Source organism: Manacus candei, unplaced genomic scaffold, assembly GCF_025592945.1.
Source record: "Manacus candei isolate 608988 ecotype Guabito, Panama unplaced genomic scaffold, ASM2559294v1 h1tg000048l, whole genome shotgun sequence".
Taxonomy (NCBI): domain Eukaryota; kingdom Metazoa; phylum Chordata; class Aves; order Passeriformes; family Pipridae; genus Manacus; species Manacus candei.
This window is the reverse complement of record NW_026138096.1, coordinates 9,685,507-9,940,686: the sequence shown is the minus strand read 5'-3', so window position 1 is coordinate 9,940,686 and position 255,180 is coordinate 9,685,507. Positions and strand designations below refer to the sequence as shown.

Genomic DNA, 255,180 nt, shown 5'->3' with positions numbered 1-255,180 from the left:
CTGCCAAGGCAGTGTCACCTGGAGCAGGTGACGCAGGAATACATCCAGCTGTGTTTGGGATGTCTCCAGAGAGGGAAATTCCATTACCTCCTTGGGCAGTCTGTTCCAGTACTCTGCCACCCTCAGCATAAAGAAGTTCTTCCTCATATTGAGGTGAAACTTCTTATGTTTTGATTTATGGCCACTGCTCTTTATCCTGTTGCTGGGCACCTCCAGAAACAGTCTGGCACCATCTTCTTGGCAACCATCTTTGAGATATTCTGCGTGACAGTGGATGTGTTATTTGTGGCTGCTCAGTAGAAGCAGTGCAGGGGCAGTTCAGGATTTTAAATGCCTTCAAGGTGTGTGCACTCCTCACTGGATCTGAGCCTCCAGCCTGAGGTTTGCTGGAGAGAATGACTGCTCCTTTCCCCCATAACCTCTCCTACCTTCAAACACAGTCCCACAGAACTGCACCCCGGGGTAGGGCATGGGGTCCCAACATTGCAATGACACTGTGTGCCTGCATCACCCCGCCCAGCACCCGCAGAGTTTGGATACGTGTCTCCATGCATGGCATGCTTGAAGCACTCAGAGTCATTGTTTGATCGTTTGGTTCCACAAACAATCTCGCTCCCTCCGCAGGAGGAATTATCCTGTTTTCCATCAGTTGATTTTGGATCTTCCCACTGCAAAGCGATCCAAGCAGTGAAGAGCTTCTTAATCCCATTAGTGCAGAGCTGTTCTGAATAAACTGACTCACAAGGTAGCAGCTGAAAGGCTCCACATAAAAAGGAGAGGTTTAGTTTGTCCTCCTGAGGTTGATGCACAGCCTCTGTTTTGCTGCTGAATTCCCATGTGCCACAGAGGGACCCTCCTTTGTGCTCCTGCTCCAGAGGCAGAGAAGGCAGCACCGCTTGGCTCTGCGACGTGCAATCATCTTGGCCACTGATGTGTTGGATCTCCGGGGGGAGCTGCTGGAAGTGATGTGGGAAGCTCAAACCTGAAGTCATCCTTCCCTGCTTGCCAGAATGAATCATTAAATCATTTGCTTTTACAGGCTGTGTCCAACTACAAGCACCCGTAGAAAGGGAGAATTCAGTCTCGGTCTGCCTCTGTGCAGCCACACAGGGCCAAATCCCAGCCTGTTGCCAGTGGCTTAACACTAATGATATTCACTCTTCTCAAAACTAAGGTAAAAGTGGGGTTTGTTTGTTTATTTGTTTGTTTTTTCCTCAAATCTGGTCTCACCCAAAATGTCTTTAAGGTATTTATAAAGCGCTGTTGGGAGGAGTTGAGAAAACCTCTTGATGCATCTGAGCATCTATCCAGAGATGACTCCTATTTGCCCATCTTAGCAACATAGGGTTAGAAGGGCAGAAAGAACAAGAAGGAAGTAAGTGCATGCAATGGGAACTCCCCTTTTAATGTAGGAGATCTTTCCTCCCTGATACCCAATGGTCTGCCAGGAAATGTCCTGTGTTCACTGATGATGAAGTTGGGCTGCCACAGCTGGCTATGGGTGAGCTAAAACTGTCAGAGCTGGTTGTGGTTTCTGTTGGATGATTCTTCTGGCAGTGGGAAGGAGGAATTTGTTGAGAAGATGATTTTGTTCAGATTGAACAACTTTACTAAGCATAAGTTCCTTCAGAAAATCCAAAGTTGATGGCAAGCAGAGCCTTTGGTTGATTCTCTCATCTCATTTCCTTTTTTTGGGTGGAAACAAAGCAATGGGTTTTTTTCTCTCAATTACTGAGATAGCCTTTTTTAACGGGCAGGCTGCAGAGGTGGGAAGGTACCACAGCAACAAAACATACAAATAGCCCAGCAGGCCATGGACACCAAAAGACAGAAAAATAGCTTGAGGTGTTAGAATAAACACAACTGGCACATGACTTATTGATTACACCCGTCATATGATCAGCCCTTAGCTAGTTATAAATATTATATTAGAAGTATTAGTGAAACCAGATGGGTTGCAACCAGTCCAGAATGTGGTGAGCCTGCAGCCTGAAATAAAGAGGGAAGAAGCACAATGCTTTGGCATTAAAAATTATTGCTGTGCTAGAACCAAGAACTGATGATGAAAAAGAGGAAAAGTCACAAAGCCAGCTGTGCTGTGCACATGATGCCTGGGAAATCATTTTTCTGTGTCCCAAAGCACCAAAATCTATTTCCTAAGAGCCTGTGGTTCATGTTGGGCGTTTCATCCTGATGCTAACTAGCTCTGTTAATTAGTCAGATTGCACTTATTTTGGGTCAGCAATGAAAGAAAAGAGAGAATGTGGAAACCATCACCCATTGCATGTTTCTTCCAAAAGGCCTGGACATGTCAGGACTTTTCCTCTGGGCATTCAAGGTTTCACAGGACTGATGCTTAGGTTGTTGTGGAGGAGTTGAGGAAATAGGTAAATGCATCTTCCTCCATCAGTGCCTCTTTCCCTGACCCCTTCAGATGCTATCCCCAATGTCTGAGAAGGTTTTAGCCCCCAAATACATGACTCCTGCTGCAGCTCTGGCCTCTGGCTGCTTCATTTGTACTCAAACACACCCCATCCACTTCACATCTTGTGTGAGTCCTCCCTGTGTTAGCTCCTCTCACAGAAATTTGTGCTGGTCTCATCTCTGCTTGGAGGACCCCAAACACTCACCTACAGCGTCAGGAGACCTTTGGAGCCCCATCAGCTCAAGGGACCGAACCAGGAGCACCAGGAGCACCATGAACAGTGACCAGAGGCGGCAGGACTCGGTGGGGCTGGGCTGGCCGCACACATCGAACCCTGCCGTGGAGCGAGCATTAGGTGCATTAGCGTTTGCATCGGTCCCGGCCGCAGAAGGGCCGCGGGGTTGTCAGCGGGGAGGCTGATTTATCTCCGCGCTCGGGGACGGAGCGGTCATTGATCCGGCATCAGAGCGCTGTCGCCGGCTGTTAATAGCCGGGCGGGCCAGGGTCGCGCAGGTGCACACCCGGACCCGTGTGACAGCCCGCAGCCCGCGCAGCTGACAAAATATGCCCGGCATCTGGCACTGTCCTCGTGTCTGGGCCTCCAGGCTGGCATGCCAGCCCTGCGCAGCCGGTGCCTCCCAACGCGGCCGGAGCTGAATCCTTAACACAAACACACGGACGCGGCTGGAGGGGAGCTGTGCCAGGGACGGATTTGGCCTTGTCGCGCAAAGCAGCTCTCGGTCGTGCCTCCAGCCCGGTTTGTGAGGTCCTCAGGAACCTTGCCTGTGCCTGCATCTCGCCTGCTTCCAGCTTCCTTCCCCCAGCCAAATGTGAGTCACCCACCTGGTCCTCGACAGATGTCATGCTCTCCACTTGGTCCCCAGGCAGGTCCCTCTGCCTGCTCTTGTTCCTCTCCAGTCCTAGTGAAAGGCTCATGGAGATCCTTGGGCTTGCAAGCTTTTTGAGGACTGTTTGCATCCATCCTACTCGAGCCATAATGTGGAAATTAGCTGGCAACTTCTCCTCAGCACCCATTGCGTGGTTGAGCTCCTGGGTTGGATGACTTTGGGCTATGCCCTTGCTTTGGTGGGTTGTTTAGATCTGTACACACTTGCAGCAATACATGGATACAAATGACTAATAATAGGAAAGCATGTGCTGGGTCTGTGTCCACTCCTTTCTATCCCAAAAAGGAATGGGCTCTCTCCAAGAGCCCTAACCTTGTCTTGAAGGCCAGGACAACATGCTTTGCTGATGAGGTGGCCTGAATTTCATCACCCTCATATCACTTTTGGTTCTTGGCAGACGTGAGAGTCTGCTGCCTATAATACAACCTACCTCTTTAAAAGGGCTGTTCATCTGAAAGGGCTTTAAAAAGAAGACAAGATCATTATTTCCATTTTCCAAATGGGGGAAACTGAGGTATGTGAAACTAAAATGATTTCCCCAAGTTACACAGCAGCACCGAGGCACGAGCAGGGAAGGGCTCAGTCCTGCCCATCTCCCTTGGCCACCCTGCCTTGATCTGCAGCCCTAGAGCACAGGGCTGGGTGGGAGAGCTCACTGTGACATTTACCCTTGGAGGTGATTGAGTGTGTCCTCACTTTCTTTCCTCTCTGCCCATCAGTGCTCCCTTGGACCACACTAAAAGTGTTCTTGAGAAAAAGGAGGCACTTGCAGGCAGGTGATTAGGTGCCATGATTGAATGGACAGCTACAGCACCTGGAACAGTTGTATGGCCTGGGCACTCTGGTGTGATACTTTTTACAGGGATTAATCATGCAGAGAAGAAGTTGCTAAAATTATATTTTTTTTTTCCCCCAAGACATTGTCAGGAGCTTGGGTATTTTGTTAAATAATGGTTAAAGATACTTTACAATAAAAATAATAAATAATAAATAATAATTTTCACTGTTTTGCTGTGCATACACTTTGCATGAGAGAGTCTCTTCCTTAAGACTAAAAAAAAAGGACAGCAAGGAAAAGAAAAGGTTGCAATATCCATTTTACAGTAGCAGGATCTGGGGCAGAGCAGATCACACAAGAAACTGACCTGGGAATGCAGTCCATTTTTACTAAAACCCTTTTCTAGTGATCTAATGACAAGCTCTTGTTTCAAGTATGAATCTTAATAACATGAAAAGGGATGCAGAAAAGGAGAGCAAAGGAGGCCTTGAACACTGAGGACATTTTGGTCCATTCTCTCCCGTAGCTGGATCAAGATCCAAAACCAGGATGAAAATGTAAAAAGAAAGGTGTTGATGGAGAGACAAGAGCAATCAAGCTAAAATCATCTTTGCTGGACCAATGGCTCTGGAAGCCAGAAGTGGGGGAAAAAACCTGCATTTCTGGTGGGATTGTGTCTTGAACTGAAGCTACAGTTCAAAACCTGATGGTCTTTGGATTTGTGTGGGCTGGTGGCTGTCTCACTGGGCACCGTGGCACAACAGGGTAGCTGTAAGGGCAACTGCCAGGTCAGGAGACATCAGAAGAGCATATGTAGAGACTCTGCTTAGGAGACACCTCAGGGATCCCTACCTGCTGACCATAGCTGTGATTTGCCTCAAAACACCTATGCTTTTTCTCCATTTTTTTCATGGATTGAAAAGGTTTGCCTTTGTGGAAGATCACCTCTCCTCTGTCTGCAGCAGCAATCCCCTTGGGTGCCCTGTGGAGTGGTGACATTGTGGTGGAAGATGGGTGGGTGCTGGTGTTTAACTGTGAAAATGCTTTGGAGTGGTACTGAACCCTGTGGGTTTGGAGTCTCAGGTACAGCTTTGTCTTTGGGTTTGCTTTCACAATAGCTCCCCTCCCTCTCACACATTGTGTTTCACCCATATGGACGGAGAAGGCAACAAAGAAGGCAATTTTATCGCTTCTTTTTACCTCTGGAGAACTGCCACAGTTGACATCAGCCCATCATGTGCTGGTGACTGTGCTGCATTCTGCTGCATGTTAGCAAAAAGGGCAAATCCCTAATCCTGGTGAGTGGGCCACCAGCTCGTTTAGAGCCTTTCCTGCTGAGACACCCCCCCTCTGTGGGTTATTTGGGCTCTGTGTGCAGCCTGGCACTCAGCACAAATGATAGAGCAATGAAGAACTAGAGATGTGCAGACAAAAATTCCTGTGGGGTCTTTTCCTCCTCCTGTGCTGTGGGGAGTTAATGGACACCGCTTATTAGGGGAAATTTTTCTTTTTGTCTTTTACCTAATTTTTCCACTCCTGTGAGCATATTAACCTTGAATAAAATCCTATTGCCTCCCCAAAATATAAACAAAAGTCTCTTCTTTAGGATTTAATACTTGTTACTGGAGGAAAAAATATTCTGGTTTGCTGGAGGGTATTTTTGGAGGCATTGGCACTGCTGTCCCACCCTTCTGCCCCATCCCTTCCCTGGAGCTGCCCACTGCTCTGGAAGAACCAGCACACTCTGCTGCATCTTCTGTCTTGTGTGTGGAGGCAGCAGCGGGCAGGATTCAGCCTCATCCATCCCAATGCAACAGCTCCTGCCAGATGTCGCCGCTGTGCAGCCGAGCAGACCACAGGGGTATTCCTGCAGGAACGTGCCTTTCAGAAATACCATTCTCCAGCTCCCCAGCCTCAAAACTGCTGGGGCTCTGTTTGCCTAGGGAAAAAAAAAAAAAAAAAAAAAGAAAAAAAAAGAGAAAAAAGCAACATGCACACACAAGGAAAAAAAAATCTGAAGGCATCCAGTTGCTCCTGGGCAAATTGCCAGTGATTGAGTGACCTGCTGCTTCCCCAATATTGCATTCCGCTGGCATGTCTTTAGCCCTGGCTGACGCCAGCCATCTAACTCACCCCCAAAGCAAACATTTCCAGTTGGCACCGCTGCCTTGTTTTTCTGAAGAACCGATTCATGCCTCCCTTAAAAAGTTTTACTATATCCATTTTTTTTTCTATTTTTTTTTCCTTTTTTTTTTTTTTTCTCCCTAGTGCGTGGAGCCACGGGGGAACTGCTGCCGCTTCAGGGATTTCTCCTTAAAATATAGGGGAGGAAAAAAAAAAGAGAGAGAGAGAGAAGGCGGATTTTTTACCACCTCCCTTTTTAGCAAGCATGATAAATCCATTCAGAGCGCTCCTTGTGCGAGAGTGTGGAAACCTTCTGCAAAAAGACTTATTCTGTTCTCATTCACAGATAATTGCTCCCCGAGGGGCCGGGGAGAGAGCAAGAAGGAGAGACTGATAATCCAGGAGGACATGGATACAAATATCAGGCTGCGGCGCTGAGTGCCTGCTTAATTTATTGGGAACGAGCTGTTACTCAGCACTTTGCAGGATTAGGCCCGCTGTAATTCTGTTATTTAAGGAGAGACAGGGCCGAACAACAACCCACCCGGGGCCGTTGTGGAGACGGGCGGCGTTGGAGAGAGGAGCACATGCTGGTTTATTTTGTACGCTATGGAAAGAATGAGCTTTTAGGACACAAAGTCCTCGCGGCCGGCGAGGGGGAGGTGGGAGGGGAGTGAGGGGACAGCCTGGCTCCGCGCTGGCCGCCCTGACGTACAGACCCAGGTTAGGGTTGCTGCCTGGCCAGCTGGGATGGTGTGTGGCAGCAGGGGGGCTCCCCCGAAAAGGGCACAGAGCCGCCTCCAGACGGCACTGGCAGCATCCTCCCGCAGGCAGGTGACAGCACCCAGCAGCACCCAGGTGGCTGATGGTCTGGACCACCATCAGTTCCTGCTGGCTCCCACTTAGACCACAGAGTGGGTGTTTTATTGATTATATCTAATTGGTAGTGAACCAGCCCCACATCTGATGGGCTGTTCTTACCTAAGGATTTCATGCAAAAGTGAGAATTTAGCTCCCTTCCATCTTCTAGTCTTCCTTGGATTCTTCCTGCACCCCCAAAATGGGGGTACTTTACCCAGCAGGATGCCAAGAAGCTTGAGCAGGTTAAAGGAAGATGCCTTCTCTTTCTTGTCTTGGAGGACCCCTTCTTTCATTCTGAAATCCCTGCAGTATTTGACACATTTGTCTGAATTTTCTCTGGCCATTAGAAAAAAAAGCAACCCTTCTGGGAAGCCAAAGGCCTGGAAAGAAATATTTAGGCTTTCTAGTCCAAGTGGAAGTTGCAGTGACATTAAAATGTAGTGGGTTTTCCTGCACAAGGGTTTTTTTTCTTTGTGGAAAATAAATATATCGATCTGTCTAATAAATCATCTATCATTTGAACAGAAAGAGCCTGAACATGACATGCTGTTTTTTCATGGGGTGGTCCAAAGAGGGCTCTTTCTGTAGTAATTTGGGCTATTTACTTCTCCCAGGTTCTTGGGAATGTTTCTTAGCTAATTTTCTCTGTATTTGAGTACTCCTTCAGCCGGGGAAAGAAAATCAACCACCTCATAGAAAACTCGATTCCTCCTTGGACACATCTTCCACTGTCAATCCAGCAGCTCCCACTATGCCCATTTTACAAGTGGGGAAACTGAGGCAGCATGGATGAAATAACTTGCCTAAGGAAAATTTTGTTGAATAAGGGAGTCACAGAGCACTGTCAATCTTTGTTTAACACAGCTGCTGCAGTAAGAGAACTGAGAGCCACTTCAGGGCTTCTCTACGTATCGAATAATTTTAGGAGAGAAGAGGCTTCTTTGTGGCAGGAGGATTTGAGAACTTTGGTGATGCTGGAATAAATGCTCACTTATAATTCTCTTGAATTTGTTGTTGGGTAAGATTAATGGTGATTTTCAGTCTGGAGGCTGAGGATTGCAACCCTCCATCAAGGGTACTTTTACCAGTGAAGTTTTCCCTTCGAAGATCAATAATTGATCCCGTCCTCCTCTACTTCTTGATTCTTGAGTGATTTTTGACCAAAACGACCCTGTGCTCCTTTCGTAGTAGCAGCTAGAAGAAAAGCTGACAGCTATGAGGTAGTAAAGACAAACGATGGAAGGGAGAGATTTAGGAAAGCGGGTCTCAGGCTGTGCTTGTGAGGAGTGATGACAGCAAACCCGTTTCTCCAGCAGAGTGAAATGTGAAGGGGAATACTTTGCTCTTTCAGACTGCTAATGTAAATAAAAGGCACACAGAGGAACGCTGGTAGGTTAACAATCAATTAAAAGCAAATTTCCCTCCTTGTGTGATGTTAGAGGGCTGTGGGTGATATGAGACAGGGATGAGACACCATGGCGAGTTTCTTGGGTAGTGCAGAAACTTTAGACACGTTACTTGACTGAGAGAACCAGCCCAGCAGTGAGGTTTCCCCTTTGGTTCACAGTTTCACCTTCTGGGAATTCTTCAGGTATACCTTTAAATTCATATAAACAATTGATTTGATTTCAACTAGAAGAAAAATGATGAGTACATTTCTACTGATGTTTCAAAAAGTCTTAGGCTACAGATCTAATGTGGTCTGACTGTACCTCTTGAATGTCTTAATGGTGCTGAAAACACAAGTTCTGTTCCCTGGAAATGTCTTTCTTTAGCTGTTATCTGATTGGTTGTTTTAGCGATGATGTTGTAATTCCATGATGTCATATCTAAATTCTTCAAACCTTTTCCATCTGGCTTCAATGCCATTGTGAATCAGGGGCAGAATGGGAACATGTATCACCAACAACACCAAGGTTAAATAAGCCCTAGGAAGTGATTGCTTTCAGTCCATGGTATCAGAGGCACTTAAATGCAGGGCTCAAAATACCCATCTGGATTTCCACGTTTTACAAGCCATGATTTTTATTCTGCACTAGCTCTTCATTGGAACTCCTAGTGGGATGAAGCCTGGCATGGTCAGTGGCTGCACCCCTGTCCATGTGTGCCTCTGGCTGTTGTATGAACACGTGGTAGCTACACCACGTCTAGGAAGAACCAGCCACAGGAGATGTGCCCATCACCTGCTTGGCCCCATCACACCTGATCTGACCTGCCCACATACTTGGGAGTCGTGGTTTGGATGGCTCCCTGGGCAGAGCCTGCAGCTGGGTGGGATGGGGGAGCTGCAGCTGGAGGAGGCTCCAGCCCATCCTGCGTGGGCAGGATTGGACCAAGCCCGTGTGGTGTCAGGGCCTGGGGAAGCTGCTGGGGAAGCTGCTGTCCTGCTGATTGCAGCTGCCCTGCAGGCAGGAGGAGGAGGAGGAGGAGGAGGAGGAGGAGGAGGAGGAGGAGGAGGAAGGAGGGGTGATTGCTGCCAACTGTGCCCCTGGGGCTGACCCCAAGGCCACCCTGTATCCCACTGGCAGCTCCAGCTGTCAGCAGCAGTTGCTGTCTGTGGCTTGTTGGCTGCCTGTGTGTCTCTGGCACTCTGGATAGGCACAGCTGGGGAGCATCTCCCGTGGTGCCAATGGCATGAAAGTATTGTTGGTTTGGCACCTGTCTGCAAAATACTTATGGCTGCCCTGTAAGCACCTGAGTCTTGTACAGCCTACAGTGTGCAGCCTCACAGATGAGCTGGGGAGGGAGGGTGGAAATGCCCTGTATCATCCCTGTTATTCTGCCAGAATCTGTGTGCCTTGCTTCCCTGAGACACCCCACATCTTTGGGGGACCTGGCAGGAGAAGAAGAAGAAGTGACACTTGAGTTCCTCTGCAAGAGACTGTCCTCATGTGGGGGAGCTGCTGGTGACAAAATGACCCATTGATGTTAATACCAGGGTCATCTCTGAGGTGGAGTGCAGCCCATTTCCTTTCCCTTTTGGACATGACAGGACACATACCCAGCCTAACCCTGCTGGGACCAGCTGACATGAGAAAACCTCTTGCTGGGTGCAGGCTGCTCTAGTCTCCCTCAAACACTCCTCTCCCAGCATGTGCTCCAGTCAAAAAATTACTACAGTTGTTAGCAGACACAGAACTGTACCATGCTCTACTCCATTTCCTAATTGTCTTTTTCATCTAGTGGTTTCCTAGGGTGGTTTCTTTACTTTGGATGGGTCAAAGCCAAACTTCCAAACACCCCCAAGGTCAGCTCTGAACTGTGGTTTGAACCTTGTAGCTCAGCCCCATGCCTGGCTCTGATCATAGATTCTTTTAGTGCCCAGCACTTCCATGCCTTCCTAGGGAGCACATAAATAGCATCATAACAGTCCTAAAGCTTAGGAACCAGAGTGCAAATAAAAGTACACTTAAAAAAATTTATATATCCCCTGGTTTGGAAGGCAGTCTCATGACCTGGGAGCCTGACTCATGGGTCTGACAGCTTGCCTCTGGCAACAACAAACAACTTCTCATCACCCGACAAGGAAGAGCGATGGGCAATGTCAGCAGCCCATCTGAAACACTGCTGAGAATATAGATGCTTGATTGTAGAAAAATAAATTGTACATGGAGGGAATTTATGGGGATGCAGCCCCGGAGCTGGCTAAGAGCATTCTCTAGCACCATCTAGTGCTCTGAAAGCCCAGGTTCTTAAAGAATGCCGAGGTTTAATCATCGTATGGATCAATACCATAGGCAATTTGAGCGCCGTGGTGCAGAACCGTGAAGTGATGCATATCTTGGAATATATTACATGAAAGGGTGAGCATTAAATTAAGTATCGGCCGTGAACCAAGGTAATAAAATGTGACATATATATTGCAGACAGTGCAGATTTGTAATTTATGCTGGCTGGGCTTTGAAAGCAAGAATCCATATTATTAAAGTATGTGTTCAATCATTTCAGAATATCAGAATGGATTCATAAATTTAGACTTCACGGGCTGAGCCTGAATATCCCTGAAGCATGTAAAATGTCTCCTCCTTTTCCCCAGAGCAGTGCTGCTTTTTTCCCTGTATATCTCTGTCCCTCTCCAAACATGTCCTATCTTAGAATCATGGAACCATGGAATGGTTAGCATTGGAAGGGGCCTTAAAGATCATCTAGTTTCAACCCCCCTGCCGTGGACTGGGACACCTCCCACTAGACCAGGTTGCTCAGAGCCCCATCCAACCTGGCCTTGAACACTTTCAGGGATGGGGCATCCACTTTTGCTAGGCAGCCTGTTCCTTCATTTACATCATTCCTATTTTTGCAAGACTACCTTCATTGCTAATGGGATTAATTTCCAGAGGAGGATACCACAGTTGAAAGAAACAAAAGAGGGAATAGCAACAATCAACCATCAACATCTCCAGCAGCTGAAGGTAGAGCTGCACTGACTCTGGCTGCTAAGTTGGGGGACTGGGGACAAGTAGCTCTATAGAGGATACCAGCTGTTTAGTTAAAAGCCCAAAACTCAAGCCAAGTTTGTCAGACACATTCTCAGTAGTCAATGAAACACATGGTAAATCTGGAGCCAAGTTTTGAGTATCAGGAAGGGAAAACAATGGCACTGTGCTTTTACTTAAATATGGTATTTTCCTTATCTATTTGGTTGACGAGGTCACATGGAGGTGTTGCTGAGTTGTGAACCCAACTTGTGATGTTTTCTCTTTGGTTTTATGCCTGACTACCTATTGCATGATGTAGCTTAGCTCAGTGTTTTCAGGACTTGTCAAACTCTGACAGAGGAGGTATTTTTTACAAACATATCTAATTTCTCTGGTACAGTATTTACCCAATACCTTCTTTTGGAATGTGGTAAAACTGTTAATAAGGAGATGATGGCAATGGTTCTCATAACAAATCTTGTCAGATGTCAGGTTTTCTTCCCTCAGAGTCCTTGTAGTAACAAAATTACTAATAGGCAATGACAGGTGGATCTTGTCTGCATATTTCCTATGTTCAGCTGGTCTTTATCTCTTCTCCATCACCCCAAATAAGCCAAAGCAAGAGACTTAGAGGGCACATGCTTTACCCATTAAAACATTATAGCCCTAATCAGTAAGCTAGTTCAGCTCAGCTGCATTCACTTCTCAGACTTCTGTTTATACATTCATTTTTTCAGGGTCAACGGCAGTGATGCTTTGGCTGGAAAGCTGTGAGGGAAAGTTATTAAGGCTTCATGAAATTTCAACACCAAAGAAAACCAACTGCTACCACAGACACAGCAGCCTGCTGCATGATTTGTGCCGGTGCCAGGGGTTACGGGAGGACAAGGAGCCTGTACTGGGAGACATAGCCCCAAACAGCTGGCACCCAAGTGAGGATGGGACACTGCACCTCTGGATGGTGTCTCCATCACCAGCACTGCTGATAGTCTCTCTTGAAGTAAAACCCTCCTGAGCCAAACTGACACAAGGAAAAGGGGTGAAAAAGACAGCAAGAGGTGTATGGTCATGCAGGCTGCTCTCTGATCCTCCCAAAGTGGGCTAGCAGTATTTTGCAAAATGTAGAAAAGAGTAGAGGGGTCTCTTTATTAAGGTTAGGTGCCAAAATTTGGTTAGATTCACACAGTCATGAAGAAGAAATGGTAATAGGCTCAGCACATAGAATCCTAGAATGGCTTGGGTTGGAAGGTATCTTTTAAACTAGATGGGACAAAATGCATGAAATTGTACTGATGGGGAGCAGTCAGAGACAAGGAACATGTGGTCAAGCAACATCCTACCACTACTACTATATGTAGTAGAGTGGGTCTGACTGTCTGCACTAAGGGTGGGACACAGCCAGACTCCAGCTCTGGCCTCACCAGTGCTGAATAAATGGGATAACCCCTCTTGACCTGCTGACTATACTTGCAGCCAAGGATATCACTGACCTTGGCCTCAAGAGCACATTTCTGGCTCATGTTCAACTTGGTGTTCACCAGCAGCCCCAGGTCCTTTTCTGTCAAGCTGCTTTCCAACTGGATATTCTCCAGCAGGTACTGGTGCCTGTGGTTGTTCCTCCCTGGGTGCAGGATTTGGCACGTCTCCTAGTTGAATTCCATGAGGTTCCTCTTGTCCCATTTCTCCAGCCCACTGAGGTCCCTCTGGATGGATACACAACCCCCTGGCACACCAGCCACTCCTTCCAGTTTGGTGTTGCTGGCAAACTTGCTAAGGGTATACTCTGCCCCATCACCCCAACTGTTAATGAAGATGTTAAACAGAGCTGGACTCAGTACTGACCCCTGAGGATCAATCACTTGTTACTGGCCTCCAACTTGACTTCATGCCAATGATCACCAACCCTGGTCCCAGGTGCTCAGCCAGTTTTCAACCCACCTCACCACCTGCTTATCCAGCCTGTATATCATCAGCTTGTCTGTGAGGATCCTATGTGAGACAGTGTCAAAGGTCTCACTGAAGTCCAGGTAGACAATATCCACTGCTAGTCTAGGCAGAAAATATCCACTGATAATGCTCTTTGAGTGAGAATTTCTCTTTTAGAGATATCTTTTAAAAAGACCTGATTCAGAGCTGATCCACGGTAGCTGTGGTTTATGAGAACTCCAGTGGTATGGGAATATAGGCAGGTGCAGAAAAATAAGTGTCACCAGAAGACCCCAGCAGAAAACAAAATGAGAAACAATTACAATCTGAATTTGCACTCTATCAGGGCAATTATATTATTGTAATAGTGCACATTGACTCGTAATGGAGCTCATGCTTGTGGAAAAAGGTGCCCAGCAAATGCATCTCAGCTTGTGAAGTCAGACCTTCCTATAATGTAATAATTCTCACTGAAGATCTGAGACTCAGAATTTCTCTTCTTCTGCCTGGTTCTTCAGGTGGAGAAGTGCAATCACCTTGGGAGACCAGTCCTCTGCAGACTGTGATTGCTTATTTAATTTAAAGAATGATCCCTCAAATATTTAAAAATGTTAATTAAAAATAAAAAGAGAAAGAAACAAACCTTCGAATCAAAATAATTGGATTTTCACTTACTGGGAAAAAAAATCCTTGTAAACAGTTTATTTCTGGCTCCATTTTAGCAATATGCGTCACCAAAAGATATTTGAAAAACTTGCCAAAAAATGGAAATCAAATCTGTTTAAAAACATTTTTATTCTTGTCTTGTTCTGCTCTAATTCAATGTCCCCTTTTCTGCTATAATATTTTCTTTTGCAACGTTTTAAACTCTACATTTCTAAAATACATTTAGAGGTGCAGGATTGAGTGGAGCAGGTAGAACAATTTACAGTAACAGTCTTGACCTTGGCTAAAAACACTTGAGTCTGAATCTAAACAAGAATGTCTCCATGTTTGGGTTTTCTTGAAATAGCAGGTGGCTGTTCAGATAAGAAATACTGGTTCTGCCCATTATACAGACAGGAACCAGGTGTGAGGTGCAGATCTGCACTGGAGCTTCCTGAAAATCTGGGAATCTACAGCCAAAATGTTTCTTGGATCTGACCATTGCTGCACTTCCAGTTATAATTATTGTATAATAGTGTGTCAAATTGCCTGCAACTGAAAACACAGTCTAGAAACGTACATAAACATGGCAATGAGAACTGTGCTAATGAACAATTAATAAGCTAATGAGCAATGCCATATTTTGGATATTCTTTGCCTTCAAAGATGAATGCTGCCATGTGTTATTACAGACTCACAGAATCATAGAGTCATTGAAGTTGGAGGCAGTTTGTGAAATCTAGTCCAACCTTGAGACCTAGCCCAACCCTGCTCAAGCAGGGTTATTTAGAGAGGCGTGTTCATAACTTCAGTCTGGTTTTGAATTATGTCCAGATCATCACCAGGCAACCTGGTCCAGTGTTAGACGTTTCTCACAATAAACATTTTAATGTGTTTAGTCCCTCTTGTCCAGTCAGTGAAGAGTCTGACTCCCTCACCTTCCTCTCCAGGCTGAGCAGTCCCAGCTCTCTCAGTGACTCCTGATATGAGAAATGCTCCAATTCAGTAATCATCCTTGTGGGACTTGCTCCAGTACATCTGTGTCACTCTTGCACTGGGGAGCCCAGAACTGGGCACAGGGTGTGGCCTCACCAGTGCTTAGTAGAGAGGAAGCGTCACCTCCTCTTGACCTGTGGGCTGTACTTTGCCTAATGCAGACCAGAATGCTGCTGACCTTCTTTCTTTCAGGGCACATTGCTGGCTCATGGTCAGCTTGTTGTCCACCAGAACCTCGAGGTCCTTCTCAGCAAAGCTGTTTTACAGCCAGTCACCCCCAGTGTGTGCTGGTGCATGGGGTCATTCCTCTCTAAGTGCAGGATGTGCCATTTCCCCTTGTTAGACTTCAAGAGATTCCTCTCTGCCCAATTCTCCAGCTTGTTGAGGTCCCTCTGAATGTCAACATGACCATCTGGTGTACCAGCCACTCCTCCCAGTTTTGTTTCACTTGTGAACTTGCTGAAGGTGCACTCTGTCCCATTATCCGGGTCATTAATGAATATGTTAGACAGTGTTGGCCTCAGGAATTCAGTCCTGGGGCACACCCCTAGAGACTTTCCTCCAACTTGACTCTGTGTCACTGGTCACAACCCTCTGGGTCTAGTGATTCAACCAGTTTTTAATCCATTTTGCTGTCCACTTATCCAACACATTAGTTCATCATCTTATCTTTGATATTATGGGAGACAGGGACAAAGGCTTTACTAGTCAATGTAAACAACATCCACTGCTCTCCCCTCACCCCCCAAAGCTGGTCACCTCTTTATAGAAGGAAATCAGGTTGGTCGAGTATGATTTCCCCTTTGTAAATCATGGCTGGCTACTCCTGATCCCTCCTGGTCATTATATATACCATGTTTTGAGGTCAACATGGAGGGGAGAGGAGAAGGAATGGGAGCTCCAGTGGAAGACCTGTGGAAATGCAGAGGCTCATTTAAGGCTTTTAAACACTGTGGCAGTGGGAAAGATGTAATACAAGCCATGTGGTGGCCAGATGGGCCACTGAAGAAACTCAACACAGTCCTACTACTACAGGGAGCTAATGCAAGGACAACTTCATGCTTAAGGAAGGACTCACAGAGTAGGAAAGTGAGAGAGAGCAAACTATGGCTGAAAAGACTAGTGCCTGATGAATGGCTGCCAAATAAGCAAATCTGAGCTATGGACTCCTGTGGAAGCATTTGTCCTAGTGCATTCCTTGTCATGGCAAGGGCTTCACATACTGGTGGGTACTGGATTCCTCTGCTGTCAAATCCAGACATGTTCTAACACCCAACCAGTACCCTCACAGCTCAGTCTTACACTGACCTTGATTTATTTCATTGCTGTGTTTGCTTCAGTCCCATCACCCCCAATTAAATGTCAATTTGCATGCAAAGAACATCTTAATTATCAGTCTTTCAGCACTCATTGAACATATTTAATTAGGACAAACATTTAGAGGTGTGAAGTTCCCAGTATCCAGTGCTCCTTCTGTGTGTGGGGAAATCGACTCTGTCACCTGTCAGTAAGGAGAAAGACGTAAGGTCACGAGCAGCTGAAAAATGTACAGAGGGAATTCTTAGCTTGGCTTTCTCCAGTATTTTTGCAACTTATTTTTAAATAAATAATGAGATCACAGCTATGGTCCAAGAAGCTCATCTTTGTAAACAAATAATCTGTTTTCCACTTGGAATACACACTAGAGAAATCAGATGGTGTCTGATTAAGCTGGAGCATACATTATTTCTTAGACTAGACAAGCCATTAACAGGCTGAGTGGGACTGCAGGTATTTGTGCTGTTTAAGATGTAGTTGTCACCTGAGGTTATGCAAATGCCTCATCTGCACTAGTTAGATGGTGGTGTAACCTGAATGGTTGATCAGAGCCTAAGCGGAGTTTCCAAGAGGCCTGTGTTTATAAAATATATAACATAAAATCACTGAAGATTAAAAGTGAAGACATAGTGCATTAATTCTGACAAAAATCTTACTGCTACATTGTATAGTCCGTTTCCCACCCCATCTTCAGAGCTCTGCACCACTGAACAAGTCAGTCATAACCCGTCCTTCAACCTCTGCCTCCAGATGGCTTTCCATTGCCTCAGGGGTATTTAAAGAGTTCTTCTGAGAAAATGGAAAAGTAGTACATGCCTGACTCATAGGAAGGGCTTTCCAGAAATGGCCAACACCTCTGTTATGGAAAAATTCACATCCCTGGAGGAGATCATACAAAAACCTTCCACAGGACTTTATCCAGCTGAGATAAAGTAGCTCATGCAATGGGGTGAAAGTACTACAGATTTATAATACTTGTTTAAAATAACCTTTTCTTTAGGTTGTTATGTATTATTTCACACTTCATCTCACTTATGTACATCCTCCCTTTAGCAAATTTCTCATATTTGTGGGTCTGACTTTACACCTACTGAAAATCAGATATTTGAATTTGCATCTAGACAACTGGAGAAGCATTTCCTTGGGTTTCTAAGGTGAATATCTAGCTACCTAATTTCATACAGCACTTCACACAAAGATCTAACTCATCTTGAGATTTAGATGAATGAAGGAGTCTTTCTGGTTTTGACACACTTTGGAGCTGGTTCACACTTTAACTCAGGAGAAATTTGCCAGTTAACCCAGAATCCCCTAAAATGACTGAAATGTTCTCCCAGTGCATTTTTTTTTTTTTAAAATTATGGTTGTTCAGTATTGAGCTGCTGGTCAGATTTGAAAATCTAAACTATTGGGTACATCTGTAATATCTGAAGAGGGAAGGGATCCTGTGATACATGCTGGGCAAAGAATTGTTTTATTAACACCTATGGAAAGCAGCCCTCAAAAATCCAGTTCGCGACTGTTGAGTTTACTTTTCTGCTCCATTCTGTTGATGACAACATCACCTTTGTGGTGTTGTGTTGGGCACCTTGATCTCAAAAGCAGGGCCAAACTCCGCTCAGCTCAGGAGGGAAAGATTGGGATCTTTCTCAGGTTTGCAAGACCTGGAGATAAATGGGGAATGTAGTGCAGGACAACTTGTTTTGCCATGGTGTCCTGCAGGGTTATTGCCCCCTTAACTGCCTGCTATCCTGCCTGCTCTGCAGGGCAGGTCACTGTACCTCATATTGGCTCACAAGTAACTAATGAAATAACAGCATAATATTTTCCATACCTTATATTGTGTCCTTGCTACAGTGACTTACATGTTGCTTGTAAAATATTTGCTCTGCCTGTTTAAAGGGGAGGAGTGGGGGTGGAGAGAGGGTCCCTTTCACTGCCTGATTTATATGTCAAATATAAAACTAAAATGAAACATGTGGCTGATTGCCTACAAAGTTTTATGTCAGGTGCAGAAGTCAGTGGCCCTGCTCATAAATCACGTTGCTCATTTGTAACCACTGCAACAGATTTATGCGATTTATAACTGGGTTATTGAACTATGTCATCAGTGCAAGCATTTTCTTATTAATAAAAGTACCGCTAAATTGAGAGATGGTTTGTAAAGCAGTTGCCTGTAACTTTTTTGATGGGAGGAGGAAGATATCATATTGTTTGTGATCTATTAAAACAAAATGCTTGTGAAAGTCCTGGGCCCCTCCCTGAGCTCCAAGTGCTTTATTTCTTCTCTAGGGACCTGCAGAACAAGCTCCTTATTCATAAGTGTGAGATGAAGCTGTGAGGATGATGTTTCCTTTGGTGATTCATGTGATTTACTCAGTATGTTTGATTCATCCGTGAAGAAAAACAACCTCTGGCTGAGGGACAGATGCTTATGGGGATTTGACATTTGATTTTAGCTGGGTTATACAGGGTTATGAACAGGGATGGTTTTTCTCTATATAACAGCTTTCCCTGGAGCAGGAAACCAAACTAATGCCCTAAAATTTTGCCTCCAGTCTGTATTTGCAAAGGAAAGGGGGCATTTCTGTAAGGTTTCAGTTGGACTCTGTCTGCTGAAATTTCACTTCTAAATGTTCTCATTATGTTGGAGGTTGTTAAACTAATGGCACCTTCCAAAAGGGAAAGGATGGAATTGCACTGAGGGGTGAAGAGCCTCAGGTGCTGTTGTTTCAGGATGCCTTAGGGTGGAAGATGCCATATAACCATGTGATATTTGCTGCAACTGGGGGATCTTCCAGCCAAAGTGAAGCTCTCCATGGATGTTGGGAAATAGAGTTAATTGAGATGCCCAGGAGTGGCTCCAAAAGAGACCCAGTAGGTCCTCTGACCCCAAGCTCTCAGTCAGATAATACTGCCCATAAACTGGACCTTCCTAGTTCCTATTCATAACAGGTAACTTTAAAATCCTGGGTGTGAGCGCCCAGACTTCTGAGTTTGGTTTCAAATTTATGTTAGAATTTCACGATTGGGGGTCCCCTCTAATATTTTTTCATTAAATTTTAAAATTATGTCTCATATCGAGAAATTGTTCAATCTTCTAATTAAAAAATTACTTTCCTTTCTCAAATAACTTTGAAGTCTCTTATCATTAAAAATTACTACAAAGTCCTGGATGAACAGTGATTTGTAGCCCTATTTTATGGAAACTTTTAAGAAAATATCCCCTGAAGACTATATCTGAATTCTTTTTAATTATTGTTCTCTATAAGAAGGGAGAAAAGTCCACCTCTAGTCTCTGTCAGGTCACTAAAACCAAAACTCAAGTCAGATTTCATTGTAGCAGCAGCTAAACCTGTACATCAAAGGAGAAGGAAACAAAACTCTGGGATGAGTTCCTGTGTGAATGTTATAAAGAAATCTCAGCACACTAATAAAACTATACTTTTTCAATGTTTTTAGTGACCATACTTTTTCAATGTAAATTTTAAAATTGTTTTGATTAATTTAATACTTTTTCTTTGGAAATTATTTGCTTACCTCTTTATTTAACTGGAAATATACGCAGGGCTGTGGTGGTTTCTCCAGCTATATCAGTTCCAGCAAATGAAACGTGCCTAGGAACATTTCTAAGCCTTGAGGCCAACTGGTAGATGATGGCCTTCAGCTCCCCTAGCAAATGTTTTCACCACCTCGCCAGGCTGATTGCATCCAAAACACCAGCTGGAAACAGGTCCTGTACTCTTCCAAACCCACACCAAACCTGGGAATGGCTTGGAGATATTTCTAACTGGGTTGGGACAGATTCACACCAAGGGACGGTTCAACAATTTCCTCACATGGGCAAATGCCTCCCATGCGTGGGAGTGTTGCTGCTCCAGCCTGAATTGACCAGGAGAGGCACAGTCTTCCTGTGTGATGCTCTAGGGTGCCAGCAACCAGGGATACCCCTGCCAGGGCATCTATATTTGAACATGCAGCCAAATCTGTTTACAGCATATGTGTCAGTCCTGTTCCAATAGATTCAAACACTTCCCAATCTTAAATGAATCTGCCTTGACAGAAGGGAAGTGAGGATGCACAGATGTTGTCGTTTCACAGGGGAAAAGCCAAGGTTTAGAAACTTGATGGAAGCTACATGTGAGGTCTGTGGTTGTGCAATGATTTTTGGGGACAAATCACCCGTGTTTCTTCTTTAAATGACACATTCTTAATAGAATCCTTGAATGGTTTGGGTTGGAAAGGACCTTAAAGATTATCTAGTTCCAACCTTCCACTAGACCAGGTTTCTCAAAGCCCCACCCTGTCTTGATCAAAGCAGAAGAGGAGTGCAACCCAAAAATCTCCACAACTGAGCCTAGGTCTGGGTATTTGGTGCCCTGAAGGTTGAGGCCACATAACACTGTCAGTGATGGTGTTGGATCCAGCCCAGCAATGAGGATATGCTTGAATTCATCTAAAGCAAGGAGGATCCAAACACAGGCCTTAAAGTTAAGCAGGTGAAGAGATGTTTTGTTGCATCTGGGGTGGAGAGAGGAAAAGCAAAAACTGGTTGGGAAGATATAGAAAGAAATGCTGTCCTAATGCTCTTGTTACGTTTATTGCAATGAGAAAGGCCAGGTTGAAAGTTTGGCCAGGTAAAGGGAATGAGAACCCTGATATCTGTGCTGCTCTGAACATAGGTTGGGCAAGATATGGTAGAATCAAGAATCAGAAGACAGTGCCAATCATTCACTAATTGCACCTTCACTTGAACTGCAGATGCCTTCCCCAGCCGTGCACTATTTTCTTATGTGCTTCACTGCTTGTAAAACATCTTAAGAAACTTGATTTTTAATAAAGTAAGAAAAAAAAAAAAAAGAAAGAAAAGGCATTCCTACCAGATTTTTCCTCCTCCTCCATTTGGCAAACTTTGCTTTTCCACCCTGCTGTTTCCTATGGAGCCACAGCCAGCGTAATTTTCCAGCTTGTTGATTTCCTTGTGCCATAATTTTTAGAATTGCCATAAATATCAGCTCTCCTCTGGGGAGTAGAGGCAGTTCATCCTGCCCTCTCTGCTGGCTGCCTGTCCTGCTACAAGAGCATAGGGAACTTCTGGCCAGATGAGTATCCACATCCTGCAGTTGGTCTCTTTGCTTATTATAGATAAGGATGGTTTTAATAAAATGCTGGACACTGCTCTCTTCCATTTTTACAATTTCTGAGTGTCTATTGCTAATTATTGATAATTCTTTGTGGCCTTTTTGGAGGCTGGCAGCAATAACTTCTGCCCCAGCATCAATAAAAAGTCCTGAGAGTTGTGCTGGTGAGAAGGTGCACAGGTGTCTTCCAGGAGGGAAGAGGTTGCAGAAGTCTGCAGCACATGGATATCACAGAGTGCAATTACACAAGAGAGAAGCCACTGGAAGTCCTCTCTCATCCTGTCACAGACTGTTCAGGCCTTTGGTATTGATTGCTAAGTGTTCATCTGCTCTTCTGGGTGCTAGCAGAGAGAATCCTTAGAAGGAAGGACTTGAGCTTTCTGGGAGAAGTGTAATTTCACTTTGCCTTCCTGGTGAATCCATCTACCAGCTACTGATGTGACGTGTGAGCATCCTCGTTTTAAATGATTTGTCACAGGTGGAAGACCTGAGTGGTTTTAACTGATTTTTTTTTTTTTTATCTGACAAATTTTATATTCTTGTAACTATCTGTGAAAAAGGAGCATGTTACTTGTGGACACAGATTGGGACATAAAAAGAGTAATCCAAAGTAGAAGCTAAATGCTTGTAGCATCTTCAAGAGTGTTGGAATGTGGGTCTTCACTGCAGAAAGGGTTACCTGAAGTATGTGTACAGGCTGATAGGGCTGCAGTTCTCAGACAACAGTGTTACCCACTCTCCATACTCGAGGGGAATCAGAAATCCAGACTCCCTTCCGTGTCCTTTGCCTCCCTGCTCTACCTTCTGGCACACTGCCAGTTCTGAAGACAAAGCAATGTCTCTTTTCTAGAAATGTTTCTACCAAAGAATTCTGGAAAACTAGGCCAAATTAAAATTATTTAGGCACCATATTTGCCTTTCTTCTTCATTTTTTTCCTGCAGTAGAAACAAAACATAGAGATGGAACAGTGTTGCTCTGAGTCTGATGATGGACTGTGTGGGGAAGGACCGTGATCCCAAGACCAGGAGATCCGAAGAAGTTTTACATGGATGATTATTAACCTGGTGGATTTTAGCAACTCTTCGCTCAAATTTTGAATGGCCAAGGACCAACTTTTATTTTCTATCTCATGTGATCTCTCTGAACACCAATGTCAGGACAGCCTACTCCAAAATGCTCCTTCCAGTGGCCTCTACACTGCACCTGAATCTATGTGCCTGCTGTCCAGTGAAGGTCCACACTAAAGTCATGCCTAAAAAGCATGAAACTCTCACTTTATGTTGTTCCCATCCACAAGATGTGCCAGTAAAGAGCAGAAGTGGAGGCTCCATGGAGAGGATGGTGATGTTCAGGTGTGGAGTATCTCTCCATCAGGCAGGCTGGAAAAACTGGGGCAGAGGAGGGATGCTCTGGAGGTGGAAGACAGCAAAATGTATGGTGGAAGGGTGGAAACCTCCGTCCCCAAGGATATTTAAATAGTAACACAATGAAGTGACAATTTATGGCCCAGTTCAGCTTTGTCTTGCACCTTGTGTGGTCCTCTGCTGCCAGACCCTGTTGGAGCAGAACTCCCCACTCCCACTGTTAACAGCTTCCCAGTGTGAGAGCACAGATTTATTGTGGGGGAAATTGCCTTTGAACCAACCCACTGGCACCTGCTCTAGGCCCTCCAAGGTTTAGGAGCAGTGCTGCTCCAGAGAGATGGGTTGGGTATCACTTTCATTTTTATATATTTTATTAGAGCTGTTAAATAAACTAACCAAAACCCAAGAAAATATCACTGAAGGTATATTTTTTATTAATAAAATACTGAATTAACCCAACAATAGAATACTTGAACTACCAAATGGACTGGCTGGGGCAAGACAGATTCAGTGCTGGACTGGAGATGAATTATTAATTGTGTTGAAAGTGTAGTCAACTCTTTTGTAAGCGGTAAGAGGGATTCTAAGAATGTGGCTAATTATAAATGGTTGCTCTGGAATTTTACCACTGTCATTCAAATGCATCATAAAAAAATCTGATTAAATAGCTAAAATATCCCTTGTCTGAACGACAACATTTCCATGTCCTTATATTTCAGTTCTCATGTTCAGTTCAAACTTTCTCTGTTCTCTCTCCCATAAGAGGTATCATAATTCAGACACGAATGAAACATTATATGACAGGTGGCTCAGAACCTTTATTTACTGGGATTTCAATGACAGCTCAAAATTTGTGAACTCCTAATCACAGGATGTGTCTTACTGAATACCTTTGTTAATTTTGTTTGGAGTGTTGGGCCTGGAGGACTTTTCTATCTGACCTTCTCCCATGGCAGTTTTATGAGTGCCCATGGGGGGCACTGACATCCTAAAGCTAAATGTGATCAGAGGACGACTTGGGCAGAAAAAATTAGAAGCATGGAAAACAGGTTGCTGAAAGTGCTGAAACTTCAAATACTCATCCTCTGTTACTGTTTTCTCCACTCCTCTTGCTCTCACAGTGGTGTGTCTAGAACTGCTGACAAGCAGGTGGTGGATTGTGGCAATGGAAATTCTTTGATGGCCAAGAGCTCCTCACCTTCATGCCAGCATTGGGCATACTACAACACTACTAAGAGGTGTTTGGAGCAGCACTCTTCCCTCAGGTAACTTGGTTCAAGAGGCAGCCCTTCCTAGTGATATGTGGTCTTAAAATTCATGATTTCTGTTTTCCCTACCATGCAGTGTGCGTTGCTGAAGTTCTGGGACATTTCTGGTGCACTGGAGCCCTGCAGCTTAGTCCAATCAAGTCAGAATTAGGTCACTGTTTGTAGTCACTAAGTAGGAAAAGTCATGCACAGGCCAAGAATTTTTAAAGCATTCAGCAATTTGCATAGCAGAAATTACTGCTGGGTTTTCCTCCTAGTAAATAAACAAATAAACAATGAAACACAATATCTTGGGACATCAGGTCACTTCGGAGTAATTTTCCATGGCCTTATTTGAGTTACTAGCCCTAAGTTTTCTGAGAAGTTGTTACAACCTTCCCTAGGCAAGATGAATAGGAAAATCCCAGCCTATGTGGATCAGCTGCCCAAACACCCATCCATCAGCAAAATCAAAATAAATTCACAGAAGCAGGAAAGCTCAGCATCATCTTTATGTCCCCTGCCTTTGGGAGCTGACAAAAAGACTGATTCTTCGTGGTGACAGGGTGATTATAACAACCTCCCTGTTTCTCAGCAGCTTGTGGTCAGTGATGTACATCTCAGCAGTGCAGTGCTGCTCCAAGAACAATCAAGAACTAGGCTTACTCAAAATATGAACTTTAAAATGACCAAGCATAAGGAAAAATACATGCCCGAAGAAAAATGGACTTCTAAAATCAAGCACTCAGATTAGATGCCTAATCATCTGGAGCTTAATTAAGAGCTGTAGTTTATTAAGGCTCCCTGTACAACTTGTATGCTTCTGTGCAGGGAGAGGCTGTGCCAGGGGGAAGTTCAAAGGACTCACTGCCATGGGGCAGTCTGTACTCAGATCACAGAATGGCACTGCTGCTTCTCTTTCAGCCCCTTCCCTGCTCTCCACCCTGTCACTTGGCTGTGTCCAGATGTGTCTGGCTTTCCTAAATATCCACAAACTATTTCTTCCTTTGTGGTCTGCCCCTTATTTAATGTAAGTCACTGTGCTGCTGTTCTGTATTTTGCTTTAGTCATTGGACAAAATCTCTTTACAGGATGGGCTCATGACAGTGACAAAATCCAGGACATGCATTAGGAAATCCCCCTAACTGGTGAAGAAATCCCTGCAGTATGAAGAGCTCAGCTGGTATTCATGGGGCATCGTCCCTTGGGCTTATTCCTTCACACATTGGCTCTAGGCTGTGCTACCCACACAGCATGATGGCTCTGCCCCATCACAGGTGTTGCATGAGTTGTGTGTGGTGGTAGCACTTGGGAGCTGCTAGCATGTGTGTCTGGGTCAAAATCCAGCTGGCTGCATCTTTTTTTCCCTTTCTCCCTCACCCAGGCACTATATATAGGACCTGAGATGATCTGGTCATTTAGGTGGCACATCTGGGTCAGGTCGAAGCTCCTGGAATGGGGACGGTGACCTGAGGCTGGACAAAACAAACAGAAGCAGGACTATGGAGAAGCTGTCACATAGGATGGGATGTCTGGATTTGGCTTGTTTAGTTTAGAAAAACAAAACTCAAGGGCGGATGTGACGACTGTCTATAAATATAGTAGGGACAGAAGAGAGTTATTTCAGCCTAAGGACAATGTTGGCACAAGAACAAATGGGCATGAAGTGGCTGTGAATAAATCTAGGTTAGAAATTGGGAAGGTTGTGGTAAAATTGGGATAACGAGCTCCCTTCTAATCAGGAGGGAAGAAAACAGGTGTTGGTAGAAGTTGGGAGTGTGGTTGATTTATAGAAGGATTTTCATGCTGGTTTTTCTTAGGATTGCAAGTGTCAGCAACCCAGGAGGTCCTTCCAGTCCTGTGTCCCAGCGCTCACTGGTTGGGATACTGCTAGTGGTGCAGTTGCTAGGCTGAACTGAAGTGCAGGTATCAGATTTTCTAGGTCAAACCAGAATCTAATACCCAACTACCCCGACCTCTCCCCAGCACAGGGGTTGCCTATATCAAATTCAGTGTTTCTGTCATGGGCATGTCCCTACTTCAGGCAAAGATTCAAGATGAAGGGGAATTCAGCTGCGTTTGGGATCTCGTTCCTCAGGGCACACCCACAGATCAGGCTGTGCCTTAAGGGACAGCCCTGAGCAAGCAGCACATGGCTCAAAGTCCCATCCCACACCTCTGTGCTCGTCTTTGTAACAGCTGTTGCAAAGTCTCCTACAACATATAAAGACTAAGAGAGGATAACCAAGCACTTGTTGATATTCCCTCTGCTGGCATTCATGAGTTCAGATAGTGCTCCCAGGAATCCTGCAGAGAGGTGGGATCACAATAGCCAGTTTCAGGAACATAGTGACACACTCACACCCAGCCTGCTGCCCTGGTGGAGAGGTTAAGGTCTGATATTTCCTCCAGCTTGTTCTGCTGTGGCTCTGCACAGTGGCTGAAGGAGGGGTAAGCTGAGGAGAGACAAATGAGGTGGTTATTTTTTCTGGATGATTTATCAGGCACTGTGTTTTGCAGTGGAGGGCTGTTTCTGGCTGCTCTGACCATGACTCATGGGGATGGGCTGCAATCAGCACAGTGATGGTTTTGTCCCTGAAAAAGGGGAGGTCAGGAAACCACTCAGACTTTTTTTCACACTTCCAGCCCTGGAGATGAGACCGCAATGAAACATGGGAGATGTAGTACAGATTTTGGAAAGTATGGAGATGTTGGCCAGATTTGAGCTCTCTTACAGTTCAGGAGCATGCAGACCTGCTTAGCATCTCTTTGACGATGGCTTTTGCCTCTCAGTCTCATCCTGCAGCTGGGCCACTTACCAGTCTGCAACCCCAGTCCTTCCTGGGTTACAGGAGGAAGGTGTGGTGTGCACTGTCCCTGTGCCAAGAATTTAAAGCCCAACAGCACGTGGATGTGTTGGCAATTTCCCCTTACTGGGATTTCTCAGAGAAGCTGGAAGAAGCTGTTTGCACGGGAATGCCCCACAGCCTGGGCAATGGCCATTTCAGCAAGAACAATGTATCCCTCTGATGCAAAGATGACTCAATATCGATGTGATAACAGTCTGAAAAGGCTGCAGTTCAAGAACTTTCTCACCAAAACCCCTGGGGAATGGCTGCACTCAGGTCCTGAGCATGGACGAAGTTGTGGTTTTCCAGGCATTCTGGAGGACGATCAGGTTTTCATTGTTTTCTGCGTATCCTTACACAGAAAGTTGAGAGGAGAATGCTGGCCTCATATATTTCTGGAAGACAGAGAGATAAGAAGCAGTGCCTTGTGCTAATCGTGGCTGTTTCCCATCTGTTTCCTTTTCAGATAACAGCTTCATAGAGAAGACTGTGTAGTACCAAGGGAGATTCTGGAGTATGGCTTGGAGCAGACATATTGTAGACAGGTGAAAAAAATGCCCCACATGATGACAGGAAGGTCAGGAGTGCACTGTGCGATTGCTTTGAAATGTGCTGAGAGAAAAAAAAAAAGAATTAAGAAAAATATGTATCTCTGAATGCTCTGGGAGGATGTCAAGTTTTAGAAGTGTTAGACAGCACTTTGATGATATTTTTTCCATATGAATTGCATAAAATTTATGTATTAGGGTTGATAAAAATGCACTGAATCTAGGGGAAAAAAAGTTAGAAAAGCATATAAATAAGGTTTTTTGTGGATCTGACTGTGTAACACAGCCATTGTAGCCACATGGTTTGATCAAATAATTGAAACCATGATCAAACTATTTTGACTAAAACTCTTGATTTCATCGAAGAGTGTTCTCTGTATTTTTCAGGAAACTGGAAGAGCAGAAAATAGTCTGTCTAACAGCAAGACCTTCACTGCTGTGTCTTGTTTCTGAATTGTCTTAATTGCACATTTGCAATATTGCTTTTTTGATTCCCTGAACTAGCTCCAGGAAATGCAGCCCTGACAGCCGTTTCTTGGAATGGCTGTGGTTTTCCCATCTCATGTCCTCCCAGTTTCACCCAGAGACTTAGATCACCCTCTTTGCAGGTGATGGCTCCCCTTTTTGTGTCAGCCAAGTTGTGGAAGATGCTGAGGAGAGCCAGAGCACAACTGCTTCTGTTGCCAATTCTAATCTTAAGGCCAAGTATGATGGACAGATTGTATTTCTTCGGCTTGTGAATGCTGTTCCCATCTTTTCCTCATACTCTAAGGTTTCTTTTGGGATATTAAGAAGCTTTTCAAATCTCTTTCTACAATTACTCATCTCAGAAAAGAAGAAGCAGGGCAAGCAAAGGCAGTGCTCTGAAGGGATGCACATGCAAGCATAGAGGGAGAGGGCAGCTGGAAAGCTTACACGACCTCAGTGCTCGTTGACCTCAACATGGTGAAGTCCTTCTTGCCCACAAGAATTTATATGGGGAGGAGAGATCCTGCCAGAATAACCTGGGGCAAAGACGAACACCCAAGTGCAAAAGCCAGTGCCAAGCCAAGCAGTGTGGGGTAGCAGTTCAAGCACTTTCCAGCAGTGAGAGCAGTGGGACTCCGTCCACAGCAGCCCAGTAAGAACAAGCTCTCCTCAAAGTAAAGTAACATGTGATCCAAGGAGGCTTAACTACAGCCAATTGACCTGGGTGAAAGGCAGGTTGTGTGCACAAGGTATTTTAGCATAAACTAGCCAAGGCTGTTGTTGATATTACTTCCTAGGATCCTTCACAGCAAGGTGGTAGTTGAATAATTCAGCAAAAGCTCCAACTATTCTCACAAAACAGAAATCAACTGTCAGTGGGCATTAATGGGGTGAGAAAAGTAATTAGGTCTAATTTCAAACATCTAAGCCAATTAAATAACAGAGTGAGAAAAGTTGTGTAATTTAGCTCTGCTCATCAAAAACAAAGCTGTCAAATTGTCCACATTTACAAATCCCATGCTGACTTCTTGGATGGCTTAGGGAGAGCTTGTTTGGGAAATACGCAAATTGTGCACAAGGTGTCAAGACCGAGTGCGACTTATGATTTTCTGGTTCAGAAAACTTGGATCTTTAATGGTTTAAATGCTTCAAAGCACAGCTCTGCCCTCAGACATTCCCAAGAAACCGAGTTGAGCCTGGCCAAACCACGAGCTGTCACTGGGCCTGAGAAGAAGCCTTCAGTTCCTACACGGGAAATATGCTCCCCAAAAGGCAGGTGTGTGTGCCCAGCTTGCCAGGTGGCAGAGCCCACATAACCACTTGTCCTTGAGCCAGATTTTACAATAACAGTGTTTGAAGCTGCAGAGCCAGGTCCTGGTTGGGACTGTGTGTCTATTCCATGTGCAGCTGTGCCACTGAACTTGGTAGAGATGTGTGGGAGTCAAGCTCACGTAACCAAGGCTGGAAACTGGCTCCCAGACTCCAGCCCTCCCTGAGGTACCTGCTGGAGCTGGGCCAGCCCTGCTGCAGCCTCAGATACCGTGTTGGCACCACTGCTTCCTCATGCTGTGTCTGCATGAAAGCATCTTTGACAACTCGGAGGTCACTGTTGAAAGAGACGAGGTCCAAGGTGCAAAGCTGCAGTGGGAAGTGTGGAAAGCCCTGGAGGGTGAGAGCTGAGTGTAAGACAGATATATGGTGTCTATAGCCTTCGAAGAGATACAAAGACTCCACAGCCAGCAGCCCACAGGGTTGTCACCCTGAAGGACTGACAGGCTCGTTGGTTAATGGGGGATTTCAGTATAAGCCTGGACTGGGTCTCAGATCCACACCTTTCGATTTAGCACAGGACCCATGCTCGGGGCAGATCCACCTGCAAGTGGTGAAGCCTATGAAGATTTTACACTCAGTAATAACATCTGTTTTTCTTTGGCTGCATGAAGGATGCTCAGATTGGGGATTCAGAGCAGATAAGTGAAAACTTGAACCCTCTTCATTCTGTTGTAAGTTAGAGGATTGTTATGAAGTGGGAGAAAGGTGGAACTTGGATGCACTGTGACTCCAGTTGATTAGTCTTGGCATTAAGCCCTTCTTCCAGGAGTGCACATGTACAGCTGGTTTTATGAAAATAAATAATTTTTCCAATATCTTTGCTGTCGGCCCATGTGATGACTGACCCTCCTGAGGCTGCTGGTGGGCTCACCCAGAGGCAGTGGACTTGGGAGCCTGACATCTGCCTGATAGGCAATAAATGAAGGGCATCAAATGAATGTCATATTGACCCCTGAGGACTCTTTGAATGAAGGCAACTTATAGCCACTGTTTACCTGTTCTGCATTTGAATCAGTGACCCAGAGATGAAAGGTTTTCTGTCCTAGTGCCAATACTTTGACTTGCTCTGCTGTAACAATAAATATCCCCCAAATCCCTTGTAACTCCTAGCAATTACAGCCTTAAAATAAACTTATAGCATGGGCTAGTGATTACCCAATGTTTCTTATTGTTTCCCCTCTGGAGACGTGTATCCCTCAGGAAATGAGTTTCTAATTAAATAGGAGAAACAGGAAAGTAACAATAGTGTGGGAAAGCTAAATTAATAAAAGCTTCTAGGTGCACTCCGACCACCTCGAACAGAGCTGACAAATGACTAAATGTGACTGCACTGAGGGTTTTTAACTGTGTCTCTTCTTGGGAGATGGCTATCTTCAGCTGCAGCAGAAGAGATGTGAGTAGAAGAAGATCAGATAGAAATAAAGATGCTATTGGAGGCCCCAGTGAAAAGTTCCACAGAGCAGCACACAGGAATTCTTCAGCCTGCAAACCCCAGACTGTGTGAGGTTACTGTGCGGGGCCTGAGCTACTAATTCTTTGGACAGATCAATAAAATAGGTGTGCATTCTCTATCCCCTAACCCAGCTCATTTCAGAGACCAGTACTTCTTCTAAATACACATTTTTAGGGGGTCTGGATCCAGTTCAAGCCAGTACACTACCCATTCGTGGAAAGCTGAGGCTGAAACACTCTTTGGGCACTATATGGCTCAAAGAGACCAAGATCAGTGAGGCTGGAAAGAGCCCTTAGGACATAAACACGTGCAGTGATTCATCATGTCAGCTGGAATCCCCAGGGCTGGCTTTGTTTCTGTAAGTCCAGGAGGAAGTCCTCTCCGTCTCTTGCTTGTATTTGTTTGATTTCCCACAGTGCATACCATTTATAAACCTTGGGAATGCAAGTAGTCCCTTGGAAAGTATCTCAAATCACATCCATACAACAGTGGTGTCCAGAGCAGGAAAACTGGTACAAAGACTGGTACAAAGTCCCTCACTACTCTGGAAGTGAATGTCAGGATCTACCCCCACACTCAGGTGCTGTCCTCATGTCTGTTGCTACGGAAGACCAAAATCTTCAAGCTGCATCTTTCTGGGCGAGTCTCTCTTGATTTGAAATGCTTTGGTCTGATGGAAGATACATCAGCATATGAAGAAATTGGCCCTGAGGTGGGACCCAAAATATGGATGTCACATACCAAAACATCCATATGGCAGTCCACAGCCATGTTCTCAGAGTGGATGTGTAATGGGAGATTGTTTATGGGGAACACTTGTGATGTCTTGTGTAATTTACTCAATATTAAAGAATGGAGAAATTCCATGTGTGTGTGGACGTAGCTCAGAAGCAAAGGATAAACAAAAACAATTAAAAATAAAACTTTGAGGAAAGAATAGCGTTTAATTTTAGGTGGGAGTGTTGCTTTTCTCTGGGCAGCTCAGAGTTTATTTTGAGATGGAAATCATAGTAGTCCCTACATGACTGAGGATGTTTTTATTCTGAAGTCAGGCAAACTATTTTTGCTGAATTTCTGCTTAGACTGCAAATCGAACTATATTACAGAGATCCCAGAACTACTCATACCAAAGTCAAGAAAGACAAAATTAGCTTCGTTCTCTTGGAATCAAAGCCACAGGATCTCAGCCTGTCACAGCTGTGCTTAAGATAACTAAATACTCTGTTCTTAGGATTATGCTCACCATTTTGATCAAATCCACAGCTAAAACCTGTGGTTGTTGCACATTTAGTAAATCTCTGCTCATCTTAAGCTCCCAATCTATACATTTAGGTTATTTTTTTACTGCACAATTTGTCAGATGGGCCTTTATCCTTGAGAAACCCAATGAGGAGCATCATCACCTCTCCTGGTGGTGCCAAACCACACTGCTCAGGGATTCCCTGTGGGTATTAATTGAATCTGAAATAGTGGTGCCAGCAAAACATCATCATTTCAGCAACATATGTTGAAATGGCAACAATATAGGCTGTGTATGTACAGATAATATGTTCAATCTGTCTCTTGGGGAACCGGAGAGAATTTAAGCATCCGCTGATGCATCCTACCCCTAGGGTTAGGGTAGGATCAGAGAGCAAATCATCAGGTTGGCATATGGCAAGGATTTACCCCCCTGCAGCTGTAATTATGTTCATTCTGGATGGTAGGAATGTATAATAAGACAGGACACATTCATAATAGCTTAAGGAAGCCCATTTTACTTTGCTGTTGCTGCATGTAAGCAGTTTTCATTATGTTAGAGAGGGGGTTACCTTTTCAGGTCACACAAATTTGATTGCTTGTGATCTTTTGTTAGTTACTCCTAAATCATCCTGCCCCAGGGTAAGACTCTTCTCCAGCATATGAGAATAACTATTGCTTTTTTCTACTCCAGTTGTAAATAACTACCAGCAATAAACATCTACAGTGTCCCTTGAGATTCTATTTCACGTTGGTATATCCTAGCATAGAGATAGGTTTTTAGTATGAGTACAGAGACTGCATGGTGTTGGTCTTCAGGAAGGATAAATTATTTGGAGCGAGATTGGACATTAACACCAGCAGAGCACAAATGGGAAAAGCACTGGAAAGAAACACTGAAAATTGCCTGCTGCATTGATTTGTTATTTAGTGCCCTCCTGACTCGTGGTACCAACTTCATCTGTTTAATGTCTATCAGCAGTAACTCAAATTTAACTGTGGTTGGGTTTTCTCCCTCCATGTTTTCTGTTTATTAATTATTAACACAATGCACAGGGCACAAAGACGAAAAGATGTAACTGTGGAGAACAGTGGTATCTCTCCAACAGTCTCATCCTGGATTGTTATTCACATAGATAAGAACACCTTAAATGATAACACATCCCATGAAGATGCATTTGGGCATGTCCCTTTTAGTTTCCACCTCGCGCAGATAACTGTCTGCCATTCTTAGTCTCACTAATGCTGGAACTAAAGTTGCATTGGGACTGCAACTGACAGAGCTGGGCTTGGAGTATCCATCTTCCACATCCTGCCTCTATCCCACTGGCCTTTTAGCTGTGTGACTGCTGTGTGTGCAGTGCCACCTCCGACACAAGGTTTTGTTTGTTCAGAAGAGCCAGTGGCAAAACTTTCAAGAGATACTGCTAAGACCACAGTTTATGTTGCTGGCTTCTCTTACTCCTTCTTCCACTTCATATTGTGTGCTGTGTACACACCTGCCATTTGTTTCACACTTAGACTGTCAGCTTCTTGGGTAAGGACTGCGTGCACATTCTGCATTTGTAAAGCATATTAAAACAGCAAATAACAAGGTATCTGACCAGCACAACAAGATCAAAACCTAAATATGTCTTGAATTTTCATTTTGCTAAATTGTTTCTGGTCTGAGTGTTACATAATCCTAGGCTGTATAAGTTCTTAGAAGGATCAACCTTCTTGAGCTATTTTCTCCTCTTGTTAACAATTTCCATCTCATTTCCTATTTCCGGCTCTAACTCCTGCCGATAATGCTCCTCAGCTAATATTGAAACCAAGAGGGAAAAATATATGAATAGTAGACATCCGATCCAAGCTTTGTGTGAGAAATTCGGGGATGGAATGTTCTTGAGAACAAGAGGGTTTTTTAAATAGCAAAAGATTGCTTATTTAGGAAGAAAATCAGCACCGACACCTATATGTGATACTGCTGATGTTTGTTCCCACAGTGTTCTTAGGTCAAATATAACCATCCTCTTGAGAATGCTTTTTTTGGTTTTTTTTGTTTGTTTTAATCAAGAGGTTGTCCATGTAGACTGTGTCTGCATGGCAGTTTACTGCATGATTGCAGTTTGTATAGACACTGCCATGCCAGTTTAAGAGGGTGAGCTTGCAAATACCATATCAGTCACCAGCTGGGTTTGTGGTTACATGCAATGCTGTCTTCGTCAGCAATATTGGCTCACTGTGCCCTTGCCTCCTACCCGGCTTCTCCACCTCCTGCTGTGCATGAGTTATGTCAGCAGTACTTTCTGCAGTTACTCCAAGCCATATCCAGCCCCTTGACTCCCAGAAAAGGCATTTTTTTCTGCACACAGGACACAGCTCTTGGTGCACAGACAGTTGTGCAGATGTCCAGCTGCTGGTGGAGATGAGTAGCCAGGGCAGTATTTACATAATGATGAGCACCCATGCAAAAGGTGGGTATGGGAAGTCCTCCCTTAGCAAGGACCATGAGAGGGTCTTTCTGTGTAGCAATTTCATGACCCAACCTACACTGGAAATACATCAAAGAGGCCTTGGCTATGAAAGGCAGGAAGGGAGTGGTCTGAGGAACTGCAGCTACATCAGCAAGTTGAGCAGAGCCAAGGAATGTCCTCAGGCCTTGCAACTCAATTGTGCTGTTAAAGTGTCAGTCCCTGGCCTGTGAATGCAGATGGTCTGGGAGCTGGCAGGGGCTCAGGACAGAGAAGCTTGAATGTGTCCCTCCAGCTCTGGAGGACAGCAGTATGTACATGGGCTTGCCAGTGGGCTCCCACACCAGGGAGTCATTCTGGGCATGAGCTTTGGGATAGGCAGTTGCTGGTAGGAAAGGAAACCTCCATTTTGTGGATTCATTTTTCCTGGTATTAATATTCCCAGGATTCTCTGCAAGAAGGGAGAGGGCATATGTGGCTCAGAGTCTTATATGCAGCCCTGGAAGTGGAATTTGGACTTTAGAGAGCTGCCCAATCTCACCTTATTTGAAGATCTGTCTCTCCTTTGTGTTTAAGCTAATGCATGTTTGGGGCTTAGAGTTTCTTCCACTGGATATTCATTTATTTCAGGACTGGGCTGCACAGACTGGGGCAGTCCCAGTTATCCTGGTGTGTAATTCCCTGTCCAGGCCTGCCTCTTCTCCTGCTGGTGGCCCTGGCTGGCAAAGGCAGGTCCCCAGGACATGCTATGGCTCAAAGTCAGGTGCACATCTTACTCTTTCTGGGTCCTGGGCGCCTACTCTCTGCTACTGGCTTCAGGATCCCTGTTTTGATTCCTTTTAATGTGTGAATTTGGACCTTTTTGGAGAATTTGTCTCTCTCAGGACTTCTGCATATAACACATCTCACAACAACAAGGGAGCAATTTTTCTTTATCACAAAGCCATCTGGGATGGGGTTCTGAGGGCAGAGTGGAACAGCAGAGCTCTGGGGCACATCCATGCTGGCAGTGGAACTTTTCTGTGTGTCCATCACAGCCCTAGGCATCATTATCCCTTCCTTCATCACTCCGAAGATATCCAGTCCTTCCTGCAGACTTCCCACACCCCACTCCTTCATTTCCCACTCCTTCATCCATCCCTTGTGCCCTGCTCTGGCTGGTTGGTCCCCACCACTGCCGTTCTGCAGTAACCACTCTCAGTCTGCAAACCTTCAGGGGTTAATTTGTGTCAAGCAACAGGTCTTCGGCCTTCAGGATCCTCTCTGCTACCAACAAAATAATTCCCTTTGGCACCAAATGTTAACAGTATAACGGTGAGTCAGGAAGGCAGGATGTGTTTATTCTCCAAAGAAAGGGCCTACAAAGATTCACCATGGGGCCAGTAAGTCTCCTCCCATCCCGTAGCACTAAGCTGCCCTTTACCTTAGTCCCACGTGGTTCATGCCAGGTCCAGGCCAGGCTGGATGGGGCATTGAGTAACCTGGTGTAGTGAAAGGTGTCCCTGCCCATGGCAGAAGGCTTAGAATGGGATGATCTTTAAGGCCCCTTCCAACCCAAACCACTCAATTCTATGACTCTAATGATTACAGAGGTTTCCAGTTTCAGTCCTCAGGGTCTTTGGTACCTGTTGATGAAAGAGGCACTTAGAGAGCCACCAGGACTTGGCAAAAAGTGTTTCCATTATCATGGTTGTATTTTAGTCCAATTCCCACATTTTCACTGTGGAGGACACTGAGAGGAAGTGGATAGCATTTGCTGGGACCATGATTTCTGGAAGCAAGCTTTCATTTGGGTGTTACTGTTGGATGGTCCTCACAGACTGTCACAACCCTGTAAGAAGGTTTGACTCAGCTTCACCTGAGCCAGGTGTGACTTGTTTGCCCAGGTGGAGGTGGGGGGCTACAGGGCTCATCATGCTCAAACCCAGGTTATTTAGTGCCAAGGGAGGTTGGGTGGCATCTCTTGATTTGTAGGCTGAAAGCCTGAAAAATCTGGTCTGTACAAGGCAGGTAATGGAAAGCTTTGGGGTTGAGGTAAAGCTTGGCCTCATGGTGAGCCAGAGATGGTATTTTTGGGTAGTCTGAAGCATGTGTGACTGACAGAAGATGCTGCTGAGCTGCCTGAAGTGAAAATGGTGCCAGTTGCTGGACACTAGTAAGTCCTTTTGATTTTTGGAAGTTCAGACCCTGGTGGGTCCCATTCTGAAACTCAGCAGGGCATGTCAAAATCCTTCTTGTGTGTGATGACTCGTCTGCTGTTCTTCCCTTAGCTGCATAAACACACATGGGCTCCCTAGGACCCTGGGAAGCCTCCAAATCACTTCCCTTAACCAGGTTTTGGTTGGTTTGACCTGAATGCTGCCATGTGCCCCAAGCCCAGTGGACCTGCCAGTACCTGATGGGGCTGAGTCCTCAGCAAAACTCAGTATTGAGTATTCATTAGCCTGTGGTTGGGTTCTAGTAGCTGGAAAGGGCTCTTCCAAGAAGGAACCAATCAAGTTCTGTTATGGGATATTGAAGGGAGGGAAAGGCTGTGGAACTGGAAATGTGAGCTCCACTTGCTGGAAGCAGGTTGTGTCCTGCTTCCACATGGGGTTTGACACTGGCACAGACCTGTGGGTCCTCTCTCACTAAACAATGCAAGAGTCCCTTGTCCTTCTGAGCTCCAGGTAGCAGAGTGGGGGTGCAGTGGGCAGCAAAAAAAGGCAATGCAGTTGGTGAAGGGTCTGAAGCACAAGGAGAGGCTGAGGGAGCTGGGGGTGTTTAGCCTGGAGAAAAGGAGGCTCAGGGGAGACCTTATGGTACTCTACAACTACCTGAAGTTGTAGCCAGGTGGGGGTCAGTCTCTTCTCCCAGGTAACAAGTGACAGGAGAAGAGGAAATGGCCTTAAGTTGTGTTGGAAGAGGTTTAGATTGGATACTAGGAAACTATTCATCACTGTAATAGTGGTCAAGCGTTGGAACAGGCTGCCCAGGGAAGGGGTGGTGTCACTGTCCCTGAAAGTGTTCAAAAAACCAGGTAGACATGGCACTTGGAGACGTGGTTTAGTGGTGGACTTGGCAGTGTTAGGTTAATAGTTGGACTCAGTGATCTTAAAGGTCATTTCCAAGATTAATGCTTCTATGAAAGTCTTCCCTGGTGCCCACATCAGGGGGAAAAGCTGGCTGGAGAGTGAGGGATGAGGCTGGGAAGGCAGTGGAAGAAGAAGTTGCAGAGATGCCTGTGCAAAAGAGAAAGGAACTGGAGGTCCCCTGCTGCTCCAGGAAGGGCACAGGATTCTACATCTGGAGAGCGATTGTTTTCTTGAGAGTCTTGCCCAGAAGACAAGCATCTGGGGAGGCCCATGAACTTATTGCCTGAGCTGTGGGACAGGAGCTATGAGGCTCTCTGCTGGGGCTGTGGAGCTTGCAGAGGCTTGTGGACAGGCCTGTACTTTCTCAAAATCTTTTGGAGATGTGCAGAGGGTGGGAGAAGCACATGGGAAGAGCTGCCAGCTGGACCAGCTCCTCTGCTCACTGCCCAGCTTGCTGCTCACTCTGGGCCCTCAGCCCTGGCTGCCCAACAGCAGTTTCCTCCCCTCTGTGTAGAATGCCCTCTGGGAGAGGGCATCACCAGGATGCTTTGCACCACTAGAAGTCCAGAAGCAATGCTGCTTGCAGGTCCGAATACAAAAATTTTTCCAGTTCTCCTTGCATGGGCAAGAGCACACAGCTTCTGCCTTTCCAACATCTTTTCAGATGCCTCAGGCTGCGAATGATCCCATGAAGCATGAGAGGGATTGGGAAACAAAAATACTTACTTTCCTGGAGCCTGAACAACAACAAGGACACAGAAGATGAAAGGAGCCTCCTGAGACAGGATCTGCAAACCTTGCCTCTGCCCAAATTCAGGAAAGAAGCAAGACTCATGATGACTTACGTGGAGCGACCCCAACACAAAGGATGATGGCCACAAGATTTGCTGCTGACCCATCTGATGGAAAGATGAAGAGCAGCCAAAATGGGTGAGAAAAGCAGAGCCTGAGCCTAGGCTCTGAAATTTCATTTTGGATACCTGAGAAAGCAAGAGGCTTCTCAAACACCCTGACTCCAGTGTGTGCTGGCAGCACTCACTACAGAACTGCTTCCAGGCTGAGTACTCTTTTTTTTTTCCATCAGAAAATGCCAATTCATTACAATGGAAACACTCTGCAGGGCTGTATTGCCTCTGTGACGCTGTGAGAGAAGCCAGGAAGTTTTTTACCCAACTCCTTGGCTCCTCACAGCCCACCCTGGCAGGATGCTGCAGAGCTGGTGTCCTCCATCCTCCAGATTACCATTCACCCCATCCTGACACCTTGAGTCCCTCCAATGGCCAAGCTCCTGCTAACCTATGAAGGTGAAGCAGTGGTGTAGTTTTCTGTGAAAGTGAAGCAGTGGTGTAGTTTTCTATTCCCCAGTTTGATAACTTTCTGGCTCAGGAGTCACTGTGACTTTCTGTCTAATTGTGCAACTTTTGGGAAGTCAACCAGGGATTAATTTCATTCCTGTCTTCACAGGCTGGTTGGGGAGATGGGGGGTCAGGACTGCCTGCTTTCCTACTGGAAGCTGGTCTGTTTCCAGGCAAATGGTATGTAAATGGTATCTAGAGAGATGCTATTAAAATTACTTAATCTAAGGAAATATTTTGATGAAATTGTCTTTCGAGGGGGAGCACTAAGCTTTTGACTTGCAGCTTTCACAAAATAAATGTCTCTGTGCAAAAGTTACTTCTCTTGGGCCAGCAGTGGTGGGAAACCAGAGCATTTTGATTTCAGCAGGACATCACAGCAACAGCTTGAGGATCTAGTTTGGCTGCTTCATAGCTTTTTTGCCCTGAAAGCAACAGGATCCCAGGGCCAAAGACTCAGAGGTAAAATCTGATTTGCCCTGTGCAAAGATGGAGAGTAGGTGACTCTTTCCCAAAACTTGCCTACCTGCAGCATTTCCAAATGGAAGAAGTTTTCAGTTTAGAATACCCAAACCTTGGTTTTCCTACAGATCTGAACAGCCTGAGCAATTGAAAGCCTGTTTTGGCTGAAATCCAGAGCAATTCTGTTCACAATCACTTCTCTTAATAAACGCCATTAACATCTGGAGAGAAATCCCTGGGCTAAGCACAACATAGCTGCAGCACCATGCTTGAGCTGAGCTCAGCTTGATCCAAAGACAGAGCAGTGTGAGCTGAGCCAAGAGCAAGGAGGGGAGAAAACAGCAAATGGAAAAATTAATTACATGTTAAAAACCCCCAACACTCCAACTTCGATCATCTCAGGAGTTCAAGACTGGCAGGGAGTCTTTAATAAACTAATTAGTGGCCATGGCAAATTGTGGAGGAGTCTGTAAGTTGTTGTAGTTGAGTAGAAGTCAACAGTGTCTGATTTGCAGTAGCCAAGACTCTTGCTCATGAATTTTCACTGCACAATTTTATAAAAAGTGGAAGTTATTTACCTCGTCTCTGTTAAGATATTGCTAGTTTTGAACGAAACTTTCCTTCAGAGCTTTAATTAAGATAGAATTTTGTTTCAGATATATAAAATTAAAACACGTTTATATAAGTTATCTATATTATATATATAAAAATAAAGTTACTCAGAGCCTTCAATTAGCTATGAGAGTGCAAACACCTCACATGATTTAGGGATTTAATTTGCTGCATCTTGGAGGGGTGCAGCAGTAGGTCAAGCTCTCCAGGTTACGTGGCACAGCACAGCGATGCCCACCAGTGCAAATAACCTTCGCCTGGGTCTCCTTAAGCAGCATTTCACTCTGAATAATCCTGGTGATTTAGCTCCCACTAGAACATTAGTTTTAGTTCCACTTCGCTTTATTGCTGCCATGCTTAATTGATTCAACACCAGGATGGAACTGCATAATGAGGCTACTTAAGTGCAATGAAACCCTCACATTGTCAAAAATTAATGTTTTATCTGCAGATTCTGGAAAGATTGCTAATTAAACACTTTGAAACCGTTAGATATGTGCAGATTTAGAAATTTATTTAGTCCTCTGGTGCTGTAGGTTTTGTATTTCCTTTCTCATCCAGGGCTTCTCCAAATAATTCCTTTGTTAATATAAATATTGGGAAGCTTGATTTTTTTTTTCTTTAAATACCTAGTTATGAAATATCATTAATTGGAGATAGGTATCACTGAGAGATAATTGTTTGTAGCACGTAGGCTGATGTTAGCTGCCTGGTTGCCTCCTGACAATCCTTGAAGGCTTTTGCTTATTTTTTTTTTGGATATATTAAACCAAGCAGCTTGGGAGGAGGCTGCTGGATGCCCCACACCAAGGGCCTCTTTGCTGGCTGTGTGGCTGGGTTTGTAGTGGGACATGTGAACTAAACAGCTCAGTCTCAGTGTGTTTTTCACCCTCACTGAGCGCCTGCTGAGAAGGGGTGGAAAATTCAATTTCTTTGGAAAAATAAGCCTGAATAGTCCTGTTACATCTTTATCTTCTTTCTCTGCGTTTCTTTGCATCTCTACAGCCTCACTCCGAGGCAGCAGAGCAAATTTGGCTTTCTCCACCAGGTGGTACTGTTAAGCTGTCGTTGGGGGAAGATTTGCTCCCTCCATCCCAAACCCATCCAGTTAACCCTGTCGGCTGGGGCTTTCGAAAGCTTTCCCCTCTTGGTGTACTGTTAATTTCAAGGGCACCAGCTGAATGAGGGCATTCATGCTCTGTTCCCCTTCCCACTACAGATCAAATAGGATCTGTTTTTTTCCCCACATCCCTGATGAGAGGAGTGGTCTGGGATCTTCTGCTGAGCCCATACTCGCAGTGTATATTTGGGATTGTTGCTTTCATGAAGATGTTTTCTATGTGAGCTGTGTAACACCCCAGTAGACGTGGAAGATGCATTAGCTTTAATGTGCCCACGGACACAGCAGGGTTCTTGTTCCTAACCTGATGTGCAGCTTTCCCGTGTTTGGGCTCTGCCTGCAGTGATGGGAAGGGATGCTGAGGTCCCATTAGGGTTCCTGGGGTTCTCCCGTGCAGGGCTGATGTCTGTCCATATATTCTCAGTGAGCCTTTCCTCCCTCCTAGGATTGTTGTCCAGGAAGACTCTTGAAGGTGTTTCTATGAATTTAACCCCTGTAATGGCAGAGTGGCTGTAGCTGCCATATATCCTGAGCTCCCAGGCACAGCCACAGGGCATGTGCCAGCCTTGCATATCTCTGTGAAAAAAGCCAGAGGCACTTGAGAACCGTCTCTCTTGCACAACAATTCTGCCAGGTTGCATTGAGTTCAGATTTAGTGTTGGTATTGTTCACCAGGGAGGGAAGAGGACACAGGTACATGGAGAGGCAGCTGTCTCCCTGCTGTGGAGGTATTAAAATGCCACAGGAGCAATGCAGTCATTGATGTCCCTGGAGGCTCTAATAACCCCTTAAAATCTGAGGGCATTAACTTGTCTGGTAGATACTGCAGCTCTCACTTCTGCAGCTCTGACAAGGAAATTGTCAGCAGTGTGCTCCATCCATTGAGATTATTTATAGACTTGCCCATGTAAGCATGATAAAGGTTTTTTTATTTTTTTCTGTGCTTAGTCAGCCATGAATTTCTGTATGTCTGAGTGAACACAGTCCTTATCTACTGCTGACTGTCCACACATGCCCTTTGAGCACTTCTCTGGTCCATGGCTTTTCTTCTCAGCAAAAGCTCTTTGCATGTGCTGTGACAGGCTGATGCAGGGTTTGTGCTTTGAGGCTGGTGCTGTTTCTAGAGCTGAAGGTCATAGGCCACTGTGATGATGAAAAGACACTTAAACTGGAAGATCAGGTGCTTTCCAGGGCAAAACTAGCTGGCTGGCAGAATTGGGGTGGTTGGAGTATTGTCAGCAGCTGCTTTTGGAGAGTTGCAGCTCTGGGAAGACCTTGTTTTATGAGCCACCCACTATCACATGATGTTTATGCCACTGTGACATTCACTGACATTCACAGAAACCCCCTGCAATCAGAAGGGCAGCACAGGCAGCATGGGGGGCTTTGAAGAACAAACCCTGCTGTAAAGCAATTCTGCTGGGCATGGAAAAACCCCTACAAATTTGGCCAAGTGCTGGCTTAATGTGCTAGGTTACCCAAAGAATCCAGATACCGTAACATGAATTTATATGGTGCAGGGCTGAGAAGCTGAAGTGGTGTTTTTTCCCTTCACGTTATCAGCCAGGCAAATTAAAAAAAGCTGCTTGCAAAGCCTAGTGAACCTTGTCATAAAGCATCAAGGATGGTCTTACATCCTTAAAATGATGAATGAGGTAAAGAGAGTTAGTCCCTTTTGTCTCCCTTCCTTCCCCAAGCGAGCAGTGTAATATTTAGGCTGGTGAATCAACAGAGAGGGGAATGAAATACTTTATTGAGAATCCCAAAATTGGTAATCTTTTCCTGCTGTCTTGGGAAATTGTGCTAATTTGCAAACAAGGCATCTGTTGCTACTTATGTTTGAATACTCTGTTTTTGCCATTGGCAGTAGTGCTCTGTGGCTGTGTGACTTTGTGTGATGATGTTGGGCTGTGGAGGAAGGAGAGCAGGGTCTGCTGTATGGGGAGATGCCAGGGAAAAGGGGCCATTGATGGAGGAGCAGTGGCAATTTCTGGGAATGCTTTTCCAATGTACAGATGAAGGAAACTTTCTTTTCTTCCATCTCTAGCAGTTTGTCAGATCTTGATACATCCCAAGTTAATTTGGATTGTATTTTTTAAAAAAGTAGCATCATGCTGGATGCTGAGCTCCTTCTCTGGTTCTGCACAGTGTCCCCTCCTGAAGTGGAGCATGGAAACCTGCAGAAAGATAATTGCTGAAGGCTGAGAGTCCTCTTGGGGTAGAGAGTTTGCAGAAGGAGCTGCAATGTCATCTATAACTGCCCATTCCTGCTTCCTCTCAATTCAATTTCTTCCTAGCTTAATTTGCTGATGCCCTGTCCATAACCTTCCTTTTCCCTGGTGTCATTTCTCTGTCTTCTGTGCTCTGGCTGTATCTCCTCTGTATCTTTGTGGACCTGTGGAACGAGTTTCACAAGTTTCCGGCTGCATAATGTTGATGTGCCAAAGGGATTTGGTTCCCACGTATTGATATCTGTGTTGCAAGTGGTGGGGTCATGGGTTGTTTTTGTCTTTGGGACTCTTTTGTACCAGTTCTTTTGCTCTCCTCTTACATTTCTATTCCTTGTGAACATTGTTTTAATAACACCTACCCGCAGCACTTCTCAATGTAATCATGTTTTTGTATCTGGTTGTAGTTCTTTTTAGGGCTTGAAAAGCAGCACCAAAAATTCCTTTCAGCTGAAATGTTCATTTTCAAGCAAAGGGTTTATCATGCCTCTTTTACTGTGAATTTCCCCCAGATATGGCAGGTGATCCATATCATCCCTTTTGTCCTTTTTTTTTCTACTTCTTTTCTTAAAAATTGAAAAGAGAGCTCATATTTCTTCAGTGCACTTGCACAACACACAGGAAGGCGTTACCAGCATCTTGTCTGGCTTTGAGTGCTCAGAACATTGTGCAAAGCCCCAGTGGGCTCTGTGCAGTGCACACCTTTAACATCTGATTACTGGGGTTTGGTAACAAATGCACCCACACATCCCTATCAAATAGCACGTAAATAAGTGCCACTGATAGTCTCTAAAAAAATACTTAATTTAAAGCCTTGTCCTGCCTGTAGGAGATATGGAGCTTGGTATGTTATGGAATAAATTCTTTACTGTGAGGGTGGTGGGACACTGGAACAGGTTGCCCAGAGAAGCTGTGGATGCCCCACCCCTGGCAGTGTCCCAGGGCAGGCTGGATGGGGCTGTGAGCAACCTGGGATAGTGGAAGGTGTCTCTGCCCCTGGTGGGAAGGTTAGAACTATATGGTCTTTAAGGTCCCTTCCAAACCAGCCTATTCTATGATTCTATTTCAGCCTGCTGCTCTGAAGAAAGTGTATGGGAACCATTTTTACCTGGTTTGACAGGGAAATGCAACCACTGTTGCATCACTGCCAGTAGTTTGAGGTTGAGCTTGTTTGTGGCCATGCTGGCTTTGAAATGGTGATGTGTGGGGAGGGCGAAGGGATAAAGGGGTTGTGGGTAGGAAAGTTTCATGAGCATCTCTAGTTCTTGGCAGGCTCATGGGTGCATTGGCCAGCACAGGGGTGGTAACTGACTGTGCAGAAGTCATGAGGCTACTTTGAAGGAACCCAGCCTACAGCAAATGTAGACAGTTGGAGGAAGATTCTGCCAGTGCTCTTAAGTTCTGTAATTCCTTATAATGTTTAGGAACCGGTTATCCTCTGCTTGCAAATAGCCTGCAGAATTGGCCACTACCTTGACTGGAAAACATTAAGCATTTGGTATAGTAATGACAGAATTTCAGTGGAGAGAGGAAGTCTACCATGTGTCATTAGATAAAGTATGGCCAGACACTGCTTTCAGAAATTGCTTGTCCATCTCCCAGAAATCATGAGCTTTTCCACACCCCCCCCCCCCCCCCCCCCAGATCTCATGTTTAAGCCAAATAATTTGAACATTTGAACTTCACAGGCCACTTCCATCAATATGAATCTGTCTTTTAAAATGGGAGTTATCAGTCAACCAGCTCTATTATCTCAATGTATTGTGTATGCATATATAGAATCACAGAATCATTAAGTTTGGAAAAGACCTCTAAGATTATTGACTCCAACCATTAACCTAATACTGCCACATCTGGCATGAAACCATGTCCCTAAGCACCACATCTACATATCTTTTGAATACTTTTCAGGGGCAGTGATTTCACCACTTCCCTGGGCATAGTGTCCATCAGGACACTTTCCTATAGCTGGATGCTTGAAAGCTTGCTTTATTCTATCAAAAAGTGACTTTGTAATAACACTATCAGGCTGCTGGAGCCCTAGGGAGAGCACCAAGTTCAATCTTTGAATGCAGCCTGTGCCTTCGTGTTGCAGGGACCTGTCCCCATACTGCAATGCTTTAGACTATAATTCTATAGCAGACATCACGTTTTGTCCCCCAGCCTTTCTAGCAGCTGCACAATGTAACTGTAATTGTTGCCTTTCTCTTACTTTTTTCTTTCTCTGCTGCCTGTCTCCCTTGCAGGCTCCTGCTTCCTCTCTCCTACGTGGAGAGCACGCATCATGTGGTGCTGACCTTGTTTTGCTTTGGTGTCCTTTGGGGAGCTAAGGTCTGTTTCATGCAGCGGGGAAAATACCATTTCCCTGGTGTGGAGGGTGTCAGAAGAACTAGTCCTTTGAAGGGCTGTGAGCTATCAGACTGTGCAGCAGATCCGGGGCAATAGGAGCTTTTCCTCAGTGTCACAAACCCTCTGCTCAGCTCTTTGCTCTTGGGAAGTGCTTCAGGGCTCACAGAGTCTTTCCTAGAAAGTGGTTTAGAAGATCAGTTTTGCTGTTTTGAAAACTAAATAAGTGCTCTTGTGTGAGGCTGTCCCTGCCTTGTTTTGGGGGATTGATACCTTGCTTGTGTTTTAAGGAAGGAAGGCTAGGCAAAATTATAGCTTCAACCCACACAAACAAAATGTTTTTGGCTTGATGGCCAAACTGATGGATTAATGATTCTCAGCCTTGTGTACTGAAAAGAGATTTATTTTTCCCCCTGTAAGATAAACCCTGTGACTGAGAGATGTGTGTGTTTTCCAAGAGTCAAACTGACTGATTGCTCGTACTCTGCGTGCGAGATGTGGTCAGCTGGATGAGACCCACAGTTTTTCTCACAGTCACAGCTGATATCTGTTCTTGCATGTAGAGTTTCAAAATTTGGTTCTTACAAAAACTTGTGCAACACGCTGTTCTCAGTAAGTTACACAGAGCCAGTTTGTAACAGTAATAATTAAAAAAAATCTGCTAACTGGGGAGTTAAGTGTTATATTGCTCACTGGAGGTGAGTAAGTGGGCTGATGATCCCTCTCCTCTGGGTCAGAGACTGGGATCTCTGAATTGAGTCATTGCAGAAGATGGCAATATTTTATAAACAACACCTGGGGAGGAGGAGGGTACTGGTTGTAGAGTGCAATTCAGGTTTTCAAAAGCTTCTTGGTAATGGATAAGCTGAACTGTTTGAAGTTCAACGGTGAAGACCCACTGTGGTCCTTTCCAGCCTTACTGATTGATTCTCTGATTCTGTTCTTCACCAGATCTCTTATATGAAAGCTGGAGGGTAAAACTAGTAGAAGATCAGCTCTTTCTCTTTAGAAAGGGCTTTTTTGGGCAGAGGAAGCAAATGGTGGGGCTGTGCTGCCACAGAAGGTTGTAGAGACAGCATCTGTAGGTCCAAGGAAGAGTTGAACCAATTCATCAACAGTAGAAGGATTCAGTGCTCACTAATGTGCAAGGTGACAAGCACAGGTTGGAAACATGGAATATATTTCCTCTATTTGTACAGCTAAAGCTTGAATGTTTGTGGAGCAGGAATCTCAGATGAAGGCAAGGTTGTCCAAGCTGAATTAATTCACAGCCTTCAAGGGAAATGGGCATGGGAAACCTGTTGGAGCTGACTCACATCTCAGCTGCCACTCCACAAATGGGATCTTCATCCTGCATGCAGCCTGCTGTGCCATGGCCACATAGCTGGGACTTGCTGTGGGAGAGAATTGTGGCTGCCAGGATCTTGCCTGGCCTCTCGTGTCCTTGCTTGGGGTGGAAAAGGAGCTGTCAGAGTATGGTGTGGGGAAGTGGTATAATGTAACCAGCTACTGCTGGGGGCTTACTGTGCCCTTGCTACTCTGTGCTGTGGGGTACACACTATCTTTCCCTTTGCCTGTCAAACTCCAACATAGGCACCCTGGGAGAAACAACAGAGCCTATTTTTCATCTGGCTGGGGTTATTTCTGTGTGACAGCCCTCTGTTGTGCTCCCCCATGTGCTGCTGAGGCATGTGCAAGTGAGCTATGGGGTGAAGCCGGGGTAAATAGACCTGGGTCTGTTCTGGAATAGCTGCAGAAAATTCCTTTGGAGGTGTTATGTGTACACAGAGGCTATTGCAGGCTTCCTGAGGGCTGTTACACCTTCCCTGCTTGATGAATCCATGGGGTTTCACGCACTGGATTATTACAGGGTGCCCTTTTAGCCCCTTCTAACTCGACACCGTTTGCATTTGTTCTCCCTCTGGAGAACAGGAGGGAAAGAACAGTGAGATATTCAGGATCTTAAAACCCCTGCACTTAACAAATATGAAACGGGATCTCATGCCAACTGTGTGATTCGCACTCTCCTTGCGTTGTGTGCAACTTTGGGGCTCTCCCCTCGCTTTCTTTTCGGTGATTAATTCCACCTCCTGCTAAATAAATTTACAATTAAAATGGGCTTATTTGTAACAGCCACTGAATTTCCACTCTTTTTTTTTTTTTGAATATATAATTGAAAACACACCCAAACTCAAGTCGCCTGCAAGTATTAATTTTCATTTCCACAGAATGCTCTGTCTCCGGGGCAAGGAAGGAAATTCCAGAGAGTTAGCCAAGACAATCAGGGTTAATGTACTCTCTGAAGAGTGTGATGCAAGCAGGACCCTCACTTTCTCATCTAAAGGTCAGGCCTGCTGCTGGGACAGTGGTCTGGGTGCAGCAGGGAGAGGGCACGAGTCTGGCCCAATGTGCATTTTGCCCAGGATACGGTTTGGGAGACCGTGTGCAGCAACCATGGGAATGATGATATGGATTTTCAGCAAAGCTGTGGATTGCTCAGGGGGAACATGTGCTCCTTCACAGAGGAACAAAGGCCATTTTCAGTTGTGTGGGGGATGCCTGACTGCATAGCATGAGGGATGTTGTACATTCACAAGTGTAGGAAACAGAGGGTTGGATGCTTTTTGGCTGTGCCCCCTTGATAACCCAAAGAATAAGTGTACACTGTGGCCTTACCACCTTGCTAGTCTAAGAGATAGTGTGAATCACCCAATGAACACCCATTTACCGGTGACCAAGGGCATCTCAGTAGCCTGGATACTAGCAGGGATGATTTTATGGCTCTTCACTGTCTGGTGCACATGGGTGCACAAGTTCATCTTGCTTTGGTGCTAAACTGTCTGAAAAGCTCATCCATGGGTATTACAGACTCTTTCCTCTGCCAATGTGTTCTTGCTAGGTTTTGTGTACGTAGATTCCTTTCATCCCTCCATCCCCATCATGCCAATAAGATGTGATCTCCTCTCTACCTGGAGACTACACTATCAGAACTATGTTTTGAAGAGTACTAAGTCTTCTTTAAAATAAAGCTTCAATAATTATTTTTTTTTTGATGAAAAGAGCCCTCTCTTCCTTCCCACAACTAGTTTAGGTTTGGAAGCCTAAATAGAAACATGGTTTTGTGCATTGCTATAAAACCCTCAAAATGAGACTAACTTGCCGTTCTTCCTCCTCTTCAGTTAATCGAATTTGGTTGTGTGTTTTTTAAGTCTTACTCTGTTTCCTGGCTGGCTCCCCTCACCCCTTTGGAAATGGGCAGGAACACTGAGTTCTGCTTGTGTGATAAGTTTCATGGTCATTCACCCACGTTCCTTTCCTCCTCCAGGTCCCAATAACTGAACTGCAGAGGAGGCCAGACTTCTAAGGATAATTTCAGCTTCTCTGCAAGTATCCAAGCCAACAGCATGAGGGCTGCACTGGAGCAATGAGGGCCATCATTTCCTCCCTGCCCTTTACCTCCTGTTAGCAATAAGAAGTGGTTTTAATCAGTTTAATAAGTATTTTTCTCTGATGAAAAGCTGCAATAGTACTTTGGCTGAGATTAAAATCAAAACTGGACTTACCCCATATCCCTCCATGACAGGGGGTATCAGTATTTTGGAAATACCCTGCCTTAACAGGAACACAAAGTTGTTTCGGGAAGTTTTGTAACAGTTTGGGGAAGATATCCAGCCATGCTAATACCTACCTCTATATCCTCTCCTGCTTCCACATCCTGTGGACAAAGAGTGGCTTTGGTGAATGGGAACTTTTTCAGAGACATACTCCTATGAAAGCCCTCCAAAATATTTGTTTCTGATTTCAGTTTTTCTTTTGGACAGGACTGCAGGCCCAGGGCTTAGGAAAGCTGCTGCTCATGGGCACATTGCTTTGCTGCTCCCTTGATCTTAAATGACATCATAGAATCACAGAAGGTTTGTGGTATGAAATGGGGACAACACGTATGAGGCTGATCAGAAATACAAGGAACCAGCTTTTGTTTGAAAGGAAGAGTTAGAAAGGTAAGGTAAAACAGTTGGCTGTTGCTATTCAGCAGGGTCAGGTGCAAAATATGCTTTCCTGTATTCTTCCTGGAAGTGACAGTGCTGTTCATGCAACTGGTAAAGCTGGTTTTATGCAGTTTGCTGTGAGGCTGGTCTGGTGGCTCAATAATTAATAATCTAATTAAGAAACTCTTTATGTCTCTTGGAGAATGGGGAAAGAATGGAGCAGCCTGGCAGGTCAGGCATGTGTTTATTGCCATGGTCTTCAAAAACAGAAATTCATAATAGATCCAGACATTGGTCTTTTGACCCCAAGTGTTGTGTTATGTACAAAGATAAAATTAGACTCTGTTACTCCATAAAAATGAAAATGGAAGCCTTGACATCACTAATCTCTGAAAAAAATCTTGTTTCTCAATGCTTACTTTTCCTTGAAATGCTCCAGGCTGTCTGCATGTTGTCTGCATGAGACCTTATGAATATGTACACCTTTGGCCAAAACAGTGTATAAATCAAGAGGCTGTGCAATTATGACAATTAGTAGTCTTATTTCTTTTAATACTCCAAAACATGTAAACAGTAGTATGAAAATGGTTTGTGGTTTGTTTTTTTTTTCCCCGAGTCCACTGATCCCTTCCAGGCAGATTTTTTTATCTATAAATGAAAGGCTGAAGTCCTACTGGTGATAAAGGAAAGAACAAACCCACAAAGCCATTGAGAAACAGGGGCTAGGAGAGGGGATCTCTGGAGATAGCATCAGAGAATGGTTTGGGTTGGAAGGGACCTTAAAGATGATCTAGTTCCAACCCTCCAACTAGATCATCTAGTCAAAACTCCTGCCCAGATCTCAAAGCATCAACATTGAATTCTTCAGGATAGAACTGACTGCATGAACAGGTCTGTTACTGATAACAGTATAAAGTAGCTGAGCAGTGATGATACTGATTTTTTTCCAAATTCAGTGGTCCGAACATGAGATGGTTTAGGTTTGCTATGAGGACCATCAATGTGGAAGTGGCTGCAATTTTGGGCAGTTTGTGGACTGCCTTTAGCCTGTGTACAATGAGATAGTTGTGCTTTTTCTCTAACAGCATTGAGATCTAACCCTCTGTAACCTGAGCACCTTCTGATGTCCCTTGGGAGAAAATGCTGTGCCATCGAGAAAGTGATTATGAATTAAGAAAAAATGTATCAGTTGAGTCCCTACACAGCACAGAAAAACTCTGTTTGTGGTGTCAGAGCAGTGGCTCCAGGCAAGGTAATTATAGCAGGGTTATTATTTTTTTCCTACCTTTGCAGCAGCAGATTTGATTAGGAGTCTGGGGTATTGCTTTGACAATGGTGAATAGCAGAACTTTATTCCTTTTAGGCCTTTACACAGACCCAATCAATCTAACAAAATGCATATTTATATGGCATGCCAAAAAGTGATTATGTCTAATACTGAACTTTTTGTGTCCAAAAAAACCTCCAAAATTCCATGTTAGAAAAAGACCAGTTCAACTTTATAAAGTTGTCATTTATATAGAGCCAGACCAGGAAACTGTGCTATGGGTAGGGTCAAAATAAATAGGACAGAAAATAAAGGAGAAATGCAGTTAGTGCCCTTGTTCTGGTCCCCTTTGTATTGGTGAATCCAACCCAGTTTGAGGATGAGTCTTCTTTTGAAGCCTTTGTCCTCACGGCTGCAGCCAGGTCTTTGTGGACCAGTGTTAACAAATCTGACACAGACCTTTTAAAAGGCTCATTTGTGTTTGGTCAGTCTGTAGGTTTATTCTGTTCAGATTCCAACTGTGCAAATCTTGCCATGGAAAAAGCCCTCCCTGTGAGAAGTGACAATTCACTGCCGTGAGAGTCCTCGTCTTCTGAAATCCCCTTTAGCTAATTGGCAGAAACAATCCCCTTTCCCCCAAATGCTAAAAGACTGATGCAGACAACCCAAACCTTTTCCCTCAGACAGGACTGTAAACCTTGGAGTGGAGATTTAACAAACTGCTCTAAGAGCTTCATGACAGCTGAATTCTGCAAACACTATCATTCCTGTTCACGTGCTGGGGATACAGATCAAGAGCAGCGTGTGCTGGAACCATCTCATCTGGTGTGCTGGTCAAGGAGAAACATGTTTATGTGCAATACCTAAAATACAAAATATACCTTGGAAATGCTGTGTATTTCCACCATCACACTGTGGCTTTCCGAGTTGAAAGCCATAAAATGGGCAAAGTTTGCAAGGAGCAGCTGCATCTTTTTTTCTCCAAACTGGTGTGGTTGAGGCAACAAAAAAAGAACATTTGCAGTTTGTCCTGAACAGCTCACAAGGACTGAGGTTTGAGGAGAGGCTTGGGGAGCTGGTCTCAGAGCTGGATCCAGCAAGCCTTGACAGGGATGTGTGGCAATCAGCAAGGGACAGCTGTGTGTCTCTGTGCTCTGCCATCCCCCACAGCTGCAGCTGTTGAAGGAGGAGATGATCCGGGGTCAGCAGAGGGGACTGGATAGATTAAATACACTCCCCCTACCCAGCATAAGGGTCGGGAGGCTCCTACCCCTCCTCTTGATTGCTTGGTAAAAAATACTTGTGGCCATTTGTTATCCCCCTATTGTGCTGTTAACATGCAGCCCAGAAAGCCAAGTGCATCCTGGGCTGTGTCCAAAGAAGTGTGACCAGCAGGTCCAGGGAGGTGATTCTTCCCATTTTTCCCTTGTGAGATCCCACCTAGAGTACTGAGGTGCCCAACATAAGAAGGATGTGGACCCATTGGAGCGAGTCCAGAGGGGGGACATGAAGATGCTCAGAGGGCTGGAGCACCTCTGCTATGGAGACAGGCTGAGAATGCTGGGGTTGTTCAGCTTGGAGAAGAGAAGGATCCAGGGAGACTTCATTGAGATCTTTCAGTACTTAAATAGGTTTTATAAAAAAGGGGGAGGACGACTTTTTTACATGGGCAGATAGTGATAGACAAGGGGCAGTGGCTTTAAACTGAAAGAGGAGAGGTTTAGGTTAGACGCTAGGAAGAAATTCTTTACTCAGACAGTAGTGAGGCACTGGACCAGGTTACCCAGAGAAGCGGTGGATGCCCTATCCCTAGCAGTGTTCAAGGACAGATTGCATGGGGCTTGGAGCAACCTGGCCTAGTGGGAGGCTGGAACTAGATTCTCTTTAAGGTCCCTTCCAACCCAAACCATTCTATGACTATAATAATTGGGACTGTCTATAGTCCCAGCTCCCTTCACAAAAGGCATTGCTTGATTATAACTGTGATCCAGCTGGTGGTGACAGTATGGCCAGGATCTGTCCCTCCACATGAGAATGGGGTAATTTTGTCTCTTTAACCCCTTTGCACCACCCCTCCAGTGTTCTGGAAGATCTTGTCATTTGCAGACTCAGAAACTTTCAGTGCTGTTTCAACAGCCTCCTGTACCCAGGGGATATTTTGCTGGTGTAATCACTAGGCTTATGTTATTATTTTAAACTGGTGTGAATAAAGTGCCTGGGAAAGGTAAAAGACCAGTCACTTTAAGAGGGAATAAGGATAGAAGTAAGGGAAATCCTTCACCGTCTGCTTTCTGATCCTGCCCTACACTGACTGGAGAGAAATGTAAGGTTGTGAACTGGACTAAAATTAAACCATGTTGGTCTGTTCACTCCTTAGTCACAAGACTGAGTCTAATATTTAGCAAAGGTTTTTCAAGCTACTTTTTTTAGCAAGGGAAAATGGGGCCTTGACTAAAAGTAAATGTTCAGTTAAAGACACAATTATTTTCAGCTTTCCCAAAAAAACCAAATTGCTGAAAAGAAACTATATGGGCTTTGAGGCTCGGTGCCTTCTTTATGGAGCAAGGTGATTGGGAAAGACTTTTTCATTTGACACAGTTGGTAAAACTTATTTTGTTCTTAGCTTATGGTTCTGGTGATGAATCTTCCAAGTACTGGACTGAAACTGTCATTCTCTGTTCTTGAAACCCAAATCACAGGCTAGCCCCACATTCCTGTGGGTCTGGACTCTCCCTGAGTCTAGGTCAAAATGGAAAGCCTCATCACTCCCTGAGCAACCTTTCCTTCAGGAAAGCATTCATCAGGGAGAGCTTCCAACAGGGCTTTTCATACTGGTGGATTTTTCCTTTCCCTGTCCAGTCTGCTGACTTTTCTCTCCATGTGGTGCAGCCCATGGGCAGCTGAGTATTCCCTGCTCTTGTTACTGCATTTTTCCCTCTGTGCTGAACCAAACCATTCTCTCTGCCACTGGAGTTGGTTGCATTGGGAGCATGACTCTGGCCACAGCTTTCTGCTTCTCCAACTTAGGCTGAGACCTCTTCAATGACTTGATTTGGTACCTCATCATGCCACCTTTGCTATTTCCCCTGAATCCTGACTATGCTCCAGACAGTGAGGTACGTGTTGGCATGACTCTCTTTTCACAGGGGATTGTTGTCATCATCCTGCTAAAATCCCAGTTGGGCTGGCAAGGGATGGAGTATAAAACATGGGCCAAAACTACGTTTTTCTAGAAACCAGGCTGTAGAAATTGGTTCAGAAATTGTCTTCTCCTGACTGTTGCTGCTCCTGTCTCTCATCTCAGTGAAGCCTTCCTTCTCTTTTCATCTCATCCTCCCACTTGGTCCATCTTCCTGCTGCTTCAGGTGTTTTCTGTGTGCAGCTGAAGGGACCACCTTTAGCTTTGCAGGTCTGAAGCCAGGGAGACCAATGCTGATCAGCTGGAAATTACTCTGGTGTAGCCAAGCCCAGGATTTGGGCTCCGTGTGTCTCAAATTGATTTGGCTTCATTCACCTCTTGGCCACTTTCTGAGCACATTTGTCACAGTGGATGTTAGAAATAATTCCCCAAAAATGTCACCAGTGTAGGACCCTGTAAAACTGGTGTCATGATAACATTGTTCTCATGGTTTTATACCAGTCTTCAATGTAACCTGTGTTCCTTTGCCATTTTTCCCTGTGATACTGTAGTAATATTGGATTTGGTCCCTGCTACAGCATAGGACCAGTAGGTTTTCTGTGGGAGCTAAAAGTATACATGGTCTTCACCTTGTTTTCTCTTGGTAGTTCCTTTTACAATTTGACTGGCTCCAAGCAGTTTGCTGATGGTTTGCTGTAGAAGAATGTGAGGTTTTAGCAAATTAATTCCAAGTCTTGAATCCATAGGAACCCAGTCAGACACGGACTGTCTTTTTGAGGTCTGTGGAAAATATAAATATCCCTTTTCTAACTCTTAGTATGCTTCTGGGTTCTTTGGGGTATCAATGTGCCAGCATCACCCCAAAGAAAGGTGGGCAATTTTGAAATCAATAGATAAGCAGCCTTGAGAAGTGGATGAAATGGGTTTAATTTCTGTGTTAAGGCTTGGTTAAGGCTTTATGGTCCTCAAAACTGTACAGGATTTCTTGTTCCACTTTTGGGGCATTCTCATGGCAGTTCTACAGTTTTAATCACATCATCAGATTTTTATTGGAATACAGTTGGTTTCCAGTTTAGATTCAGTAGATAAATCTCTCCAGCAAGGGAAAGCCAGAGGTCTGACCAACCATGAGATTTCATCTGAACCACTCCCAGAACTCTAGGTGAAGTTTCTGATGGGCATATTTCCTTTTCATGGTGTAATCAAACAGCCATAGGTTACAAAAAATTACACCAAAATCTCCCTTTTCTCTAAAACAAAGGTGAGAAGATGGGCTGTATCAAATCTCTGGATCAACAATTCCTCCTTTCCTGGTCCCCTCTTTTCCTGTCATCCTTGCTCAGTCCTTCAGACCAGCAGATGAGTGGATGGTTCAGGACAAAGACTTCTCCTGAAGGGTTCATTAGAGCCTTCCTGGCCTCAGGCTTGTTTGCAAAATGAGCACATCCAAGTACCTGAGTACACAGGAGGCTGGATGGGGGGCTGGAGTCGGGAGTAAACTTCTAAATTAAGGGACATTTGGAAACAATTTCCTTAGCACGCTTCAATGTGGCAGATGGGAGGGGGTTCCCGTTCACTGTACTCCACCCTCCAAACACCTGCTGAGCTCTTCAGGGGTCTTGAGGACTGGGACTCGCTTTATCACAAAGTCAGACTGAAGGAGCTGCTGGGCTTGGGCCTCTGACAATGAAGGTAGTGTCACCGACGCTGGTAAACTTGCCAGATTCAGCAGAAAAGCTTATTAGAACCTTATCTTAAACAAAGCTGCAGTTTAGTGATCTGAAATCATTAATCAAGCTAATTGCAGCTCATATTTATTGGCCCATAGCTGCTGTGTAGCCATGAACAGCTGAACACACAACTTATCAGTTGAGTAATTGTCTCTGATAAATGAATTGCCTTCAAAAGAAAACAAGTGATGCCAGCAATCCATCATCAAAATGTCTGCGGGAAACCACTGGATGTGTTGAATTCATACAGGCACAATCCTACTCGGTGTTAAATAAAGAACGAGGGCACATTCCTACAAGGCCCTAAATCCTGCACTTACACCCTGAGGTCATGGGGCATATGATGAATTCCTTCACAGAAAGAACAAATATATATATATATATATATGTATATTTGTCTATCTGACAGTGCCCTTGTCTCCTGCTTGCTTTCTTTATTGCTTTTCTCACCACATCTTCAATCCTATAGCACCAAGGGGCTAAAGGTTTGGCCATGATGAGCAAACTCATAAGATGAGAGCCCTGTATTTAAAGAGGTGGTGGCACAGCTTTTTTCTCCCCTTCTTCACAGTGATTTCTTCTGGATGTCCAATTCTGCCTCAGAATTACCCTGGAAAGCAATGGTTATTTCGCAACTGTAAATTCTGCCTCTCACTATGATTGTACTATTACTTGAATAATAGAACATGATACTGCAGGCAAATGTTAGGGGAAGAGAGAAATAGGATTTGGAGAAATGGAAGAAAAAGGTGATGCGGTTGCCTCCTTAAACAAGGGAGTCCAAACCTAAGCAGACCTCCATCCCTGTCCCATAAAACTGCAGCAGGGCTCGTAGCAACGCCGTCAGTAGGAAAGAGAGCGGGGGCTGGGTGTTTTTTCTTCTCAGACGGCCGCATGAATCACGTGCGTGAGAAAAGAAATAACTGGAAAAAGAAGGCACACACATATACCTGCTTGCAAAGAAAAGCCTGTTTGTGCTGCGAGCACACTGGAGGAAATTGTCGAAGAACAGTTCATCCATGTAAAAATACGGCCGGCGTGAGGCTGCCAAGGCTGGTTAGAGCTGAGCGGATTGGCCGTCTAAACGCGGGTCAGACAAATTATTGGTGCCTGGGGGCAGCTTTCAGTTATGCACAGCATTTTTTCTCCCATAATTTATAAAACTTCTGGACAGCAGGATACAGGCAAATGGCTCATTGGGGTCCCAGTTGCTCCTTCCTCTTTCAAATTCCTTGGCCTCCTTGTGGAAATGCCCTTGCTATCGCTGTGTTTATCTTTAGGCTTGGAGCAGTTCCTCTTGCAGATCCTGTGCTGGGCTAGAGGAAGAGGAGTCCTTATTTGCAAGAGAATTCACCTTTGTATTCCCATTTTTGCCTTTGGTAAAAGGGAAAACAAAGGGTACCCTGTTCTGGTGGGGTTTATGCGTTTTGTTAGCAGGAATATGTCATAAATTTGTCAGATTGTTTTGAAGTGAAGTTTCAATGATCTTCTCTGACTCCCCAGATAACACAACAACAAGCCCATAAAATAGCTTCTTCAAATATGACCACGATGTGAGAACTTCAAAAGACAGCAAGCCCCTCAAAATATCCACACAGTCCATTTGAAACAAATGTGCCAAATTTCAAGATTAAGAATCAATATTTTTCTTGCTGTCTTAATTTTAAGGCAGCTCAAGTAAAAGGAAAAGCTGTTCTGCCACCCTTCTGCTTGCTTCATTTCTATTTTACAGAGAAAAATGGTTTACAGCCATGGGTTAAGAGTCAGGACTCCTGGGTTCTTTTCCCAACTTAGCTACTGACTCATATTATGTTTGGCAAGTCATTTAACATCTTTGCTTGGCTTTCTCTTCTGTAAGAGAGATGTAATAATACTTCAGTGGCTTAATTAACTTAACCTCATAAAGCACTTCGAGATCTTTGGACGAAATTGTTCTAAATGGTGTTAGAATGTTGAAATGGTAGAAACAGCAAGATAGAAAAGCACAGAATTCACCAGCTGGTGTGGCAAAAGAGTCTGCCACACAGTGAAGGTACTGAGGATGCTTGGGAGGAAGGAGCCTGAAATGTCCACCTGTGTTGACAAGGAATTCTTGCCTTGATGTGTGGTGACTGTCATGTTTTTGGAGGTGGGGGGAAGACATTTTTTGAATAGAGGGCAGCTTAGAATAGTAAGGCTGAGCCGCAAGCCCTTCAACTCAGTTTCAACAGCAAGAATTCATTCAGTAGTGCAAGAGTAGGGCAAATTTGTGCACTTTGGCTGTTAACTTTGCAAAGAAATCTGGGATAAACTGCTGTCCTTTTCCATTTTTGCAACCCTCCTGAAGTGGCCAGAGGACCTTATGCGTAACCAACAGCTCCCTGTTCACACAGAGAGCCCAGATGTTTTCAGTGCATCCTCCAAACAAAGGTGCTGGACTGAAACAAGGGTGCTGGGGCTCCTGTGCCATTCAGTGCTAGCCCATAAACCAACCCCATGCATTTCATTACTCAGCGGGACAGCAAAGCTAACAAATGGGCTGTATCACCTCAGCTTCTCTGCTGGATCTTTGGGTGATGGATTGCAGATGTAGGAGCTCTTCCCAAAACACGTCTCATATGAGGCACGAGGCACTCCAATGTTAACGTGAATTCAAAGAAGTGACCCATGCTGTGCTGCTCCCCAGTATCCATATTGCCTTGGACCATAAAGAAAAGAAGAGGCCGTGGGGTCTTCTAGCACTGATTGTGTGCTGATGAGAGGTCCCACCATCCCCAGGCAGGACCAGGCCCTACCAGATGGGCATAGGGGAAAGCCAAGTGCGTGCCTCCTGTGCCTTTGTTTTTTTCACAAGCAATCTGGCTTGAAGCGCAGAGGGAGTGAAACAACCAGGAGAGAATAGCAGAGAGAGGGCAGGAACTGTAGGAACTGTGAGGCATGTGGTTTCACAGGCTTGCTGGGTGCACAGCCACAGGGTGTTGAAATGTTTAAAGGGATTCAAGATAAATAAATCTCACCCGGGCCCCGTCTCAGCAATGCCTGTTAGCATAACTCAGTGTTGGAGCAGAAAGTAACCTGCTCTTTATAGAGAGTGTGACTCAAAACGGGTTAATCCATCACTCACTCTCCCCCCTTGCCCTCACCCTGCTCTGTCTGGGATAACTTCTAATCAGTGCCTGGGTCCAGACATCGTCTCAGCAGCTGGGCCACGACGCCACGGCGCAGCAGCCCCTCCACCTCCTGCCAAATGCAAACCCCATCCCTGCTTTAGTGACTCCAGGAGCCAGCCCAACCTCTGCACACCAGCCCCGTGCCCAGATGGGGCTGTGCTTGGCTGCTGCTCAGCCCTGGGACTGTCGGGCAACCTGCCCCCTCTTGCTTTTCCTGATGCTCACCAGCAACAAGGGATCTGCAGCCTGGCCCAGAGCCCCATGGCTGGTGGGCTCTCTCCATTTTAGCAGCTGGGCACACTTTGGTGCTGGCAGCAAGTGTAGGGGTGGGGGCTGACTTCCCACTCCAAGCTCCTTTTGGCAGTGTCAAGTGTCAGATAAGCACAGCCATGTATTCTATAATAGTTTCAAGGCAAAACTGCCTCTTTGGTAATTATTTCTCCAGAACTTGCCCATTTTTCTGTAAAATTGACATGACCCTTCCTGGCCCCCAAGGTGCTGTTGCCTCCTGCGAGATGCCCAGCCTGGGTTGGAGGAGGCTGGTATGTGTAGCAGGGAGGGATTTTTATGAACAAAGATATGCAAGAAAGCAGAGGAGCAGAGATGTAACAAGGAGCCAGTGATTTTATAAGAGTTTTCCATCTCCCCCTGCTTGACTCCCCCCTTTGGACAGCGGATGGGAAAGAAGGAACAGCTTTCTTACATGTGATTTGTTAAAGCAGCAAGAAGCACAAAAGACGGGCCACTTGGGCTCTCTAAATGAGAGGGTTGTTATGAGTAAAGTGATGGATGCAAAGCAAGGATTTCTGGAAGCAAAGAGGATATATTCTCTCCCTTCTCCAGCCTGCTCTCAGGGGCTCATTGAATGCATATCCTGAAAATATCACTAGGGCAGATCTGGTTCTCTCTAACATGGATATTGGTTGCATAGGTCACAGTAGAGTGAAAATGACATGGATCTAACATATTTTCCTCCTCTGACTGAGGAAAGACCATCTTGGCCCTCTTCTTGAATGTTCCCACTGAGTCTTTCCTTTGATCTAGGAAGGAATTCAGGAGAAACTTCTGATCTCCACTTCAGGTTGCCACCAAACAGTCCTCATCTATTTTCTAATGATCTGGTTCAGCTTTGAACCAGCCATATCCTCTGATCTCCCAGTTTGTGGTGGATTAGGTGTGTATCACTTGCCTCTTCATGGCAATGCTGTCTCTACCTTAGGAGAGGGAAACACTTCACCATTCACATACCCACTGCTCTGCTCCATCATCCCGATGTGCTGCAAGGCATTTTCCTGCATCGTGTGTAGGACTGGCCTGTCCTCCCTTGGAATTAAACCTCTGTGCTTTTGAATCATTAGTCACCTCTGGATCCTTCCCTCCCGTCACTCTGAATGCCACAACATGAGTCATTCCTCAGTTTTCTTGGCAGACAGACCCCTGAGGAACAACAATTCAGTTCACATTACTGCTGAGTGTGTCATATGATTAAAACTGTGTTGAGAGATTCTCCACAAGGCAAAAAAGGACAAATAGTCTTTCCCAGGGGATCCTCTGCTTCATTAGTGTCTTCCCTTCGTGGATGGTTTGATGGTGGAGCTGGACTTCTTCCAGCACCCATACCAGTTGGACATGGGCTTTAGTGGGAACACCTGAAGTGTCCTTTCTCCTCTGCCCTGCTGGGAAACAGTGTCCCAGCAGATCTTCTTCTCTCTCTGCAAAATACTTGGCAAATTCACAGACTTTTCCTGGTCTGAGCTCAGGGATGGACTTGGCTCCTGTGGGATTGCACTGGACTGTTATCACCTTCTGGACATCCACAGCCCTACGTTTACCATCTGGAGGTGTCAGCTTGCCCACTGGCAGTGCCACGTGGACAATAACCTTTGTCAAACAATCAGTTTCCTTCAGGTGTGTTGTGGTGCCCCTGCAGCATCGCTCAGTTGGAGCTCGTGCTGCTGTGAACTTGGAGTGGAGGAAGGTGGTGGGCCAGCTGGGGGCCTCACATCTGGCATAGCCCTCCCATGGGGTTGTGTGATAGTGTCACCCTAAAAGTGCTTCAGGGTCTGTGTGAACCACTAACCAGACATTTCTGTTTACAGCACATTCATTAGGAAAAACCCTGGAGTGGACCAGTGTGTTGCTAACCTGAAAAACAAAAGTCAGGTTGGCTGAAGGGCGGTGACTCATGGTGGTAACCGGATGGCTTTTCAGGTGTAGAAGTCACAGAGGACCTGGAGGTCTCATGACATGACATCTCTTACTTCCCTTTTTTTATTATTAGGTTATATTAACTAAAAGACAAAGATGTATCCTGTACACATAGGTTGGTGTATGAGCATCTAAAAATATGTATGTGTGTTCCCCCTTACATTTATATTTTATGCATAAAGGAAAGAAATCTGCACAACAGGCAAGCAAAGCAGATCTTAAGTGACAGTTCTCAGCAAGGCAGGAGCGGGGAGGGGATGTCCCAGCCCAGGGCTGATCTGTGTGCTGTAGGTGGGAAGAGGGGTTGGGGCAGATGCGTTTGTGTCTGATACTGGAGGGGTTTTCACTGTGCAGTGAAGACAAAGCCCCCTGGTCGACACCTATGGTGTTGGATCAGGCGACTAAGGAGGAATGAGTTCAAGGCATGGCACAGGACATCTCCCTTGCCATACGCTCAGTGACCTTATTGAGCCTAAAATGTAGTTTTCTGTGTTATGCCTGTTTACAGCACCTGAGGGCTTGACTTGATGTCCTAACATCAAGGAGTTATGTTTTTAAATTTTAATCAAACCTCAAGGAATGCGATTAAAAGAGGAAGGTAAATTTGCTGGGGAAAGTTACCCAAGGATTTTCTCACAGGGCCAGGGTTTTTAATGAAGCTCCTTAACCAATGCCACACAGTAAGAAGCATCCTTCTTGCCTCAGTGAAGTTGGTGAAATAAGTTCGACACAGAGTTTTTAACCAAAGGCCTCTAACCTTATGTGCTGGGAGGAGTCCTGTTGCTTTTAAAGGGAAGTTCACAGACAATGAGAACCACTTGGTGTCTGATGTCCAGCCAAGGTATCCCCCAACAGGATCATTGCCTATGTTTGTAAATTAAATGTGCAAGACATAGAAGGGTTAGTGCCCTGCTCTCCATCTGACCTCTCATGGGCATCATGTCAGTGCTAATTGCAAATAGCTTTTGTCCCACGAGCAGAGTTTACATTTTGTTTGGTCCTACAGTAATATTATTTTAAGAAATATCTCAGCTTTCTTGCACTTTCTCTTGTTGTTCACACAGATCAGATCCAGGTTGGCTTTAGGAAGCTGAATTTTTTTAAGATAAGGAGGTTTATTTTGGCTTAATCTCTGTCCCCACTTATCACTTGGTCTGAGCACAGCATGTTGTTTCTGAAGTGAGACGAACATTTCAGGAATGACATGACCATTGTGCCTTTGGTTGCCTTTTCTTTTCACACTTGGGTGTTTTTGTTTCTCCACCAAGGCAAAGTAACTATTTCTCACATAAATCAACAGATGTAATGCACCCAGGGGAGCTGAAAAAAGCCAGGGCTGTGTCCTCTAGCCCTGGATCAGCTGAAATTCTGTCTGGTGTCAGTGGGAATTGGATGACATGAAAGGATCAGGCATCTAGTGAGAAAAAAAAATGCCAGAAAAAATTAAGTCAATGAACCTCCAGGTCAGAGACATCTGAAGACTGACAGCAAACGAATATGGTACCTGTCTTTAGGAAGATCATGAAATCAGGTCTTGACATCTCCTGTGTTATTAGCTTGTTGTGTTTTAGGGTCCAGACTTCACAGTCTGTTGAAGGAGTTTGTGCAAGAACATTTGGCAGCAAATTATCCAATGGCCAGCAGACAACACGGGCACTTTAGAAATAGGTCATGCCAAAAAATATACAATTGCCTTCCTGATTTAGTAGATGCAGTGAATCTAGTGCAGTCATCATGTATCTGGGATTCAGCAGGGCATTTGATATCGCATTGTGCTAGAAACCGGATAAAAATACTCAGTGTTAAAAATACTCTTGCTCAGACTGTATATTATCCAGAGCAGAAGCTGTTGCAGTTGGTGAGCTCCCCAGGGCACAGCAAGGTGCCAAGGAGGTCAGTAGTGGAGGTGAGTTTTATTTCATGTCTTCAAGACCAGGCCAGTTCCCAGTCGTCTGGGGAGTCTCTCCTTCTCTTGGTCCCAGAGAGTATCAGGAGATTCAAGGGCTGTGGGCACCATCTGCGATGCTTCCAGCGAGAGCCAGCTGCCAGGTCCTCCAGACACGGGAATGTTGAGAGCAGGGGATGGTGAAGGGGAACTCACTAGGGATGTGAGGTGGTGGCACGAACTCCCCTGTGGTGAAAAGCTGGAGTGCTGCAGGTAATAAGCAGCAAAAGGGCAAGGGGAGAGATGGGTCTAAAACTCCTGTTGCAATTAGATCAGAGAATTGAGATGGGATGAAATGGGGTAGTCCTCTAGGAAGGGAGAGCGAGGCCATGGGCCACGGGATCCTGTAAAATGCACCGAGGGTGGGTGTGTTCATCAAGCACTGAGGACCTGGCAGAAAACCTTAATTTAACTTTCAGCTTGTAATGCCAAAAGTGGAGGAGGACAGAGCCAAACTGCAGTGGAGAGGAGAAAAACTGTGGCAGCAGTGAATGGACAGCAACCCGTAAGCAGATCCAGGGGAAAAAAATTAGTTCAAAGGAAGTTTGAAAGTTGTAGTAAATAACAAAATAAATACAAGTTCAGATTGCTGCTTGCAGAAGCCACAGCCCTGAAAGACCCCGTAATGAATATTTGAATCAGTCTTAGCCTGTAAAATCTAAATGTAGGCACAGAGAGGATCAAAAGAAAAATGCTGCAAGGTTTAAATGCTGATACTTAAGGGAGACTGATATTTGGTTTGCTTGCAGGAAGCAAAAGCTCTTCATATTTTATTACCAATGAGTTCAAGCAATGATGCAACTGTAGGGAGGGACTTTCTCATTTTTGGGAGATGACTAGATAACAGCAGTGGTCAGATGCTAGGAAAGCTCATGCCTTGCTGGGAGATGGTTATGTGCTTCAGTTCTCATTTCTACCCACCAAGCATCCCACTTCAGGTCCAAAATCCTTCTTCTGCTGTTGGTGATCCTGATGTGTGAGCTTAGCCTCAGAAAGCATTTTCCTGCTGTCCCTGAAAGGCACAGGGAGCTCACGCACGACCAGGCTGCAAGATGCTGCAAGACAAGCTCCCAACTGCTTGTGTGCCAAATCACTGAGGGCATAGACCTGAATTACTTCAAAATCTGGACATGTTCTCATATCTCCTCCTGATGACAGACTTGTGCAAGGAAACATTAGGAATTGTAGGCAGATTATAAGCGGGCAGACTAGGCTGAAGTCATGTAAATCTTGTAAAACTCTTTGTCTCTGCTTCTGCTTTAGTTAAGCTAAGAATGAAATGGTACCTTGGCACTGGCTGATACCAGTGTGTAACATCACCAGATTGCTTTCAGAACCATCCTGATCCACTTGAAATTTCAGAACACTATAAAAAGACATTTTGAGGCTAAACTCATTTTCAGAGCTCATTACAGCCAAATAATTAAATATTGCTACACTTGCAGCCACAGGTCTGTCAGGTCCCATGCTCTATGGTGTCTGAAATGTAGTGGCTATTTCCCTTTCTTGGAGGAGGAGATGATTTCATCCTTTCATGCTGTTTCCTGTAGCAACATCATTATATGCCAGCTTTTTGGTGGGGACTGCTGTGCACCTAATTCATGCAGCTCACACTAGTACTGCTGATGACAATCCCCGACATATATCTTCCCTGAAGCCGTGCTTGCTTAACCAGTATTTAGTGAAGTCGTTGTTTCTAATTTGTCTCTCTAATATGTGCCTAATTAGCTCCTTTTGAACTCATCATCCTGCACACCTACTTCTGCAAAATAATCCTGGTAGGTGGAGAAATGCTGCTGTTGAAATCAAGCAAGCTGTGTTGGTGCAAGTGAGGTCAGAGTTGGGCATGATGCGGCAGTGCTGGAAATTGCTTTACTTTCAGGAGCTATGTTTTAAAACTTACATTATAAACTGTGCTGCTGAAAATCAAGAGGATTTGTCAGTTAATTCTTTTGCATCAAGTCTAGGCTTGCACATTCAGACCAGTTAGTTCTCCACGGAGAGCTCTTTCCAAAATCACATATCCCTATGCAGTTTTGTGTCTTCATTTTTCTGCAGCAAAGGGTGGGTTGGGAACATCCAGTTCCCCATATTCATGATCCAGATGAGTAATTGGCAGTGTCTCTGAACATGTGTCCTCATGCATTTATGGATATTTATGATCTTCCTTGCTAGAGAGATGAACATGTTTTGTCTCTGAGGACCCCGCTGAGTCTACTTTCTTTTTCACTTTCCTGCAGGTTTGCTCGTCACCTACAGGTGGTTCATAGCTGCACAGCTGGCCAAATGGGTTATAAGGGTATCTCAATGTCTCGTTGAAAAGATATGCTGAAGTGTTATTTCTCCTGGAGGCAAGAACAGCAGGCTTGGCAGACCAGAGCTGTGTTTGGCAGCTCCTCTACCGTGATCCTCACAAACCCTGCCCTGGGCTTGGAGCTCCTTTCTGCAGGTAATGCTGTTACACCACAACAACCGAGTTGCCCCAGTATCTCCAGATCTCACTTCTTGAAGACATAATAAAAAAGCTTTTCTTACGTACTGGAGGGAAGCAGAGCTCCCGGAGAGGGAGTCCACAGCCTTTAACCAGAAGATGGCACAATGTAACTGCTGTATGAACCTGGACAAGCAGGAGCTCTCCCTAAATAAAAGGGTGGAGAGTTGCTGAGAGGAGAGCTAAACAGCCAGACAATTTCAAAGGGGCATATGGTGGCTCTCAGGTGATGGCTTCTGCATTACTGGTCACTCATCTCTCTTCTGGGGTCTTCTTGTGCTTCAGCAAATGTGTCCAAGCCAGCGCGAGCACTGCCCTCTTCCCTCTCCCCATGTGTTCGTGTGCCTATATGGGTGAGGATATTGCACATTCATCCACATGGCTGCATGATTTCCATGGGGTTACATCCCCTTACAGCTTGCCTGGAGTCTGGCAGCCGTGCTGGACAGCCAGCAGCCCACCTGCTTAAAGATCCTCTCGGCCCCCGGCGTATCTCAAACCCTTCAGCAGATGCATGAGAGACCCCAAGAGCTGATGTACCAGGGACCCTGGGCTGTCATCACCGGCTCAAGCCATGGTCCCCCTGCTGGTGTGGAGCACACCTGGGCTTGCTGGCAGCATCCAGAGGTCCCAGGTGCTCCGGGGCTGCATTCCTCTCCTTCCTCTGAGCTTTGGGGAATTTCTGCCCACATTCCCATGACTCCCATGGACTCTCAGCCTTGCTGTGGTCTCTACACCTTGTAACAGAACTGCCTGCCTTATTTTTGTACTGAAAGGGCAGGCAATGAGCTTCGGGAGTCAGGGAGTGGCTCGGGAAGGGCAACCTTGCTGAAAGGTGGTGAAGGAGAACCAGGTGTCTCCATGTTCAGAGATAACTCACTTACTCTTGAGGGGTCCCATGGCTGATGTCACCTCGCTCTTGGAAAGGCTGAAAGCCTGAAGCTCCTTTTACAAATGGGAAACTGAGGCTCACAACAAAACATGGGACTGGGCATGTAAATAGTAATGCAGCTGGGACCTGCAGTTCTCCCCTGTTCCTTGAGCAGCCTTGGCTGTGGCTGTAGGAAAGCGTGTGGCAAACACAGCTACCCCCTGTTGTGCCTCCGACCAAATTCTTGGGCACATTGTATTGCTTGAGCAGTTGGGACATGTAAAGCCCTCTGAGAGTCTTGAATGAACAGGCCTGTAGGAGTGCGAAGTGTTGTGGTGCTGAGGATGGATTATTTTAAAGGCAGGACCCAATTAATGAAGTTGATGATGATGGTATGACAGGCAGTAGCTTAACAACAGATCCTAGAGACAGAGCTATACCAGCATGAATGAGTGAGCAAAGGCCAGGTACACCTATAACATCCTTGTCCTTTTACCTCAGTACTGATATCAAGATCGTACACTGGGTATCACATAAAGAGATGTGTCTCAGAGGTTTCGTGTCTGTCTCCAAGGACAGAACTGATTCCCAAGGTTTCTTTGATTGCTACTGACATTTTTGATTTCACTTTTGCACCCTACTCAAACACAAACCCTTTGCCTGTCTGGGGAGATACAAGGAAACTGTGGTGGCACGGAAAGCTTAAAAAGAAAAATTAAAAAAATTACTTGCTTGCATTTTTTCTTGTGTTGGTAAAATTTGCTCTTTGGTGTGCTTGATAATATTTGCATTAAATTATCCTCCTCTAAACAGAAATTGTTGGGACTAATTTAGGTTTCAGGGCATAAATCCAACCTTAGAAGACTATAATAACATGACAGCTCTTTGCCATTGAATTACATGTTAAGTATCTTACAGTGGAACTGTAATTACATGCTCACTCCAAGCATTGACAAGTAAACAGGATTATAACAGTCTCTGGAACCAATGTTTGCATGAATACTTCAAGAGAAAAGAGATACTTGAGGATACATATGGGGTTTATTTTCTGGCTGAAAGCATATCATTGTTATTTATTATTCACACACTACTGCTGTACATGGCAGAACAGAGGCTGTGCAGTACTTACCAGCTAAGAGGGAGACATGGATAAAAAAAGAATAAACAAAAATAAGTGCTGGCATTTTCAGTGTTTCCTTTAGCTGTGAAGGGAAGGGAGGGATAATCAGACATTGACAGAAATTGAGGTAGCTCTGGAATGCACTGGGAACACAATGGAGACGTGCCTGCACAGAGCCATGCAGGCCTTCCAATGATCATCAATACCTGTCTTAGCAGATCTGGAAGACTGTGTGGAGCATCTTACCTGTTTTTTCCTTTTGCTCCCTAACACTCCTGGGTCTCAGAGGGTTTACTCACATGTGAGATCTTGCCAATAACTTTTGATATGGCCCTGGAAATCACATAATTCAGTTCACGTGGTATCAGAGGTAGGGAGCAAAGTGGTGACATACTAGCTCTGATGGAGCTCAGATGGATGTCTCTGCACCACCAGAAGGGTTTAGAAGCAGGGGAATAAACCTCCCCTCTGGTACTCACCCATAACTGAGGCTTGACAACATTTATTTCTCCCTTTCTCTTTTATCTCAATGCTGGGGTGAGGAAGTGGAATGATTAGCTAAGGGTGCTTCCTATAGCCCAGACAAACATGGTCTAGGCTATCTTCAGGACAAACTGGGACAAGGAGATAAATTCCTGGCAAAGCTGAGAAGTGCTTCCAAAGTTTCCCTAAATATGATACTAACTGAAGTGAGTTGACGAGAACATGTCAGGACAATGGGAGGAGAAGAGGAAGATGCTGGGAGTGCCATGGGCTCATGTAGGTATTTGGATCAGGCTCCAGAAACACAAGCAGCACGTGTCTCACGGTGTCTCTATGAGACTGTCTGTCTCTGACAGGCTGAACAACAGCTCCAGGCCCAAATCCTCCTGAGCTTTGGAAAAGACTTGGAGATGAAATCCGTGTCTGTGGCTCATCTCTGACCAGTATTTTGTTAACCTTGGCCCAAGTGCTCATGTTCGCTCTTTGTGCAAACTCCCCTTGTTAGGGGACGATGGTGTCAGCCGCTTGCCCTACACCTACCCCCACTTCTTCATTGAGACACTTTCACACGGTGTGTCCTGCACTCTGCGGTGGCATCTGGGGCTTCACGCAGGCATTCTCACTTCCAGCTCACAAGAGTGATGGGATGACTTGCTGTAAATCAGGAGCCTACATGCAATTGACATTTGAACTGGTAGTGAGAAGAAAAGGGCTGGCATCTGGCTTATTCATGCTCTGTGCTGCAGCTTGGGTATGTCCTTGGTGGCAAACCCTCCTCCAGTGAAAGCCCTTCAGCCACCTTGCTCTGGGACCGTGAGGCCCCTCTTGCAGTATGTGTGCTGCAGGCAAATCTGTTCTCACATCTTACATTGCTCTTATTTGAAATGGGATTTGTCCATAATGAAAAACTAATGTTTATTAGGTGACTGGGAGTCTGGGTTTCAGAGCTGCAGCTAAGTGGGACAGCTCAGCCAACCGACTTGAATTTGGCTGATGCATCTTGCATCTCCTGTCAGTGTAGGTGTTCCCAGATCAGTGGAGGGGAGGCTTCACTGACATTTACTTTATGAATGCTAGTAAAATGCTTAGAGAAGCATGAGTGACCAGATTAGTGTCTATCAATAGAGCAACCAAATAGCTTCTTACACAAGCCTAAGAACTGACTGGGCTATTGGCTATACTGGTGTCCTTATGCATCCACAGATAACCCCAGGTCTATGGAGAGAACACACATGAAAGGCTGAAGACATTCCAATATTATACATGTGGTATTTCAGCTGGCAGCTCCAAGCATCTTAACTTCCTTGTGTCTTTACCAGTTTTCCCAGAATAAGGAGTTGTTGATTTGGCTGCCTTTTCACACCTCGGATTGTTTTAAGAAAATCTTGGTTGGGAAAACAGAGCTAAACTTCTAAAGGATGTGGTTTATTCCTAGAAAAATTTGAGCTATGCCAGCATTCAAGTTTGTGTTTAACTCTGAAGCAATTTGGCATCTAGTTTTGTCAGGGCTATAATACTGTGTTGTCCAACCTGTCCAAGCCAAAGATTCACTGTTCAGATGCGTAGGACTCTAGTGACTCCACTTAGAAAACCAGTTGGAGACTCAGCTGCGCCCTGGATGGATTTCTACTGAATCACACCTGCAAACTGTTCTCCAGCACAGCCAGGATGTGCCTTCCTGCACAGTGCAATGGGGTCTTTCCTTCCAATTAAATCCAGAAGATCGATGTGAAGAGTGGTACCAAAGGGTCCTCAAAGTGATGGAAGCAACACAGCACCTCCTTCAAGAACTTGCACTCTCTTCCTTGCAGGATTGTACCCGTGTAAAATGTGAGTTACATTGTTATCTCCTAATCCTTATTCCCTTGTCAGTAGAGGAGAGGCAATACATCCATAAAGCTGAAGCAACGTATAACAGTGTTGTATATTGTCAAAACTCTTTGTTAAAGCTCTGTCACTGAAGTCACTGTAGAAATGAGGAAGAGAACTTCATTTTTGGCTCCCAGATTCAGTGTCCTATTTTCCCATGGGAAGAACTCTCACACCTCTAAAGTGCAGAGAATTTCCTCTGCAGCTGATGGGAAACAAATGTCCCTGAGTAATCCACAATGTCCTTTTTCTGATGCCACTGCATGAAAATGAGAATGTCAGCTCAGAAATGCGACTCCACATATGCTTTATCCTACTTGGATATTTGTTGCTCATATAAGCAGTATGACAAAATTTTAAAAAAGATTTTAAAATCTTTTTCCCCGCTCTCTGCAGGCCAGCCCAGGGATGGGGACAGACCAGGATACACCGTGGATTATACAGGAATGAACATAACCAGAATCAGCCCCTGGTTTACAAACAAATATTTTTTCTTGTTTTGGTCCCAGAAGGGTGAGCGCCCCGTTTCTCTTGCAGGTACAAATCCTGAGGTACAAATCCCCGGTGAGCAAGGGGAGGAAATGCAGTGAGCTTTGTATCATCAGCTTCTCAAATTTTTTGCTGGGGGTAAAACAGCCTTTGAAGGGAGACAAATCAATTGACTTTACAGCTGGGCTGATTGATGATGGCAGCTCACCATTCCCAAAGTTGGAATCTGCATGCTGAGGCTGCCAGGGAGTGTTGAATCCTCCCAGCCCTCTCCTGCCTTAGGACATCATGCTGCTGGCTCAGACAGAAGCTACTGGCTACTCATATAGGATCCCCTGTGCTAGGGGATTACTGCCTTCAAACATCAAACACGCTCCTGGCTTTGCTGGAGCAGCATAAAAGGAAGAGAGGAGGTGAAGTTGAGGACGCAACCCGCCAGTCCAGGTTGAACTGCAGGGCTGGCAGTGAGGAAAAAAATAATATTTCTGCTGCTAAACAAATTTGGTCTGGAATCAGTGAGGAACTAACTGGAGCCAACCCGGCTTTCTCTACACTCATCTTAGAAAACCTGTGCAGATAATTCAGAAATTTGATTTCTTCCCCAGCACTTGCCTGGCTGTTACAGAGATCTTGCTTCTTTATTATTATTATTATTATTATTATTATTATACATTTTTTGGGAGTACTGTTTTTAGTGTGGATTTGCAGAGACCCCCAGAGCATCCTCTGCTCCCCTCTGGGTTTTGTTGTTTCTTGTTCTGGCAGAGACAAACATCCATGTGCAGATTTTAGTGAGGGCATTATTTTCTCTTTGATTTAGCATGACCAGGAGTTATTCCATTATACCCAGACTTGTCTATTTACTCTTTAAAGCATGTTCCTTTTATTTACTCCTCCAGAGCTGCCTGTTTAATCCAATCTCTTTTCCACTGAATTACACTAGCACAATAACACAGGCCAAACAGGTTCAGCCTGGGTCACGGGTGGCAGAGTAAGGGGCTATATTCTTGCCAGATAATAACTTTAGTATTAAAAAAAATTAGTATTTACTGAGACTGGTGAGATTTATAGCTAAAAAGGGAGTTTCTAGTCCCAGTATTTGTAATGGTTTTGAAGCACCTATCCCTGTAAAAAAGGAACAAATGACCTGAAAATGAGAGTGGAGTCCAGCTCATTTTTGCAGGAAGCCTGAGGTTTGACAAAAGCTTTGGCAAACGAGCAATGCCTGGTCAGACAGATGTGGGGCCTTGTGGAGAAGGCAGGCTCCACATTCCCACCAAAGCTCCACACCCAAACCCTGGGATGACATTACTCTGTTTGAACTCACAGTCGTGTATAACATGGATAAATGCACCTGGGTGAGCAGACCCTGGAGTTCAGAGCCAGCACTGCTGTGGGGGCTGCACCTTTTGTATCCCAGCATCTCTCTTCCCTCTGGTTTTGGGTTACAAGCCGTGTGACAGCTGAGGATACCCTCTTGTGTATTTATGGTACCTTTCTGCTCTTTTACTATTGCATTACATCTGTCTTGCCATGCAAGATTTTTATGTTCTTCATTATTCTTTTTGAGTAGCAGATTTTTTTGTTCCTCATTATTAACGCTGTACCTTAATAGCTCTCTTAAGAAAACAGACACCTGCACTTTACAGAAACATGAGAAGATAAGTTCTCTGGCCCGTGGAGGTTAAGTTCTTATTTATTTCTATCATATATGATTTACTATCCAGCCATTTTTCTCGTGAGATACGGTGTCACCTTCTAGCTGCCCTGTATATATCTGCTGTTCACCAGGACACCAGCCAGCCTACTCTGCTCCTGTTATTTTGGAAACCTGGAGCTGTGAGTTTCATGAAGGCTGGGTTAAGTAAGCAACAGATTTATCTTTGTCGAAAGATAAAAGTGTTTGGCAGCAAATGTTGGCAGGTCCTTGCATATTTCCAGGGCTCCTTAGCATGCTCTCTGCTGTTCCCTTCACTGGGGATGGCTAAAGGGGCAGCTGCCCAACCCAAGGGGCTGTCTTGCAGTGCCCTAGCCTGAGCAGACCTGGTGTGGTTAATATTGAACAGTCCCCGTGCCTGGGGAGGGTGGGACAGGTGTTCCACCATGTAGTCTCTGGTGGGTCATATCATGGTGGATTTTGTATCCAGCTTCCTTGAGCTGTGGGCAAGCTGGCAGCGCTCCTCAGGTCCACCAAGATTTGTCCCTGTGATGTGAGTGTCCTTCCCCCCAGACTTGCCCTGCACCTGCAGGATAAGCCCATGGGTGCAGCACCAGGACAAGGAGAGTCTGACGAGCATTTGAGCAGCTGAAGGGCTGAGAAGTCCCCACAGAGCTCAGGGGATGCCTCTCCGAAGATGCCTCCCTCATTGCAGCCCTCATGCCCTGTGCCATGGTTTCCCCCATGGGCAGCTCATGCCCTGCGAGGAATAATGCCAAGGTTGAGCAGTTGTGGTGTTGCAGTTGCATGGGCTGAGAGCCATCCACAAGCCAGCACCCTGCCCTCAGCATTTGCTTCAGGAATAATGCATCTCTAAGAGGAATGTCCTACAGTGAAAGCATTGAGGAGATGGTGCATATTCCCTGAAAACCCTATTGCTGTACCAGAGCTGCCTGACCTGGCTGGATCTGCACTTCAGGGAATCAAGGAGACTTTCTCAGGCAAACCCAGGGCAAAATCAAGCTCCTGCCAGTCCAGGCAGGATGGAGTAAGATACTCACTGGGGAGAGGGCAACACAGCTCTCCCGCCCCATTTCTCAGCAAGCATCCCATTCCAGCCTCTCCTATTGTTTCTATTTGCATACAGATAGAGATTTCCTATGAGGATCGTTTCCGTATGGTTTTCACGCATGAGAGTAAACAAGACATAGCTGTCGACTATATAGTTACCATATTTTTGGTGGTGTTCCCATCCAGAAAATGCAGCTGCATTATATTCCTGATAAAGTGGAACTAAAGTTTGGCTTCGGCAAGAAATGTTAATAAATGAAAGACATTTCAAACAACGCTGATTGAGGCAAAGTGTCAGTCCCTCTTTCTCCCCCTCCCCTCCCCTCCAAGGGCTTTATCTTTATTTTTTCGCAGAGTTGCAAAAACTCTGACGCCTGACCTGGAAATCAGCAAATTTCTGCTCCTGGTTACACTTGTATGAATCTGAAATGGCGTTATTGGTTTCAGGGGGTTTGTCTGGGCCAGCACCCTGGTCACTGGGAGCAGGGGCTGTGCTGCTGCTTTATTACAGGTTCGTCCTTCAGATAATTTGGTTTCTCTTTGTTATCAAGGTCCAGCCAGAAAGGGGAAGGTTGTGCTCATACCACCTAAACTTAGTCAGTGCCCCTGACATGATGCATGTGGCTCTTGCCTAATCTCCTATTGCTGACAATTAAAACACAAACATACAGTCATATTTTTGGATGAAACTGTACAAACATTTCAAAACAGTTTATGCATGCAGATTTGTATGTTATCAGAGAGCACCACACATGCACATGGAATTTATGGAAAATGCTGAGAGATTTGAAAGGAAATAGTTGGGGAAGTTGTCTTATTTTTTTCAACATAAATCCCGAAACGGTTTCCTTTAACATTCCTCACGTCTGTCCAGCGGTTAATACTTGACATATCTGTTTTTCACTCTGTCTGTTGATCTTGGGCATTTATTTTTTTTTGTTATTTATCGCAACCCTCCTTTCATGTTTGCTACATCTATTTGCTAAACGCAGCATTGATGTGTACAGACAAACTTCCTTGCACAGGATGATGATGTGATGGAGCAGTGAGAGGAGATTTAGGTCTCCGAAATGGTGATCTCCTCCTGAGATGAGACATTTAGATTCAAAGGTCTTTAGATTCAGAGTCTTCAGCTCAGCCTACCTGTACTGAATAGTGGCTGCACGTATGAGTCTGTTGGCTTGATCAGGTTTTTTTTCTCACTTAGAATGATTCCAATGGCTCCAGTGGGATTATTCTTGTACTAGCCAGATGTAAAAGGAAAGCAAAATCAAATCCTTCATACATCAGTGTCAGACCGACTCCAAGAAACCAGTGTTGAGTGATATAAAGGATAAGGGGCCTGAGGAAGGATGTGTTTATGGAGAACATTTGGAAACTTTAACTACTTGTAGTTTGAGCAACCGCTGAGTTAGGGAACTGCCTGCAAATATTTAAGAGTGGAAAAAAGTAGGGAGTGATGCAAAGGGATATGAAAAAGAGGAATGAGATACAATTAAAGAATGCAAGAATATAGCTCTTTTAACCAAATGGCAACCTATTCTTCCATAATCTTTTTGTACCTTATTCCATATTCCTAATCTGAACAGCTGAGCACCTTCCAGGAGTGTAGAAATGGTGCCCTGAGTATCAGATTAGGTTTATTCCTGTGATAGCAGTCACAGTGGTGCAGTTATTAGGTGGAAAGAAAGCAGATTTTGTTGGGAGATGTAGCATCTTAGGTCTACTGAGAGAAGTCAGGCAAAAAGCAGGTGAGATCTGACCCCTGTGGGTCCAAAACCTTTTCTGTGTTCTTCTGTCTGGATTGCTTGATCTAAACCCCTTCCTTGTTCCTACCTTTCCTGCAAGGAAGGAGAGTTTTGTGTGGATTCTAGTGTTTTATTATACTACAACCTTCTTATACACACTTTTGGAGCAGAGAAGGCTGTTTGAAGCTGTCACCCAGGGAATACTGGTCTGTACTTCTTGTTGCTGATTTGGGATGCCCTGTTTCTCCTGTGTAAGCAAACTTCCCTTTTGAGAGGAGCGTTCAGCTTAGCCTGGAGTGAGGAGTTTTCTTCTGCTGTCATCCATCTTGGAAACACGAACTAAGCTGCTGAGTAGTGTGTCCTAGTCACGGAGACCTTGAAATTCATTTGGCAGCCCCTGGGAAGGCAGCGTGAGGGACTCGCGCTGCCAACAGGACGCATCCTCCTGGGCTGGGATGGGCTGGGCTTGGCTGGCTGGCATTCCCTGAGCACTGCCTGGGCCCTGATCAGGGCTGTCACGTTTCCCCAGTGCCAGGGAGCGCTGACACAGCGTGCCTAACCTGGCCAAGACAGATAGGGTCTCCCGGCCAACTGGGGATGGTGGAAATGATTTCCTGCAGATGCCATCATGTGCAAATTTAGCAACAGTGAGAAATCCAAGCACATTCTCCAGGCACAGTGTGCTGGGCAGCATGTGTGACCAGTCCTTGGTGAAAGGGCTGGGAACTCTCTCCTGGTGGTACTTCAGACCAAGACAGAGACCACAAGGTACCAGAGGGATCACTTGTGCCTGTAAAAACCTTGAAAGTCCTGTTGCAAGGGCCATGGGGAATTGGGACCTCACAGTATTCTGCACAGGACCCAAGGTTTGGATTAAAGGGCATTTAAACCTGTTACCATCCTTTCTTCTCTGTTAGACAATGGCATTTGTGTTTCATATATAAAAGTGAACTGTATGCATATGAGGAATCATTTGTTTCTTTGCAACACTGCTTAGAGCAAAGCATACTCTGAGGTAATAAACGTATATGTGGGGAGAAGAGATGGTATCTTTTTATTAAGAAGAAAATACAGATTTCAGGACTGTATCACCTTGTTTGATCTTTCCATCTTCCCGTACATCCCCTCTGAATATTACCTAAGGTTATAGCTGAGTCTCAGTTACCACGTATAGGGAATATAGTGATTCCACTCTCACAAAACACTGCTTTCTCTGAAAAACACCATTTCAGTTTCAACTGTGGACCCAAACAGAGCACAGTGACTCTGCTGTTGTGCAAATGGAAAAATGTCTGTTGTGCTCCTTGTCTGCCCAGCTGTGACATTTTCTGTGCTGTCTTGTCACATGCCAAATACTTTATCAGAACTGATCTACCCAGGGAAACCTGCCCTCTGCCACATCAATCACGTTACTTACCTTTCCCTGCATCCGGAGCAATCCCCTTTTCCAGGCATCCCTAGATGGATGCTCAGGTTGACACCACGTGGTTGCTCTGCCCTGGGTAACCAGAGGAGGGCTGCAAAAACAGGGTGGCAGGTGGAAGGAATGTGCTAATCCTGGCCATGCCCTTCCATCACCTTCACGTGTTCCGTCAGCTGCACGGAGCCACCCAGTCCCACACACCCTCCGCCCCGGTGGCATGTCCTTGTGGATCTGTGCCATGGGACCTCGTGCTCCTGCAAGGCACTGTTGCCAACCCAGGTTGCTTGGATGACCAGAGCTCCACTGGGGTGCTGGGTGTGATGGGAAATTCAACTGCATGGCTGCCACCGACAGTTTGAAAAAAATCACAGGAAGAGGTTAGGAATTACAGTCTGGAGGTGTTGTGTCTCCCAGGTCATCTGTAGGGGGGAAAAAAAAGGCAAAACAATTAAGATGGAAGGGAGAAAATGGGGGGAAATGGAGTTCTGTGATGATGGAGGTGAGCAGTTCCTGGGAGAAAAGAGGTAAGAAAGCTGGAAAAAGTCCAATTTGTGGTTTTGGAGACATGAGAAAAGTCGTTCTGGGGATGGATGTTCACTAGACCATCACAACTATGTGAAATCTGAAAAGTCATGCTCTGGAAACGGGGCTTTGGGGACAACTGGGATACAAATGGACTGTTAGGCTGCTTCTCAGGCCATGTGGAGACATGTATTTCGTTGCTTAGCATTCGTTTTTGTTTGTCAGCTCCAGAAAGCTGTTTTCCCACAGCCTTGTCTCAGGATCGTGGGGTGCAGGAGCAAACTGGGGCTGTTGACTTTCAGACTACTCAATCATCCTGCAAATTACAGCCAGCCCAGAAAAAACACAGCTCTGCATGTTTCCTTATTTAGGTAGAAGTGTTGGGAAAACAGCATGAGATTTTGTTTCTGATAAAGTAGGAGCTGTTTCGGGAATATTAATTATTTTTCTTGTATCAGTGTTTTACATTTATTCATCCACTGCAGCATTGGGAATGAGATGGATGAAGTCTACAGAATCATTTCAGACTTTCTGTCAGGCACTCGAGCCTATGAAAAAAAATTAAAAGAAATTGTGCTGACATTTTGGAGTCAGTAGGGTTTATTTTCTGGTTATTTTAGTCTGGGGTATGGAAGCTGTGGGCTCCATTCCCTGCCCCATGTAATCTTTCTGCAACATCACTTGGAGTCAGGTTCTTAAAAAGTTTCTGAATGCCTGAAGACAGAGGTTTAGGGACATCTGAAGCTGTTCAGTCACCTGAGTAATTCTGACCATTTTGTGTACCACTTCTGTAATCCTCCATCTCCCAGAAATTCACACTGGTGAAAGGCTGCAGAAAAGATTTTGCTGCTTTATAGTTGTATTAGGAGGAGAAAGAGTCTGGGAGATGTTGGAGTCTACAAAGGCACATGTGATTTGTGATCCTCACAAAGGAAGTGAGGATGTAAGGAGTGGATCCATCAGAAGGTTTTTATCTGCTGTGTCCAACCTGAGCTGGATGCTCGGTGCTGGTCTTGGGCACAGCCTGGGTTGGAAGAAGGTCTCTTCTTCTTGACCGAAGCTGATTCAGGCCCAGAGAGAGTTCACCCAAGTCTCTAGACAGTCTGAGACAAGACAGTGATGGTATACCTGGGAATTAAACCTCGATCTTGGTGCATGGCTCAGAAAAACAAGATGAGGAGTAGGAGCTCAGTCAGGTCCCTCTAACCTGGTGAGAAACCTGCCTGTGAGCTGGTGTCCCACATCTGAGCCATAACTGAGGCTGCTTTAGACTTTGGTCTGCAGGGGAACAGAGGTCGTGGAGATAGTTTTAGGACTGGGTTACCTGTGTGTTGATGTCCTTGAGACAAAGACCTTGAATCCTTTGTGGTGAAATAGCAGGGAAATGTTACAAGGAGCTGTTTCACACATCATCCCCCAAGATGTAGCGTGGAGTTGGGCTCTCATTCTGGTGCAAGTTGGGGTGATTTTATCAGAAGGCATGGCATGAACATGACCACATAGGCTAAGTCCTGAAGGTTTCCCTCAGTCAACACTGTCTTTGAAGTCAATGAGGCTGAAGTTATTGCCTGATAGGAGGAGTAGTCCGTCTGGGATTTCTCAGCTGAATTAACTTTAATGATAAAAATGTTGATATAAATATGCAAAATATAAAAACAGTATTGTCAGCCACTTTGTTTCTGGCTTGGGAGGTTTATGTGTTTAGTCTTAGATGTTTTTTCATACTGATTTTGTGTATCAAGATTTAATGCTATCAGGAACCACTGAGTAAAAATATTTAGTAATAACAATAATAGTTGAGGGTGTGATTTGATAATCCTAACAAAATAGATAAGATGGATGTTCAAATTACTTCTTGGCTTGGGTTTAGGGGTTGTCCTGGTGCCTATCACATTCAATTAGTATTGAGACAGCTCCATTTTCAAGGAGGTCTTCATGCTGGAGCATATCAAGTAAGAGATCTAAGAAACAATAACATCAACAGTAACGATATTTCTCTCAATATACAAAATGTTTAGCTATTGAGGCCACTTTTTCTCTTGTCGTTTGTTTAGTCTGTTTAGTGAATTCTGCCAGGTTGGTTTTGATCCTGTGCGAGAGTGATTTGCTGTAAGAGCGGATGCATCAGTCGAGCCCTGTTTGAAAGTAAATAATAAATAATTGTAACAGTTAATATAAGAAACTGACATCTCCACAGTTTATTTTCCTGTTGGCTTAGTTTAGTTCAGGCCAGTTTCTTTCTGGCATCATTTGCATCCAAGCCCAGAGATCAAAACGGCGCAGCCGCCCCCCCCCCACTCTCCCTCGCTGCCTTCGCGGTGGGTTCCCACGGCCGGGGCTCTCTCCTGGCCGTGGGGAGAGGGGTGCTTTGCCAGGGACGGGTTCTGGGGTGCGGAGGGAGGGGTGCGGTGGGCTTGGAGGTCTCCACCGCCGCTGGGCTCACGGGGGCTCCAGGGTGTGCGGGGAGGGGGATGCTCTGGGGCACAGAGAGGCAGCGGGGTGGCACAGCACCGCAGGGGCTCCCAGAGCCCGGAGGGGTGGCGGTGGTGGGGTGCGGAGCGCTGCGGGGCTCCGCTGCAAAGGGGGCTGCGGGGCGGTCCCACCCACTCCCGGCGCTCAAGGAGCCGCCGGTGCCGCCCCGGCCGCTCCCGCAAAGGGTTAAGGGGAGCGGGGCCGGCGGAGGGCGGGGGCTGCCGGGGGCTCCCGGGGATTGGTGCGAAGTTTGGAGCGGGGCGGCCCCGCACCGCCCTCCGCGGCGGCTCGGCCCCCACCGCCACAAAGCCCTGCAGGGAAAGTTGCTTTATCGCCGGTTTCTCTCGCCCCGGTTCTCCCCCCCCCCCCCCGTCCCTTCCCCTCCCCTTCCCCAGCCCCTTACCTCTCCTCCCCTCGCTCCTTAAACGGGATTCCGGCTGGGCGAGCCGCAGGACGGCATCACCGGGCATCCCGCGGCGGGGAGCCCCGGCGGCTCTGGCAGGTCCCCGCTGTCCCTCCCCGCACACACACACTCTCAGCCCAGCCCGGAAAGCAGGAAAAAAAAAATAATTACAAGATTTCCCCCCTTTCCCCGAGCTCCTCGCTCCGTGACTCTCGAGTGGAAAAAAACGCCCCCGGGGCGAAGGGCGGCGGGGGGGGGGGGTGTCGGTAGAAAGCCGGTGAAGGGGCAGAGCCGCTCCGTGGGGAGGGCAGCCCCAGGCAGCCCCCGCCCGCCCGGGGAGGGGGGGATGAGGTAGAGGCCGGCGGCGGAGCGCCCGCCGGGCGCCGTGGCCGCGGAGGGCATGAGGCGGCGAGCGGCGGGGATGGGCTCCAGCGCCAGAGCGCGGTGTTAGAGCCCCGGCAGCACCCGAGGTAAGTGCCCCCCGCGCCGACGCCCCCGCCCGGGACACCCCGCGGGGTCCCGGGAGATACTAAGGCACAGCTGGGAGCCGCCGAGGGCTGGGGGGGCAGCACCAGGTGGCATCGCGCCGGGTGTCTCCCCCACCCCGTGGGTCCCTCCCTCCCTCTCGACCCCAGTTCCCGGCTGCGAATATCCCGTTAGCGGCCGCCGCGGGGCTGAACCGCGCTGCGCCCCCGGGGCTGCCCCGGGGGAGCCCCCCCGTGCCCCGCTCCCCGTACCCCGGTCCCCGCCGGAAAAACGGGGAAGCGAAGGGCGAAGCCGCCGTGTTTGCTTTGCTGGATGCTGTACGCGGGTTGTTGTGTGTCCTGGGGGCACGGGGTGTTTAAACTGGGGAGTTTTACAAGGGTGAGGAATCCAGACAGTGTTTAGAGAGTGAGAGTTTTAGGAGGAGAACAGGGTGTAATTAATGTAAACCTGATCTACACCGGGTGTGCGTATCACAGGGAAGGCATCTTCAAGAATCTGAGTAATTAAGCGTGGTTTTGCTTTGGGAAGCACCTCTGGAGCCCACGGAAACAAGTGGGGCTGGGGGGGGGGGGGGGCGGGGGCGAAGAAGAGGAAGGGAGGAATCAGTGCTGTGCAGAGAAGTCTCGGAGTGGAGGAAGGCGCGTACCCATAGCGGAGCCTGGCTGAGGGGCACTGGAGCAGCAACACAAAGTTTTCTGGGCTGCTGATGGGAGAGGTAACATTCCTCCTCTCCCTTCCTCAAGTTCCTCCACAAATTGTTAACCCGAAATCTTGTTTTATGGCCACTTGCTAGTGTTTTGTTTGCCTTCCAGACTGGTTCTGTACAGGATACGAAAGAATTATGCATTAACTGTAAACTTAGAGGAGCTTACTGACCTCAGTGGGTTCTTGATTTATATCAGGCTAGAGCAGAGAGGAGGGCAAAGTTTTACTCGCTGAGCACCAAGGAATGAATTACAAGTACGTTGCACTTTCATTTGCTGTTTCTGCTCGCAAGTCTTCGCAACAGGATTTGAAACTCTGCAAAGTTGAGGGTTGTTTGGGGTTTCCCCCCTAGTAATTATTTTGCTCTCCTTTTCCCTGCCTCCAGGTCTGAGAGGACAGTAGCCTGTACGATACGGTGGGATCTGGTTTTCAAAATGGAATTGCAGCTCGCGCTCCTTTTCGCAGGGATAATTGCATTTTCGGACTCGGCGAGAGGTAAGGAGACCGCGCTGGGTGCAAACACTTTGTGACTCACACCCTTCCCTCTGCTCAGCTGGGCTCCTGCTCCGCAAACGGTGCCCTCAGAGGGACCCTGTAGGGGAGTTGCTGTCGGCACAGGCTTGTTACTTATCTGCTCAGGGGTTCAGGCTCGTGCCCACGGGTGGTGCCTCCTCACCTGCGTGGTTTCGGGGCCATCCTTTTGGATGGAGCGCGGTCACTCCGGCTTTTGCTCAGGTCTCTGAGGCGCAGGTGAACTTTCAGGGGCTTTTGTTGTGCCTGTGTAAAAGTACACAGACAATTTTGAAGAAAAGCATCTGCATTCCTCTGTGGATCAGAAATACCTCTCCCCTCCTGTAATCCCTCCAGCCCCTGCCCCATGTATTCCCACTTACAAACTAAACAAACACATCCATTAACTTGCTTGGTGACAGACAAATGACAGTTCCCAACAGCGAGAGCGTATTTTAACGCTGAGGCTCCAGCAGTTGATCAGATTTCAATAAACAGGTTTCCTTACCAGAGGCAAATTGAAATACATTGACCTGGGAGTGATGGGGGTAGGAAAAAAGAAGTGTCTTTATGGGAAGGTGCTTTGAGCAAAGCTCTGGGGTCAGAGTGCAAGGAACAGTGGCTTTTCCTCCACTCTTGCCTGTGTTGTACCTTGGTGAGTGCTGTCCTTGGAAAGCCTGAATGGGAATTCATACTTTCAGCTTCCCCACCTCTGGTCACAATGTAAGGGGCTGCATTGTTCCAGAAAAATGGGGGTATGACTTTAGGATGCAGATTGCTTCAGCTGCAATTCCCAACAGTATCAGAGTTTCATGAACTGTTGTAAGACCTTTAAATCACCCAGCGTGATGAAGTTGTGAATTAAAAGGTTTAAACTTGTCCTTCACTTGGGCTGTAACTCACCAAAAATAAACCTTGAGGGTAGGGTGGGAAAGAAGAGGGGGAACATTACTCTGAAAACCCAAGGTTTGGTTAGTGCACTGTGCTTTTTTTTTTCTTCTTGGCACTGGCTCCCAAGCAAATATTTTATGGAGGCAAAAGCACTATAAAATGATTTGGCTGGAAGCTGGATGAAAAAGAAAACAGTATATAGGCTGTAAGTTCTGCAAGTCTGAGTTCCCGGCAAGGTTTACAATGGAGACTCAGTTTAAGTTGTAGGCGATGGGCAGCAGCGTATGAATTGAGATGACCTCATGGATGTATATTATTGCAATGGACCTGAGAAGTTGGTGGAGTTCCGGAAAAGATCTGAAGTGGGCAGGAGAAGACAAAAAGATTTTTGTCTCTGTTGTGAGCTGAGTGTCGGCTGCTTTACTGGGTGACCCTGTTTAAATTTGGTTTGCACTTGTCTTGCTCGTACTTTTGTTGCCCCTGGAAAGTGAAGTGCTGTGGGCTGTTGTCGTGTGAAGAAGTGACAGAAAATTAACCGTGGTAATTTCAGGCCATCATAATTTTTCCTATGGGAAGGTCTTTTTAATAAAACTTTGATAGGATCATATTGGTAATTGGGTTATTTGAACCCTTTTTGGAGCTGGAAAAATCCATCCTGTAAGTGTATGGAGAGATGGTTCTGGTTGTTTAAAATTATCTAGAAACAGAGTTTAAAAACCAGGGCCAAACCTATGAAAAATGTCATTCATTCATGTGCTGATTTCAAGATTTACTGCTGTAAAAATATAGACAATATCCTGACATTTAAATCCTACTTTGGATGTCCTTAAAGTTGAGAACATTTTTGATATCGGAAGATGTAGATGGAAGATCAAATTTGTATATGAGCGGAGATGAGGCACTCTCCAGAACTTGGAAACATTATTTTGTCCTGACAAATATCTCCAATTATTAGGCATTTACATTAGGATAATTTCAGATTCTTTGAAAAATGTGCCAGACTGTTAACGTGCCTGGAGATTTTTTCTGAACATCTCATACAACGGGTTTGGCCACTGGAGATGTGTAAGTGTTACCTGTTTCAGTCACTCAGGTTTTATAGACAGTTCCTCAGCCAAACCTCAGCCTGAGGTCATGAGGCTCTTCTCTGGAGGAAGAAGGGCTCTTTGTTTTGGCCAAATGGCATTTAATATCTGTATCCTGATTGCAAATTAGACGTGTGTGGCCCAAAGTGTGCCAACACCTCCTGATCCGAGGCATTGGAAGTTAAATAGGTGCTCGCTGGCTTGTGATCAAATGAGGGAAGCAGATGAGGAGGCTCTCTGGGAAAGTGGTGGTCCTTCTTTTCTACTCATATTAGGCAAAAGTAGGTTATGCTAGAGTCAGGATGTTAATTTGGAGCCGACTGATGTCGTGCCCGTGCTCGGGGAAGGGCTGTGCCATAGTGCATCTGCACAAGGGGGCAGAGTTAAGTTGCCCACGCGCTCCGGCTTTGATATTTCCTGACAGTTGAATACTCAGCTGCAATCTTGCATTAAATGTTACGTTGTATTATTTTTAAATCTTTATTTAGGTGATGCCTTTTAAGGCAAAGGGCCCCACAGGGATGACTGATTGGGCTAATGCGGCAATTATTTTTTTCCACCTCCACTAGCAAAAGGAGGCGTTTTTCCAGGTTCAGATCTCTGCCTACTGGTTCTGTCCCTTCTTGTGACCTAATGTGTCTCATCGCTGAGATAGAAGACGCTGCAAAAAAGGGGGATATCTTAGCAAACCAAGATAAGAAAGCTCTTAAGAAAGTGGCAATACCTTTGAAGTATCCAGGCTAAGCAGAGGACAGGTCTGATTTTAGAGGTCCAAGTGCAGAACTGGCTGTATTTGGAGGGATGAAGGATGGGCTAACTCTGTATAAGTTTGAACCAATGCTTTTGGGGTCAAAACTCAAAGAATCTGATTACGGGCTTGTCTACACCTGCAAATGCACTGTAATAACTCTTTCAAAAAACTTAATCTGGAATAACTTCCTCAGTGACCAATCTTATTCCAGGCTAAAGATCTTCTAGAAGGAGCCTGTACCAAAAAGTCTTCCTCAGGAGCTATTTTGGTAGCTTGCTTTCCCTTGTGGATGAAGACTAGAACGTCTGTGTGCACAAACCCCACTCTTTGAGAACAAAACCCGTGCTGTGGTTTTTTAGAGGGATTGTGCCTCCCGGCTGACAGCTAAGGTGTGAGGCAGCAGCTTCAGCCTGGTTTCCAGCCACATGGGATAATGTCAGCCCTGAACCTAGGATAACAGCGCAGGTCCAGTGGCTCGTCCCTCATGTCACTCCATTCCTGTTCTCTCCAAGCAGCCCCATACTGGGCATAAAAGTCCTCAGTGTCCAACCCCAGCCCTCCTCTGCAGGGACGAATGCCATCTTGGGTCACTAACCTTTAGAGGCTATGTCCTGCAGCAGTGTAGCTCCTGCCACTCCACACCTCCCGTTGGACACAGGTAATATAATCTGATATTTTCCTGCTTATGTTATCTCAGTGACAGACAACGCAATATTTGTTCAGAATCTGTCAAGTTGCCATCATATTCCCGTTGGTGACCGTATATGGTAACATTGGGGTGTGTTTGGCTTGGTCCCGTGGCTTAAACAAGATTTTGTATGGTATGTTTAGAAGGTTTTGGTAAGAGCACTAACCACCCTCCTGTTAGCGAGTAAACTGATATTCTGCTGGAAACTAATTAGTTTGGATGTTGATTTCATTTTCGGTGCATTGCGTAGGGAGGGGAAGAACGGGACCTTAATTGCTTTCTGTTCTGGCACTACTCTGTGCGACCTTGGCTTGCAAACCTGCTTGGTGCCTGCTTTACGGGGAATTTGCTGATGGGGCCACTTCAAAATCCGATGGTTTCATGCAGAAATAATCTTACGTGCCATTTTTGTTTCTCTTAGTATTGAAGAAAAGCGAGTAGGATGTTGGAAGTGGTTTTTATTTCTTGGGAGTTGAATTCTTCATTGTGATGAACAGAATTCCCATTCTGTAACTTTGAGGTTCATAAGAGTGAATGGTACTAAAATTAGGAAAGATAAATAATGATAATATGAGAGAGATGGTTGTTGGCTTCTGTTTTACTCCTTTATTCTTGTTGAGTGGTTGCTACCAGATAATGATTAGGTAATTTCTCGCTTGTGAAAGAGAAGCATGTTCGGATCTAACAGCCCAATTCAGATTTTATGTAAGATGCAGCACATCTTCTGGTGAAGTTTGGGGTATTTTTTGGATCATTCTCTTGGGGAACTTGCTCATGAATAATCTGCCAGCATGACTTGTACCTAGAGTCAACACGACGATCTAAGAAAATCCTGGTTATTTTTTTAAATGCTGGTTCCTCCCTTCTTCTGAGGCTGTCGGCCGCTTTAAATTGTGGCTGAGTTTAAACTTAAAATGTAGTGTGCGTCATACTGGAAAATTAGGGTTGATTTTATTTGTTTTTAATTAAGAATATTAAAAAAACTCCGCAAATTGCTCAAATACATTTAGATTTTCCTTAAACTTTTTATAACTCTGTTTTCCAGAGTCCATATGTTTCTTTGACCTTCACTAAAAGACGCAAGCAGCAAATTAAAACATGTCTTTTTTGGGTTGAACTTGTACACAGCAAAGGCTGGACTCCAAAGCCTGACTCTTAGCCACAGAAGAAACTTTCATATGGTTCTTGAGATATTATACAACAGTGGTTCTTCCAGGGAAAAAAAAGTCATTCAAAATAAAAAAAAAGTAGAAATGACATTTGCTAGCAAGTAAGAACCCCTTTTTCAAGATTTGGGACCATTGATGCTAATTTATTAACTGAAGATGAAGTTTGTCTTTAGACATGAATTGGCTGATAGAGCTGATCCTTTCCAATGGCCTGTCTGATAATTCCTTTTTGAGCGTCTGTCTCACCGTGAGCAACGCTGGTATATCTGGGTGCAGAACAATCCTGTTGGAATAGTGTGAATACAGTGGAGTCTGGATGTGCCTTTTTGGATTAATTATTGGAAGAGATAAAAATTTCCACCGAAAGGGGAAAATAATCATACAGAAGTCCTTTTGTGCCTAGTTTAAATTACAAAAAACCCCAACAACCTTTAGGAATAGCTTTATTTGTTCAGTGGGAGTAGAACCAGAGCAGCTGATTTTCGTAAGACATGAAGCTCCTACTTGTGTCTGCAGTGACTTGTAAAATCATGCTGAGCTAAAGATCTGTGCATATGTAACCCAGCATTACAGGGGTTAGTGGAAATGTTCTTTTCTCCCCTTTCTTTCATTAACCTGCTCATTTTGTCTTGTTTCAAGGGATTTGTCTTACATCTGAACTCTTCCTGTGTTTTCTGATGGGCTGCTCAAGCTGAAATGGATCTGATCTTGTTTTGAACATTTAATTTGGATTTCTATTCCTTATCTTGTTCTCTGTAATCAGCCTTGACTTGGAGTTTTCTGTAATAATAACACCCCTGTACATGTTTAGCTGTGTTGACCTGTTCTAATCTTTTGCACCAAAGTGGAACATTTTTAGTCATATAAGGGACTTTTTGAGAGTGGAGCCAGTGTGGTTGCAGACGTTGCAAAGACCGCAGTCTGATGCAAGCCTACTGAATTTGCTGCTCATTCATAGCAACTGTGGTACTATGGTAAAACAAAAATATTTCCAAAAGCAAGCTTGAATAATCTGATCCTGCTGTCCTGATGTCGTATGAGATAGGCAGATGCAGCCCATGCCAGTTTTAACATGTTAGGACCTGATTCAGAGGCAGTGAGTGTTGGTGCTGCGACTCCTACTCACTCCCATGGGCTTTGGATCCATCCCTGAAGGGTGGTTTACCCAGAGTATCCGTGATATCTGCCTCCATATGGATCCCTCATGTATGACAGCAGAGGAGATGTGGGCTAAGTGTGGCAGTTTGGATCCTGCCATCCGCCTGCTTGACTGGAGAGCTTGGAACTCACTTTTTTTAATTCTAGAAGCATGTTGCTGCTGCCACTGTGAACTCTGGCTGGTGGGTGGAGCGTGCACTGCTGGGGCTGAAAACAATTTGGAAATTCATTGCTTACACTTTGGGCTGCCACAGAGAGATTTATCCCCAAAGGAAGGGTGCTGTTCTGCGGGCAGTGTTCTGGGTGTGGAGGGGTTGAAGACTGGCCTGTGTGTTATTTAATAAGTTAATGTGTGCCGCCGAATCCATTCACAGCTCTGATTTTTATTTCTTTTTCCCCACACTTCCCAGTCAAATAAACATGGGCTGCATGGAGTTTGGTTGGTTGCCCTGATTGCACAGTCTCCCCATTGTATCGCAGTAGAAACACAGCATCCTGCAGTGCTGTGAACAACCTAACATTTTATTTCATCCCAACCACTCCAATTTTCATGAAGAATTTCAGCCAGTAACTCCAGGCTACTTCTTCCATTAAGTGTTCAAACTTAATTTTGAGCTTCACTAAGGGAAGGAGAAAAATGTAAATTGGGAACAGAGACTTCTTGGAGCAGGTTAATGTTTCTCAGGATGGCTACACCTTTATTCTCAGCCTCTCTCTGAGTGGCTTCTAGCTTGATGGGACCCAAGAAATTTCTTCTGATGTCTGGTAAATTTATTTCATGAAAGGTTTACACAATCTTGCGTATCCAGTCAAGAGAGTAATTCAAGAGGTGTCATACCTTAGGTGCCACTTAAGGGGTATTGAATTTGGTGGGAGTTTTAGGAGCCATCAGTATTTGTGCATGTTAGATAAAAACAGGAACAGCAGACAAATATGGAAATGCAGATTTAAATTGTGCAATAGGTTTTGGGTTTTTTTAAATTCATATTCTCCTTGCTGAGTTTGCTCCACACGCCCCATGAATTGATGACTGTAAGAGTTAGGTACTAGTTTTGTGCAGTGGCACAACATCTTTGTGGCACCTGTGGGCTTGCTAGTCCTGCCCAGAACAGGGGCAGAAAGAAAAAGCTGGAGGAGGACATGGAGGGAAATGTAAACATTTGCCAACCTTCAAGAGTAAATTTAGGCCAGATTATTTAATGTACTGCTGCTTTTGAGGCCTGGTGATCCTTGGGAGAGGATCTTGAGTGGGCAGTGTGTGGCTCTAAAGAGGAGGCTGGGATTCAGCTTTTCGAAATCTGTGCTATAGTTCTGTTTTTTCCTGTGTCCTCCCAGGTGCCCCCACATACAGGTGTGAGACTTGATTGGCTTTTGACCAACATGTGATTCTGAGTAAAAACATTCTAATGTAAAAGTGTTGCTTTCATTGTGCTAACTACTATTTTATTATTGCTTTGTATGGATTTAAATCTTCCTTTTTCTAGACAGAGGTGGATGGGGTGAGGCTAAATCAACCACAAAGGAAGGAGAAGGGAAAGCTATTCAGCCCCACCAGCCTCTCAAAGCTGCACTAGCCAAAGTACTGGAGTTAGGCTGCTGCAGATGCTGGAGCACTGTAACCTGGTTTCTTTCCCTCCTTCCCCTTCTTTAATAGATTTGTGGGAGTTGGAGTAATAGAGGAAGCTGTTTTTCTAGGTGGCTGTTCTCAGATCTGTTAACACAGATCTGTAACAGATCTGTAACTGCTGGTTAAGCAATGACAAATGTCAGACGAGTTACAGGTGTATGAACGGCATGTCAAGGATGGAAGGGTTAATGAATAACAGGATGAACCTCTGAACATTGTGGAATATCTCCCCAGGGATACTGCAGACTCTCTGTGGAAGGAAGAATAGTTGGTTGTCATTGACTAGTCTATGTAAAACTGGTGGCTATAACTCCTTCAGAGTGTGGATGTGCTTCTGAGAGAGGGTGCTGTGAACCACCTTGCTCACCGTCTGGGTGAATCAAAATCTTTCCTGTTCTTCTGCAGACTAACACTACATTTTGGTGGAAATAACACTGTCTCTTTATCCAGACAAGTAATATTAGGAAGTGTTTAATGTATATTTTTGGGCAGTTTAAAATGGGAAACTGGAGAAGAGTTGCCAGCTCCTCCAGCATACGGAGATCAGGCTCCGTGCTCTGATAAGTCATTTCATATTTTAATGTTCAGGGTTGCATTACAAAGGTGATAGTCCCTTTAGGTTCAGTGGGTTGTGGCTGAGTAGGTGTGAGTAGGATTTAAATATGTAATCCTACCAGAGAGCAGAAACTGGAGCCTCGTAAGACCAGGCTGAGTTTCAGTTCTGCACAGTGTGGCACCACGCCATGGGAGGGTTCATCGTGATCTGCAGTAGTTAATATAAAACTAGAATAACAGATCGGAGCTGATGAGTATCTTTCCTCCTCCTGGTATTCCCAACCAATCAGAAATGCAGTATTGCCGGGGTTCATTTTGTTAAGGGCTAATGAGAGTGAAACTTTCAACCTAATCATGTCCAGAACAGGTGTTTACTCTTCCTTGTTTGATTGACAGGGATTGTAAACCTGTTAGGGAGATATTTGCATATGCAGGGAGACTGGCTTTGGACACTCGGTATCTAATTTCTGGATTTGCTATCTGAAGGTGTTTGCCACTGCTCTCAGCACACAGCTATTGCTTCTGGGATACAAAGAGACACAAAGAAGTAGTAGAGGCTAGTCAGAGCATTTTTCTCAGGAGATGCAGAAACCATAAGGTAGAGATGGGTCAGTGTTTCCTCTAGACCAGAGCAAGGTCCTGCTTGTATCCCTAAGGCAGAATGCTTTTCCTGATTCCCTGCTTACTCAAACAGGGATAGACCAGAGGATTTGAAGGATTTAAAACAGTACTTTGTGATGGTGGTGTGTCCTTAGAAATTCATTGGAAACACCAGACTAGTCCTTGTATGCAATTGGTAAGGTAGATTCTGGATATTTCATTTGCAGTTAATTTCAGGGCTCTTCTCCTGTTGGGAGGAGAATTGCAGATCCACAGGGATGGGAATTTGGCTCTTGCTTTACCAGTAATACCAAAGAAGAAAACAGCAAGGTGCTACTCAAAAGTAATCATAGCAATAGACCTGCATATTTGTAATCACTGTGACTATTTATTGAGAGTTTCCAGTAAAGAAAACAAAATATATATAAAAAAGACGCACAAAAAGTGCTACTTAGTGTAGGCCAGTGTTCCTCTTCTAGATACTGTCAGGAGAAAAAGCTTGTCTACCTGAAGGCCACAGTCTAACTAAGTGGAGTTTCAGGCTTATTTTTCTTTTATCCTAGAAAATCCAATAAATCCAGTAAATTCTTTCAGTGTGGTCTTCCAAGAGTTTTTCAACTTCGTCTGACTCACAGATTATTTGAGTGCCATTATAGACTAGGGGTCAAGCAAGTTAATTCCCAGAACAGTATGCTGCCCTGTTTTCAAACTGTGCTAATCAGGGTTTTGAGTCAAAGCATGGCAGTTTGCTCAGTGAAATTATTTTCCTGTTAGAAAATTACAAATAGGGTTTGACTATTCGTGTTGGCTTCAGTGACCGAAACACTCACATCACATGCAGAGCAAAGCCCCCAGGGACGTACTCACCATGGATCAGGGCACTGGTGGGGGCTCGTTTTCCAGTTCACTCGGGCAAACAGGCTGAAACTTTATAAAAGAAATGAAAGAAATTGTTACAGTTAACATTTCTGCCTCCAGCAGGTCGGAGGGAGGGCAGTGTGGAGCCCATCTGAGCTGTAACGTGAATGTCCTTCCCCAAAGGAGACATTTGGTGGAGTTATTTGGTTACCTCTCCCCCTCACCTTTTTGTAATTGACTCTTGTTTACTTTTTCCTCCTCCCTTCCCGAAGCTTATTACCACTGTTTAGGCAGAGGAAATGAATTAACATAATTTACTGTTTTTTAGAACAAGACACATTCCCTGCATGTGTGTATACACACGCTGGCATTCGCCCTCCCAGTGCTGTGCAGAGGAGTGTGTTTACAGAGTCTGGGTCCATTTAGGGAGAACAATACCCTGATTATGGAGGGCAGCCTTTTCTTCCCAGAAACCACAAGGAACCATTCGCTTCAAGCAGCTACTGCCCCCTTGAAGGTACAGTCTTCAAGTGAGCTGCTGGAAGGGGGGGAATAAATCTGTTGTGGACACAAACCAGCAGCATTGTTCTCCACGGAAGTTGGTTTAGGGGTGGGGGTGAGAAATGGTGTTGGGATAAACCAAATGCCAAGTGCAGGATCCACCAGAGTGCAGAAAGGTGCTGCGACTTGCAGTTTAATTTTCAAATAACAGCTGTGAGACTTCATGGGGAATTATTTGTTGCTGCCTGAGCTGGCAAAGGAGCTGGGGAGGTTGGGTGGGAAGAAGATGGTAACTGAGCCTCCGGGTGGTTTTGGACAGGCTGAGTTGGGTTGAAAGGTGCTGTTATGTATGAAATGCTGGTCATTTCTAATTGCAGTCATGCATCTGTGCCTGGTAGATAATGCTGGAGCTGTGTCATATGGAGCATTTGCTTCACATGATGTTGAGAAAGGTCAAGCACTTGATTTCTGTCCTTCTAAGTTGGCTCATTAGAGGCACAAATAGGACCCCCCCTTCTTTTGCCCAACTGCAGGCACTTGGATCCCGGCAGTAAATCCTTCTCAGGTGTGATTTCATGGCAGCTGAAGATGACTGAACTTGACCCCATCCCTTTCCCGTCCTTGTCCCGCGCTGCTCCCAGCCTGGAACTCCCCTGTGCCATCATGAGAGCTCTTCTGACCTTGCTGTGGGTGTTTTGGGGAGGAAACCAGGGCAGAAAGCCAACCTGGAAAAAAATGTGATGGTTTAAATTCTTAGGGGAGCATGGGCTGAGCTTGTGGAATATCACGGGGTCTCCATAGGCAGCAAGTCCTTTCCATTCCCACTTATGGCAGGAAGGCTTAGTACTTTGAAGGACTGGGTATTTATAGGAACATTTATAAAATTACTCATTAGGAGTCTAAAATACAACCAGGTCCCCACTGCAAAATGTAGCATTGCCTGGGGGCAGTGAATGTGAAGACTGAAAAAAATCAGATTTGGATCCTGAGTACTCCCTCTGTGGATCTTACTGGAAAAAGATGGTAGAAACATCTCACCCAGAAGATGGTTTGAGCCATTCTGAACAGGCAGTAGTTATTCCTTGTTGACTTTGGGTCTTGGTTCAGTTCAGTCAGAGGGTAGAGCATCGCTGACCTGTCTGCATTGGGAGATTCTGGCTTTCACACTCTGTATCATGACAATTTTTTGTTTGTCTCAGTATTCCCTTGAATTTGGGAGTACTCTATAGGGAGAATGGGTGTCTTCCTTCCTCTGTCTCTGCTTTTGGCTTCTGAGGGAGAAGGATCATTTTGGGGAGCCGGAAAATGGCAAGTTAATGCTGTCAGCATGGCCCTCCTAGGGCATTGCCTGCTGCTAGGAAGGAGCTGCTCCATCAGGAGCACAGCTGACAGCAAAGGTGGGCTGCAACCAGTGCTACTGGTGACCAGGTGTTCCCTCTGGTCCAGGCACAGTATTGCATTGACCCTGGTATCAAGGTGAAGGTGGTATGTCACCAGGAAGTTCCCTCCCCAACCTTGGCTTTGTATCTACATGGACTTTTGACTACTGACACTGCTTCAGGCGGTTGCAAAAATAAGGCAGAGAAAACAACTTGTGAAAAATACTCCCTGTGGGTGAAAATATTTTTCCAGGGGAAAATATTTTTTCAGTAGGCTAATACAGGTAATGCTGCAGGGCTGCATGAACAACGCTTTCAGGGGATTTCTGGAAGGGGGTATTTATGTTGGCCTGTGAGACGTGGTGCATGAATTCTGTCCAGGGATGATTGACACAAGTCTAGCATTTTGAAACATGACCCAGCACCCCGGAGAAACTCTGGCTTTTGCCTCTTGATCCAATTTTTTGTAAAGAGGGGAAGATCCCTGTATGTGTATCAGTATCTACATGGAGACTGCTGGGGTTACTCTGCCTTGGAAGACTAAACTCTGGTACAGGCATGAAAATCAGAACCTGGTACTCAGTAACTATACTTATTGCAAGGAAAAGACTTTTTTTTTTTTTTTTCTTAAATGTGCTTTAAAATCTGCCAAATCTTCTCATGCCAGTAGATGTCAGAGGGACAACTGCTGTTTCCCATGCTAGCTCATGGACCGCAGTAAGGACAACAGGAACAGGGCAATAAGAACCACTCCAGGGTCCATCCCTACATCTGTGATGGCTTTAAGCTGAGAGTGTGAGGGTGTGCAGTGATCTGGGGAAAATCTGAATCTTGGCAACAGTCCCTGATTCAAAATATCTGGGAAACACTGAGCTGGGAGGTTGAAAATACATCTTTGGGGTTTCTTTCTCCAGAAGGAAAAACAGCATCAAACTTTCACTGAGACAAGCATTTGAAAGAAAAAATGTGCAATGCAGAATTAAAAGGGAACTGCTTAGTTATCAGACACTAATTGACATAACAGCAAAGAGGAATAAGCCTGAATGCATTTTAATGGCCTCTTGATTTGGATCTTTTTGTTTGCGTACTTACAGGCACTTTCCCTTTTACCTCTGCAAGTAATGCACATACTCTAAAATGCAAAATAACCCCAACCAGCAAACCCAACAACTTGTCTGAGGGAGATGAAAAATGCTCCAAAGTAATTGAACAAGTTTTCAGCTATAATTATCCCAGCCTTAAAACTAAGGCAGGACCTTCTGTCTGTGGCATGTGTTGGAGGTTATTTTGCTACAAGACAGATATTAAAGCAGAGCTTGAGGAGGACTGCAACATCTGAAATACTTAATATTGCTCTTGGAGAGTAGGTCAGCATCTAAGCAGTGGGTTTGGTTGATATGATGAACACAATGTAAGGCAGAGTTGTTATTATAGTTAGGTTGGGGTTAGTGCCTGGAAGTCCTCGTTGTAGCAAAGCCCTGTTGTTGTGTTAAGGGCTGTTAAACCCAGAACAAGCAGCAGGCAGCTACAGACTTAAAGTCAAGTTACTAACAGCTCTTTGTATGGTGACTTTGTTTTACTCTGACAAAGGCCCCCTCCAAAACCAGGCCCATTGGTCAGCTGAGTTTTATTTACCCACGTACCCCTGAGAAAGCTGAGATCTTGTATTTGCTGGCAGTGCCCCATGCAACGCAGATGTTGCCCTGATAAAGATTTCTTGCTGCTGCTACAGTACAGACCCACAAGGCCAATAATCCTGTGCCCAAACCCTGTGTAAGTGCCCAAGGTGAAACAGATGCAAACATACTGTTCGTGCACAGGCTGGAGTCTGGCACCGCTCATCCACCGCGGTTCATGTGCGTGAATCACAAATCCAGTTGTCCCTTCTCCGCTGGGTACAAGTCAGCATTGACTTTAGGGAAAGGTGGGCATTACACAGTGCTTATTTTTTACATAAACAAGCATCAAAAGTCCTGGAATGAAAAAAAAATTACAGAGATTATTCAAGCATTATTACTATTATTGTCATCATCATCATCAAGGTGTCATCATCATCATCAAGGTGTCTTCATCTGTGCTACCAACAAGGTCTGACTGCTCCCAAGTGTTGCTCCACATCCTACTGGAGCCCACCATAGGTTTCCAACTTCTAGAAAGGTGGAAAGAACAACCAATCTAAAATCTGAGTGAAGGAAAGAGAGTTGAGCAAGGCAAATTTTCACACAGTAACGAAAAAAGAGATTCTTTCAAAAGATTTTGTTTTTCTTTGAAAGGCTCGTGGTGGTTGTTGAAAGGGCATTTCAGTGGAAAAGGGCCAAGCAGCCCTAGGCAAAACCAACACCCTCAATTGAGAAAGATTTTTCAAACAGGAGTACTGTTAAGAAGTAATTAAAGTCAAATAAAACACGAAAAATAATGTATGACACATCTATTTGAATTCATCCCAGTTTGAATCCACTGAAACCCATGTAGCACAATACCGGAGGCACGCAAGGGGAAGTATAAACCCAAGGATTTCAATGCACTTTTGCAACTACAGAAGTCTCTGTTCTCAGACACCATTTTTACCAAGTATTTAGGCACATACAAGCAATCCTCAGGTGCTTGAAGTATTTAAAGAAATGCTTGCTGAGGACCTTCCATACTTGCAGCTCTCTTTACTTTGATCCTCTGCCTCCCCTGCAACGTTATCTCAGGAAAAACTTGAAAATAAACCAAAGAAAAGAGGACATTTTGGGGGACCAGCTGTGTCACTTCAGATTTTGTTAGCTGTTGAGGAAGATTTGTGAGGACTCTCTGGGGGAGGAAGGGTCAGGTCAGAGGTAGAAAGCCGGCTCACCCTCTATGAGAGGCAGTTATAATGCCAGGGCAGCTCCCCGGGGAGCGTCTGTCTGTCTGTCCTTCCCTCTGGGGTTGACAAGAGGCAGACAGCCTCCCCCCAGCTGTTCCCTCTGTCACATTACAAATGAGACTGCTGAAAAGCAGCCCTTGGCCTTGAGACAACTCTTCTCTTGCTAACTTGTTCTACCCATCAATTAATGTCAAGCAAAGGTGTTTTATAACTCTTTTATAACTTTTTCCAAAGCAGGACCCTCACGCCTCTGCAAAGGGAAAATCCAACTCCTGTGTGAGGTGGCTGCCAAAATCTGTGTGTAGTGAGTTATGTGCGAGAGCAAACAGAACGTTTGCTTTTCGTGAAAGAAATGCTCCTTAACATCCAAATTCTTCCATGAAGAATTTATCCAAAAGGAGCAGCTTTGTTATAAGTGAAGATGGGTAAAAGATGTCTTTATCCTTCCTCATCAGGACAGCAGCACTTAACACCAGCATCGGACATGATCACAAGATCTTCATCCATTTCTGATGAGTTTTGAGACCTGGTAGTAAGGACTGGTGGCTTTGCCTGGATTCCATCCTAGTTCCATTCCATTCTCATTCCTAATGAGAGCGAGCAGCGTTTTGAGCCATTGTTCACCCTTGTAGCTCTTGGCATGTGTAATGGGTGTGAAATGTGAGGAGTGAATTATGAACAAAGAATTAAAAATCTTACATGGCAGTGTATTTCCTGAGAGGGAACAGCAAGACGACGGTGGAGGCTCTCAGGCCGTCTCTAACCCGCTCACCCTCTCCTCTTGTACCAACTTCCAGCAATTCGGCTGCGTGTTTTCTTAGGAACCAACTTCCACCCAAAGTCTACTGAATTTTTCTTAAATGCTGGGTTCTGTCAGAGCTGATAAGGCAGCAGGCGGCCTGCAAAGATAACATAAGGTATCAAGGCTTCTCGGGTTTGTCTTTGGTTGGCTTTTTTAGCAAGTATTTGACAGACGCTGAGAGCTGTCTGGAGACTTCGGGTTTAGTGGGTCCCCCCAGCTTTCTCTTTGTCTTTGCTACCAAAATGCTTTTAGGGTGATTTGGAAGAGAAAGAAAAAAAAGAATTCTAATGTAGTTGGGGAATTAGTGGTGTTTACTGAAGGGAGTGGGGAAGGTGGGCAGTGGGGGCTGGATAGTGAGGTTAGCTCTTGTGCCTTGCTATTTTGATATCTCCACCTGGAATATACTCCCCCCAAACAGAGTTTAAAGGGGATGAAGAGAAACACAGTCTCTGTAAATGCCTGATCACTGGCAAAAATGTGTTATGGTATATGAAAGCTTGTGATTAATTGTCTTTTCAACTCCCCCCTGACTCCCGCTCCCCTTTTCTTGCAGTGTTATCCCTGTTTAGGCTGCTGGCTTTTGTTAACCTCTGAGGGAGTGTTTACGCTTGGCTTATGTTAACCAGAAGGGAAAATTTTCCAGTAAAAAATTGATCTATCTGCAAATGCTAATGACTTCGTTATGGGGAGCTTGGTGAGCAAGGCAGATGTGGATAGAGAACATAGCCCATGCCCTTAGACAAAGATGTTTTCTGTCACCCTCAGAGTGTGAGATCAGTATCCATTTTTAGCCTCAGTGAGCCCTTAGTGAAGTAAGGTGTCCCCCCATACTCACATCTTTGTAGTGACCCTGTGTGTCCCCAGTGTCATAGAATCATGGAGTTGTAGACTGGTTGGGTTGGAAGGCACCTCAAAGATCATCTTGTTCCAATCCCTTGCCCTGGGCAGGAACACCTTCCACTAGGCCAGGTTGCTCAAAGCCCCATCCAACCTTACCTTGAACACTTCCAGGGATGGGGCATCCACAGCTTCTTTGGACAACTTGTTCCAATGCCTCATTACCCTTGCAGGAAAGAATTTCTTCCTAATGTCTTGCCCCCTGTCTGATCCAATTCTGAGTGATTGTACCATGGGCCAGATTAGGACATAGATCTGGCTGGAAATGCCACCAAAAAAAAAAAAAAGGGCAGAAAGTCATGGCACAGCCCTATAGCACTGGATTTTATATACCTGGCAGTTGCCTGTGGCACTCCTCAGGTGTTTTGTACCAAGCAGGCTGTTATTCACTGATATTTAATCTTCATTGTTTTGTCAGTGATGTTGCACCATGGCTGGAATTACAACGCTGAACACCAAGTCCCCTTTTCAAATTTCCATGCAATTTGTGGGCACGCTTTAGTTAAGCACCACAGCACTGCTTGGAGGAAGATATTCTATGCCTAAAGTATCATGCAGGCAACCTTATACAGAGAATCAGGAGCAGTATGGGAACACAGTGTTTTTGTTACATGCTTCTGCCCAGCAAATCCTTCTTGCTCTTTAATGTAACCTGTCACATATGAAATTAATTTCCAATGTGCATTTGCTTACAAAATAGCGTTCTTCACACCAGAAATCCATAACAGTAGAAGAAACCACTGCCAGATGTCTATATTTATAGAAAACTTGCATGTTCTTTCTGGTGATGACAGAATATTTCAGTGTATTTATGAAGTGCTCATGTTTTTAGAAATACAGAAATCCAGTCAATATCAGTAGAATCTTGCTGTTCTTATTTTAACCAGCAGAACATGTTCCTTTAGCTGATGCTGCACCAAAAAAAACTAGAAAAAAGCTTTCCCTACCCCTCTGTCTCACTGGTTTGTTTTTTTTTTTTTTCCCAGCTTCACAGACCTCATTTTAGAGAGCCATCTCTGGCTTTAAACAAACTTTACTAGAATGTAATGCAACTTTGACTACATACTGCTGCATCAGGCATTTTAACTTGAGAGATAACTGTTCATAAATCTGAAAGAATAATTTTCACTCTCAGAGTAGTTCATGCAACTTTTTTCAGTTTTCAGAGTGAGGTGGTTTTATTTTTGCTTAGATGCCCCTCATTTGGGTTGTTACCACGCAAAGGGTCTCACATTTGAATCTGAACCCACTGAGCGTTAAATTTGGATCAAGCCAGAGGTGTTGGAGGGTGTAGAAGGCCTGGTATGGCTGGTGGCCCATCAGAAGCCCATCAGAAATAGTGTCTTAAAGACAGTTTAGTTGTGTACCAAACTGTTTGTGTAAACAGCTAAATTGAGCCAGTAGATGCCTCAGGGTCAGGGTTTTTGCTTATATTCCTGACGTAGACATTGGAGAGTTTTCAGAACTAAAATTTGCAGAGATCTCCACAAATCTTGATGGAAAGGTGCTGTTGGAAGCCAGGGCTGCATACCTATCAGCACATAAATTGCAGGAATTTAGATAGGTGCCCTCACATATTAGGGTAACAAACGAGGAGCTGCACAGAAACGTAAGCGAGAGGGGCTCCTTGTGGGATTTACCACTGGAACACAATTGCTAATCTGTGCCATCTACAAATCAAATTAATTGGGTTTGCTCAGGCTCTTGCTCACACGATTACTAAGCACAGTAGCTTGAAGGCAACGAGGGTTTGGCCTCCCAATCTCTGATGCGTATTTGTTTTTTTTTTTTTACAGCAAATGCCTTTGATATATGTAAGTTATATTTCCGTGCATTACAAATGATAGATTCCTCCCCCATATCCTGTGACAGCCTTCCCTGGAGACAGACAGTCTGTGTTGTTTTAGCAAGATGAAGAAAGATTAACGGGAAAGGTTTTGCTGGTGTTTGCAAAGACTTTTAGCAAAAGGGGAAGGTTTGGATTGAGGATTTAGTGAGAATGAAAAAGCGTTTCTGAAAACTACTGCCTGCCTGTGGGGCTCCCCTCACTGCCTCCCCTCTCACACTGCCTTCTGCCTGTAAGGAGCACCAGGACAGGCCAGAGGAACCCATCCATGCACTTGGCTCCCTCCATGTGCTCCTGCTCAGGTAGGACTAATCCTGTTGCATCCTCAGGTCTGCAGATTATTTTCTGATCCAGCTGTGCTGGTGCATTGAGTCTGTGGGTGGACAAGGAGCCTCCGCACCACTGAGGAATGTGAGAAGGTGGTGCATGTGAGGAAGGTGCTCCAGGGGACCCCTTGGCCCTCTCCATGGGGCTCACCCCACCAGGCATGGGAATGCTGTGCTGTGTCATGAAGCTGAGGCACCGCGAGGGGTGTTCAGCTCATAGATGAAGTGATTTATGTGTCAGTGTCTGAGCTGCCCTCAAGGCTGATGGAGATGTTAGTAAGTAGGGCACTGAGACAGGATTGACCATCTCTCTGCAGACCGTAATGGGAGTTAGACATCTAAATTTAGGTGAGTCCTGGCCACACTTAAGTTCCTGGGATAGCTAGTGGTGATGCTGCTGTGGTCACTTCTCATATGTATCTGCATCCAGTGCCAGTGGTTAAAGCCTCCAGATAAATCACAGGCAAGTCCCCACTGAGGTTTTTTTTCCCCTGAGTTTGAGCCTAAATGAGCTGTAGCTCACTCCATAGCTACCTAATATCCTGAGCCACTCTTACCCAGAGCCCCCAGCTCCTCCCTGCTGGGTGATGCTGCCTGAGGACACAACACAGTTAAACATCCAAGGACATTCCCATGGTATGTTTTGGTCATTGTCAGCAAAGTAGCTGCGTCTGGGAGCTTCACACACAGGCTCGTTGCTCCCGAGTGTGTAATATTATATGTATTTAAGGGAAGAGGTGGTTTTCCTCCCTCCTGATGATCAGTTTATACCCCAGAGTGGGAAGGCTTAATAGCCCTTAGGGCTTTCTCATCACCATGCAGGAATTAGCATCCCAAGCAGAAGGGGCTCAGAGGTCTGACCTGCAACCTTGTGTGGTGTTTTCATTGTGAAGCACAGACAGGATGTACAGTAAATTAGGTTCAGGCAGTTCTGCTTGCTGAAAACAAAATCATTTCACAGTGACCCTGAAAACAACATTTGTTTTAGAGTCCTAACAGAGAGATTGTAGCTGGATCCAGGAGGAGGAGTTGTGGGTGGTGGATCAGGAGCTGGAAGCAAAACTTTCTGAGTTACTGCTGCAGATCCTGCCCTTGCAGACAAGGCTGGTGATGCATGCAGAGGACTTGGTGGCCTTCGCCATGGCTGGATACAGGGTTGATACAGCAGCTCCTGCTCTGTGTGAACTGGAAAAGATGGACACGATGGCTCAGAGCCTCACAGTCATGACAGGGAGCATCAAATCATGGTTGGAAAAAGCCACCAACAGAAAGTGTTCTGTGCAGAGCCCTGATAGTCCCTTTGGTAGTGGGAAGGAGGGAAGCTCATCCAGCCCCTGCTATGCCACAGGAGCAGGATTTATCCCAGTCTTTACCTACATGGGATTGAGATGCACCATGCTTTAGAACACCTTTTCCTCCTGTAAAGAGAGATATGCTGTGTGTGTCTGAACTTAGAGGTGAAGGAAGCCTAATGGGATCTGTTTTTGAGCATGTCCTGGTGTAAATCGGGAACGGCTTCTTTGAAATGGAAAAGGAAAGGCTAATTTAAAGCCAATAAATGTGAATTCACCCTCAGGCTTCAGTGAGAGTTAGAAGGATTAATATGTGAGCCAGCCCATTTCCTTACACAGGCAAAGCTTTTCCTTATGGCATGAAGTTCAGCTCATTGCAGAAGGCTCAGGTACCACCAAACCCTTGTCTTAAAGGCCTGCATGGGAGGCCAAAGGTCTATAGACATTATGCTGCCTGTCTGTCTGCACACAGAGAAGTGCCATGGTAAATGAATCCATTACCCAGGATTGTTGATATAACACCTTTCTTCTACCTCTGAAAGAAGCTTCCTTCTAGGTCTTAAATCTTTGTTATCTTCAGCTCCCTAGGTGTAATTGGGGATTTGGGGATTTAGAGGATGGAGCCAACGTCACTGCTGCTTTCCTGCATTTTTGGAATGCAAGGAAAGAGGCTGGGAGCGGAATGGTTCTTGTATGTGCAGTTTATTGGTGTGTCTTTGGTAGAATTTTATGGCTTTGTTAAAAGATGTTGAGCTATATGATTTATTAGCACTGCCATGGAGACTGTATTAATGATTATTTCACATTCCATGAGATCTTAGTGGGTCCTGCCCATGGTAAGGTCAGAACGAAGGGGCATTTGACATAGTACTGCTTTACTTACAATAACAACTGATAACAAGCCTAGAAAATAAGCAAGTCCCTTTGACTTCAGGGTGCGTTATCTCACAGCAGATATCAACACAGCCTTCCAGAGAGAACTGTTGACCCTTCGCTGCATGTTGTCAGATCTGTAAGAACTGCCATCCCAGATCTGCGTGCACATATGCACTTGGAAGTGCTTTTACTTGCTTAGGAGCAGCCACCCCAACATCAGCTATTATTCCTGGCAAATGCAGTACCATCTGCTAACCATGTGGGGTCATGGGGTTTGATTGGGAATGGGCAGGCCCAGTTGGCATGAAAGACAGCTTGTAAACATTTACTTTTCTTTTTCAGGGTATCCTCTAGTAAAAAGTCAACATGGCCCACTTGATGCCTTCCTGAGTGGTGGGTCAAGTCCCCAGTCCGGGTCTGGTTAGTCTCAGATTCATACCTGAAGTAGTTTGTGACTCATTGACTATTTTTGGTGCATGTTCAGAGTTCTCTAAAAAACACGGGTGATTTTTGACTGCAGCTTTTGCATTGCTGCAAACCCACAGCTGAAAAGCTGAATCTTTAAGAAAATCAGTGATTGTTACAAGTCTCTTAATAAAAAAACCCAGCATCTGTTGGGCAGAGAATTCCATTTTGGGTGATGGCCATCCAGCATTGTAGGCCAGTTCCCTTGAGGATTTGGTGAGGCTGTCTCGAAGCAACAGGCCGTCCGTGGGTCAGCCTTGCCCTTGCAGCATCTGTACTGCTGGAGATAAGACAGCAATCACACCCTCTGCAAGCCCTCCCTGCTTCCAAAGCGGATTTTACAATGTTTTTTTTTAATTTTTCACAGGCTACTGCTGGCCAAGCAGAGACATTCCTTGTCTGTTATTCATGGGCAGAAATGCTTGATTAGGGCTCCTCTTCCTGGAAACATCAATGAAGTTGATGCCCTGGATCCTCTTCCGCAGATAAGATTAAGAGCGCGGAAGTCGGCACGCTTCTGGCAGTGGTTTTTACTGGCTCAGGGTGGTAATTGCAGAGAGGCTGTTTTGGGTGATGAGAAATTTTTCACAAAGTGTTCCTGTATCACTTGTTGAGCACCGTTCGCTGGTGGGTGCTGGGGGTCAGAGAACTCGCCTAATTGAGATGGATTTTTCTTCCTCCACGTTGTTTCTTTGGCTGGCAGTGGCCATGAGGGTTGCTGCTGCGAAGGGAATGAGTCACTCGTTCGTTTGAGGCAGTGAAGAAAGGTTCTGCATGTTACCACTGATATTGAACACGAAGCTGTGATGCCGGTGGTTTCCTTTTTTCTTGCTTTCAGTGTATTTGGTTTTCATATCAGGGAGGTCAGGAATTCATGTTTGCTGCCTTGGAGGAGGAAGGGTTTGGGTAGTCTTTAGCTCTTTCTGGCTGCCCATCCCAAACTGCTGTCATCGAAGCACTGTAGAGCCTGTCAACTGGGGATATTTTCAGTTGCTGTTTTTGTGGGGAACCTGCCTGAGCTTTCAGCCTTGTGGATCTATTTTACTTCACTTATTTTTATTAAAGTCAGTGACCAGTGCAACCCTGGAAGGCAGCCAGGCTTTATATCATGGCATTACAATTTGAAGGATGCGAAGATCAGTGAGTAGCATTAGAGTGGCTGGTCTGTCCTACCTGGCACAGAGCTGGGAGCTTCATCTACCGAATTTCTCAATGGGGGCACAAACTCATGTTTGATTAAATCCATTCTAGCACTCTCTTTGTGATTATTTCCCTGTGGGCAAGTAAAGGATAGAGGTGAGACTCCAGTATCTGGTAGTCTTTCAACAAGCAGGAAACCTAATTTCCCAGTTTTTTTCTTAACAAATCCCACTGACTTTACCCCAGTGAGTTTTTTCTCTTTAGAGTCTCTTTCTTACCAAAATGCTGAAGTGATTCCCCTGGTGTAGGACTGGTCCATCAGAAAGCTGCTTTTCCTATCCCACAGTGATGTGACAGACTGAATTCTCCTCTCCTTCAACTCCCCACAGGTAAATTTTCTTTAGAGTAGTCACCTGGGGACATATGTGTGCATATTTAAAATAAGATAAAAACCCCAACCAGTGTCTTGTAAGCGCTTCTGTTGGGTGCTGGTTCTACTAAAAGCTGGAACAGCAGATTTCACTCTCCAGGAAAGCTCGATGCCCCAAGGGGCACCTCTCCACCTGACATCAGCAGCACCCCATCGTTCCCCCCACTGTTTTTACTTTTGCTGGGTCTGTAATTAAAAAAGCAAAACCATCCCATCCTCACTCCCACAGAGGCCATATGTAGAACTGACATTTGTATGGTTGATGCAAATACAGAAAACGTGTCTGGAAATAGATTGCAAGTGATGTAAAAGCCATGCTCGTCAAAGAAGAACGCCAACCCAGTTTGCCCTCATGGTTCTGGAAGGGATTTTGTCTTATGCAGAATGTGTTTCCCCCTTGGCCCCCTCCTTTCCCCCCCGGGAGCTGTAAGTCCGCTTTTGTTAGGCCAGTGTCGAGGAGCTAAATCCTGGAAACGTAATTTATTCAAAGTGTTCCGCACACATGTAAATGGGCAAAACTTATTGACAGCTGGGTTAAAGTATCTCTTTCTTCTGCGTAACAAGGCACTTTCGCTGGATCTTTCAGCCGCTGGCTTTGTTCCTCAGACGGGTGAAAAGAGCTTAAGGGGGAGAAACAGGCAGGCAGGGAAAATGCCTCTGGTGTGTGCTGTGTGTCTGCAGAGTCACAGATTTGCATGGGTGGAGCACAGCAGCACCTCTCCCCACGCCTGCATCCTCACCACATCGGAGGGTGTACAATGGCACTCAAATCTGGGCATATACTTGATATATAAGAAGAGCTGTGAGCATACATGGGCACACTGTCTGTGTCCATGGTCCTTTGAAAGGCTCCAAATGGCCGTGTGTCTACCTTTAACTGTGGGAAATGACAGTCCCCAAAGGATCTTGGTATTTGTCTATTAAATTCCAAGCACACAGCAAATTTAGCTGAACTTTCTGCTGCTTAAGCAGTACTCTTTCCTCCTCCATACAAGGCCTTGAATTAGCTAATTAAAATCTAGTGGAGAGAGGGAACAGTCTGCAATGGAGTGAACTCACAAGATTTCTGAGGTCATTACTGGTACAGAGTTCCCTCACTCTGTCCCATGAAAAGATTTTTAAGTATTCATTGGAAATCTCCCATGGATTTAACTTCTTCCTTTGTTTTCCTTTGCAATAAAAGCTTGATTGAAAGTGGCTGTGGCAGCAGTAATGCCTGGCTGAGTTTGGAGAAAACAAGCTCTAGGCCCATTTAGACATTTCATTTGAAAGCAGCTTCCATTATCTCCTATTAGGGGCTGTGGTTAGTAAGGAGCAGGGTGAATGCACGTGTGTGTTCATCCATTATGACTTCTTTATCAATTTTATTTTTTTAATCACTAGTTTTTAGGAAGAGGTGGAATTATTTTTTTTATATAGGTAATCAATATCTGATAAACCTGAATCCAGTTTTCTTGGATAGACTTTGATGGAGGTTCCTAACAGTATTAAGTGAGTTGATTCCAGAGTTAAGATACAATGTATTCTATTCTATCCGTCCAGCTTTTAGAATTTCTTCAGTATCCCATGAAAGAAAACTGAAGAAAATTCAGGATTTTTTCTTCCCTCTTAGATTTTTTTTTTTTTGGAGACACATTTTTTTAAAACTAAAATTACATGCTGGAATTTAAGTTATCAATTAGTGTAGCCTGATTGAAGCTACATCATGTTTTATCCCATGTCTTGTTTTCTGAGCCTCAGTTAACACAGATGACGCTTTGAGGAGAGGAGTGGTTCTTCCCAGGCCCCAGCAGTGCAGCCCCACTGACTTCAGTGGGACTGGAGGAAGGTTTTGAGTTTAGTCTTAGCAAAAGCAAAGGAGATCAGTATATGGTGTGGATAACTTATTTATGTAAGGACATGGCTGGAAATGTTTTGCCTTAATCCCAGAGCAGGCAGGGCACATGGAGGCAGTACTGGCTTCTGCAATGTATCTTGAGCAGGGAATTGCATGATGGAAATTCTGCCTTAGCAAGTCATGCCTGAAGCATGCTCTTTGTGTTGGGACAAAGAACTACTTGTCTGCAGAGGCTGTTTTATATAAAAATGGTATTTTCGGGGGAGTTTCATTTTGGAGGCCCTCCTTTCCCTGTGTCCTGCTCTGCTGCTGGTTCCCTGCTGCCAGGCTCACACTTCCCTGCCTGCACTGGACCTATTGGACTCATAACATGACTAAAAACTAATGCAACAAAACATTTTCCGATGATTTAATGACCTGAGTCTTCCTTCTTACCCCAGTACCTAGGGAGTGACCACACTTTGAGGAGAGGAAGGAGTCAGTTTGGATTTTGCTTTAGTGTTGCTTTGGATTTAGATCTCTCCAAGTTCATAGGAGAATCCAAATGCTTTCCCAGTACTGGTAGGAATTACTTGGTTTCATCTTTGCAATTTGAGCCTAAGTTTGGAGGAGCCCAGGTTTAGGTATTTGAGTTCTTCATGGAAGTGAGAGGTCTGATGCTGCGGTGCCTTGTGCTTTCTATTTTTGTTGGGCTAATGATAGGGAAATACCACTTGCTCTGATTGATTAGGATGAAACAGCTCCTAAAAATACCCTTTTTGTGAGTTTCCTCAAATTGGATCTTTGAATGGGTAAGGATATCAGTGTGCTGGGTGAAGCAGGGAGCATTAAGAAGGGACAGCAGGTGGGAAGGGCCTCTGAACACTCTGGGATGGATTTTATTCCTATGCCATGATGGGCAAGAAGGTGAATGACTATTGTCCTGTGAGTCTGTCTTTTGGACTCTTCCAAGAGTGAGATTCCTGGGCTGACCAACCAACGTGCTCTCAGGATTAATTTTAAATTAGCCAAACTCAAATTACTTAGTGAACCCTCATTCTTTAGAGGATATTGATGCTTTCAAGCTTCGACAGGGCCTCCCTGTGGCTGTCCTGACTTCTGACAACTTTATGACTGTGGCCGTGAAATTAACCATTTAACCATTTAACCATGTCATGACTTTTTATTTTATTTATTCTTCCAAAAATGCTATTTATACAAAAGCACTAGGAGTGCTGGGGCTCCTGATGCAGCATTTCTCTGGCTCATTTCCTGCCCAGCTGTTGTCTGCTCCAGCCCCTGTCTCCTGGCTGGGTGGTGATGTGGCCTTCAGCTGTGCAGAGGTCACACCTGCACATCTGCAGTGACCACCTCAGCTCCTCAGAGAGCTGGGGCCAACCAGAGCTGTGACCGCCTGGTTGCTGGCTTCCTTCATACCCAGTGTTGGCCCAGCTGCTATCATAGCCAGCAGCAGCTTTATCTCCGGACCTGGTGTCTGATGGGGCCATCGTGGGGCAGAAGCACCTACTGGAAAATTATTTATACTAATTAGGTGGCTTGAAGGTTTCTTGTGGAACAGTAGGAGGCAAGACACAGAGGTCAGTTGTCTTTATTCTCCAAAAAGCCATCATCACCTGATAAAGATTCAACTGCCTTAGGTTTTGAAGAGGATGTTTCATGCTGCTTCAGCCAAAGTGGGGAGTGAAGACTTCAATCTAATGACCTTTGTTCTCTAAAGAGCGTGTCAAGTTTTGGCTGTGCTGCTGGCCTTGACTTTTAATTGTTGAAGAGGATGTGAGATCAGCCCTGAGCCTTTGTGCTGCAGCTTACCCGGTGAGAGAGGGGAAGTGCTGTGCTTCTCTGCGCACCGCTGCCACAATTTAATTTGAAAAAAACATAATCAGCCTCCCCTTCCCCCCAAATAATGAGCTACCTCTTATCAGCAAAAATTAAAACAAAAGAAGAAAAAGATGAATGTTAGGGATGGGAAACCTGATGATATCAGTAGCTGTGTTTTCATGCAGATTGTTACTGCATGATGCAAGAGGGTTCTGCCCCTACTTTAGCTTGTCTTTAGCATAAATTTCATCCCCATATGATGGGCCAAACCTCTGTTCCTTTCCTAGGCCTGGCATGTGCTTGTGAGGTATCTGAATTTGGCCTGACAAGGTGGCCTAATCCCCCCTCATGTCTCGGAACCAGTTCTCACCCCATTGTGATCCAGCTGAAGCTGATGGAGAGGAAGGATGCAATGGGAAGAGTTTTTGAAGGGCCAGCACTATTTGGGGAAAAGGACCTTGTTCTGTTGGTAGATCAGTAGCTCTGAGATGTATTTCTCTGCCTTGCTGCCTGCCCATCATGTGTTGCTCTGGTGGGGGAGGGAGACCCGTGGTGGTTTGCAGTCTCCCTTAGGAGGATGTCTATAAATGAGGTGCCCTGTGGGCCATGTAAGGCCATCCACTATTGTTCCATGCCCCTTCAGTGTGCCATCCCCTGGTTACCAGGCATCCTCCCCTTGTCCCTGGTGCTTGCAAGGAGGTCTTTAAAAGGTGCTCCGTGCTCTGCTGTCTTTTCTAGACAGCACAAATGATTTATGTGCCTTCGTGCCTCTTTGGCCCTATTGCTTACTATAAAAGCACTGGGACATGACTAAAAATTTCTGTGCTTCTCTGCATAAAAGAGCCAGGCCTAGGAGGAACTTTCTCCTTTATCCCCCAGCATGGCAGCCTTTACTCCTGGTGGTGGGCTGACTTCGCCAAGGATAGTCCCCAAAGTGTTGACTAGTTACTATCTTGGTTTCAGGGTTGCTGAGATACGTCCTGCGGGGAACAGCACTCAGGAACTGTCTTTTTTTCTTGACAAATGTCTCCTTACAACCTTGCTGCTCACGTGGGTTATGTGATTTCCAAGCTGGCCGGGAGCCTAGAAGTGAACTCATAGGCCTCAAGGAGCAATAAGTGCTGTGGTGTTTTAACCAGCCCAGCCAAAGTCTGTGTGCACATGTTTGTGTATGTGCATGTGTGAAAGCACTTTCCAGCAGACCATCTTATCTGGAATGATAACCTAGCTCTATTCAATAGTGATATCTGCTGCAATTCTCTGGTCCCATGAAGAAACCCAACCAAAAAGAAAAGAAAATTCCTCTGGAAAATAGCCTGTTTTAAACTGCACCTGTAGGTCTTTGTGAGTAGAACAAGTCTCTCTCAAAATGTAACTTTGTGTGACAAAGGAACTACTGGGAAAGCTGAGGTCTGAGCTGGTACCTTTGCATCAGTGAGGTGTGTCCCAGGTAAAAAAATCTGCCTCTGAAATCAGCTGTTCTCATTACTCTTCCAGGAACTGCAAGGGTCTTGCAAGGGGATTTGAGGGCAATGAATATGCTTGTGATGGGTTTGGAAGTTCTCTAAGCAAAGCCTCTAATGTATGTGTTGGAAACAGAGTCACTTCCTTTATATTTGCATTGTGCTCTCCTCTAACTGGCTCTGCAGATGCTGGGCTGGCTCCTTTAAGAAAGCAAGGAACCTGCAAAGGTGTTGAATGGTTCTAGTAGGAGCTGAAAGGAACTGTGAGTGCTTCACAAGCCCATGAGGAGTGAAAAGTCTGTCTTATGGTACCAAAGCATTTTTGTAGCTGCCAAGAACAAGACAGGAGAGAAAAGCAAGTTTATGCCTTTGCATTTTCCAAAGCTCTCTTAGAGCTTCAAATCCTAGGATTGATGAAATCTTTGATTTGGGGCCCTCCTTATTTTACAGCCTGTGCACTTGTTGCTCTGTTGCAGCCTGAAGAGCCTGTCAAACAGTCTTTGCTGAGTGTGGGCTAGGAAACCTGATGTGGGAATCATTTGACTTGTTTTCAGTGCCTGCACTATGATGAAATAAAGAGAGTCTCTCTATACTTGTGGTACATGGAGCTGAAGGGAGCTAGCTTCAAAGTGTGGACAGCTGCATCGTGGAAATCTGGCCTGTTATTTGCTTTCCCAAACACAGGTAACTGGTACATGGGCACTCTTACCTAAGGCTCTGTTACTCTGCAAGAATATAGGCATCCCATAGGTTCAGTGTCCTATATGCCAGCTCCACATGGATGGCCTGGTGTGTCTTGTGCTGCTCTGGACATCTTATGTCCAGAGTGACTCAAGCCCTGAAGGCAAGGGAGCTGTCTCCCATCCATGCCTCTATCTGCCACTGATTTATCCTGCTGTGGTGGCAGTTCCCTTCATAACTGTTGTGGGCCTTGGAATATTGCTTCTTTTATGACCTTTTGAAAAATCAAAGAAATTGGATTAGGTTAAAAATCTCCCATTTCATATTTTTAAGTATTTTTTAGTCCTAAAGCAAGATGTTTGTCCAGAAAACGTTTGGACGCTCACTAGGTTACATTCAACAACACCAAAGCCTGGAGGAAAAGAAGCAGTATTGGGAAAGCCAGTTCAGTTAAAATTGGACTAGTGAGTTGTGGACTAATGGAAAGTAACAGCACCCAGCTGTGACTTCAGTGCTGTGCATCCATAGCCATGATCTCTACCCACCTCCTCAATGTGATAGTTGAATAATCCTGTGAAAAGCTTGGAAAATGTTGTTGTGAAATAGACCTCCAGAATTACCCATTTACCAGGCCTGGCCTGCCCTGACAAGCCCTTGAGCCGTCGAAACTTTTCTCTCTCAGCTTCCTGACAGAGGGTGCACACCATTTCCCAAAGAGACTTCTGCCAGTGCCAGGAAAGGAGACAGTGTTGCTTTGCTCAGAGTTGTCCTTGTGCTTTTTCCTCCCTCTTGTTACTGAGATAAGGAGTCCGTGAAAGACTGTGCAAAGCACCATGTCGGTTTAATCAGTGTACGAGGGAGAAACTCGATATGCTCTGTTAGTGTAGTCACAGTCCAAGCATGAAATTAAGTGGAGGTGGGGGTGGATGCGATGGAGAGAAATACTGTCCATCTCCCAGGCATGTAGCTGAGAGTCCACAGGAAGGGGGAATTGAGTGAGTGCCCTTGCAGAAAGCCTCTTGGAGCCTGGCAGACCGGGACTGCGGTGTCTTGTAATTATTGCACATAATAACCCAAAGTGGGTCACGCAGCAGTTTTGTGTGACGGTATTAAATGGCACTTTGGGAGGGTGTGCGTGCTGATTACAGCTGGTGAGGAATGCCATCGCTTTAAGAGGGGTGAAAAAAGAAGTGAGAGCGAAAAGATTTTCTTTGTGCCTTGAGGGATGAGAGGATAGTGTTTTCCCCATCACTCCAGAGATCAGTGGACAGTTATACTCACTCAATCCAGACATCAGAGCTGGAGGCTGCATGTTGACATGGGATTTAATGCAACCTGTCTGCCTAAATTCTTCTTGAAGCCATGGGGCTGTGTGGTGGTTTTTCCTAGCCTGAATTACTGTGAAGCAGTGCTGTGGACTACCAAATATTATCTGTCCTTCAGCCTGGAGCTGGCAGTGTTTAAAACTAGTACTTTCAGCCTTCCCCAGCTGGTACCACTACTGAGGAGTGGTCCCACCTGCTTGCTGCCCTGACAGCCTACCAGCCCCGCTCCACCCCTCCTGTAGTGCTGCTGGAAGCAGTTGTAACAAACTGACCTGACTTAACAGCTGACTTCAGCCACAGGTTTCCTCTCATGGCTGTCTCGCATGGATGCAGGATGAGGCTTGATGAATTAACAGTCTGGGAGCTCAGCCCTTTCCTACCAAGTGCTGATACACTAACACAGTCCTCTTTGCCTAGTTTGAGGGAATTCACCCAGAAGTTGGAACAGATTAATGCCTGCAGAGCCTCAGGATAGATGGCTACAAGCTTTACACTGAAGAAAGAGAGCTCCAGGCTACTGTTGTGGTCTTCCTCTCTTGATGCCATGATGCACATGAGCCACAGGATTTTCAGTTGGTATTGTCTATTAAAATGAAGTATCTTTAAGACTGTGGAAGTAAAAGGAAAAATTATTTAGAGGAGAATTTTATTCGGGGCCTCTCTTGCAATTGGAGGAGAAGGCTTTCTTGAGACACTAATTTTGCCATCAAATCTTGACTTTTTGCATTTTCTGCAGTGATTTTAGTGTGCTCTTTATGCCTAAAAATTGAAAATGTAGTAAATTGAATTGCTGCTGACAATACACAACTTTTACTAGATGTTACAGATATGACAGTTGTTTCTGATAGGACAATTATACGGGAACCTGCAAACAAGACTGTCACGATGGCCTGCCATGCTGCCCTGATCTCTGCTGTTTAATTGTCCTTCCTGTGTTTGCATACTGAAGAAAGCACTTTCCATCTTGTTTAGAGTGAACAAATTAAGGAGAATAGAAAATGCCTTGCAGGCACACTTGTCCCTGCTTTACAAATCCAAAGCAGAGGGAAGAGCTTTCACTAAACTAAGCAGCAAGGGAAAGAGAATATGACCTACCTGATAGTGGCAGCATTGTAGGTCAGTGTATATTTGCAGATATGGAGCCAATTCCCCAAAACTGGGCACCTAAATTTCAGAGATAAGTGAAGACAAGGATGCTCTGGTGAAAGAGGCTTCTCCTGGATGCTGGAGAACTTGATGTTCTCACAGCTGCTGCTGTAGCTGTGTAGCATCATTGAGGAAATCATGTCATGGCTCTTTTGTTTCTTAGTTATTCTTGTTAGTTGTTGAAGTGCTCCAGTCCAGCCTTGGTTGGACAGCTTACTCCTGCTGTGGGAAGGAGTTTATGTAAGCTGCATGAAATCATGGGGCTGCTGCACTCATTCTGATTTGATAAAGTAGACCCTCTGCTTTGCTGTCTGCCTCTAGTTTGAAGCCAGGCAGGTTGGAAAGGTTCATACAGGACCTTTGGATGGAGGCCTCACTGCTGCTTTTCCCATTGTGCCGTGCTGTCTCCCAGCAGCCGTGCGGTGGGCCAGTCCCAATCGCTGGGACATCAGCCCAGAGTGGCTGCAGGCGGGATCGGCCGAGATACTTCGCTCTGAAGCAGCGATCTTTGTGTTCACCCAGATTGGTGATCTCTGCCGTTCTCCAGCCTGGTCCCCCGAATTCCCCGCTGCCTCCCCTGCCCAGGCCCTTTGCATACAGCGTGTTGTGAGCTCCAGGGCTGTGCAGAGTGGTCTCCCTGCCAGACGCGCGGGCGTCCTGCCAGCAGCCCCGCTCCCCTGGGCTGACAAAGGCTGGGGCTGCTCGGGAGGAAGCGTGTGCAGATCCCAAGGGGAAAAGGAGAGCGAGCACTTTGTATCACTTGACAGGAAGGCCTCTGCTTGACAAAAGAGCACTGCTGACAGGCTCCAAAAAGCAGCCCAGGGCTTATATTTCCTGAGCCAGCAGGACATCCCCAGCCTTAGCACAGAGGGGTTAAATAGATGGGAGTGAGAGCGGGATCCTCGGGTACTTGCGGACCACGGCATGTGTGCTATTGACCTGTGCGTGGCTCTTGCTTCCCAAAAGATGACTTTGCCACCCGTCCCTTCCAGCCTCTGGTTTCTTTGCAGCAGCTGGGGCACCGGGGATGCCGGCACTTTGGGAACCTCTTGCCAGATTTTTCGCTTCCCCCTCTGCTCCCCCCCCCCCCCCCCCAAGGCTCGCACAGCAGTGAAATAATCTGTGACATTCAGACAGCGGGAAGGGGAAGCTGCTGCAAAATAAAATAACAGCATCAGGAAGCGGCACCGTGCTCTTTCCCGCTCCCAGCTGGGAAATGACAACACTTCATTCAGCTGCTCAAAGCCCGGCGCCGGTTCAGCCCTTGCCGAGCAGGGCTGGCTAATAACTTCCCCGGCTGCCCCGCTCAGCACTGCCTGCCCAGTGGGCTTAGGGGTACTGGGAAGATGAGACAGGCGAGATGCCAGCAAAGAGTCGCTTTAACAGCGGGTGCAGCACAATAACACCTGGCAAAACAGTTGCTTGCATTTATAGCTTCTGTGAAGACCCTGGAGGGTGTTTCTTTTACATTTTAATTCCCGCTAGTTACATTTTGCAGGATTCCCGGAGCTCCCCTCCCTCCCCCCCTTCCTTTTATGGTGGCTGTTAGTTTTACAGATGTATTGCAACCCAAGGTTTCACAGCCCAAATCCAGTGTGTAATGTGTCAAAGCGAGACCACCAGAGGCAAGCTGACCACTTGGACAGGTGGAGTGTGAGTTTAGAGAGAGGTTTCTCTCCTTCCCCTTCCCCTTACAAACCAACCCCTGAGTGCAAGGCACTGCCTCAGTAGATGGCTGTCTGAGTGCAGGAGGCTGGTCCTGCATTTCATCTGTGGTTTCTCTTTATTGTGCAGGAAAGTTGATGTAGCCTTCTTTTGTGCTCTGCCCCAGCCAACAGCCAACAACCAGTTGAACCACAGCTCCCAAGCAGGGGCTGCATTTTGTTCCTGAGGTAATGTAATCATGGAAGGAGAGACACTTAGTTTTGTGGATGCTCGGGTTTGTTAGCACTAATCTGACAGTGTGAGACAGATGTGAAAGGGAGTGTGTGAGAAAGTGGGGGTATCATCTAACTGTAGGCATCTAATTTGGGTATCTAAGTGTGGTGTCTACTCTTTTAGCCATACAGGAGGGTAAAGATAGTCAGTGGAAATAGCTCCAGATATTTGAACTTACAGGACAGCCTCTGGAGGGAAACAGTGCTGAAAATGCCATTGCTTTAATGGTTGGAACTGGGCTGGACAGTGCACAAGGGAAGAGCTCATGTGCTGATGAAACGTAAGGTCTCCTCAGTCATTACCCAGCCCCGCTGATCTGAACCTAAAGTGTTTCTCTGCCTTCCCTAACAGCAACGAATCCTTCAAAAGCAACCTCAATTTTCCCTTCTCTTGTACTTCCTCCCTTTTTAAAACATTAGGGCAGAAAAAAAAAAAATCAACCTAACACATCAGACCCAATGATGGCACCAGCCAAGCACCTTAACATTGACAGTGAGATCCACAGACTTTAAATCCTCAAAAGCAGATTATATTCTTTGTTTATGCATGTCTGGAATGTAAAAATAAGTAAGGCAAAGCCTCCCTTTTAGGGCTGGAGTCCTAAACTGCAGATCTGTGGATTTAATGCCTGTTCTCCTCATCTGAATCTGAGGGATACGAAAGAGTCAGCACCTGGTGATAGGCTTGAGGGTCATGGAGATTTTCTGTCCCCTGTTTGGAGTGCCCACAGTTTCAGCTGTGCTGAGACTGGTTCTGGCTTTCCATGAGCCCTTTGCAATCTTGTGGTTCCTTTCTTATGTTGGCCCCTAAAATCTGCTTTCAGAAATTGCAAGGCAGAAATGGTCACAGTAAATTTACAAGCCACACGTGTGTCTGTGCTGTTTGGGGTGGGCAGCCTTGCTGCTGACCTCCAAACCAACCATCTCCAAACCCTGTTCCAGCCTGGGTTGAAGCTGGCAGAGCTTTCCTATGGTCCTTGTGCTGCTGGGTGGGCACTGGTGGGAGATGGAGGAGGTCATGTGAGCAACTGTTCTCAATACTGCTCTTGGAGGATGGTGTGGATGAGGTTGCTGTTTGATGGGGTTATTTAAAGATGATAGGGGCTGATTGGAAACAAAATACTGTCCACTAAGGGCTCACCAAGATGGCTTTTTAGCCTAGGATGAGGTTTGTCTTCTAGGGATTCTAGATGAGATTTTCCATGAACTTCGACCATGCAACTCTCAGGGTTAGAATACAATTCCTGTTCTTTTTTATTCAGATGTCTTCCACAGCAGCCACTATTTTTTAGCATGCATTAACAACTTTTGGGGGTAACAAAGTTGGTGCAGCCTCCCAAATTGTCTCTCCAGCTTCCATCCCCTCTCTTTGTGTGCTGTGACTTAATGGCATTTCTCGAGACCTTTGTCACCTCATTGCTGTGCTGCCATTGCTGTGTTGCTGCTGCTCCACATCAATCAGGATTTCCAAATCTCTGAAATTGTACATGAAACCAAATATCCACCTTCTGCCAAACTCTGGATGGAGGAGGCTTTCAGTACTGTGGGCTGGGCAGCTGTGTGCCTTTGAGGGGAGAGGCTTGCTAGAGGGACACAACTCAGGGAGCCAAGTGGTTTCTGTTGTCCTGTTCACCCTGGTATGGGCTCCACATTCAGCCCGGGTCAATGAGCTGTGTCTGCAGATAAAGAGCTATTCTGGTAAAGTGCACTAAGAGGGGATGTGTAAATGCAATAATTTGCATGAAATATGCAATATATTCCCGTGACTGAGCCTTCTCTCCCCTGCAGTTGGAGCTTCTAAACTGTTTTAGGAAGTGATCCTCCTTAAATTAAAAAATAATACAAAGCCACCAGTAAATAAATGGACTGGTCTGACACGGAGGAGGAGGCAGGAGCTCTGCTGTGGAGGCACCTGGCACAGTGCAGGGGACAGGGACACCGCCTGCCTGCTGATGGCTCCAGCCCGTTAATCTGAAACCGCCGTGTGCCAGTCTTGGGACAGTTTTTAAATAGCAAGTCAAGAGGGAAACCACGTTTGTCTGGGTCTGAGGAGGGAGCCAAGCTGAGATAGTGCCGCTTGCCAGAGTGTCTGGGCAGCGTGGATGGAAAGGGCTCCCGCTTCCCGGCATCCCAGCCCCCGCATGGGTTTTGGCTTCAAAGGTGACTTTTTTCAGATAAATGTCTACTGATGTGGAGGTTGGGAGAGGAAAAACTGGCAACTGAGGCAGAGAAGGGCTTGTGCTTTGTTGTGGTGGCTGAGGTGGTGGTGCAGACCTGCTGCAATGGCTGCCATGAGGAGCTGGGTGGGCTGTGTCAGTGCATAGGACGTCACACGGCAGATGGAACACACGTGATGGATGTAACACGACATGGTGGGTAGGGCTGGTTTATTTATTGAAATGACATGCCCTGTGTGTGTGTGGGCAGGGCCAGTGCTGGTGAGTGAGGATGGTGGATTGCAGTGGTGGATGATAGAAGGAAGAGCGAGGAAAGTCCTGGTGACAATGGGATCCAGATCCAGGGCTGTGAGCAACAAGGGCACCAAGGTTTTTGAGGGACAAGGGATGAAAGTGTGGTCAAATAGGAGCAAGATTTCTGAACCACAGCAGTTACAGCCTTGTTTTCTGATGTTTCTGGCCAGGACCAGCTCTTGTCTCATCAGGTGTCCTACATTTTCATTTAGAGGTTGTTTACGGGATTTGTCCCATTTCTTCAGCAGAAGTTGCACTAATGAATGAGACCTCAGAGCTAAAGTGGCTCCCTGGGGCCAAGGGATTGGGATCAGTCCCTGAAAAAAATGCAGGAGGGACCCTTGAAAGTTGTCTCCAAGGTGGGAGGAGACCATGATGAACCCATCATCCCAGCCTCCTGCAGTCCTCAAAATTGCTTTTGCTTAACCTACTTAGTGGCCATTTTCACCATGTGGATGTTTTCTTAATTCTTCCAGGGACTAACTGGGACATGGAAGCAAGGCTAAGGTGGCAGCTGGAGACTGGTATCTGTCTCAAACTGAAGGGGTGCAGTGGTGGAGTTGCCGTCCCTGGAAATGTTTAGGGAAAGACTGGATGTGACACTTAGGACTGTGGTGTTCGATCATAATTTGGAGTTGATGATCTCAGAGGTCTTTTCCAACCTCTTTGATTCTGTGGTGGGTCTGCTGTGTGGCTGGGGTGTCTGCATGCCCTGCTGCTGGCTGCATCCTCCCAGATGTGAGCTGTATCATGTGAAGTATTTCCAGTTCCTTGTGCCTGTTTGGACCAAGCAGATCAGAGGAACACCTTCGGCCAAGAGTGCTCTCCTCATTTATTAGAGCCTTGACAAGTTAAATAGAGGTAGAGATTAAATATGAATGGGACTTATGTTGGAAAGCTCAACCTTAGAGACTTTAAAGAAAAGGGAGTTAAAGTAACAGGAAAGTCTGACTTAAAGGAGGAAAATCTGAGGTAGGTGCTCTTGTTGTCCCACTTCCCTTGTGGAGCAGAAATGCTGAGGTAGGACACCTGAAAGGTGCCTGGCAGATATGGCATCTGATCCCTGTTCAGGGTGGAGCTGCTGTCACAAATAAGCATCATCATTTTAAATTTTCTTATAAATTTGTCCTTCTGAAAAAGAAAACATTAAAAGCTGTACATTTTTGCAACTTATATGCAATGCAGTTAGTGAAACCTTTCCATGTGCTGACAGATTTCATCTGTCTGTCTGTCTTTAGTTATTAATTGCTTAGGATTTAAACACGAGTTTCTCATCCATTATCTTTATTTTTCATCAATACTTGTCTGATGGTATGAATAGCTATCAAATTGAGCTAAGTATTACCAATTCATGGCAGATTTGTGTATTATTTGCATGAAAATAGCATTATTGCTGCCTGTTTAGATTAGAGTGACTGTGCAGTGTTGTTAAGGACAAGATCAGAATGAGTCCAACTTTGTGTCAGTGTAACAGCAAAACTTGCATTACAGGCTAATTTTTGCCATTGCATAGGAAGGGATTGGTTTTTTTGGTAATTGATGGTCTTTTTTGTTTCTTTTTCTAAAGCATTTACTGAAAATGTGAATGCCATTGTAAGGGTGTTTCTTTAGCAAGGAAGTGAGTGATAAATAGAAGGCAAAGTTCTTCATTCCAAGGAAGCACTGCAAATCCACACCACATCTGCTGACTTCAGCAGAGTCACGCCAGGTTTACACCACACTCACATTGCAGCTGGGCTCGTGTTGTGCATACTTAGAGAAAGTTAAGTCCCCACTAGAGGTAATAGGGATATTTTTGGGAAATGAAGCTTTCCTGAAATTGTTTTTGTACTTTTGTGGAGACCAACATAGAAAGAAGAAAGTGTAAATAGGAATGTCTCAAGAAGGGCCAAGACAAAGGAAGAGCAAGGCAGCGTGGTGCTCCTTACCTTCAGTTCAGGTTGTTGGCTCAGGATATGGAACTCCCTGATCAAATCTCTGATCTGAAATGAAATGTACTTTTAAAAGAAGGAGAATGAGAGAAACTTGACCCTACATCTCTGACAGGTGATAAACTGTAACCTCATTCCTGAGTAAAAGCTGAAATAAGAATAAAATCAGAAAAGCAAGAGAAGGAAGGGACTTCATATTTAGCCGTAGCTGGTGCACTGTTTTTGTTCATTGCTTGCTATGCTCGTGGAGATACACAGCCTTCCCTCTGGTGACCTTTGTGACAGCCTTCATCACTTGGACAGCTTTCATAGTCACCTTTTACTTGAAGGTACAATAGCTATTGGGCAGTCTCAGTATTTGGGTTTATTCATGTGTTGTAAAACCACAGTGTTTGCATACTCTCCATAGATTCCATGAGAACTTAACAGAATCAGAGAATAGCTGAGGCGGGAAGGGACCTCTGGAGGCCATGTAGTCCAAATGCCCTGCTCACAAAAGGGGCAGCTGGAGAGGCCATGACCAGTCTGGTTTTTAATACCTCCAAGATGGAGATATCTCCAGTCTGTCCTGGTGCATGGTTCCTCCCTAGCTGTTGGATCTTGCATATTCCATTGTTGGATTCTATGAGGCTTCAGTTTCCCCATTTCTCCAGCTTGTTGAGGTCCCTCTGAATGGCAGCATGACCATCTGGCACAGCAGTCACTTCTCCCAGTTTTGTATCCTCTGCAAACTTGTTGAGGTTTCACTTGGTCCTATCCTCCAGGTCATTGATGAAGATTCTAAACTGTACCAGCCCCAGTATTGACCCCTGGGTAGTGACTGGCCTCCAGCTGGACTTCATGCTTCTGGTCACAGCCTGTTTTGTCTGGCATTCAGTCGGCTTTCACCTTGCTGTCCATTTCTCTAATCCATACTTAATCAATTTATCAATGAGGATGTTGGGGAGACAATACCACAGGGCTTGATCTATTGATCATCCACTGTACTGATCAGGTTGTTCATGTGCTTGCTTGGCATTCACTGAAATGAACCATTAAAATGAAAAAAAAAGCAATAAAAAAAAAGGCAACATAAAGCTTCTTCAGAGCTGATAATGCTTCCTCTCCCCTGTTGCTTTTTCTGTGGAGATTTTAAGCATGGGGAGGCAGGGGCTGTATCTCTCTAGAGCACTGAAAATCTGGAGAGATGGAACAGGCAGGAAAGAGGGAAGAGCCCAGGGCTCATTGACAGGCAGCATGTGGCTATTTTTGTGGGTGGGAAACCTTTCCAGACCTGATAGTTTGGAACCTGGATGTGCTTCTGAGAGATAGCCAACCATTCCTAGAAGTAACCTTCTGCACCATTGCTGTTGAAGTCTCCATACTAACATCCTAACCCTGCTGGAGTGCAGCCTTTTCATTTCTTGGTTGTGACGGCAAGCTTTATTTTCCCTTTTTTTTTTCCTCCCCCAGTCAGTCCATTGAGTCCCTCTTAGAACAAGCTGTCCTGCTGGGGCGTTGCAGGGCAATTAGATATTAGGTGTCAGGAGCAGATAATGGGCAAACACATATCAGGGAGGATGGCACTTAGCTAATCACTGGCTCTCTTTTATCTTACAGGCTATTTTAGGGAAAAACAACAACAATGCAAGAAAGCTCCCACTGCAGTGTCTGTGGTTGAGGTTGGCTGCTGTTACTTGGGGGCTGTGTCGGCATTTCCACTCTGACTTCACGTGGTGCTTTCCCAGTGGCCTTGTTTTCACAGCTGCCCCATGACCAGGCAGGAGCCGAGTGGCAAAGGAACGTAGCCACAACTCTGGCAAGACCTCGTTGTCAGCACATCTGTCTTCTGCTGGATCACTTTTGTGTTGTCTTGTTGGTTTCCTTGGGAAAAGCAAGAACCTAGGTGTGGAGATGTACGATGGGAAAGGGAGATGAGCTTTTAGGATAATTAGCATCATCCATGAAACTGCCACATTTTATATCTGTTACATCAGAAGCCTTTAGGGATGAAGTTGCATCCTTAGGCATTTTAGTGTGTTTAACACTTGATTCTCTGCATCTCCAAAATCTGCCTAGTTTGGGTGTCTTACATCATCTTTCTGGGATCTCTTTCAGCAGCAGAGGAAAAAAAAAGTGTATTGAACAAAGTGTAGGATGGCAGACCTTACACATACAGATTATTTTTCAAACATTCTTTGCCTGAAACTAATTACCTCATACTAATGAGCCCTTTCTAAGTGGTGAATTGCTGGGGAGGCAGCTGTGTGGATGTTGTCAGTCAGGCTGCAAAGTCTAGCTCCTGTTGAAATGAGAGCTTAGTTGAGCCTCTCCAGTGAATGTGAGGGTTGTTACTCCAAGGACTTGCCCTGGGTACCCCAGCTGGTTGAAACAGTGGAGGAAAAACAGGAGAAGCTGTATATGTGTGACAGTTTGGAGAAAAAACTTTAAAGGGAAATGGAAACTCCATCTTCCTGCTTGCTGCTGTCCCATGCAAAAAAAAAAAAGAAATCCTGCCATGTAACTCCTGAATTGCAGGAATTCCTGGAGTCCCAGCAAACCCTGTCTAATCTCTCCCAGTCCCTCACGTATCGCCTCTGAATGTTTTCAATGAGTTCCCAGACCTCGTGCTTTCTTGCTCCTGATAACTAGCCATTGCTGGGATGCCAGAACCACTGCATTGCATAGTTCAGCTATCAACAAAAATATAGTGAGATAAAGGGGATGGTTAAAATGAGGGTGGCTGTGGTAATGCAGATGTCAGAGATACTCAACTGGCTTTCCCAGAGAAGTTCTTCAAATGGGTCAAGTTACTTTGGGAAAATAGTATCTAGCCCTTTTGACAGTGTGAACATCCATAAGAACATCATGCAAACATTTCTTCCTGTTGAAGAGTCAGGCAGCCATCAAATATGCCCTCAGTGCTTCAGAGTCTTGGCAAGACAATGACACCTCCACTGTGACTTTCTGAAGATGGCCTCTTGAGCGCTGAGCGTGTTTGGGAAGCTCAGAGTTGTAATTGAAGATGAAAAGCTGGCCTGAATGATGGGCAGTAACTTCTCTTGAGAATTAAGCCCATAAAAAAATGAAATTAGATAGAGGGGCTGAAGGATTTATTGAAATGACTGAGCGACTGTAGGATCACAGGTGCCAAAGAGGAAGAATAGAGCTATTGGGTCTTCCTGCCAGGTCAGGACTGTTCTCTGTAGTGTCTAGTCCAGCAACCTGTTCAGTTGTTTCGAGTGATCGTTTCCATTGCTTCCCTTCTGAGACCCTCGTGTTTCCTGATAGGAAAATTAAGTAACAATGAAACCTAACCACCAGGCTAAATTTTTCTTCTGTCTAGTTGCTGGCTATTATTCTTATTCATTTCATGGGAAATACACACTCAGAGAGAAGGGATCCCCTGGGGTCCCTTAGATGGCGTGCCGTTGTCCGTGGTGTTTTCACCAGCGCGTCACTGGAGAGTATATCTTGGCATTTCTGTGTTTGTGTCTGTCCATGTCCAGTGGGTGTGATAATTTGGTAGCCGAGACACTTTATACAGTTTGGTGTGAAGAATGATACTGAGTAGGTTTTGCATTGAGGTCTATGGCCTGTGAAGTTGAGTAATGTAGGAGTGGTGGTCTTGGTGTTGAAACTGATTTCTGGGAACCAGGATGAGCAGAGTCTCTTCCTGACTTTGCTGCTAACTTGGGCAAATATCTTTCAGCTACGGTGAACTCCTGAGTGAAATAAGGGTTTGTTCCTCCTGATCCCCGTCAGAGGGATACTCAGTCTCTTGGCAGCCTAAATAACAATGTGTAAGGCACTATGATGTGTCTCTGAGCAAATGTGCTCTTGGCATGCAGAAAGTGCAGGGCAGAGTGTGTCCATTTAGTTTCTAATAAAAGACATTTGCATTTGAGAATGTATGCAGAGCTCTGTTGACCACTAAGTGGTGGCTTGATCATATTTGGGAGTTTGTAGCTGCTACGGGCAAGGTCCAGGGAATGATTGCAGCATCTTGTGCCAAAGAAACTCTGGATAAGTGCAAAAGACAATGATTACACTAGTCCAGGATTTTATCCACAGGTCTCTGGCTCAGAATGTGTCTTGTATGCCTTTGTGCTGAGTAGGGGAGGAAGAAGGAGGAAAGAAGAGACTGCAGCCACCTCCTCCAGCCGAGGGGATGCTGTGCTTCACCATTTATGGAGGGGGATTGGCTTCAGCTGTGAAGGCAGCTGCCAGTCTGCCCCTCCTGACCGTTATTTAATGCTTGTTAAATGAACACAACCTTTAGTTTAGGTTCAGCATTTCACTTGATAGCTCTCTGTGCAGCCACTGGGGCTGGGAAAAGGGAGGGAAGAGGAATCCCAAGAGCAGAAGCAAGACAGAAGAGAATAGTAAGGGAAGGGAAAAAATATAAGGACATTGTTTCTAACAGCACTTAGTGGCCTAGATTTTCCTTTCACAGCTATTTCAAAAGTCTGCTTTATTGTAGATCCATTCAGCTTTTATTGGTATATAGTACACTGTGTGGTAGCAGCCACTGTTGTCTGCTCAGCTCTTAACATGATACTCTGCCAGATGGCAAGAATATAAACCTGCATTTGTACTCTGGGATTGATCAAAGTTTTTTTGCTGTTGTCACCCCTGTAAGATTGTCACCGATGTAAGGCTACTGCACCCTGGCTCTCATCCCCGCAACCTACCCGTGTATAAATTCGGTACAGTGCCCCTTTTCATAGCAATATAATGCCCACATTCCTTAAATCCCAAGAATAGCCCTGTGCAGGGGAGGATGCACTGCAAGGTATCGCCAGTTTTTCAGACAAGGCTTGTGCAGGGGTGAGCGTAGGGAGTGGAGTTGGCTGGGAGGAGGGTAGATCTCTAGTAGATGTAAATCAGCAACCCAGTTTGAGTAGCTAGGCTGATTTACTCCAGTGGAGAACCCAACTTGGGATCCCAGCAGGAATCCCCCAAAGGAAAGGCATTTGGGAATGATTAAAATAATACAAAAGGCAACGATTGTTCAGTGGTTTTGGATGAACAAAACCTTGCAGAGGAGAGAAGCTGTTTTGGAAAGGGATGTGGAGATGCAGGGAGGTGACACAAGGGTCCTGCTCTCTGCAGACAGTTTACTCAGGGCAATTTAATTAATCTTTGATTCATATTTACTTTCCCATCTGCTTATTCCCACCCTTCTGTGGCTTTCACTCCCTATTCTGACACCCTTTCTCTTAGTGAGGGCTCAGATGTGCCAACAAGCTTCTGCAAAGAGCCCTAGCAATTTTGGATGGCTGCACCATGGGCAGCTCCTTTCCCTGAAGTAGGAGAGGCATGGTGTCCTGATCAACCTCCCTGGTTGCTGTAGGGAGACCACTTATATTACAGCATAAAAATCCAGGGATATGGTCTTTGCTCAAAGATGGTCTTTGCTCCAAGAGAAGGAGAGTGTCCTGTGGCCAAAGCTTACATGTCCACACGGGACAGAGGGAAGCAGATGAGAAGAGAGAGTATCATGAGCAATTTTCTTCCCTCTGTCCTCTAAGGAAAAGACTTGTAACTGGGAGTATCAGGGAGAGGGAAAATGATGTCCAGAGGTCTGCAGGGCTGCACAGAGGGCAGTGGTCCCTAGGCTGGAAATTAAAGGGATCTGGAGAATTTAATTGGATGCCAATACCCAGTCTGTGGTGGTAGAGGTCTGGGAAGAGTGCTCCAGCCTGTTACTTTAGATGGTTTTTATAAGACTACACTGTTGTAATCCCACCTCACACTGGGACCAGAGCCTTGTTGTGTGGCAAGGGGAGATGAGCCTCTTCAACATGTTGCTGTGTATGAATTGCCTCTGGGAAGCTTGGGCTGATGGATGTTGGAAAAATGGCAAAAGCTGCCAGTTTTGTCCTCCTGTCATTTTCTTTCTTTCTTTCTTTCTTTTTTTTAAAAAGTTTGGGGTTTTCTCACATTGATGGGGATGAGGGGAGAAGAAGCCTGATTTGGGATGATTTATGGCTCCAGGAGTGGCTAATTTTTGGCAAACCTTGCAGGAAGAGCCCCCAAAACATGCCAGCTGTAATCAGCCAAGCTTTCAAGAGATACACTGAGGGAGATAATGTTTTATTTATCCTTGAACAAACAGGCTGATGGAAAATGTGCATGTCCCAGACAAGGGAATTCTCCCTCCTCCCTCTGCCCCCTCGCCACAGTTCAGGCTCCCTGGGAGCAGCTGGGCTCTCTTACTCCTGCAGTCCCCAACAGCTTCAAATTCACTTCCCTCAGCGCCTTCAAAGGAGGTTTTGATAAATGCATTACAGTTTACAGCCAGCCAGGCTCTAATTGCCAGGAGGATTACGATAAGCTTTTTTCTTGTTGTTTCAAAACAATCTGGAGGACAGCGTACCCTCCCTGTGCAGACACCCCCCGGCTCGACCACAGCTGGGCAGAGGGGAGGCAGCAAGGTGCCAAATTCACCCTGATTATTGCACTATGCTGGGGGTTATTTGGTTACAGTCCAGCCCAAGTGCTGTGGGCTGACACTTGCTGCAGACCTGCTGGTGACCTGCGCTCGATGGGAGACTTGTGCCAAGGCAGCTTCTCCGTCGGCCGCCAAGCGTCCTGGCACCTCCGGGGTCTCGGGAGTCCCAGCAACAGACCTGCCTCGTGGGCCAGTGAAGTGGAAACTCAAGAGGTCTGTCAGCCCCTGGGAGCGATTTTCTTTCTCCAGCCATGTGGTTATTTTGCATGTACAGTGGTTTTTTTTTTTTTTCATTTAAAGGACGTTCCTGCTTCTTTGCTGCTAAGTTTAATAACCATGGTCTGGTTAAAAAATAATGCAGGGAAAAAAGCAGAGCTGCCTTAGTTTGTGATCTAAAAATAGGGAAACCTACACCAATAAATTGAGAGGATTTAGAAGCATAACCATAAAGCCAAGAAAAGTTTGCCAGGAGCTATTGAGTGACACAGATTCCAACTCCCTGCTTCTTCTAGTTTTCTTCTTTTAAAGGTGAACTGAACAGGTTTAGATTACTATTTTGCTGCTTTTGACTACAAATGTAGTTCAGGGAATTCCCACTGTGACAGTTATCAATAGAGCTTCCTTTGCCATTTTTACTGTTTCTATTTGTAACATATTTCAAATGCTTTACCATCAGCGGAGAAAATGCTTTGTAATCCCTATTTAACCCTTAAATATCCCAGTGTAGGACTGATGTACTTGAGATCTGTTCTAGTAGAGGAATTCAAGGACTTGTAACCTCAAGGGGAGAAATACTGGTTTGGTTGTTACTGTTCTCGTTTGGTGCTTAACAAACCATTGTTTAAATCATTGTGAATCAGTCACCTTCCTGACTGATCTGAGAGAAATCCCTCTTGTCTTTGCCATCACCAGCATGTGGATGAGTTTCCCAGGTGTGAAACAAGGATAATGATGCTTCATAGAAATACTTCAACTGGAAAATGCCAGGTTGCCTGTAATCAGCTTGCTCTGGAGAGACGTGGCATCCAGCTCTGCTCTTCGAGTGGAGACCCTGAGATGGAGTCTTCCAGCCTCTAAACACCATGTTATGCTCTTCTGCCAAAGCTGTTAGTGATACCCTTTAGTAAGATTTACCCTGTGGACCCTTTTGGAAGAACTCTGCTAGGAAAGTTCCTGGAGGCTGAGCTTTTTAACATGGTACTGGGTGGTTTCCTGGTCAGTGACTGACCACCTCACTTTATTGGTTCCCATCTGTTCATGCTCACTGATAATTTCCAGCATGGCTCAGTAAGGTGCTTTCAGACAAGATGAATTCCACTTAATTTCTCTGAGTGGTTGACATGAGCCAATGAAGCTTTGTTCAAACTCAGCATCAACTTTTCATCAGTTTTGTCAGTAGGCAATCAGTTTTCTGAATCTGAAGCAGATTCTCAGTTAGTTGACATCTTTGATTAAGAAATGCTGCATTTTTACCCAGTTTTCTTGACTACTCAGACACCTTTGATTGCTCAGGGCTTCAAGATTTGCTGTAAAGCCCTGTATAGTGCCAAGATGGTATTCTTGGGCTTGAACTCACCTCAGATGACACTCTGCTGGTCTCACTAACGCTGTGTATCAGACAGCTTGCTGTCCAGGAGAGCCTCATTTGCCTTTTTTTTTCTACACAGTGTCTTAGAGTCAGCTGGAATCTGTTTCTCAGATGCTTTGAGTATGAACAGAGCCGTCCAGAAAGCCAAAGGCAGCCTAACAGACAAACAAGGAAATATTCAGAGAACTTTGAAGGTGACGAAAAGCAAAGTTATTCTAGATAAGCTCTGGAACATACTGCCATGAGATAATACCAGGGGCACGTGCTGGTTGGGATTAAAAAATATGTCGATATGTTGATAATGGGAATATCTGCTCTCGTATTACCCAGATTTTCTTTTTTAAGGGATGTTAATCCTGATGCTTTAAAGGCATATACTGAATACTGAGGGTACAGTTATTTAAGGAGTGCTATGCACTCAGTGACTTCCTAGTGTGAATATAGCTGCTGCAAGAAAGCCATGCTTTAGCCCACAGTACCCTTCAGAATCAGTGCCTAGATGATAACCTAGCTGGCAAGACCTTCAAATTGGGAAGGATGTGAGACATACCTACATGTCTGATCTCTCAAGCATCCTCCCACTCCCCAAGAGTGAGTGAGCTTTCATTGGTGTGCCCCTGCCAAACACCTTAGGAAGCATGACCACATGATAGGATTATTAAGGTTGTAAAAGACCTCCATCTGTTAATCCAGCACTGGATCACCACTAAACCATGTCCCCAAGTGCCACATCCATACACCTTTTGAACACTTCCAGGGATGGTGATTCCACCACTTCCCTGGGAAGCCTATTTCAATAATGTTGTACAGGCCACTGACCTGGGGACCAAACCTAAAGTCCTAAGTGTGACAATTGGGCACCTCCTGTATCAGGGAGGAACTGTGATGGCTTATGAAATGCTGTGGTTGGTGGTAGTGAGGGTCTAAGCCATAATGTGTTGGAATGAACACACCATCAGCTTTGAAAACACCTTTCTAGCCCCCATGTCTGCAGCTAGGTGCTGTTGGGACGCATAACTTGAATTTAGGCAGAAGAGAAAACAGATTCTGCTGTCTTAGATATAAGCTACTGCCCTTCTTAACCACACTGTGTGGGCAAAACCACTACTGTCTGCGTGGCTGAAGTACCTGGATATTTCCAGTGTGCTGAAAATGAAGATGAAACAGATGAAATAGAAGTAGGGCTTGGCTGGATATTTAGATGAGTGTTTCAATCTGAATTGGAAACGTGACCTCTGGATAGGTATGTACTACATGCTTCAAAACTGGGTCAGAGATGTCAGGAGAAGGTTTTCTATTGATTTAAAGGGATTTGCCTCTGTATTCTGACCCACAGTAGTCTCCCTAGAGCTCCTCTTGCTACTCTCTCATTTCAGAGAGAGTTTTTAACTCCCCCTCCCTGTCCCTGTCACCCTGGCACTCAACAGTTTATTTAGCAGATGTTTGCCCAAACTTTCAAGCAAGGGTAAACAGAGCTGAGGTCAATCTGAGAAACACAGCACTCCAGGAGAGCTGCTGCTTTTCAGTGCTGCTGGCGAGCCTGCATCCTACTGGAATTGGAGGGAATCTGAAAAGGCATGGATAGGATTAATCTCTGTGAGGATAGCAGGGTGTATGTATTTAAAAAAAAAAAAAATTAAAAAAAATCACACAGAACAAAAGTGTAGAACCTTAACATGAACTGGGTGAAACTATACCCTTCTTATATTTCCTCCCTTTGAAGACCTTGCATTGTGTATTCACAGCCATTACCATATGAATCAATGATTAAAAAAACCCAAACCCAATATCTTGATAAGAATCCAACTTTGCTTTACTGGGCCATCCTATAGGGTAACCAGAGCGAGCTCCTTTCACTCCAGCCATTGTTGGCAACACAGATTATGTTCTTCAAAGACTGTCTGTCTCGTTCAAACACAAGGTCCATATCTTGACTGAACATTAACGTTACCTGATAGGCCCTATGTCCAGCTCCACCTTGCCCTTCCTGGTGAACCAGGCTTTATAGCAGAGTCACAACACGAGCAGAGGGAATAAAGAGCCTTTGTGCTCCTCCTGGGTCCATCCCCTGAAGCTGATCAGGCACTAGGATTGATTACCAGGCAGGTAAAGGCCTGATAACCTACTAAATCTGTATGAAGACCCCTTTCTGACGACTTCTTCCCCTGATTTGCATTTCAGGCCTCTGTCTCATTTTAGAAATGATTTTATCTGACTTTCACTCTAGTGCAAACTGGAGGAAGTTCACATGAGAAGAGGCAGCAGGGAGAACATAAGCTTGAAGGCCATTCCTGTAGTACCATTCAAATAGAAATCAGGACCATAATCTGCTATTTAATGTGCTGCAATGATTAGTTCAACTCCTCTGCTCCACAAGTACTAGGAATTAGCATTCACTTACCATCACATTACCAAATTAAATAAATTTACAAATACATAAAACTAAATCAAACAAGTTATTAAGGTTGCAAAACAAAAAATTGAAGAAAATGTCCTTTGCTGCCTTAATTCAGCTCATGTGTGAATATGCCAAATCATAGAATTTCTAATTAGATGTTCTCCTATTATTTTTCTCTCATAAGGATGTAGTTATATGTCCCAAGCATTGGGAAGTCTTAGCCAAAATGATTCTGTGTGGCAAAATTATGAGCAATTAAACTTTTGTCTTCATCAGTTTCAGCAACCTGTTCATTCTCACCACAACCACAGGGACTTGTGGTAGCTGTTATGTATGGGAGTCCCATATGTAACTCCTCAATTTCTTTTGTTTGGGATAGCAATAACCCTTGAAGAAATTTTGTATAGGAAGGGTGGGGTTTTTTGAAAATACTTTTTAAAAATGCCGGTTCTTTTTTATGGACTTGTGGAAGTCCTAGCAAATAGTCACGAAGTTTGTTCGGCGCCTCTTGTCTCCCTGCAAGGTTGGTGCGTGGCGGCTCCTAGAAATGGGTATGGTTTGTGCAAAGGGCTGTGAAAGTGGGCCTGTCCTCTGTGCTGTTTGTGCCCGTGTCTGCTGGAGGATGCTTGCCAAAATACGTGAAATAGCTCTAGGAAATTTTCTCCTGTCTTCTGTATTTGGGAAGTGACCCAACAGGCCCTAAAGCTCTTACTGCTGCATTACAGGAACTGTGAGGAGAGGTGGAGCCTTTCTCGCCTAAACCCAGCAATTATAAACAAGCCACTTAGCCAAAACATAAAAGATGGTGTAAATGGAAGTATGCCTTCCCTTAGGGTTTTCCATCAGAGGGTCTGTTTCCCTGACATCCAGCCCTGGGGAACAGCCTGCTCTTTGTGAGCGATTCCTACGGGAGGTCTGAGGAATTTTGAAGCTGTCAGGCTGTAATACCCTGGGTTTAGCTTTTTCGAGAAAGCACACTGTTTTCCAGAGAGTGAAGCCAGATTGCTGGTTTAAAGCTGCTACATTTCACCAAAAGAATGCTGATTATTTCACAGTCATGCGAGCGCCTGACCGGTAAAACGTGTGGGCAGTCTGTCCACTTTTTTTTTTTTTCCTGTTTTTTTACCGATTTGGCTTCTTAATATAATGCCTGAAGATCTTTTGAAAGGGCCAGAAAAATCTGCTGACGGCTCACGCAGCTGATTTGACCCAGAGCGCCTGCTTGGCTGAGCAGAAAGATGACACTGCAGCAAAAATGTTACTTTAAGGGAAAAGAAAACAGGCACAATGCTCCTGCCATTGTTCCCAGTCTCTGTTCTGGTGCCAAGCTCTGCACTTAGGAAAACACAGAGGTACCAGGTTTTAACCTTTCGCCTGCTTCCCGCAGGTGTTATCTTTTGCTCTGAATAGGCAGGATGAGGTCCACAAATCTCATTCAAGCCTCTAACAGCCCCGCTGGCTATGAAAAGGCAACTTTTAGTGGGTTTTGTAGGGAGGAGCTTAACAAGATTTTCAGCAAAAAGAGCCATTTGCTCAATTTTATTCTTTCTAGGTTTCAGTGTAATATTGGGTGAAGCCATTGGTGCCTTCTCTCCTAGCACTGAAAATTAATGGAGATGGTTTAGCATTGGGATATCCAGCCTATGATGAATGGGTGCCATGGAGCACGCAGGTCTCTCTGTAATTTAACTGTATTTTGTCACTGACAAAGGAGTAAAAAAAAAAAAATAAATCTGAAATGGCTTTGGTGAGACTCCCATTTAAATAGTTATTGTTTTGAGTGAAAATGGTTTGTGGAAGGAGAGCAAAGTGCTCTGACTTCAAAGCTTGTCATTGTAAAGAAATCTGATGGCGAGTGGTCACGCATACCTGAACGTCACTCCTACTGCAGCAAAGCCAAAAGTGCTGGCAAACAGCCTGGTCCTGGTCCCATTACAGGCAGGCTGAGAGATCCTTAGCTGGTGTAAATCACAATAGCTGTGTATGATTTGGAGATTTCTTTTTTAAAAAGTTATTGACTGCGCTGGGGGTGGATCGAGCCCCTTACAAGCCCACGGGAGCTTCTTAAAACCTTCTGATCCTTTTATTTGTTTAAATCTTAGAGAAATCCTTTGAGCCCAAGAAAATTTGCTACAAGTACGAACAGGACTTGCTGTGTTTTTTTTTTTCAGTTTTCCAGGCTGCCTCGCCATCCTGTTGCACTTAATAGGACACTGATAACTGCCCAGGTGGGCTGTTTGTGGCCCCCATAACTGCTGTGAGAAACTGAAACTGCTGCTTTCCTGCATTCCTGTAGCTCAGCTGGTTGCTGTCCTGGGCTGCTGGGACAGAGTGATCAGAGTTCAGCAATGTGTCTCCCTGTAATATCTGAGCAGTCTCGGTGTTCAGCTTGAAATATGCAGACCACAGACTTTTTTTTAGCTCCCCAGTAGATACACAAGATACACATGCAAGGTAACAGGCATGCACACTCCCACCCTGCAGATCAGGTAGCTCCATCCTGCAAGGATGATGCATTTTGCAAGGATAATGCAGCAGTGATGACAAACGGGTGCCTCTAAGTATTTAGAGGGTGCCTGGAAGGCAGATAGATTATCTCAGAAGCACCTCAAGCTAATCCTGCTCAAGAAAACCAGTTTTTCTTAGCCTCTAATCTACCTGCTGAAACTAGGGTGGATTTGGTGTGCCTTGTTTTGGAAGAAGTGGGAAGTAAGATGACATGCAAACTGGCAGTTCAAGTCTGGAGATTGTTTGTTTGTCATTGGGTGTGGAAAAATTGGAAGACATTTAATATTCATTGCCCAGTAGTCATTTTTGGAGTGAATATCCTCCTGTGCACTTGGAAGAGATGGGTGTTGATGAAAATTCACTGCCACAAGCACTGCTTGGTGCCTTTGTCAGCAAGGGCACTGTGTATTATTCTGCACTGGTCTTGCTTTATAAGAAGTTTAAAATTATTCAAACTTTGCTTCTTGGCCTCTGTTTTGAGCATAGTGTCAAACAAGAGTGTTGGAAGTGATGTGCACACAACTGGGAAGATGCTACAGGAGGAGCTGTTATTGTGGCTGCCCAAAGGATGGCAGATCTATGTTCTGTTGCTTTTCTGAGATGAAAAACCAAAACTACTGTTCTGCACTGGAACAAACCCAAAATGTTTCACTTTATTTTCTCCCACAGGATGGAATGTCAACAAAATGTCCCTTTTGGATTGAAAATCTTGACCTTTTCCATTCCTCCTGGCCACTGCATGAGTTCACTGAAATACGCAGTTACTTATCCCTACTTCTTCAGGAACAATTACCCGAGGCCATCCTGGCAGTAGGAGGTTCAGCTATGCCTGTGCTGTGTTGCTTGAATCCCAGTGACCTCTCCTCTGATGACAGCACTGCCTTCCCTCGTGAAGCTGTAGCTCAATTTTGCCATGATTCTCCCTGTTTGCAGATCAACCCATTAAGTGTCACGTAACCCTCCCCATCTGCAAATCACAGTTTAACTAAACATCAAGCTGTTCCCCCCCCCCCCCAAAAAAAATAAATCTTCTAGTCACTGTAGCTGGCGCATTCAGGGTTGTTTTTGTCATTGCTGGTTTTGTTGTCAGGTCATGCTAACCTGACCATAGATGTATATTATAGTTGAAGGAAACATGGGGCCGATTCTTCAGCTGAGGTTCATGGCTGAGCTACGATTGCATAGCTGCACCAATTTACTTTAAACAAGCTCCTGTGAGTTTTTAAAGTGCCCTGATCCCTGAGGAAACAGTTTCAAGAAAAAAAAAAAAGCCTGGACCAACCTATTGATGTGGGGGAAATAGAAATGAAGAGGGGAAAAAAGGCATAACCTGTGCTCTCATAGGACTCTCTGGTAATGATGTTGCCTAGGACTGTTATGATGCTTTCCTCTGCTGAAAATTTAAGCACTGTATTTAAAAAATTAAAAAGAAAAAGAAAAAAAGAGATAAATTCCACCATCTCCATTATATAGATGGGGAAATGAGGCAGAGAAAGATGAAAGGACTTTGGCCTATTCAGCCCACCAGGAAAAAAACCAACATCCAGGTCAGCCAAGTCCCCGTCTTTACACTTTGGTCCTTAGCCCTTGGCTTTCTAACTGCCTTGCACCTGTGTAAATAGGGAGGCAGGTGCAAAGTCCCGGTGTGCTGTGGTAGCCGTCCGTCAGGAGGCAAGTACACGCAGAGGTGTCGTCAGAGGGTGGTTGAACAATGTCAGTACGTCCTTTCCCACCTCTGCTGCCTGCCCCAGACAGTGTGGCCTGTGTCCTCCCCGAGCAGGAGGCATTGCCCTTGCAGTGTGAAAGCTTGTAGTCAGCACAAGAGATTTCATGCTCTGTCTCTTGAAATCCAATATGAAGCAGTTGCCTTCTCTCCATCCCACAGGCTCATTACACAGCTCCGTGTGTGGCCTCTCCCCATAATTAACCTGAGGGGGTTACTTTCCTTTTCTAATTTGTAGGAAGTGGCTCATGACATCTGTTGCAGCCCTGAGGCTCCTTCCTGCAAACCTTTAGCTGGTTCTCACTGAAAGAAAAGGCAAGACAAAGAGGTGTAACAATTAACCAACTTGAGTCCTGGCTTTGAAAATAGCATCTTTCAATTGCTCAATAAAAACCTACTGAGAGCAGAGGAGGGTGAATATTTCTTTTTAAAAGGAACCATGGACTTAAACCTCGTGACCTCGTATCTTCATTCATCTTCTTGTTAACACTTCAGGGAAAAACAACCAACAAAACAACCAACTTAGGAAGAGTTTTGAAGTGTTTTGCTTTGTTTATTCTGTTTGTTTCATGGTACAAAGTTATAATAGCCTTCTTCCTGTCTCATCCCTTCTTTGGAGATTTGTGTTTTGCAGTTGGGTGGTGTTACAGCAATGCAAAAACCAAGAAACGGGAAGGTGGGCCAACCTATTCTGTGGGAGGGAAATCACTGAGGTGGGTGGGAAGCTGGTTCTCACCGGACAAGCTAGTTTGAGGTGACACTCTCCCAGTCTCACTTCTTGGAGCTCTTTATTATTATTGTAAAGTCAGTATTCCTCAGGGCATAAAGAGAGAAAAGCCGTACAGGTGCATCTGTGTGTGCACTAGAGCTGTGAGAGAATATGTAAGTGCTATTGTTACTGATTTATTACATGGCTTGAAATGAGATTTTTGTGATCTAGGCTGAAGCTGTTCTGGGAAACGTAAATTTCCATCCTGAACCTAAGAAGTTTTTTGAAGTATATCAATTTTTATATGCTTTCATCCCAAATTTGTATTGTTCTTTAAATTGGCATCTTATGACTGAAATGCAGGCAGATGGAAAATGGTTGTGCTGTAATCCTGTCCGACGTCTTGCATAATGCACTTCACAAACTCTCACATGGTCCTTTCTGCGGCGTTTCTGTTGGGCACAGAACACTGGTTGTACGTAGATAAAAAAACCTTTTAGAAAGCTGTCTACTTTTTGTTTGCATCAGGCAGTTGTAGCGTGAGTCAGGCAGCTCTGACCTCCGCCAAGGCTTGTGATACCTTAACAGCAGTTGTGTATGTGTGTACCGCCGTAACAGCAACTGAATGAAAAAGGCTTTGAAGTTCCTGGCTGGCTGAGGAGCAAAAGTCCCTTCGTCTTTCAGCACCAGTCGCACTTGCCAGGCCATCCGGCACTACTGAAAATCCCCTTCCCTGCTCTTGATTGTGAACGTAATGAAGATGACTGATAATCAAAGTGCTGTTTGCCTCCTGCTCTACGTGAACAATGGAAGGCGCCTGGTTGGTCCTGTTGAGATTCCTACCCATGTAAGGGCTTTTTAGGCTGGTGATTATTACTGTGGACTTTTACAGGAAAGGAATCCCTTCCTACCTGCGCTGAACTGCTGTCGTGTGAGGGCTTGTGGGTGACTAATGCCTGAAGTTCTGAATTTTGTGGAGCACTGCATGCCAGCTTGGTCAAATTATGGCCCTTCCTTGGGAACAGTTTCACATCCAAGAACAGAGACTCTGCAGAGCTGAGAGCAACGTCTCCTGCAAAATCCAAAATCTGCTGTGATGAATCCAGGCCTAAAAAACCCTCTTGTCTCTTCACTGTTAGCTGATGGGGTGAACTGTGTCCTGCCACATACAAGCCATTGGTTACCTCTTGGGAATGGACCTGTGCACCCCCCCTGCTCCCTGTGTGTTGGGGTAACAGCAGCAATGTCACCATGTGGCCCTTGGCTCCCCCGAGTGAGTAAGGCCGTAGCTGTACCTGGAGTACAACATAGATCATTTCTCTGCACAACACTGCACAACTACAAGGGCCCTTTTTAGTTTTAACACCATGTATTTGAAAGGTCTGCTTGGCAAAGCGCTGAATGACCCCATGATCTGTATGAAGGAGAAACATATTTGGCAGGAAATATATGGCTCTGTTAATAAATAACAAGGATTATGTGAATACTCTGTAGGGGGCTACAGCAGAGCCAGGCTGTGTGGACACAGACTTGAGGGTTCTGTTCCAAGAGAAGGGGGGCTTTTGTGTGGCACGTGATAAAGGAGTTTATCAAAATGTATGAGGTCTTGGTTAAAAGCTGATGGGTGTGAGGATTGCTGAGCTGTCTGTGAAGGAGAATGGTACAAATACACACATCACTTGGAGCCATGGGAGCCTGGGCTCTGCAGATACGTGTGCAAAAGGGCTCACAGAGGGAGGTGGATTGCTGCCATATCCCTCAGCACGTTGTACTTTATCAGAAAATTGTTCCATGAGTTCCTCCAGAAGTGCTGCTTCCTTATGTTTTGGGAGGGGAGGAGAGGGTGGGGATGGGAAGGTCAGGATGCAGTAAAATGTGACCTGTGACAGCTTTAGCCACTAAAGTCCTGACCTGCCCAAGTGCCCATTTGTTGATCTTGGATTCACACTGCAGTGGCCATGTCAGTGTAGCTGGCCTCCTGCTAGAGGAGTTGCACTTGGGATTGCCTAGGAATTGTTCAGAATTGCTCTTCTGACATTACCTTGTTGTGTCCCTACTGCAAAACCCTTCTTCCATTGCCCCTCTCATTCAATCTCAGATTACTTTCCAGGCACTGGAATAATCTCATGATGCAGTGGTGAAATAGAGAGAAGGATTTAGATTTAGACTTAACTTAAATCTGTACAGACATCTCAGTGTGTTGCCTTGTCCTGATCCATGAAGTCTGCTAAGTGGTTATAATTCTGTTAAATGAATACCAGTCTAACAGGCAGGCATCCTCTGCTGCTTGCTGAGGACCATCCCCTCCACAGAAGGAACAGAGGCTCAAAATTATTACAGAAAACCTCTGATTTCATCCTAGCCAAGTCTTGCAGCAGACCATAAAGCTGTAAAGTTGCCCTTCCCAGAACCATGACTCAGTCTCCAGTACTCAAGAGGATATTAAGGTATTTTAAAATTCCCATTTAGGCACTTGTTGCTTGTTTTCTGGCTGAGGGTTCAAATTCTCAAGCTTTCCACAAGCTTGTCACCACAACAGCTAAAAAATTCCTTAAGGTTCATCCTTTTGTGTTATCCCATGACTCTAGAGCTTGGGTCTACATGAAAACATACTAATTGTCATTAACTCAGGATGAAAACAGCACAGTTGGCATCTTGGACAGTTTTACATGAGCCTTAACATTACAAGCCTGGTTCTGCTCTTGTAAACTATGGGCTACAAGTGGTGCCTTCTTCTTGTTCAGATGACTTTTTTCAGGAATTTTTTAAAGACAGCACAACTGAGAGAGGGTGAGGTCACTCCTCCTCCTCCTCATCAACAATAAAGCATGTAAGCATTGATTGCAGATTTTTCTTTAATTGGGTGAGATGGTTTGGAGAGAGCCAGCTGTTCTCCTCCTCCCCAGAGAAGCTTTTGAGTTGACACAACCCAGCAGCAGGGAAAGTGGATAGACGTGGGAGGGAGGTGGTAAGGGAGAGCAGGCGTCGGCTCTCACGCCTTCCCAAACAAAATTACGTGTCTGTCACTGTCAGGTTCTGAAGGGACGGCTCAGAAGGCAGTTGACATAGGTTAAGCACTGCAAGAGCAGCAGAAGTACCAAATGTGACAGCCATTTGCATGAGTTCAATCCAGTGTCACTGTGGAGGCTGTTTCCTTGTCCCTCATTGCACCTGTACCACACCTCTCAAGGCCTGATGGTGGTGGTGAACGGACCTTTATCACCCTGCAATCAGAGCCTGGCTGTGCAGTAACCACAGGGCTTGGCCCTGGCTGATTCCTTGGTGGTTGGTAATGAAACTCAGGGAATTCCAGGCACTAGTGCTTCTTCATCTCCCTCTGCTTTTATCTGAGTGACTGAAGCAGTCTGTGCAGAGGGATGGACAATCTTGAAGGCCATGCCGATAGCTCACTGCGCAGGGCGGCCTCCCAGGTGCTCGCAGAGAGGAGGTCACTTTGCAATGGCTTCACTTTCCCTGGCAGGGAATTGAGGGATAAGGACGTACCAGAGGGAAGGGGTGTGTTACTGATGTGTTTGTCGCTGCATGTGAGTGAAATGATAAGGTGCATCTGGCACAAGGTCTCAGTGCATTTCTTCCTCACTGGCTGACAGGGTGAGCTGGTGTGCTGCCCTGAGTTATGGCTCATTGGCTCCGTGCGTGAAAGAATTCAATTAATTTCATCTCTCATTGACACTGCTATGTAGGGGAGGGGATTACTTTTGCTTTTTAAAGTCTGATGTGCATGAAATCTTATGTATTCTGTGTTTAAGAAGAGTGGCTGGTGGCTGTGCCAATGCACAGCTGCGGAGGCACTGTGGAATAACATAACACCCGTGAACTGCTGCAAGACATGGAAGTTTAGGATGCTCCTATATCACCCTTGGGTCTAGCTGAGAATTTTTGGAGGTAACACTTTTGGGGTGCAAGATGCCAGCTCATCGTAACTCAGATTTTGAGGGAATGGTTAATTTTGGTCATTTATCAGGTTCATTTAAAAAATGCTAACACATTACTGTTATCATCTGTTTCACAGCTGTGCCTGGGGGACTTTATCTTGGATCAGAAAAAGGCTAATTGTTGTACAAATAAATAATGGTAGGAATAAAATTGTCTCCCAGGGAGGTTGTGATTGCCGTTTATTTTCTTCAAATGAAAAGCAACATATTCTGATTTGGCATAGTTTGGGTTTTATCTGTGATTTAGGTCACTTTTTACCAAAAAGCTTGAAAAGATTAAAAATTAATAGCAACTGCCAGGATTGAAATGAAACACTCCCAAACTGCTGATAGAACATTTGACCAGAGAGGACTATGTTCATAGATTAATATTTTGAGAAAACACCGAGGTTCTTACTTTTTATTGTTTTTTTGTGACCCGTCTTTGGAACAGAATTTTCCTTTAGAAATTTCATAAAAATATCTGGGGACTGGAAAACCATTTCTCCCTCACTTTCTTCATGGCTGCTGCAATTAGACTATGGCAGGGGGGTGTCAGGGTGTAGGAGTTTCTCCCTGTGGTTTTTCTAACCCCACTCTGAGCAGAGTTAGATGATCCAATACTAAAAACAGCTGAGTCCAGTATTACATTAGAGCACTGCTCTTGCTGCTACTGGCTGAACTGCACTTTTTTTTTTTTTTTTGGAATTATGGGGCCAGTTTTTGCAGTGCAGACAAGGCCATAATTATTCTCTGAATGTGGGGTGGGTGATGTCATGCTGTTGCAGAAAGTAGGCTCTGCATGTGCTAAAATAGCCATGTATTTCAGGATAGAGAGAGAGAGCCCTCGTGGTTGTGGAGTAACATCATGCATTTCATTAATACAGTGCAATCCCAGTTCTACTTCCATGAAATATGTGGCAATATTCACCCATGGCGTTTTTTGTATGTGGGGTGATGTCATGTCCTGACCTGCAGAGCCTGTGATAAAATGCAGCATTTCTACATGTAGGTCATCTGTGGTGTTCATGTGTGCATGTACATACACATGCAGAGGAGCCAATTATAAGCTGCTAAGTTTCGCAATAATATTTTTTTATTTGTGAAAAAATAGATTTTAAATAATTTTGAGTATCTTCAGTCATTTGTTGCATTATTTAAACAGCCCCTTTCGCCTCTGCCCTTTCCACCTCACCTCTGTTCCCAGCAACAGTCACCACTTTTTTCCACAGCATGGATGGCTCACTGGGCATTTTCAGGGTCAGAGAAGTTTAGTGGGGGCATTAGCTGGAGCACTCGGGCTGTGCAGGCAGCAGTGGTGCTATTGCTGCATGGATGTATCAGCAAAGGTGTATTAGCACCAACAACAGCCAGAGTGCAATGTACTGTCCTAAAGGCACTAGGAGAAGGTGAACTCTCTGCAAGGCTTGGTTTCTTACCTTGGACACCAGCCAGAGGTTCTCCAAGGCACACATTTTGGCTGCTAATCTGTACAGAAGCCCTTACCACCACACCTCCGTGGGTGCCGTATCTTGCAGATGTGTGGTTTTTCTGCACAGCCCTGCACTGCAGTTCAAAGACTGGCATTGCAAAGGTTCACCATCCACCAGGTTTTGGAGCTGGGTGTGTTTCTAACGTCCCAGGCTTGCAGGATGACACAGGCTTACTCACCATGAACAGCGTGTTCACACAGGAACGGAGGGACGGAGTCACTTGCGTATGAAATCCTGAATCCCGTGGGTTTTGTGGGCTGCTTTGCCTTAAGGTTGCTGCACAGAGTTTCTTATAGGTCAGACTTCTGCCCTTTAGTATAATCTGGCTCTTGCTCAGAAGAAATGAAAATAGAGGGTTTCTTGTTCCAAAACAGCAGCAGAACTGGTGGCCTCAGTCCAATGCACCTCCCAAACCACCCCACCAGAGTTGGCACCTACTTTCCTTACCTGTTTAGCCCTGACATATCCTGCAGCTGCCTCCTGCACTGCCATGTGGGTCTGGAGTTCTGCTGTCCTGGGTGTTGTGGAACCCTGAGCAGGACAGGGCTGACCTCTCTGCATCCTCCTCCTCTGTCATACCTGAGGACAGGTTCCCTGTCACTGCAGGGAAATGCACAATCTCTGTATAGATGCGCTTTTCCCTCTACTGTCAGTGATGTGAGTTCTGTGAGTACTGAAACCACCCTAAAATACATATAAATAGGAGAATAGACTTAGCTCTTGGCAGTTTATAGAGCCACTGGAAGTTTTCTCCTTTACACAACATGCAACTTCTTCCTTCTTGTTTGCTCATCTCTTAAGTCTGAGTATTTTCCTTTTGCTCATTCCATTCCCCTCCAGGGGGATAAATACTGCCTGAAGGTTGTAGGGCCACAGAATTAGCCCCTTCCTCCTGATTATCTGCCTGAGGGGCTTCATTTAAACCACAGAAAATTGGGTGTGTGAACAACTGCTGACTAGAAAAAGAAAGATTCATAGTCCAGTCTGGGGGGGGAGGGGAGGGAGGGTGGTGAAGCAAATAAATAAAGAAAGAAATAAAAAGGCAGCTTCACATTACTCTAAAAGTCACTCCAAAGAAATCCCTTTCACTTGTGCAATGATTTCTTCTCCTGGGACACCTCTCTGCAATAGCTGTCCTCTTCCTTTAAGTGGTTACATATTGAGAATGTGATATCCTTCCAGAAGAGCGTTGATTGCTCTACTTTGGGCTAAATGAACTGGAAAAAAGAAAGAAGCTTTTTAAGATTGATGCTTTTTGCTAATTGTTCTGAAGAAATGCTTCTGCTAGTGCTAGTCTGTGTGCCAGGTAAAAAGCTCTCGTGGCACAGGTGTATTTCTTTCACCCTTCTGTACTGGGGGGATGTTTGCAGTAATAACGTCAGGGCTGCTTATCTTCACCACACCTGGATGGGTTTAAAGGATGTGTGGATGTGGCATGTAGGGACATGGCTTAGTGGTGGACTTGGCAGCACTGGTTTAATGGTTAGACTTGATGATCTTAAAAGGTCTTTTCCAACCTAAATGATGCTTATGATTCTTCACAGATGTGTCATTATGAACACATCCAGAGGCTGAACTCTTCATGCTGAGCTGTTCCAGTCCTTGCTGTAACAACTAGTGTTGCAGCTGACACTTGGTGCATGCCTACATGACTTCATGTGGTGTCTCCATGTCCCTAACTTCTTAAAATAATGAATTTTCCCTGTTTTACCATGATCTGCCATGCTGCTGCTCCACAAATCAGTGGTTTAATTTTCCTTCTTTCACAAAAGCTTCTCACTGGAAATATTTTGGCCACGTATTAACGTGATCCTCTGAGGCCTGCTGAGCTCTTCATGCATGGCCAAGGTTTCACAGGAGGGAACATGTCCTGGAGTTAGGAAGCATCCCCTGGTTGTCACAGTACAGCACTGGGGTTCAAAACTGGATTCCTGAAGTTGCCACTGCAGACTCAGAGGGCAGCCTTGGGCAAGTCTCTCACTCTCTCCATACTGGACTGCATTACTTTTGCAATGCAGCTGATGTGAAATGGGGCAGAGATCCAGCAGGGATCAAGGTACATCGATCTGTGATGTAGATGGACTTGTTTTTTCCCTCCCTACAGTGTGTGTGAGACTGCCAGACAAAGCTTCTTGAAGCCTTTAATTCATAATGTATCCTATGTCATCCTTATGTGAACAGGCAGCTATGGAAAGTATTATTAGTCCTGGTTCTTATATTCCTGAAGGGAATAGTGAGCAAGAACATCTTCTGGAGAATTCCCATTCAGGTTATTGCATTTCTGAAGGGAATAGTGAGCAAGAGCATCTTCTAGAGAATTTCCCATGCACAACCGGAGGGGAAGGAATGAAACTGTTCATCATCAAGATGGCATTTCTCTTTCTGCCCTAAATTCTGTTTTTTTGGATAGTTTAAAAGAACTCTTTTATTGTTTTACCTTAACTTCTATATTTAAAACACCAGATTACTATACCTCCTCTGTGCTGGATGTGCTCCAGTCCAAACAATCTCCATTCTTCTTGCCTAAATTCCCTTCTATAGTTTCAGCTGAATGTGAAATTCTTTTCTGCTTCTCTGTCTAAATTGCCATGTGCCATTCCTCAGGGCTGTGGGACAGCTCATGTGTTCCTCCCTGGAAGTGGCAGCATCTCGGTAGTGTGTGAAGCAGGGTCTGTGTAATCCTTTGGGATCTTTCAGGATAAAAAGCTACTCTATAAATACTATATCATTTTCATTGTCAGTCTGGATTCAGGAGTGAAATGATCCCACTTAGTTAAAGCAGGATGAAGTGTCTATTTTCATATTTGTTTAATTGAACCACTCAGAGTGTCTGATAGTAATGGCTTTATTTGAAGCATGTGGTTCTTATGAGCTGTTAAGATACCAATAGCATTTGGATTAGTCTTTTTACCAAGAAAGCCAGGTCAATTCTTCAGGAAAATAAAAAAAAAACCTAAAGCAAACTTTATTTTAACAGTGTCTTGAATTTCACTTTAGGTTCCATAAATATTTGTCAGTGTTCCTTTTGTAAGACCCATGCAAGCCCTTGGCAAGACACTGGGTCTATCTCTACAACATGGAATATAAATAAATTCCCCAAACCATGCTGGAGAATTGGAGGTAACTTTAGCCCATGCAAGAGACCTGAAGCCAAGTGAAGGGTTGATTGTGGTTCTTGAATTACTATTTGTATAGAGGAGAGGGAATAGGGGAAAAAAAAGGAAAAACACCGAGAGAGGAAAATCTAAACATTAATAGAAGGTATGTGGGAACCCACACCATCCTCTGCAGAAAAGTGGAGGTCATTTACCAAGGCAATGACAGAAATGTGACTTCTGCTTGGATTCCAGTTGCTGTCTGCTCCTAATGCTTCCAGAAAAGTTAACAATATTCTCTCATGCCCTGGAGGATAAGGGAGGAAATTTTACATTCTTGATGAGGACTGGTAATGCCATCTACATCAGAGGATCAGGACAAGAAAGCATTGGGGAGCCACCCTATGTGCCCCCTTCCCCCAGTTTCCTGTGAATACCTTTGATATTCCCAAGAACTTGGTTTACTTCTGTGGTTTTCAAGATATATCTAAGCGAAAAAAAAAAGAAAAAAGCCTGTGATGATTTCAAAGGCTTGCCTATAGTTAAGTACTTAACCAGAGGTTTAGGGTGCAGGGCTTTTGATTTAAGAGCGAGCCCTGTTCTGTGCAGTTGAGGGGGGAAATAGCTGAAATTTTATCCTATCCCTGACCACAGATTGAGATTACCAAAGCTGTACAAAAGCAGGGAGTCGGAATGAAGGAGGTGTATTGAAGGAAGCGGGACCTTGGCTTCTAGCAATGCGCTCTGGTTGCTGGATCAACTCCAATAAAAATTTAAATTCAGACAAGCTGAATGCCTTATTTGTCTGGTTAAGGGGGGGGAAGGTGCGGATGGGTGAAAGTTTTTCCTCTACCTCTGAACGTTAAAATAATGGTAGTAGGATGTGAAAAGTATATATCCCTAAAGAATGTACTATTGTAATATCAGATAGTCAGCAACTGGGTTTTTCTTTCTTCTTCATGTGCATAAGCTGGAAAATTGCAAAGCATGGACAAACTGAGATATGAGATGGGTTTGCTGGAGGAGAACCCCACAGATAGGTGGGAGCCTATCTGTCCATAGATTTAGAATATCTGACAAAATGCTGGACAACTTTGATCTCCCTTTAAATAAATGGGATTTGAGTGTTGCTCACACTTCATAAGATCAGAGTGTCTCTTTGCATGGGGAATTTACAGCAGTGATCAATGATCTCCATACCAGTCCTCAGTTGTCTGCATGTCCTAAAAGAAAAGTATAAAAGAACCATTAACCCCATGTTTTCTGCTTTCACAGACAGCTGTCTGGGGCTGTGTAGCAGTTGATATTCTAGAGCTTTCTATTCCTGCCACGCTGTTCATACATATGGTTTTGGAAACAAAGACTGAGGTTCACAAGCAGTTCCTTAATCTGGCTACTATGGATGTTAAGGAAAAAAAATCAGGTAACAACTTCCATCTGCAAAACTACTTCTGGTTTTGTGACTGGGCATTATACGCAGTCAGCATAGTCAGATCATTTTTTATTTAAAAATACCCTCCCTCCATCACCAAAACAGGAAGCGTCTTTCCAGGAATGCTTGAGAAAGAGTTTGACTTTTATGTGACTCAGATAACTGGAGAAAGTATTAAAACTAGCAAAGGTTTAGCCAGACAGAAATACTCGTCATACTGAATAGATGTATGAGCTTTCCCTTCTTTCTTTCTAATGTGAGACTGGTTTCTCCTCCATGTATGTGTTTGCATCTGTCAGTGGGTACATGAACAATTAGGAGACCATAAACTGTTTGAAATGTAGAGTGTGTCCCTTGGGAGCTGCTGCCCAAGGTCACATCCTGATCCAGTCCTGGATGCACCACAGTTTGCCCTGGTCTGTCCAAGGTTCTGTGTTTCATGCCTGTTATGGATGCCAGTGTGCACAAATTAGGTCAGTTCAAGGCATCCAGAGTGTTGCAAACTCATCACCTACCTTTGCTCCTTTTGTCATATTTTTAAGTTACTAACATTTTTCTTCCCAGGGCAAGTATCTTTTAAAAAATGATGGAGTTTCGGTTATCCTTTGGAGCTTCATAAAACTTGTTTAAAAAACCTTTGCAGCCCATTTCTTAACCCTATTCCATTATACAGCTCATGCCAACAGTATGGGTTGGCAGCTGGCTCTTTACCTTTCTGCACAATGTCCAAAAAAAGTGCAGAAGTGGCAGAGCCACAGCTAGTGTACCCTGGCAGGGTGCATACAGGCATTTCTCTGCCTGTATCCAGAATTGCATTACTTGCTGCATTAGTGTACAGAATTTACAGGACCTGAGCACCAGCTCCCAGCTAATGAAGAAGGAGAGGAGGGATGCTCACTTCATTCCTGCACTGGGGGCTAGGGTTTACACAGCTTCATTGTATTGCACAGGGCTTTCCTGCCCTGCAGCTTGACTTGCTCCGTGACAAATTATTCCTTAATTGCTGGATGGCAGAAGAAAAGCTTTACAGCCCTGAGGTTATTCCTAACAAATCAGGTTACGGAAGCCTTGAAAATTATATTGAGCAGAAAAAAGCACCATGAGCTTTCTTTGGGTGCTTGGGCTGTGTTAAGCTTTACCTAAGCAGTGTGCTAATGAAGCTTGTTAAAATGCAATTATATGTTAATGCTGTGGATGCAGAAATGAGGATAATCAGCAGAGAGGTGCTAGTGAGGTTGTTGTGATTAGCATGATTTGTGTGTGTCACTGCTGTGCTCAGGACCTTCACCCCACTGTGCAAAGTGTTTGGACACAGCAAGAAGGCTGTGCCCAAAGAGCTACCTGGGGATGTGAGATGGTGGTTGATGGCAGGAAGAAAGAGAGATGGGTGGAGCAAAGCAGCATAGAATCACAGAATCAGAGAATGGTTTGGGTTGGAAGGAACCTCAAAGGTCATTTAGTTCCAATGCCCCTGCCGTGGGCAGAGACACCTTCCACTAGACCAGGTCGCTCCAAGCCCTGTCCGACTTGGCCCGTCCAAGGATGGGGCATCCACAGCTTCTCTGAACAACCTGTTCCAGTTCATCCCTACCCTCTGAGCAAAGAATTTCTTCCTAACATCTAATCTAAATCTCTCCTCTTTTAGTTTAAAGCTGTTTGATGGTACTGTCCATAAGGACCTGCAGAGGTGCCAGGCTTAGCTGCTCACGGTGGGTACTCGGTGCAGGAAAGCTTTAAGGGGCCATGTGCAGGGAGAGAGCCGAGCATCTCAGCCAATGCCAAGGGGGAGCTGCTCCCACACAAGGCAGGCAACCTGGCAGAAAGCACTTATATTTTCTTTGAAAAATGTAAAAAGTGAAGAGAGAGCCTAGATTCTGGTACAGCTGGAAGAGGGTGGACCTCTGGTAGGGAAGAGGTGATAGAACAGTGAGTGGGAAGAGGCCAGGAGGAGCCTTGACAAGTGAAGAGAAGTAGCAGCTGTTTGGTGTGGCAGGGAAAGGGAGAGGTAGATGCAAAGAGAAGTGGAGGTGGCCAGACCAGTGCCTGGAAAAAGATTAATATGGATGAGGCAAGAGTGTGTTTTGCCAAGGCTGGAGCAGAGGAGTCATGATGAAATATGACAGGAGTCTGGATGCAAACTGCAAGTGAGTGGATGGACAGTCAGGGCTGGGCTTATCAACAAGCTGCAGAAAGACTCTGGCTCAAGGTCTGAGCCAGGATGGGAAGATCTAGAGGGAGAGCAGAGTAAAAAATAACACTTGGGCTGTGGGCCTGAGCGACAGGCAGGACAGTAGTGGTGTCCGCAACAATTAAGGAAGGAGATGGGAAGGGGGAGGAAGATTAAGAGCTCTGAGCTTGAGCTGACAGCTCAACATCCAGGAGATGTCAGGGAGACAGACAAGGTTTTCGTCCAGACAGAGAGAGACAGGCCTGGATGATCGGATCAGACAACTGGGGGGACTGATTTATGTGAGAAGATTAAAAGAGCTGCTTGTTAAATATGTGTGTAGCTCGACTAAGTGACACCTGAGGGGACAATAACTGTCTGCAAGTGTATGAAGGGATTGGATACTGGAGCCAGGAGGAGGGGGAGGGAACAGTTTAGGAGTGTAGATGAGGATTTTGACTAGAGGCAGTGGAATAAAGTGGAGCAAAGCTGGCTGTATTGTCTTGTTAGGGAAGATATCTCCCCTGCAAAACAGTGAAGATTCTTTGGTGAATCTTGGGACTTGCATATCCATCTAGGTCTCCATCTGCACCCCCGTGATCGCAGGAGGCCTGGCAATCTGATGTGTGTCTTCACAGCACCCCAAGAAGGAAGGTGTCCCCAACTTTGTGCCCTTGTGGCACTTTGGTACCTTGTGTGGCCCTTGCTATCTGACTATCAAGGACCTAAGAGATTGTCTTAACCTTTCCTTTTATTTGTCTCTGTTTTCAAGATGGGAGCGAGACTTAATGGGGTTCCTCCAGCCCACAGTTCGTGTGGGATTCTCCACATGCTCTGTACATATTTTTACCTTATAAAGTTTTACTCCTCTTTGAAGCCAAGGGAAGAAGCAACAGGTATTATTTTGTTTCTCATTCCTACATGGGCCCCTCCCATCAGTGCAAGAGAGTTAGCCTGGGACATGGCATGCTCAGATGGGGAGTTAGGGCTGAAGCAATTTTGCCCTAAGCCTGGACAGCAGTGGGAATAAGTTGCATGTACACTGTGTTGCTGTGGGAATGATGTTGCTGGTTCCTGTCTGGTCACAGCTGTAGTAACTGTTGGTTTGGTTGTGAGTTGTATGTTTTGTTTTCCTAAAGCAAATGACAGACTGGTCTAATTCAGACCAAATGGCTCCATTTCTGCCCCAGGAGTACCACTCAGGGTTCCATCATCTGAGAATCTCAAAGCACATATGCAATACTTTTCAAAAAAATGTCTCAATTTCTCATCTAGTGAAATAAAGGTGATCTGAGGTCATAGCATGTGGGAGATGGAGGAATAGTGTATATCATCTATTTTGAATCACAGTCCTCTGCTGGGCTCATCTATGGGTTGCACAATCCAGTGCCTTGATGCTGCCCATAGTCTTTTTGGGTATTTCAGAGGGAGATGTAGGGCATCTGCAGGAGGCACCTCCAGAACCAGCTGTCTGTTGGGAGACTTGGTTTCCTAACACTGGTTACAGACTTCTGCATGTCCTGGGTTTCTATTTCTTCTGAGCAACACTGATCAGAACATGAGAAGGTTTTTCTAGGAAACTTTTACAGAAGCACCAAAAAAAGTAAAAGAAATCAGCATAAAGTGGATCCATCCAAACTTTTGTCATTTGATTGACTAATGGAGGTTCTGCTGTTCTGCTGTGATATCAGATGGGGATTATATCTTCAGATAAATCTTTCAAAGAAAGTGCTCTATTTCCAAAGTTAAATACCTCCTGTCTCCTGTTTGAGAGCTCTTTCCATACCTCTCTGTGTCTGGGGTCTTTACACTGGTTTCCTAAAGAGATGAGATTCGTGTGGTGATGTTTTTTGAGGGTTGATCCATCTCCATCCTTTCCAATAGCTTTTAAGCCTATAAACCAATTTCACACACATTGTTTGAGAAGGACTGATTTGAGAGATACTGAATTCAAAATTTTTGGAACTGAGAAGTCATGTAGAAGGGAGTGATTGTAATAGGGCTGCAAAAAAAAAAAATCCCACTGCCACCATGCCTGGGGCAAAGACCATGGCTTCAGCCTCTTCTAAATACCTGGATGAATTTTCTAAATAGAGAGACAATTAATGCAGAAGCAACAAATGAACACATAAATAAATTAATAAGTCATCAGCTTCTTGCCCCCTAATAGACACTGGGAAATAAAGCTACAGAATGCAGGGCCGTTGAAAACTAAACTTTACTAATAAATGGTCTGTCATTGCACACTGCCCCATCCTGTGTGGGCTTGTACAGGTGTCAGTGGGAGACTACAGGAAGAGTGAATTGCTGTTGCACCTCTTTCTGTGTGTTAGGTGCTTGGGGTGTCATCCCTTACCAGTGACAAACCAACTACCTCAGCCTTGCTGTGCATTGCCAATAAAAATAGATGGCACCCAAATAATGCAGAACCAGAATTGTCTTTTCCAGCTTTTCATGCAGACTTTAGCTGCATTTTAATGGTGTAACACTTCAGCAGAGACCAGAGGTCTCTGACCTGTGAAGGTTTCTTTTTCCCTTCAAGGAGTTTGTGTTTGACCTCAGCAGTCACAGTTACAAGCAGAACTCCCTGCTCTGACTTTCACTTCTGTTTCAGCAGGACTGAAATCTGTGGGGCCTTTCTGAATATTTCCCTCCTCACCCAATATTGCTGAAAATGAGCCTGAAGTGTTGACAGACAGCGGCACTCTCAGTGTGCAGGAATCCAACATAAACAGACTTGCTGGTTGTGTACTTGGACATGTTAAACGAGGTCCCTCCTTTGATCTTCCTTGCACTATCCTAAAGCCCAGCAAGCAAAGGCTAAGTAAACAGACCTTTGATTTCAGGGCTGTTTGGAGCAGAGGTCTTGTAAAACTTTTATCAATGGCAGAGCTGAGCTACTGAAGTCCCTCTTGGACTGTAGGTGCTGCAAGAGTAGCAGTGTGGTTTTATTGACCCAAACGTCCCTTTTTCTCCCTCCTTCCCATAATGACAAACATCTGGGGATATGAGCCAGCTCCCTATTGATTGTACTGTGCCAGTTTTTCTAGGAGAGACACCTGCTTATAATCTCCTCTAGGGTGAATGGAGCATAAGCTATTTTAGATCCTACAGTTATTGGATCTCACAGCCAGTGTAACTTTTTGTAAATGCATGTCATAAAGATGCTCAAATAAATAACATGGGACACTTCCGTGGGAAACACTCACATTACTAATCCTGCACGTTCAACACTCCTGGGTCAAACCCCAGAAAACCAGTAGTCTGGCTTAAATAGCATGAATGTTACAACAAATTGGATTTTATTTATTTGCTTCCTGTTTTTAGAGCATTTAGTGATTCCCCACGATCGCAAAGGTCACAAATTTCCTTTCATGTTCAAATAAACTGGAGAGTCTCCTTCAGGATTATGCCCTCAGAAAAGAGACAGTAAGAAACAAGTGCCTAATATCATAAGATTTGAAAAATAGAATTATGAATGCTGGCAAATTCCCCTCAATGGATGAAACACAGGAGTCAGATTGACCTCTACTTTGTTTTAAATTAGTATTTTTCTCTGTCTTCTGGTGAATTACACGAAGGATGCTTTGGCTTCCCTTCTACTCACTGTAGGAAAGTGACATGAGAGTGAGATCCTGCCAAGGTATTTTATTTTTTATAAGTATTATCAGTTTTTCATTGTTTTCAACACCAAGAACTGCTGTAGTTAGCAATAATGGAGGCTGTTCCCAGGGGACCAGAGCTGTGGATCCTGTGGATGAAGGCACTTCAGGCAAAGCTTGATTGAGCCCAGGACCAAAATCTGGAGAGTTTTGCTCAGTCTTACCAATGATTATTGCTTCATATCAAGATAAATGCCAAATGACAAATTCATTGACCAGCTGTTCCATGCCAACAGTTCTCCTACTGTACCTTCTGGAGGTAAAGCTGAGATTGCTGGCTGAGTTCGAACTCCTGCCAGTAAATTGTGACTCTGAGTGCATCTAGTTCCTCTTGTCTTCTGCCCTCTCGCTTTTAAAGCATGGCCTTAAATGACGGCCTTTTGTACGTTGCCTTTTCTACCTTACTCACCAACTGATCCTCTACTGTCTGTAAAACAATACAGCACTGTTCTCCCTTCGGAAGTGAATTTTGTCTTTTGTCAAATAATCACGTCCACTATTAGATAAAAAGCGTTTTTAACAGCCCCTTATTTGTTGCTATTTGATGGCGGTTCTTTGATCCCTGAAGGGATGTGCAGTGCTGTTTGTGATATACAGCAAATTGATTTTACACATTTCCATCTTTTATCGATGAGTCTTCCAATGGGGTTTCACTGTAATCAGATTGAAGAATACCATGGCACAGCCATTGGGAAGGGATTGGAATTTACATGCAATAAAGATTAGGGGATTAGTGACTGATTAGGAGTGTGCTGATTTCTCCAGCCTCAGGTACAGCCTGTGTTTCTGCTTTTTTCTGACCTTGGGTTTTGACCTCTTGACTCCTCTCTTGGAAAGGCCAGTGAGCAGCACAGAGTGATTTCTGCCATGGCTTCCCTCAAGAACAAGTTCAGATCACTGCAACAGTAAAACCTCCTATTTCCATGAGCGGAGAAGCTCAGAAACGTTTATGCGAGTGGACAAGTTGCTCAGATGTGCACCGACCAGGACAGGCTGAGCAGACAGACTGTGGCAATGGTTTAGTCTGCAGTCAGGAATTCCTGCTGACAGCTGATGCTCTGTGCGTGTGCTGGTACCCGCACGTGCGCGGAGGGATGTGCAGCAGCTCTGTAATCACACAACGAGACATTTCTCCCTGCGCGGCTTTTCCTGGAGAGCTGCTGTGCTCTCCGGATTTCTCCCCCTGTGCACACTTGCAGGAGGGTAGCTGGGGCTGTACATTACCAGACACTGAGGTAATAGGATTGCACATTAATTGATATTCCAGTGTAGCTCTATCTACCTGATGGATATGATGTTACATACCAGTGCGTAGCCCGCCAGTGGAATGGCGTCATTTGAAATCGCGGAGCAGTCGGTGTCAGCAGAACTCCCATAGGCTCTGTAGCTGCTGAGATTTGGGCAGCTCGAATAAAGCAACAGGCTGTGCTACGAACAGGGTGTTGGTAGTTTGCTTGTGTATCAAATAATAATTGGCACGATCATGATGTACTCATGCAGATGTATAGAGATCAAAGACAGGCAAAAATGGGATCTTCAGCAAAGGAGAAATATTTCCAAATCCTTTGAATAGCTTGGGGAGTTTAAATGGGTTTATATTTTAGATATTTATTTTCAATGTTTCAATTTTGGCAGAATAGACCCACTGTTAGGTGCTGGGTTGGGAATATCACTCATCCTGAGACATGCCACACTGGTGTGCAGTAGAGGTACAGGAGGAATACCTTCTTCCATATGAAGTGAAGCAGCTTTTGAGCATCAAGGGGTGCAGTAAAGCTTTGGACATAACAGATTAAATGCACTGATTCTATCTGATTTCAGTAGCTGAACAGTCCTAGAATTTTACAGCAAAGCCTCTGGCAATCCCAGGTGGTGCAGTTGGACATAGTAAGTCTAACAGAACAACAAGTCTTCACTGTCTCCTGACAGTAAAGCTAATAAAGCCACATAAGAGTGCACTATTGTTGTTGTGAGCAAACCATCACGTAGAAGAGGAGGAGCAGAGGAAGTGGATCTGTTTGAAGTCGTCCCAAGTGCAGGCAGGCTGCAGAAACCTGCACTACCCCCTGTCCAAGGCACCAGCTCAGCCCTTGGATTGTGCCAGAGACAAAACAAGTTTCACAGCCAGAAGGTCACTTGTGCACAGACTTGTGCAGGCATCATTGCATGTTTTAATGCTGTGCTGTGGCATTCAGAGTCCACCCGTTTGAAGAAAGTGTTACTACTTTCCTTTGGGTATGGCCTGGAGCTGTTTCCTATGCAAGATCTGACAATATTCTGCAGGTGTGAGGGTTTCATGCATTAAGAAGTCCTGTCTCCTGCCAATACACACAGGTATCTTTTGTTTTTACATCAGGTAATGTGTGCTTCAGTGTCTGGGGAGCAGGAACCAGATGTGAATGCTATAAGAATTCAGTGATGGTTTCCCTGTTTTTATATACAGGAGACATGGTGTCTCTTGAGTTTAAATGCAAGTTTTCACTGACTCAGCCTTGTAAAAACTTTATTTTAAAGTGCATTTAGGGCTTTTCCCTTCCTGGAAGAGATGTACAGGTGTGTCCAAGTTAGCCTGTAGAGTGGCACAACAGGAAAAAATCTTTAAAGTGAAATATTTGGTGCTGAGAAGGTGATGTTCACACTAAAGGCATTTTGGGAGTTTATTCTGGATCAGCTCCAGTCTGGTCGTGTAGATTGAATGCTCATTAATGGAAATGCAAGAGCATAGCTTCTGCTGTTGTTTTACCAGGGACCCAGCTAGCAATTAATTGCTGACTGTCTGCATTAGCAGCTGATGGGCTTTGGTAAGATTGGATCTGTAAAGCAAAGCATTTGGTGTTAAGGACCTGGCACCCCCATTTCAGAGGAGTATTTCACTTCAGAATAGCTGTTGTTTGGTCCTGTGAACTAAATGCTCATCTGAACTAGAACACCCCTTGCAGCTCAATTTCATACAAAAGCCACTCAGCCCATGTGCACCAAAACAGCTTCATGATGTGAAGCAAAGTATAATTGGTGGGGAAGATCAAAAAATTCATCTTAAAGCACACCTCTAGTCCAAATTAATTAAGACACCGATGTGGGCAAATTTAAGGTAGACCTTTATGATGACAGTTAATTTGGAGAGAGTTGGAAAGAGCCAGCTCCCATCACACCTACCATGAACTGGATGTTTTGGTAGGGCAATAGTAAATGGTTTCAGGCAGAACTTTAAAATGCTGCTGTCTAAGGAGTTGCCTCACTGCATTTTTCTTTTGGAGCAAGACAAGTTATATATATATATGTGTGTGTGTGTGTATCTATATATATATATATATGCATATGTGTATATGTATATGTATGTTAGTTTATTTCTGCCCAAATTCAAAACCGTTTTCACATTTTAGGGATACAGCAACCAATTAAAAAAAATATTACTATTGCTTAATCAAGACACTTTTAAAATCACAACTTTTTAGTTTGCATGTGTTTCATTTTGATTTGGTAAAATTATTACACAAAAGGTTTCTCAAGCTGAAAGGGGGAGTATTGGAAAAAAAAAAAACAGGTAAAGTCTTAGTTCTTGACAAAAATGTAATTTTCTGATGGAAAAACATTTATGCCACTCCATACCAAGCCTACTCTGCAGCCATTCAGCTAGAAATGCCTTCTGTTCTAGAGAAGCCTCCAAAAATATCTTCAGTTCTTAAATACCACAATGTTTATCTCTTTGTGGTCACCCTCAAACAGTTGTTACCACGCTTTTGTGGTGGCCAAACTTAGAAGCCCCCAGTAACAAGGCCAGAGCCAAGAGAGGGCTAAGAGCAGCCTTCCCATGCAGGGCACTGATGATTTCCCAACAGCAGAAGGCTTATGGATATTTTGGCCGTGTCTTGTGTTCGAGAGTGAGTGTTCAAGATGTTGATTTTTTTCTGAGCCCTCAGTGCACTTAATCACACCTTTTCCATCCTGGGTATTGGCAAAGGCAATTGCCTTTGGAAGAGTTTAAAGTCTTTTCCAATTTCATCCCTTAGAGAAAAATCTGTTGAAAAATATTTTTAAGAGTATTTTGAGGAAAACTGAACCCTTGGATACAAATGAGAAGGCTCTTGTCTCAGTGTACAGCTGAAGTTGCCACTGTGGACCAGCAGGAAGGCAAACCAACTGTTTAAAGGTCTTCGTTCACATCGTTCCTGCATATGGCACGGAGTCAACCATCGTGGTTTCTGTTTTCCTGCAGACATAAACAATGACACTTACAATTTCCTGCCTGCACAGTGCTCACACGAGCATCTGTCTGTAAGGGAAATGGCTAATTACTTATTAAACCTTGCACGGTGCTTAGACTGGGTTAAATATTGACAACCAAAGTTCAAGGGGAATCTGTGTCACCAAATGTGACCTTGGGCGTCCTGTTTTCTAGGAGCTGTTCAAATAAAATGGATAGGTGACAAAATACTGCATGCAGGCAGGAGGGAAAAGAAGGGGACAAAAATTGGAGCAGGTTGGCTCAGACTAAATGCCTGTCTTTGGAGCTTTGGGGTTTGGAGTGTAATTGCAATCGGCGGCTCGAAGGGGAGTTCTGATACACAAGAAGTGCATTAAACTGAGATTTGCAGAGTATCTGGTTTCTTTTACTGAAAGTCTTGGAGATGGTAAGCAATTTGGCTGGGAAATCCACTGGGGTTGTGAAGCAGGATTTGCATGATTGGGAAGCAGTTGGAAGTGCATAGTGCAATCATATTTATGTTAAAATTATGGTAGATTCACCCCAGAAGGTAATTCAGGGCTGCCTGACTGGATTGTTTCCCAGACATTATGGGAAGCAAACAAATGCCTTATGTTGGCAGGAATGGTCCCTTGTGTGACCTGTGGTGGAGATGCTCGGGGGTTTGGGGTAATTTTGGAGAAAGCACGTTCGGGTTATGGGGCAGGATTTTCAGTTGGGTTCTGGATCCTCTTCCCCTCCCTCAAGCCAGAGGATTTCTAACTTTCTTCCAGAATTAGCCTCCTGTTCTTCCTGGAAGCAGGAGGCTAAAAAAAAAAAAAAAAATTTTAGAACCTTGAAAACATATTTTAAGGCCATTTCTTTTGAAAAAAATTGCTCTTCAAATTAGGAATGCCATTATTCAGATGGGCTTGCCTTCTTGAATGGGAATGGAAAAGGTAGATTGTGTGGGTACGTGTGCCAACACACCTTCGTTGTACTTTTCTCTAAAGAAAGTCTTCTGGTTACCCATTGAACTGCATACCTGAACTGCACCATCAGGATAATTTTAGCCTTAGAGCAGAAATGTTAGTCCTCTCTTTTGGCTCACACTAAGCCCACTGGCAGCACTTAAGAAACAATAAATAATATCTTTTCTTCCACACTAGAGGAGAAACCTTCTAGCATATGAAGTCTGTTTCTTCAAAAGTAATTTGAAGTAATCCTAACTCTCCTTTGCGTTTGCTACCTCAAAACCTAAGGGATAATGTTACTCTTTTTTGCTGCTGAAAAAATGTTCAGCAACAATTGAAATTGAATGTCACCCATACACATTTAATTTAATAAGATGGTAATTTCATGTTAAATAAATACCAACTGATTATTGAAAACATATGCTCAAAGGATTTAAAAACCACGTAAGAGATATGTATCTCATCTGCTGTTGTTGAACTGCAATAAATCTATGCAATAATCAAGTGCCAATTGTTTAACATACAATAACTATTTTATTAAATGTCAGTGAAATGTGTATGCAGGGCACTTAATTAAATGGAACATGTTCCCAAATATTCTATTTTTCTTAGTTTTGGAACATCTAGAGTAGGAAATTTACTGGCAGCCTTCACCCAAGGGGCTAGTTATTACTCATGTAAAAATATGGCAAGCGCTTCTTGTGCTATCAATAAATATCCATTTCATCAGGAAAGCAGCTCCTACCACAGAGGTAGGGAGGAAAGAGAAAATATGGCACTTCACTTGCTGTAAAATGGATCCACAAGGCTGTTTTCTCCATCAGTTTGTCTGGCTCAGCCACGCAGCCCAAGACTAGAGACTGCTCCTGCAAACAGTCTGCTGCTTCAGAATCTAAGCCTGACCAGCCGTCGGGGCTGGTCAGCAAATACTTGTGGTGTTTTTGTGTTCCTCGCTAGGAGTCTTTGTTCTGCAGAGATGCTGTTGGTTTTTTCTTTAATCTTTTGATTGTTTTTGATAAGCATTGTTTTTGTCTGTGGGCGCCTATGTTTTCAAGCCAAGCAGGACCCATTAGCTCATCTAATCTCATCTCCTCATGTCACATACCAAAGCATTTGGACCAGTTACCCCTACGCTGACCCCTGCTTCACTTGGCTAATGCATACCTTTTGGAAATGCAAACTGTTTTGTTTTGAAAATATGAAAAGAGGTTGGATTCACCAGTCCTTTGAACTGCTTATTCCATTAGTTAATGGGATACATGGGCAACACATTCATCCTTTTATCTCTCTCAAAAAACATTTTTATCAGTTCTGCTCTCCATGTAATGGCTTCCAACTGTGCAGAGAGCCAAGAATTCCCCTCTTTCAGGAACACCTACTCATGTGCCATCCTTGCTTTGTAAGCCCTTCCCTGTGGGATTTGCTCCTTGGTAGTGTTTGTCCAGCCCTTAGCGTAGAGAGGCCTCCATCCATTGATCCATCATTACAGCTGGAATGCCAATACAAATAATGGTAATAATAATGTGCAGGGAGTGTGAGTGTATAATCCTCATGTTGGTCTTGAAGAGAGGGTTAAACTATTGTAGAAAGGGTTAAACCTCCCCTGTAAGCGGGAGTTGTCCAGCCCAACTTTGTAGTAGTGAATACCCCAGTTAGGCAACTCTGACTGCATGTTTCAAGCATGGCTTTTAGGTGGTCCTTTCCAGCTATGTTCGTTTTGAAGCATGGGAAAGGTGAAAGAAATCAACTTTGCTGTGTACCACCCTTGCATTAAGGACTTTGGAGGTTCGGGTTTTAAAGTGATGAGTGTGGTGAAGGCCAAATGTTGCCTCAAGCGTTGGTGTGAGAGATTATGTTCACACTAAACAAGCACTTTGGTTGGTGATGCTTGTCCAATTCCTTCATCTCGCTATTGTAGTGAAAGATTTCTCTGCTTGGCTGTATTCTCCTTGTAGGACACACACTGCCTGTGGTACCTCAGCCAGTGATGCTAATTCCATGCATGTGTTGATGGGTTGTTTGGGTGCTTCTTGGTAAATGACTTTGCTAATTTGCTAACACAGCACTTCAAAAGAAATCTTATCGACATGGAAAGTGAATGTGTTTGGTATTAAATAATAAAATATACATAACCCATGGGGCTCTTAAAACTTATTTAACTTCTTTATAAACTTTACAATTCAGTATGTGGATATTATAAATTACTTTCCATTCCAAGAAACTGTCCAGGCTTGTTGACCTTCCTTGGAATTTCCTCTTTGTAATTATGTTTAATGTGTTAATAAAGTTCACTTTGAACTGTATGATGGCAAATGGTCTCATAGGACGTGGGTCAGTGCTGGTGCGTTCACCATATGTGAAGCCTGACGTTAGTGTGCAGTTTAGTTGAAGGAATAGCAAGGCAAAGTCCAAACAATTGTAGAAGCAGTATCTCCTCCCCAGGTTAGCACTAAAAAGGGGTTCATGGAAAGTTAGGAATGTGGAGTGGGAAATCATTTAGCTTTCACTGCTAGGTGTTACTAAATTATAGTGCTAGGTTTGAGTCACTATCAAAACACCATATATCTAGAGGGTTTTCACACAGAGCTGTAAATCATGTTTACTACATGTATGAGTTGAACGAGTGCATGAACTTTGCAATGCAGTCCAGGAAAATATAATTATATGTGTGTGTGTTTTTGACTGTGAGAAATATGGACAGGAAGCTCCAGGCTATTCCACTGTTTTGCCTTAAATACGCCTCTAGAAATTGTTTTTGCTGCTTCCCGGAAATAGCTATTTGCTAAAGCAAAGAGGCTTTCTTGGGTTTTACATAACTCCTCTTGGCAAGAAATGGCAACCACCGTCCCTTCCAAGGCACTGGGGAAGAGAGCAGGAGTGCTAGTAAAGCAGTGTCAGCAGCAGAGCAGCAAGTGGGACTTTTCTGTGGTGTAGGATAGTGGATATAAATTGAAAATTGCCCAGCTGTTCAGTAAGACAGGTGTAGGATCTGTCTTTTATATAATGGAACAGAATGGAGATTCCAGTTGCTTGTATTCGTAAATGAGGCAAATAAATCTGCACACATGTCTCCATGTATATGAGCAGAAATATTTAAAACAAATGAAGTGATCATGGCATTTCCTTGTTAATGTTTGACTGAGTTTATATGATCTCGAGCAGAAAACTTGGCATCTGGCTGGGCTTGTTGGTTTCTTTCTGGGTGTGTTTATATGTATTTGCAGATGGGGAAAGTACAAGCAAGAAAATAACTTGGTGGAAAATGCAGGTTCTGGGTTGTTTAAATTATATTTTAAGCCTGATTGCACCCTGGCCCTTGGAACTCCAGGCACGATCCCTTCTAGTAACTAAAATGATTTGAATGTTATGGGGCAAAGTTATATTTAGTTTGTGTTTGGAGAAAAAATAACAACCAAGCACGGGGGGGAGGCAGCTGCATTCTCGTCACTTCTTCCCAAGTCACATCCGCGGATGTCAAACCCCACCCTTCCCCCTCAGCCAAAGTATTAAGGAATGATTCCCTCAGACTATTGGGTTGAGGACAAGGGGGGCTGAAGAAAACCTTCCCCCACTGGGCTTGTGTCGAAGTGGGGCTTAACTTACTGTAAGAGCTCCTTCTGTTCGCACAGGCTGTGGAGCCAGCTGCGCCCTCTCCTCCGTGGTGGGGCTTAAAAGCAGTGCCCTGTGGCTATAGAGCTGCCTTTGCCTGGTGAAAAACTGCAAGAGTGGAAGCAAGGAATGGTGACTGTTTTCTCTCCTTGCCATTCCCCCCCCCACTCCCTGACTATGAAAATGTATGTGTCAGTAATTTGGATGAAATATCTACCTAGGGCCTTGATTTTGTCCTTTTCTCCCACATCCTATGGAAAAATGCTGGAAGAAGTAATTTCTGTGTCCAAGAGCATCACAGATTGAAGATTCTCAGCACTTAAAAAGGCTGATGTTTTCAAGAATTGCTGCCTAATGGTTAAGAAATGAGGGGGAGCATGACATAGGGACTCCTTCCCCAGGATTTACACTCAGGACTAGAGAGCACTGCTTTCTGCTACTCTGTCTTGAAAGGATCCAATCTGGAGCTTTGGCCCACAGCTGCAAGCACATGGCAATTCACAGGATCCCCACCCCAGCCAGAGAGATGGTATATATATTAGCATTAAGTTTGCATTGGTAAATATACGAAGTCACAATTTTAACAGTCTGATTTAACAAAATGTTTTCAGGTTTCAGAATGATCCCTTATGCCGTTGCTCTCCAGTTCTTGCCCTGCCCACAAACAAGGCAAGGGCAGTGCTATAGGGAGCAGCCAGAGGGTATTGCTCTCAAAATACATTAGATCTTTTCTGCTCACACACAATACAAAGCTGGAGTCTAGGACAGCAGAGGTTGTAACAGTGGCTGCTCGAGGGGTAATTTCATCTGTCTTTTACTGCTGCGTTAGAGCAGCGAGGGATGGGAAGTCAGCAGCAGCCAGGGTTCAGTCTGTTTTTACCTCCCTGGCAGCTGTAGGTGAAGCAGCAGGTGCTTTCCTGGGATTCTGCCTCTCTAAGCAGCTGTAGAAATGTATCCAGCCGGTGGCCCCGGGCTGTGCCCTGGGCTCTGTTCCCACACTGCCGCACTCAGCTGTGAGCACACACAGTGAGTGCCCCAGCCCTGCAGGATCAGGCACCAGGGACACTCCCAAATCAGCACCTTGGAAGAGCTTACTGGGCACCCTGTTCTCCTGGCCACCCCCTGGCATATTATGGGCCAGTTTTGGAAGCTGGGGAGCTCCCATCAGTACCAGTGCTACATGTGGGAAACTAGGGGCTCAGCATGTTTTTACTACACCTTTTTTGCTCTGTTCATATAGCAAAAGATGGAACTGGCAAAGAGAAACCCTGGACATTAATCTCCAGGAGAACCCGAGCGGTGCTGGGCAGCTCAGTGTATGGATTCAGAGGGGGAAGATGTTGTTGCCTGGATAGTGTGGGATTTCCGTGGTACCTCGTGCGAGGCAGCTCTGTGTCAGCAGCACCTGCTGCCCAGGGGATACTGGAGAAGGGCCTTTCTGCAAAACACACTTCCCCCTCTCCCCTGTCTCCCCTACAAAAACAGACAGCACAGAGTGGCAAGATGCGCCAAAGTGTGTCTTGACTGGAAAAGCATTCATTCATCACTGCTGCAGTCCTGAGGCAGGGCTCTACAGATATGTAGTGAAATAAGACCCAATGAATGCCTGTATATGAGAAAGAGAGACAGAGATCTGTGATGATATCATTTTATTCTTGCTGTAGCCCAGCTTTAGGAGGTCCAGCTACCACTGGCTTGCCAGGGCCTTTGAAGCCTCTGGCACATGTGAAGGTGCTGATTCCAGACAGTACTGCTTGAGCAGAAAGTTATTAATGCAAAGATGATAGGTAATAAAATGGGAGTATTTACAGCACTAAATGAACAGAAGCAAGACTTTAGCATCTTTGTCCTGGGGCTGTACCCTACTAAGAAGTGCATGCTGTATCTGGCAAAATTCACAGCAGAAAGAACAGTGGGGGGGGACTTTCATTCGTCTTGCCAAGAAAGTTGCTGAAGGAGCTAATGAAGGGCTGCGCTAGTGTTTTTCTTTTCAGGCAGAAAGGCTCTAAGAAACGCACCCTTTTCTAAATGTCATAAAGGTCTGCGAATAGATCCTGTGACAGAGAGTGATCCAACAATTCCTCAGAACGAAAGGTCAATCAAAGGAAAATGGCATTTAGGAGGACCAAGCTTACTGCTGACCCAAACATGTGACAGATCCAGAGGCAACTCTGGTGCCATCAGGAGTGCTGCTCGTGCAGCCTGACCCAGAGAAGCACATGACGTGACTGGGAAACTATCTGATTCCTCCAGGTCTCAAAATTCATCAGGAGTCAACCTGAATGTCGGAAGGAAAGGGATTTTGAAGGAGCTACAGCAGGTTTCCAAGCTGTGAGGAGGGTGCTCTTTCCCACTGTCCCTGCTTGCCCTGCGCCAAACATTTTTCCCCAGCACTAATTATAGATCTGTTTTTGTCATTTGAATATGCATGGAGTAGTATCCTGGCTCACAAGCAGATTGCAGCGAAGCTACTCTTAAAATTTGATGTGGCTTGGTAGGGCTCTGGGTCAGAAAGGACCTCTCCAAAGGCCAACCCAGAATTTCAACAAGTCTGTGGACATTTCAGCTCCTGTGCACTGAGCAAGACACTGCACCCTGTAGGGAAATGTAGCTGTGTTTGGGGCTGGATCCTCACCCAATGCTGGTGAATTCTGCTTTATCCAAGCAAATACACACAGCCCCTCCTGATGGGTGGATTTCCACTTTAAAAGATTCAGCAGTGTGACTTGTGTCAGACCAGCATTCGAAGGATCTTGAGATTATCTCTCCAACCACAGAGTTGGTTGGAGGTCTCCCAAGGTGAAGAACATTAACAGTGTGGTTTGGCGTGCTCCAAAAGACCTGGAAAGGCAGGATTGGATTTCTCATGGTTGTTTTACCAGTTCCCTTGGAGTCTGGGAAGACACCATTGGCTCAGATGATGTCCCACAGGGCCCTGCAGAAGATGTGCAGGGGTGGCTGTTCTCTTTGCCAGGGACTGACTTTTTCAGAAAAAGTGCTCTCAAGATCCCCACTTTGGGTCATCAGAAGTTCATCAGAATCTGTGTGTTTCTAAGACCCATTGATTTAACCAGTTAAACTAATTAATGAGTTTCAACCTAGTTCACAACTCTTTTCTCAGCTTGAGCAGCATTTCTGTTCAGCAGCAAAGCTGTGAAATTTATGGGTGCGATTCAACATGAGTAACTGCGACAGCAGCTCTGTAGTCATTCATGAGCTGTACTGTATGTACTGCCTTAGTCATGCTGGGGAAAAATCACGCAGACTTTGGAATAATAGGAGTTAGTCATGAGGAAGTGCAAATATGAGCTCTGTAGTTTATCCCCTGTGGGTCCAATCCTGCAAAAAACTAGAAACAGGAGTAAAATATGAGGGAACAGTTCCAAATCCCACAAACATCTTGTGGGTTTTGGGTGCAACTCAGCATCAGCAATCCTTAGCAAAACATTTTGTCCTTATGCAAGAACAGGACACTTATTATCACACCCATTAATAGACTATTCTGGGAAGAGCATTGCTATTGCAGTCTGTGTGAGGAACTTGTGCAATTAATAAAACAGCAGAAAAGGCAGATGCAGGAAAAAGGCTCTCTGTTTCAACTTTTCAGAGCCTTAGGAAGCAGTTCTGGTTGGAATTCAGCTATGGGGCCATCCCACTGTTGGAATCTTTATCACTTCTCTTTTCTGAATGTTGGCCTGTCCAAGTGCATCCTGTTATCGTGTGGCAAACAGTGTGTTCACTCTGTGGCATTCCAGGGACACTCTACTTTGCATGAAATTATCACCTTTTACAAAGAGCAAATATTTGCCAGGCAGGTCAAACCAGCAGGGTTGCTAAGGCCATTTATAAAAATATCCTCTTTTGGACTATAAGCAGTGTTAACATGTCAGGCTAAACTGGATCTTTGAGTGAAGCACTACCCACTGAATGCTCTATGTCCAACAACTACAGGCTTATGTGTCTCAGATAAAGCCCATCTGGTGACTATTAAAGGGAATTACTGTACATACAACATGAAAGGATTATAACATTTGGAGGGGGGGCAGTGTTTTGTTTTAAGTACCAGTCCTGTTACTAATTTTGCCTTCAGGATAGGTGTTAAATTTGAAACAACTACAATTTCTTTACCAAATACAGCGGAACAGTTTGGGTATTGGACTCCTTCTTGCGATAGGAAAATGCTGGAAATTTTGGAAAAGCAAGAGAGCCTGAGAATCAGGCTTCCTTGGGTGGTTAGCTTGAGCTGCTGCTGATGGCAAGGCTGCAGCTTCAGGTCTTGCACAAACCAGTATCTCTGTTGTTGTATCCCTCTGTAATTGCCTGCATTTTTAGCCTTGGTTGTAAGTGATTTTCGGTTAGCACCTCTTACTGTATCTCTGTATAGCAGCCAGTGACCTGACTGATGACTTGGCTTTGAATCAGCGCTGTATCACTGGCAAAGGTCATGACAGCTCTTCCTCTCTCTGTTCTTTCTTAGGCCCCCCAAGGATTGCCGATAAAGTGATTCACCGCCAGTCCGTGAGGCTGGGGAGGACCATCAAGCTCCTGTGCCCGGTGGAAGGCGACCCCCCTCCCCTCACCATGTGGATGAAGGATGGACGGACTATCCACAGCGGCTGGACGAGGTTCCGGATCCTTCAGCAAGGGCTGAAAATCAAGGAGGTGGAAAGTGAAGATGCGGGAACCTACATTTGCAAAGCCACCAACGGCTTCGGCAGCACCAACGTGAACTACACCCTGATCGTAATTGGTGAGTAGAGCTGGAGAAAAGCCAGGCCTCACCTGCTGTGGGGTGAGCGAGCGAGCTGATGTCTGCGTAGCTGTCAGTGATTGCAGATTTGCTTTGCTAATCATTTACTGACCTCCACTCTTAACTGGCCCTTTCCAGTGTTTGAGGATTGCCAGAGCTGGCTGTGTTGCTGCACATCTTCTGCTGCAGCTGGCTGCAGGCAGATAAGATTGTGCAGTGCCAAAGGTTACAAACAAGCAGAAATGATGCAATAGTCACTAGGGCCCAGATCACAATGAATTCCACACAGGAAAGGTTGTGCGATAACGAGAGGTCACACTGATCTTTATGTTTGCTGTTGGAACAGGATAGTTCTCAAAACAAATGTTGAGGCACCCATATAAAAATGCACAGCAGGGAGATCCATGTACTGAGCTTTTACAAAGCATGGTGTCTTCAGGAATAATAATATTTGGGTTGAAACAAGAGCTGGCATGTAACCCAGGGATGCTCAGCTCCTGAGAAATCCTCTTGATGGAAGCAGGATTGAAAAAGCTTCAGGTGCTGTCTCAGTGACCATGGGTTCACTGGCAATGCTTTTGGCCATCTTCAAAGGACTTGCTTGGACCAGCGGTGAGATTTTGGGATCACTTGCTGGACTGAGCATTCCTGAAGACTCCCAAAGACACTTTTCAGAGTAATCAGAGATTCCTCTGCTGAAGATGCCACAAAAATAGGTTCATTGATCCTTGTCTGTGAAAAGGGAAAGAGCTGGGTGAAAATCAGCATGCTAGAGGATGCTTAGGGAGCAGTGGGGAGGGTTACAAAGCAGGGTGTGAGATCAGGTGTCTTACTCACCCATTGCATGATCAGCACTCCAAGTATCTGGTCTACAAAGTTCTGTTTCTGTGAGACAGTGGAAATGAGGACAGAGTTCAGGGCAGTTTCCAGCTGCCTACTGGTTGGCACTTGGCCTGTTTTTTTTCTATTTCTTCTTCTTCACCTCTGCAGAAAAAGGGCTGCCGTGGACTCAGAGCATGTAGCAAACACTTGCTGCTGCTTGATGAAGGATTATCACTCGATAACAAGGTGATTCTTGGAGAATGCACTTTGCTGCACAGCTGGTATAGGAAAGAAACCAGAATGTAAATATCTTATCTGGAATGAGATGCCTAGATGAGGGAAACCCTCTGGTGATATGACTCCTGCAGCATCAGTGGGATAGAGCTGCAGAAGGCACCTTACTGTTTACATAGTTTGGGGATTTTGTTTTCCTTGTTCACCTTTTTCTTAGCCACATTCATCCATTTCTTTATGCTACACTGAACAAAAATGGTGAAGTGGAAATAGTCATACAGGGTCACGTCTATACAGACTCCTTTTGGATGTGCTTTCCAGACTTTTTGGTGGGGAGAAAGGAATGCTATAGGAGCCTGTTTCAGTCCAGCTTGTGCTTTTGCAATATGTGGAGGTTGCCACAGTCTTTGATCTTCTGTGTCATGCTGTATCTTCTGTGGAGCTCAGAGGCCAAGCTAGATCCCATTATTCCAAGGCAGAGGCATCAAGGCATCTGTGAGTCAAAGAAGACTCTGCCTTATTCCTGGTACCACAACCAAAGCAAATGAAAGGGAAAAGCCAGGAGGCACAGGGTAAAAGTTGGACTAGAATTCAGGAAAGATTGAGACAAAAACTCCAATTCAGTTGCTCAGGGAAATTGGATTATCAAATTTAATTGTGTTAAGAACAATAGTGTTCATTATACTTGGCACTGAAAAACCCTGGGCACAAACACTAGTTATTTAGAGCCTCGTCAGGCAGCTGTGGAAGGAAATGGCAAACTCCTACTGGCCTCTGGGGGTGTGAGATTGAGCCCTATGCAAACAAATATTGATCACCAAGTGCCAAGAGAAGGATAACTTTAACCTAAAAGTGTGGCAGACATATGGGCTGAGGTATCGTTCATCTCCATGCATCCCTGTTGTAAAAACCAGTACTTCCTAGACTCTTTTGCACCTTCCTTCCTCGTCTCACAGTGTACCATTGTGCATTCTTCTTGCTCAGACCATTTTTGATGGATTACTTACATCCCTCATCTCCAGTGGTACTGTTGTGTTCATGTGGTATTTCAAACCAATTGCTTTTCACTAGAACAGTTTCCCCTGAAAACAAATGTTCCCCTTGTGTCTTTCTTGTCAAGCTCTGCAAGTAAACACAAGGTATCACTGACTTATTCTTTCAAAGGACCCAGACACTTAATGCACTGACCAGATGCTCGTGTTCATCTTGGCAAAAATGCTTTTGGTTGAGAGAAAATCAATCCCTTGTTGATTTTTGAGAAGGAGGCAGTGTTTTAAAACCAACTGCATGTCAGTTTTGACAATGAAGATCAAATTGATGGAGCTTTTTTGTTTGTGCTCCAGAAAGCACAAACTTCATTAGGCAGAGTGGCTTTTTGAACCATATGGCCTCTCTATTCTCCCAGTCCTTCAAAGGAGAAAAAACCCTCTTATTCCAGCTTTACTGCTAACAGCAAACATGTAAAACCACACAGGTGTCAGACATGGGCAAGGTGGTTAAGATATTAAATCTAGAATACCATTAAAGGATTCATTAAACATTGGGACTTGAAAAAATAAAATTCATATTGACATGAAAACATTCTGGAAATTTAATCAATAATATCTGGAAAATATACAGTAGCTTATTGAAAGGTTTTGGAGTTATGCTGTATGCTTTTAAGTGAGCTATGCCACACCATTGACAAGTAAGGATTTGTTACCCCTGTGCTATATACATGTGGGCTGCAGCAGGATAAGATGATGGTTTACCCAAGATCCTACAGAGAGGTGAGACTAAATTCACCAGTCTTCAGCCTCTCTGCCTGCATTCAGTGCTGTGTAATTCTTATTAATCTTAACTCTTATTAACATCTGTATTCCATTATGGTACAGAAAAGCAACAAATATTGTGACATTTTACAAAAGAGTAAAAAGGGCAGTGGATCCACCAACATTGTTGAGGGGAGGCAGACATGGCAGAGGTGAGCTCCATGGTTGGACTCTGTGAGATGTAACAATTTAGGCAAAAGCCTGTTTGGATGTTGCTTTGAGGCTTTCAGGACAGATCTTGCTTGCAACCAGCCAGCTGAGTGCACGAGCAGAGCAGACTTAGGTCTGCCTCTACACGTCTGGTAGACGTGCCTACTCATTGCCTGGCTGGAGAACTTCTCAGTCTGCAAGTGAGGGTGAGACGGATTACAGTGATTTTACAGATGGTAACTAGGACAAAGAGAGACCAGGTGATTAGGCCAAGACCACATAAAATACGAGCTGTGGCTCTGAGTTGTGTCTAAACCTCTTAAATCTCACCATAAAAGACTATTCCTCCTTCATAACACTTACTAAAGCCTTTTCTTCCTAATTTAGCATCTTCCTACTGCTCTGTTGGAAGGGAGTCTTCTCTTATATTACGTTTTTGATCTTCCTTCTCAGACATAGATTTTGCCAACCCAGATGGTAGCAATTGGTTTCTGCTCTGCTTATTTCCCCATCTTCTCAGGCTGCAGGGCCTGGATCCCAAAGATCCAAGGAATCCTGCTCTAATACACCCCTGCATGAAATGTAAGCCAGTAAAAGCAGATTACCAGTATAAGTCAAAACTACAATTTCCTCTCTTAGCTGTCCTTAATAGTTTTTGTGGCTCACCACAAGATTTGGGATGCCAATTACACTGCAGGCAGACGTACGAATGCTGGAAGAGTAACTTTAATCAGTATTAAGTCACATTGCAGTTATTAAGTACAATGGTTCCTTATTTTAGGGAATTATGTGTAGCTCATCAAAACAAATGTGCTGTACCTTCCCAAAAAATTATATGTACAATGATTCCCATGAATATCTTATTTTTAAGGGGGTTTTCTGCAGCTGAATCAATTCAGAAGAGCTGATTTATAACCTAAAGGTATGAAAAGTAACATCATTTTGTTTATGCTTGGTTGAAGCCTGCGGTTTCTTTACTGCAGAATTAAAAAATTCCTTGCCAGCATGTTCTAAAAGGAAACCTAAGGCCAAAGAGGAAGAAACAAAGTGTTGAATAGCTGCTCCATATTTGAAAACTATCCACCTTGTGTGCTGAATGGAGGCATGTTCTGCAGGAAAAAAAAATAGCAGGTGGTGGTGTAACTGAAGCCTCTGTCGAGCTGTGACCAGCTTGGAGAAACTGTGAGGTTGCACACATGGAGCCTCACGCACTCCAGCCGTCAACCCTCCCTGGGAAATCTTAGCCCAAATGGGTGAGATTTTCCTGACTTACAAATAACTTAGAAAACAAAGTATTCTAACATGGAAGTGCTCGAGAACGTCCGTAACCATCTCCTTCTGCAATAATAAACAGTATCCCTAGTTCCAGAGGTCTGGACATTTTCTGAAGGGAAAATTGTTGGTGAACAGCTGTAGGAAGGACTATAGGTAAATATTTATGCTGTAGCACAATGACCTCTTTCAGTAATGCACAACACAGAGGACTTTTCTCTTGCAGAAGTGTTATGGGCCAAATCCTGCAAGGTGTGCCAGCATTACAACATGCAGGGCTATTGCTACAGGTGCTGCTGGTAAATACTTCATCTTGCATCAGTTGCTCAACCAAGTGATGAAAGATCAAACTGTCTCTGTTTTCACATCTGCATCCATGACTCTTATTACCTTCTGTAGCACAGAAAAAACCCCCAACAAACCAGCAACAAGAGCAGGGTTTGGAATTGTCTCTGCACTGTAGCCTTCTTGCTTCACTTGGTGTTTGTAAACTGCCAAGGACACATCTCGCTTGGGTGCATCTCAGCACGAAAAATAAATGTAAAATAATGTGTAAATAATGAAAAAATGAAAAATAACGTGAAAATCCAAGGAACAGCTTCTTCAGTATTTCTTTTTCTTGCTGCAGTTGTTTATTCTCTTCTTCTTGTGTTTTTGGAGGAAGATTTTGGTGAAGAATCCGTCATCTATCCAGTTCATATCTCTCTCTGGTGCCTGACCCTCTGAGTGACCTTCCATTTGGTCTGTAGAGTAGCAAAATCTTGATGCAGAGAGCAGGAGGAAGAGCGTATCCTGTTGTCCTAAACCTCTGATGGGCTGTTCAGAATTTGAACGACATCTCAAACTAATTTGCTATTTAATGTCTGCTGTCTGTCTGTTGCAATAGATTGCTTTGCGAATCTGCACTGACATCAGATGATTTATCTTTAAAGTAGCTTTTTCCTGCTGAGCCAGCTGCTATTTTATGCTTTTTTACAGCTTGTCCAAAGACAGCTCTCTTTGATAACAGGCATGTGTGAAAAATTTGCATTAAAATAACCATTTTTTTAAACAGTCAGCATAAGTATCCTGAAAAAAAAATCATGGCCATGTCTGAATGGATATTTATTCTAATGTCCTTTTTTCTGCTCATAGTAGTAGAAAATACTGTGTGAAAAAAATTCAAGTACAGTAAAATATGGTTTGCATTACACTTCTCCAATGAAGTCATCAATCCGTGTCTCAGAACTCATTTACAGTGCAAAAGCTGAGAAAACATTTCTAGCCCAGTCAGGTGCCACCAGCCATCTTGGAAAAGCATGACAAATTCATTTATGTTTGGGTTTTGGCCTCTTAATAAACTCTGGGGAGCAGCGAGGGATGTGCTCAGCAAGATGTGAATCAATGTTGAGTCAGCAATGTGTGCACTAAGGGTCTGCTAATGCTAAGCAAAAGCTGAAATGAGTCAACACTTAAAAAAAAGAACTAAAAGGTGCAGTTTTTGCATTTGAGAATAAGGTGGTAGAGCTTGTGCTGGTCATGGTATGGAGTTAGCAAAATGTCTTAAGTGCGTTTACCTCAACACAAAGTGCAAAGGGCAGTCCATCCAGTGTAGGACCATTAACACAATCACAGGACACACAGTCATGACTAATGATGATTAGTCAGTTGTTATATGGAAATGAAGAGTTCCTTGTGACAATAAACAGTAACAAAGTTCTCGTGTTTAATTTGTTAAGGCCCCAGTCCAGCAGCTGGATCTACGTTGGTGGCCTCCTGTGCACACGCAGCGTGATTAACACCAGATGAGGATCTGGCCATAGTCACTGGTGCTTAGTAATGGTTATGTTGCTAATTAAAGCTCAGATTGGTTTGGGCCTTTGGGAGCTGAGCAGAAAAGGGGAGCCTACCCAAGGCCTACCCAGGGCAACCATTGCACAAGGACTCCTTGTCAGCTTGTGGTGTGGTGCCACTGGGTCACCCTCTGTGGAGGTGCAGATATGGTTTTGGTTCATAACAAGACCTGTCTCAGTGGTGTTGCCAAGTGAGGGTCCTGTGTGTCAGTCTGTGGGAAGAGACTGTCACTGGGCATGAGAGTCAGTGAAATGCTTGGTACATAAAATGTATTTTCATGTCTTGGTGCAAACTCATAGCTAAAAACTCTTCACTTGGAAATGAAGCTCCTTTTCCACTGGAAGTGACTCATGGTTGATTAATGATGCCCTCACCCAAGCAAGGGCTCTTTCTTCCAAGTGTTTATTAGCGTAGGCATAAAGACACACACCCTGACCAAGTTTGATGTTGCTCAGGGACAGCACAAGCATGTTAAAAGAAATATAAAAGCAACCAGGCATTCCTAACCTCTGAATTTCAGGGATGCTTAATTTCCTCCTTATTTGGGGGATCTCACTCCGAGTCCAACAGACTCCTTGTCCCTATATATACAGCATGTTGAGTCCTGTAAAATGTCCACTATCCTGGGAGAGGAAAGGAGGAAAAAGAAATACACCAAAATGAAAAGGTGGCTATTGCTGGATTGCTGCAGAGAAACAATTTCAATGGTTTTCATAATTTTGATGAGTACTACACTAGACTGATGTCACAATAGCTCATAACAATTTTGTTCTTGAAAAGATTTCTCTATAAAAAGGTGATGATGTGAGTGCCAGTATTAACTGTAACTGTCCTAAAAATGACTGATCAGAAATGTAACACTGAGTGGTTTGACTGATGGTTTTGGTGAATGGGTGTAAAAACCTGGAAAATATCACAACTAGGCAGCAGTCTTGTTTCTTCCAAGTCCAGATCTATAATGTAACTCAGTGCTAATGCTGTATAATGTCCACAGTTTTTACAAGATCTTTGTTAGGTTTTATTAGTTTCATTTGATTTTATAACAAACTTTACAATATGCTTATCAATACATCATTTTCTGGCTAACAAAAGCCTCACTGTTTCGGGTAGATCTCTGTTTTCCCTTCGTGAAGCTGTAACATAGAAGCCAAGTTAAGAAGGTGACAACACCTGTTCACAATTTAAAGGAAATGAAAAGATTTTTTTCCATGGATGTAAGCATGAAATTCATACATATGTGTATGGATATATAATTTCCCCCCGTACTCCATCCTGTGGCAGACTGCAGCAAACCAGAGCTGCAGCCAGTGTAAATTCGAGGCATGCAGGACATATGGATGCATTTAGCCCACAATCCTTTGCAGATGCTTTGGAGTGTGTAGTGGCTGCTACACCCATGCAAATAGAGAGCTGCAGCTCCGTTTGCTGCACGAATATTGTTTGGGAATGAAAGCAACACACAATACCAGGCAGGCTGACATTAAAACTGTGTTTGATCTGAGAAATTTATGGCTTCCTTCTGTTAAACGATATTAATAGAATTAGCCTCTGATCCCAGCGAGTTTGTGGTGTACATGTCGGGTTTTTCTCGTCAGCTTGTCTGAGGCTAAAAACGTCTTTTGCCTCTGACTTTATTAATCAGAGCTGTCTTTGTTACAGCCAATGGGCAGAATTATCCTGTTGACAGTGCAATGCTGATGTGCATGGCCAACAAATTTGCCCACATCTACATATCTATAATGCTTAGAAATGGCTGCATTTGTGAGTAAAGCCAAGACAGTCCCTGGTCCAAGCAGGTGATACGTACGTGTGTGGAAGGCAGGCTTGCAGAAGATGATGTAGATCCCCAGTCGAGGTCTGCTGTGACTGCGGAATAGTAGTTAAGAGTCTTTTACTAGCACCCCAAGTAATGAGAAGCCATCAAGCTAATTGCAGACTTGGGCATCAGCAGTTTTGAGATGTCTACCATCTTGCCAACCATCCCAGATGACTATCTTCTCCAAGTAGCAGGATCTTTCTGTTAACTTTCCTACAACTACTACTGTCCTCCCCTACTCCTGACAGTTTTTCCTTGGAAGTTGTGCTCCATCCCTCTGCTTCTTGCTACAGGCTGAGGATGAAGGATTTAGCATGGCCTGATTGGACTGAGAGGACCACTGAAGCTGGGTTGAACTCCATGGGCACAATGTCCCCAGGAGGTCTGTGCCAGAGCGCTGTGCCCCTTTTACTGGTCACAGCTCTGCTGTCCTCAGTTTGCCCAGTAAATAGCACAGATGGTGGGGTTTTAGCCAAATTTTAGTCCCTTTGGTATCAGTTAACTCAGAAATACACAAAAGGCACACTTGTAAATTAAGGCACAGTGAAGAATATTTATTGTCGAGAAAGCAGCGCCAAGTTGGACTAGTTTATAAGGTGTAGCTTGAATGTTGATTTTGGAGACTCCTTTATGTGTAAGTGCACGTACACAGCACCAATTGTTCACATGCTTCTTCTTGATCCATACATGTTGCGTGTTAAAATGTATGGTTGTTGAGGAGGTGTATTTTTACATTCCTGTAGGGTCTGGTTCTCTACCTTTCCTGTGCTGTCTTTGGCATCCACATTAAGAAAAAAGATGAAAAAAAGGAAAATAAAACCCAACAAAACTTCTGAAAATTAGTGTATAAACCTATTTTTAAATCCAATTTATTATTGTTTGATGAGAGGAAGAACATATTCTGTGTTGTGCTTGATGAATAATATCATTGTGCTAGGATGCTTTGATTTTTCTTTCTTTATAATAATGTGGGTTTCATAGTCAGAAGGCCTGAGTGTTTACATTATACACTTTTTGGCAATAAAATAGGAAAAGGAGAGAAAAAAAAGTACTAATCCCAGGAGTTCTGAAACCTACACTCCTTCTTAAACGTACCCTGCTAAAGACATTAAGTCCCTTGCAAACATCCATCTATCAGCAGTTGAGAGTTTGTAAAAGGCGTACTTTGTTCTGAACTCCCTGCCCTACTGATTATGCACAGTTCTTTTATTTTGTGAATAGGATGACGACCCCTTAGCCTGGTAATGATGACAGATTTATGTATTTTAACACCCAGACGCTGCCGTATTTGTTAAGGGCTGCCAGACTCCAGCAGTGCTGCAACCGTAGTTTATTTTCATTGTCAGTTCGTGCTGCTTTTTAAGGTGTTCTGCAGCCACTGGAAGCAGCACCGCTGCTGCTTTCAGAGGTTGAGATGTCAGGATGTTAAGAGCATAAGCCACCATCCTTGGACTGTTTCCACCCATAAAATGTCAGTTTTACGCTGGTCGCGCTGGGGGCGTGGAACCTACTCCTCTCCCTGAAGCCAAGGGAAAGAGGGGAGAAATAAGCAGTAAAAGGAATCAGATAACACAGAATTTATCCCTTCACTTTCTGCTCCCATGATGTATTTTGCAGCTCTCGAGTTAGTGTTTTAAAGAGAACCCTCTTTTAACGTGCAGCAAAAGCAAAGAACATAAACATACCTTGCAAGTGTAGCTGTTAAAGTGCTGTAATGGGTCAGCACATCTGTCCTCTGCACAATGCATCTGTCTGTGATTTCTTCTGGGTTGTTTTAAATTACTGCAAGTTGCAAAACAACACGGAGACAAACAGTAAGAACAATGCTGTTGTTTAATAACAAGCTAAATTATTAACAGGCCTGTACAGAAAATATTTCATGTAAATTAAAGGGAAACAAATTATTTTATTTTCCATTGCAATGATCCAGTGCAACAAAGGCAGTTGATGTCTTTCTTCTTTTCTTCTTTTCTTTGATCTTGCTACAGAAATGTTTGTTCCTGTGTGTGTATATTAATTTCTTACAGACACATTACAAAGGTTATAGGGCAAAAATGCAAAATATGGATGGTTTTTTGATCTCTTCATGCCAACCAAGCCACTAAATCTGAGTTTGTCACACAATTGAAATTATACATAGGACTTTTACTACCTTTTTTTTTTTTTACTTCCAATTCATTGTTTCCCTAAAAAATGTTGTCAAATCAGTTGAACTATTGAGTCCAGTCAGTTTTCTGCTTGGTTGTCAACAAAGGGCTTTGAAATATTTGGGATTGAATCCTCCGTTGCAAAACTGTTTTGACTTGGAAAAAGCATCACCACCAAATTATTTGTTGAGTTTTCTTCAGTCCAGCATTAGATGTTTCTCTTCTTAAAGAGAAGCCATGTGAGTTGCCATGTTGGTTTTGTGGTTTTTTTTTCAAACTAGAATAACTTATGGTGACCTTTCCACTGAAGTAGACAAGGATCTTCATCTCACCTTTGTTGAATGGGCAGGAGAGGGAAGAACTGGTGACAGTCCTCCTTGATCACTGGCAGGGAACTGGGGGAGTTGGACCTACTTTAGATGTGGGCTGGGATTCACGGCTAACAATCCCAGGAATCTCATGGAGGAGAAGGATGGCGCCTCCCCACAGCCCAGCCCAGTGTTTGTGCTCTGTTTGCAGTGTCTCCTGACAACTGCAAGCCCACTTCAGCTTCTCCTGGTAGCTCTGGCGTGTGCTTTGGCAGGAGAAACTCCAACCTAGGAGAAAGTTGTGGGAACTGGACGTCCAGAGGGTTGTGTCAGCCAAGGTCTCTTGTCAGCTGCTTTGTTTTGAGTGTGGTTTTGTTAATCCCTTTCCTTCAAGGAGGCTTGGAAGATGCAGTAGCCGTTACTTCTGGGAAATGAATAGTGTTGAATTTTGAGAAGCTGGTCTGTGTCTTTGGTTTGAAATGCCAGCAAGGTGCTGGGTGTGCTCCTCCCACCCTGACAGACTTGCTTCTGACGTGCAAACCATGTCTTGCTCACATTAGTGGACTGATTGGCTTTGTCTTTAGGAACTCCCTCATCCTATTTCCTCTGGGATGGTTTTCAGAGCCTCTAGGGAGGTGTCTGAAAAACTCCAATCATAACCATTGTAAAAACACATCTATGTGACCTTCAGAAAAATGAAGTGGTTCACTGGGTGCTCTGTCCTTGGATAATTATGGAGAATTTTGTGGTGGCCCCTTGAGACCTTGCCATGATAAACAGACAAAAGGGCAACAGCTTTCAGGGCTAGATTGGTGGAATTGCATCAGAAAGGAATTTGGCCACTCAACATCCTCAGTACTGTCAGCACTCATCCGTATTTCAGATCCCTTTGCCAGGAATGATTTGGATACGTTTTACCCTTGTTCTAGGCAAAAGCCGGGTCATGGACATACTCAACTATAAATTAAACTGTTAAATCTTAAATACAGAAATTATGCCTTATATGTGGTTATTGCTATTCATTTGTTTGACCTGTGTTAGCTTTTCTTAGGAATTTTTGGCCCTGCTTGTGTTCAAAGCTCCACATTTAACAGGAGGGCAGGCTGCATGCTGGACTGACTGCTCACAAGTGACATTTTTGCCACCCTTTAGCATCTGCAGCAAGGGAGGAAATACTGCAGATCCTGTGACAACATCTCTGTTCTTCCAAGGCCATGTTGGCATATCCTGAGGGAGAAAATCTTTAAAAGTTTCCCCAGATTCTTCCTATCTGGTACTTGGAGAAAGCACTCTTTTATGTTTTGGGCCAAATCTGTTCATCTTCACTCATATGCTATGGACCACAGAAGTAGTTTCAAATGTGAGGAATAAAAGTCAACAAGTTGCCTGCATGTCATTCCTGTTCTTTCACTGCAGCCTTTTTTTAAGAGTGCTTTTGCTTTTGCTTTTCTTATGACAGCTACATCCCTGGAGCACTGTACCAGCTTTTTTGACTCTTAGCACAGGGAGCATGTTTGCTGTGGGGAAATAACCAGTTTGTTTATTACCTTATGGAGTTCTGACATGCCTTTTTATATTTCAGATGTGTCATGGACACCTGGTGCCTCCCCAGCACTCTGCAGGATGTGCAATGATTGTGATTTAACTTTTGGGGAGGGCATTGCTTTTGGGCCTTGCTTAGTTATGATCCAATGAACTTGGAAGGTATTTTCAAGACTGCTTACTTCATCCTACCTGGTTTTGGGGATTTTCTATTGTAATGCAGTGGGGTTTCTTCTCTAGCTTCAAATGCTAAACCACTACTAAGGTGAGATGATACAGCCAGTTCTTTTTTGATACCTTGGTCTCTGCTCAGAGTGTAAAGTGGATTTTTAGCCACTGCTTTTCTCAGGCCTGTCTTCAAATGTGGCATGACTCAGGCCATGAGTGAAATGCTTTTCATGTTCTCAGTGAGGGAAAAAGTAGATCCCACTTAGAGGCCTGTAGTGTTAAAGGAGGATGGTAAACTGAACTTACAGCACTTTATCTCTGGGACCGTTAAAAATGGAGGATGAAGGGGAGTTTTTCAAAAGCAGTCAGCCGAGGCTGAGTCAACTGCTTCTGAACAATTCCCATGAACTTCCATGGGTTGAGTATTGCCAATGCTGAAAGCTTTTGAAACCTTACCTAACCATCCAGTGACACTTCTTGAAAAATGTGTGTACTAAGCACACATTCCTGGGAAAATGTAAGTAGGGTTCACATGTGTTGAATACTGAGGTGCTTTCTCAGAAGCAGGTGTTTTGAAAGGAAATTGAGAAAACGGGTTTCTAAAACAATTTTAATGAGCTATAGTGTCTGCCATGGTCAGCAGAACAGAACACTTAGGCTGAAGCTATGTTTTAGCATAGTTTTCTCTCCTGTTAGCAAGGCCTGACTGATAAGTTGGCTGTGGCAATAAGCAATCCCCTGATACTGGTCCAACACATTCAGCTGATGTGTGAAGTCATGTTGAGCACAAAACCATTGCAACGTTTACTGGTGTCCGACTCAGAGCTTGTACAATGCTTTGGGATTCAGAATAAGGAAAGCCATTTCTGTACCACCTCTGGATATGAGCTGTAACTGCTGTACCAGTTAAATAAAAACTAATAGGAATATGGAAGCAGAGGACTGAGAGAGTCCCAAGGTTGCAGTAATCAATTTTTTTCCCCCACTTAATGAAAATTCAAGGTTCAAATATCAGGAACACTGTTGCTGGATGTAGTCCATGCACGCAGTTGCCATTGGTTCTGGTGGGAAATTGGTGGAGTTAGTCAGAAGGAATGTATGTGAATGATGAGCAGGGTTCCCCACCCATGTTGCAAGGCTGCATCCCGATACCTGCCCTCCTTAGCTTTAGGGCTGCTAAAATTCATTGGACTCATCTGGAGAGAATGGTCTGTCTTGCAGTTCTACAGGGAGGAGATGAAGGACAGAAGGAGCAAAAGGAGAAAAACATTGAGGAAGGGATTTTTTTTTTTTTTAAATCTTTCCTTTTCCACTGCAGACACATTAAGTACTTAACATTTTAAGAGCATCTTCTGACTTAGGAAAGCTGGCAGAGATAGGATTCAGTATGAGTCTGCCAGATTGATTTACAAATCGGCCTTACGAACCCCTGCTGCTTAAACATACCAGAATGCGACAATTAAAGCCAACATCTGGAATTCATTGGTGGAGCTGATCCTAGATAAACATTAAATGAATGTCCATTTCCTTAGCATTGGATTTCCTCTGGCTACCATAGCTTAAGCAGTGTCATCCTATCAGATAGAACTGATGATGATAGCAGAGCAAATGTCAAAGTCATGAGCCAGATCAATTTGTTCCATCTTTTAGCACTGAAACTAGGACTAGAGCTGGGCTGAAGACACCCACTGTTTTTTATCACTAGACTGTGGGAATGGGTTCCTCATCTCATTAACCTGAGTTAAACTGGTTGTGTGACTCCCTTTCTCTCCTATGAAGACAGAATACTGATTTGTTACGTTAATCTCACTTGGGGAACTTTGTCTCAGTACTTTCTCCTCTCTCTGTTTCCCACAATCCTTTCAAGGTTACTGGAATCTCCTTCGACTCTACAAATCCAGGGAGGGATTTTGTTTGTTCATTTGTTAGAAACAGAGAAAATCAGCTAATGAATTTGGGACTAACTCCCAAATTAGTTGCAAGTTACATAAGTGGAAGCCATTCACAACAAACACTCATATGTCTTCCTTTGCAGCAGATCTCTTCCCTGAGGCTTGGCTGAAGGGGTGAGTGGTGAGTGCTGTCCACATCCACGGTGGGTGAGATTGAAAGCCCTGGGGTTTTATCTCAGGGCCAAGAAGAGCTTTCTTATCTTGGCAAGAATCATGTTTCTTTGTGCAATCTGAACTAAGTGTCATCCTGGGGGAAGTAAAAAGCACCTTTTGGCTTAAACTCATGGTCATTTGACCCTGTAGTCTCTGACCTCCTTGGTCATTAGAGAAGCAAAAAATGTGCTGGTCTCTGGGTGGCTTTATTTGCATAACCATTGTGTCCCCCCTCTGAAACTGCTCAGTCCTGGATCACTGAAATGAAGCTGGGGAGAGGTGTTTCCATGTGGCCAAACACTCTGGACCCAAACAACCCTAGGAGGCCTTCAGAACCTTCAGCAGAGGCACATGAAAACACATTTGCTCAGTTCTGTGCTCATGACATCATTCTTGCCTCTGATCTCAGACTGGATCAGGTGTCTTTAGAAACTTTTTGAGAATGCAGGACATTTACTGAAGTGCATATGTGAGGCCTGAGGTTTTGTCCACAAGCAAACAGACTTGGATTTTGCAGAAAGCTCTTTGAAGAAGTCACTTTCTGCTTTGTACCACACAGGAGCTATGTTGAATGAAGTAAACACATTGTTGGTGCAGGGGTCTTCCTTCCAACCTTGAGGTGATCTTTAAAATCTCTGATAGTGCTGCCCCTCTGAACCTCTGGGTTGCCTCTGCTGGGCTCCCCTTCTGTGGAGCTCAACTTCTGCTTGAAGCACAGTCTCCCTCCCCCTTGGAACTCCAGTATTCAGCTTCTTCCCACTTTCACCAATCTGACAATCAGTGGGTCCTCCTTCCCACCTCTTGCCTAGTCATTCAGCTTAATAAAAACTTCAGTTCAGCACCTTGGTTTGCTGAACTGGAAAACTGTATGAATCTTTTAATTTCCTTCCCTCCTGTGTTTTCACACTGTGCCTCCCCACACTTCGTGGAGAAGCTGAATACATGTGGAGGTCATCTTGGCCTGGGACGTAGCTCCCATGAGCTTTCGGAAGGCATTTGTGTCTCCGATCTCTCATCTCCAGCTCAGCAAGGAGCAACACAGCCATGAGGGCTGTGCTTGACATGCCTCATAGCGCTCAGTGTCACAGCAATACCTCAAGGGCCAGTGCATTTCAGCAGCGGATCATGGATAGGTTCCCTGGATCATCCTACTGAATCAGCAGGACCTTCTGCACAGAGCAGGCGCCTTCTCTCCCCTGAACGCCCCCAGCCCGGCTGAGCCGGAGGGGCTGGTGACCCCATGCACGGCGCAGAGCAGGCTCAGCACAGCGGTGTGGACCCCTTGCACTTTGCATTCTGATCGTATAGAGTTGCCTGCTCGGGGTAGGCTCGAAGGGGGAGAATTACTTTTCCTTGCTGGTTGGCCCTTTTCCCCCTGTGGCTCTACAGGCGTTAATCTGGAAGCTGAAACTGTAACGTGAAAGATCTCCTCAGAGAGGAAGGCTTCAGGTAAGTTTACGCTTAAGTTATTTTGCTTCGCTGGTGCCTTCTGCCTGGTGGGTTTTCCAAAGCAGCTGATAAATATTTTTCTCCCTGTTACGGTGCCGACAGTAGCCTGGAGTCCCAGTTTCTTCCTACAGAAGACCTACCTTTGAGGTCTATAAAATGTATATAGTACACTTTCTGATTTTTATTAGCCTAGTAAAAGAGATCATATTTTTTGTGCTTCTGTATCTCTGGAACGTATGGCTGGGGAATTATTCTGCAGAGCAACAAGCTCAATGCTGTGGTGGAAAATACTGATTTATCTGAGCTGTGAAAGCAGTAGACCAAGCAGATAATGCAAATCCTTGAAAAGCTTCAGACATGCACAGCCATTTTAGAATATCCCACAAGGGGGCTATGGGTTACATTGTCATTTAGCTTTTAGTCGTTGCTAATTAGTTCCACCTAAATACTGATTTCCCCAGCCCATTCCTCGTCTCTCAATTATAACACCCCAAAGAATGAATTTTCTTTTTCTCTTCCTGTGTTTGAAAACAGTTTTATGGCAACTGTTCTGCTTTTGGGCGTGCAATGAATCTAAATACCTTTAAAAATATAACAATTTTTAAAAAACACATGCTTCCAGGCCCAACTGTGAGTGGGGAGGGTAGGGCACAGCAGAAAGCAAGACCCAGACTTTGTACAGATGAAGTCGATCAAGGACTGGTGGAGCAACAGAGGTAAAAAAATGCAAGGGGAGTTTCTAAACCTTGTGCTGAGCATTGGTAGAATAAGTGGCCTCTTTTGCTCGCTATTAGTTTCTTCTCTGCATTTTTTTTCTTATCTGGGCAGCTAAAAAAGGAAACGAAGTATTGTCCAGTGAAGCACGTGTTGTTTGATAGCCTCTGTTTCTATGCAAATAGAAACTTGTATGAAGGCTGGGTACAAGTGCTGCTTGGGACAAAGAAGTGGAACAGGGACTGGAAGGCACATGTAACTTCTCCCTGCAAGATTAGCCATGACTTTTACCTTGATAGTAAGGAAAATTACTTTCTTCCAATGAAGGAGAAAAAAAAAAAAGGTAGAAATGCATATGAGGAAGGAATAAGAGTTTTTTTCCATTGCTTAGCCTAGGCTGGAATATTTTTAGGTATACACATTTTGCCTAAGACATTTGTTGGCTAGTAGAAAGCCTCCAAAATGACACCGACAGACATGGGAGTGGAAGGGATTGGTATAATGTCACCTGGGTGGGATGTTAGGGGGCCTCCTGCTCTTTCTTCTGGGAAAACTATGGCATCTGCACAGCCTAGACACAACCTAGAACTTGCCTCTGTTGTTTTGTGCCTCTAGCGGTGAAGGGCAGCTGAGCATAGAGGTGAGGAGGCTTTGGGTCTATGTTACCTCTGCAGAGTCCCAGAGGTGCTGTCAGAGGGAGATGCCACATCCTCCCAGCCTCCTCCTTCCATGGAAAACCCCACTAAATAGCTGGGGCTTCACCACAAACATAGGTGAGTCCCTCTCACCACCTCATGGAAGAAATAACCAAATTCTTTGGCCTTTTGTTCAGTAAAGGAAAGGAAGGTAAATCTGAGGTGACTCTGTTGCCTTCTGCATAATTTTTCTGACCTAAAAATAACACTGTGGCCCTTGTGGTTGCCATTAGGGTTATTTAGTGCGACAGCCTTTTTTTGTTTCCCCCTTCCCTTTCCAGAACACTAGCGCTGCTGAGCAGAAGAACTGCCCCATTGTGTGAGCCCAAAGGAAACACTGCATAGAAAATGTGAGGAATTTTTAGGCCATGATATGTTTGGACTAGGAAGCAGGGGACTCAGAGGAATGCAGAGTATGGTTCCAAAAATATTCCCTGCAACAGCGCTCTTGGTCAGTAACAGTTATTTTTGTTGGCCCGCCAGCCCCCTCGAGCAGAGGTGATGTCATTCCCCGGCTCGGTGGAGGTGGAAATACAGAGGGTGCCCTGTGGTTTTGCAGGGCTGAGAGCGGACAGCTGAACCAAATACCTTCTCCTGTCTCAAATGCTCTTTCTGTTGTGGAAAAAAAAAATAAAAATTAAAGGCAGCGTATTGTAGGGGATGGTGAGGATAAAATAATTAACAGCACCGTGGAAACATTTTTGGTAATCTTAGTCTCTTTCTTCCATGTGAGCTCCCTTTCCCCTAGATCTGCCTTTCTACTCGCAGTGATGTATGTGTTTTGGGGTGCTTTGTGGGTTGAGTTTATGATGTTTACGCTGCTTTTGTTATTAAAACTGATCAAATCATAACACGTAGTGCTCTCAGTGTACTGAGCATCTCTGGCTGAGAAACAAGCATGTGAGTGTCTTCACAGTGATTAAAGGAAGCTAATAATATACCATAGAACACCTTTTGAGAAAAAAGCCTGCTTTTTTTTCTGTAATAAACAGGATGGAGAAGTAAAATATTGAGACCTTTTTCCATGCAGGTGACTCTCAATGTTCCTTGTGATCTTGGTGATGCTGATTTGACTTTGACATGTGAGAGAGAGGCCAGGAAATAGAAAAATTGCAATTTTAAGGAGAAGTTTATCTAGGCTGATAAGCTTGTAAAAGTTGTGTGCATCCATGTGTGGGATCAACCCAACAAGATGTAACTTCACCTTAGTCCTCTCTAACTTGAATTACATTCAGCACAGGCAGCTAAGCCAAATTTCCACTTTTCCCCGGAGACAGGGGTAGCACACCATACTGGGCATGAGGCAAGGAGTTAAGAAACCATGATTTTAATCCTGGTTCTGGCATTTAACCACTGGGTGCCACTGGTTTTTGCTTTCTGCCTGGGTCTTATGGCACTTGTATACTCCTAGAAGGACAATGTTCATCTTTGAGGGGCTCTAATTTTTGTTATGACATCTGGATTTCATTGCATGGCAAATAGTAGCCACACCGATGCTTCTTCACCAGCCCTTGTGGAAGTGACATGACATGAAGGGCAACATATTCGAGCTGTTTCGGATCATGGGAGTGGTGTTGCCTTTCCTTAGCTAAGCATCTTCAGGCTGCAGAGGAAAGAAAACTGTACAAAACCAACCCAAAACATATGAATGCAAAGGTTTCCTAACATTGAAACTTAACGTTTGGGTTGATAAAATCCATGCAACGCTGACAGTTATACAGTGGCAGGAAATTGTTAAAGGTGTCAGGTTTTCCATTTTAATTCTGGGAACGCTCTTGCAGTAGATTTCCTTGAAAATGCTGCTGAAAAGGTCCCACTTTCTGAATTGGAAAGATTTACAATTTACCTTTTTCTGTTAACCTCTTGTTCCTCAAAAGGTTAAGTAAAGGAAATTCCTCTTTTTAACACTGGTAGCTATTTGACAAGGTTTCCTTAGCACTGGGTAACACCAGATTTCTCAGAAAATGAGCCAACATAAGGGTAAAAGAAACATTTACTTGCAAGTTGTCTACAGAGGTCTTAGAAAACTGCTTGTGTCATATAATTCATATACCCCATTTAATTTTCACTATTGCTTAATGTACCAGAATAGAACAGAATAGCACAGACTAGAACAGATTGTTTCAGTTGGAAGAGACCTATAATGATCATTTAGTCCAACTGTCTGATCAGTTCAGGGATGACCAAGTTAAAGCATGCTGTTAAGGGCATTGTACAAATGTCTCAAACACTGACAGGCTCGGAGCATCAACCACCACTCCAGAAAGCCTGTTCCAGTGTTTGACCACCCTCTGGGTAAAAAAATGCTTCCTAATGTCCAGTCTAAACCTCCCCTTGTGCAGCTTTGGTCTATTCCCACACATCCTGGCACTGGATACCAGGGAGAAAAAGCTCAACACTTCCCTTTCAACTTCCCCTCCTCAGGAAGGTGGAGACAGAGACAAATTGCCCCTCAGCCTCTTTTTCTCCAAACTGGAATCATAGAATCATTTAGGTTGAAAAAAAGTCTAGGAGTATTGAGTCCAAACATTAATCCATCACTGCTAAGTCCAATGCTAAACCATGTCCCCAGGTGCCACATCTGCACATCTTTTAAATACCTCCAGGGATGGTGACTCAAATCCTTCCTTGGGCAGCCTGTTCCAATGCTTGACAACCCTTGTGGTGAAGAAATTTTTCCCAATATCCAATCTAAAGCTCCCCTAACACAACTTGAGGCCATTTCCTCTTGTCCTATTGCCTGTTACTTGGGAGGAGAGACCAGTTGCCACCTCAGTACAGCCTCCTTTTAGGTAGCTGTAGAGAGTGGTAAGTTCTCCCCTGACCCTCCTTTTCTCCAGGCTGAACACCTCCACATCCCCCAGCTGTTCCTCATAACTCTTGTTCTCTAGACCCTTCATCAGCTTGACAAACTAGAGCAAGCAGATAAACCCAAAGTCCTCCTCGTAGGACGTTCTTCCAGCCTTTTCACCAGGTTTGTTGCCCTTGTCTGAATACATTCGAACACCTCAACGTATTTCTTAAATTGTGGGGCCCAGAACTGCACACATGACTCAAGATGGGGTGACAGCAACACCAAATACAGCAGGATCATCACCTGTTTTGACCAGCTGGGTATGCTGTGTCTTGCAATTTATGACTTGCACAGGTGTCTTATCTCTTCGAGGTGTTACACAATTTTCAGTGAATTAATACTCAAATAACCCATGTGGGAATCAACTAAGGACATTTTTGATGGCAAGATGGAGCTTGGGATATCAGCACAGTCAATTCATGCAGGAGAAAACTACTTTGCTTCAGGGAAGGCAGATACATTTGGAATTACTGCTGAAATTTGGATAATTGTAAAGGAGTGTGGGGTCTGGTAGATTCTGTGCTGGCATGAAGCATCAGGCTCACTTTTTAATGAGGTCATCTTTCCTCAAGCTTTGCTGGAAAAAATATGGAGCTTTGCTGAATTGCTGAGTTTGCTGAGTTGCTGAGTGTTGAACTTGGGGTGTGGGAGAAAGAAAGGATATTTGGAGGTGTTATCCCAGGTTGTTGGTGAGTGAAGTCTGGGGCAGTGATGGAGCACTGGGACAAGGAGATGGGAGCTAATTTGGATTAAAACTAGAGCATTCTGGGGAGGACTGAACAGGTGATGTCTCTCTAGAAAGGAAAAATTGGTGAAGATCTTGGAGGATCTGGAAAGGCTCTCCCAGGGCTAATGCAAGTTTCATGATATCCCTCCATAATAGCTAAATAATCAACTGTATCTTCCCTGCATGTATTTAGTTGGGACAGGTTAAAAAAATTAGTTGTGTTTGGGGTTTTGTCAGAACTTCTTGGGTTATCTGTGAAGCAGCCATGGAAGGCTGTGAGGAGACTATGGGCTGGGGAATATGTCAGGGTTAATAGACCAGTCAGTCCCTTGACTAGCTCTGCTCTGGCAGCTACCCAATAGCCAGCTTCCAGTATAAATAATCTTTCAGCTCTGGGGTTGATATTTCCAAAGCTTAAAATATGAAGGCCATACTGTGCTCTTTCTCAATATCATGACCTTAATTGGTTTCCAGTAAGAGCTGTAAAAATTGTCCCCACACCCACTCTGCTTTGTGACTTGAAAACATCTGTGCAACAGTGCATGGCTCACTGTCCTGGGCAGGAGTGAATGAAGCCCAGTACCTAATTGCAGAAGGAAGATCTTTCATGTGCTCCAGATTAAAGACATCAGATGGTCTCCCTAATTAGTCACTGAAGTAGATTTGTGGTTCTGAATCAAATTGTATCAGAAGCATTAATGGTCATGGCTAATGATTTTTAGAATAGAATAGACTATTTTGATTGGAAGGGACCTACAGTGACCATCTAGTCCAAGTGCCTGACCAATTCAGGACTGACCAAAAGTTAAATGTTAAGAGCGTTGTCAAATGCCTCTTGAAATATTGGCAGGCTTGGGACATCAATCACCTTTCTGAGAAGCCTGTCCCAGTCTGTGACCGCCCTCTCAGTAAGGAAATGCTCCTTAATGTCCAGGCTAAGCCTTCTCTCTGAACAACTTTTGTTTCTGTTCTTCAGATAGTCAGATAAACTGCTCTACCTGGGTGTACTGGCCTGTTGGGACACATATCGAAGGAGACAAACAGGGCAAAGGAAGAGGGTTGAAGGTCCTAGGTGCTTTGTTTTAGGGAACTCCAAGGGCAGGTTATGGATACCTTATGCTGAAACACCATCAGAGGTTTATCGATACATACTTCTGTGGTACCCATAATTCCCAAATACCATGAAAATTGAAACAAGGTTGTATAGAGGAAGTTTTATACAGCTGACTGGAGCATCAGGGGAAGTTAAGAGACCTTTGGACTTAAGGGGTCCTGTTGATGAAGATGGTGTAATAGGGAATGGGGACTGCTGATTATTTCCTGGAGGGGAAAGTCCTCTTTTGTCTCCTAGAGCCTTGCCACGCTATTGATACGAAACAGCGTTATTGAAACAGGGTGTTCCCATAGTCACTTCCTCACACTGGCATTGCAACACCCTCCCCCAGTGAAATTCCTACCCTTACTTCAGTCATTAGCAGAGTCCCAGTTTTCAGCCAGCTGTTTCCCCATGGATTACTCTGCAGGACAGGTCATTTGCTGCCAGGACCCTCTAAAGAAGATTTCTCTGCCTGGATTGTACTGCGAGGCAAAGCCGGCAGTGAACGCTGGATTCATTTTCTGTGTTATTGTTAGAGTGAGCTCTTTATAACCATTCAATTTTCTTTTAAATAAATCCCATTTGGAAAAACAAATCCTGCCCATAAAAGCAGCTCTCTGTGCTGGGTTAGTTTTCAGCATACCATGCACAGCTGTATATTTGGGTTTATGTCTCCAGGCTAAATTCTCATTCCTGTGTGCAACCAGAACATTCGTGCTGGAGAAATGGCAAAGCTGTTTCTTGGGACTCTTGGGCTTTCATTGGCATTAGGGAAGATTGAAGAGAATAAGTTAGGACAGTGAATAAGCCAGACAATTTGTCCCAGGGAGTCTTGTGTGAAGGATTAGAAAGGGGCCAAGTTCATGTCCATAGAGTCTAAGGGGGTAGAGATCCCTAAGCCAGCTTTTCCCCAGTCTCCCAGGCATTGAATGTGTCCTGCTAATGTGGCTTCCAGGTTTGAGCCTATTTGTCCTCATCCTGTCTTCTTCCTTCATGATGTTCCAAGTCCTTTGTGCATTGTGGAGATGACCATGTACAGAGGGAGGAGGGACATCTAACCAGGGTGGCCTCCATCCGGAGCAGAAGGGTGATTTTTCTCTGGCCATGTCTTTTCTGTGCCCACAGAAGATGCTGGGAGTGCTGAATAGGGCTGACAGATGCCCTTGATCTTCCAACCTGGGCCATTCTATGATTCATGCTTTCCAAAAATGTGCAGCTTACTGTTTTAGCTTCCCTGCTTCACTCAGACTATCTCTTTAAATTCCTTTTTCTCTTTTTTTTTTTTTCCCCTACAAGAGGGAGATGAGAAGAAGCAATTGTCCCACAATTGTTGCCAATTCCTTGCTGGCTGACACTTAAATATAAGGAAAAGTCAGCAAAATATAGAATCTGTGAAGGGGGAGAGAGATCTCAAAAGAAACCATGGGAATGTCTGAAACAAAAGTGCTATTATTCATCGTGGGCTTCAATTTAGCAACTCCAGTGTGTAAGGCACTGCAGACCTCCACTGCTGGGACACAGAGTGGGAAATTTCAGCTGGAAAGAGCCATCTGAAGATATAGTTCTGAAGGAGTGTGAGGCACCCTGTTCCTTCCCATCCTCATTACATCTGGAATTATTTCACACAGTTATTTATGCTACAACAATGGAGCTATTAATGCTGCAACAATAATACTTTGCAGTTCTTTAATGAGGTTTCAAAGAATGTCATTAAATGCAGGGTCACACTTAAATCACTTAAGACTGTTTTAAAGTATTTTTCTTCTAATTCTATGTTTAATTCTTGAGACAGAGCAGTTTATTTCTGCTTGTTTCTTTACTGGATGTTAAAGAATTCAAAGACCTAATTCTGGATATTGTCTTTGCAGAGAGCTTGGGGCTTTTTTTTCAATGAGCTTTGAGTGATGGAAGGAAGCCTGGTTTAACACTTTAGCCAGAGCACAGGATGAAATATTTTAAAGCAATTTTTGCTTGCTCTAGGGCCTATGTAGCGCTGTTGAGGAGGTGGAGCAGGATTTTTGGACACTGAAAAGAAATCACAGTGCTTTGTATAATGCTGAGCAAATTGTAGTGGGACTTCCTAGTCCACAGCACACAAAATTGGCCAAAGGCTCCTGTTCCTGCATTGCTTTTGACCTCCTGTTATCCTTCCTTGTGTAAAACAATGCAACAGCCATGGGAGAAAAGTTTTTCAGTTCCTGTGGATCTTCACAGCTTGCAAAAGGTTCATCACTTGCATGGCTTCTGCTAAAACAATTTCTTTGCAAAAAAAAAAAAAATAGAAATTGAAAAAGTAGTCCCTTTATTTCAAGTGGCATATCTCAGGCTCAGGCAAAAGCAGCTGAGCTCAGGTTTTCATTAGGATTCTTCTGTCTTAGGAATTAAGTGAAATGTGGGTTCTGATAATCGGAGACGCTGGGACTGAATCAAAAGATGCAAAGGGAGAGAGAGGAGTGATTTTCAGACTCGTGCCTGCAGCACTGCAGGGAGCCCATGGCTAAGTCTGCCTTTGGGTCAGACCCTCAGCAGCATTTCCTTGGCAATTCACGTCACACCAGCAACACTTTGCTTTTCCTCAAGTAGATGTTTTACAAGCTGAGTTCATGTCCTTGGGGAAAAATAACAAGTGCGTATGATTAGGAGGGTGATTTGATAGGACTGAAAAGGAAAATAGCTCAAGTTTTTAATGGAGGTAAATATTTAGTGCTTATGTCAGTTGTGCACAGCATTTGATTTCCTTAGTGCATTAGTTCCCCTCCCTCCCTCTCCACTTACCTCTCTCTGTCACTTACAGTTTGGTATGACATGGGACAACCATTTTAGAGGTTTATGAAGCGGAGGCTTTTGCAGACCTTTAATTTGAAGTGTGGTGGTGTGATGGCCAGAAGTCCATTGATAAAAAACAGGATGCTGCCTTGTGCAGCCCCTTGGGCTTCAGTCTAGCCTGAGTTGTCCATTTGCTTGGGAATGTGCCAAGGCTGAATTTGATTCTCCAGTTTTGAAATCTGCTCTCTGCCTGCGGGAAAAAACCTCGCATGTGTTTTTCAGGATCCAAGATTTACACCATGGGAGAACAGGGCTTATGGAATTATATTCTCCATGTCCTCTCATGCCTCTCCTGCGGTGGCCAGTGGCAGAGGAAACACCAGCAGGTTATTGCATCCATTGGGTGAAAGGGCAGGTTACATGATAGACCCTCAGTGAGAGGCTGAGATTGAGATTGAGAAAAGGGTATCTGCCAGGATAGAAGGTACAGTGGTGCATCACAGTCCCCCCCAGGTGCCATGTTCTGCAGGGCAGAGCAGGAGCTGGAGACAGAGCCCCCAGCAGCATCTCAGAGTGGTTTCAGACAGAAACTGAAATAGGAGCAGCCCAACAGAAATTCAGAGTTGCTGTCAGCTCCCATCTTGCTGTCCTGGATATTGAGGCAGCAACATCTATCTGGCAGGTCCCAGGAGACTACTGCCCATTCCCAACTATGAACTCTGCCTTTTGGTCTTTTCTTCTTTTTATAATTACTGTTTTGTCCCCCTCAGCCTATTTTTTTTTTATTTTTTTTGTCCCAAGTAGCTTTAAATAGGTTGGGTTTATTCCTTATTTATATGGGAGTGCTCAGAGATGCAAATTGAAAGCAAAGCCATGTTGTGCTGGTCATTTTTTTTCTTACATGTAGTAACAAATAGACCTCACCCCTATGATCTTACAGAGTAAGTCAAAACCATAGATGAATGATGAGTGACAGGCCTTGTCCCATTTTACTGAGTGAGGGAACTTGCCTGAAGTCCCAAAGGAAGTTTATACAGAAACTAGGAACTGAGCATCTGTGTGACAAGTCCAGGTGCCATAATCAGAAGTCTGTCCTTCTTTTCCAAAACTTATTAAGAGATATTATTTTTCTCCAGAGAGCTTGATTTTTTTTTTTATTATTTCCTGATGTGGAACCTAAATATTTTCATCTTGAATTTCATTCTGCTACTTTGAGGTAGACACACTGTGAAAAATTCAATATCCCCTTTTGATTTGGCTTTCTACTATTTTCTACGCACATATCTGATAGAGAACAGTGACTGTCACGTTTGCTCCAGCACACAGATATAAGGTCTGCTGCTGCATCAGAAAACTTCTCTTACGCACACGGAAGGTATTGTGTGTTAAAGTTTGCCAATCAGACAAGCTTATAAAGTGTATTAATGCAATCTATAATGTCTCAGTGTGAACAGGAGGATACATGGGATGAGGGTACCTCCACAGACGTACTCCATCTTTTTACAATTTAGAAGGTTCTGCTGTGTAACCTAAACCCTGACTAAGGTGGATATTCTCCACTTTATTTTGTATTTTGTTTTGGTGGGATTTTTTTTTGTCCAAATTTATTTTACATGCATAGTCAATGTCATATTGAACAGAGTGTATAATGTCTGCAAGGTCTTTCTGACCCAGCTCAAAGGAGGGGCCAAAAAACTGAGATCTGTGAGGGATCAGTGTAGGGTGATGTCTCCTGGGAGGGCTGTACCCCATACTCACCATGGAGGCTTTTAGCTTTGCAGCAAGAAGGAATTCATATCCTGAAAGCTTGCAAAATGTTTTTCTGTCCTTCTTCCTACACTCTCATGACTTGCTCCACATATAAAGCTCAGTTTTCCTCTGCACAGTATCTTGTGTGATGCTTTACATGGTAGGACTCAAATGTGTGTAAATAGGGCTTTATATCCACGTTGAGTAAATGACTGCACAGTCTTCAAGAAAGTGAGGAATGACGGTCGTTTTCTCTGATTAGAAAATATTCTAGAGTAATGCTTCTGTGATTCAAACCAAAGTGAGATTTTAGGTAGGCAGTGTACAGTAATTACACAAATTGGAATTTTGGCTAGAACAAACATCTTTGCTTTTTTGAAAACTGCAGTGAGATTTTTAACGATGATGGATGATCAGCACACTGGTTTTATGTTTTGCCCAAGAGGGATGAATCATAGATGTAAGAGCTGGAAAAGTCTTACAGAAAGAGGTTATCTAATCATCCCCAAGAAGACAGGATCATATTAATTTGTGATGGTTAAAGACACTTGAAGAACACTTCAGTAGTAGTGTCTTAGCTGTTGTGTTCACATGCTTCTTTCCTTGAGCTTTCAGGTTTTCCTTCAGTTCCGTGGCGTTTCTGCAAAACAAGAAAACTCAGCCTAAGCCTTTCTCATGACAGATGCTAAGCAGTGCTTAAATCACATAAGCCAGATTCTGCCCACAAGTTTTTGGTAACTGCCAACCAACGAAGAATTTCATAGTTTGAGCATTTTTCAAAGATAACAAGCACTGGATCAGTCATTTGGACAGTGCCAGGAAAATACAGTGTTGGTTTTTACTAGTCACAAAGCTGGCATTTTCTCTGCAGTCTTTTTATGATGGTTTAATTTAAGTTTAGGAGGTAGCTCTGTCGTCTCTCTCCTTTAAAAAAATGTATGCGTATGGAAATAACTGAAAGTTAAGCAAATGAGTAAAAAATGACATCCTTTTCTAGGTAGGACTAAGCAGCCTGATTTAAAGGAAAATTTTTTGACAAGGTCTTCTAAATATAGCCTTTAAACTAGCTCCTCTGGAAAGTGATGGCAGCTCAGGCTTTTAAAGTTTTGCCTGAAAATAAGTGTCTACAGAAAGCACCCCCAGGATTTTAAGAAATATTTAGAAAGCCATCAAACCGATATCATCCTTTGTTTTCTGAGTTTCTGAAACTGTTTCCTTTTATACTATTTGGATTAAGGGCACTTAAATTGCACCAGACTAGGGGCTGTGTTGACAATTTGCCAGGCGCTTGAGAGCCACATGTAATTTTAAAAATATGGAGAAAATTGCAGCTGGTGCCTATTTGGAATATGGCAGGTTGTTTCACTTAACCATGCAGGACTGTTACTATGCCCACAGAGGGACACATATTTTGACAGAGCTGTGGTTATGCCAGGCTGTCCTGGGTGTCCTAAAAACACTCTTCCTGTGTCCTGTTTTGTAAGTGGGGATTTCTGAGTAATTTCTGAGCAGGAGACGTTGCATCATGGGATGGTGTTAGGAAAGTTGTCTGCACAGCTGCAGCTGGTGAACTTCATTCTTGGCAGAGTGGGCAGCACTGTGTGCTGGGTGCTCACCCAGAAGACCTGTGTTGGGTTGCTCAGGGCCTCATGGAATGGAAAGCAGCAGAGACTTCAACAATCAAATTTTACAATCAACTCTTTTTAAAAAAGTAAAGGTAGTTAAGTAGTTTACAGGTAGAGAGATAAGCTTGTCCTTGACTTTCCAGAGGGCATGAGCCAAGACACAGGTAAACATATTGAAAAGTCTCTCTCTTGGGTTTCTGTAAAATACCTGAGATCACTTAATGTGTTTTTTAAAGCAATAATCATTATTCAGAAGGGCAAATTATGTTGAACCTTGTGCTGACAAGTATGTTTGCTAACACAGGGTTTTTCTGCTGTGCAGATAGGGCTGAAGTATTTTGTTCCAGGTAGCCAGAGGAGAGAACTGTGCATGTCCCCTACTAAAAGTGAAACCGTAGGCTGTGCTTATCACTCATGTGGCCAGGCAGGTGCCAGGAAGGATGACTGATACCATTGCATCTTATGGTTAGTTACCTAACAACAAAATAATAAATAACAACTCAAAACCTGCAAGCCAGACATAAGACTTGTTTGCATAACCATGTCACCTTGTGCTTTGTACTCCTGGTCTGTTTTCTCATGGCCTGAATGGAGTCTCTGAGAAATAGCTACAGAATAAATAATAAATACAAAACCAGCAGTCATTTCAAAGGCTGTGATCCTACATTGTTAAAATTCACAGGTTACACGAAAGAAATTCAGGAAGGAACAAGGAAAACTATTACTTCTCCGAAATTCATATTATTCTGTTTTCTAGCCGAATCCAGTAGACCTTACCAAAAAGATAGAGGCCTTTTTTCCTATTCCAGAGTCCTTACAACAATTTCAATGTCTGTCTTCTGCGTATATCTCACATAGCAAGGACTTTTCATTGCCGGAATAGAAGCCAACAATTTTTTTCTCTTGAGCTTTTCACAAGGATCTCTCAAGTTATTTTTGTGCGTGTGTTTGCAGTCAGACATATTGCTAGTACTGGGGCTTTCCTCGGGCAATTAACCCTCTTCTTCATCAAGGTCTGGAGTCAGTGGTTTGGCCTTCCCTGTTCACAGAATATTCTGAGTTGGAAGGGACCCACGAGGATCATCGAGTCCAATTCTTAGGCCCATATGGGGATTAAACCCACAAACTTGGCATTATTAGCACCATGCTCTAACCAACTGAACTAATGTCAGGGTTGTAGTTGTCTGAAAATCTGAAGCTGTGTTAACTAGGATTTTTTCACTTCCGATGAAGAGTATAGGCAATGTGGCATGTCAGTGGTCACTGTAGATGTGTCTGGGATCTCTTTTGACCTTCTGTTGCAACATCTAAATGTAGAGGTTATGTAGGAAAGGCCAGTCTCATCCCACAGGCTTCTCTGTGGTTGCCTCAAGAGAGGAGCCTTTAAGCTCCTGTGGGCGAGCATTTGTCTGTCTGTGGAGCAGCAAAGTGAGGCCACTGCTGGCCACTGCAAAATGCAGTAGCTGCCTTTGCAATTTATAAAGAAACTTGATCAAGAGCAATATTTGTGGCTTAAAAGGGCTGAAGACAAGTTGGAGATTTCACTGAAAGCTGCAGAAGTGGGAGTCTGACTGCCCACATGGTTTCTTCACCAAAACAGCCTTCTAATAACAGCCAAGGCTATGGCCAAAGAGCCAAATGAATGTTCTTGTGAGGCATTACCTGGGCATCATTTTCTTTGTGTGAATCTCTGTTGGGACTTTCTTGCAGAGAAAATGAAACCTAAGAATCAGTTTTACTGGCAATGGCAGGATTTTGTCCATATGATAATTTTCTGTGCTTGTTTGAGCAAGGAATGGTCTGGCAATAAAGCTGTGCAAGTATAATGTTTCTAATGTAGATGAGGCATCAGTAAAGAGGCTGTGCTGAAGACAGGCTGGATTATGTTTGCTAAGTGGATGGAGCCCATCAGGGAGATCACTTCTCCCCTTAGAAGCCTATCCCTGTGCACAGCCCTGTCCTGTCTTGCAAATGCTTTTCAGATGTCTTTCAAACATGGACTGTTTTTAAAAGGAAGAAAGGTCAGGCATTTCTATTACTGTATCCAGCCTTGCTATGTGGATCTCAGCGTGAAGATTTGATTTAAAGGAAACTTAAATCGACTTTTGCTGAGTCGATGTCCCACACCTGGACTTTGACTCTCCGTTTTTGCTGTCCCTCCATTCCTTTTGTCCTGCACTGTCCCCTTCAGTCCCTTGAGTTTACTCATTACTAATTAGTGGTTAACAAAGAGATGGATGAAAGACTCACAAGGCCTTGTTATCAATTTGCACTCACTTTAATTAAATGCACTCATCACACACTCCTGAAGTCTTAATGAGGCAGAGGAAATCAGTAAGTGACAGAGTGAAGTCCTAATGCACTGTGCAGTAATTACAGACAGTGGGAATATCTTTGAGATTCTCTGAACTGCATAGGAAACCCAGAAATGTTGTAACTTCAGAAATGGAGCTGGATGTGACATCCTCTGCTGGGGAAAAAGATGATGCCTTCAGATTAACGATAAATGAAGAAGATTTGTGAAACATTGTTAAACTATGTACTGTGGTTTAGTGCAGAAACATGCCACGTCTTGTTTGCTAACTGGTTTTTGGTTGTATTTTTTTTTCCTTTCTCCTTTTTGAGAAGAATCCCACTGTGTGCCAGGGCTAAGTCTGATTTCACCAACCTTTTGGGAATACACAATGCATAGTTCAGCCTCTTTGGTACAGCACATATGAAAATGCAGGACTAATGCACTGGCTCCCTTCCATGCCACTAGGAGTTTTCAGAGTAAACTGAAGCATAGGCAAAGATCATGTTGGTGGCTGAATGGCTCCTTGCCATTCAGCACAACTTCTCAGAAGGCAGATTAACCAACCAGCGCCTGAACATGTTTTCAGCACAGGGAGAATGCACCAGGGGGACTGTAAACATTCACATTTGTTCCTCTTCAAAGAGATGGTTCTGCTCTCATTACTTCCCCTCTCTCCTCCACTCGGCTCCAGCCCTACCCTATTTAGACTCATGATTTACTGAGCTTCCTTGAACTCTGACCTGTGTCAATAGGACCATGATGTAAACATCTTCCTGTGGCTACAAAGCTGTGACCTGTAGGAGCAGGTGGGGGATGAGAATGGGGCTGGGGGTGAGAGTCGTGTCATCTGTGCGACCCTATTTTTGGCCCAGAGTGAAGACGACAGTTCCTTGCTCCCCAGGGCAGCAAGAGCCAAAGCCTATAGAAGTCAAGAGAAGCCTTTCTGTTGACTTGAATGGTCTTTGGATCGGGACATATGTTTGCTGTGCAAACTGGAAGATAGCCCTCATAAACCCCACCAAGTGAAAGAGAAGGACTCCCCCCAGGCACACGGAGGTCCCGCTCGGTGGGTGATCTTTCTTTGCCAGTGAAAGCAGATATGCGGCTCCTTGTGTAAGACGTGCTGCACAACAAAAGAGAAGCTGGCATTGTGAAAGCCAGGCAGGAAACTATCTGGCTCCAGACACGTAGGCACAGCCCAGAGCCTAGCCCAGGAGAGCAAGATTTTGTTGTGTTTTGTTGTTCTCGTCGGTGCAGCTGCCAGTGTCAAACTTCAGTCCGTCAGGGAGGATGCAATGCTCTTCTCTAGGGAGCAGGAGTGGAAGGCAAGTGGATGCAGGGAGATGTTGTTTTTGTGAGACTCGTGAAGTTTACTGGGAAGGAGTCAAGTATCAATAAGTGGTTATAAAGTTCCTTCCAACCTGAGCTGTGGAAATGCCAGCAATGCTGCTCACTTTTCCATAGTGTTTAGTTTGAAATCAGGTTTCAGCCTGGCTGCAGGACCACTGTGACTATCGCTAACTATTTTATATTATTTATTTTTGAAGATGAATATTAAAATTGTTTTGGGTGCTCTAGGTGCTTACTACTCCACCTGGGAACAGCTAATTTCCTGCAGGACAGCATCTGTTCCTGATACGTTTGTAACGTGGTTTTCTCCCAGAGCCATTCGCAGAGCCAGTATTACAAATATGAAATGAGATCTCAGACTGAAAAACTTGGATAACATGCTTGCTGTGAGACACTCGGCTGCTGTGTTATTTTTCCCTAAGAAATTTTCTTTCTGGTGACAGCAAGACAGTGGAAAATTGAATTTTGTTCTTTCTACTGTCCTCAACTTCTGCTGAGCTCCTCCAGCTTAAGACTGCATGTATTGGATTTGCTTGGATTTCACTGGAATTCTAAATAATTGATGAAAATTTCTTGTCCTCTCCCTCTCCAGCCTGCTAAAATGGTTTGGTGTTTCAGTAGGCTGAATGATTTTAGAGAGAGGGATGCAGACAGTGGGGACATGACAGAGGTTTTTCTGAGGCACTGTCCCAGTGTAAATGTGAATCAACATTTCAGTGATCAGCCTCTATCATGAAACTGTGACATCAGCTTTCTTGGAAAGTGCCAAAGGAATTCAAGACAGTTTTTTAGAGTAAAGCAAGGACTTCATAGCTCTTTGAATACAATTTCAGTTTGTCTCAGATGGTGTGTGAAGGTTTAGGTCAGCACTTGTGCTCTGTGCTCACAGACAGCTGATGGTATTTGCTGTCCTACCCAAATGAAAGCTGAGGCAGAGGGCTGAGTCTGAATGCACTTGTATTTTCATATCAGTAAGGTGGTAGTGAATCTACAGCTAAATTCAAGCAACCTAAAATCCCAGGCTTTTGTTGAACAATGCAGATGTGATTATCGTTTAATGAGCTGTGGAAGCTGAAATGGCATTCTCATAGAATCATGAAATCATGGAATGGTTTTCATTGGAAGGGACCTTAAAGACTATTTCGTTCCAACCCCCTGTCCCTGAGCAGGGACACCTTCCACTAGGCCAAGTTACTCCAAGACCCATCCAACCTGACCTTGAACATTTCGAGGGATGGGGCATCCACAACTTCTCTGGACAGCCTGTTCCAGTGCCTCACCACCCTCACAGTCATTTCCATGTTTAATTTGCCATTTGGACAGAGGCTGAGTGTTTATTTACTGTGATAAAGGGGTGGCAGGCAACTCTGCTCTCTTTGGTTGTGAGCCTTTACACAAAAAGAGAGTGTAGCCAGAGTTATCCTCTTGGAGCTTCCAATGTCGTAAGCCATAAGAGGACACTGTGTATGCAGAGGGTGCAAAGCAAGTAAAAGTGTCCAGTGCCTGTCAGTGTTCAGATTACATGTCCCTGTGGACTTTAACGTCAATAAAACCTCCCAGCAGAAGTGTGTGGAAGGCATTAGAGAACTGGGACTCGGAAATGATTATAGACACGAGCAGTCACGTGGAAGGCAGCAGAAAAGCAGCAGAAAAGGCACATAGTAATATAATGTGAAGAGCCAGAGGCATTTCAGCTGGGGGCACAAGTGAGACTTGTTCACCCTTGCTGGGTTAAAACCTTCATCAGGTTTGGCAGTATGGCAGAAAGACAGGGCTTTGCACATGGTTCTAGGGAAGAGCAACTGTTTTGGACAAAGGATGCTGGAATCTCTAGTGACCTAGAGAGGACACTGTGAATAGCATTATATTGGCATGCTCAGCATGTAATAATGATTCCTTGGAGTCCTACATCTTGTTTGTTGGGTGGGGTTTTTCCCCTCTTTCTGCCTATCTCTTTAGTGTATATGAACCACAGCTGCTGATGAGGAAAATATGCAGTTACTCTGCAGCAGCAGGAAGGAAAAATAAATCATTCTCCCTCCCCGCCCCTTCTGTTACTATTGACTTACCAATGACTGTGCTAAGGTTAAAACCACACAGAGCTGCATGTGTAAATGACAAGGAATTTGCTCTGAACTGTAGCATGCTGCCACTCATGACAGATAAATTCTCTCTTATTTCTAATTGTATTCCCCTTGCAGGCAGCTCAGCTTTATGGTAGGATGGATATGATGGTTATTTCAGCAAAGTTGCTCGTGTTTTGTGCCAACACAGTGTTCAGAGAGCATGGCTCTAATGTGAGTTTAGCTACAAGAGAGTGAGAACTGGACACTGGAATGATCCTCTGGAGCAGAGCTCTGGTGTGTGTCCCTGTGTGCAGCTGAAGGGGGAAATTTGCTTCTCGAGATGTTTAATGATGTAGTGCTTTTTATGCCAGAGCACTCCCTCTGCCCCTCCTGGCTCTCCCAGCAGACATAGCTGCACATACTCCCCAAACAAACTTGACACATAGTAAAATTTGCCCCATAAGGCATGCATATTTTTGTGAATAGATCAGGAGTGACCAAGGGCACAATTTCAGTTTGTCATGGATAGATTTTCCTCTGGTTTTTACTGTAGATGCTTCTTCTCATTAGTGGAGTTACATTCATTTACACTAGCTGACAGTGTAGCCCTGTATTTTACATGACTTTTGGGATGTATATATTTTTCTTTTTTGAAGTCTTCTGCCCTCAGGCTCCCATTCTGCCTGGCAAATGAATGTTTCAGAAAGACATCCAAGGCAATCTCTGTATCCTGCGGTAAAAACAAGACTGACTGTATTCATTCCTACTTGTCACTGTCTAAAATATGTCTTCCTGATTAAGTTAGTGGACAAGAGCTAGTCGCACACAACAATATGATACAAAGAATATAAAGATGCATACCCTGCTCTCCATGACCTTTCTTCCTTCATGATCAAATTTTTTAGGGGTTTTTTGTTGTTGTTGAATACCTCCTGTCTTGAGAACTTCTCTTCCTTTGGCTGATCCTTCTGACTTCTGTGTGAACAGATCAGACACAAGCAAGGACAGAATTCCAGTCCATCTTGCACAGACAGCACATATTTCTGGTTTGCTGTAACTGTTTATACCAGAGTAAGCACACAGAAGACATGTATAAAATCTGGATACAGCATACTACATGTTGCTCAGCAAATTTTATTTCATTGGCCTACACTGCCTTTTATTTGCCTGTTAAGCCTTTAAAATCAAATAGCTTCACAGATTTCAAACCATCCCGTCTCCACTCTCCAGCTGGAAGATTGAAAGTGGATTATGGGATAATCTCAAATGTCATCACAATTGCTACCTATGCTGCCTTAGCTCCTTTTGTTTGAAAAATAGTGAAAGATTAGATTTTGTTTATTTGGTTTTCTCTCTCTCTCTTTTTTTTTTTTTTTTTTTTTAAGAAGATAGTGTTAAACATTTCTGCCTGCAGAGATTAATGAAAAATGTCAGCTCTAGGAATCCATGAAAGATTTGCTGTAAAAAACAGTTGACTTCTTTGGTCCCCTATTATAACTCTACATCCATTTATGTGTCTGGGAAAAGGTTGGAAAATTCTTTACTTCAGGGCATGAATGAAATGTAAAGAATTGTACCATTGCAAATGCTCCTTTGCCATTTGCTGACTTCCACCACCAGCCACTGCCTTATATTTTGCCTGGTTCACCAAGACTGCAGAGACAACAATTTTCCATCTTGCTTAGGTAGTATTGTCTTTTAAGGAAGCTTAACTCACTTCTCAGCCTTTTTTCTGACTATTGGAAAGTGTTGAATACTTTAACATTTACAAGTGTTTTCTCCTGCTCTCTTAATTTTTTTTTTGTCTCACTGTTATACTCTTTCTTAAATTCATTCTTCCCATTTAATTTTTGAGCCATGGCATCGAGTCTGGACCCAGATGCTATCTCAGATACTATTGTGCATACAGTCAGATCACCTACCCCCTTCTGTGTAGTATTCTTCTTGTGTCCAAATAATGCATTAACTGTTTTTGCCACAGATTTTGCCTGAGAAGTCAAGTTGAGCTGGTTATCCTACAGTCTCTGCTTTTGAAGTCTGAGTCTCACAACCTGAAGCTTTGCACTCTTGCAACCTCACATACATGTTCCCTGCATCACCCTGCTGAATGGTTACCTATTCAGTGAGGGATACAGTTTATGCTCTAACAGTCATCTCTTTCCTCGGGCTATAATGCATTCTCCACAGTTTGCTTTTACTTCTCTCTTTTCTGTGTTACTACTGATGGTTTTTCCTTCCCCACACAGCAACAGGCTTATCCTGAACTGGAAATGGATTTTTAACTGCTGCTTTATTGATTTTGGCTTGATGAGTCTCTGGTGTTTCACTCCTTTAACTTGACTTTTTTGCAGGCTGTGTTTTTTAAAGACTAACGACATTCTTTGTCATCAATCTTCTCCCTGTTTTTTCAGGAAACCTATATATATATGTGTGTGTGTGTGTATGTGTATAAATGCTTTATCTTAATGTTTTAGTATTATTTTCACACATCATTTCAACCAAGACAGTTTTTTGCCCCTAGGAAGGTCAGGCAGCATGGGGTGCCCAGGTAAATACTCCAAGTAATCCCTGGAAAGATTATTTTCTTAAAAACAAACAAGTCCCCCAAAAAACTAAACCCACACATGTTATGACTAGAAGTCTAAGGAGCAGTCATTGTCTTTGCTAATGGCAGTGGATGGTCTGCCAAGTAGATGCTCTGTGAAAAATCATCAGGATTGTCACATCCTTAGCTCATTGGGCCGAGCTTGCTGTAGGTAAAGGTTATAAGCCTCTTTTCCTCCTTCACATGGTCTGGAAATGTTTAGTTTGTCCTGTGTTTCCTAGTGCAGTATGGCACGGCCATTGCAATCCCTAAAGTTTTCCAGACACTTCTTTCTCTTTGGAGGATAGCAGATGTTTAATTGAGGAACTGCTATGGAGAGTGTTACTGCTGACAATGTCCTGATCACCCACAAGTTACCCAATACACATCTTCTTCTGCATCTTCCTTTCTGTTGCCTCATCAGCTGTAGAAACTGGGATCTCAAGCTAAATGTGAAAGCCCCTTTAGGTTGTTCATTCATGAAGTGTGATTTAGTTTGTCTGGGGTTTACTGGAAACTAGGATGCCCTAGGCTAGACCAGTCAAGCTGACAAGGTACATTTGTTTTGTTTTCTACAAGAATACAAATTTCAGTGTTAATTCACCTCCTCAAGTCTGTTAAATGATTGACCAGTATGCCTTCTCCTTTCCTTCCCCTTTCCTTCATGCTGTGGTGGTGAGTGAACAGTTAGTTGCATGGGGTGAGAGAGCACAAACAAGTCTGAAAAACATCATAGTGCACACTGTTATTATTTTCTCTGAAGTTCAACTTCATTGAGGAGTGCATCAAAAATTCAGACCCTTTGCATGTTACAAAGCCGTGGAGATGGAGTTAACTTCCCCATAAATTTGTTTTCTCATCTAAAGCAAAACAGTAGCTTGAGTGCACCTGTGTATGGCATCCCTGGTTTTGATGCAGTAAAGAAAACACAAGTGCCTAGTCTTCTCTAATGAGGAAGCTGACCAAGGTGTGCCTCTGGTTTTATTCAATGTGTTGTGCAGAAAGGATGAAAGGGACCGTAGAAGAGGAGAGTTTTGCTGGAATCATGGTCCAGTTGTTAGGCCAGTGGGGCATGTTGTATTTTCCATTTCTCACGTTGCCAGCAGGCACATGAGTAATCGTGTGGTAAGGGAAAGAAAGGAAGGCACCAAAAAGAGTGCAGAGGGTGAATGTGTCGAGCTTTAATGAACGCCGTGCTCCAGCCCAGGTGCTTGTTTCCAGCAAAGTGTCTGTATGTCACTTATTATTTAGAGTCGCCAACACTTGCTCAAGGTGCCAGAAAATAAAAACAGACGCTGACGCGTAGCGGGCACAGAATGAGGTTGGGGCAGCGCAGATGGGAGGTTGAATTTCACGCTCCGGCGTTCGTTAACATGGCGCGAGGGGGATCGGTTTCAGAGAGGCCGACCGGGCCGCTCTCCAAATGAGGCGTTCCACATGATTTCACATCAAACAGTCGCTGGAGTGACACATTTGTTGTTTCCACTTGTGTGATAACGCAGCAATGTGCTGGTGCATTCATTGAGGATTTATTGATCGGGCCATTTTCCTAATGTGTTTTAAGCTGCGGTATTACGGGTTCTGGATGGCGCGTTACCATGTTTCACTGGCTTGGGGAGGCACTCAGCAGCCATCCGTCCTGATCAGTTACTGTCAAATACTTTCCCCCAGGCCCAGAAAATAACTTCTCTTGCCTGGAGGAGTAGGTGTGTGCTGTGAGAATGAAGCCCAGCATAAAATATATCCCTCATTCGCTTGCCTGTGAATTGCTCGCCACAGGAGAAGACCTGTTTGGTGGTGTATGGTTGAAATACAAGAAATCAATGAGCCTTCTCTTCTGGGTGTTTTCATAGTAAATTTGGCATTTGAGCCATGTTTAGTAAAGCTTTGCCAGAGGTAGTAAGCCTTGCCAGCTTTTTTTGTGATCCAAGGACAAGTTCTTTATCTGGCAATGCAAGAAACTTCATGAATGTAAAACTGACTTATGGCTTGGAGGTGAAAGAAATATGCCATGATAAACCTAAAAAGCTGTCACAAAGCAAGGCAATGGGAGTATATTTTTTCTAGTATTTAATTATATTGGCAAAAAGGTAACATCTAAGAGCCCCAGTGCAAACTAGGACCTGGTGTACAGTGAACAGAAAGACAGTTACTGCTTCAGCCAACAAAGTTTATGAAACCTATTTGGAAACTTTTCCTGGCAACATTTTCTAATGGAAAAATGGAATTTCCGTAACATTGGAAATATATTAATTCAGAAAACGTCTAATTATGCTAAGAATATTGGGGAAATCCCAACAAAATTAAGAGTATGCTTGATTCAAATTATGTTGTTTTACTGAATCTGACTCAACTGACTTAGTTTTGAGTCAATTGAATAAGGTATTAAGTTGCTTCTGATAATGCAGCGAGCACCTTCTATCAGTTATACGGCAGTCTTACATTCTTTAGCATGGACTATTTTTGTAATACAATACCTGTGTCTCTTGTTTGATCCACTGCAAGAATCAGTCATCTGCAGACCTATAAGAAGGTGAAGTATGGTCAGGAGCTACAGCTCCCATAAGGCAATGTGGAGAAGTGTCTAATGTCAACATAGTGAGAAATCACAGAATGATGGAATCATTTAGGTTGGAAAGGACCTCTAAGGTCATCAAGTCCAACCTTTAACCAAGAACTGCCAATTCCACCACTAAACCATGTAACTAAGTGCCACATCTACACATCTTTAAATACCTCCAGGGATGGAAGCTGCCCAGAGAAGTGATTGAGTCAAAACACTTCCCTGGGAAGCCTGTTCCAATGCTCGATAACACTTTCCTGGAAGAAAATTTTCCCAGTATCTGATCTAAACCTCACCTGACACAACTTCAGGCCATTCCCTCTTGTCCTGTCAATTGTTACTTGGGAGAAGAGACCAACCTGCACCTCCTTTCAGATTGTAGAGAGCAAGAAGGTCTCCCCTGAGCATCTTTTCTCCAGGCCAAACACCCCCAGCTCCCTCAGCTGCTCCTCATCAGACTTGCACTCCAGACCCTCCCAGAGCTCTGTTGCCCTTCTCTGGAGACACTCCAGAACCTCAGTGTCCTTCTTGTAGAGAGGGGCCCAAAACTGAACACAGGATTCAAGATATGGCCTCACCAGTGCCAAGCACAGGGAGACAATCAGTTCCCTAGGCCTGCTGGATAATTAAGCATTTCAGGCTCTTTGAATGCATCAAAATGGAGTGTTGAACTTTTGAGAATATTAGGATGTTTTGTTTTGATTTGGCAACATGAAAATGAAAGTTCGATGTTTTGGTCCATTAGACAAATGTTAAGAGGTGTCAACATTTTAGATGCAGAATAGAAAACAGATGTCAAAATTCTGCATATTTCTGTGCTCTTTGAGGATTTTTTCAATTCTCAAAGCTGTCTCAAGAGCTCCATGGTATTACTTTTTCATACTTTTAACCTATATTTTCGTAATGTCACGAGGCTGTAGCCTTACAGTTATTTATTTCAAGATATTTTGTATATTTCTTCCTTAAATTTTTCCATTTTCCTTGTTTGGTTCAGTTAACTGAAAGGTTTCCACAGTTCTTGCATGAAATATAACACACAAGTACTGATATTCTAGAAAGCCATTTAGCCTGAAGGAAGGACTCTAAGGCCAGCTAAAATTTATGCCTAGTTCAGGGGAGGAAGGGGTCCCTATCTTGCTGCTGAAGTGTATCCCCTTGATGTGTTACTGGCGACTGGCATAAATTCTGTTGGATCCATGTGTTGTTCCAGCCTGAGATTGTTTAGGTCCTGACTTTGGGCTTGGGCTGATCTTTGAATAGATCTGTAATGCACGGAAAGGGCAGTATAACATATTTATATGTGTTATGTATATAAGGGCCATTGTAATTTTCTGAGTTTAAGTCAACTCTCTTTGGAGAAGAAGGAATAAAGACTTTAAGACATAAAACAGAAATTTCTTAGATAAATACCTGGAGATTTGAAAGATTCTGCAGTGTTTATAAGTGATAACACTGCTGTGATCAAACAGTTGTGGTTTTGTGTTTAAACAATCCCCTTTCTTTGTGATCTTGTGCTGTGGGTGTGGCACTGAAAAGAGGGATTTGACAGTAAAATCCATCTCCAAAGGGAGACTTGTCTTCTAAGGCAAGGCTTGTAAGCAGAGCAAGTAGGGGCAGTGATTAGAATCTACTCACACTCCTTTGATGGCGGAGAGGGGTAGTGTTACACCAGAGGAGCACATGCAAATTACTTGTGCAGCAGATGAGAGAAACCTCACCCTTTCTATCAGCAAAGAAGACAAATATTTAATTTGTGTCTCCTGATAAGTGGTTCTTTCTCTATTATTATTGTGGAGCAACAAAGTTACTACATTTTCTTTTGATGTAAAAGTTCCATTATAATTGGGGGTTTCATTTCGCAGATTTCTTTTGCATTCATTGCAAAGAGCACCAGCTTTAAAAGGAACTTTGCCAGCTCTGCTGCGTTATAGTCTTGAGTTCTCTGCAGTGAGTGAAGTGACCACATTTCATACCTTCATCTGCTAAATGGCAAGAGGTAGATCCAGCACCCTTGTGCACCACAGCCTTGTCCCTTTTCTGCCTCTTTAGTTGGAGTGTGGACTCAGAGGCCACAGAAAAGGGAGCCCTCGACCATCACCGATGGGTCACATCCTGCCTGCAGGGCAGACCCTCGTCAGGCGTCCGTCTGTCTGCCGCTAAAGATGACTCCCATCCAAAGGGGAGAAGCCAAGCCAAGGCAAAAGTGCTGGCATCACCAGTGGAGAACATCTGCCAGGCCTGGCTGTAGCTGCGTGTTGGAAAAGCCTCGTCTGCATGTGGGATGGCACCCGTTCAGCAGAGGACGGCCAGCACTTGGCTGGGCCCCACCAGCCCTGACCTTTGTGGCAGGTGGGAGGGAAGGCCGGTGTTTACCTTGGCCAGTCTAGCCAGGGTTTATTCCTCATAGAAATGGAAATAAACTCCAACTACTCCTTTCCCACAGCTCCCAGTGTGCACTGGTGGGGTACACTGCATGACATTGTTGGCAGGATCTGATGCACTAACTGTCCCCCATGGCTGCAACTGGTGACAGGTCTTGCTGCTCTTGTCACCAGTCTTCTTGGCAAAAGCCTTAGTGAGGGGTAGCCTGTGTGTTTTATTTATTGCCCAGTCAAGTCTTACTTGGCTGACAAACACCATGTGAAAATGGTGTTTGTCAGCCAAGCTTTTGGAGCACCTGTACTGAGGGAAAATGGTTTTGTTTGTGTGTTATGTATATACAATGAAAACATTTTATTTATATATATATATATATACATACACCATTATTTATATATCTATATCTATATATCTCACAGTATCACAGAATATGCTGAGTTGGAAGGGACCCACAAGGATCATGAAGTCCAACTTTTGTATATATACTGCATTAAATACTGCTGAACTAGACAGTTGTTTCACCTCCTTATAGTTGCCCTCTACAACTCCCCATCTACCTTGATGGGGACTGGGCTTCCTTCATGACTGTGGAGCAGTACTTATGGGAGAAGATTCCCTTTATCACACTTCTTAAAAAATAATTTTGTGAAGATACTTTCTCATAAACAGGGGTTATGCTGAGGCAAAGGTGCAATTCTAAAATATATATATATGTAGGTATTTTATAGTAAAACTCCAAGGTCATTTGGAGCTTTACATTTTCAAGAGAGATCGGAAATCCTGTACTTCTTTGATTGGAAGATGTTGGAATAGAAAGAGGTCAACATGTGGTTGAACTGACAACTGTAACCCCAAATCTGAACTATTGTAAAATACTTATTTTGATTTAACATTTGGCCCACTTATTAGGTTCTCTTTGCTCCAGGTTGAAATCTATATCAGTAAACCTTATATATGTTCAAGTGACAGATTTTCCCCTTCACTCTTAAAAGACAAAGGTCATAAGGAACATTTTTCTTGTGATCATAAGCCAGGTCCTGATCTTGTTTCCCCAGCTAAATATCTGGAATAACATAATGTGTTTAATAGATTTGCTTCAGATCTTTGGCCATGTGAGTGATACCATGAAGGACTCTCCCATCCCATCTAGTGCACATTGCACTGACCCACTGAGTCAAATTACAGGCTCATCAAGGAAAATGTGCTTTCAAAAATGCATGTGCAAACACACACTGTTCAACACGATGGATGTGGCATGTGGGTTGCTGCAGTTTATTGTCAGAATGTTTCATTAGTTAAAACCAATGCAGAAGATGCTTGGACATCACCCAGTAAAGAAACTGTATCCCTCTGCAGAAGGGGTTTTGAGTCCTTGGGAGGACTGTGCTGATAAATATATGCATATATGCACATTTGTCCATCCTGATACAGTAGCTCTCCTCCCAGGCTTTCTGCAAACTTTTGCTCTGTAAAATACCTCTAGTGGCACAAGGGAAAGGCTATACCCAGTGAAGTGGGAGGCCAGTTCCTTTACTCTCTTTAGTTCAACCTTAGGTGTGTTGTCTGTCACCTTGTAGTTAGAGACAGACTGATAAACTAGTGGCTGCTGGTAGTTAACAGGAATTTAATTGAGAACCATTTAGCATGAGGGTGACCTTGTGAGTGAAATTCTGAATGAAATAGTTTGTTAGACACTTAGCACACACTGAAGAGTGCTGCAGTGCTCTCTGCTCTCCCTCGCTGTGCTGCGGCCACTATTCCAAACAGTCAGCAGTACAGATGATCATCCCTCGAATCCTGTACATAATTTTATCAACACTTTAGGAAAAAAGTGTTGAATCCTTGTGGCAAGAAACCAGAGGGATACATGGAAAGTTCAGCACACTGCACACCAGGCTCTCTGAAAGGGCAGAGAAAGTCTATGAGATCTCTCAAAGCTCCTTCAGTTCTACCTGGTCAGAGTTTACAAGTGGTCTTAAAAAAAAAATTACAAACATAAGCAGCCAATTTGTTTTTAATTTTTCCTTCTAGGACATACATAGACCATGGTGGCTTTTTCATTCCCAATCCTTTGTAAACCCATTACAAGACAGTTACCTTCATCAGTTTTTGCCTGGGCTCTGAAGCTGGAATCTCAGATAGTACATTTTGACTCAGATCTGCTGGTGCTAGCACAGCTGCACTGATTCACAACAGTAACATGATCTAGTTACTTTTTCTAGTAACACATTCACAAAACCTTTCTATCTACTTTCTCCGACACTGGCAGGGCAGAGTACACACAGGCAGATTAAATCTCCATGAAGCCTGGACCCTTCCCATTTCAAGGATGCCTACATTTTGATGACTGTCACTACAGGTTTTTACTCTATCCTCAAATCCATAATCCCAAGCAAAGCTCTCCAGACAGGCAGTTGTTAGCAATTTCTAATCTTCTGCATCACCATCTGCTGCTCTGCTCTTAGTTCACTGCTGTGTGAGCCTGGGGACCCAGATATAATGTGCCTTTGCTGATGCTTAACAAATGCTAAGAGGAATAGTTTACTGTATTGCATTTTCCACTCTGTTTCTTCCCCTTCTTGGCTCTATTCTTTTGTCTTGTTTTCACATTATTGGGCATAGTGTCTGGTTTCTAGTAGCATGTTAGTAATGTAGGAAAAATGAACATAATTGCAAAAATACCACACAAAAGACTTGTATGTCGCTTTCATTGCTTAATCCGCTTGCTGGGAATAATTGAATGGGATTCCTTTTGTTTTGTATCTGCTTGATTTTCTGAGTAGAAGTCCCCTCCTCCCATGCCTGACCCTGCAAATATTGATGGGCAGACAAGCTTGGAGAAATAAGAATCAAATCCAGCTCTTTGAAACTGAGCCTGCTCCAGAGAGTCAGAAATGCGTGGTTGAAAGTACTACTGCTTGTCACTTCTCACATCCTAGGTGCTTTGCAGACATTGGCAAAGATTCACCCAGACTGTGTTGTGAATCCAGCTGCAAGTTGGTGATGATAAGATCTGTGCTACCGGAGTAACATGAATATCAGGGGGCTCTGCCACTGGAACAGGGAGATCCTCTCCTAAGACAGCCATAATTCAATGTTGTCATAGAGGGGAATACCCTTAGAAAAGACCTCTTCTGTCAAAAATGCATTTTCCTGATTCTGTATAGCTGTTACTAGTTCAGTTTAAAGCCTCATTTGTCCAACTGTGTGTCATCACCCTTGTTTTAGATAAATGTGGTTGTTCAAGGTGGGCTCAGAGCCACAAAGCTTCTATTCACACCAGAGGGTTTCAGCTTCTCTCTCCTCTGCAGTACATGGTGATGTGAAATTGCTTTACGCAGCTTTGAAGGTGTTACTGGTCTTCTTTGTACTGTCCTCAATTGCCTCTGCATTTTTTTTTTTTTGATCTATGCAGAGCACAGACAGAAATATACTTGCAGGAGCAAGAGCTGCTGGGAATCCTGCAGGGAAAAATGCATCTATGTGTTGCCAGACAGGCTCTGAGCTGCTGGTGACTTATCCAAAGTTCTGGGTATCTACTCAGGGGCCTGTTAGGAAACTGCAGTTACTATTGCTGGGATGGTTTGTAATAGGAAAGGAAACATTGAATGTGTGATGCCCCAGAGCTATGCTTCAGGTCTTATTTGACCTGCTTATTGATGTAAACTAATCTGTTGTGAGCATTTGGTCTTAATTGATTAACAGCTGGTCATTTAATCAACACAATGATTTTATTTTCCCCTTTAAAAATATAAAATAACTGGATAATAAATCTACTGAAATATGGATTCAAACTCCAGCATTTCTCTATCATGGAAGCAGAAGAGAAGTCTGTGTCCCAAGGCTCTGTGCTGGAATCGTTTTGGGAGTTTTTCTTTCTCCCTTCCCTTCTAAGTCAAATCCAGTAACTACATATTGTCTTGCAAAGAAATTGAAGCCTGCCTTTTCCCTCAGTTCAGGTGCAGAAAAGAAGCAGTATCCATTGCCACAGAAAGTCCAGAAAAGCATTTCTATATGCTAAATACCTCTCTCTGTTTGTTAAATATGATTGTATGTTGACGTAAGTGGTGCCATTGCAAAAGGGCTGGTGCATCTCATTTGTTAGGAGTGGGAGGTTGTTTTATCATGTGAACAGAAGTGGTGAGACAGAGGGGTGTTGCACACAACCAAGGGCCCATGCATTAAAAAGCACACTGACATACCATGGGGCTTATGTAAAAAGTCACCAAAATGTTGACAGGATGAGGATAGGGCATTGAAGAAAGAGATTTAAAGACCTTCAGCTGTAAACCTTATCAACAGGAAGATTGAGAGGTGACTTAATTGCAGTGTGCAAGTATTTCATGGGCTGAAGATACAGGATATTAAACAGCTCTTTAATGTAGGAAAAGAAAGGCATCAGCCGATAGCAGAGCTGAAAGGTGAGTCTGGACAAAAGCAAGACAGAATCTAGCCAGGCAGTGGAGGTGGAAAGCCTCTGGGACAAACTGCTGAGGGAAAGGATGGATTTTCCATCTTTTGATGTCTTCAGCTTATTTCTGGAAGCTTTCCTGGAAAATGCTTTTGCCAAATACAGCAGCACTGACTAGATGGGAGTTCAGATTAGATGTTCAAACAGTCCCTACTTGTTTAAAGCCTATACATCTTCTTGTCACACAGGAGTGTGAAACATAGCTCTGGAGGGAGGCTTGGCAGACCTGGTACATTCCCAGGTCTAATACTGATGTGTTGTGTAAACCTGCAGAAAACAACCTTGAATGGTCATCTAAAAACACATCCAAGACAAAATATTCATACTATATTTGGAATGTCAAACGCTAAAATAAGTGGCCTGGTTTCGTTGTTGCTTAGCAGAAGTGAGAGCTGAAAACACTTTGCCTCTATATTATCCTGGAATAAGGATAATTATTTACATACCAAAGTAAAATTTGGATGCTCAAGGATTTTATACACAACTAGACAGCATATCTTCCTGTTTCTGTATGGAACTGGCAATATTTGAGCTCGTGCCCTGCATTGTGAAGTAATAAATTGTACAAGTCAAGCCTACTATTTCATTTTGGAAGGGAACTGATAACTCTTCCTTGCAGTAAGTTGTTGTCCATACAAAACTCGGTACAGGCTGTGGCAGCTTTATTGTGCAGCCATGCAACATTCCTACCAGTAATATATGTGTGTGTAGAGAGAGGGCGGGCAGGCAGTAATTGTTTCACTGACAGAAAAGATATAGACAGATGCACAGAAGCATTCTGGAACAAAAATGGGGCTGCATCCACTGAAACAACAGATGCTGCCTTGTGAAAATATTTTTTCCATTATGGCTCCAATGTCATCTCCCACTTATCTCTCACAGAAGTGCAGAAGGACCTCATTTCAAGGGTACCTATTCTTGCCAGTGGCATTCCTCCTGCCTCGCAGCCTCAAAAAAGGGAATGGGTTTTTAACAGGCATCATGGTGGGGGGACCATTTGTCTGCGATTAGGCCCGAGAAAGGAAAGAAACTTTTGTCCGAGTGAAAGGGAAGCTTGTAGTTCATTAAGCGGTGCAGGGATTAGCCATGTCGAGAGCTCTGCTCTGAAAGAGCACTGGAGAGGGCCCGGGGAGGGGAGGGCTCCCTGTAAGAACTTTCTTCCTTTTCTCTTCTATTCTGCGGGTCTTTAATGGCTTCCCCGCGGTGGGGCACGGTGTAAGTAGGGGATCCTGGTCTTATTAGTGGGCTTTGGGTCCCCCACCTCCCTCCAGCCCAGCATCTCTTTATCATTCTGCCAGTTCATTACAAGCCCCAGCCAAGACTTCATTGGCTTGGGACTAAGCTAAAGGGAGAGAAAGAAAAGGATGGGGGGGGGGGGGGAGGGAAGAGGACGCAAAGCAATTAATTTGGGAGCATTCAGGCCTGAGAATGTAGGCCACTCCAGAAGAAACAGTCCCCCCAAAGAAAAGAGAAAATACGAACCTTTAACAATGTTTTCTTTCAAGGTTTTGGCTACTGTTGCATAAAACCCTCCGGAGCTTTGATATTTTTCCACTTCTAATTTGCTCGCACCAAGAAGTTTCTCCATAGAAATGTTTCCCTTCGTTAGGAGCTTTCAGACTTCCCCTTGATTTCCAAATGCCTCTGCTTTGGAGGCAGAAAGGGGTTTGTTTTTTAGATATCAATAGTCCCTTGGGGCCAAAATATGAAGCTTTTGTGCAGGTAAATTCTCTCTGTCCTTGCTGGGAACCTCGAATAGGTATCGTCCACTATAACAGGCAAGTCCAGGCTCCATGATTTGCCTCCTGCTGTTTCTGTGGAAAATTCCTTTTTCAATCAAAACAGTTCTTGTTCTTTCAGGTGGATACGATCAAATGCAGAATTACTGCGGGTCTCACTGGCACAGAGAGCCATCTGGGGAGCCCGCTTTGCTTCCCTTGCTTGGAAGTTCTGGAAAAGATATTGTGGCATAAATTAATTGTTAAACATTGATTCTGGAGTGGAAACCCATCTTTCCAGGGTCTGAGCTCACCACTCATTCCTCGTCTGGATTGAGAGCTTGGGAATAAGGATATTGCCATGGGACTGGCAGCAGAACAGTTTTTCTGGAACCAGCTTCAAGCACAGATGCTCTCAGAGCTATTTCCTTTGGAGCAGTGGGAGTTTTGGTGGGCCTGGAGGTCCGGTCTTGCTGCCTCACACTGCCAGCCTGCATACATAAAGGCATCCAAATAATTTAGCTTAATGAAAGAGCCACAAATGAGTAATACAAAAAAAATACCTCCAACTAAGAGCAAAAAAAAAAAACCAAGTTAGAATTTGCAATTGTTTCTTTTCACCTGTATGTACCCTCCTGTGATTTCCTAGCCAGTAAAGGCACACCAGGGGATTTACAGCTGACCATTAGGCAGTTTAGGCATTTTTTTAAAATATTTGAATAGGTGGAGGTGGGTTGAGAATGAGGGAGTCTGACTGAGATGAGACTGTGTTGCATCTCCTGTAAACCCAGCCATGTGTTTCTCTGGGCTTGCATTTCTCTGCATTCACCACATCACTGAAATACTCAGCATATGCTGCATTTCCTCTCGAGGTGAGCCACAGCTGAACCACTCACATGACAGTTTGACTAAAGAAGTCTGGTCTCATTTTTTGCTGTGTTGTCTCCTCCTTTGGAGTGCCAGTGTGTTTGCTGCAGTCTGTTTGGCTTCCTCAGACCCATCTGCCCATTTACTCCTGATCTTACATGTTGTAGAAGAACAGTGTTCACAAATCAGTGCAGGAGCTCTCTGTTACTGGGAGAAATCACAATTCAAATATTTATTTTAGAAAGGTCCCACGGTAACACTCTGACATTTGATTGCAGACAAATGTTAAGGTGTGTCTGAGTCAGGAGGGATGCAAACAGAGGGTGGGAAAGGGCACCTGAAACTATGTTGGCATGGCTTAAAATCTATGAAATGGAATGAATCTGGGGTGATCATGATATCATTAGACTCCTAATGAGGAAGGTGAGAGAAAGCCTGGTAAGGTCGGAACACACCACTGGCATCCCATTCTGTCAAACACAAACAGCTCTTAGTCAAACCTGGCAGGATGCAGAAAGACACAGTTGCCTTAAGAAAAGATTGAGATGAATTAACTTTGCTGCTACTTCATGCTACCTTTCATGCTCTGCTGCAGTGCTTCTGGGGTGTCCTGGCCCGCTCAGAACACCCCTGGGAAATCACCTTTTCCAGTGCTGCAAAGGGCATGACCTGTGGTTAGAAATGTGGGTGCCAAATTCTTTGCTCAAGCGTTTGTGCATTTGTTTAGCAGCTGAGTCGCCTGTTTCTGTCAGAGGGCAGGATTCAGGCATGTAAACTAAATGCATTATCAGGAATGCTATCTTCACTCGTTTTCTTCATTTCCCTTTTTTGCTTCCTTTTTGGCCAAGGTTAATTCAGAGCTCTTATGAGGTTTCACTGGAATGACTGGAGAATGTTTCCCAATATTTTCCAAACTGTTTTCCAGCAAAGGCAGTCGGTACAAGGCACTATAAACACCAGCACAAGGTACTGGCAATCAGCAGCCCTGACTTCCAGTATCTTAGCACAGGGTGAGCCATAAAACAGGGGATGGTGGGTAAATTGGGAATAAAATTGTGGTGGGTAAGAGCTACAGGCAACATCTGCCTTTCCCATCAGTGGAAAGGCAGAGCAGTTGCACTTTTTATTTTTAGCAACTTTATTTGCAAACATGTGATATTCCACTGAATAAGAGGTGGTCAGTTAAATGGATGTTTTGGCAAGTTACTTTCCTCCTGGACTCCAGTCTCAATGGAGTGAGGCTGAGCCCACATCCCATCCTGGGGTGTGCCTCCTGCACAGTTCACAGACACGTGTTTTGATTCATGGCCTGCAGGGAGAAAAGTGGGGGCTTAATTATGGATGGAGCTAATCAGTTAAATAGAATGACAACCCACTCGGATTTTTAGCACAGAACTCATGCTGCAATTTCTCAGTGACTTCAACCCAAATCCTCCCATTTCTCCCCTCCCCACCCCCATTTGTGTATTCATCGGTATTTCTGGGGGTTGGTCTGGTTCAAAAGCAAAAATGCTGAGCAGTAATAAAAATCAAGGTTAATGTACCATAATATTGAGTCAAGTGACTTGTAAAAATTCTTCCTTTAGTTTCTCTTAGTTCACAGACATAAGGTTCAGAACTTTTTCCAGCAAGATTTGCTATTGCAACGTGCTCTTATTATGACAGCTTTTATTTTTAGAAATGTTGAGAATCTCTTTGGAAACTATTTATGGGTTTGCTGCTCAAGTACACTGGAGCTTTTTATTTTTGTTTAATTATTGCACACATAGTTTTCCTTTAATGTTGTTTTTATTTCATGACACAGAATATATGTATTTTTTGAGTGAAGCTCAAACATACAAGCCTTTCTTTTGCTGATGTAAATATTGAAAAAGTTTGGGGCCAGAATTCAATGCTTCTCAAGTGAGTTTAGATTCAGCTAAGGCATGATTTAACTGTGGTAGTTATTTGGGATAAATTCACATGGGTAGACCCCCAGATTATTTTGTCAGATGCCTTGGGTGAGTACTTAATTGTCAGGTTTTATGCAAACTATAAAGAGGCAGATAGTTAAAGTGTTAAAGCTGACTCCCTGCAGAGAGGGATGCTTTGCTCCGTCCTTTCTCTGATCATCTGTCCCCATCCTTCTGTTCTTTTGGGTAAATCTTCTCCATGCATCCCAGCTGCTGAATGGCAAAGCAGGGCAAATCACCTTGTCTATTTTTTGGTTACTTATTGCCTGGAAAGAAACTTCCATTGTTTTTTTCAAATTATGCAATTACTCTCTTTTTCCTTCACTAAAATTTCAATGTTTACAAGGCTCATTGCCACACTTCAGAGGCCAGTTTAGGAAAATACCAGCATGCCTGTGATTTTCTGAGGACTCCACGGTGGAGAAATTGGATAGACTTGTGTCCAAGTCAGAATGACAAGGGCTGAAATGCACGGAAACATTTTAATCTAGTATGTTAATGGTTCTTTTCCTGTCTCGGAAATGTCCATCCTCTATTCTGGCAAAAGAAATTAAATGCAAAAAAAAGTTATGAATAACATCTAATCAAAAAGCCATCCCTGGTTTTAGGTCTTAGAGCAGAAATTAACCATGACAGCTGCTCCTGGAAGGTATTTGTCCATGCTATTATACAGAATTCTGAAAAATGCCATTTTTTCCTCGTAGACTGTTATCAAGAACAGTTATGTGTTTTGCCTAAAGACTATTACTTCCATTGTTTTTGAACTTTACACCAGACATAGTCTATCACAAAAATAATCACTTGTCTTGTGACAAAACAAACCATTCCATTTCTTTCTTTTTTCCAAGGCATCTCATTATCAATTTTGGAAGGAAGTTGAATTTATAAAAAGATAAGTCATGTAAATAAGCTGGAAGAAATCTAATCAAAGTTCTTTGTCTTCTTTGGCAAGCACAACTCCATTAAACCGTGATTCTCCTTTGAAGCTTCAATTACCTGACTTACCAGAGCTGGAGTAGGGGAGAAATGGCTAATATTTCTGAACAATGTGCATCTGTGTATGTAAAGAGAAGTTACTACCTTTTGGGGAGGAAAAAAAAAAGTCTGAGCAAGTTTACAGATTGCATTTTTATTGTTTTGGCCAGCTGCTTGGAATCACAGGATGAAATTTATCCCTGATGTGTCCCCCCTGTAAGCAAGTGGAGGAGCAGGACCAATAAATTCTGTCTCTTGAATAACTCCAGAGGTGCATGTGCCCCATTCTCTTTCTCACGTGCACGTGGGTGCCACTCACACTTGCAACCCACTCGTGTCCTCGTGTGTTTGTGGCCCCAAATGCTGTTTTTACTGAGTGCGCATCAGAAATGCCTTATATTGTTCCCATGTGAGCTCTCCCCAGCCTGTATTGCACAGGACTCTCTTGCTGGTGTTTTTTGCCACCATGTTTATGTCAATTCTTTCCACTGAAAAGCAAAATGTCAAATTCCTCTCACTGTTTTTTGAATATGCATCCGCAACTGTCTTCAGTGTTGACAGATGCAATTAGTCCAGATACCATGGGGAGCAGCATCCACCTAGCCATGGTGGTGTGAAAGTCTGCCTGTCTTATCATATTGTTAGGCAGAGTAAATCAGAATAACTGAGGAATCTTGGGTATTTGAGTAAAATCACCTCTGCTGCGCTCTGTGCTGCTGCAAATAAATTTCTGCTGCTCCCTGGAGATCTTTCTCTACACTCAGCCAGGGTCCAGGAATTGCCAGAGAGAAGCACAGGACTTGCAAGGCACTAGGACTTGCCTGCCTTTTCCCTAATGACACAGAGACTCACTTTTTTATTCTTCAGGCAAGCATTCAGCTGATGCACCAGTGAGCTGTATACATGCAGTTTGCCATGAATTTCTTACAAATTATTTTAATCCTTCTGAAAACCCCCCATCATTCCGGGTTGTATAAATAACCTAAAAAATGAGGGCAAAAAACATGGATTTTCTGTTCTTTGTTGGAATGCTGCTCTGGTGTAACTGAGAGGGAACTTGACCTGCTGTATCCGTTTTTTGCAGAGTTCAAACCGTAATTCCAGGCCAGATTCTAATCTGTGCCTCTTGCTCATATTTCACTGAAGCTCTCAAAAAATACACATGCTGTGGGCTGCAGTGCAGCGTTGCAGGCAGTGAGTGACTATTATCTGGCCTGAAGGGCCTTCTGGAAATAAATAAAAAAAAAGAGATAGCGATCAAATTGCTGAAGTGAACAACTGATGGGTGTTTTAAGTCTTTAATTTGTTTTCATTTGCTTGGAAAAGCAGGCCACGTTTGCCTTTAGAGCAAAAGGCAGTTATTGATAGTGCTACTTAAGTGAGCAAAATAAAATGCTTGCAATGACAGTTATCAAAGGTTAGGTCCCTGGAGATAAAAAGCTTTTGTGTCCATGTGCACTCCAAACCAAATCTTTCTGTGGGCCTACATAAAGTGTACAACAATGTGCTTCCCTTCTGAACTTTTTTGGGACATGGCATGGAAAGACTGTAGCAGTCTTCATGAAGTCAAATCCCAGATGGGTATTGGTTTCAAAGGGAACGATGACTAGCCAGTATGCTAAATATTTTAATTCAGTAAAGCCTCCTGTTCTCCTTGATGTTTGCTAAAGTTACGTTCAGCAGCTGTAGAGGAGAATGTGCACAAGAAACCGAAGGAGAATCCTGTGTCCTCTCCTCTTGCCTAACCAATAAATTTTAACACTGAGTAGGCAGGCACAAGCCACCTCACCTTGGCCCGTGGGGTTGGGAGTTGAGCAGCGAGGGGTTTAGATGGAAGCGGAGCCACGAGCAACTGGACCAGGTGCCGCTGGTGCTGTGAAATGTCCCCTTAAAGGCTATTAACATAGTGAAGGCTTTTGAAGGCTGCTGAACTGTTTGTAGCATAATCCTTCCGCTTTTCTCCCGGAGCACTCTGCATGTTGTGCTAATAGACACTTGTGCAGATGGAGCCCACCACGCACATAACTCCAGAGAGAAAAATTGCAATAGGTGCTTTATCTGCAGACGGTGGCAGATAATTGCTGTTTGAGCTTTAAGTCTGATACAGGCAGGCAGGCAGGCAGGTCTGATATGTTTGATTTCAGATAGATTTGAATGTTCCCAGTCTCCAGGGTTATCTTCTTGAAAGATAAGAAATTATTAATAGTAAAGGCTAGGGATTTTTGGGGGGAAGGTTTGTCTTGAAATTCTTCACCTTGCCAGTACTTTCTGCCGTATCAGAGAATAATCCTTTCTGCAGTATTAAAAAGTTGTTCCCGAACAATTTTTGGATAAAGGGACTGCTTTTGTAGGCAGCCAATGCAGCAGCCTTTCTTCAGAGCAACTGCACTGGCTTTTGGGTTCTTTTGCTAGTGTGAATTTTTCTAATCTTCCCTTGCTTGTACTGTAAATTAGAGCATTTAGACCTGCTAGATTATCCCAGAGGATTTAAGGCAAGTCTTTGTGTAGTTAATTTCCCACTGATGCCCCACTTCTCTCTGAGCTTGGCTAGACTGGAGTGAAGGAGGCAGGTACCAGCTTCTCATTCTGACTATGCAACAGTTGAGGTATAAGAAGAAGGCTCTATTCTGTCCTGCTATTTGTGAGCCTGGCTTTGCTGCTGAAAATGTTCTCAGCTGTGACTTTACACTACAGGTGTCTGTAAGTTGTGAGGCATTTAGCTCCTTTTCCTTTCCTTTTCACAGGGCAAAGCTCATGTGTCACAATGCACTGCACTGTGGCTGGTTAAATCAGTTCCTTCTTAATGACAATTTTAGTATTTAATCAGCTTGTTTCTTTTAATTTATTGCCAGTTGTGTTTTCCTTGCTCAGAAGCAGTAATGTATGACATAAAAGCCAGGTCTCCCCTCCCTCTCTGGCTGCACTTGTCAACTTGTCACTTGTGTTCACTCATAGCTGCTGCTGTTTTAATAACCAGTTCCTGCTCTTAGATCTTCAGGACGTGTGATAAAAAAATCCAGCACCTGGGACCCGCAGTGGAGTGCAGTGATTTTGCTGGAAAAGGCAACCCTTCAACTTCTCTTTCATCTTAGGGGAATGGCAAAGGTGGGAGGTGTTACACTAAGTGTCCAGTCTCTCTCCTTGCATGGAGTAAGGCTGTCTAAACAACTGAATTCTCACTAGTCGATGCCTGCTCAGTTACAATCTGACAGGATTTCATCTGTTCCTGGGGAACCTTGTCTCCTTGTCCCTCTTGCAGGATCGTCACCCTTTTATCAGGTGAATTGTCAGTGCTGGAGTGGTTTCACACTGTCCACCATTCCCACGGGATATTTGTTGCTGAACACAAAGCACTTGTCACTTCTCCAGCTCTAGAAGGCAGGAAGGGTTGGATAGATTCCTGAGAAATATGCTTTGTGGCCATGGCAAAGATGAGGATGAGTGACTTGTTTTAAGAATCACAAGCACAGAGAAGCACTTAGGGCCAGGTGGTGTTTCTCTTACGTCCCTTTCCCAGTAACACATGGGAAGGTGCTTGTGTACTGTCTGATTTGGTGGATGATGCTGGAAGCTCGTCCTTTGGTTAAATGACAGAAGCACAGACCTGTGTCTGCTTATCTACTATGTGCAGACAAGCAATAACATATTTGGAAAAAATAGATTCCTTTTGAAGCAATAGTTGTAAAAACCATGTTCCCTAAGTTCTAACCACAAATTGCCCGTGGGCCCATTGACTGTATGTACAGATCAGGATTTATCATAAGGCCTACTACTTGCTAAGCTCAAAAAACCCCCCCCCAAGGTGTAGATCAAATCAGGTATGAAAGAACTCGTACAAATAACCTACATAACATATGTTGTCCTAAGGCAATGTTACTAAACAGATGGGTTTGTACCTTTTAGTGCTGCTCTTTGCATTGCAGCTGCTAACTGGGTATTTCACCTTCCCATCCAGTAATATCCCTGTGCAGAAAAGGTGTGATTTAGATTTGGTTTCAGGCAGAAACTTTGAAGGGCGAAGGTGGTAATTTTATCCTAAGTAATTTGTATTGTTCCTTTTACTGGGACCTTCTACAGCTTATGACCTTTCCGTGGCCTTTTTTTTGTTTTGGGGGGGGGGGGGAGAATTGATTCAGTCTTGATATAATCCCTTAATATATGATGGAGAACACTTTAGCCCTTTAGGGAGATGCCATTGGAGACCAGTTTCAAGTTAGTGGGTCTTTCAGTGTTGTTCACATGCATCCTTGAACATTAATATTCTTTGAAGCCAATGAAACATTTTAATTGGCTTTAGTGTCCTTTGATCAGGCCTGTGATGGTTGTGTAAGGCTGCTGTCATGCTGTACAAGTTGTTAAAAGGAGTTTGTATTTAGCCTTTCCTCTAAAGGAGTGTTAATGTTGCTCTTAGTTCTAGCTCCTGAAGGGGTCCTGTTGCAGAACTGGTTGTGGACAGTTGTGCAATCCTTGCCCCATTAATAGGTAATTTTAGTACCAACAGAAAAGGCAGAATTAATTATTAACGTGGCTAAAAATTTGAGGCAGTAAGAGGGTAAATAGGTTGCTCATTTTTACTCAGGGGCATTGGGGAGAGCTGAGGAGCAATCAGTTCCTCTATGCCTTATACCTAGGCCTTATCCTTCTACCAGTTATTCATAAACACTCGAGCTATTCCCATTTTGGACCAGTGGAAGCAGTATGTGTGTCTGAAAGCAGAGTCTGGCCTTTCATATAAGAATCAATTTGCCCATTGCTGTGGAGCAACCACAGAGAAACTGTTTAACAGTACAAACCCCACATTGTGTATGAGATTAGGACAGGAAATATGGGATTGCAAGTTGAAACTGCATGGTAAATTTAAGTGAGTTATACACACTAAACCAACATGCTTCTCTCTCTGCATCAATGCTCATACCAGACAAGCTCACAACTGGGCTCTATTTATCCTCATATTACTCCCAGTTGGTGGGAACTCCTTGCTCCTGGATTCACAGGTAAGGTCCTGGGCCATCAACAGGGAAGGTCACCTCTCCAGTGGTGGAGAAGAGCCTGGAGCCTGGATAGTGCTGTGCTGTCTGCTCCATGTTTTTCCTTTGATGGCGAGGAAGGGAAAGGGGCTTTGATAGCTTTGAGATAACATCTCCTGAAAGACTCTTCTGAGTTGTTCCCTGAACAACAGTCATATGGTGTATTCACCTATGGAAATGGGCATGTGTTCCCCAGCTTTACTGTCTCCAGATTAACTATTTAACTTTTTTTTTTTAATCAGTAGCCAAAAATGTTTTTTCACTTTTTTTCTTTTTAAAAACGACTAATGGGAAAAAAACAAAATTTGCTTTCAGAGGAATTTTTTTTCTTTTGATAAGATTAACCCATTGTTTATAAAGCAGAAAACGTAATCTTTTCCACTGAGCAAGCAAAACCACAGTTACTGTAATGAATATTGGGTGATTAACCCTTCTTCTGTGGAGAAGATAACACATAAGACTCACTGCACTACTTTCCCTGTGGAATAAAGTAGCAGTGGTATTAATCCAAGGCAAACATTGAAGTTTTACAATTGGTTGTATTATTATTGCAGTTGTAGCATTTTTATAGCCAGAGCAGAAGGCTTCTGAAATTAAGGTGATATTTAATCTTCTTAAGACTGCTGGGCACCAACTAACTACTCATGCTATAGAAAGGAGACAGCTGCCTTCTGCTCTGCTTTATAGAGAATTAATGCCACACCTCGGTTTCTGGGAATTTTCCAATGCAGTTTTCATTTGGAATAGCTGGTCACTTGAGTAACACGTAGCTTAGAAATAAAATAGAAGCAATTTTCTGCTTAATTAGGAACATAATCCCAAATTCTGCCAGCTTCAGCCTGGCAATTCAATGAAAAGGTTTCAGTATGGGATTGAACGTCATGTTTTGAAGCCAGTTCTGCATCTCTGCTGTACAGTGTGGTTGCATTGCCTCTTGCTTGGGAAGGGGCAACGTGGTGCATCACCTTCCAACTTCTGTGGAGGTCCATGCTGGCTGCAGGCTGGGCGATTGACCTTGACCAGGCTATCCTTAGGGATCAAATTAACTTTGTGTAGACTGGGCCAGGATGATGTGGGCAAGTTTGAACGGAGGCAATGGAAATCTGCCCTCTGAGCTGAACAAACTGGGTTGTGCAGGAGGGCTGGCTCCCTCTGTTACAAGTGTGAAATGCTGGTTTATTATGATTACACCAGCCAGAAGTCAAATTAATAAGATTCATACCGAGGCTGGGATAATTTTCCAATGGTATAATTTTGTGACTGCTCAAAGAGCAAAGCCAGCACAGTCAAACCCTGTTTTCCTGCTGTGTTGTCTCAAAGAGGACTTGCCAAATCCCCCGTACTTGCCTCCCCCTGCATGGGATTCCAGTGTAGAACGTGGGAGTCAGCTGGTGCTGTGCTGGTGTCAGGGCATACAGGTAGTGGGGTCTCTAGCACTCAGAAACACGTGAGACAGCAGGATTTTCCTAAAAAACAGTGACTAATGTCCACCCAGTTGTGGTTGGTTTGTAAGTACACCGGGATGTGTAATCAGACTTCCTTGATATAGGCTGGTGATTGTTCAGTGAGATATTGAGCCATGCTGATACAGGAAAGTCCTGATTGCCTTGAATATTCAGAGATCCAGTAGTTTCCACAGGGAGATGCAGTAACTCAAGCCTATTTTTTCTTATAGAAACCCTAGCCTTAGATGTGATCCAAACCCATGTGCTCCTCCTGCATTCTGAGTTTATCTTATTTTTTTCAAGTAGAATTAGATCTGCTGTTTTTTCTCCTCTGGATTTTCATAGTTACTAGGCTTCCTACATCATATTGTTTAGCAAGAGGATTATTTTTTTCCAGCTTGTGGATCCCTGGCATTTCCATACAGACAAAACTGTATCAAAAAGCACGGTTATGGCTGGTTGACTTGTCCTCAGATATCTTCCCTGGGTCTTCACAAAGAGTCATGGATACGCAGACCTGCGCCACATTGACTCATCTCATTGCTTCTTCTCTTCAAAATTATGGTTTTATTCAAAATGTTCCTCTCCTTGGCTGCTCCTTCTTCCTTTCAGTGAATCTTCTTCAGAGCAACCCCTCTCTGGCGTTCCTCCCATCCCACTGCCATGAGGCTGCCTTTATTCCTGGTCGAATTACCGAAGCCTTTCCCTCCTCCCGTGGCATTCAGGAGTCCCAGGGCAGGGTTTACCCCAGGCTTCCCATTGCGTAGGCCTCTGTACTGCTGCCAGACGATACTCGCAGTGTATGCTGAGGGTGATTCTCCCAGCCTCTGCAATGAATTATTTTATTGCTGCCAGCTTGTCAGAGAAATCAGCTTGAAAGCTGAGCCAGAGAGCGGCCCTGGGAGCGACCGATTCAAAGTGGAAGCAAGTCACCCGTCGAGCAAAAATAAACAGGGGAATGCATCAGCTGGGTAAAAGGGACGCTGTTTTATAGCAGAATTTCAAAAGAACCAGTTAGGCTTCAACAGGGAGCTGGGTCTTACACGTAAAGCTCGTAAACATACAAATCATGATACTATGATTAAGCATTGCTGTTTCACAGGTTTCGGGTTTTAAGGGTATAGTTTTCTGTTTAACTGCCATCCTTGTAAAGATTTGACGTGGTCAGGGACATTTTTCCCTTCCCAGTTACCTCGCAAGGAATTTGCATTCCCGCTCTGTGCCTGCACTTCGGTGTGCGTGCTGCCACTGAAAAGGCTGTGAGCCATAAATAAAAGAACAATATGACCACAAGCACCCCCTGCAGAGGAAGAAGAAAGACATGGGTAAAATAATATGCCAGAGAAAATCGTAGGCCACATAATTTATCCACCCCTAATTACTTCTGGGCCAGAATGAGGTATTTCGGATAGTAAGAGAGCAACTATTTTTTTTTCCTTTAGTGATTTTGAACCGTTGGCCTGTTAGAATTTGATTCAATTTTTAGTTGACTTTTTGTCAAGAAAAAAATCAAGGGTCGTTCACGAGCACAATGGAATTATGTATACATTTCTGAAGCAGAAAGACTATTTCTTCGTGCATTTCTGATACTTTCAGCCATTCTGACTCCTATGTCTTGAAAGAAAACACATCTCAGGTGTCACATTAATCTGGTTGGTATGAGATTATGGCTTGCAAATTGCTGATTTTGGATATGGATGGCTGGTCCATTTAAACGACTTCAGCATAAATAGTAATAATAGACTTACAGTGGCGCAGTGTTTCAGAAGACGAGACAAAAAGCTGTGCTTGTTAAAACAAAGGATATCCCAGAAGCAGGAAATTTAATATTATTAATGAAAACAGGAGGAATTATTAGGAATGTTTTCACACGACAGAGTTCCTCATTCAGGATGTGTTTCCGTGGGGACTTCACCAAGGGGTCTTGCTGAATCCTTTTCCCCGAGTGTGTCTGAGTGCTGTGAACATTCCTCCGCTATAACCTATGATGTATTTGTAACATTTGCATGTAATCTGTCAGGCAGGGCCTCTGCTATAGAGCGTGGGAGTTTTGGGCCCATGGGATTTGTGAGGCTGCAGATGCAGAAGTGGAAGTCAGTCAGATTTGTGGCATGGAGAGGGGTTTCCCCAGTGTTGGAAGAAGGGAGAGTGTTGGAGATAGCCCTGAGTGTGCTGCAATCCAACTGTGCAGAGGCTATTCTCACAAGGTTTCCGTTTTCAAGGTTTGGATGTGTTTTGGCATTGGAGTTCTCCTTTTAAGCCGATCCTCTGCAATTTTTCAAGGTTCACCCACAAGTCATAATTACCCAAGGGGATAACAGCACATGGATGCAATGAAATGCATTCATAAAAGTGCTTGTTTTTGCATTGATCGGTCTCTAACTGCTTGTTATCTCTGAGCATGATTTAGAGGGACATAAATGTAGCATCTCAGCCTTACACATTCATAACCCCTTCCATCAAAAAATCTCAAAGCATTTTACACACAGATGTAACCAGATAATATGTCCTGTTGTCTGTGTGGCATCTCCAACATCAGTTATCATCATTCTAAACCATATGCCAGAGTCTAGAGTATTCCTTGAAATATTTTACATGGGAGGAATCATGTAAATAGAATATCTGGCAATCTATGAATGGCTCACAGGATTTCAATCAACTGCACAGTTTTAAATTTGGCATTTAAATCCCTCTCACATCTGTTGTTTAAAATAGCCAACAGCGTGTGGAATACATTCAGTGTGCAATATTCATATGAGTATGTTAATAATAATATACATTATCACAGTAAAAAATGAGGTGTGTAACTGCAGTGCTCATTAGAGTAAATATTTAGAGGTTTTGGAGAAAACACTGTTTACTAGTAAAAAAACAAATACTTCTTCTCCACAAATAATACTGAGATGTTCTCTGTATCCTGAATACAGGACTTAAATGTTCCTAGTTGCCCCCTTGGTGCACACTGTGTCTTCCAGTGCTCTCCAAGAGCAGTCCATATGGGGTAACTTGCATAGGAAGCTAATAAACTGCACCTGCTTTAGCTTCTAAATATCAGAGGGTGAAATACCTCTCGGAAGATGTTGTTTATGGATCATCTAGGCAAGGTCCTAGGTGACAGCTAACTCTGGTTAGGTGTTAGCTAGCTCTGGTTCACTGACAAGCACTGAATTCCAACTGCAGCCCTAGTCTGTCTCCTCAGTGCATTTCCCTGTCTGCAAACCAGTACTGCAAACAGAGTCCTGCAGACTCTCTGTCCTTCTTTCTTCATCTCAGTGAAACCTTTAAATGAGGTTCAAGGTATGAAGTGCACTAACATGGAATGTGTTGTGTCTCTGACTGTAGAGGGTTCTGAGACTGGGGAAAGCTGTACCCTCACTTTCAAAAATATGCAGTAACTCTGTCAGTGAGCACCCAAAATCTGTTGAATTCTACCTAAAATAAGCTTGGATTTCATATGTTTTGCGGTGACCTTTAAAGGCTCCTTCCAACCCAGGCTATTCTATGATTTTGTGATTGTATGTTTTCTTAGGTAGTTTCTGTCTCTTTCTGGTCCTTTCTGGTCCTTTCTGGTCCTATGATGGTTGTTGTTCTTATGCTGGTCATGTGCTAGGACAGGCATAAAAAGAAAATGCAAAAAACCACGAAGGAATTAAATTCCATCCCACAGGAATGACTGTACTACGCTAGTCATTGTTTTTAAGCATGTTTTAGAAATTTCTAATGACAGCATTGGGATTATATAGTTAATTGTGGAGCAACCATTTTTACAATTTGTGTTTTACCCCACATGGAAAGCTATGATTTACTCCAAGTAATTAGGTTAGGTTTAATTTTGGCGAGACATAGGCCCGTATTATCCTGTGTAATATACTGTAATCCTCACGTTAGGTAGGGTGCCAAGTATTCCGTTTGTTTTGGGAGCCAACAAAATTGCCACTTGTCCAGGGTTGTTCTTGGACAGAATTGTAAAAGTGGTAACATTTTGCTACTTTAACCAGTTTATTATTAGTCTGACAGTGACCCAGAGATGTATGTATTGAACATTATGCAGAAGGTATGTGGCGCTTTTCTAATAAAATTATATGGGGGCAATGTTGCAAGTTTTGATACCAGACACCAAGGCTATTTTCTGTCTTTCATGACCAGACCCCAAAATCTCAATTTCTTTCACTTCTTGTCATCCTGTAAAATATAGTGGTCAGAGAGATTACACCACTGCCTAATATTGCTGTTGCACAGCTGTATATCAGTTTGCTTATAACAGATGAATCTAAGTTAAAAAAGCTAAAATTTGTTTTTTCTCTCTAAAAAGAGAGCGTTTTTTCTTTCTCTAAAAAGAGTTTTTGTTTTTCATTCTTTCAAGTGTCTTTTCTGGACTTTCTGATTTAGTGGTTTACCTGTCCTTTAGAAAGTCCATTTATCAAAAGATATTTGGGTGTTGGTGACTGATGAGGAGCTGACTGCTGCCAATGACGTATTACAGTCCATGTTTATTACATATATGGACTGCTGAAATAGTTCTCTTCTGAAATCTGAGAGGAAGGATTCCCTAACAACATTTTGTGCCTCACTGAATATAATGGGCATCTTAGACACTGAGATTTTTAGATGTTCTGCAATGTCCAATTAAAAGCTATCATCATCTGTTAATTTCTTAACACTATATCTTAACACTATTGCCTCTTATTTCTTGAAGTCAAAGTTAAAACATAATAGACTACGATGTATCCTGGGGAGGTGTGATTTTTCACCTCAAGCAAGCACACATGGGACACACTTTTCCCGTTAAAGGTCTTGAACAGCAGTCCTCTCTGTGAGTTTGCTTCATTTGGTAATTGTCATAGGATGTTTCATTTTCTTCCACTGGAGTTATTTTTACTTTTCTACCAGAAGATTATGAAATATGTAAGCCCACAGAGAATGCTTCAATAGTTTTCATACTGGTGTGGAAGAAACAGCTGGATCCACATTCCTGGCTGTAAAGCCTGGTATTGCAATTCCCAGTTCATCATGATGGATTGGGTAATTCCACACTAAGGAATTATCTCAGTGTTTGGATGCGACAGGACTGTACAATTGATTATTTTTGTTTGATTATAAATGCCATCCAAAAATAATGCCTGTGCTCAGTCACTGACATATATGACCTCTCTTTCCTTCTAGCTGCTCTGGAAATCTCTTTGTGCTGGCTGTTCTGGCCATGTGAATTTTCAGGGAGATAGAACATGTATCAATGATGTTTCTACACGTTTTGGTGAAGAAAATAATAAACATTGATCAGTGCTACTAGGAAGGGGAGTAATAGAAGTATAATTTTATAGGGAATAGCAGCTGTATAGTAGTTAAAATAGAAGGCTGAGAGCCAAGTCTTATCAGTTTATCCTCGGCTCTGCTGTAATCTTCTTATCATTAACCTTGTGTTAGTCCTTTTGGTGGCATGCCTCCCTCCCCTAGCCCTAAGCAGTTTAGGATTGTTGAAGATGGAATTTTGTCCTATGTTCTTGGGTGGAGTGTTCATACTACCTCACTTTTGGCATCCAATGTATGTGGCCATCATCTCTTCTGCAGTCAGGGAAGAGAGGTAGATGTCAACCTGACCTTCTTTTCATTCTTACTCTGAACTTGGGCACTAGAGTTAGGTTTCTAAAGTAAGGACTATTTAAACTTATTTGTCAGATTACAGTTAAAATCACAGAATCCTTCCCAATGTTTATAAACTTTCTGTAAGTAACTAATGATTTATTATTATAAATAATAAATGCAAATGAAATTTTTGTAATTCAGATGAGCTGATTGGTGTTATAAATAAACCTTTTCTTCTTAACTCTATAAAAATACAAGACCTCCATCATTCCCCCACCAGGTCAAAACGGGTGGATGCTAAAAATATGGTTTTTGAGGAACCTTAAAAAATGTGACATCCACTCCATGCCTGCACTACTCAGGCAGTAAACTCTTTAAACAGGGTCTACTTTAGTGCTATCTGTGAACAATGGCTAGTATAGTGGGACCCTGTCTCTAAGAAAACCTTGATGCTATCATAGTAAAAAATACTGGGAAATATTACCAATTTGTTCTGGGTCTGGAACAGCTGGTTGGTAATTGCTGCCTTTTTGGGGCTGCTATTTCATGCTCAGAAAGTGCTGGGGACAAGGCAGAAGCCTAACCACTCATCTTGTTCTCTGATTTCTTCTCCCTTTCATCCTCTCCAGTAGCAGATCAAGACTGTAACCGTAGACTGGTGCCTGTGGTACAGAGCTCTCAGGGCTGCTGTCTGTGTGTGCTGGGGCATGCTGATAAAAAAAGTAACCTCAACAGCAACAACAAAGAAGGAAGAGTTGTTTTCTTGCCCCCTATGGAATGGAGACCTGAAGTCAGGCGGGAGGTCCTGGTGTCTGGAGGAGTCAGCGTGGCGGAAGGGCTGTGATTGCCTTTGTAATGTAATTGTTATAATGGCAGGCCAGGGAATTGCAGTGGTGGACTGAAAAGCTCCAGCTGTTTCTCCTTGTGGTTCTTTTTGTGGTTACAGCAGGAGCTGGAGCATCCCTATGAGCAGATGGAGCCACGACTGAGGATGTGTCTCAGATGACTTTGTGAGCTTTGTGGGTAGGGGCAGACCACAAAAAGCAAGGCAAGAGCTAAACCTTCAGAAAGGCTTCTCCTTCCACGGCATTATGGAAAGTGGTTGGGGAAGGAGGGGAAGAAAGTAATAAACTAGATGCAGATCTGAACCAGATACAGAGTCATGGGCACAAAAAAAGGGAAGAGAGAGATGAACATTTTATGCACAGGTCTCATTCTGCATGGACTCAGAAGACCTCCAGAATTCCTCTGCATAGATGTAGCCAATAGAGAATTCTTCATGGTCTTCAAAGTCTCCTATTTCATTAACACTCTTTTCTGTTGTGCTTTTTCTTTCTTATCAATCTTCCTGTATTCGCAGTAACATTAAAGGAGTTACTAAAGCTCTCTTTGAGAACTACATGAGCCAACTTTAGCAAATGGATTTGTGAAATCTATAGTTCAGCCATGGTTAGACCATTATAATTTTATATGTTCCAAAGTCTGAGGCTGTAAAACTGCCTGGCAGAAAAGGACCTGGGGGTGTTGTTTGAGAGCCAGCTGAACATGAGCCAGCAGTGTGCCCAGGTGGCCAAGAAGGCCAGTGGGATCCTGGCCTCTGTCAGCAATAGTTTGGCCAGCAGGACAAGGGCAGTACTCGCCCCCTGTACTCGAATCCTGTGTTCAGTTCTGGGCCCCTCACTACAAGAAAGACATTGAGGTGCTGGAGCGTGTCCAGAGAAGGGCAACGGAGCTGGAGAAGGGTCTGGAGCACAAGCCTGATGAGGGGTGGCTGAGGGAGCTGGGGGTTTTTAACCTGGAGAAAAGGAGGCTCAGAAGAGACCTTCTCCCTATCTACAGCTACCTCAAAGGAGGTTGTATCCAGGTAAGGGGCAGTCTCTTCTCCCAAATAACAAGTGGTAGGATGAGAGGAAATGGCCTCAAGTTGCACCAGGGGAGGTTTAGATTGGATATTAGGAAAAACTTCTTCACAGAAATGTTTCTCAGGCATTGCAACAGGCTGCCCAGGGAAGTGGTTGAGTCACCATCCCTGGAGGTGTTTAAAAGATGTAGATGTAGCCCTCAAGGACATGGTTTAGAGGGAGTTGGCAGTGTTAGGTTTATAGTTGAACTCAGTGATTCTATGAAGTAGAACTTCTTTCTCTTCTTCTGCATGACTATTCCATAGCCTAGCAGATGAAGCTTTCACACATCTTCAATTTAAATGCTTTCATTTTCTATCTCATTTTTTGTGTATTAATCCCTTTATATGCTTAAAATACCCCTTTTCTGAAGTTCCATCTCTCCACCTTACACATTTACCTCTTTAAGGAAATATGTGATCCCCTTCCATACCAAAGTTTTTAAATCAAGCCCAAGCAAAAAACCACAGCATCCTTTAGGGGTCTGCAAGAGTACAGAACAGGGATACATCCATGTTGCTCTCCCAGCAGAGAATGAAGTATTAAGAAGGAATTGGTGGTAAAAGAGTTAGTTCAGGTGCTGGTAGCAGCTTATGCACAGCAATGCTAGATTGTCTCTGGGCTGCTAAAACTTTCCATAGATGTAGGACTGGTTTGTGTGTTAGGGCTAGATTGGTACCAACCAGTAAAATAAACTGGCTTTGAAATGTCTATGCTGCTCCATAGTCACTCTTTTTCTCATTCTCTGGGAGGGAGTTAAGTCTTCCTTGGTCTTAAAGCAGTAATTTCTGATAAGTGTTTACCTGTGTGTTGAGGTGTGGGATGCAGCAATAACCACCAGTTTAGAGCTTTGTCATCTACACATGTTAGAATGGGCCTGTACATCATCATAACTTAAAGATGTGAGTTATTCATCCAGCTACAGACAGAAGTCTTGTTTCTTCATTACCCAGCCAGGGCTTTTGTCTGTAGACTGTGGAACCTCTTCAGTGTTTCAGGAGGCAGATGGGCTGCAAATGTTTCTTTTGCAAAACATCTTGCTTACCAAGAGTTTCTCAGTGCTTGGCCTGAACTGAAATCCATGAAAATTTTTGCATGGAAATTCTCATGAAAATGTCCTGAACTGAAAATACCAAAAAAGCCACCAACACAAACTTCTTTTTATTTTTGTTGTCAGGAAATTCCATTATCAATACCTCTGGTTATTTTTGCCCAGCTAGAGTCAAAGTCAATAAACAGTAAAGTCTTCAGTACCTGTCACAGAGGGAAAATCGCTGTCAGTAACCTGTTACTTTGTGTTGGTTTTTATTGTGGGGATTTTTTGGTTTTAAGTGTTTGGGGTTTTTTCAGAGTGAGAGAAAAGTAGAGTCTTCATTGGCTATGCCCTCGTCTGGGTTCCTGCTTTTTCATCCTGAGGGGTTTTGTCTGACTGGACCCAAGGGGAGGGGTTTCCTCCATGAGGTCTTTTTTCTTATCTCCAAATATTCCTGATACCTTTGCTTTTACTGAGCCCTTCCAAATAAATGCTGAGCACATTTCCTGTCTTTTTATAACATCTGCACTGTTAATACAGTAGGTGACACTGTTACTATAGTAGGCAGGTCAAGGAGTGGTGAGCATGAGATGAAGGGTTATTGGAGGATCTATGAAAAACATTCAAAATAGTACTTTCTAAGATTTACACCAGGTTTGCATTAGTGGGATGAGTTCCTTGGAGTTTTGTCCTGTCTGCCTCTAGCAGAAAGAAGAGCTCAGAGAGGAGGTTTGCTAAATTAGGTCTCAATGATGGGAGAAAATTCAGAATTAGTCAAAATGAAGACTTTGCATGTTAATCTTCATTATTTCAAATCGCCTTTGGGATTCATCTATGAATCACCAATCCCAAGGGTCCTGAAGCCATAATTCAGACCTTGCAAAAACCACAAAACAAGCTGAAAAATCACAAAAATCTCAAAAATTAGTGGTTTTTTCTTTCCTTTTCCTCCAAGTTTTTAGAGTGTATTTTTACAGCGTTCTTCTTCAGAATCAGACATGTTAAGAATTGTTATTCAATAACAAAAAAGCCTAGATTCTAAAGTAGTCACTTCAAGGTCAAGATCATGATCAAGGACTTCCAGAAACATCCCAAATATCACAACATGAACAATAAAACCCCATCAACTGGCAGTGGTAGCTGTCAGATGGGAATCGTGCTAGCCAGTGGGGCTGTTTTCCTGGCCACTGGGGGTTAACATCAGCTGAAATTCTAGTGAAACCTGGAGTGTTAATCCACGTTAAGGAGATCTGGGGAAAGCAAGTGCCTTAATCCCCATAAACCCAGAGGTGAAGTTGTTGTTGCTGCCATCCTCCACATACCCCTCATGGACCATTCATCTGGGCAGCAGGTGAACCAACCAGCATAGCAGAAGAGTCCCTAAAACAAAATACTGAATGATCTTTGCCTTGTGTTTTCCTTTAAATTCCAGCTGGTATTACAGGAAAACCTGAATGTATCTGAGATAAACTGCAGAGACCTACTTTTTCAGATAGTACATGCTTTTTGCATGTGTTTATCTGCTCCCTACTGCACCATCAAGGCTACTGAAAAATAGGTACAATCACCTCCTCTTCAAAGTTCGTGGTCCAAGTTTTATTGGTTAGATCAACAGAAAAAATTCTAGTTTAACTCCTAGGTATGCCCAAGACCTGCCTCCCACAAGCAACTTGTGTTTTGCCACTCCCTAGACATCTGCAGCAGTGAGGGACATTGGGGAGCAAATATGATGTGCAGATATGATGCGAAAGTCAGCTCTTAAAGCTGGAGTTCAGAGAGATCTCTTTCATTCATCCATGGGAGAAGGCCTCATTATAATTGTTCAAGCCTGACTGGATTACATCACTTTCCCCCTCATTTCACTCCCTCCCCACTTGCCTCCCTCCTTTTATTTACACCCCTTGTTCAGTGCAGTGTTGAGCCCGGGCTGCCTTAATGATGGATGCTGATCGCTTCATTCCCCATTGCCCCCCCATCACCTCCCCCAGTGCTTTGAAGTGTGCTCAGGTCTCAGGCTCCAGTTCAGAGGTCACTTTGTTTATTTATGCAAAGCTGGCTCATCTGTGAAATGGGGCTTTCAAGGCCTCTGACATCAAAGACTCCAAAGCTGGTCCCATCAAGTCAGAGCAGGGACGGGCCTTGCATTATAACAAATTAAAGCAACTTTGTGAATCATAGAGAAATATGATGGCTAGATTTTTGCTTCAAAAACTGGACTGTTTTCTTGACTTGTGGTTGGACTCAGCACATGGTATTGGCCTGAAAACCAGTCATGGTTAAAACACGAAGCCTTCATAAAGAGTCTGTGGGTAAATAAAATTTGATCCTGACTCAGTAACAGTCTGAATATTTCCCATCAGTTTCTCTCAGAGCTGGACTGTTATGCAGAATTTTCCATTTGTTTTAACTTTCAAGAGGGAATGGAACAATTCTGCTATGGTAATAAACAGTAACTATACCCCACTGATGTGGCAGTCTTGTCCCATAGGATCCTCAATGGGCTTTGTCAGTTGATGGAGTTATATACAGAAATCCCTTCTCTGCAGAAATCCAGCTTACTTTGGGACAGAGGATAGACCCAAAAAACGCATGGCAGGCAATATGCATAGAGCATCATGGTTTCTGGGGTGAGAAAGGGTAATTTGTCCCATGACATCAGCACTGATAATCATGGCCTACACTCAGACGTGTCCAGTCTCATACAGATCCGTGACTGTCCCTTTCAGCTCCACCACACACATCCCCAACATCAGCAGCATCTCAGTCCTGTGGCATCTCAGACCTAAAAGCCAGCTTGGAATGAGATCCTGAAGCAAGAGAGAGGCGATGTCTGGGGATGATGCCAGTGGGGTGACACTCCTGAACAATGGGCTGATGCCTCTGTGTCCATCCTGGCTCTGTCTTGTATTGCCATGTGACATATTTGGGGGGGAAGGGGTTACACGAGTTTCTCCCTTATCTCCAAGTCTGTCACCTGACATGATATTGGAGCCTTGCCCTTCAGGTTTCTCGACCAGCCAGCGTGCTTTGTAACACCATGGAGCCAAACTGTACAGTGAGGACACCTAAATCATGTGTATGTTTTCTTAGCATCAGATACTCGTGACATAAAATTAGTCAGTGATTGCTTTTCAAGGCAGGTTTTCCACTTCATCTTCCAACTGGCTGCTATCCTAAGCCTGTGATACTGTCCAAGAAGTCCAGTACAGGATGACCTTCCAATATAGGTCACAGAAATGGGAGCTTGTAGGAAACTTCAGCAGTTCATCCTTCTTAGCACTGCCTTTCACAGTAATGTGCTGGCAGCAAAGTGGGCAGTGCTACCTGGCTGGTCCCTACTGCCCTTAGACTGCAGGATGATGTTTTTGTATGTACTTATCACCCCAACCTGCCCAACTCTGGGGGGGAGGTGACAAGAGCATGAGCAAGTAAGTGGCTTATTAGGTAATTTTCTACTATAGCTAAGACTCGTGTGATTTCTGCTACTATCTTATCCTTTTGTATACTGGTCATATGTGACTTGTTTTTTAAATTCCTGTCTCTGTCTAATAAGAATATTACCAGACCAATTGCATTTGTGAAACTCAGGGTGAAATGCAAACAGCAGGTCTTTAGATCTGGCACTATTAACCAGGCTTCAGACTAAAGGTTTGGGCTGCATCAGATGCTTCTGAACTTGCAGGATATTTGGCTTTGCTGTCAGTGTCACAGATCCCTCCGTAGAAGAGAGCAAAGGGTATTTGTGGTACAGAAAGATACACTTCCTTCCCAGCACAGGGATTAGAACAACTGTAAAAGTGTTTCTCTATCCTAGGAAACCACTGAGTATTAAAATTGGAAAAATAGGAAAGTTCTTCAAAACAGGGAGAGATATATTCTTTCCATGCAACCACGGTACTGACTTTGGATAAGTCAAATATTGGTGATATCTGACTTAGACAGGGGTCTCCCATCTTCAGGGTGTTCCTGAAATATCTGTCTCCTGAAGTGCTGCTCTACTTTATGTAATATTAAGCTCTTTTTTGGCTCTCTGAGACCACAGGTCAGAGCTTAAGACACTCACCCAAGGTGCAAGAATGGAGATTTAAATCCCTCTCTGAATTCAGCAGAAGAGGGACCTGACCCTGGGTCACTCACATCACAGGTTAACACTTCATCATTATATCACTGGCTACTCTGCTACCTCACTCACGCTTTTAAATTCAACTGGAGATTCGCACACTTCAGGGAATATTCCCAAAATTAGTTTCACCCAATTTCTGGATCTCATGAATCAAATCTTTTTGGTACAGTTCTCAAGTGTGAGTTTTTTCAGATACAGTCATGCTGAAGGTAGAGACTGCTGTAACATCTCTCACCCCATGTGCAGCTCTGGGGATGGGAAGGAGTAGGAGCTCTTGCTCTGCAAGAGTTTCCATGTTTATGATGTTTCCCCGCCTCAAGACTTCTGCTATTGTTAATGTTTCCACATTCCTAGCACACATGAAACAAGTTCCAATGTATCTAAACCAATGTGCCTAAATGCATGCAGTTATTTATTTCAGTGTTGCTCCTCCGTCAAATTAACTATTCCATCAGCTCAGCACGATGGCATTAGTTATTGTGATCTCTTTCACCCAAAATGTTTTTTTCTGGGTTTGGTAGGTTACTCCACAGGTTTGTGACTTTGTAGGATAAAAACTGAAGAAGCACCTTCAAAGGATCAAACAGATTCTGAGCAATTTTCCTTACATCAAAAGCTTGGCAGCATGTCAAGAGGTGTGGAGACCGCCAGTCAGTCCGTGTGTGTCAGCAGGAGGAGTGCACATGGGCTGACATACTGTAACATGAGGCAGCAGGCAAGGGAGATATACTGCCCTTTGTACATCAAGCTGAGCAGGATTAAGATACAATTGACAGAACATCGCCATTTAAATGCTGTAACCACTTTTAAGATATTCAGCAGTTAACAATGCACATGAATCCTACATCTCTCTGCAGTTTTTCTTTATTCTCCATTGCCCAATACATTTGCCTAATTGTGCAGAGGGATTTGATAAGTTCTCTCTCAGAGAGCATCCAAGATTTCATTTGTAGCACTACTGATATTTATGGGAAAAATTATACAAGTGCTAGGAGAAAATTGATGTTGTATTTTGACTGAAGGGAGACAATCTGTCATATGCAAGCCATCATATATAATGGAGCTGCTTCAGGGAGCTGCAGCCCCAAAAGGTTTTTTCCCCTCGGAGTGACAGCTGTACATACCTCCAGGGGAAACTGCCCCGAAGTAACCAAAAGGAGAAGAAAAAATCTGTCAGGGTCGAGAGGGGACAAACCCATATGGCATTGCAGCCTCTCTGCTCAAGGGACAGAGGCAAAAGAGAGCAGAGCATCTGTTGGCATACAAGGCCCCTTGCTGAAGAGAGGGGATGAGTTTCCAAAATAGCAGAACCTGAGGTGAGGATGGGGTTAAACACACATTCTTGTCTCACAAAGACACAAGTTTACCCACTAAACACTGTTTAAGAGCAACTCAACTTCTAAAGCAACTGTCAAGAGCAGTTTTATTATTTATACCTTCGGGGGGGGGGGGGGCATGCTCATCTATAAGCTCAGATAAGTTTGTCCTCTCTGTCACAGACATCACAGAAAGAATTTTCTTCTTTTTCACTCATGAGACCGTTTTCTAATGGGTTTTAGAAGTTGGACATTTAGAGGGATTCATTCTTTAGATCAGATGTTTCCACTTCTCTTTTTTTTTTTTTTTTACACCATTGTGTTCCTCATTGAGGTGAACTTTTTCCCAACCTTCACCTGACCTATCACTGAAAATCAAGTTTCACCCACTTCAGTGCAAGTCAGGTAGGAACTGAGGAGCTCTTGATCAAGATCACCACCTCCAGCTACTGTATGGGGCTGTGCCATCTGTACAGCACAGAAGTAACCTTAGAAGAGCTATATTTTGCTGCACCATCATTTATAGGTGCCCAAAGTCCCTCAGGTGGACCTCCCTCCTGGTGTGATGCATTGCTATAAGAGATTGCTTGGAGCTGAGAACTTGTGCAGTAGAGGTTGAGCTGTTACTGGAGGAGGAAAAAGACTTCACATCTGGGCACTGCAGAGGTGTGAGGCCACCAAGATCACCCAGGTTGCAGAAGGAAGTTCAGGGTACTCTCATTCTCCCTTGGCCCTCAGGGAGACCTTCCAGGTGACCATATCACAGTGGCAAGTTGAGGTGGAGACTGCTGGAAACATGGGGGTTTTACCTTGTGGTGATTTCTATTTCTCCTAGCAGGAAAGGGCACAAAGTCAAAATTTTAGTGCTGCTCTGTGGTAGTGATATAGACAACTAGAGTGATAAGGGACAAAGTGGTGTGTTGATGCAGGTGGACGAGATGGTCTCAATTAGATAAAAATACCCATAAACAGCTTTTCAATTCAATATTGTTTTCACCAGCCATAACTTTGCATTCAGCATTCCCTGAGAACTCATTTAACCCCAGACTGCTTGCTTTTCTGATTTTGCATGGAAGCTGAAAGGTGAATTAGTGTCTGTAATTCCACTGCTTGTGTTCTGTATGACTGATCATATAGGTTATACCACTATTTGCATAGAAGGTACAACAGATCAGCTCCTCCTAGGGAACAGCAACCTGTAAAAATAAACAAAGAGGCTTTTCTGAGATATTAATGCAAACATTGATTAATCTCCCATTGCTTTGGTAGCCTGCTGAAAAGCTCATAAAGCACTAAACTAAACTGTTCATTAAACTGGCCAGGCTGTGCATGCCTGATGTGTGTTGAGTGTGTTTCAGCTGCATGGTGCCTCCAGGAGGAAATGCAAACTCTTGTACTGTTGCACTGCAGGAGATCTTCTTAAATTCTTCCCTTTCCTTTCCTTTGCAGATGATGCCAGCTCAGGAAAGGATAGCCAGGTACCTGAAGGCTCCAACGGAGAATATGAAGATCATTCTGGGAAGCAATGGGGTAAGGAGCAGTGTGTGTTTTTTGGTTTTCCTCAGTTCTTGGTTCATTGCTGTTCACGTGGCACGTTTCTCAGTTGCTGAAGGAGAGGAAAGGCAGAGCAACTGGAGGGAGTTCTCCCTACATATGGTCAAATAATAAACAGAGTGTCAGCTGAACATATTGGTGTGGATGGATTCCATCCAAGGGTCCTGTGAAATGCAGCCTGTGGTCGGCCCTAGGGCCCCCTGCCATATAGCCCAGCATGGTTCTCCCTTGTATTTGTTTTTCTGGGCAGGGACTTTCTTTTGCATGTGCAGCTATTATAGCTTTCATAGACTCCCTATAAAAAGCATATTGACTTTTACAGCAGTATTTCCAAAAATCTTCAGTGCCAACATAACACTGCTCCCACTGAGGGCAAATGGGAGGTCTGACTTCACTTCAAGAGAATTAGCACTAGGCCAAGCTGAGTGTTTTTTAAAATCCCCCTTTCTTTTACACACCTGCCTGAACTTTTCTAAGCCCTGGACTGTTCAGGCATAAGATTTTGTTGCTCTTGCAGAGCTTTGGGGAACTGCTAAAATCTGACTTGGAAAGAATCACTGCAAGACTTGCAGGTCCAAAGTTTGGTCCAGGCACTCCTTGAAGGACAATAAGTTGTCAGGCTGATGCCAAACAGCTTTTGACCATTACTGACAGGAGTGTGATGTGAGTTTATGAGCTCGATGGATGAAGAACAGCATTTCTATTTTGCTCATACAGTACATCCTTCTCCTTAATATAGAGATGGCTTTGTACCACATTTGTGGCCAAGGAGAAACCTCATAGCAGTGGTGGGGGTGGAACCTGACAGGCTTTTGCCATATGAGTCCCCACCACTTAAGATGAGGCCAGTTTTCTTCAGGAGCTGGCAAACAAGTGCTGTGATGTAGTCCAGGCTACACCTGAATTACAGATTTGTCTGAGACTGAGCTTGCTCAGGGAGAGGAAGGTAACCTTCACTCACTCTGAAAAAGGATAACGACATTCTAGAGTTAGAGAAGAGGTGTGGTAGGTAAACTACAGGTCAGGAGTACTTCAAGGAGGGATTCAGCAGCTACTACGAAAAGCTACCATCTCTCCACTCTTCATTACCATGGTGGAGACAGGAGTGGACAGGGCAGATGTGCTCCTGGTAGAGCTGCTGGGTGATGGATCAATACAACAATAATATTATGAAAGAAGATGTAAGCCCTACTAAAAGGATTATGCATTGACAGTGTCATATCATAGTGTCGCTCTGTGCTGCCCTGGCCCAGTCTTTCTTTGTGCTGCAGAGTGTTCCTGAATCTCTCCTTTTTCCCCTTTCCCTCCCTGCTATCTCCTCTCCCCAAGCAGAGTAATGCCTGGGGCAGGCACACACCTACCAAAGCCCTTTCCATCCAGCAGTGTTCACCAGCAACTTGCTGGTGGGAGCTGGTGTGAAGGGAGGGTCAGTTTGTGTATGCATGTCTCTGGAGGGTGATGGGTGAAGAAGCAGTTTGTGTTGTCACAGTCCTGGGCCCTGGAGAAGTGTGAGAGGAGAAGCATGATAAAAAAAGCTCCACTTTGCTTTCCCTGTACCACTGTGGTATCACTGGGGAGAGGTCCTGTCCCCATCAAGAGCAGGGAACTGATGTGAGGAAAGATAGATACCCCCATCCACATCTTCCTACAGCTGACTGAGCTCTTACCCAAAAGACTTGAAAGTATTTCAATACTTGGTCACATCATGATGCTTTTTTTGTAAGTATCATTAGAGCTGGAAGTGGTAGTGACTGTGACTACATGGAAGTAATTGTGGTGGATCACAGCAGACAACATGTTTCAGATAATCACCACACTTCATATGAGCAACACCTGACAGGAGCCTCTGGGACTGATGCCCCACAGGGAGAGGAGATCACAGAATTCCATCACAGGTCCTCGTGCTGACAGGCTTCAATTTAATTTAATTTTCGTTAGCTTGAATAAATCTTCATGGCAAACAGCATTTCAGCCAGGAACCCATACACAACACTGTCTCTTTGTCCCCATCCACTTGTGTTTTCCCTTGCTCTTGAGTATGACATAATTTACACTGTACAAATGTGTGGTTCATGTTTATGAAGCAAATGCCAAATGATGAGGAGGAGAACAAGCTTGTGAAGTATAAATAACACAGAGGCACTTTGTAATGGCCTTTGCTGGCACTCCAACAAGCAAAATGTCTGTAAACAGTACAGATTTGGGGACAGACATTTACTAGAACCAGCTCAAAAGAGATTTTTATTTTCTGCCTGTCTCTCACACTGCTGCTTCTCCTCTTTCTCTTTTGTGCTTGCTGGGTCTCTTTTACTCTCTTATGTGTGTGGTGTCTCTCTCTTTCTCCTTTTTTGTTAACTGGCTTTTCTAAACTTGTCCAATTCAGGCTTTTGTCAAGGAAATATTCAGAACTGTGTAAATGGGATCTGGTTTCAGCATATTGCACATAGCCTGGAGTAGCTCTTGAGACCACACAGTCACTTAACCTTTCCTAAACAGAGGAAGAAACAAAGGCAGAAAGAGCCCAAGAAGTGTAGCTTTACCTGTAGTTTGGTGTGCGTTGGTGCAACCATGTACAAGGAGTGAATGCAGATCTCCAGATTCATGGGAGTCACAGTGGGAGGAAAATCGGAATTGCTGAAGCCTGGCTTTTTTGGGTGGAAAGAGAGTTTCTGTCTTACAGTGCCCTTACCGAGCAGGGACGCCACCAAGTCCTTCTGAGAGCTCAGAATCACTGCCTTGACTCTTCAGTCTGCTGGGAAAGTGTGGCTATCCTGGCTCCAGCCTGCTCTTTGATATGTTAGTCCCAGCCCAGGAATCCCATCTTCCCCTACCTGGACCAGGAGTTGCTGGTCTTGGAGTAAATTACTGCCATATTAGAGGATAACTGCAAATGAACCCATTTCACAGCTGATTCCTGACCTCTTCATGCACCTTGCAGACATTTACTCAGTTTCCACAATGACAGCCCTTATCAGCACGTCTCCCTCGGCTCAGACTCAGACTTCGGAATGTCGTGTCCCACAGTCTGCAGCTCTGACAGGGTTCATTGTCAGGGAGGCTGATTGTTTTTGCTGGGAGGGGGCCTCCTGAAGCAGACCCCAAAGGGAACACCCAGCAATTTAGGCACCACGACCTGTGGAGTGGGTTAGTATGTCACACTTGTTGCTCAGCTGTCACGGCGAAGGCTTCCAGTGCCGGAGTTACTCTGGTTCATTGGATTACACATGAAAGACTCTGTATGGAGAGTAAAGCATTTCTGAGCAAGAGTTTGGAATAACATGAAGTGGCTGGGACCCAAAATGACAGCCAAGGGGGGCGAGGGAAGGCTGTGGAGACAGATGGTTTCCCCTGCGGAAAAGGACTCTGCAGAGAGGGGTATGCCAAAGGGTGTCCTCTTCCAAGAGGGAGGGATGTTGGCCAAGGCTGCAGGGGGATGAGGACTAAGGGATATGTTCACAAACCTCAGAGGGCAATGGCTGCCATTCCCCAGTGCTTGGAGACAGGAGGCTGAAGACCTGCCTCCCCCATTCAGGAAAGCCACACTGTAGTGCACATCCTGGAGCTTCTGACCCTCAGCCCTGGGCAGCAGGGCTGGCTGGCTGGTAGAGAGTCCCACCATCCTGTAGCTGAATTCCCTGATACCTGAAGCACGACTTTCTCAGCTTGTTTTGGTGTGTTACATGCTACTGAGGTTGTGGCTTTCCAGTTGCTATGGGTGAAGGCCAGTGGCTGCCCAAGGAAGTGGTGGAATCACCGTCCCTGGAAGTGTTCAAAAAAGCATGTAGATATGCTTCTTGGGGACATGGTTTAGTGGTGGAGCTGGCAGTGTTAGATAAATGGTTGTACTCAATGATCTTAGAATTCTTTTCCAACTTTAATGATTTTATGATGGGCATAATTCAACCCCGTGTGCCAGAAAGCTGGCCACTCATTGCCTATTTCTCATATTTCCCAAGAAAAGAATCAGGGAATATTTACCAGGAGCATGCAAAAATGCAGGGTAACTGTCCTTTGGGGCTGAGGAGTAACACCACAGTAATCAAGAAGCAGAGTTCAAAAGCAGGGGTAAAAACCCGTTGTGGAAATTCTGAACAGACTTGGAGGAGAAACTGGTTTTGCCAAAATAAAAAAAAAGAAGACAGGTGAAATTGGCAGGAGCATTTCGGATGCAGGGGAGAGTGTCAAGTGGGCGTCAGAAGTGGTATTAATCTCAGCAGGAGCCTGCAACTAGAAGTGCCCCTGGACTGGCATTGTGTAGTTAAAGCAACTGCGAGGAATTTGTAATTTCTTTTGAATTTTTCATTAAGGTTCAGATTTTACAGGTAGAGACCTTGCATTTCCCTAATGTTCTTGTCACTGCTGTTGAAAATACAGGTGATTTCTTTGCTAAGACGAGTAGCTTATCCCATGGTTCTGTCCACCAGCAGCTATTGCTTCAGATTGTCCATTTTTGGGATGGACTGGCATTGAATACCTTCTAATAACAAACTCAAATGGTTTTTACTATGTCTTTCCACTTCTTTGCTTCTTTGGGCCTTTCAACATGAATGCTTTGTAAATTGAAGTTGAATGAACTGCACACATTTAAGTTCAGATCAATATGCAGAAGTCTGACACACTTCTGAGACTTTCCTATGTATTGAAAGGATGTTGACTCTTCTTAAGTCCCTTTAAAGCCAGTGAGAACTAAGGGGCAAAACATCTTTGGAGAATGAAGCTTCATGTGACAAGCAAAAAATTGAGAAAATGGTCAGCCTGACAGGAATCTGAGCTTTTTCCTTTGGTCTTGGCTAAGGACTTGCCTCTGTGGCATGAAGTATGGTAACAATTACAGTGTGATTATGGAGCCACATTTTGCCTACAGCTGCAATAGTGTGATTTTGGTGTTATTCTGTGAGGTGGTCTGGTGCAGTTGCCTTACAGACACAGAAATTCCAGGGTTGTGCTATGCAGAAGGCTGATACAGTGGCCACAGCAGTCCAGTAGACTTTCAAATGCATCAGGCTGGGTAGTGTCTCCCTTCCAAGGAAATTGGTTTGAGCTGATATGAGGGAGAGTGATGCACTGGTGTGTATGGGGCTGCCAGGTGCCTATCAAGCAAATTTGGCCACAACACTTGACAACATTATCCTTTTCTACGTGTTCTTTGCTCACCACAATCAATTTTTCATGTCCCTTGCAGCCCGGCCCAGGTTCACACAGCCTGCCAAGATGAGACGGAGGGTGATCGCCCGTCCTGTCGGCAGCTCCATCCGCCTCAAGTGCGTGGCCAGCGGGAACCCAAGGCCTGACATCACGTGGCTGAAGGACAATAAGCCCCTCACTCCCCAAGAGATTGGGGAGAACAAGAAGAAGAAGTGGACGTTGAACCTGAAGAACCTGAAGCCAGAGGACAGTGGGAAATACACCTGCCGGGTGTTTAACAAAGTTGGAGAAATCAATGCAACGTACAAAGTTGAAGTGATCCGTAAGTGCAGCCTCTGGGGTGGAAAGGCAGGGAGGGACCTTTCAGAAAGGGACTGGCTGGGTGAAAAGAGCATGATAGCAAATGTGCAGTGCTGGTGGCTGGAAACAGAAATGGGGAAGTGTTAAAAACATCAGCAAAGACAAAGAAAGCATTACTGAAACTCTAGAATTAACCTGGCACCTGGGCAAGACGTAGGAGCAACAACACAATTTAGTAGCTGAAATGAGGATGGGTACTTAGGAAATAGTCATCCCTAAGGGCACCTGCATGGTAAAACTTTACCATAACCCAGTTCAGTCTTATTCTACCAAGAGGGTCAATTCAAGGACAGACTGAGAACTAGCTGAGAAAGCCTTTCAAGTACCATAGAGGAGGAGTGAAAATATTTAGGATAGCCCAGATTACTCTGTCAGAACGGGTGAAACCAATCAATTGAAAATTTAATCTAGAAGTCTCCAAAGGGAATTAGCAGAAATCTTATGTCTAGAGTGATTAGCCAGACAAGGCTTTAGGGCCAGATTCTAAAAAACATTTGGTCATTTGAAGGTCCAGGTGGGTACAAATGAGATACTTAAAAAAACCCCACAAACAAACCTGAAAAATTCCCATTAGGGCCCTGTCTGTATCTTTAGATGCCCACATAGCTTTAAAGATTCAATCCTTAGAAGATGAGCTGTGGGGGATTACCCTGCATTGTGGTGAGGTAAATTGCTCTTCTTACTATTTGGCTATTCTGATGCTTGCTCTCTAATCTCCTGTTTCCCCTATTATTACCAAAGATAATTATACTCAAATCCTACCTAAATTTAACAGAGAAGAGCTCTTATTCTTAAATCATTGTGCTTTGTCTATGACATCATCATAAGTTGTCATGGAAATGATTACAGAGCAGCCAACTCAAGAAAGAGGAGAAGATGAGCTGAGTGGAGGGAAGATTGAATAGCCTTCATTAATGAGGAGCAGGGGCATGGAGGGCTATTTCCAACCACTTTGAAAGCATGTTGTTTGTCTGTGCATACATTTTAGCATGAGAAAGTTTATCCCAGTGTGATTGTTCTTAAAGGTAAAGATCTGTTCTCTGATAAGTCCTTTCTCTAGAATCACAGGAATTAAAAGCATATGTGGAAGCTCTGTTGGGCTCTGAAGGCACAAACCTGCTGGACATCTGGGATTGATAAAGATGCAGCTGTGTGGAGACAGTAAAAACATGTGTTTACACTAAAACCAGGAGCAGAGGCAGGGAAATGAATCAAGCCCCATCCTAATGGCAGCTGTGGCATTTTCACTTCATCAAAACCAGACAGCACCAGGAACAAACCCCTTTCTGTGTCCCTATTTATCTTGGTTTTTATCAACTTAAAGATGTATGTAACCTTTGTTTTCATTAGCTTTTACTGGCCAGGAGTGAAAACAGTAACCAAAGCTGGAACCAGAGTCAAGGAGATAAGGGCATTAAGCAGTTTTCAGACATCTTTCTATTTTTAACATCATTCTGTGAAACATTACAGGTTTTATTCAATTTCCTTCTTTTTTTTTCCCCTTGAGCCTCCACTCCTAAGTCCTGCTTATCTGAATCTCAGTCTCCCCAGCTGTGATTGCTGCTCGTAGTCCCAAGGCAAGGCCTACAGAGACCACTATGGTATTTTTGTTTCCCAAGCACATCTTTATAGCCCTCATTATTGAATGTATCCTGAGTTTTTGAGAAAGGGTCCATTGTTCCTTCCTCTCACCCCAAAGCCAGTGCTGGTGGGAGCTGTTTTGTTACATGCTCAAACCAACAGTGTTTGCCATCAAAAGGAGATGATGATTGCCAGCAGTTACCACCCACTGTGATACCATAATTTCTCTCTGTGCCTAGGATAGAGGTTTGAAGTACCTCCTTGTCTGGAAACTGTGACTGATTTATCTGATTCTAACACTAAAAAAAATCCAAACATTCCTCAGAATGAGGCATATATTTTTCTTTTTGCTTTATGTGGTGTTGACACAACCTAAGGCTTACGGTCATGCTGGAAAGGGTGTTCTTGTGAACCTCTTCTGTTTGATTTCCTATCCTACCATCTTGTTTTCTTCCTCACCTGAGACTTGAGGCAAAAAAACATTGTGAGAAAGGAAAGATTTTGTTATTGGCTAGAAAATCAAATGTCTTCTGAGCTATTCCTCCATAAAAGTTTTCTCCATAGTGAGTGTGGTGATGATTACACTGAAGAAAGAAATATCTCACCCCTCACTGTCTCTGAACTGGGGGGTAGCCACAGTGGTTACAGTGTAGTGTCTTAATAAATAAGTACTTGTAAATAATCTGGTAAAAACGTGAGGTTGTGTCTGAGAAGACATAAAGTTCTGTCTTATTCACCTGTAAGTTGCACCCTGCTGGACATGGTGGTAAGACACAGCATCACAGAATCACAGATAGGAGACTTGTTCAGCGTACAGAAGAGAGGGATGAAGAAAATCTTCCAAAAAAAAGGGCTCAAAGGGAGATCATACTTTTCTCCAGGTCTGATTGTGGGTAGAAAAGTAACTTCCTTATTAGAAACAGTAAGATTCAGGTTGAGCATGAAAACAGGCTTGCTAAGCCTCAGACAATGGAAGAGTTTCTGGAGAGACTAGAGAGCATCTACTCTTGGAGGCTTTGGCAGAGGCTGGGCAAATTTGTATCAGTGGAGGTTTGCAGCAGTCTCAGCCTGCCTTGGGGCAGGGAGTTGGACTACACTATCATTTTGCATCCCTCCTACACCTTTTTCCTATGTTTCTGCAATTGCAAGTTACTGAGATTGACAAACACCTTTTCCCCTGTGTTTCCGTGCAGAGAGGACAAGGTCCAAGCCCATCCTGACAGGGACACACCCTGTCAACACGACGGTGGACTACGGTGGGACCACATCCTTCCAGTGCAAAGTCCGCAGTGACGTCAAACCCGTCATCCAGTGGCTGAAAAGGGTGGAATATGGCACAGAGAGCAAGTACAACTCCACCATCGATGTCGGGGGGCAGAAGTTTGTTGTGCTGCCCACAGGGGAGGTCTGGTCCCGCCCAGATGGTTCCTACCTGAACAAACTGATGATTACTCGAGCCAAGGAGGAGGATGCAGGGATGTACATTTGCCTGGGGGCAAACACCATGGGCTACAGCTTTCGCAGCGCTTTTCTCACAGTCCTGCCAGGTGAGTTTTCACTTTTTTGCCCACATTTGTACCAACAGTCTGCCTCATGGTATTAATTATACAACTACTGATGCGCATTGGGCTCCCTGACCCTCTGTGATGCCGTGCTGATTTAGGCTTGTTCAGTTCTGGTAAGAATGACTGGGGGACTAAATCAGCTCTGATTTAAAACATTCCCTGCTGAAATCCTGTTGAAGATGTTTCCTTTTCTCCCTTCATGGGAAATGATCACAGAAGCACAGAATAAGTGAGATTGGAAGGGACCACAATGGGTCTTCTGGTCCAACCTCCCTGCTCAAGCAGAGTCATCCCAAAGCATGTGGCACAGGATTATGTCCAGAAGGTTATTGAATATCTCCAGTGAGGGACATTCCACAACTTCTCTGGGCAACCTGTTCCAGTACTCACAAAGTAAAGTTCTTCCTCATATTAAGGTTGACCTTCATATGCATCAGTTTCTGCCCATTGTCTCTTGTCCTACTGCTGGGCACCAAACAGAGCCTGGCTTCATCCTCTTGACATCCTCCCTTCAGATACTGGTGGACATTGATGAGGTCCCCTCTCAGTTGTCTGGGTGGAATAAAATTAATTATCTGCTCCTATATGGAAGAGGAGCTGGGAACAGATGCTGCAGTTTCAGACACTGCATTACTTCAGGTTTGAGTGCAGGACAGGAGAGGGGAACTGAATAACAGCACAGTTTGTAACCCCATTCCCTTACATTTCTCCTTTCTTTTGCCCTTATTTATATTGCTTTTGCTGGTAAAAGGAAACAATTATACAGGCCCATAAAATGAGAGAAGAATAAAAACTGTTCTGGTCACAAGGAAATGAAAAGAATGAGTGTGAAAAACAGAATGATTGATTAGTTGAATTCTTACCCAGTGGTCCCCTGGGGTCCCTGTGACAAACTCACAGCTGCTGCCTTCTCTCTCCAGACCTCAGAGCTGGTGGCCACATCTGGCTGAGACTGTATTTGAGACATACCATCTTTGCTTGGCCGTTTTCTCCTTTGCCTCTTGACTGTGCAATTCTACCCTGACAATTTTTTTTTATTGAAAAGAGCATTTTTTTCTGCCTCATCTTGCCTTGTGATTCTTGCTTCAGATCCACCAGTTTTATGACAAAAATAAATTGTACTGCTTCTTCTTCCCTTTGTCACCCCAAAGCCAACACAGCTAAGAGAGTGCAGGAGCTGGAGCCAAAATCAGAATATTTTAGCTCCCAGGTGTAATGGAGCATCTCCAGTCAAGACACCAGTGAGAGAGAGAGATCATGAACTGGTTTTCTCTGTAGGTAGTGGGGGAAATGCTCATGAATTCTGTAACTAAGGTAGCATGGCCTCTTCTACTCCCTGATTACCAAAGCTCTGCGTCTCAGCAGCCATCAGGGGTCACTGGCTTGAACTTAGATACTGACAGCAGGTTGCCAAGTAGGAGAATGCTCTTGGCATTGTCCTCTGCATCACTTGGATTTAGGACTAAACTCTAACTGAAAAGCCAGTCAATCCCAAGGAAAAGGCTGCATGGGTAGAATATAACTCAAAGCCTCTGGGAGTTTCTGATCTGTAGGAGTCTGATCCAGCTCCCACTGAAATAATTGGAAGACTTTGCATTGATTTAAATGGGACTATGATGAGCACTAATGCCAGAGCCAGCGCCTGCAGGCCTGTTGTTATTGGCAAGGATGGAGAAGGAGAGCCCAGCTTGCTCTAAGAGGCAAAGATGTGGTTGTAAGGCCATGAGTTAAACCCACCATTTTTCTTGTAAATCTACCAGTTTTGACATAGACAGCTCTGAGGAACAGCATGGATGAATATCAAAACACTTTCATTTCAGCCTAGCAAAGGATTTCTGCCAACCAACATGAAGACTGTTGTTTTCATGGTCAGCTGACGGGTCAGTTCTATGATCCTGTCATGCTTTTAGCAGGAGGGTGGACCAGATGACCTCCAGACTCCCCTCCCAGCCTAAATTATTCTGTAATTTCCAATGTTAGTGAATCAAAGTTTTGTCTATGGAGGTCAACAGTGTAGGTCCTTCTAACTTCAAAGAGACCACATGGTATATATTTAACATTTCAGTCCAGCCATAGGATTATTTGTCAAGGAGAGAAAAAGACATTAGTGTCATAAAAGATGTTTGACTTGAAAGTTAAGTGATATATGTTTGAATATAACATATTGAGCAATTTAGATAGCCTGTGGTTTTTGAAATTTCTTGATTGTCTCCCTGCAAGCTGAATTCTGTGCCTGGGTATGTTTCCAGGCTTTGGAATTCCCAGCTGGTAGCTATCTAGATGAGGATTTTCATAGCTAGAATCCTATCCTAGGGCTCCTTTTGGGTATATAAGAGATCAGGCTGAGAAACCAGAGTGGCTACTCAAGGAGACGTACAGGCTGCTAACAGCAGAGAGGGAGAAAGGGAAGGTAGGTGTGAAAGATGATGTCTGAAGCATCTTGTCTCCTCCACAGTAGCTGAATTTACTGCCTTTGAAAAACCAACAGCAGCTCCAAACAGACTGGTGGAGGTAGTGCCCAATTGGTGTAGGGAGCTGTGGACACACTTTAATGCTGTGTGAACTTTCAGCTCTCCATGGCTTGGGCACCAGTGAGGGGACACCAACTCACCTACATTTTCCCTATCCTTCAGCCTTCCCCCCAGCCACACAAGAAACTCAAGAAAACACCTCTAAAACCCAATGCTCCCTGCCATGGCAGAGCATTGCTGAGTAGCTCCAGTATTGCTAGACAGTGTTACTAAAGAGTGTCTAAAGCCCAGCAGACAGAGCTACACCTGGCAGAGGCAGGTGAGCAATATGCTGTGTCTCTGCACAACCCCATCATGCCTCCTGGGCTGCTGACATGGAAGTATTACTGACATGTCCCGTGTTGTGTCCTCCAATCTGGGCAGCAAAGCTCACTCCATGACAGAGTGAGAGTGTTAGGAAACTGTCTCGGGCTGGCTGTAGTGCATCCATTAAAGCTTGGATAAGAAAGTTAAAAAATCCTCCAAAGACTCCCCTCCTGACCCCTAAACCAGAGAAAATGAGTTGCTTGTCCTTCCAGGAGCACTGAAAAGCAAAGCAGTTACCAAACATCATGTGCTGGCTTGATTTCTCCCTCGTTACTTGGTCTGGCAGGGTTACCAGACAGCGTGTACAACAGCCAGCCCAAGCGTGACATCTGTTTTGAATCCACTTTACCTGCATTTAATTAACTCTTTCTGTCTCTCTCCTGCCATAATGTCCAGATCCCAAGCCTCCGAGTGCACCTGTGCCCCCTTCCTCGGCCAGCAGCCTGCCCTGGCCTGTGATCATTGGCATCCCCGCCGGAGCTGTCTTCATCTTTGGGACGATCCTCCTGTGGCTTTGCCAGTCCAAGAAGAAACCCTGCTCCCCTCCAGCTGCTGCCCCCGTGCACCGGCCGCAGCCCCGGGACAGGATCTGTGTCTCCCAGGTCCCGGACAAAGACTGCATCTCCTCCATAAACTATGAGGAATATGTGGCCCAGCAGCAGCATTTGCTGTCCCAAGGGCCTGCGCTTGCCCCAGCCATGGCATCCAAAATGTACCCAAAGATTTACACGGACATCCACACCCACACCCACTCGCACGTGGAAGGCAAAGTCCACCAGCACCAACACATCCAGTACCAGTGCTAAGAGTTGGCCCTGTACAGTAGCTCGTTTTTGGGCTTTCCCCTCGTGGTACCTCAGAAGAGACTGCTCCAAGTCAGCTCTCACTGCCAGCAACAGGCAAAGCAGACAGAAAAGATTTTATATATAATTTTAAATATATATATACATATATATATAATTGTATATGCGTGTGTGTATGTGTGTATATATATATGTGTATATATCTATATCTATCTATATAAATATATATATAATAGAGAAAGACAGAGAAAAGAGATTTTTTTTTTTTAATTATTGCAATCAGGATGTAGCTGAGGAATAATGAAGGATCTCCATATCACAGCAGAGAGGCAGCCATCTCCAACAGCGAAGCCTTCCTGGATATTTTAATCAAGGTGGCAACAAGTGAGGCAGGACATAGGGATGTGAACCACCACCTCCTTCCTTGTGTTACTAAGAGGAGCAAGTAGAGCAAGAGGTGTGTGTGGTACTTTTCTGGATGTGCACTGCTGTTCCTGTGCCAGTTACACATCACTTGTTTTGGTGGGAAGCCCCCAGACCTGTCCTGCTCTGAGTGACCCGAGCTCTCAAGTACTTGACATTTAGAGCCAAAGCACCAGGAGACACAACCAATTCATCTCTTCCAGGAGGAAAAAATAACACAAGAGGGTCTGGAAAAACCAATTTCCATTCACAGGGGGAAATGCTGAGTGCTTCTCAGTCACAGTCAGCACAACCAGCTAACCGAACTGGTTGGTTCTATTTCTGCAAGGTCAAGACATCTCGTTTCCCATGGGATGTTCTGCAGATCAAGCCACAAGAGCACCGCTCCCCTGGTCCTAGGACTCAGTGCCACTGCCAGGAAAAAGGAGAGAAGGAATGAGGAACATTGTACAGAACACCTTTATATTTATATTTAAGAAATAATAATAAATAATAATAATAATAATTGAACTGCTGATGGTGAAGAAAGCAAAACACACTGTCCTTCTCTGATGGCTTACTGGATTTTCTACATCAATGCAAAATACATGAAAGCATTAGAAAAAAGTGTAAGAAACAAAGAGAATGAAATAATAATCTTGTAGGAAAAAATGCATTTGAGAAATACTCACCTAGGTTGTGTGTGGTTGCCCCCTCCCCTCAGATATCATTTTGGAAATGATATAACTTCATTGCAGTTCAACAGTAAAAACAGAAAGAAGAGAAAATAAATAAGGACCATATTAAATACCTATATGGACTGGGAATGAATCCAATTGCAAAATATAAAACCTTTGTAATTCTATATAGAGTTTAAACAGAAGTCATGTATATTTAATTTATTTTGTTAAACAAGAAAAAAAATGTATGATATTTTCCTCGAAACAGGCATTTCTATACGTATTTTTGATCAAAGAAAATAAAGATTTTTTTTTTCCAGGTTCTGTAGATGCCATGCTCAGAGTATGCTCAATGTAGCTTGTGACCAACTGTGCTTCTCCTAACCTGGTGGTCACCCATCTCTATGCCTTTGTACACTAACCATGTGTAATCTCCTATCACCTCAGGTACTGCTGGTGCCATCCTTTCCATCAGAAACTGACCTTTTTCCCTGCTTATATTCTGACTGTGAGGGTCTGCAATGGCCAGTTCACTACTCATGGACCCTGATCATCTTCAGTAGCAGAGCTCTGTGCTCATCACTGTGCATTTTTGGGGGAGTTGAGGAGAAGGTTTCATTAGATTTTTAAGCACAAATCTGCAGCGTGGCTTCTTCTTAAAAGAAAATTTTGTAAATCAAAACATAATAATTTGTGAGGCTGTAAAAGGAACCTTGGCCTCAGGGTGGGTGCCTGGAAGGGGAAATTATGGAATGCAGGTGAAGCAATTTGTAGCTGCAGCTGCTGCAGGAGGCAGCGGAGGCTGAGCTGGGAGCAACGAGAAGAGCTGGAGCTGTTCCCCTCTCCAGTGGGGCTTGAACCTTCATTCTTCTGCACACCAACAAGAGGCACCCAACTCCTCAGTGGCCAAAATTTTCTTTAGAGAAGGCAGCTTCAGCAATGCTGCAACTGTTTGCTCTTCTCTTGAGTTTCATTTAAAGTTTGCTGGTAAAAAAAAAAAAACAACCTGAAAATCTGAAAATGAGAGTTTTTAAGTTTGAAATTACTTCCTTCTCAAGCCTGTTCTGTGAAAGAGATCCCCACCAAACCAGCTACTCTGTTTAATAGTGAAACACTTTATTTAATCTGAAACAAAGCAGTGCTTTAGGCTTTGCTTTTCTCTGAACATTTCTGAAGGTATTTGCTCTGTGTTGACCTGCAGTGATTTTTCTGGTGGTTTGTTTGAATCACCAGCAAACCAAACAGCTCCCTGTTTGCTCAGCCGCAGTGCTGTGAGATGGGGCCCCGATTCAGTGAAACACATCAGCTCCTGCTTTTCTTCATCAATACTTGCTGCTCCAAAAGGTCCCTTTTTTGCTTTAGTAGTGGGATATCCATGTAATAACCTCTACAGGAAGACCATTCCTCACCACAGTGTTCCTACAGAGGTTATAATAAAGCAACCCATCACTAACCATTGTTTCTTTTTCAGCAGAAGGGTTTAGTTAAACTTTGTTAACACAAATTGACGAGGTCCCTAAAATCTAAATTCATATTAAGAGTAGCTCTCAGCTTCAGGGAAACTTAAATTTGAGGACTGAGGACTCCGTTTGGATGTAAGGCATGATTTAGTCAGGAGTTTTTAATGGCTGTAGTATACTGAGTAATTTAATAATAATAAAAAAAAGGCTTTATACACTAAGTGCATCACCTTTATTTCAAGAAGACAATAAGTGTATGAGAGATACTGAGGGCTACATCTCATATGTAATACCTGTGGGAAGCTCCTTACTGCACCATGGTACATCCCAAGCCACTGCACATTCCAGCAACATTAGAGGCATGGCAAAGGGCAGGATTCCCCCATAAGGCCATGGCCCTTCTCTGCTCTCTAGTCCAGTGCTGCAGCAAGAGGACACTTCTAACACATGCTGTGTTAGTGGTACTGATACCAGCTTCAAAGGTGGAGGTGAACACTGGGCTTGTATGGTTCAGCTGAGCAAACCCTGAGAGATTATCTTACAGCACTTTTTCAAATGGCAGCTATATCTCTGACCCTCAGAGAGAGGGTTAGTGGGTTAAAAGAGGCAATCCTGCATTTCCCACACAGCACAGTCTTCCAGACTGTGTGTAGCACTCTCCACCAGTGCCTTCTGCCCTTTGGGATCCAGCTCCATCCAGTCTTTTATCATCCAGTCAAAACCTCCACATTTTGCCACATGGCTCAAGTGGAAGGAGTGGTTTCTTCCTGCCCCTTAAAGCTCCTGCATTAGAGATAAATCTCTAGTGATGCTGGCAGAGCTCTCCAAAGGCAAAGCTGCAGTGAACTACCCAGAGTGGACGAAGCATCAGCCCAGCACAGCTGCAGCTCCCTACCACAGCACTGAGAAGGCAGCTCTGGTTTTGGATGTGCCATGAGAGATGCTGTGAAGGTCTTGATTTGCAGAAAGCATGGGGATTTCATCCTGCCTTGGGTATCTGCTCCCTCATGAGCATCTCCTGTTGCACACCAAAACTACTGTGAAATTTCCTCCCAGGAAAATATCGTCATATGCCCTGTAGAGGGCTGTAGATATTGTCTGGGCATTTGCTGTGCTGGGGGGGGGGTTCATGTTTTTGAGGAATTATTTTGCCTCCACAGGGTACCTGCAAGGGCTCTTTTGAGTCCCTCTGTCCCATACCCTACTGCATGCCATTGATTTTTAGGGCTTGGTTGTGCCTTGCGTATATTGCAAAGTCTTCCTTAGTTCAAATAAATTCAACCAGGTTGTGCTTGTGTATGAATTTTTTTTTTCAGTGGAAAAAGATTTGGATGCATCTTCATTCCTGAATAGAGGGTGTTTAAGGAAAACCATAGTCTTGCCATTAGTAACTAACCCTATTTTGAACACAAAAGTTTTTATTTCATGTATTTGTATGCATATACATATAGGCATATAGATGTACATGCCAGGCTGTAATACAGAAGGCAGTTGTACTTTTAAACCCATGGAGTTTCAAAGATCAAAGGAATTTTAGGCTTAAAACTCACTATCTTTGTTAATTTTATTTGCATTAGAGATCAAACATGGCCTTACCTGCCAGTCTGTGTGTGGCTTTTTTAAACTTTATATGGACAATCTTTCTATGGTCGGCCCCTTTCAAACTGAAAACTTATCAGACATTGAAAATAAAAAGTGTTAAAGTGTTCTGTGATTTTCAGTTGGTGACAATATAGTAACTGAACACATCAAAAGGAGACAGAACAGCACAGCATGTCTGTGTCTGTGGCTTTGTAATAAAAGTTACAGAAGAAATGGAATAAAAGCCTGAAATTGTGTTAATAGATGTTTGAGTTCTGCAAACCTGCTGTGTTTGGAAGGAAAGGATGTCTCCCTGTGCTTGTGAGAGTGTGTGTGTGTGTATGAAATAGCACACATCACGAATATGTGCTGGCAGGGCAAAGCAGACAATATTACAAAATTACCTTGGTACCACAACTTGGTCTGATATTTTGTGTAGGTTCTGTGAAACTAGCAGAGGTATTATTTCTTAAATGGTTGGAAAAGGTTTCTGGTTTTTAGTGAAAAGGGGCAATTCTTGATCTCTTCACTTCTAGAACCAAATGCTGTAGCTGCACCAGGAGCCAAGATGCAATTAGCAAGATGAAATTTTGGGGTACCTGGAGTGGGGCAGCAATTTCAAAGTTAAGCCCAGCACTTCCCCCCTTTTGAGTCAAACCTGTGAGTGTCTCACCACTCACTCTAGAGACAGTAAATGTCAAAACTGTGACATCTGAAGTTCAGGAAAGCTGGCCCTCACACAAACTTCATCTTGACCTGACCTAGACCTCTGACCCAAAGAGCCTTGTGCAGAAATTGCACACTTGGGGTGGGAAAGAGGAAATATTTCTGTGTTGACTCCATTTCTGTGGCTGTCCGAAACTCTTCAGATTTTTGAAATACTGGAATAAAGATCTGGGGAAGATGTATCAGTGAGTTAAACCTAGGAGGTGGTCAAAGATCAATGGGGAATTTATCATGGCTTTCCTATCTGGGCAACACCTCTGCCTACATGAGGTATGTTGAGCATGCCCAGGACTCCAGATCATCCAAATTCAATGATTAACATGGACCCATTTAGCTTGGAAAAGACTCCTAAGGTCATTGAATTATTCCCCATGCAGAGCTTATTCCAGCTCGTGCAGATGCCAGTGGGAAAAAATCCCTGCAATGTCCACTGGGAAATCAATGGGACATATGAAGTCATTGCAAGGTTTTTACATCTTCGTGCTAGCTGGCTCGTTGGCAGAGAAAGATGTGACAAGAGTCAATGGCCTGAGTGTGAAACCAGAAACATATAAATGGGAAATGTACACATTTTGGAAGGAGTTACCAATGGAAGATGTAGACAATGCATTTCTCAAAATCTTCAAAACAGGGTTGGGTGCTTTGTGGACAGTGTGTTTGGTTGAATTGAAGATTTTCGGAATGCAATTAGGATAAAAGGATACCTCTAGCCCAGATGAGGTCATCTGGTAGGCCCTTCTGGCCCTAAAGAAATGCTGTTGAGATGCAGAGAAAAGGAGACACAAGAGTGCGTCCCTGCTCCTGGCGAGCGCCGTAGCTGCACCGCAGACCTTACGGCACCGTTGGGTCTGCACGGCTGCCTCGTTCAGGCTGCACACCCAGCTCCACTTGCCACCAGACTGTATGATCTCAGCACTTCCCAGCTTATTGCTGCAGTGATGGCATTATTTGCACAAACCAGGGCTCTGCATCAACATTTACTGCCGCTTTGTGTAAACAGCGGTGCAGCCCCGTGTGTACTCACACCCCTCCTCTGTGTGATCAGCACTGCAGAAAACCTCACTGCAGTGCCTACAGTTAGTGCCATGGAGGATTTATATGGGAATTTGAATGTAATGACCTGCTCAGTTGCACAAACTCGTTATTGGTGTGAGTATCTTCTATTCCCTTTTTGCCATGTGTGGGAGCCAGCCAGGATCCTGCCACTGCCCTCCCCCGGGGGTGGACACAGGTCCCTCCACACATTCAGACATGAGGGGTTGTATGTTGGGTTGTACAGGTTGGCCAAAGTGACCCTGCAGGTTTCCTATGTCCGTGGGATCCCAGTGGGTGATAGCCCACAGAGGGAGCAGTCGTGTACCTTTCTCTGCTTGTGGGTTGATGGGTGTGGTGAGGGTGTGAGGGGCATAGTCACAAAAATGCCAAACTTTAAGGGGTGGGTTTCACCTGTCGATCCCAGCAGTGATTTCACAGAGGAAGAGATGAGGCATGAAGAGACTGGCCAGGGTTAGAGTCTGTAATTCAAGTGTGCTGGGATGGATCAGGGTCTGTCATTCTACATGTCTTATGAGGAACAGCTGAGGGAACGGGGTTGCTTAGTATGGAGAAGAGGTGGCTCAGGGGAACCTCATTACTCTATACAACTACCTGAAAGGAGGTTGTAGTGAGGGGGGATCGTTCTCAAGTCAAAGGATGAGAGGAAATGGCATTAAACTCCACCAGTGGCAGTTCAGACTAGATCTGTGAAAAAATATAATTCACTGAAAGAGCGGTTAGGCATTGGAATAAGTTGAGGGAGGTGGTGTAGTCACTGTCTCTGGAAATGTTCAAGAATTGTCTGGATGTGGCACTTGGGTTTAGAAGTGATTGTGATGGTGTTGGGTTGACAGTTGGACCAGATGATCTTGAAGGTCTCTTCCAACCTTGACAATCCTGTAACTGCAGAGAGCACCAAGACACAGAACCAAACCAGTGAGTTAAATTATATAAGACCACTGATCAAGCATATCCTCTAAACATCCTCCAGTTACTTATTACCTTTAAATCTCAGGATAGATAT

The 255,180-nt window shown here is 44.2% G+C and overlaps 1 protein-coding gene across 3 annotated transcripts; it reads left to right on the top strand.

Moving 5' to 3' along the window:
- Window positions 1-79,551: 79,551 nt before the first annotated feature.
- FGFRL1 (fibroblast growth factor receptor like 1) lies at window positions 79,552-252,656 on the top strand. Of its 3 annotated transcripts, none has more exons than XM_051798592.1 (7): window positions 79,552-80,206; window positions 81,313-81,422; window positions 162,623-162,895; window positions 235,877-235,957; window positions 241,164-241,448; window positions 244,261-244,614; window positions 247,866-252,656. In XM_051798592.1, the coding sequence occupies exons 2-7, from the start codon at window positions 81,362-81,364 to the stop codon at window positions 248,273-248,275; spliced, it is 1,464 nt and encodes a 487-aa protein (XP_051654552.1). In that variant the 5' UTR covers window positions 79,552-80,206; window positions 81,313-81,361; the 3' UTR covers window positions 248,276-252,656. The 3 variants fall into 3 exon arrangements, with proteins under 3 accessions (XP_051654552.1, XP_051654553.1, XP_051654551.1); XM_051798593.1 differs by lacking the exon at window positions 79,552-80,206 and adding an exon at window positions 80,821-80,937; XM_051798591.1 differs by lacking the exon at window positions 79,552-80,206 and adding an exon at window positions 81,044-81,182.
- The last annotated feature ends 2,524 nt before the right edge of the window (window positions 252,657-255,180 follow it).

Excerpts from the sequence above, each read along its gene's own strand:
- FGFRL1 (XM_051798591.1), top strand. Across the intron at positions 241,449-244,260 it reads GTACAAAGTTGAAGTGATCC|AGAGGACAAGGTCCAAGCCC; the intron begins GTAAGTGCAGCC and ends GTTTCCGTGCAG. Across the intron at positions 244,615-247,865 it reads TTTTCTCACAGTCCTGCCAG|ATCCCAAGCCTCCGAGTGCA; the intron begins GTGAGTTTTCAC and ends CATAATGTCCAG.